At 39.0% G+C, this 288,358-nt stretch overlaps 15 protein-coding genes and 2 long non-coding RNA genes across 26 annotated transcripts in view; 7 read left to right on the top strand and 10 right to left on the bottom strand.

The window, feature by feature from the left end:
• Positions 1 to 747, bottom strand: part of LOC117994670 (peritrophin-1-like) — a 10,857-nt gene extending 10,110 nt beyond the window's left edge. Inside the window, exon 1 of the mRNA XM_034982625.2 lies at positions 688 to 747. Coding sequence (XP_034838516.1) covers positions 688 to 694 — 7 coding nt within the window. The 5' untranslated portion in view covers positions 695 to 747. The remainder of the gene's footprint in view (positions 1 to 687) is intronic.
• Positions 748 to 15,343: 14,596 nt separating this feature from the next.
• LOC117994739 (CTD small phosphatase-like protein 2-B) lies at positions 15,344 to 26,346 on the bottom strand. Its single transcript, XM_069507928.1, has 12 exons — positions 25,806 to 26,346; positions 24,647 to 25,325; positions 23,000 to 23,487; positions 22,087 to 22,272; positions 21,328 to 21,396; positions 20,405 to 20,506; positions 19,659 to 19,751; positions 18,857 to 18,955; positions 18,009 to 18,157; positions 17,507 to 17,612; positions 16,958 to 17,065; positions 15,344 to 15,673 (listed from the first exon to the last, which is right to left on the bottom strand). The coding sequence occupies exons 2-12, from the start codon at positions 25,299 to 25,301 to the stop codon at positions 15,608 to 15,610; spliced, it is 2,121 nt and encodes a 706-aa protein (XP_069364029.1). The 5' UTR covers positions 25,302 to 25,325; positions 25,806 to 26,346; the 3' UTR covers positions 15,344 to 15,607.
• An 11,720-nt stretch (positions 26,347 to 38,066) lies between these two features.
• LOC117994724 (pro-neuropeptide Y-like) lies at positions 38,067 to 58,526 on the top strand. The gene is made up of 3 exons (XM_034982680.2): positions 38,067 to 38,167; positions 56,492 to 56,660; positions 57,698 to 58,526. The coding sequence occupies exons 2-3, from the start codon at positions 56,494 to 56,496 to the stop codon at positions 57,810 to 57,812; spliced, it is 282 nt and encodes a 93-aa protein (XP_034838571.1). The 5' UTR covers positions 38,067 to 38,167; positions 56,492 to 56,493; the 3' UTR covers positions 57,813 to 58,526.
• A 944-nt stretch (positions 58,527 to 59,470) lies between these two features.
• LOC117994723 (uncharacterized) lies at positions 59,471 to 63,883 on the top strand. Of its 2 annotated transcripts, none has more exons than XM_069508079.1 (6): positions 59,471 to 59,554; positions 61,366 to 61,471; positions 61,546 to 61,661; positions 62,176 to 62,241; positions 62,369 to 62,659; positions 63,433 to 63,883. In XM_069508079.1, exons 2-6 carry the CDS (start codon positions 61,369 to 61,371, stop codon positions 63,637 to 63,639), a joined length of 783 nt encoding a protein of 260 aa, XP_069364180.1. In that variant the 5' UTR covers positions 59,471 to 59,554; positions 61,366 to 61,368; the 3' UTR covers positions 63,640 to 63,883. The 2 variants fall into 2 exon arrangements, with proteins under 2 accessions (XP_069364180.1, XP_034838568.1); XM_034982677.2 differs by lacking the exon at positions 59,471 to 59,554 and adding an exon at positions 59,617 to 59,921.
• An 11,041-nt stretch (positions 63,884 to 74,924) lies between these two features.
• Positions 74,925 to 84,628, top strand: Bap55 (Brahma associated protein 55kD). The gene is made up of 8 exons (XM_034982675.2): positions 74,925 to 75,251; positions 76,597 to 76,745; positions 77,639 to 77,865; positions 78,333 to 78,450; positions 81,420 to 81,551; positions 82,226 to 82,376; positions 83,362 to 83,562; positions 83,773 to 84,628. Exons 1-8 carry the CDS (start codon positions 75,050 to 75,052, stop codon positions 83,874 to 83,876), a joined length of 1,284 nt encoding a protein of 427 aa, XP_034838566.1. The 5' UTR covers positions 74,925 to 75,049; the 3' UTR covers positions 83,877 to 84,628.
• A 2,182-nt stretch (positions 84,629 to 86,810) lies between these two features.
• LOC117994599 (uncharacterized) lies at positions 86,811 to 97,485 on the bottom strand. 3 transcript variants are annotated; one of them, XM_034982532.2, is made up of 11 exons: positions 97,307 to 97,485; positions 96,284 to 96,354; positions 95,723 to 95,769; positions 94,634 to 94,767; positions 93,250 to 93,350; positions 92,083 to 92,195; positions 91,508 to 91,563; positions 90,686 to 90,854; positions 90,269 to 90,379; positions 89,166 to 89,223; positions 86,811 to 88,065 (listed from the first exon to the last, which is right to left on the bottom strand). In XM_034982532.2, exons 2-11 carry the CDS (start codon positions 96,345 to 96,347, stop codon positions 87,932 to 87,934), a joined length of 987 nt encoding a protein of 328 aa, XP_034838423.1. In that variant the 5' UTR covers positions 96,348 to 96,354; positions 97,307 to 97,485; the 3' UTR covers positions 86,811 to 87,931. The 3 variants fall into 3 exon arrangements, with proteins under 3 accessions (XP_034838423.1, XP_069364089.1, XP_069364090.1); XM_069507988.1 differs by lacking the exon at positions 97,307 to 97,485 and adding an exon at positions 97,005 to 97,204; XM_069507989.1 differs by lacking the exon at positions 97,307 to 97,485 and adding an exon at positions 96,954 to 96,972.
• A 16,249-nt stretch (positions 97,486 to 113,734) lies between these two features.
• On the top strand, positions 113,735 to 124,320 carry LOC117994753 (uncharacterized). 4 transcript variants are annotated; one of them, XR_011238350.1, is made up of 8 exons: positions 113,735 to 113,869; positions 114,573 to 114,636; positions 116,009 to 116,183; positions 116,882 to 116,999; positions 118,269 to 118,434; positions 122,001 to 122,126; positions 123,240 to 123,655; positions 124,095 to 124,320. XR_011238350.1 is itself a non-coding variant. In XM_069508091.1 (8 exons), exons 3-8 carry the CDS (start codon positions 114,580 to 114,582, stop codon positions 123,441 to 123,443), a joined length of 846 nt encoding a protein of 281 aa, XP_069364192.1. In that variant the 5' UTR covers positions 113,820 to 113,840; positions 113,915 to 114,036; positions 114,573 to 114,579; the 3' UTR covers positions 123,444 to 124,320. The 4 variants fall into 4 exon arrangements, 3 of the variants coding, with proteins under 3 accessions (XP_034838599.1, XP_069364193.1, XP_069364192.1); XM_069508091.1 differs by adding an exon at positions 113,915 to 114,036 and having other exon boundaries at positions 113,820 to 113,840; positions 123,240 to 124,320; XM_034982708.2 differs by having other exon boundaries at positions 123,240 to 124,320.
• Positions 118,912 to 121,485, bottom strand: LOC117994749 (differentially expressed in FDCP 8 homolog). Its single transcript, XM_069508090.1, has 2 exons — positions 119,824 to 121,485; positions 118,912 to 119,570 (listed from the first exon to the last, which is right to left on the bottom strand). The coding sequence occupies exon 1, from the start codon at positions 121,169 to 121,171 to the stop codon at positions 119,846 to 119,848; it is 1,326 nt and encodes a 441-aa protein (XP_069364191.1). The 5' UTR covers positions 121,172 to 121,485; the 3' UTR covers positions 118,912 to 119,570; positions 119,824 to 119,845.
• A 5,884-nt stretch (positions 124,321 to 130,204) lies between the features above and the next one.
• Positions 130,205 to 142,578, bottom strand: LOC117994748 (uncharacterized). 2 transcript variants are annotated; one of them, XM_069508078.1, is made up of 8 exons: positions 142,484 to 142,578; positions 140,354 to 140,476; positions 139,575 to 139,726; positions 138,738 to 138,841; positions 137,738 to 137,889; positions 136,044 to 136,118; positions 135,220 to 135,335; positions 130,205 to 134,360 (listed from the first exon to the last, which is right to left on the bottom strand). In XM_069508078.1, the coding sequence occupies exons 3-8, from the start codon at positions 139,692 to 139,694 to the stop codon at positions 133,299 to 133,301; spliced, it is 1,629 nt and encodes a 542-aa protein (XP_069364179.1). In that variant the 5' UTR covers positions 139,695 to 139,726; positions 140,354 to 140,476; positions 142,484 to 142,578; the 3' UTR covers positions 130,205 to 133,298. The 2 variants fall into 2 exon arrangements, with proteins under 2 accessions (XP_069364179.1, XP_034838593.1); XM_034982702.2 differs by having other exon boundaries at positions 140,354 to 140,495; positions 142,484 to 142,572.
• Positions 142,579 to 143,358: 780 nt separating this feature from the next.
• On the top strand, positions 143,359 to 179,486 carry AhcyL1 (Adenosylhomocysteinase like 1). Of its 3 annotated transcripts, none has more exons than XM_069507963.1 (11): positions 159,683 to 160,146; positions 168,706 to 168,905; positions 169,613 to 169,815; positions 170,184 to 170,322; positions 171,454 to 171,624; positions 172,269 to 172,401; positions 172,848 to 172,974; positions 174,469 to 174,546; positions 175,219 to 175,398; positions 176,422 to 176,589; positions 177,230 to 179,486. In XM_069507963.1, exons 2-11 carry the CDS (start codon positions 168,797 to 168,799, stop codon positions 177,386 to 177,388), a joined length of 1,467 nt encoding a protein of 488 aa, XP_069364064.1. In that variant the 5' UTR covers positions 159,683 to 160,146; positions 168,706 to 168,796; the 3' UTR covers positions 177,389 to 179,486. The 3 variants fall into 3 exon arrangements, with proteins under 3 accessions (XP_034838600.1, XP_069364064.1, XP_069364066.1); XM_069507965.1 differs by having other exon boundaries at positions 159,683 to 160,031; XM_034982709.2 differs by lacking the exons at positions 159,683 to 160,146; positions 168,706 to 168,905 and adding an exon at positions 143,359 to 144,030.
• Positions 179,487 to 188,778: 9,292 nt separating this feature from the next.
• On the top strand, positions 188,779 to 233,645 carry LOC117994602 (mucin-2-like). Its single transcript, XM_069508056.1, has 19 exons — positions 188,779 to 188,865; positions 197,685 to 197,881; positions 199,367 to 200,059; positions 203,579 to 203,848; positions 205,204 to 205,389; positions 209,864 to 210,190; positions 210,913 to 213,345; positions 214,538 to 218,836; positions 219,274 to 220,455; positions 220,972 to 222,210; positions 223,008 to 223,808; positions 224,805 to 225,087; positions 225,626 to 225,741; positions 226,246 to 226,870; positions 228,270 to 228,463; positions 229,119 to 229,302; positions 231,722 to 231,966; positions 232,373 to 232,729; positions 232,901 to 233,645. Exons 2-19 carry the CDS (start codon positions 197,687 to 197,689, stop codon positions 232,946 to 232,948), a joined length of 13,677 nt encoding a protein of 4,558 aa, XP_069364157.1. The 5' UTR covers positions 188,779 to 188,865; positions 197,685 to 197,686; the 3' UTR covers positions 232,949 to 233,645.
• A 1,018-nt stretch (positions 233,646 to 234,663) lies between these two features.
• Positions 234,664 to 242,126, bottom strand: LOC117994603 (mucin-2-like). Its single transcript, XM_069508057.1, has 5 exons — positions 242,074 to 242,126; positions 240,057 to 240,235; positions 239,108 to 239,241; positions 235,357 to 239,017; positions 234,664 to 234,806 (listed from the first exon to the last, which is right to left on the bottom strand). Exons 1-5 carry the CDS (start codon positions 242,075 to 242,077, stop codon positions 234,702 to 234,704), a joined length of 4,083 nt encoding a protein of 1,360 aa, XP_069364158.1. The 5' UTR covers positions 242,078 to 242,126; the 3' UTR covers positions 234,664 to 234,701.
• Positions 242,127 to 243,782: 1,656 nt separating this feature from the next.
• Positions 243,783 to 249,282, bottom strand: mdlc (RING finger protein mdlc). Its single transcript, XM_034982705.2, has 7 exons — positions 249,076 to 249,282; positions 247,583 to 247,728; positions 247,221 to 247,373; positions 245,937 to 246,064; positions 245,054 to 245,115; positions 244,322 to 244,502; positions 243,783 to 243,970 (listed from the first exon to the last, which is right to left on the bottom strand). The coding sequence occupies exons 1-7, from the start codon at positions 249,167 to 249,169 to the stop codon at positions 243,790 to 243,792; spliced, it is 945 nt and encodes a 314-aa protein (XP_034838596.1). The 5' UTR covers positions 249,170 to 249,282; the 3' UTR covers positions 243,783 to 243,789.
• A 5,118-nt stretch (positions 249,283 to 254,400) lies between these two features.
• On the top strand, positions 254,401 to 269,096 carry LOC117994752 (cysteine dioxygenase type 1). The gene is made up of 7 exons (XM_034982707.2): positions 254,401 to 254,600; positions 259,315 to 259,413; positions 260,860 to 261,009; positions 265,567 to 265,713; positions 266,670 to 266,959; positions 268,010 to 268,179; positions 268,566 to 269,096. Exons 2-7 carry the CDS (start codon positions 259,319 to 259,321, stop codon positions 268,599 to 268,601), a joined length of 888 nt encoding a protein of 295 aa, XP_034838598.1. The 5' UTR covers positions 254,401 to 254,600; positions 259,315 to 259,318; the 3' UTR covers positions 268,602 to 269,096.
• A 1,011-nt stretch (positions 269,097 to 270,107) lies between these two features.
• LOC117994604 (uncharacterized) overlaps positions 270,108 to 288,358 on the bottom strand; it is a 33,884-nt gene continuing 15,633 nt past the window's right edge. Inside the window, exons 7-16 of the mRNA XM_069508045.1 lie at positions 283,820 to 284,128; positions 280,488 to 280,629; positions 279,925 to 280,442; positions 279,421 to 279,508; positions 279,001 to 279,389; positions 276,937 to 277,281; positions 274,528 to 274,965; positions 274,343 to 274,477; positions 272,354 to 272,764; positions 270,108 to 271,836 (exon numbers count right to left, since the gene is read on the bottom strand). Coding sequence (XP_069364146.1) covers positions 270,928 to 271,836; positions 272,354 to 272,764; positions 274,343 to 274,477; positions 274,528 to 274,965; positions 276,937 to 277,281; positions 279,001 to 279,389; positions 279,421 to 279,508; positions 279,925 to 280,442; positions 280,488 to 280,629; positions 283,820 to 284,128 — 3,684 coding nt within the window. The 3' untranslated portion in view covers positions 270,108 to 270,927. The remainder of the gene's footprint in view (positions 271,837 to 272,353; positions 272,765 to 274,342; positions 274,478 to 274,527; positions 274,966 to 276,936; positions 277,282 to 279,000; positions 279,390 to 279,420; positions 279,509 to 279,924; positions 280,443 to 280,487; positions 280,630 to 283,819; positions 284,129 to 288,358) is intronic.
• LOC138404312 (uncharacterized) lies at positions 272,773 to 274,337 on the bottom strand. The gene is made up of 2 exons (XR_011238313.1): positions 274,176 to 274,337; positions 272,773 to 272,807 (listed from the first exon to the last, which is right to left on the bottom strand). It is a non-coding gene; the product is annotated as an uncharacterized lncRNA (long non-coding RNA).
• On the bottom strand, positions 274,974 to 276,919 carry LOC138404313 (uncharacterized). Its single transcript, XR_011238314.1, has 2 exons — positions 276,764 to 276,919; positions 274,974 to 275,008 (listed from the first exon to the last, which is right to left on the bottom strand). It is a non-coding gene; the product is annotated as an uncharacterized lncRNA (long non-coding RNA).

Here is a 288,358-nt window from a genome sequence, read left to right on the forward strand (position 1 = left end):
ATTTTAGAGACGTCAGTACTAGACTGAAGTTTCGAGCTGATGGTATATTTTTACTTAAATATACGTCAAATGATGTCATTTTGATGTAAATGAGACATGGTTCCAGCGCAATAGCAATTTGCGGGACATTATATTAATGTTTAACTGCCAGAAGGCTTCAATAGACCTAAATAAACAGACATACACATCGAATGGATCATTTTAGTAAAGTTTGCCTTGATGTTTCCATTTGTATAGTGCATTCAAAATAAACTGGCGTGTTTCCACTTGAGACCGTCATTAGCAATAACAGTAGGATTACATTCGACATGCCACGTAAACAAGAGGGGTAATAAACCAAACACTCATACAGCCGTACTCAGAGTCGCTTAATCGTTACTTAAGTTTAGTTAAAACGAGACAGCTATATTTCTCACATTTAAATCTGTCTCGTTTTAACTCAATCTTAAGTAACAATTAGCGACTCTGAGTACGGCTGATAGAGCCCATTAATTTTTGATGGAGTCAAAAATCAAAACGTTTATTCAAAGCAGCCTCATTGAATTCACCCGCCACGGCTTAATCCTGTTGTTATTGTTAATGACGGTCTCAAATGGAAACACGCCAGTTTATTTTGAATGCACTAATATCATGTCGCATTGTCGCACGTTGTTGCTTCGACGTAAAACACTACGTATATTTACGTACCGATCATTTTTTTTTTAAATTTGCGTTTTTTTAAATCACTGCACTTCCTTGAATAGCACTTTAATTAGGACTATTGGATTTTTTGTATTTCCCTAATCTTATATAGATTTTGTTTACACTAGCATTTTCACGCGAGTTTGCTTAGGAAATTAAAAAACCTGGCCAAATGCGAGTCAGGCTCGCGCAACGAAGGTTCTGTACTACAGTCCTATTTTTTCGACATTTTGCACGATAATTCAAAAACTATGATGCATAAAAATAAATAAAAATCTGTTTTAGAATGCACAGGTGAAGACCTTTCATAATATGATACCCCACTTGATATAGTTACCTTACTTCGAAAATTGCAAATACTAATTATTAGTTCATGACCACAATTTAATTTTTTTTGTGTGATGTAACCAAGAATTCACGGTTTTCAGATTTTCCCCTAATACCAGCTAAAATACCCACCTACCTGCCAAATTTCATGATTCTAGGTCAACGGGAAGTACCCTGTAGGTTTCTTGACAGACAGACAGACGCATTCGCTTTACCGAATTTTATATTAATATCTATGAAAACAAAGTTCAGGTGGACCCAAAAACAAAATGCTATCGCAAAATAGCCTTTACTGCATCGCAATAAAGTGCGACATGTTTTGAATTGCCCGCAAATACATAATTAGATAATTATAATTATTGTAAGGAACAATACTTGTAAAGATTAAGTTGTTATCTTTATTGTTGTAACTATAAGTATATTGCAAATATTTTTTATCAAAATTTACCAATACAATGTCAATGGCATTTGATCACACTTTGAAACTAGTTTCGAGACAGGAAAGGGTGGGTAATTCCGTTTATCCACCCTAAAACTCTTCCTATAGGGTGTACACTCAGAAACGTGTGTCCATCCATCCACCCCGGACTATAAAATAATATGCATATAAATTCGCCATACGAAACGAAAAAAGCTGGCTTATTACATTTATCCGAAACGAGAAAGAAAGAAAACGTTTATTTTTAGGGTTCCGTACCTCAAAAGTTAAAACGGAATCGTTATAGGATCACTTTGTTGTCTGTCTGTCTGTCTGTCTGTCCGTCTGTCTGTCAATAAACCTACAGGGTACTTCCCGTTGACCTAGAATCATAAAATTTTGGCAGGTAGGTAGATCTTATAGCTGACATTTGGGGGAAAAATCTGAACTTCGTGAATTTAGGGTTAGATCACACAAAAAAAATTAAATTGTGGTCATGAACTAATAATTAGTATTTTCAATTTTCAAAGTAAGATAACTATATCAAGTGGGGTATCATATGAATGGTCTTCACCTGTGCATTTTAAAACAGATTTTTATTTATTTTTATGCATCATAGTTTTTGAATTATCGTGCAAAATGTCGAAAAAATACGACTGTAGTACGGAACCCTCATTGCGCGAGCCTGACTCGCACTTGGCCGGTTTTTTTTTAAATCGTGCCACTCATTATCTTACACCTATAAAAAAATATTAAAAAATCAACAGTAACATTGCTTATGTACCTGCTGTATATTTACATATTGTATTATTTTGTTTTGTAAAAAAGAGGAACTGCTCAGTTTCTTGTAGGCTCTTCTCAATAGAATCTGCTTTCCGAACCGGCGCGGTGGCAGAGTCTTGACATATCATAAGTAGCATAGGCTTTTCTGCATGAAATAAAATAATTCATTACATACCTAGGTACATTATGTCTTCGCAGCGTCCCGCCCGCGCGCCCCGGACGCTTGATATATAACAGGTAGGCAGTATCTACAGGTACCTGCATCCACGTGTTTACGTCGTGTATCTAATACCTAAACACATATCTAAGTTATTTTAAAATTGAATACCTAATGACGGACTTGTAACATTAATGTTTGACATCAGAGCATTTGTAGTTTTAATTAACCTGGTGATTAGATAAATTTGCGAACTTTTGAAAACGTGCTTGGCAATTTTTTGGTATGATATTCATCATCATCATCGTCAGGAAAGGTAGCTTATTGGGGCTTATTCCGTGTATCCATCCTAGGGTGTATACTCGGCGGTGAGGGTGAAATTGTTTGCGGTGGCGTGCGATGCTTTTGTAGAAAAACCTGCCAAGTGCGTGGCGGGCCACGCGCAGTGTAGGGTTCCGTACTACAATCGTATTTTATCGACATTTTGCACGATAATACCACTTTGGAAGTGTCTCTCGCGCAAACTATTCAGTTTAGAAAAAAGTATATGTATAAGAAACCTCAATATCATTTTTGAATACCTTATAAATACCCCACACGTATGGGTTTGAAGAAAAAAAATATTTTTGCGTTTCAGATCTAAGTATGGGAAACCCCAAAATTTATTGTTTTTTTTTCTATTTTTGTGTAAAAATCTTAATACGATTCACAGAATACATCTATTTACCTAGTTTCAATAGTAGGTACTATAGCAGATAGCTCTTATAGTTTCGAAAAAAAAGTGGCTGTGACATACCTACGGACGGGCAGACAGACATGACGAATCTATAAGGGTTCCGTTTTTTGCCATTCGGCTACGGAACCCTAAAAAGGAGGGTGGAATAAGATCAAACAACTCTTCAGAGCACTCCCCGTTATAGAGGCGATAGAACATGCAAAGAGAGCTTACGTCTCTACTTGTAGGTATTAGTAGAAGTCCAGGGGTAATAGGTATAGAATCAGTAGGTACGTCATTGATAAAAACATACAACTTGAACTTTATCGTGAAATATAATCGATATTCCTTGTCGCGCATCAAAGTACGTACTTCCACAGCACCTTGGCAATGTAACAAGTGAAAAACACATGTACATGCAATTATCGTTAGAACAATCTTAGATGGTTATCAGTTCAGTGTCGTGGGTAATTTACCTACCTACTTATAATGAAAATATTTCAAAATACACTGTGAAAGAAAACATCGTGAGGAAACTTGCATAAAGTACGCGGCCCAAAGTAATGTACATCGACCTTTAGAAGGCGATAGCAGATTTGTAGAACGTTGTCTCTGTCCGACCGACAAAACGTCATATACATAGGTATGAGTGACAGTGACAACGCTCTACAAAGCCGAAATGTCATTCTAAAGGCCGATGTACATTACTTTCGGCCGTGTACTGTACCAGAGTGTTCTCTATAATGTCTTCAAAGGTGTGTGAAGTCTGCCAGTCCGCATTTGGCCAGTATGTTAGATTAATACCTACTAAACTCTTCTCATTTTGGCAGGAGATCCGTGCTCATTAGTGAGCCGGTAATGATGATGATGCCCAGATAAACCATCCATATGCGTCAATTGTCCAAAGCTGTTTATTCCGTTTATCCACCCTAGGGTGTATACTCGTACAGACACATTACACCCTAGGGTGTATACTCGTACACACACATTACACCTTAGGGTGTATACTCGTACACACACACATTACACCCTAGGGTGTATACTCGTAAACACACGTTACTTCCTAGAGTGGATAAACAGAAAAATGGAACCCGTATAGGATCACTTTGTTCTCTGTCTGTCTGTCAAGAAACCTACAGGGTACTTCCCGTTGACCTAGAATCATGAAATTTGGCAGGTAGGTAGGTCTTATAGCTGACATTTTGGGGAAAATCTGAAAACCGTGAATTTAGGGTTAGATCACACAAAAAAAAATTAATTGTGGTCATGAACTAATAATTAGTATTTTCAACTTTCGAAGTGAGTGACTATATCAAGTGGGGTATCATATGAAAGGTCTTCACCTGTACATTCTAAAACAGATTTTTATTGATTTTTATGCATCATAGTTTTTGAATTATCGTGCAAAATGTCGAAAAAATACGACTGTAGTACGGAACCCTCATTCCGCGAGCCTGACTCGCACTTGGCCGGCTTTTTCACAGGGCACTGCACATAAGTAAATAAAATCAAATCTTAGGTATTTATTACCCAGTTATCAATTTTATCATTATGGCACGCAGCCCCAATAAAATTTCGATTTCTTTATTGCTAGGTTCAATAAAATTACTAACTCAATAGATTTAGAGTGGGTATATTATTGGAAAGATAGTATATACCGTTTCACTGAGACGGCTCGTGGGGTAGGGGCGACTTGCGGGAGGGTGACAGTTGACGTCAAAATCAAGGAATTCAACGTCACCCTGCCGGAACCCGCACCCTACTTAACGAACCCACTGAATCGATTTTGATCTTGGTTGAAAAAATATCCCCAAAATGATGTTGAAAATGTCAAAAATTTCAACAGTGTCAAACAAAACTGAGTCATATCATATTACTTAGTAAGTAAAAAATATAACTTAGGTATGATTTAGGCACTAGCTTAGTATACTTGGTACTTTAAAACACCTCGATACGATAACATATGGTCGTCTTAAAGCAGCTGTTCTGTTTGGCTGTCACTTTAAATACCTAACGTTACTTTCGTCCGAAAAAAGATATTCAGGTAAGAGGTACAGCCTAAGATTTTACAGTAGGTATCTTTGCATCCAACTTTAGAAGGAGATAATCGAGTTTCGGTTCGTAGTGGCGTTTCAGTCACTTATTGTCAGTCTCAAAGACAGAGACGACGCTCTACGAAACCAAAGCAGCCTTTCTCTTCTCTTTCTAAAGCTCGATGTGTGATATTTTCTGCCAGGTAGTGATCAAAATAAGTAGTCCAATCCAATCTGAAGTTGCAACATGGCGGCTTGCGCAGGTCATGCACTGAGGATTAAATACACAAGCCCGGCTGAGATTTGTTTTTGTACGCCTCGTGTTCATATTGGACTACTTATTTTGCGACCATTAATTCAAAAAAGAAAACAACCTTTTCTTCTATTCATAATTTTAATAGGTTACACATTTGATTACGATTTACGTTCAAAGTAAACTTCCCGCACACTAGCTATCAACTACAATAAAAACATTTCAATTCACTTATCTACTTTATTACTAAAAGACAGGAAATTCAATACTATTCTATAATAGGGTATAGATATACTGCTTCACTGAGAACGCTCGTAAAGTATGTTTTGTCCCCTGATGTTGGCACCATTGCAAATCACACAATAATAAACCTTATGTACTAAGGAATAAAGCAAACAAAGCAATGGTGCCAACATGACGACAGAGGACAAGTTATAGTGAACTCGTAGGGCGCAGGTTGTAAGGGTGATATTTGACGTGAAAACGTCAACTCAACGTCACTGTCACCCTCCCGCAAGTACCCTATCCTACGAGCCGTCTCAGTTAAGCGGTACACCTACAAATAGACTATCTAAGTTTAGTTTTACTTTCTCAAACGAAAGGAATTTTATTCAAAAACTAGCTGATCCCCGCGGCTTCGCCCGCGTAGATTTAGGTTTTTAAAGATCCCGTATAGCCTATGTCACTCAGGAATAATGTAGCTTTCTACTGGTGAAAGAATTTTTAAAATCGGTTCAGTAGTTCTAAAGATTACCCCCTACAAACAAACTTAACGACATTACCTCTTTATATAATATAGCTGATCCCCGCGGCTTCGCCCGCGTAGATTTAGGTTTTTAAAGATCCCGTATAGCCTATGTCACTCAGGAATAATGTAGCTTTCTACTGGTGAAAGAATTTTTAAAATCGGTTCAGTAGTTCTAAAGATTACCCCCTACAAACAAACTTAACGACATTACCTCTTTATATAATACAACGGGCCGTGCAGCAGAAATCGTAATATTTTAATTTCGCCATAACTTCAAAACCAAACGTCCAATTTTAATCATTCAAAGACCAAATATTATCTCCATAAACTGTTCTTAGTGATGAAATCATTTATTTTGATAAGGATTAATAGCACGAGTAAAATAAATGCGTTTAAATGTAGTCCAAAAAAAATTCAAGATTTTTAAATAAAAAAATGGTTGCTGTGCCTCACTCGACATAGATGGGTATAGTGTGTCGCGGACTTTTTTGTAGATATTTATAAGATCAACAATTAATTAGAACATTTTATGGTTCTATCTTTTATAGTTTAGGCAGCGTACGCAAAATAAGTAACTTTTCTGGTTGATTTTTTACACCTTGTGTCCGAAAAACCCAAATATCTTACGGAACCCTATTTTTTTCCAAAATAAAATATAGCCTATGTTACTCGTGGATAATGTAGCTTTCGAATGGTGAAAGAATTTTTAAAATCGGTCCAGTAGTTTTTGAGCCTATTCAGTACAAACAAACAAACAAACAAACAAACAAAGTTTTCCTCTTTATAATATTAGTGTAGATATTCCGTTTATGCACCCATCCTTAGGGTGTATATTCGGAAACGTGTTTTATCCAACCGGCACTCCTGACTGCTAATTTGTATATTATTTTTTAATTCGGGGCGTATAGATGGACACACATTTCCGAACACACACCCTAGGGTGGCTGTTTTAGGGTGAGTAGACGGAATAAGCCTTAAAAATTATTATGTGATTTTTGGACGATCTTCAAAAATAAGTAACAAGTAAGAAAAATCAGACCTATAAACAAAAATATGGTACACATTCCAACTATGTAGTTTGGTCTAACAATTTAGAAATTATAAAATTCCTTTACCCTGCCGAACCCCGATCTCCTACAGGCTACACATAGGAGAAAAATGTTAAACACTGCGTCGTGGTTGGGGAGGTTTTTTTGAATGCCATGCATGTTACGTAATTATACGTTACGTAATTATCAAAATTGGGTGACTTACGTATTTCTTAATTTGCAAAAATCCTTCCGTTTGAAAATGAACAAAAACTTTTTGCAACCTTCTGATATGAAATTTGAGAGATCCTTATTTTTCAAGTTCTTGAAATACAAGCTTTTTCTCGCAACTTCGTCTGCGTGGATTAGCTTTTGCATGTTCTACAGTCTTTTTTGTTCTCTGCAGTTTACAACACAATATGATCAAATCAGAAATGAGGAGTTCCATAGAAGAAAAAGAGAAACTGGCTGAGTGAGCATATAGGTACCTGCATAGTTCGAAAAACCGAGACTTTAGGGTCCCAAGGTGCGCAAGACGACGTCAAACGAGTCTGCGGGAGCCGCTGGATGGCGGCGGCGCAAGACCGTGACGTGTGGAAGTCCTTACAAGAGACCTATGTCCGGCAGTGGACGTCTATCGATTGACAACGATTATTAAACTTACTGTTACTTACTTAAGACATATAGGCTACTTTTTCCCGCAAACACAAGGTACTTTTTAAAACCTAAACCCAAGTGAACGAAGTCGCGACCAAAAGCTAGTTTATAATATTAGTTATGAATATTACGAATTAAATCTTACACTGTGAAGAAGCCCTTAGACGGAAATGTATTAACTCTATAGTTTTTTTTAAGTCTATGAATGTATGAAACAAGGTGGCATAGAGTTTCCTTAATTTTAAAGTTATAAAATTAGGCGGTTATAAAAGTAAAACATCGAAATAATGTTGTAAAATAAAGTTTAACTGTACCTACGATTAGTATGAGATTTTAAATCTAACCAAAACGTTGATATATAATTCGAACATCGAAAAACAATATCGTCAAAGCAAATGGATCTCAAAACATTGACTTAGATGCCTTTCCACTGAAGCAGAGCGGAGCGGAGATGTGTTGAGCAAACCAATCAGATTGTCGGAAAATAACGAAAAATTTTACTCCGTCGTCTGACAAAACTGAACTCTGATTAGGCAACTATACATTGAAATTCGGATTATGTCAATGTTGTTGGTGAGATGTGAACGCGGCTTGTTCCGTTGGTTCACCCTAAAACAGCCACCCTAGGGTGTATACTCGGAATACCCTTGGGTGTATATTCGGAAACGTGTGTCTACGTAAACGGACTAAAAATAATAAACAAACTCGCCGCCCAGGGTGGATATACGGAAATACGTTTCCGAGTAGGTATACACCCTAAAGTGGCTGTTTTATGGTGGATAAATGGAAATCTGATACTAATCTTGGAACTTGGGAAAATATTTATTTCAACCAAACCAATCAAAAAATATTTATTTAATTTTCAAAGGGTTGAAAATAAATGTAACTAATTCTGTTGAGCATAATCTCTAAACTAAAATGACCGATCTAAATATATTGCTATCCCTTTCATAAGGGTATCTGCGGAAAAGGATAGCAATAGATTTAGACTTGTCAATTTAGTTTAAGTAAGAGACTGTGTACAACAGAGCCCAGCCATAATAGTACTGATTCTGATGACAACTCAATTTTAGAGCATTTGCAACTTTTTCCTTTGCTTCTTAATCTAAATATATAAAAGGAAAAGGTGACTGACTGACTGACTGATCTAACAACGCACAGCTCAAACGACTGGACGGATCGGGCTGAAATTTGGTATGCAGATAGCTATTATGACGTAGGCATCCGCTAAGAAGGGATTTTTGAAAATTCAACCCCTAAGGGGGTGAAATAGGGGTTTGAAATTTGTGTAGTCCACGCGGACGAAGTCGCGAGCATAAGCTAGTAAAGTATTGAAGTGCAGAAAGACATGTAGAAAAACGAGCAAACACCATCTAAGGAAGAATAGTTGTAATTTTTAATTTTTAATTTATAACTAGCTTATGCTCGCGACTTCGTCCGCGTGAACTACACAAATTTCAAACCCCTGTTTCACCCCCTTAGGGGTTGAATTTTCAAAAATCCTTTCTTAGCGGATGTCTACGTCATAATAGTTATCTGGATGCCGAATTTCAGCCCGATTCGTCCAGTGCAGTGGTTGGAGCTGTGCGTTGATAGATCAGTCAGTCAGTCACCTTTTCCTTTTATATATTTAGATATTATCTCGGAAACTTGACACTTGAAGATTTTGTCTTATACAATACTCGTTTGTATTGATGCCAGCTATCAATACTTATAATAAAACTGTAACAGGTCAAATTCTGTACATTGAAGATATTTTGAAAATTTTTTTTCGAGGGCACTCTATAATCGATACTGAACACAAAACTGTAATTTTTTTCATTTTTGTCTGTCTGTCTGTCTGTCTATCTGTCTGTCTGTCTGTCTGTCTGTCTGTCTGTATCACGGCCGCGCATCACGCTGAAACTACTGAATGGATTCCTATGAAACTTGGTACGATTAGAGGTCATACTATGAGGAAGAATATATGATACTTTTTATCCCGAAATTCAGCATGGTTCCCGTAGGAGAGGGGATGAAAGTTAAAATGTATACTGAGTTGTAATTCATCAACGCGTAGTCCGATTTCATTCATTCTTTTTTTGTTAGAAAGGGGATAATTTAAAAATTGTTCCGTAAATATTTCAAGGTCATCGGTTTTTAACCGACTGTCAAAAAGGAGGTGGTTCTTTTTTCTACATCGATTTTTTCGAGGTTTCTGGACCGATTTGCAATATTTTTTTTAAATCAATAAAAAAAGTTTTCGTGGTGGTCACATAAAAAATTCTGGATTCAACTCCTTAATCCTGATGCTGCAGGGTTACTGCCCGCCTGAGTTATCAAGATTCAGGAAGTGTTCATAGTGAATTCATATTGTAGGTATCAAGCAACGACAACAATCCCGAAAAATCAAAGAGTTCCCGCGGGATTTTAAAAAACGTAAATCCACGCGGACGAAGTCGCAGGAATCAGCTATTGATTAATATAGGTTTTAAGCCGCTATTTTGGGGGAAAAAAATGGCAGACTAGTAGGCAGGCCAAAACTTTTCAAAGCCCTTTATCACACATCACTTTAGACATCAGAATCGGCACCATTGTTTCATATTTTTAAGTACATACGTATTTTTTGCTGCCCTCAAATAAAGCTAATATGAGATAATTTTTCGTAAAATATTTTGGATCATAATAATTATTTTGACAGAGATCGATCGAAAATAACACAAACAAAATATGTATAAGTCCCGCAAATTGCTATTGCGCTGGAACCATGTCTCATTACATCCAAATAACGTCATTTTGACGTATATTTAAGTAAAAATATACCATCAGCTCGAAACTTCAGTCTAGTGCTGACGTCACTAATATGGCGGCCACGCGCATTAGTAATTTGCGGGACTTATACCTCCAAAAAGCCAGTTAGATATAAAAGTAAAAACAAATGCTTGAATCATTGATAATAATCGATAATAAAACTAATATTATCTAATAATAAAAATCATTATATACGTAATTACAAAAAATCGTTAATATGAAATGAATAGAAATGTTACAAAATAATCATCAACCCATCACCGGCCCACTACTGAGCACGGGTCTCCTCTCAGAGTGAGAAGGGCTTAGAACATAACTCACCACACTGACCAAGTGCGGATTGGCAGATTTCACACACATTTGAGAACATTATGGGGAACTCTCAGGCATGCAGGTTTCCTCACGATGATTTCCTTCACCGTTAAAGCAAGTGATATTTAATTACTTAAAACGCACATACCACCGAAAAATTTTATTTTATTTTATTAGATATGCCAACGATAAATTGTAACAAGATTCACAAATATTAAAAACATGTCACAAACAATTCCAGTCCTACTACAATCATCAATTATAGCCATATACAGCAAAATTAAAGGTCCTCTCGACCTCTCACTCTCACCACTTTTCCTCCCAATTTGCAATAAATTTACCTTTTGTATATTATGCTTCGACGGTGAAGGAAAACATCGTGAGGAAACCTGCACCCGAACCAGTGGTAAATTAAAACTACCCGACGATTCGAAAGCGCTTGTAAAAAGTCTACTTGAATAAAAACATATTCTATTCTATGCATGCCTGAGAGTTCTCCATAATGTTCTCTAAGGTGTGTGAAGTCTACCAATCCGCACATGGCCAGCGTGGTAGACTATGGCCAAAACCCTTCTCACTCTGAGAGGAGACCCGTGCTCTGTAGTGAGCCGGCGATGGGCTGATCATGATGATGATGATGATAATATGCTATTCATTTCATATAACATAGACGGACATACAAAAAAACTTATAATTAAATAGCACCCGCTACTTATATAGAAGTATAGTACGCGACAGGTTGAGATGGCAATCGGGGTATAAGGCGGGGGGACGTCCCGCGCTTCCCGCACCGGGTTGGCTGAGTGGGCGTTAACTATGACAACACTAATACATAATGACTGTATGATGCTATTAGATCGCTAGAAAAAACAAAGAGAGGTCATAGTACTAATATTACTGATATGATAAGATACCACAAAAAACGCGATTTTTAAAATCCTGTATTTTTTTTAAAGTTCGCAATGTATTGCAAATAAAACATCTGGCTGACGCTAGAGGTCAACAAACGTTGCGTAGATAGGTGCCGCGTCGTAAGCGGGGCATTGACCCCGGGTTTGAAAAAAATACTAGATCACTAAAACTACAATTATAAGGCAAATGGTTACTGGTATTAGATTGTGTTTAGGTAGTATAACAACAGCGCTAAGTTTTTGCTACCGTTCTAAGTACACCATGTATAGTTATTTTAGTTTCACGAGGACGAGTGGCTCATGCTTGTGTTTACAGTGCGACAAGGCTATCTTGACGCGTGGCGAAAACCGGAACTAACGTTGCCGTCAAGGGGGACACTTGTTCTTGTTTGAATATTCTAAGCATTGTTCTCCAACAGCGCCCCCTGTCAATGTCATTCAAGTGCCAAGAGAGCCTAGTAGTGCTATAAGTCGTATCGGTATAAGTAAGGTACACTAAGGTACGCTAAAATGTGTGCGTTAGCGAGCGCTTGCTCGCGACCGATTGGTCCGACATGCACGCACACTTGCACATGTGAGCACACGCACTGCCCGTGTACATACGAAATAACCGCAAATAAGGTTCACCCGTCTTCGTTAATTGCAAGAACTGTATTTTCATGCAAATAAATCATTATAATATTCTAATAAACAGGAGACGTAAGGTATCTAAACTTATTTTAATAACATTTAAAGGACATGATTGCATAAATAATATAATGATAATAATAAATTTCTTTTATAGGTATATTTAATATCCGCCGTTACACTCTCGTGTAACTCAAGAACTCAAAAATACATTATGTATTTTTGAGTTCTTGAGTTCCTTGTGGGCGGTTCTGTGGCACATAAAAGAATGACATTATTTTTGTATTTTTGCGTACAAAGCATATAAATAAAAATAGAATATGTTTTAATGAGTATTCCGTAGTTTGTCCGCAGGGATATAATGACCGGCAAAAATTAAAAAATCGGCTAAGGGCGAGTTGCACTTGTACACGAGGGGTTCCGTACCATCGTACAAGAAATAACACTTTTTAATGTTTATGGCGGCTGTTTTGAATGTGGCCGCGAGGGGCTTTCTACCGCGCGGGTGCTTGCTTCCCACTCTGCATCAATTTCCCCCCCACTTCGCCACTTTTTGCTCAAGATGTTTGCCGGTCACGGTCATCTTAAAGGCTTGGGCATATACAAAGCGCGGCGGACGTTAAATTGAATGACGGCCTTGTAGTTCGCGACAAGTCGAGATGGTATATTTTTGTATAAAGCTATACACATAAAAATTATTACGAACACAATAATTATATTATGAAAAACCATCACAGAATAATAAAAATATAAATGTTAGCGTTCATAATTCGAAATTGACTTAACTATTTTCAATGTATTGTATTATAGTTTTAATGTCTAAGGGCCGGTTGTTTCAACAAACTTTGACGGACACGTAACCTTTAAATATGGCGCTAACGAACGTAAGTAAAGAAAAAGCGTTGATTCAGCATCTATTAGCGCTAAAGTTCGTTAAAAAGTTACGTTTACGTTAACCAGTGCTGGCGCCATTGGTGATCGTCAAATCAGTTCGTAACTTCATACTTCTTACAAACGGAATATTTTATTTACAAATTATAATGGAATCAATTTAATTCAAAGCTTTTAATGATAGTTTTTTTGAAGATTTTGTAAGAAAGAAAAAGTGTTTAAAATGCGAAGTAGCAATATTAATAACTATGTATATAATTTAATATACTTAAAATGAAATAAGAAAAGGATACGGAGAAGTAAGTTAATTTTTAGGGTTAGTTTCGCAACCAAAATAACAATGACGAACAGTTAAAGTTCGTCTACGTCCGTTAAATTTTAACGAACGGATCTTACGAAGACCAATGGTTTGAAACAACCGGCCCTAAGTGATTTTTGTATAAGCCCCGCAAATTGCTATTGCGCTGGAACCATGTCTCATTAACATCGAAATGACGTCATTTTGACGTCAGCCGAAATAAAAATATATATATTCTTTTAAAAAAATCGTATTGTGCTGACGTCACTGAAATGGCGGCTACGCGCATTAGCAATTTGCGGGATTTATATATAATTTTATTAAGGTGTACGCTCACTGAATAGGATCATGTCAAAACTGATCGGCCTGTCAAATTGTTTGTTATTATCTTAAACTAGCTAATGCCAAGCAGCGTTGGCAATGTCAACTCGCCTACAGTACCCGGCAGGATACTTCTAGGACCTTTAGAAAGAAATAGCGGTTTCGTAGAGCGTTGTCTCTGTCTTTGAGACCGACAAACGTGACAGAGAAAGAGACAAAGCTCTATGAAGCCGAAATCTCTTTCTAAAGGTCGATGAATAACATTTCCTGCCGGCTTACTGTTCATTGATAGTAAGTACCTACTACGTCGAAAATATTCAAGGTTTACTACCTCATTAAAAAGACTGCTTGCTTAAGGCAATTTATTTCATACTAATATTACAAAGAGGTAAAGTTGGTTTGTAGTAGTCTCTGAAACTACTAAACCGATTATGGAAAATCTTGCACCAGAGAAGGCTACTTTTTATATTCAAAAAAATTAGAGATCCCTACGAAAATTGTAATAGGCTACCCGTGCGAAGCCGGGGTGGGTCGCTAGTTTGATATAAATACTTTGACAGTTTATTTGACAAAAACACGGTCCGACACAGTGGGCGACAACCTTTAACTGTCGATTTCCAATAAATTAATCTATAATATTATAGTAATAATAATTCTATAATTAAATTTTTTCGCCCTAAATAATAATAACCATAATTCTTCTCATTTTCAAAAATTAATACCGATCCGTAATTTATTCTTATAACATATTTATGATTATTAATAATAATGTACCTATACTTATTAAACAAAAAATAATTAAAACCACCCACATGTTTTCAAAGTTTTTAAACAAATCGCGTCTTTTAATAAGTCTAATTAATAAGTATTATAATCAAATCAATGTGAATTAATTAAATGTTTTTAATCATTTTTATTACGACGAATAAAATATTTTAGCGTTTAAAATATTATTCATTTACTCATTTTATTATTTAAGGGGGATGCAATGCTTATAATAGCGGAGGGGAAAAGTAGTATTTTAGGGTTCCGTACCTCAAAAGGAAAAACGGAACCCTTATAAGATCACTGATATCTGCCTGTCTGTCTGTCTGTAGGTTGGTCGGTATACAATCGGTGTACAAAAAGCGTATTTTCATTTCGTTTCAGTAACAAAAAGACTCATCCCACCATTTTATATTTACCGCCGCATTGAAAAGCATCCCCCTTAAGTCGACATTGGTACTGATTCTGAGTACAACTAAATTTTAGAGCATTCCCATCCTCTTCTCACTAATATAATATGAAAAGGACAAACATAGTTTAACAGTTTTAAGTCAAATTTAGAGCCGTCAAACCTAGTGACTTTAGCTGCCAGTCGCGAGCGTATCGTTTAAATTTGTAGCGTGCACTAAAATTTGGAGTCTTTAAATGTAAAAATCATGTTCCGTCCTTCTTTAGCAATATTAAAAAGAAGAGGATGCAGATACCCTAAATTTAGTTTAGCGAAAAACTCTAGAATCAGCGCCATTTTTGTCGTACTTTAAAGTACAAAACGCCAACGCTATCCTTCCTCTTAAACAGAATCTGAATAGACATTTTTTGGTGAAACTTTTGTAAACGTGTAGGTGGGTTATCTAGTACGGTTTGAATGATCATGATGATGTGTTAAGCTCGTTTAGTCGGGCGGCAGGTAGCTGAATAGTTTGTATTTGTCCCGGATGTATGGCCGGACGTCGTCCTTCTGCAAATTTAAATAATTAATCTAAATATATAAAAGGTAAAGGTGACTGACTGATCTATCAACGCACAGCTCAAACTACTGGACGGATCGGGCTGAAATTTGGCATGCAGATAGCTATTATGATGTAGGCATCCGCTAAGAAAGGATTTTTGAAAATTCCACCACCAAGAGGGTAAAATAGGGGTTTGAATTTTGTGTAGTCCACGCGAGCATAACCTAGTTGATAACTAATTAACTACTAGACTAGATGATGCCCGCGAGTCGTCCGCGAGGATTTAGGTTTTTAAAAATCCCATGGGAAGCGGTAACTCTTTAATTTTCCGGGATAAAAAGTAGCCAATGTCCTTCCCCGGGATATAAGCTAACTCTGTACCAAATTTCATCAAAATCGGTTGGACGGTTGGGCCGTGAAAAGCTAGCAGACAGACAGACAGACAGACACACTTTCGCATTTATAATATTAGTATGGATTAGTATGGAGTATGGATTAGTATTAGTATTCGTTTTTATTTTATTTAGATACAAGTTAGCCCTTGACTGCAATTTCACCTGGTGGTAAGTGATGATGCAGTCTAAGAGGCTAACCCGGAAGGGGTATGGCAGTTTTTATTAAACCCATACCCCTTTGGTTTCTACACGGCATCGTACTGGAACGCTAAATAGCTTGGCGGCACGGCTTTGCCGGTAGGGTGGTAACTAGCCACGGCCGAAGCCTACCACCAGACCAAACCAGAAATTTAGAAATTATAAAATTCCAAACCCCTGCCAGGAATCGAACCCGGGACCTCCCACTAACAAGACCACAGCGCTCACCACTGCGCCAGGGTGGTCGTCAAAATAGTAACAAGTGTAAGAATTTCTAGTACCGCGGAAGATACGGGAAGCGATCGAAATTAGTCGCCACCCGAATTTCAATCGTGACAATGGATGGATGCTACCCTCAGCGTGGAAACCGCTTTTTGACGCTAAGACAAGGGCATCAGTCGTGGGACGGGACACCATTAGCTCCGCGTGCCTGGATTTCGGTGACAGTTCCAGTGATGAAGAACAGCAGGAACTGTCGGGAGACGATCGGCAGCTGTCTCCCCCCCCCCACCCCAGCCACCCTCACAACGGGCTCTACGGGCAGCGGCACGTGCGTCCCGCAGTCAAAACCGCGGCGCGTGCGCGGACGGACTCCCTTGAAAAAGGACCCCGGATGGGTTCGAAACTAGCCGGGCTAACGTCGACTACACACGTGAGTAAGCCGGGACAGATAGTATTTATAAGTGTAAGAATACTCACAGTGGCCAAATGTTCGAGGAAAGGCAGTAGTTTGAGTAGTTCATTGTCGCTGCGGTCCACGAACCAACTGTCTATGGGGATGCCGTTCTCCAGCTGATATCCAAAGGCCTGGGGACAGCAATGTAATGTTAGCAGAATTGGGGACAACAATGTATAATTGTTTACAAAACTGGGGACGACAAATGTATTAACTGTTTACAAAACTGGGGACAGTAATGTATGTAGTATACAGAATTGGGGACAAAAATGTATATTCTGTTTACAGAATTGGGGACAAAAATGTATATTCTGTTTACAAAATTGGGGACAACAAATGTATAGCCCGTTTACAAAATTGGGGACAAAAACGTATTGTGATTTTACGGAATTGGGGACAGCAATGTATAGACTGTTTACAGAATTGGAGACTAGAATGTAGACAGTTCACAATGGGGACAAAATGTACAGACTAAAAAATTGGGGATAAATTATTGTCTACTAAAATGATGATCTGACTAAATGATAGACCTGTATATTTTTCGAGGATCCAAGAGATACGCGGGGACATACCTGCGGACTGTTATCGACGATGACAGTTTTGCGTAGATCTCTCCCTAGGATCGATAGATCTTTTACATAGTTGCCGTTCACCAGCAGACAGTGTTCACGAAATAATCTGAAACAATAACATCAATGTTGGAATTTTTAACGCGAATTATGTCACAACGTATCTTATTCATGTCTGATGTCACAATAAGACATTTATTTCACAGCATGTCATATTCATGTATGATGTCACAATGAGACATTTATTTCACAGCGTGTCATATTCATGTATGATGTCACAATGAGACATTTATTTCACAGCGTGTCATATTCATGTATGATGTCACAATGAGACATTTATTTCACAGCGTGTCATATCCATGTCTGATGTCACGAGACATTTATTTCACAGCGTGTTATATTCATGTCACAACATGTCATGAGACAATGTGTCAATTTCATGTCACAATGTGTCATTATTCGTGTCACAGCGTGTCATATTTATGTCACGGTGTCATCCCCTTACCTATATTTAATCCACCGTCGTGCAGGATCCAAAAGGTTTAGAAGTCGATCAGCATACACCCGCTTGCTCGCCGTAAATAGAATCACTTCGTAAAGACGAGAAACCCTCGATAGAAACTCGGCGAAATGCGGCCGCGTTCGTACGAAGACCTGCGAAAAAATACTTTTACAGTGAAAAACGGATTAATGGAAGGGGTCGCGACCGTCAACAATGACGATTACAACACTGTCATCATCATCAATCAATTGCTGGGTCACTATTGAGCACAAATCTCCTCTCAGAATGAGAAAGGTTTTAGGTGGATTTAGGTTTTTAAAAATCCCGTAGTAACAACTCTTTTATTTTCCGGGATAAAAAGTAGCATAATATGTCATTCTAAAAATCCCGTAGTAACAACTCTTTTATTTTCCGGGATAAAAAGTAGCATAATATGTCATTCTAAGTCTTCAACTATACCCAAGCAAAAATCACGTCGAAAGTAACGGGCAATTTTAGTCATCATGATGAATTTGTCTAATATTATTTAAAAAAAAGCGGCCAAGTGCAAGTTAGACTCGCGCACCGAGGATTCCGTACTCAGGTATTTTTTCGACATTTTGCACGATAAATCAAAAACTATTTTGCATAAAAATAAATAAAAATCTATTTTAGAATGTACAGGTAAAGCCCTTTCATATGATACCCCACTTGGTATGGTAATCTTTGAAAATTAAAATACTAATTTTTCATGCACACATTTAAATTTTTTTTTGTGAAGTAAACACAAATTCACAGTTTTCGGTTTTTTCCTTTTGAGGTACGGAACCATAAAAAATAAATATTAGTATGAATGGGTATAAGATCCTTACCGTATACCGGCAATCCTGGAAGAGAACAGGGAAATGGAAGCTCGCGTCGGGAAGCTCTTGTAGCGAACAGTGCACGAGCGTCTCGTCCAGATCCAACACCTGCAAATAATGTATAACTGTTTACAAAATTGGGGACAACAAATGTACTGACTGTTTACGAAACTAGGGATAATGTATATAATGGTACTGATTCTGAGCACAACCTAAGTTTAGAGTAGTCGCATACTCTTCTTACTAATGTAATATGAAAAGGACAGACACAGTTTGACAGTTTTAAATTTTATTTTTAGATGGTAAACCCCGTGATTTTAGCGCACAGTCGCGAGCCACTGTTTAAATTTATAGCGTGCACTAAAATTTAGAGTCTTTAAATGTAAAGTTCATGTCGCGTTCTGTCCCTTTTTAGCAAGAAAAGAAAAGAAAAGAAAAGAAGAGTATCTGCATCCTTTTCTTTGTTAAAAAGAAAAGGATGCAGATACTCTAAATTTAGTTTAGAGAAAGACAACGGAATCGGTGCCACTGTATACAGAATTGAGGACAAAAATATATACAAAATTGGGGACAAAAATGTATTGACTTTTTACAGAATTGGGGACTTGACTTTTTACAGAATTGGGGACAGCAATGTATAGACCTTCACCGTTAAAGCAAGTGATATTTAATTACCTAAACGCACATAACTCCGAAAAGTTAGAGGTGCGTGCCCGGGGACCTCGACCTCAGATTGAGAGGCGGATGTCCTAACCACTAGGCTATCACAGTTTGCACCTGCGCAGAAGTCTAATTTTGGGGATGAACTTACCAGACTGAAGTCGGGGCTGGTCCTAGTCTTGAGCGGCAAGGCGGGGTAGCGAGCCCGCAGAGCGCCCGTTGCCACCGTCTCTAATGGGGGTAGCTGTGAAATAATACGATTTTTTAACAAAACACTCTGACGGGAAGCTTCGACCGTGGCTAGATAGTAGATACCACCCTAACGGCAAAGCCAAAGGGGTATGGGATTAATAAAAACTGCCACTTCCATCTTAGACTGCATCATCACTTACCACCAGGTGAGATTGCAGTAAAAGGCTAACTTGTATCAAAATAATAATAAAAAAACAACATAACGTGATACCCGTGGGAGGCATGAGGTGGTAAAGAATCTTCTAAATATATAAAAGGAAAAGGTGACTGACTGACTGACTGATCAACGCACAACTCAAACTACTGGACAGATAGGGCTGAAATTTGGCATGCAGATAACTATTATGACGTTGGCATCCGCTAAGAAAGGATTTAAAAATTCAACCCCTAAGACAGTGTAATAGGGGTTTGAAATTTGGGTAGTCCACACTGACGAAGTCGCGAGCCTAAGCTAGTTTGTTCATGACTCCGATGTGACAGCCCTGCAAACGGCTGACAATTAGAAAATAATAGTTTAGTTTGTGATTGGTTGGTGACTCAAAATGGTTAGCACCCACTGATATTTTTGTCTCTATCGTTTGTATGGGATTACGTGACAGAGATCGCTATAGTTACTTCTTTACTGGGATAGGGTATATAGCGTACCTGTTTGATGAATAAGTAAGGATCAAACGCATCCGCCCAAGACGATATCTGTTCGCAGTCGGAGCGGACGCTGCACGAAGATATGACCGCAGCCGCTTCCTCCTGCAAACATCATCACCATCATGATCAACCCAGCACGGGTCTCCTCTCAGAGTGAGAAGGGTTTTGGCCATAGTCTACCACACTGGCCATGTGCGGATTGGTAGACTTCACACACCTTTGAGAACATTATGGAGAACTCTCAGGCATGCAGGTTTCCTCACGATGTTTTCCTTCACCGTTAAAGAAAGTGATATTTAATTAATTAAAACGCACATAATTTCGAAAAGTTAGAGGTGCGTGCCCGGGATCGAACCCCCGACCTCCGATTAGAAGGCGGACGTCCTAACCACTAGGCTATCACTGCTTCGACTGCCTGCAAACATATCAAGGTCTTACTGAATTGAAGTTAGAAGCTATGGACAAAAAAAACCGGCCAAGTGCGAGTCTGGCTCGCGCAACGAGGGTTCCGTTCTACAGTCGTATTTTTTCGACATTTTGCAGGATAACTCAAAAGCTATGATGCATAAAAATAAATAAAAATCTGTTTTAGAATGCACAGGTGAAGCCCTTTCATATGATACCCCACTTGATATAGTTATCTTAATTCGAAAATTGAAAATACTAATTATTAGTTCATGACCACAATTAATTTTTTTTGTGTGATGTAACCACAAATTCACGGTTTTTTCGATTTTTCCCCGAATGTCAGCTGTAAGACCTACCTACCTGCCAAATTTCATGATTCTAGTTCAACGGGAAGTACCCTACAAGTTTTCTTGACTGACACGACGGACAGACAGACAACAAAGTGATCCTACGAGGGTTCCTTTTCTCCTTTTGAAGTACGGAACCGTAACTGTTAAGTTGTATAGCCATTTTACCTCTAGGTCAGGTGTTGGCTCATCGTGACAATGTAGGGAGTTCTCGTCCACCACCACGTCGGATGCACTCTGAAAAAAAAAAGTGGCTGTGACATACGGACGGACAGACAGACAGACAGACATCTAAAAGGAAAATCTATAAGTCTGAATATATAAGGGTTCCATTTTTTGCCATTTGGCTACGGAACTTTAAAAAAACCGGCCAAGTGCGAGTCAGGCTCGCACACTGAGGGTTCCGTACTACAGTCGTATTTTTTCGACATTTTGCACGATAATTCAAAAACTATGATGCATAAAAATAAATAAAAATCTGTTTTAGAATGTACAGGTGAGTTTAATTTTTTTGTGTGATCTAACCCTAAATTCAGTTTTCAGATTTTTTCCCCTAAAGCCAGCTATAAGACCTACCTTCCTGCCAAATTTCATGATTCTAGGTCAACGGGAAGTACCCGGTAGGTTTCTTGAACGACTGACAGACAGACAGACAGACAGACAGACAACAAAGTGATCCTATATGGATTCCGTTTTTCCTTTTGAGGTACGCCCTAAAAACCCTAAAAATCTAGTGTAACTAGCAGACCCTCGCTCGGGTGGGACTTAGAAAATCGGGAGAGCGGGGGGGGGGGGGGGGGGGCACCACACGATTAGATATATACTCTACTTATATGTTAACACTCACAATTTGCGTACTGAACATAGTTGTCCTGCTCTAGCATATAGGCAAGTGTAGCTGTTGGAGAGAGAAAGAGAATCACTCACCCATCCAGCAGCTTCCGAAGCCAGGCTTTGGCTGATCTCTGCAAGGAAACCAGAGCTAGGGCTCCGAGCGGAGAGGGCTTCCAAACTTTCTATAGCCGTGCCCTGCGCGTCGCCACACGTAGATGATATCTCGCACTCTGCATCCCGGACGTAGCTGTCCTGCTCTAGCATTGAGACAAAATCCGGCTGTGGGAGAGAGATAGTTACAGTACGCGGCCGGAAGTACATCGCCTTTTAGAATGACATTTCAGCTTTGTAGAGCGTTGTCTTTGTCACTCATACCTATATGACGTTTTGTCGGTCTCAACGACAGGGACAACGCTATACAATTCTGCTATCTCCTTCTAAAGGTCGATGTACATTACTTTCGGCCGTGTACTGTATATTATAGAAGGGATTCTTCAGTTAACTCTGAATATCAGTAAAGTCATACAATATCATTTTCATACGTCACTTCCACCGAAAATGGTCAAACCCTTCACATACTGAGAGGAGAGAGCTATGTGCGGAGTTCCTCTACGTGATCAAATCAGAAATGAGGAGATCCGTAGGAGAACTAGAGTAACCGACATAGCTCAACGGGTTGCGAAGCTGAAGTGGCAATGAGCAGGGCATATAGTTCGTATAACCGATAGACGTTGGGGTCCCAAGGTGCTGGAATGGCGACCAACCGTAAGCAGCGTCGGAAGACCCCCCACTAGGTGGAAGGACGACATCAAACGGGTCGCAGGGAGCCGCTGGATGGCGGCAGCGCAAGACCGTGGCGTGTGGAAGTCCCTACAAGAGACCTATGTCCAGCACTGGACGTCTATTGGTTGATGATGATGATGATGATGATGACTGAGAGGAGACCCGTGCTCTGTAGTGAGCCGGCTATGGGTTGATCATGATGATGATATGAAGTATCACATACCTGCACATATTTCTCAGCTGAATTCAAAAAATCGCCGCACGAATCCAAATCATCAGTCGTAGAAGTAGGCTGATGCATTTCCAGATCATTGCTAGACTTTCTTCTCTTCTGCAACTTCTTCTCACACTTCCTCTCTTCTCTATCTCTATCTGTTGTCATGACTCTAGCTGCTCTGTCCGCTAATAAATTGATATCATCGTCTTCCGTTGCCAAGCCGTTGGTCAAATCGTTTGCCAAATTGCCAAGCCTTGCTGGTAGATCGTTGGTAAATCTATGTGGCAAATCGTTGGTGATCAACCTGGCACATTCGGCTATAGCCATCAGATCGTTGAGACAGTCGTTGGGAAGACATAGTTCGGATGACTCCACTTCGGAGTCGGATTCCGTTTTTGGTATTGGAAAGTCCACAAAGGTGGTTGTGTGTGGTTCATACATTGTGATGTCATTGTCATCTGGAAAGCTGTTGGTTTGCTCGGGAACGACTGGAGCTATCGAAATAACAATAAAAAAAATAAGTCCAGCAAATTGCTAATGAGCCGCCATTTTAGTGCCGTCAGCACTAGGCTGAAGTTTCGAGCTGATGGTCGAAAAAAGAAAAAAAAAGATGATATATTTTTATTTCGGTCGACGTCATTTCCATGTTAATGAGACATGGTTCCAGCGCAATAGCAATTTGCGGTACTTATACAGATCTAGAATCCGTTTAAACTATCGTGAGTGATATCTTATACGCGACGCGTGCGCGAACTGACCCCTTGATAAAGGACCCCGGGTGGGTTCGAAACTAGTTGGGCTAACGTCGACTGGATACGTGACTAAAGCCGTAGAAATATATCAGATCTAGTATCTGTACAAGTCCTGCAAACCTGCCTTGCTGGTAAATCGTTGGCTAGTAATCTTTGACAAATGACAGGAGTGAGTGGAAGAAGAAGACATGTTGTGCCGACCCCACGTAGCGTGAGATAAGGTAAGGAGGAAGAAGAGCTATTTGGCAAATCGTCAGCTATAGCCATCGATCGTTGAGACAGTCGTTGGGAAGACACAGTTCGGACGACTCCACTTCGGAGTCGGATTCCGTTTTTGGTATTGGAAAGTCCACAAAGGTGGTTGTGTGTGGTTCATACATTGTGATGTCATTGTCATCCGGGAAGCTGTTGGTTTGGTCGGGCACAACTGGAGCTTTAGAAATAACAATAAAAAAATATAAAACTGGCCAAGTGCGAGTCAGGCTCCCACAACGAGGGTTCCGTACTAGTCGTATATTTTCGACATTTTGCACAATAATTCTAAAACTATGATGCATAAAAATAAATGAAAATCTGTTTTAGAATGCACAGGTGAAGACCTTTCATATGATACCCCACTTGATATAGTTATCTTACTTAGAAGAAAATACTAATTATTAGTTCGTGACCACAATTTAATTTTCTGTGTGATTTTTCTCTGAATGTTTCTATGAGATCTACACCTACCTGTCAAATTTCATGATTCTAGGTCAACGGGAAGTACCCTGTAGGTTTCTTGACAGACAGACAGACCGACAGACAAACAGACAGACAGACAACAAAGTGTTCCTGCAAGGGTTCCATTTTTCCTTTTGAGGTACGGAATCCTAAAAATATATTAGAAGAAAAATAAAAACATTACTTTTGGCTTTTAATTTCTTCTTCGGGCTCTCGTTGGTAGAACTAACTGCAATCTTGCTCAATTTCAACGAAGGCACCCCCCCCATCTGCCGTATCTTACGTATCGGTGAACTGTTCAACGAAGCCGATTTATCTGGCTTGTCCATCCTCCTGGTTTTACGTGGCGAGCTCAACGCTGACGATACTGACTCTGTCTTCCTCAGCTCCCTGTTTAACGAACTCTGCCTTAATTGAACACTCTTAGTTGTCCGTACATCTTTAAGTTTGCTCTTCGATGTCGTTGAAACCTTATCGTTTTGAGTCTTCGGTGGTTTTATACACGTTATATCTTTATTAGAACTCCGTACCACCGTTTGGAATATTGGTTTCTTCGGTTCCTCTTTAGGTTTTCCCCGAGTCTTATTCTCCACTGGTTTCTCCATGCTTTTAGCGGTTTTAGTTCTTACCGGTCTGGTTTTTAAGTCCAAATTCTTTTGAGATCTAGTGATGCAATGGAGATGAGGTCGGGGGACCAGCCCATTGTCCGCTTTTAAGATCTTTTTCCAGGTTGATTTGTTATTCAGAATGGTTTTTAGTTGTTTCTGTTTGGATTTCGTCACCCGCTGTGTGTTTCTGGTTGAGAGCGGTCGCTCCCTCTTTCTACTTCTTAACCGCATCGCAAGTTTAAGAAGATGCTTAATCTGCAGAAAATTTGATACTTTAATATTTTTGTTAACAACTCATTATCACTACCTACCCATATTATAAATGCGAAAGTGTGTTTGTTTTTGGTTTATTGTTTTGTCCTTCAATCACGTCGCAACAGAGCAAGAGATCGATGTGATTTTATGCATGACCTGGGAGAGTGACATAGACTTCTTTTTATCCCACAAGATTTATAAAAACTTAAATCAACAAAGTCGCAGGCATCAGCTAGTTTTAATATTTTTTATAATAATAAACTTCTGTATATTATACAGACATTAAGACATATTTATAGAGCTTACTTTGACTTGGGCTTTTTTTTTTAATTTTACTTTTTTTTCACCGAGCAGATAAGTATTTTGTTCTACTGATACTGATCTACTCTAAGTATCTCATAATATAAGTCTTTAACATTTGATATATTACTTAATTATTAACTATCAGCTATAAATAATATATAAGCATTATATACTTACTTGAACTCTATAGCATTAGAAAGTTAAGTCTTACTCCACATATAATTTTTAAATGATGTAACAGTTTATATTTGTACATTGCTATTAGTGTTTTCCAAATGTAAGTTACGCATTGAAAGTGTATGAAATATTTCGCACTTGATCACGAAAAAAACATCGGCGCGGCAGCCTTCGCGCCTTTTTATCGGGACAAATATAAACACTTTTACGAACTATTTCTCACCGAAATATGATTCAAACACACCGAAAACCACAAAACAAACATTCATGATCGATATAATCGCTGTAATACTAAAATAATCACAGAATAACTATCCCGAAAAATAAAAAAGCGGCGGTGCTGAATTATTGATTTGTGCGCCGCTTATCATTTAACACTCTCACTCATGCGTACAGTTTTATTCATTCGACACATCGCTGGAACTACTTTTTGATGGGAAAATGGATGCGCTTCGGGATAATCACGTAATTTAGGCGATATTTTGTGCATTGATAAACACAAAGCCAAACAAATGTCAAAATGGCGGCGATTCTTTACCTTTCGTAGAAAGTGTCTTTTTTTTCTTCAGATGGCGCTGCGGAACTGCGCATGCGTTTTATTTTTGCTCTGAAAACGTCGATACTCGATAAACTCAGTGTCAGTCAGCACTGCACTCAGAGGCACTGCAGATCTTGCAGACTTGACTCTAGAAACTTGAATGTAATATTTTACATTTCTGCCCGCACCAAACGAAAAACAGCAAACAGCAAGCGTGTGGACGGATACTTGCGTGTAGATAAACCGAAAAGAGTAGACATTTATAGGCAACAAGTTTCAAAAACAAGTTTCAGTAACAAGTTTCAGCAACAAGTTTCAGCAACAAGTTTTAACAACAAGTTCCGGTAACAAATTACGGCAGCAAGTTTCAGCAACAAGTTTCAATAATAATTTTCCACAACAAGTTATGTCAAACAGTTTCCGCAATGAGTTTCTGCGACAAGTTTCATTTTATTTTATTAAAACAAAACCAACAAAATCATATGAAATAGGCTCAAAAAGACTAGAACCCAGGGCGGGAAAACCTGAATAAAGAATGCTAACTAGTGTCAATGTCAAACCGGTGATGTCAAACGGCAAAGTGCAAAAAAGAAAATACCGCCGAAAATCGAAATTGTGTCGAAAAATTAAAATTGAATTGAGTTCATTTATTGAGATTTAACGGCAAAACACTTTAGATAATTCAGATTTCACTTCATAGATTATCTACTATTTTACGTGTTTATGAGTCACTAAAATGTCCAGTGCATCTGTAACCTCGTCTAAACGTGAGGTAAAAGTTTGTTTTGTGGTCTTAAAACTTTGACTTTTTGTTTTCGTCTCAGCATTGCGAAGTTTTTGGAAATTCAAGACGACCTAAAATTTAGGTGGCCAGTTACTTTACGTTACTGAAAACCAGCGCTGTATGTTTTTGTACTAGTGCAAGACATGGCATTTAATGCTGAGTAACGTTTTTCTTTCTTTCTTCTTTCTTACTTATCACCCTACCGGCAAAGCTGCGCCGTGCCGCCAAGCGATTTAGCGTTCCGGTACGATGCCGTGTGAAACCAAAAGTGGCATGGGTATAAAACCTGCGATACTCCTTCCAGGTTAGCCCGCTTCCATCTTAGACTGCATCATCATTTACCACCAGGCGATATTGCTGAAAAGGGCTAACTTGTATCTGAATAAAACAAAAAAAAAAACTATCGCAATTGATTGTTATGCGTTGTAACAACTAGTCCACATGCTCCATGTATAATAACTACCCATATTATAAATGCGAAAGTGTGTTTGTTTGTTGGTTTGTCCTTCAATCACGTCGCAACGGAGCAACGGATTGACGTGATTTTTTGCATGGATATAGTTGAAGACATGGAGAGTGACATAGGCTACTTTTTCTATAAACTTTTTATCCCGGAAAATTCCACGAGTTCCCACGGGATTTTTAAAAACCTTACTCCACGTGAACGAAGTCGCGGGCATCAGTTAGTCTAAATATATAAAAGGAAAAGGTGACTGACTGACTGATCTATCAACGCACAGCTGAAACTACTGGACAGATTGGGCTGAAAATTGGCATGCAGATAGCTATTATGATGTAGGCATCCGCTAAGAAAGGATTTTTGGAAATTCTACCCCTAATTAGTAGTAAGTTATGTAGATACATACATCGCCAACAAACTGGCCCACCAGTTTGGCGAGTTAGAAAATATGTAAGACCTCTGTAAAATTAATAAGGTAAAAAAAAGAGGGTGAAATTGGGGTTTGAGTGAAAGTGGGGTGGGGGTTGAGATTTGTGTAGTCCACGCGGACAAAGTCGTGAGCATAAGCTAGTACCCTACTAAACGTAATCAAATTATTTTTCCATTGCAGAAGTCAATATCGGATTTGAAACAAGAAATAGAAACGATAGTTGCCCTGAATGCGAGTCTGCGAGTCAACTTGGAGAATCTACGGGCCATGAGGAGAGACTTGCATGCTGTGAATGAGAACTGTAAACGACTTGTTAAAGTCAACAGCCAGTGGGTGGATACATTAAATACCATGGAGTGACAATACTATGTTTTATTACTTACTAGCTGCCCCGCCGAACTTCGTACCGCCTAACAGTCGATTCTTTTTCAGGCAATTTTAAAAAGTTTTCTCTCTGTAAATACCATCCTCGTACTTCAAGGAATATTATAAAAAAAGAATTAGCGAAATCGGTTCAGCTGTTCTCGAGATTTGCGATGAGCAACACATTTAGTGATTCATCTACACTAATATTATAAAGAGGAAAACTTTGTTTGTTTGTTTGTTTGTTTGTTTGTTTGTTTGTACTGAATAGGCTCAAAAACTACTGGACCGATTTTAAAAATTCTTTCACCATTCGAAAGCTACATTATCCACGAGTAACATAGGCTATATTTTATTTTGGAAAAAAATAGGGTTCCGTAAGATATTTGGGTTTTTCGGACACAAGGTGTAAAAAATCAACCAGAAAAGTTACTTATTTTGCGTACGCTGCCTAAACTATAAAAGATAGAACCATAAAATGTTCTAATTAATTGTAGATCTTATAAATATCTACAAAAAAGTCCGCAACACACTATACCCATCTATGTCGAGTGAGGCACAGCAACCATTTTTTTATTTAAAAATCTTGAATTTTTTTTGGACTACATTTAAACGCGTTTATTTTACTCATGCTATTAATCCTTATCAAAATAAATGATTTCATCACTAAGAACAGTTTATGGAGATAATATTTGGTCTTTGAATGATTAAAATTGGACGTTTGGTTTTGAAGTTATGGCGAAATTAAAATATTACGATTTCTGCTGCACGGCCCGTTGTATATTATATAAAGAGGTAATGTCGTTAAGTTTGTTTGTAGGGGGTAATCTTTAGAACTACTGAACCGATTTTAAAAATTCTTTCACCAGTAGAAAGCTACATTATTCCTGAGTGACATAGGCTATACGGGATCTTTAAAAACCTAAATCTACGCGGGCGAAGCCGCGGGGATCAGCTAGTTTTTATATATAGTGAAGATATCGTTTTTGACACCGATGGGGCAGACGTGTTCAGTGTGAGACGACCTCCAACCCGCTGGACTGACAAGATAGCAAGATAGCAGGAAGTGGGTGGATGAGGAAGGCGAAGCATCGTGTGTGGTGGCGCGCTCTTGGGAAGGCCTATGTCTAGCAGTGGACACAAACATGCTGATTGATTGATATCAATTTTAGGGTTCCGTACCTCAAAAAAAAACCGGCCAAGTGCGAATCAGGCTTGCCCAATGAGGGTTCCGTACTACAGTCGTATTTTTTCGACATTTTGCACGATAATTCAAAAACTATGATGCATAAAAATAAATAAAAATCTGTTTTAGAATGCACAGGTGAAGACCTTTCACATGATACCCCACTTGATATGATTATTTTACTTTAAAAATTGAAAATACTAATTATTAATTTATGACCACAATTTAAATTTTTTGTGTGATGTATAACCACAAATTCACGGTTTTCAGATGTTTCCCCAAATATCAACTATAAGATCTACCTACCTGCCAAATTTCATGATTCTTGGTCAACGGGAAGTACCCTGTAGGTTTCTTATCAGACAGAGAGATAGACAACAAAGTGATCCTATAAGGGTACCGTTTTTCCTTTTAAGGTAGGGAACCCTAAAAAAATATATGGCCTACTAGCTGATACCCGCGACTTCGTATCAAAAAGTTCCCACGAGATTTTAAAAACCTAAATCCACGCGGACGAAGTCGCGGGCATCCTCTAAGTGCAACGGGTGGGGTTTGAACCGGTGACCTTTCGGATTTTCAGTCCGCTTCTGTAACCGTTGAACTGTTGAGGCTATTTTATTTGGTAGATAGGGGGGTAGATACTATCGATACTATTTTTAGGGTTCCGTACCTAAAAGGAAAAACGGAACCCTTATAAGATCACTTTGTTGTCTGTCAAGAAACCTACAGGGTACTTCCCGTTGACATAGAATCATGAAATTTGGCAGGTAGGTAGATCTTATAGCTGACATTTGGGGAAAAATCTGAAAACCGTGAATTTAGGGTAAGATCACACAAAAAAAAAATTGTGGTCATGAACTAATAATTAGTATTTTCAACTTTCGAAGTGAGTGACTATATCAAGTGGGGTAACATATGAAAGGTCTTCACATGTACATTCTAAAACAGATTTTTATTTATTTTTATGCATCATAGTTTTGGAATTATCGTGCAAAATGTCGAAAAAATAAGACTGTAGTACGGAACCCTCATTGCGCGAGCCTGACTCGCACTTGGCCGGGTTTTATGTAATAGTATTTATCCTATCGATACTATTGCTTCTGATCAATAGCATAAGTTAATTTGTGATATTGATACTATCGATATTGTTACTAGTTCTCAAGGTCATCTATCGATAGCGAAACTGTCGATAGTTGGGCAACTCTATTTGCAATTGTGCCATTTGTGTCGCACTGTACCAGTGCGGCAAGGTGGCGAAAATCTGAACTAACGTTGCCGTAAGTTTTTTTTTTTTTTTTTAAGAATATTAGCGATTATAAATGACTAATATTCCCATTTCCTCTCCAACTAAGCGTTAAGCTTGCGCTAGGAGTAGGTACGACAATAGTGCAACGGGCAGGGCTTGAACCGTCGACCTTTCAGTTTTCACTGTAACTACAACAACTAAATGTCATCATAAAATTCAGCACCCTCGAAAACCCTGAAAACGACCCATGTCTATTTATTTAAAAAAATCCATGTCGGCCATCTTGGATTTAAAAATAAATAACATCCCGGAAAAGTGCACAATCAGTTAATACTTGATACACGAGCAATAATATTATGTATTTATGTAGGTGTGACACAAGGTGCCAACAAGTTCAAAAAATTCCCGTTGTGTAACAGTGACTCAACGGCAATGTTTTGAAATTGTTGGCACCTTGTGTCACAGTGTTACACACGGGGGTGTGACAACGGGAATAACCCCCGACTGCTAGTGAGTTGGGGAGCTTTCTCAAAATAATTTTTTGAGAGCTGACGCCATACTTGGACGCGCTCCGCTTTTATAGCCGACTACCATAAGATGGCGTGGCGATCGTAATCCAAGAGTATTGTTTGGTTTATTAAATCTCGTCTAACCTCTGTTAACTATGAAGTATTCAGGGTTAAGAGACTTTTCAAAAATTCCTTCGGTTATGAAAGTTAAGTGAAGTGTTTTGTGGTAAAGATAATCCACCCTATTTGTTATATCATTGTTTCTAGAGGCGTAAATACGCGCGATGCAATGCCGTACAACGCCATCTGTTGCCGATTTTATGAGTAAGAGAGGACTTTTGCAGTTTTTGTCCGGTGGGAGGCTTCGGCCGTGGCTAGTTACCACTCTACCGGCAAAGCCGTGCCGCCAAGCGATTTAAGAGTTCCATAAGATGCCGTGTAGACAGAAATCAAAGGGGTATGAGTTAAATAAAAACTGCCCCCTTCCAGGTGAGCCCGCTTCCATCTTAGAGTGCATCATCAACTCATATTGTAGTCAAGGGCTAACTTGTATCTGAATAAAACAATAAGAAAACCGGTCAAGTGCGTGGCGGGCCACGCGCAGTGTAGGGTTCCGTAGAACTCCTTAACCTGTGAACTCTACTTAGCCATGATTTTCCTTTAAAATTGATTATATATACTACTGCTGTGAATTTTTTCACGTTCCTACCATTTGGCTGATAGATGGGGGGGGGGGGGGGGGGGGGGGGGGACATCATATTTTACAAACAGATCAAGAAATCGAAAAATGATGTTCCCATACCCATAGTATTTTTAAAAGACCTATTCAACGATACCCCACACTATGGGGTAGACGAGAAAAAAAATTCATACCCACTTTACATGTAGGGGAGCTACCCTAAAAAAATATTTATCACAATTTTATTTCACCACTTTGTCAGCGTAATTAATATTTATAACCATGCCAAATTACAGATTTCTAGCACTAATAGTCTCTGAGATTAACCGAGGACGGAAGGACGAAACTATAAGGGTTCCTTGTTTACTACGGAACCCTAAAAAACGCGTTTCGTAATATTATGTTAAGGTGTCCCCTAAAAAATAAAACGCTTCAAGTTTTAATTCACGATATAAGACAAAGTAAAAATCAGCTGTAGCATAGCCTAGTGGTTAGGTCGTCCGCCTCCTATTCGGGGATCGGGGGTTCGATCCCGGTCACGCACCTCCGATTTCGGCCGCGTACTGTAAGCATTATGACGTAGACATCTGCTAAGTTTTTTTTTAATAAGTTTAGTAAAATAGAGGTTTGAAATAAAATATAGTCTAGGACCAAGTCGCGGGCATAGGTAAGCTAGTTCTAAACATTGGTATCTAAATGATTCTGAGCACAACTAAATTTTAGAGTGTATGTATCCTTTTCTTACTAATGTAATATGAAAAGGACAGACACAGTTTGACAGTTTTAAATTTAATTTAGAGCTGTCAAACCTCGTGACTTTAGCTGCCAGTCGCGAGCCTATAGTTTAAATTTGTAGCGTGCACTAAAATTAAAGGGTCCTTAAATGTAAAAAAATTCATGTTCCGTCCCGTTCTAGCAATATTAAAAAGGAAAAGATGCAGATACTCTAAATTTAGTTTAGAGAAAGACAACAGAATCGGCGCCATTTGTCTTACGTAAATACTCCAATGAATTTTTAGTTAGGTAAATCGGAAGCGTCAGATATCTGATCCGTTCTTAAGCCGGAACCTTGTTATTTGCCGAGCCGCTTTGAGATATTTTTAAAGATATTTTTAAAGGTATTTTTAAAGATATTTTTAAAGGGCATTTATAAGTATACTTGCTGATAGTCCAGTAGTTAAAATTTAGGCAAATCAAATCAAATATTCTTTATTGCACATGTGGATATGTATGTATATACAGATGTTACAGTTATTAAAGTTTCACCACAAATATCATCCTATTCTATTAAATTAAATAGCATCCTATTCTTTTAAACCGACTCCAAAAAAAGGAGGAGGTTCTAAATTCGTCGGAATCTTTTTTTTTATGTATGTTACCGGATTACCCGAAGACGCCTGGACCGATTTTGAAAATTCTTTTTTTGTTTGAAAGGGTATACTTCAAAGTTGGTCCCATTTAAAATCTCATTGGCACCGACCCCAAACAATATTATTATGGAACTATATTAACTCTTGTATACATAATATATTCGTTAATAAATTAAATTATTTTTCAATTTTTAGTGTTTGTCAAAGTCAAAGTCAAATGATTTATTCAAAATAGGTAATAATTTACGCTTATTGATGGTCTGGTATGGTGTTAGATTTGTAAGATATAGTGGTGATAATTATAACGCAAACTTAAAACTAAAGCTACGAGGGTTCCAAACGCGCCCAGGTCTGAGAAGAGCCCACAACAAACTCAGCCGGGTATTCTTTTTATTATCACCACTTTACAAAATTATTGAAACTTATTAGAACTATCACAAAGTCGTTAAGCAACTCATTCCCAAGCTTGCTTATCATTTAAATAATCCTTTACATTGTAATAGGATTTTTCAATTAGTTTACGTATCGAATGTGTATCGAAGTCGGTTTTTATTTTTTTTGTAAAAAAAATTTTTAGAGTTCCGTATCTCAAAAGGAAAAACGGAACCCGGAGGCGTACCTCAAAACCGTAAAAAAATTAAAATGTGTTCATGAACAAATAATAATTTGAATTTTCAGAGTAAGGTTACTATACCAAGTGGAGCATCATATGAAAGGGCTTTACATATACATCGTAAAAGAGATTTTTAATTATTTTTATGCACACATAATTAGTACTTTTTGTAAGTAACCTGTGATAGCCTGGTGGTTCCTTCGCCTTCTAATCGGAGGTTGGGGGTTCGATCCGGGGCACACACCTCTAACTTTTCGGAGTTATTTGCGTTTAAAGGTAATAAAATATCACTTGCTTTAACAGTGAATCAAATATTGTGAAGAAACCTGCATACCTGAGACAAAGAATGTCAAAGATTGAAATGTTTTAATAGGTAGCGAAACAAATAAAAAACTTTCAACGTTAGATTATTCCGATTGGACAACGAACTGAGACTGGCCCGGAGAGTGGCCTGACGTAGGCGCCGGCCGTCCTATTGTCATCGCTCGTGCGATGATGCGTGCGTCCGACGAAAATGATCGCGCGTCCCGTGCGTTCAAACAAACTGTGTTCTAGTACTGAATCTCCTTTGAAGATCGCGCGATCATGCGATGCGTTCATATTGTATCTCATCACACGATGAAATCGCATCGCATCATCGCGCGGGCGATGACAATAGGACGGCGCCGTATTCTATACAAAAAGACCTTTCCAACGATGTATCATTCACACCGATTAGAGCCGGTACCAGATTCCATACATTTTTGCCCATCCTCCTTTATATTACAAAAAAAATAAAAACCGACTTCGATACACAAACACTAAAAATTGAAAAATAATTTAATTTATTATTACCGAATATATTATGTATTCAAGAGTTAATATAGGTAGTTCCATAATAATACTTTTTGGTGCCGGTGCCAATTAGCTTTAGCTGCGCGAATCGTCTAGACTTCATATTTTTATGAGACTCCACAATGGCACCTCATTGGCACCGACCCCAAAAAAATATTATTATGAAACTATATTAACTCTTGTATACATAATATATTCGGTAATAATAAATTAAATTATTTTTCAATTTTTAGTGTTTGTGTATCGAAGTCGGTTTTTTTTTTTTTTGTGAATTTTTTTTATTTTACAATTTTTAGTGGCCCCATGGAATTATGCTATGACTGGTTAAAAATCTACTGTTTACTAAGCTATTACACTGATCGCGAGCAATTTACTCTTATCCGTTGAGGAGTTCCAGTATCTATCTTCGAAGATGTTCATCAGATCTTCACCAAATTTAAATGGGACCAATTTTGAAGTATGCCCTTTCAAACAAAAAAAGAATTTTCAAAATCGGTCCAGGCGTCTTCGCGTAATCGGGAAACGTACATAAAAAAAAAAAAAAAAAAAGATTCCGACGAATTGAGAACCTCCTCCTTTTTTTGAAGTCGGTTAAAAAGGAAAAGGTAACTGACTGACTGACTGACTGATTTATCAACGCACACCTCAAAATACTGGACATGCAGATAACTAATATGACGTAGACACTCGCTAAGAAAGGATTTTTGAAAATTCAACTCCTACATAAGAGGGTAAAATAGGGGTTGGAAATTTGTGTAGTCCACGCGGACGAAGTCACGGGCACTATATTTAAAACCTATATTATAAACCTAACTGTTTAGTATGAAATGGGAAGTTTTGAATAGAACGTAACCGAGGTCTGATCTGCATAGATTGATTGTGCACTGTTGCTTACTGCGGCGGCTTGCCTACCTTGTATAGAACTATCCTGCAATCTTTTCTTCTGCTAAATATATAAAAGGAAAAGGTGACTGACTGTCTATCAACGCACAGCTCAAACTACTGGACGGATCGGGCTGTTTGGCATGCAGATAACTATATAATATGACGTAGACACCTGCTAAGAAAGGATTTTTGAAAATTCAACTCCTAAGAGGGTAAAATAGGGGTTGGAAATTTGTGTAGTCCACGCGGACGAAGTCACGGGCACTATATTATTTAGTTTAAGATATAAATAAAAGTTTAATCATCTCGCAAACCTAACTGTTTAGTATGAAATGGGAAGTTTTGAATAGAACGCAAGCGAGGTGTGAGTTGCATAGATTGATTTTGCAATCTTGCACACCCACTCGTAATTGCGGGGTTTGCCGCGTATTTGAACTATTTCTGCAATAAATTATAATGATGCATTAAAAACCGGCGAAGTGCGAGTCAGACTCGCGCACCGAGGGTTTCGTGCTCGAGTATTTCTTTCGACATTTTGCACGATAAATAAAGCAAATAAAAATCTGTTTTAGAATTTACAGCTAAATTTTTCATATAATAATAATAATAATAATAAAATAATATAGCCTTTATTTACTGAAAACATTAGGTACATGCAATTACATTTTATCATAATATTCAGTAATTAAATTTTTCATATAATACCCCACTTGATATAGTTATCTTGCTTTAAAAATTTAAAATACTCATTATTGGTTAATAAACACAATTTTTTTTTTAATGATGTACCTAATCATAAATTCACGGTTTCTGATTTATTCCTTTACATGTGCTATAAGACCTACCTTGCTAGCTTGATTCTAGGTCAACTGGAAGTACCCTATTGGTTTTCTTGACAGACACGACAGACGGACAAACAGACAACAAAGTGATCCTATAAGGGTTCCGTTTTTCCTTTTGAGGTACGGAACCCTAAAAACATAAACATGGCATTGTTTTGAACTTAAACTTAACTCAAAACAATGCCCTTATGCTTTTAATAGATCTCCAAAAATAGGCCCACCAGGATGGGAACCCGGGACCCCCCTTCCTCGTTAATTGGTTGTTAAACGCGTTAATTGAATTACAAGTAGAATCCGCGCACTCATTAAACTTAAATCCCGAGATACGTATGGCTTAATTACAAAAATCCACCTCTCAAAGACGCAAGATGTTAAGATGCTACTAAGATGAGAACAGGGGTGGCGCGGAGTCGCCTTAAAGATCATTTTATTTCATAAGAAACTAGCTTATGCTCGCGACTTCGTCCGCGTGGACTACACAAATTTCAAACCCCTATTTCACCCCCTTAAGAGTTGAATTTAAAAAAATCCTTTCTTAGCGGAAGCCTACGTCATATTAGCTATCTACTTGCCAAATTTCAGCCCGATCCGTCCAGTAGTTTGAGCTGGGAGTTGATAGATCAATCAGTCAGTCACCTTTTCCTTTTATATTTAGATGAAGTGGGGTTCCGTTTTTTGCCATTTGGCTACGGAACCCTAAAAAGGAGGCAAATGGTTATTGGTATTTATAGTTAACAATCATGCTAAGTTTTTGCTAGCGTTCTGGTTACATCCTGTATATAGATGTTCATCATCATCATTATGAATAGAAACTCCGTCATCCGCTTTTCAAATTTCTTTTACACAAGTCGACTCCACACTTTCCATACTTACGTCGCCAAGGCATATAATATGCTTCACAGGAGTTGTTTACTCTGACGGAAGACATCGCGACCCAGACTAATCGTAGTCAAACATGTGTGTTGCTAAGCAAACTTCACTCAGGTTAGTGCGTAGTTGATGTTAAGGAAGGCGTGCATTAGAGACGGGGACCACTTCACCTTCGCAACCCGCTGAGGTATGTTAGTTACTCTAGTTCTCCTACGGATGTTCTCGTTCCAGCCCCCCAATTGTGTAAGAAAAACGTATTCATCGTTATCGTAATCGTCAACAAATTCTGCCCTTTGATTGGCTGTGAAAAAATGTAAACAGCGAATCAACCAATCAAAGGGCAAAATTTTTCGACGATTACGATAACGATAAATACGATTTTCTTACACAACTGGTTTGCTGATTTGATCACGTAGAGAAACTCCGCACATAGCTCTCTCCATCACCCGCTAAGTGACTCTGAGATTTTCTATGAGGCTCATAGTTAGCGACCATAATCTCGGATCCAATTGTCATCACCTGCAACTCGCGCCCCACTGTCTAAGCGAAGCGAGCTAATTAAAAACAAACAAAGCCGTCTCTACGCCTCCCCTGTCCGCGCCGCCCACCTGTAACACTGGGTACAACCTCAGTGCCTCACGCAGCAAGCACCAAGATCACATAAAAGCGGCCGCGAGCCCGCGCGCGCTCCACTGTCTAAGCGCCGCTGAACCGACGCGAGCTAATTAAAGTTAACTAAACTTCGAGTCGCAGGTGAGTTTAGAACTTCTGTTTTAACTTTTTAAAATATTTGTCGACTGGATGTTAAAAGGTCTTTTGTCGTGCACAGTAAAATAAGTGAAAAATGTTATTTCATAGCCGGCCAGTTTTAAAATTGAATCACACATCGCATTATTTTATTAAATTTTGTTTATTAAAATTTATAACATTTTTATATAAGTATTTATATAATGGTTGCATGTTTTTACTGATATTTTCAAAATAGTGGTTCAGCTGCAGTATTAACTATTAATTAATAGATAATGCAAGTCAATTAAATTAAAATTCATATTACTATAAATATTAAAATTAAAAAAATATACTTATGTTTAAAAAACTAAGCTTATTTAATATTATGAAAAATAAAATATGTAGGTAGGCACTTATTTGAAAATATGTATTTTATTTGTATTTTATTTGTAAGTAATAACAAATTGAGATTTTATTATATTAAATAAAATACGAAAATTTAATTGCCCAGCACGCTGGCAGAATTGCCAAAAACTAACTTGAAAACCGGCCAAGTGCGAGTTAGACTCGCGCACTGAGGGCTCCGTATTACGGGCGTATTTTTACGACATTTTGCACGATAAAACAAAAACTATTATGCATATTACAAAAAAAATAAAAACCGACTTCGATACACAAACACTAAAAATTGAAAAATAATTTAATTTATTAGGTACCGAATATATTATGTATACAAGAGTTAATATAGTTCCATAATAATACTTTTTGGTGCCGGTGCCAATTAGCTTTAGCTGCGCGAATCGTCTAGACTTCATATTTTTATGAGACTCCACAATGGCACCTCATTGGCATTGGTTTTAATTTTTTTTGTAAATTTTTTTTATTTCACAATTTTTAGTGGTCCCATGGAATTATGCTATGACTGGTTAAAAATCTACTGTTTACTAAGCTATTACACTGATCGCGAGCAATTCACTCTTATCCGTTGAGGAGTTCCAGTATCTATCTTCGAAGATGTTCATCAGATCTTCACCAAATTTAAATGGGACCAACTTTGAAGTATACCCTTTCAAACAAAAAAAGAATTTTCAAAATCGGTCCAGGCGTCTTCGAGTAATCGGGGAACATACATAAAAAAAAAAGATTCCGACGAATTGAGAACCTCCTCCTTTTTTTGAAGTCGGTTCAAAAATAAATATAAATCCGTTTTAGAATACAGGTAAATTCCTTTCATATGATATGCCACTTGGTATAGTTGTCTTACGTTGAAAATTGAAAATACTAATTATTTGTTCATGAACACATTATAATTTTTTTGTGATGACTGATGTAACCACAAATTCACGGTTTTCAGATATTTTCATTTATTTATTTATTTTTATTATTCATGTACCAAAAATTGTAGTTACAAAGTAATAATAAATTAAGTTACATAGGAAATGCTTATCTCTAAACAGAGATTTCTTCCAGCCTTTCTTTTACACATTACACCACGAATAATAAACCTATCTTCTTCTTCTTAAAATCTTACGACGCTCCATAAAAGTGATAAGAAAAATGTCAGCACTGGCGCCGATTCTGTTGTCTTTGTCTTAACTTAATTTAGTGTACTTATCTGCATCCTTTTCTTTTTATATTGCTAAAAAAGGACAGAACATCAATTTTACATTTAAAGACTCTAAATAGACGTACACGCTATTGCAAATTATTTGCATGAAAATTGGTATTTGTATTTTAGGTCACAAATGAAGAAATAGTTACCTGTTTCAGGATTTTTGGAAATTCAACCCCCACCTCGATTTTCAAAATTCCACCCGAGCGAAGCCGGGGCGGGTCAGCTTGTACTATAAATCGTCCTACATAGTAGGTAAAGATAAATAACTTGTAAGCTCCTACATAACGTCCTAGCATCCGTGTATCATATTTTTATTACACCTACATTAACCACCTAGGCAGACTAGCTACTTAGCTACCTACTAGCTAGTTGGGGTGCGTTTCCATTGAAGCGAAGCGGTGCGGAGATCAGTTAGTCGATTTCGTAAAACCTGCATCAATCATTATTACAATCTCAATTGTTGTGATTGGCTGAATTTGTGCGATTCTTGTTTCAACAATGCATTGTAGCCAATAGTGAGCGAGCATTAACCAATCAGAGATGATTGCGATCGTGACATTGTAGCTGTCAAACAAGCGCGGTAGGGTCACTGCTGCGCGATTGCGGGAGAATGACAGCTATGTCACGATCGCAATCATCTCTGATTGGTTGACGCTCGCTCACTATTGGCTACAATGCATTGTTGCAACATGCATTGTAGCACTCAGGCATGCAGGTTTCCTCACGATGTTTTCCTTCACCGTTAAAGCAAGTGTTAGTTAATTACTTAAAACGCACATATAGCTCCGAGAAGTTAGAGGTGCGTGCCCGGGATCGAACCCCCGACCTCCGATTAGAAGGCGGACGTACTAACCACTAGGCTATCACAGCATTATTTAAATTTACTAATTAGCTACCTCAAAATATCTACTTGTGGTAGATGTCAGAAATTGTCGAGAGCTCTTAAGTATCATTTGACGAACAAAATTCAAGTGTGCCTATTATTTGAGTAAATCCAACGTTTTTTAGGGTTCCGTTAAGGAAGGAAAACACCGACCAACGAGGGTTCCGTACTGCAGTCGTATTTTTTCGACATTTTGCACGATAATTCAAAAACTATGATGTATAAAAATAAACAAAAATCTGTTTTAGAATGCACAGGTGAAGACCTTTCATAATATGATACCCCACTTGACATAGTCACTCACTTCGAAAGTTGAAAATACTAATTATTAGTTCATGACCACAATTTAATTTTTTTTGTGTGATCTAACCCTAAATTCACGGTTTTCAGATTTTTCCCCAAATGTCAGCTATAAGATCTACCTACCTGCCAAATTTCATGGTTCTAGGTCAACGGGAAGTACCCTGTAGGTTTCTTGACAGACAGACAACAAAGTGATCCTATAAGGGTTCCGTTTTTCCTTTTGAGGTACGGAACCCTAAAAAGGAGGGTGGAATGAGATCAAACAACTCTTCAGAGTGCTTCCCAATATAGAGGCGATAGAACACGCAAAGAGAGCTTATGTCTCTGCTGTGTTCCAAGCTTTCCAACGAGCTGGTTAGTTTGGGATCGTCCACAAGTCGAACAGCCCGCTTTTGGATCCGATCAATTGGAGGCAGTTGGTACGGAACCCTAAAAAGAAAGAAAAACGTGATTACGATTCTATACTTCCACTGTACACTAGCACTGTACTTTTAAGCCCTCTGATCCATTACATACGGCAGGCACCCTTTGATATCTCAGCAAAACTCATTAATATCTAGACTTCACAACTTCGTGAAAGGTAGATGACATTTTGAACAACTTATATGAGTTAAGTTTTTATAATTGTTTTGTTTTAAATTGTATGTATTTTTGTTTAATCGTCAGAGATACTTTGCGACACAAAAAATTTGGATTTCAACTCCTCAATCCTGATGCTGTACGGGACCTCAAGATGTTTTCCTTCCCCGTTAAAGCAAGTGATATTTAATTACTTAAACGCACATAGCTCCGAAAAGCGGACGTCCTAACCACTAGGCTATCACAGCTTACTTACCGAGTAATTTATCTTTATTTTAACAAGTAAAGGCACAGTACCTTTTATCCTAAAGTTAACAATAGCTTAAATATCTTACAATACAAACAACCTTTAATTTAAAACCTTTTAACTCTTTGCTTTATATTCAATGCATAAAAATAACGCATTGAAAAATGAAATCCTTAAAAATAAGATTATTTAAATTAATTTGCCTAACTGTCTACGAATTATTAGAATTCTGTAACAAAATGGTAAAAATCATCATCGATCAATATACGATCTAGTGATTCTATTATATTATTATTATCGATGGTCCATCTAGCAACTTTCTCATGTAAAAAAGTGCTTGCGCAAGACATTTATTTATGCTGAGTCGGGACCTTTTTTTCGGGTTGTGCCACACATGACATAGTTTATTCCCGCGCATCTTCTACTTGAGGTCTCTTGACTTTACTACTCAAGTATTAGAGGCGCCGGGATAACCTAACCAGTTCTAACTGGTAATGTGTGGTACAGCTTTAAAAAATAAACGTTTTTTCTTTCTTACTTTCTTTCTTTCTAACTATAGTCCAAGACAGTTTGAGATGACAATCGGGGTATGAGGCGGGGATTCCCTCCTCGATTGCCGTGTCGCGTACTATACATTTAACAAGGAAGGTAATATAAGTCCCGCAAATTGCTAATGCGCCTGTCCGCCATTTTAGTGACGTCAGCACTAGACTGAAGTTTCGAGCTGATGGTATATTTTTATTTCAGCTGACGTCAAAAAGACGTCATTTCGATGTTAATGAGACATGGTTCCAGCGCAATAGCAATTTGCGGGACTTATAATATTGAGTCAGACGTTAACATTAGTTGATTAAGTTGTAACCCACCATGCGAAGCCGAGGGAAACCGGCTAGTTAAATTACAAATCTGTAATAAATATTCCAAATACAAGACCAACAGAGAATAAAATAAAATTATAATATCACCCAATTTGAAAGCTCCAATTAACAGAAATTCAAAATGGCTACGTCATTTCTAATTCGAAATTCAAACTTTGAATTTTAAAGCCCAGTGTTGCAAGTCAAAGGGATTCAGACCGCGTCGGATATTGTTTTTACGCCTGGCAACATTCTAATAAGATACGTGAGATTCAAAATGGCGGTTGCCGCGCACAGCTGATGTCTTTTGCACGTACAAAGTTTTATAATTCCTCCCTTTTGAAACGGTTCAGTTATGTAAATTGCGAAGTCGCGGTGACATTAAACATGTATGGAAGTTTAAAAATAAATAATTAATAATTTAATATTGTTTTCTTTTTTTTTTAGATTTAAGTTTATTAATAGTTTATTTGTTTCCATCTTCAAGTAATTATTAAATAATAAAAGTTAATTTTAAAATGTCAAAAAAAAAAAAAAAAAAAAAAAAAAAAAAAAAAAAAAAAAAATTCTCCTTTGGAAAAGTTTTACTTCGTTGCATATTGCCATAATTTGGCTACATTTGCTCATTAAGTACCTATATCTTAAGAAAATTTAACGCAAACCTACCTAATAAGAAATTTTGACCTGATTTTTAAAATGGATAATAGTTGAAGATCTAGAGAGTGACATAGGCTACTTTTTAAACTGCAAAAAAAACGGCCAATTGCGAGTCAGTCTCCCGCAACGAGAGTTCCGTACTACAGTCGTATCTTTTCGACAATTTGCACGATAATTCAAAGACTATGTTGAATAAAAATAAATAAAAATCTGTTTTAGAATGCACAAGTGAAGCCCTTTCATATGATACCCCACTTGATATAGTTATCTTACTTCGAAAATTGAAAATACTAATTATTAGTTCATGACCACAATTTAATTTTTTTTGTGTGGATGTAACCACAAATACACGGTTTTCAGATTTTTCCCCGAATGTCAGCTATAAGACCTACCTGCCAAATTTCATGATTCTAGGTCAACGGGAAGTACCCTGTAGGTTTCTTGACAGACAGACGGACAGACAGACAGACAATAAAATGGTCCTATAAGGGTTCCGTTTTTCCTTTTGAGGTACGGAACCGTAAAAATCAAAGAGTTCCCACGGAAATTTCAAACCTCAATCCACGCGGACGAAGTCGCGGGTGTTATATTACGATAAAATTGGATACATAATTATTATGCTAAAATTCATCTAATCATAAACTTGGGAGTCTGAAGTAAATGTTTGTTGTGATGTTTAAAACAGAATCGTTATTCCGTTTCCGGATACAAGGTCAATGTTCCTAGTTTCTTACTGTCGTCATACAATACAATAGTGTAAAACTATTATTGTTTATTCTTGTTTAATTTGGTATCTAGGAATATGAAAATATGAAAAATAATATTATATAAATTATCAATACATGTCACTAATTATTCATTGTAAATTAAATATTGTCAATATACTAAGAGTGACATTATATTAAGCTATTGTCAACATACAGTTGGCAATAGCTATTATGTGAAATAATAATGTTGTGTAAACTGACAATTTAAGTCGCTTATTATTATTGTAAATTATTAATACGTAGACCATCAATGTCACTGATTTTATTATTGTAAATTGGGTGTGTCAACATACCTTTTGTCAACAAACCTAAAATAAATAATGATTAATATTAAGATCATGTGATAGTCGATATCCGCCTTGTTTGCGATGGCAGTGTTATAAAAGTACCCTACCTCGACAGAGAGGGGACAGTCTTGTATCGACAGCCCAGAGCAAACACAGCGGACCTTACTGAAGTTAAGTATTCTTATATTGTATTATAATGTAATGTAATCATTTGCCTTTTATAGGTTACCTGTTGTAACTGTGTACCAAATACGTACCTACTACTTTACTCAACGTTCTAATGTTTTAAAAGATGTGTGTTATGGAGTTTCTTTGCCCTTTCTTCTCCATGACTAAACACCTTAGCGAAATGGGTGGTAGTTTCATTTTAATATAAATAGATCAATGCTGAACAAATACAATTCAGTTATTATTCGACTTGGTTGGTTTTACTTCTGTATTTATCACCTACCCTCTTGGGCTATTTATTTTACACATTGAGATAAAAGTAAACACTAGGTTGTTAGCTTCTAATTATTATAGAAGCCTGTTTAGATGATTAGGATTCTTACTTTGAAATAATACAGCAGATGCTTTGCTTGATTTTTAATTACTTAGTATTTGGCCTTACCTGACAAATAATTGATAAATGATAACTTTCATTAGTAATCATTGGATTTAATTTATCATCACTATTAAAGCCCACTGTCTTAACTTCTCTCTTTATCTAAATCTCACATCAGAAGTGGGATACGATAATTCTTTTCTTGTCGCAATACTAATACTTTTCAAATGCTTTCAGTAATCGTGGATGTGGCCTCTCCTCGAAGCGACAGGCTGCCACCTGTCGTCGGCGGCACGTGGTGTTCGTGTCCGATGATCCCAAAGCACCCTGCAGCGCTTTTGTCATCGGCACTTGGTGCTCGTGTGGCACCTTTTGTTGGAACGTCGCTTCAATTTTGAAAGTTAGGTGAAGTGTATTTATGTGCTGCTTCGAAGTGAACTTGGTGCAACTTTTAAGTTTAAACCACGTGTTTGTGGTATAATTTATTTGGATAAGAATAAGTCTAGTTAGAGGTCAGATTGGCCGAACGGTTTTTGATAAAGTATATAACAATGTGAAATCATTTAGAAAGTTATGATATACCGAAACAATAATAATAATCAAATCAGTAGGTTTGCAATTTTGAGAAATTGCATCGTACTTACAACTCGAAACTTGAAGAAATTACCTTATTCTGATTTATGTAACTTAAACATAAACTATATTTATTTATTTATTTTGCTTCTTAAAATAACTCGACCATTTTTCTTCTCTTAAAACAACACAAAAGAGATGGTCCATTCAAGTAACTTTTATTATTTAACTAAATTACTTTTTTAGCAACGTAAGGCAGATTACCTGCTCAAGTTTTTTCTGTTCAGTAATGCTATCAGAACATTTTAAATACCTACGTTACGTGTTATCAATTTATTCTTGTTTTGAGTTGGTTTGCATCCACTACACTTGTTTCTAAGACATAATCAACAAAGAAAACATATTCTCTTCTACTCTAATTTCTGTCTGACGTCTATCCTAGTTTTTATGACAGTAACATTGACATTGAATCATTGAATTTTGTTTTGCGAATGGCACAATCTTATTTTTTTTTGTGTCGGTGCTTTTGTTGCCGTAGTTGATTTAATTTCACGGGCTGCAGTTTTCTATTTTCCTATGTACTTCGGGAACGAAGTACTTATCAAGATGGCCGAATTATAATAAAACATACTAATAATTTATGCTAAATGACAGAAGGAGAACGGAGAGGAAGGAAAGGGAAAAGAAAAAAAAGAAAAAAAGAAAAGAAAAAAAAAAAAATTTTAAGGATACAAAATGTTAAGACTTACTATGTGGCAAAATGTTAAGACTCCCAATGGGACAAAATGTTAAGACTCACCATGTGACAAAAAGTTCAATGGGACAAAATGTTACGACTCACTATATTGTGACAAAATGTTAAGACTCCCAATGGGACAAAATGTTAAGACTCACTATGTGACAAAATGTTAAGACTCCCAATGGGACAAAATGTTAAGACTCACTGTGACAAATGTTAAGACTCCCAATGGGACAAAATGTTAAGACTCCCAATGGGACAAAAAAAAAAAAAAACCAAACTTGAGAGATTTCCGAAAGGAACGAACTAAGAGATTTCCGAAAGGAACACATATCGAGATTCCCGAATGGGACGAGCTTGAGATTTCCGAATGGAACAAAATATCGAGATTCCCGAATGGGACGAGCTTGAGATTTCCGAATGGAACAAAATATCGAGATTCCCGAATGGGACGAGCTTGAGATTTCCGAATGGAACAAAATATCGAGATTCCCGAATGGGACGAGCTTGAGATTTCCGAATGGAACAAAATATCGAGATTCCCGAATGGGACGAGCTTGAGATTTCCGAATGGAACAAATATTGATAATAATAAAGGTAAATAAATTAAAAATAAAATAAATAAATATGGTAAATGTAATAATAAATACATACCTATTATAGTAAATTTATAATGGTAATATGAATAATAATAATAAATAATTTGAGATGTCCGAATGAGACAAACGTTGAGATTCCCAAACGGGACAAGAGTTTTTAATCCTAAAAGGGACAAATGTTATTATTGCCGAATGGTATTAAAAAAAAAAAAACAAAACATAAGGATTTTTTTTCCTTTCTCTCCGTATTTCCCTATGTACTTCGGGAGCGAAGTACTTGTCAGTATGGCCGTGTTATATTACGATAAAATTGGATACATAATTATTATGCTAAAATTCATCTAATCATAAACTTGGGAGTCTGAAGTAAATGTTTGTTGTGATGTTTAAAACAGAATCGTTATTCCGTTTCCGGATACAAGGTCAATGTTCCTAGTTTCTTACTGTCGTCATACAATACAATAGTGTAAAACTATTATTGTTTATTCTTGTTTAATTTGGTATCTAGGAATATGAAAATATGAAAAATAATATTATATAAATTATCAATACATGTCACTAATTATTCATTGTAAATTAAATATTGTCAATATACTAAGAGTGACATTATATTAAGCTATTGTCAACATACAGTTGGCAATAGCTATTATGTGAAATAATAATGTTGTGTAAACTGACAATTTAAGTCGCTTATTATTATTGTAAATTATTAATACGTAGACCATCAATGTCACTGATTTTATTATTGTAAATTGGGTGTGTCAACATACCTTTTGTCAACAAACCTAAAATAAATAATGATTAATATTAAGATCATGTGATAGTCGATATCCGCCTTGTTTGCGATGGCAGTGTTATAAAAGTACCCTACCTCGACAGAGAGGGGACAGTCTTGTATCGACAGCCCAGAGCAAACACAGCGGACCTTACTGAAGTTAAGTATTCTTATATTGTATTATAATGTAATGTAATCATTTGCCTTTTATAGGTTACCTGTTGTAACTGTGTACCAAATACGTACCTACTACTTTACTCAACGTTCTAATGTTTTAAAAGATGTGTGTTATGGAGTTTCTTTGCCCTTTCTTCTCCATGACTAAACACCTTAGCGAAATGGGTGGTAGTTTCATTTTAATATAAATAGATCAATGCTGAACAAATACAATTCAGTTATTATTCGACTTGGTTGGTTTTACTTCTGTATTTATCACCTACCCTCTTGGGCTATTTATTTTACACATTGAGATAAAAGTAAACACTAGGTTGTTAGCTTCTAATTATTATAGAAGCCTGTTTAGATGATTAGGATTCTTACTTTGAAATAATACAGCAGATGCTTTGCTTGATTTTTAATTACTTAGTATTTGGCCTTACCTGACAAATAATTGATAAATGATAACTTTCATTAGTAATCATTGGATTTAATTTATCATCACTATTAAAGCCCACTGTCTTAACTTCTCTCTTTATCTAAATCTCACACGGGCATCATCTAATTAAAAATATAATATCTAGGATCTAACACACTGCATTATTATTAAGACCAAGGCCATTATGTGTGGAAGGGCTCCCGACCCTCAGTAATGAGAGAGCTGCCACTAATTACAGATAACTGGCGATGAATGAGAGAACGTGTCGGATAGCACAAAGAATAGATCAGCAGCAATCGGCCTGTTGTTGTAAACGCGTCAAATCACCCGCCACTAGTGATGTGATCATAGTAACTATCGATAGATGTATCGAATTAATGATATAACTCGAAAGACAAAATGTACCTCAAAAGGAAAAACGGAACCCTTGTAGGATCACTTTGTTTTCTGTTTGTCTGTCAAGAAGCCTATAGGGTACTTCCCATTGACCTAAAATCATGAAATTTGATAGGTAGGTAAGTCTTATAGCACACGTAAGGGGAAAAATCCGAAAACCATGAATTTGTGGTTACGTCATACATAAAATTATGTGTTCATGAACAAATGATTAGTATTTTCAACTTTCAAAGTAAGATAATATCATATGAAAGGGCTTTACCTGTACATTCTAAAACATTTTTTTATTTGTTTCTACGCACTATAGTTTTTCATTTATCGTGCAAAATGGCGAAAAAATACGACTGTAGTACGGAACCCTCGGTACACGAGTCTGACCCCCAACTTGGCCGGTTTTTTTAAGAAAAATAAAAACATTTAAATTAAGTCACATGTATCATCTAGTTACTAGTATAACTACAAAATAAACCAAAAAATTAAAATATCTAAACCAATCATCGTTAGATCGACATTTTAAATGTTTAATGGAAGCACATCACTAAACCTGCCGTAGAAAAGGCTTGTAATTTTCTCCTCGCCGATTTATTGAAAAGAGGGAAAATTCACTCGCGATTACAGGGGAAATGTGGCGCACGTTTGCCGATGAAAAGAAAACAACTTTTTTACATTTTAAACAATAGGTAGCTTGTTTTGTTAGCACGATCCACCAAATTGGTTTAGTTTTAGTATCCTGCCTACTCTATGAATGTTTTAATTAAAATCAAATAAAAAAACCGTCCAAGTGCGAGTCAGGCTCGCGCACCGAGGGTTCCGTACTACAATTGTATTTTTTCAACATTTTGCACGATAAATCAAAAACTATGATGCATTAAAATAAATAAAAATCTGCTTTAGAACGTACAAGTAAAGACCTTTCATATTATGATACCCCAGTTGATATAGTTATCTTACTTCGAAAATTAAAAATACTAATTTTTAGTTCATGATCACAATTTAATTTTTTTTGTGCGATGTTACCACAAATTCACGGTTTTCAGATTTTTTCCGTAATGTCTGCTATAAGACCTACCTACCTGCCAAATTTCAAGATTTTAGGTCAACGGGAAGTAGGTACCCTGTAGGTTTTTTGACAGACCGACAGACAGACAGACTGACTGTTGTTGTGTTAATGAAACGCGTATCGGATGACAACTAACTTTATTGTAGAATACCCACAACATCTCCCCCATAATAAACAAATTAACATAGGATTATCTTCCCCAACAAAGAAAAAAAAATACAAATAAAACAAACAATATGCAAATAAACAAAACAATTAAAGAGAAAAAAAAATACACACAAATACATTATTTACTAAAGAATTACAGTTTTTAATCAATGTCTAATTGTAGCCTCTTAGCTCTTTTCCTTGTCATAGGAGCAGAGAGATGGGTTTCTTTTAGACTGCCAGCATCTCTCTCACCCCTGACGTCGGGACCATCTGTACTTGGACCTGGTTGAGGTGGGGGGTCAAGAGAATCAATCTGTTTTTCCTACGTTTGAGTACGGAACCCTCGGTGCGCGAGCCTGACTCGCACTTGACTGGTTTTATTCAGGTAAAAGTAGTTTTAACTGTGGATAATAGTTTTGATCGTAACACAGAATAGATACTTAGATCATTGAATAAATAGAATAAAGAAAAGTCTAATAATAGAAAAATCCTATGCGTCGTTGCTGCCAACGCGCGTATTATATGACTTCGAGCTTTACATAAAGAATTTTTATACATTTTATGTAAACTCATACATAAGTAGGTATTTCCAGAAGAAAATCGAATTTAATAGAGCTCGCTAAGAGCTAATATTTTCAAATAAAGTGCAGGTATTGCAAGCGATATTTCATAATTCCACCAATAAACGACCTGCTGATATTGTATGGGCATTATTGCGTCGTAAATCATGCTGGGTTCATGTTGGATAGTGTACACTGGCCTTTTGCTTTTTCTCAAGAAAATCATAGACAATTTATATTGTTTTTTTAATACTTTGTCCTTTAACGTGCAACGGTCAATACCTAATTAATATCATTATCAGCATACTCGTAGTTATAGGCAAATCGCAATTCACGCATTTGCGTACATCTACTCGTATGCCTATAGTCCGCGACAAGTCGAGATGGCAATCGGGTATGAGGCGGGGGGACGCCCTACACACCCCGCATAGCCCCCGCGCTAACTCAGTGCGAATAGCTATGTACTTAGGTACGCAAATGCGCGAATTGCGATTTGTAACTTTAATGTTTCATACGAATACGATTAAAGAGATTTAAGTTATCTACAAGTGGTATAAAGTTTTAAATTAAAGTTGTAAAACACTCCATAATATTGTAAAACTACAAGTGGGTAGCGTCAACGCATTATACAAATTAGTTTGCCTTTGTCGGCTCTGTGAAATTATAAATAGGTATCGTCGCAAAGCGCGGCAAAGAGCTTGACAAACATGGCGGATGCATGTGTCAAGGGCTTTAATTGGTCGACCGTAGGTTGTAAAGCTGTTACCTATTATTATAATAATGATACCTTCGATTTAAAAATAGCATACCTACATAAAAAGATTTTTACATACTTGTACCTACCTAATATTACTAAATTATTAACAAAGAAGAAACTAATTGACATTATAACTAACTTAATTAATTAGTGCGATCAATAAATATAATAATTTCGATTCAAAATGAATGCCCTATATAATTACCTGATAAAATCTATTATAAAATAATGTAACACGTAGTTTGCATGTAATTGTATAAGAATTATATATTTAGCATGTATGTACTGTTAATCTACCTAACTTTGCAATGCCCTAACGGGGCTTCATGTAACCATGAAAGCAAATGAATAAATAAATCATAAATCAGAAAAGATTTTTACCATTTATAATTTTTATGACATTAGTCCCGCAAATTGCTATTACGCTGGAACCATGTCTCATTAACATCGAAATGAAGTTATTCTGACGTCAGCCGAAATATAAATATACCATCAGCTCAAAACTTCAGTCTAGTGCTGGGCGCTGGCGTCACTAAAATAGCGGCCACGCGCATTAGCATTTAGCGGGACTTATAGTGTTTTTTGTACCTTTTATGTGTAGGTATATAAAGTATATCGGGCCGCAATAGCTCAACCGGTATAGGAGTGGACTGAAAACCGAAAGGTCGACGGTTCAAACCCCGCCCGTTGCACTATTGTCGTACCACTCCTAGCACAAGCCTGACGCTTAGTTGGAGAGGAAAGGGGAATATTTGTCATTTAACATGGCTAATATTCTTAATAAACAAAAAAAAAAGGTTTCTAAATAATTTTCAAATAATTTTCGTGGTTTAACGACAATATTTTGATGTAGATAACGGGTAGGTACCTACCACGATTAATTTGGCGTTTTTATTTGTCGATATTTCAAGTCAATTGCACGGGTCGTGGTCACGACGGGACCTAATATACCAATACCTACCTAATAACCAAAAAACCGGCCAAGTGCGAGGCAGACTCGCGCACGAAGGGTTCCATACCATTATCTATAAAAACGACCAAAAAAATATACGTTAAATCAGTACCTACCCTTGTTGGTTTGTCCTTCAATCACGTCGCAACGGTTCAACAGATTGACGTGATTTTTTGCATGGGTATAGATAATGGAGAGTGACATAGGCTACTTTTTATCCCGGAAAATCAAAGAGAGTTCCCTTTTAAAAATATTCTGAGAAAAAACCTAATTCCACGCGGATGAAGTCGCGGGCATCAGCTAGTAGAATATATTCTTCATCTCTCTCTCCGGTCGTTCCTTCATTGCTGAAGATCGTGGTCCTGGCAAACTGTCCTCGAATGGCTTATCTGTTTCCATCGGCTTCTGTCGGTGGCGATTTATACAATGTGATGAAATCCACACTTATACACACATATTCTTCATAGCTTAAATATATTGTTCACAGCCTTTTCCTCTTACACATCTTAAACTCACTTATCGTAAAATTTAACCGTAGAGATACTCGAAATAACTTTAAATGTCTGAATAAATGCGCACCTCACTGCGAAATGTTTCGTACATTCCAAGTAGGTACATACTTTTGTATTAAATATGTTGTACAGTACGGGGCAGAAAGTAACGTACATCGGCCTTTAGAATGACATTTCAGCTTTGTAGAGCGTTGTCTCTGTCACTCATACCTATATGATGTTTTATTGGTCTCAACGAAATTTAATATATAAGACAACGCTCTACAAATCCGCTACCTCCTTCTAAAGGTAAGCACTTTATGTAAGTACGTAGAATAATTTCACTCTTATCTCTCTTTCTCTCTCTCTCTCTCTCTTATTATAAGAGTTCTTTAGTTACTTAAAGCAGAAACAAGGAAGCCAATCGCTTCGTACTTGTTCGTGGAATTTTGACTACATATGGGAGCAGACCTTGACGATGCCTTACCCCCCCTCGATAGAAGACGCCCTAAGCACGTCCTTAACGATCCCGATGATCAAACCATGACTGACAGTGCTACCTATCTCGTAGGGCTATACAACTCAACCTTGTTACAGCGTCTTCGCCGGCGAAGACGAGGTCCCCGATTTCTAACGACACCCGGACGTGGACTCACGCCACGGCCTCGGGGGCGTGCGGCAGAGGCGTCTCTAGCCCTTGTGGCGCCCGTGTGCAACCAGTACCCTGGCGCCCTCTAGTCTAGTAAGAGCAGGGTCAAAATGGACCCTGGAATGGATGGAATACTAACAGTTATATTTTCAAACGGAAATTCGGATGCAAATGGTGCAATTTTAAATGATGATTTTAAGTGGGCTCAGTTCGATGCTTTCTTCATACAAACGTAGGAGGGTAATTACTCCATTATTTGATATTGTATGCTCAAAACTAAGTATTATATCGATTAATCTCGTCATTATCTAGGTTTATTGATATATGAAACACTGAAAAAAATATTGATTTTAAAGTTAATAGCCTCAAAAGATTCCTATTTTTACACTAAATTTATGACAACTTTGGATGTAAATAAATAAGATTAGGAGTATGAAAATTCTAAAGAAATTTAACATTAGACATAGTTTATTTATTCATTAGTTGAAATAACTATACTTTGCAAACATAAACTCAGTAGTTTTTTCTCAAAAATACTTTTCCTAAACCCTTGATTTCAGTGAAAATCATCGTGCCTCTCACCTTTCTCATACAATGTCAAATGAAAAGCAAACAGGTTCGGTCGAGTGTACTGCGTCACCTTAAATCATGACGGCGTCGGCCATAACACGAGCGCAGGGTCTTTGAGAGCGCCGGCATCGACGCATCTTTGGAGGTGTCGCATAGACATGGGTGTCGTTTTCAGGGTTTTCGAGGGTGCTGAATTTGATGATGACATTTATTTTGAAATCCAAGATGGCCGACATGGATTTTTTTTAAATAAATAGACATGGGTGTCGTTTTCAGGGTTTTCGAGGGCGCTGAATTTGATGATGACATTTATTTTGAAATCCAAGATGGCCGACATGGATTTTTTTTAAATAAATAGACATGGGTGTCGTTTTCAGGGTTTTCGAGGGCGCTGAATTTGATGATGACATTTATTTTGAAATCCAAGATGGCCGACATGGATTTTTTTACAAAAAATAGACATGGGTGTACGTACACACCCCACAGAAATGATCCTCCCGACAAAAGACGCCCTAAGCAAGTCCTTAACGATCCTGACGACCAGATAATGACCGACAATGCCCCCTTTCTCGCAGGGCTACACAAAGCAATGTAACAGCGGTCGTGGCCTTGTGTCACGCCCCCGGGGACTTACGGACCAAAACATCAGTTCAACAGCTCCTCCCATCCCGACGTTACCCTAAGCCGTGGTCCGAGCCTCACAGGAGGCGCCCTTAGGATGACGTTGCCCCCCGACCTCTCAAATTATTTATTCGAGTCTTGAGCTCACCCCCAGGCGGAGCTTCGCGCTGGCCATCCTCCCCGGTGACGCTGTAGCGACCAGTAGGGCTTACGCAGCGACGATGCCCTACAGTACGATAGAAGAAAGGTGAAGGAACCAGTAGGGCGATTGTCTAAAACCTGCATCAATCATTATTACAATCTCAATTGTTCTGATTGGCTGAATTTGTGTCATTCTTGTTGCAACAATGCATTGTGGCCAATAGTGAGCGAGCATTAACCAATCAGAGATGATTGCGATCGTGACATTGTAGCTGTCAAACAACCGCGGTAGGGCCACAGGTCAAAAATTTCTTGGACACACTCTTCGAAATACTTATATACGCAATAGTATATCCTGTAGTGTAGAGTAACGATACTGATTGTAACAATCGATAATGATTGAATCGATTATGTGTTTATGGAAATGATAATCGAAATCTACGAATCGGGATTTAATTATGTAATCGATATTAGAACAGCATCGGTTCTTTTGTAATTTATCAGTTATCTAAATACAGGATTTGCATATGCTTCCGCTATCTTAATTAAGATAGATTGTGGATAAATTATCTTTCTGTAATATTTTACCTTGATACATATAGATTTTTTTTTATTTTTTTTTTATTCAGATACAAGTTAGCCCTTGACTGCAATCTCACCTGGTGGTAAGTGATGATGCAGTCTAAGATGATAGCGGGCTAACCTGGAAGGGGTATGGCAGTTTTTGTTAAACCCATACCCCTTTGGTTTCTACACGGCATCGTACCGGAACGCTAAATCGCTTGGCGGCACGGCTTTGCCGGTAGGGTGGTAACTAGCCACGGCCGAAGCCTCCCACCAGACCAGACCAGAAATTTAGAAATTATAAAATTCCAAACCCCTGCCAGGAATCGAACCCGGGACCTCCCACTATTAAGACCACAGCGCTCACCACTGCGCCAGGGAGGTCGTCAAATATATAATAGATATTTTTTATAAGTATCTTTTCATAAAAATAAATATAAATCTTTTTAAGAATATACACTTACAGGTAAAGAAAGCCCTTTCATATGATATCCCACTTGGTATGGTCAGGGTATAGTAATCTTACTTTGAAAATTGACAAACAACGAAGTGATCCTATAAAGGTTCTTTTTTTCCTTTTGAGGTACGGAACTCTAAAAACTGTGGTCATAAGAAGGCTCACTCAGCAGGCGATGGAGAGAGCTATGCTTGGAGTCTCTCTACGTGATCAAATTAGATATGAGGAGATTCGTAGGAGAACTAGAGTAACCGACATAGCTCAACGGGTTGCGAAGCTGAAGTGGCAACGGGCAGGGCACATAGTTCGTACAACTGATAGACGTTGGGGTCCCAAGGTGTTAAAATGGCGATCTCGCACTGGAAAACGCAGTCCACTAGATAGATAGAAGAGGAGTCTATTCTCTAGGACGACGTCAAACGAGACTGCGGGGTCCCTACACGAGACCTATGTCCAGCAGTGGACGTTTACCAGTTATGATAATGAAATGAAATGAAAAGCTTACTGACTGACTGATATATAAACGCACAGCTCAAACTACTAGACGGATAGATATTATGACGTAGGCATCCGCTAAGAAAGGATTTTTGAAAACTCAACCCCTGAGAGGGTGAAATAGAGGTTAGAAAGTGTAGTCCACGCGGACGAAGTCGCGAGCATGAGCTAGTTTAAAAAAACTCTGTCGGTTTACAACTTTTTGTCGGGAACCTTGAAATAAGTTTAATAAACCTGTGTCTCAGGGTATAATGACATGACGGTGAGCCTCAATAGCTCAACGGGTAAAGGAGTGGACTGAAAACCGAAAAAAATCGACGGTTCAAACCCCGCCCGTTGCACTATTGTCGTACCTACTCCTAGCACAAGCTTGTTAGTTAGTCTCCAACGCTTAGTTGGATGGGGAAAGGGGAGTATTAGTCGTTTAATATGGCTAATATTCTTTAAAAAAAACATTTGTTGCAGCCATGCGCGCCCTCCTGTCGGCCATCTTGCTGCTGAGCGCCATCTTGTCGTGCGCGACGCAGGCGCAGTACCCGCGCCCGCGCCGCCCCGAACGCTTCGACACAGCTGAACAAATCTCCAACTACTTGAAGGAGCTTCAGGAGTACTACTCTGTTCATGGCAGAGGACGGTACGTAAACTTAATAACCTATCGGTACATGTATTGTTACTTTTACCGGTACAAATATCGGTACTTTTACCCCATCGAAACGTCCCGAATGCTTTGACACCGTTGAACAATAATAATCAATCTCCAACTACTTGAAGGACTACTATGATTTATCAACGCACAGCTCAAACTACTGGACGGATCGGGCTGAAATTTGGCATGCAGATAGCTATTATAACGAAGGCATCCGCTAAGAAAGGATTTTTGAAAATTCAACCCCTAAGGGGGTGAAATAGGCGTTTGAAATTTGTGTAATCCTGGATGCGCGGATGGAGTTGTGAGCATAAGCTAGTCTAAATAATATATAAAAGGAAAAGCTGACTGACTGACTGACTGATCTATCAACGTACAGCTCAAACTATTGGACAGATCGAACTGGGCATGCAGATAGCTATTATAATGTAGAAATCCGCTAGGAAGGGATTTTTGAAAATTCAACCCCTAAGGGGGTGAAATAGAGAATGGAGATTAGAAATTTGAGTAGTCTGCGTGGACAACGTCGCGTCGCGTAGTTTTCATATATTTAATTTAATCAAAATCATCCAAATCTGAAAAACAGAAAAGAGAAAGGAAATCAATTTTTTTTGTTTGGCGCCCAACGTGGGCCTTGTAGAGAATTTTATGAAAAACTTTCACATTATGAAAATTTAAATAACACATCCATTCAAAAATCAGTCTGTATTTAGTTCTTCGATATTTAAGTTATTTTTAACTATACTGGCCACCTGTTTTTTCTGTTCCGTGCTGGCCACCAATTAAAAACTTGTATTAAAGCTACTTGCCACTAGATGGCGTAACTCTCTCGCTTGCAAGCTTGCAGATATGAATTATTTTCCATCTGAGTGCTTACAACATTTTGGTTTCGTTTTGGTTTCGTGGATGGTCGTAGTTTATAACTAAATTGCTAGATGGCGTTGTTATACATTGGAAGAAAAATATTTTAAGATGAAATACAATTTTCATTTTATCAGTGTTTGAAATGTATTTTTTTATTGCAGATACGGGAAAAGGCAAATGCACATAGCCGATTCGTCGATTGTCTTCAGAGAAATGCCGTTTTTCGACGAAATGCATAACGAAGACGCTATGTTTAAAAACCTTGGATATAAGTAATAAGTAAAATGGAATCGAAATTGTAAAAAAAAACAAAAACGTCCCTTAATATTTATTTCTGATGGATATGAATTAAACAATTGTAAATATTATTGTATTAGTGAATTATGAGGTAATTTCTTATTCGATTTTTGTTTTAAATACATTAGGATTTAAGAATACGGTATTTGTCCGTAGTCAAATCAGTAACTTTTTATCAAACGTCAAAACGCGCGCTTAGTATGCGACATTCTATGAAATACCGGTGTGTGACGTCACAATCATTTGACATGCTTTTTTTAGTTTAATCAATAATTTAAAATGGTTATTACACTTAACAAAGGACGTGGATTTTACGTATTTTGGAAGACCCTCTATTTAATAATCACTGAGAAATAATTTATTTTTGATGTAGTCAAATACCCAATTAGTAATTAGTTAGCCAAATACTACGCTTAAATAATTGTTGTCAATTATTTATAGTTTTATTATGTATCATTTATTTAACTGTCAATTTGAATGCCAAATTGTACTACCCTTTTAATCTAGTCAATTAAGTATCAATTTCTAGTCAATTAACGTACTTTAAAAAAAATTTAATCCTACGAATAAATTTTCAGGCTGGGTGAAAATTATTTTTGGGATTTTCAGCCACAACTCTGTTCGATTTATGTGAAAACTTATTAAGTCAATGTTAAATTTATAGTTTTAGGTCATCTAGTTGTAGAGTTTTAATAAAAGTACCTAGGTACCTACTTATTTCTGAAATGCAATACAGAATGTGATTTGTGTGTTTTATTTGCATTCCCATAGTAAACCTTTCATTTATATGGGGATAAAATGTTTCCCATGGCTGTGTCTGTCTCCGGGATATAGGTTATCTCTGTGCGCAAATTTTATCAGAATCGGTTCAGCTATTGATTTATGCAAAGCAAATTTACAATTTTAATGGAAAAAACCCCTCTTTGAAAAAAAATCAGCGAAGGATTTTTAGGGTTTGGTACCTCAAAAGGAAAAACCGACCAAGTGCGAGTCAGGCTAATAATGAGGCCCTCGATTTATTCCTCTCTCCTACAAGGAGATATTGGCGCCCAACTGTGGGATACTAATAAAAAGTTACTTTGATCAACTAAATAATTGATTTACCTAATATCTAATACATCATATTTTGGATGCTGCAACGTGTAAGCAAGAAATTCCCAATCAAGATCGGGTTCGGAATCACTCACAAATAAAATAAGTGCTCAAATCATAGTATTTTGATCCTTAAGTCTGATAAAATAGAGTTCTTATTTTAATAGCGAGCTCATCTGTAAGTAATCGAAGTTAAGTAGATTACAAAACATGTTGCGCGCGCATCTACAAAGGCCCGTGGAAGGTTCTTTACTATGTCCGGATTGAAAATTGTACTATCTATGGTATCAAACAAAATTTCATGCAATTCTTGTAAAAATTGTGTATGTATAAGTCACGCAAATTGCTATTGCGCTGGAGCCATGTCTCATTAACATCGAAATGCCGTCATTTTGACATAATTTGACGCATATTTAAGTAAAAATATACCATCAGCTCCCAGCTCGAAACTTCAGTCTAGTGCTGACGTCACTAAAATGGTGGCCACGCGTATTAGCTATTTGCGGGTCTTACATGGAATTTTATACAAATAGAGCAAAAAACACAAAATTAGTACCTACCTAAAAGTTATGATTTATCTTATACAATGGTTAAAAAAAACCGTAGGTACAGTCTGTGGTAACAAGTAGGTAAGCAGAGATTGTAGACTTGTATCTACTATAAAAGACCTTTTTCAGTGTTTTTTGAGAAATTGGATAAGATACTGTTTTTACTTTTTGTATCTCGTGTATTTTTGCAAAACGTTCATATTTTCGGTACCTATATACGATCTATTTTTATTAATATAAAATTATATCCATTTATATTTCGGGAGCAAGCTAATATATTCTTTTACCGACTATTTTTTGAGTTCTTACCTATATACTGAAGTGTTTATATTAACTACTATAGCATCTAGAATCTGTTTTATAAGTTGTTTTCCAAATACAAGGAAATCTAAGTGTTAATGTAGGTAAATAAACTTAACTGTACGACTAAAATTAGGATTGTATTAAGGTAAGTAATTTCATTACTGTCTAAGTAGGTATATTTTTTTGCTAGCCAATCAATGAATTTAGTTTTAACAAGGTCATTTAAAACATTAAAAATTTAAGATCTTAGTCCCAAATTGGGCACCAAAATAACCAAAATACTTATTTTATTTATAGTCCCTCGCTGGGCACCACAGATTGAGCTATTAAAATTTAGTTCAAAATATTGGTTTTATTTTAGCCAATGTTGTAACAGATGTTTTAACCACTTCCATTTTAGCCATTCATTATTTAGATTAAATACTAAGTACATTATTATTATGTAGTGTTTTTAATTATTTAACGTTGAGGCGTGAAATAATTAAAAGCTGCTTAGTTAAATAATTAAACTCTGGTGCTGCAAATGTTTATAGGCAGCGGTAATCACTTAAAATCAGGTGACCCGTCTGCTCGGTTGCTCGCTATCTCTAATAAAAAAAAAAGAAAAAAAAATATAATTTTTAGCTGTAGTCCCACGTCGGGCGCCAGTATACATCTTTTTAAGGATATCAGTATGTTATTGTTGTTCTGGCTCTTTTCAGAACTGGGCGCGTTTGGAACCCTTTAGTTTATTAATTGTCAACATTACATCTTACAAATTCAACAATCTATATCTATACTAATTACTAATAAATAAAATGGTTGTGTCTGTAATTTCGAAATAACAACCACAAATTAAGCTCATATGGTTATTTAAACTGTACAAACCATAACTGACTCACGCGTGTTCAAAATTTAGCGTCAGTCAGATGCTTTATTTGGAATATAATATAGTAAAGCTTTAACAAAATATAGGAAAATATGTTTTTTTTTTAATGAAAATATTACAATAAAACTTAAAGCTAGCCTTATCTAATTACTATACAAATCATGCCCGCGTGGAATGGTGCCAAGAATACTGGCTGCATTTCCGCGCTGGACAGCCAGGCTGATCCGTTGCGCAAAAAATGAGCCAGCCCTTCTGTCACCAGATGAGGCTATTAATCGCGGTGAAATGTCTCGTAATTTTTTTTAGCACTAAGACTCCATGGCCCCAGGGTCTCCACGGCAAACGGGACAAAATTGTAACTCTCTATAAGACAGGCATACTTGCGCCGCTTGCCGTTTTCAGCTGTTTCTGCTGCGGCTCCCGGTCTTGAAAAAATATTATATTTTTTTCGCGTTCTTTTTTCCTACTAATATTATAAATGTGAAAGTGTAGATGTTTGGATATTTGGATGTTTGGATGTTTGTTACTCAATCACGCAAAAACGGCTGAACGGATTGGGATTAAATTTGTAATGGAGATAGATTATACCCTGGATACATAGGCTACTTTTTATCCCGGAAAATCGAAGAGTTCCCGCGGGATTTTGAAAAATGTAAATCCACGCGGACTAAGTCTCGGGCATCAGCTAATAATTAATCATCACAGATATTAAATATTGCAGAAAATGGCGCCGACGAAATTCGGGCTCTTCAAGTCGAGGAGCAGAGAGCAGCCCGAACAGCCTTCCACTGAGAACCTACTAGAGACCAACAATGAAGTTGAACTTTGTAAGAATTCTATTCTATCCTATCCTATCCTATATCCTAATCTAATCTAATCTAATCTAATCTACATGCTACAGATAAGCCCCCGGATTCGCCCGTGCCCTCCACAAGTAAAGGCTTCATGGGCAACGAGGATATGATTCCCGCAGCCATATTCTCCATCCTTAACATAGACGACGATGACGATGATGAGGTAAGTTACATGGAGAAAATTACATTTCCTGCATAACATAGTACATCTAAAAATAGATATGCTAGCTAATGCTAGCACTACGTCCGCAGGGATTTATGTTTTTTAAAAATCCCGTAGGAACTCTTTGATTTTCCGGGATAAAAAGTTGCCTATAGTATCCTTTCCCGGGATATAAGCTAACTCTGCACCAAATTTCATCAAAATCGGTTAAATTATTGGGCCATGAAAAGCTAGCAGATATACAGACAGACAGATAGACAGACAGATAAACACACTTTCGCATTTATAATAGATATTAGTATAGAAGTATGGATAAATGGGAAGGTGACTGACTGACTGATCTATCAACGCAAAGCAGAAAAACAATCAATCAAAGGTGATTGCGATCTTGACATTGTAGCTGTACCTCGCTATTTATTCTATATTCTATTTTATTCTATTCTATTCATTTTGCTAACTGAATTATCGAATATTTTCAATTGTGGGTAGAACTGAAAAAAATATATTGTTCCAGTTAATCTTCGACGATCACCAGAAGTCTCGACCGGAGAGCCAGTGCAGCAAATTAGAAGACCAACAGGTAAGTCATCTTGAAAAGTTGAAAATGTGTGACCTACCCTCAATTTAACAAAAAAACTTGCTTTTGTCTATTTTTAATACTCACGCAAACACGATGATGAACTAACCATAGTCTTTTTCAATCACAGATAGACTACCACCAATTCCAAAACCAATCCTCCGGTACATCGACAAGCACCCTCGAGGATCTCGACCAAATATCGCAAATCCACGACGAACCGGACACGATAGCGTTAGACGAAGACGCGTCGACGACATACGACGCGAACTCGATACAGTTCGACGAGAGCTCGATAGCGGACAGCGAGGACGTGTCCATGTATTGTGCCATGTTGAAGAAACCCAAGAAGAGCAGATCCAAGGAGCAACAGCTGACTGATTTCGACATGTGGCAAGCCAGCAACTTCGAAGTCATGCAGGTAATCATTCATTCATTCATTCACCGTTCGGTCTTACATTCATTCATGTAACGATATGGTAAATTGCCTCTGACTGGACATCCTTGGATATGTGGCAAGCGAGCTATGTGGAAATTATGTACATGTCATCATTCATTCATTCATTCACTCCTTCACTCACGTTGATTCCTTTATAAGCAGCGACTTGGCCTAAGCTGATGTCGGTCAAGCATATCGCTAACATTTTGGTCGCGTATTAATGTATTAGCGTAAAGGGGTCATTTATATCAGTCAGTCAGGCACCAACCCTCAGCTACACTTGATAGCGCCAGCTGGGCCGATGGTTGTATCGTGAAACTTCTTTATACTTATGGCAGAAAACTCCGTTAGTGCGAGTACTGTCGGCGGTACATTTGTTCGGGACTACGTCATGAAATGTTATCGATTGAATAGCGCCATCTAGTTGCATCTGTGGCAACCGCTACAGTACTATAGTGAGTTTGTGAAGCCCAAGTAAACAGAGCAACAGCTGACTTTGACCGCAGTAGCGTTAGACAAATACGCGTCGATGACGTATGACGCAAACTCGATACAGTTCGACGAGAGCTCGATAGCGGACAGCGAGGATGTGTCCATGTTGAAGAAACCCAAGAATAGCAGGCCCAAGGAGCAACAGTGGACTGATTTTGATATGTGACCTAGCATGGGAGAGAAGACCCGTGCTCTGTAGTGAGCTGACGATGGGTTGTTCATGATGAGATTACATCCACTAATTTTGTTATCTGTTGTTACAGAACCTCCTAACACGCAGCGGCACACTAGACGAACAAATCAAGTGGGAGGCGATAGCGACCTCCCGCGGACTTTGCACCCTCACCGATAGCTGCACGTGCGACGACTGCACGGGGGCCAAGTACCTCGCGGGCGTCACGGACGGCGACGGGGGGTTGGGCGCTGCGCCCTTACTCACCGCCATCAATGTTGGCTGTCAGATACAGTAACTGCTCTGCACCCTCACCGATAGCTGCACGTGCGACGACTGCACGGGGGCCAAGTACCTCGCGGGCGTCACGGACGGCGACGGGGGGTTGGGCGCTGCGCCCTTACTCACCGCCATCAACGTTGGCTGTCAGATACAGTAACTGCTCTGCACCCTCACCGATAGCTGCACGTGCGACGACTGCACGGGGGCCAAGTACCTCGCGGGCGTCACGGACGGCGACGGGGGGTTGGGCGCTGCGCCCTTACTCACCGCCATCAATGTTGGCTGTCAGATACAGTAACTGCTCTGCACCCTCACCGATAGCTGCACGTGCGACGACTGCACGGGGGCCAAGTACCTCGCGGGCGTCACGGACGGCGACGGGGGGTTGGGCGCTGCGCCCTTACTCACCGCCATCAACGTTGGCTGTCAGATACAGTAACTGCTCTGCACCCTCACCGATAGCTGCACGTGCGACGACTGCACGGGGGCCAAGTACCTCGCGGGCGTCACGGACGGCGACGGGGGGTTGGGCGCTGCGCCCTTACTCACCGCCATCAATGTTGGCTGTCAGATACAGTAACTGCTCTGCACCCTCACCGATAGCTGCACGTGCGACGACTGCACGGGGGCCAAGTACCTCGCGGGCGTCACGGACGGCGACGGGGGGTTGGGCGCTGCGCCCTTACTCACCGCCATCAATGTTGGCTGTCAGATACAGTAACTGCTCTGCACCCTCACCGATAGCTGCACGTGCGACGACTGCACGGGGGCCAAGTACCTCGCGGGCGTCACGGACGGCGACGGGGGGTTGGGCGCTGCGCCCTTACTCACCGCCATCAATGTTGGCTGTCAGATACAGTAACTGCTCTGCACCCTCACCGATAGCTGCACGTGCGACGACTGCACGGGGGCCAAGTACCTCGCGGGCGTCACGGACGGCGACGGGGGGTTGGGCGCTGCGCCCTTACTCACCGCCATCAACGTTGGCTGTCAGATACAGTAACTGCTCTGCACCCTCACCGATAGCTGCACGTGCGACGACTGCACGGGGGCCAAGTACCTCGCGGGCGTCACGGACGGCGACGGGGGGTTGGGCGCTGCGCCCTTACTCACCGCCATCAATGTTGGCTGTCAGATACAGTAACTGCTCTGCACCCTCACCGATAGCTGCACGTGCGACGACTGCACGGGGGCCAAGTACCTCGCGGGCGTCACGGACGGCGACGGGGGGTTGGGCGCTGCGCCCTTACTCACCGCCATCAACGTTGGCTGTCAGATACAGTAACTGCTCTGCACCCTCACCGATAGCTGCACGTGCGACGACTGCACGGGGGCCAAGTACCTCGCGGGCGTCACGGACGGCGACGGGGGGTTGGGCGCTGCGCCCTTACTCACCGCCATCAATGTTGGCTGTCAGATACAGTAACTGCTCTGCACCCTCACCGATAGCTGCACGTGCGACGACTGCACGGGGGCCAAGTACCTCGCGGGCGTCACGGACGGCGACGGGGGGTTGGGCGCTGCGCCCTTACTCACCGCCATCAATGTTGGCTGTCAGATACAGTAACTGCTCTGCACCCTCACCGATAGCTGCACGTGCGACGACTGCACGGGGGCCAAGTACCTCGCGGGCGTCACGGACGGCGACGGGGGGTTGGGCGCTGCGCCCTTACTCACCGCCATCAATGTTGGCTGTCAGATACAGTAACTGCTCTGCACCCTCACCGATAGCTGCACGTGCGACGACTGCACGGGGGCCAAGTACCTCGCGGGCGTCACGGACGGCGACGGGGGGTTGGGCGCTGCGCCCTTACTCACCGCCATCAATGTTGGCTGTCAGATACAGTAACTGCTCTGCACCCTCACCGATAGCTGCACGTGCGACGACTGCACGGGGGCCAAGTACCTCGCGGGCGTCACGGACGGCGACGGGGGGTTGGGCGCTGCGCCCTTACTCACCGCCATCAATGTTGGCTGTCAGATACAGTAACTGCTCTGCACCCTCACCGATAGCTGCACGTGCGACGACTGCACGGGGGCCAAGTACCTCGCGGGCGTCACGGACGGCGACGGGGGGTTGGGCGCTGCGCCCTTACTCACCGCCATCAATGTTGGCTGTCAGATACAGTAACTGCTCTGCACCCTCACCGATAGCTGCACGTGCGACGACTGCACGGGGGCCAAGTACCTCGCGGGCGTCACGGACGGCGACGGGGGGTTGGGCGCTGCGCCCTTACTCACCGCCATCAATGTTGGCTGTCAGATACAGTAACTGCTCTGCACCCTCACCGATAGCTGCACGTGCGACGACTGCACGGGGGCCAAGTACCTCGCGGGCGTCACGGACGGCGACGGGGGGTTGGGCGCTGCGCCCTTACTCACCGCCATCAATGTTGGCTGTCAGATACAGTAACTGCTCTGCACCCTCACCGATAGCTGCACGTGCGACGACTGCACGGGGGCCAAGTACCTCGCGGGCGTCACGGACGGCGACGGGGGGTTGGGCGCTGCGCCCTTACTCACCGCCATCAATGTTGGCTGTCAGATACAGTAACTGCTCTGCACCCTCACCGATAGCTGCACGTGCGACGACTGCACGGGGGCCAAGTACCTCGCGGGCGTCACGGACGGCGACGGGGGGTTGGGCGCTGCGCCCTTACTCACCGCCATCAACGTTGGCTGTCAGATACAGTAACTGCTCTGCACCCTCACCGATAGCTGCACGTGCGACGACTGCACGGGGGCCAAGTACCTCGCGGGCGTCACGGACGGCGACGGGGGGTTGGGCGCTGCGCCCTTACTCAGACTTACAAACCCTTAAATATTTATTTTATCCTGTTTTATAGTATTCGATGTTTTAGCGGAAACAGAAATACTTCATCCGTGAAAATTTTAACTGTCACGGTTCACGAGATATACAGCCTGGTGACAGACGGACGGACAGCGGGGTCTTAGTAATAGGGTCCCGTTTTACCCTTTGGGTACAGAACCCTAGAAACGTAGTTATTGGCTCTCATTTTAATACTATAACCAGTAAATCTTAATGAAATTTTGAGATATATTATAGGAGCTATTTTTGTCTTTGGTTTTCCGAATTTCCGTTAAAATGGTCAGGAGGTTGATTTCGTAAAACCTGCATCAATCATTATTACAATCTCAATTGTTCTGATTGGCTGAATTTGTGCGATTCATGTTGCAACAATGCATTGTAGCCAATAGTGAGCGAACGTCGACCAATCAGAGATGATTGCGGTAGAATGACAGCTACAATGTCACGATCGTAATCACCTCTGATTGGTTGTTGCTCGCTCATTATTGGCTACAATGTATTGTTGGAACAAGAATCGCACAAATTCAGCCAATCACAACAATTGAGATTGTAATAATGATTGATGCAGGTTTTACGAAATCGACCCGCCGAGGTGAATGCGATCGTGACATATTGTAGCTGTCATTCTACCGCAATCGAGCAGCTGACATACTAAGTATGATGACATACATAGGGTTGCCAGGTCTCTAAACCGAAAAGCCGAACTGGCTAGTCAGTTTAGCCGGACATTTGGGTAAAAAGGCCGGACAACCGAATTTTTTTGTCAAAATAGGTACTAAATTACACTTTTTGATAGTCGGTTGTTGCATTTGTAAGATGGTACGGAACCCTAAAAATGGTCAAATTTAAAAAGCCTAACAAAATCCGGACAGGCCGGACACTAAAAGCCTGGCCGTGTCCGGCTTTATCCGGACGTCTGGCAACCCTACCCTATGTCTGTATGATACAGACATAAGAGATGTAGTATATAATTATAGGTTTAAGGTAGGTACCTAAACAACTATTTTTGACACACATTTCTAAGATATTGTAGGTACTTTAAAAAAACTGATTCTAAACATTTCTAAGGCCTAAGTATGTAAGCATAACCAACAGTTAACCTACCTACAATACGCAGCCGAAAGTAATGTACATCGGCCTTTAGAATGACCTTTCGCCTTTGTAGAGCGTTGTCTCTGTCACTCATACCTATTTGACATTTTGTCGGTCTCAACGACAGAGACAGTGCTCTACAAATCTGCTATCTCCTTCTAAACGTCGATGTATACATTACTACTTAATTGTATAATAATAATAACCTAACCTATCATCAATCAATATATATATATATATATTATTACTTATAATAAAACTGTAACAGGTAAATTCTGTACATTGAAGATATTTTGAAAATTTTTTTTCGAGGGCACTCTATAATCGATACTGAACCCAAAACTGTAATTTTTTTCATTTTTGTCTGTCTGTCTGTCTGTCTGTCTGTCTGTCTGTATCACGGCCGCGCATCACGCTGAAACTACTGAATGGATTCCAATGAAACTTGGTACAATTTGAGGTCATACTGTGAGGAAGAATATAGGATACTTTTTATCCCGAAATTCAGCATGGTTCCCATAGGAGAGGGGATGAAAGTTAAAATGTATACTGAGTTGTAATTCATTAACGCGTAGTCCGATTTCATTCATTCTTTTTTTGTTAGAAAGGGAATATTTTAAAGATTGTTCCGTAAATATTTCAAGGTCATCGGTTTTTAACCGACTGTCAAAAAGGAGGTGGTTCTTTTTTCTACATCGATTTTTTCGAGGTTTCTGGACCGATTTGCAAATATTTTTTTTAAATCAACAAAAAAGCTTTCGTGGTGGTCACATAAAAAATTCTGGATTCAACTCCTTAATCCTGATGCTGCAGGGTTAATGCCCGCCTGAGTTATCAAGATTCAGGAAGTGTTCATAGTGAATTCATATTGTAGGTACCAAGCAACGACTTTATTCTCAGACTTCAAGTCCCAACTCCTCAACCCTGATGATGTACAGTACAGCACTCCTAAACTATAATGTTTCAGTAACTGCGGATGATGCAAAATTAATTTAGGTACCAAGCATAGGCTACATCATTGAACTTCGGATCCTAACTCCTCAATCCTGATGCTGAAAGTACTAAAGTCCTAAATCGTGGGTATTTTAGAATTCATAATATTCAAGGGTAGTCGTAATTTTTTTTTAAATTTTTTTTGAAAGAATATTAACCAAGTTAATTGCCGACTAATATTCCCCTTTCCCCTCCAACTAAGCGTAAAGCTTGTGCTCGGAGTAAGTACGACAATAGTGCAACGGGTGGGATCCGAACCGGCCGCCTTTCGGTTTTCAGTTCGCTCCTTTAACCGTTGAACTATCGAGGCTATGCGTTGCGTAAGTAGGCCACTCGGAGGCAATGGCGCGTCGTAGGCAGGGCATTGACCCGAGTTTTGCACGCTATACATTGCTGGTTTGAAAAGTACTAAATCACTAAAACTACAAAATGAGGTTATTGGTATTGGATTGTGCTTAGGTATTATAACGATAACACTAAGTTTCTGCTAGCGTTTTGAGTCTGACAAGCTCCGTCGTCCCTTCATTAAGCTTCACCTAATCGGCTTTCTTTTCGCGACGGAGGTCGCCAGCTCACTTCGCTCACCACCTCCCCCTTTTCTCTCATTGTTTTAATTTATTTAAAACTAGCGACCCGCCCCGGCTTCGCATGGGTGCAATGTAGATACTAATAACTAATGTGGTGTCATTGAGGTGTTATTGCCTCGGAAACTCTCAAATGAGAGGATTTTTTTTCGACCTAATTCAAATGATTAGAATTTCTCTAGGGTTCTCTAATTTTTTGAGAATCAAACTATAGCTATAAATCTTTCTCTTGAATCACTCTATCTATTGGTGAAAACCGCATTAAAATCCGTTGCGTAGTTTAAAAGATCTACGCGTTCATACATACAGACAGCGGGAAGCGACTTTATTTTATACTAATGTAGAGATTAGATAAAATATTACTCGTATGTATTTAGAACTAAGTAAGTCATGGTAGAGAAGCCTAGAAATTATATTTTAAGACTGATGGGAATGTAAAACTGAAAATTCGTGTAGATTTAAGGTTCGAAATGGAAAGATAAGTAAGATTACTTAATTAGGGTAATATTTGTCTCATTATAATATTTTCAAAACTAGTCGTTTAAATTAAGTAGGTAGGTGAACTTAATTAAGTAGTGTTCCTATAATTTATTATCATAGTCTGTAGCCATCTAAGTAACTATTTTATTGAGTTCTATATATTATACTTACCAAAAACTATCAGTACCTCAAAATAATAAAACAATTTCATTTTTTTAATTTTTTCTTCATTTTTTCACTTAGCTAATTCATATATATTGTATGTAGGCAACAGCGTGTAGGTCATAGAGGCATAAATGCACTGCTTACCCCAGTTGTAATAGCTCAATGGAAATTTTACATTATGACCTGCCAGTAAACAGTAGGGCGATTATCTAAAACCTGCATCAATCATTATTACAATCTCAATTGTTCTGATTGGCTGAATTTGTGCGATTCTTGTTGCAACAATGCATTGTGGCCAATAGTGAGCGAGCATTAACCAATGAGAGATGATTGCGATCGTGACATTGTAGCTGTCAAACAACCGCGGTAGGGCCACAGGTTCCTACCTAACTAATGCCTAACCTGGCTTCAAACCCTGTAATAATGTAACCCTTAATGTAGGTACTCCTCTTTTTATTACAACTAGCTGAGTCCTGCGACTTCGTACGCGTGAATTTAGGTTTTTAAAAATCCCGTGGGAACTCTTTGATTTTCCGGGATAAAAAGTAGCCTATGTCCTTCCCCGGGATACAAGATATATCTGTACCAAATTTCGTCAAAATCGGTTGAACGGTTGAGCCGTGAAAAGCTAGCAGACAGACAGACAGACAGACACACTTTCGCATTTATAATATTAGTATGGATAATAATATTTTAATCACTTTTTTTATTTAAATAGATGATTGCATAAATAGCGCTGTTAAATCAAATTATATTGGCGCCATAGTTGGTTGGCGCCACTTTTGAACTGAACAACTGTCATTTTGCAACTGACATAGGTGGCATAGACAAAATTTAGTTTTTTAACGTCTTGGATTCTGGCAATAGTTTAACCCGTAAAATTATATGCACGTTTTGTTGCATATTATATTAAACAATACGTTTGTTTTTTATTTATCTAGCTGTACATATATGAATAATAATTATAGTTTAGCAATTATTAACTTTTCTTACTTAGGTAAGTGTTTTATACTGTCTACGATTAATATCAAGCCAAAAAGTGCTTTTTCTAATAGTTCCTATGAGTTTCTTTCAATCGAATAATTTAAATCATATTGTAATATTTGTTATTGTAATATAAAAGTGACTCGCTATTATACAGCTAAAGATCATTTCAATATCAACTGATAAAATCATTACAATCATTCTTATTTCGCTAATACAATATCTTATGTTGTGCAAAATATTTTGTAGCAAGAAAAACCTTTTGAAAAGTAAGATTATGTTATCCAGAGAAAAATTAGTGTATAAAACAAGTAGGCACTTCCTACCTATTTAATATATTTATCTACACCCATGCTTTAAATCCTCTGTAAAAGATTCTGAAACAGTTAGCTTATTGCCAACATTAAAACACCCAATTATCTTAATAACCATTAAAGCATCCAAACGAGTGTTATAATGTTGTACTGAATTTCATTATAACACTCCTGTGAAAAAGAGACAGCGCTATACTGCTGGCATAACGAGACTGATTTATGAATCAGAATGTTTTAGAATCTTTTATAGAGGATTCATAATATTATGGGTGTAGATAAAGTCTTGTATGCAACTGTTGATAATTAGGTATTAAAACAATCAAGTCATCGTCATATTATCGTTTTTTAATGCCCCTCTTTATATAACAGTTGCATAAATAACTATAAATTTACATTGTGTTGTGTGTTTATATAATTAATTGTCTTACTACATAGGTAATTTATGTGTTGTAGTAACTCCAGGCCTCTGTTAGCCAAATACTTGATACTTTTAATTAAGGACTGATTTGGACTTAGGACGTCATTAATATTATTTTTATTACCATATAATTTTTGTCATTTTGTCCTTACAACAAAATGTCAAAAACTATACTCTATCTGAGGAAATAAGTTAGTAAAACGCACTCTCTCTGTTACGTAATCCCATACAAATGATAGAGACAAAAATCTCAGTGGGCGCTGACCATTGTGAGTCACCAACCAATCACAAATGAAACTATATTTTGTAATTGAATTTCGAATGTTTTTAAAAACATTTTTGTGATTGGTTGAGGACTCAAAATGGTTAGTCATAACTCATAAGTGTTTTAGAATCAGATATTATTTAAGCTAGGTCTTTAAGTGCGTACCTAATATATTATGCTCGACGTTTTTATGTTCACTCAAGCAAATGTAAATGCGTGAATGCAATTTGTATGTTCGATGTTATTATGGTAGTCAATGTTAGTTACTAATAATTCTTTTGTACACAAAACTTTGAACTGAATAAAACTGTAATAGTACATTATGGTACAAGAGTGTAATGTTGGTGATTATCGCTGAGGCGTAATTGAAACCCGAGCCGTTAGATGAGCGTCTTAAGATAGCCGAGGACGGTAATCATCAATATACACGTGTATCATACGAAGTTTTTCAACACACTTGTGAAGAAAATAAAACTAAAAAATAATTTTGCACTATTTAACACGATCTTTTTTGTATCGAAACTTTTTAAAGAACAAAGCATCTCAACTAATAAAATAAATAAATAAAACTCTACAACTCACTTGTGAATAATAGCAATGAAAAAGTCACAGTTTGATAATAGGTGTCATTATGTGCCTAATTGCGGTGAAATTAGAGCCACTTTATGAGCAAGTGTGTTGGAAAAGTGTTTTTTTAAACTGTCCTTTCCAGTGAAATTTTTGAAAATAATGGCACTATTTATTTATTTTATTTATTTATTTTTATTTCATTGTAAACAATATACACTTACAGCCTAAACCAAAACTATATCCTATCCGCGGAAAGAAGTTACGTACGTACGATACCGTACGATTACGTAACTTTTACGTAATCCCATACAAATGATAGAGGCAACAATCGCAGTGGGTGCTAACCATTTTGAGTTTTCAACCAATCACAAACGAAACTGTTTTATTATTGAATTTCGAAACTTAAAAAAAAATCGAAATGAATTTCGAATGGTTTTTAGGGTTCCGTACCTCAAAAGGAAAAACGGAACCCTTATAGGATCACTTTGTTGTCTGTCTGTCTGTCTGTCTGTCTGTCTGTCCGTCTGTCTGTCAAGAAACCTACAGGGTACTTCCCCTTGACCTAGAATCATGAAATTTGGCAGGTAGGTAGATCTTATAGCTGACATTTGGGGAAAAATCTGAAAACCGTGAATTTAGGGTTAGATTACACAAAAAAAAATTAAATTGTGGTCATGAACTAATAATTAAAGGGTTCCGTTTTTCCTTTTCAGGTACGGAACCCTAAAAAGGGTCGATGTACATTACTTTCTGCCACGTACTGTACCTACTTAAAATATTTTAATGTTATCCATACTATGCTTAAGTTTTGTGTAAACAAAAATTGGTGTCAATCATTAATAATCATTTGTGTTGTAATAAATATTTGTGTTGTAATAAATATTTGTGTTGTAATAAATATTTGTGTTGTAATAAATATTTGTGCGGTAATAAATATTTCTGCTGTAATAAATATTTGTGCTGTAATAAATATTTGTGTTGTAAAAACATTATGTCGTTTCGTTTATAAAATAAAACCGGCCAAGTGCGAGTCAGAGTCGCGCACTGAGGGTTCCGTACTACAATCGCATTTTATCGACATTTTGCACGATAAATCAAAAACTACTGGCTAGATCTCGTTCAAACCAATTTTCGGTGGAAGTTTGCATGGTAATGTACCTCATATATTTTTTTTAGTTTTATCATTCTCTTATTTTAGAAGTTACAGGGGGGGACACACATTTTACCACTTTGGAAGTGTCTCTCGCGTAAACTATTCAGTTTAGAAAAAAATGATATAAGAAACCTCAATATAATTTTTGAAGACCTATCCATAGATACCCCACACGTATGGGTTTGATGAAAAAAATATTTGAGTTTCAGTTCTAAGTATGGAGACCCCCAAAATTTATTGTTTTTTCTATTTTTGTGTGAAAATCTTAATGCAGTTCACAAGATACATCTACTTACCAAGTTTCAACAGTATAGTTCTTATAGTTTCGGAAAAAAGTGGCTGTGACATACGGACGGACAGACAGACAGACAGACAGACAGACATGACGAATCTATAAGGGTTCCGTTTTTTGCCATTTGGCTACGGAACCTAAGCCGATCCACACGTTGGGCGAACAGTGGGACCAACGTTGGGGCCAACGTGTGGAGCCGGGGTTACTCAATCACGCAAAAACCGCTGAACGGATTTAGATGAAATTTGGAATGGAGATTAACACATAGGCTACTTTTTATCCCGGAAAATCAAAGAGTTTCCACGGGATTTTTAAAAACCTAATTCCAGGCGGACGAAGTCGCGACATCAGCTAGTAAGGGAATATATTGGCACCGATTCCGTTGTCTTTCTCTAAACTAAATTTAGAGTATCTGCACCCTTTTCTTTTTAACAATGCTAAAAAAGGAACGGAACATGACTTTCACATTTAAAGACTCTAAATTTTAGAAATTTAAATAGTAGGTTCGCGACTGCGCGCTTAAATAACGGGTTTTAACTTTTAACAACTAAAAATTAAATTTAAAACTGTCAAACTGTGTCTGTCCTTTTCATTTACATTAGTAAGAAGAGCATGCGAATACTCTAAAATTAGATTGTGCTCAGAATCAGTACCATTGTCCGTGTTTGTGTAAATTAACTCCACATTCACCTTTCTACTACCGCACCGCACGCCACCAAAAGCAATTAGCACCATCACCAGCTGGGTGCCTGGTGAGTAGTGTGCTACTACCCACAGACCACCACCTATAGACGCCTAATGGCCGAACACCCCCGCTCGCCAAGCTTAGGCACACGTCTTATAAGACACAGTTACAGGATGACATATTTTCTATGACCACAGAATAATATACAGTGCGACAAGGCTATCGTGACGCGTGGCTAAAATCGGAACTAACGTAGTCGTCAAGTGTCCAGTGTACTAGTCACTCTACTTACTCTAGTATATAGTAGATAATCTATGGTAGTACCTATGTAAGTTCTTTGCCCCTTTGTTCTTGTTTGAATAGTCCTCAGACCAAGAATCAAGCAGTTAATCTGTGGCAGTATAGTGATCTGTGGTGAACATCATAGAGTATGTAACCACTACTTTTTATAAGACATATATGTTATTGGTCTGTGATAGAAAACAAACCAAAAAAAAAATTGTCGGCTCGCACACAAGTGCATCTTAACTTTTATTATTAAACAATTAACTGAATATAACGCAATAATCGAACAGTGTAGTACTTGTATTACAAGTGAGCAATGAGTGGTCCAAACGGCATGCTGTATGGGGGAGACGAGATTGGTGCGCTGGTCTTCGATCCGGGGCATCATTCGTTGAGGGTTGGATATGCCCAGGAGGACACCCCAAAAGCTGATATACCAGCGGTAATAGGTATGGGACCGGCTACCCATATACCTGATGCTGAGGAGAAGGTGCCAGATGGCAATGTCACTCAGACTGGTTAGTTTTTTATTTTTATTTCATTACAGTGATGATTGCAGTCTTAGATGGAAGCGGGCTATTAAAACTCCTTATTGGTTTGTACACGGCATCGTACCGGAGCACTAAATCCCTCGGTGGGACGGCATTGCCGGTAAAAGGAGGTGCTTGTCGTTTGTTATAGAGCCCAACGCTACGCGCGTCATGAAAATTGATATTTACTTATAGAAATTGGATGCTTCTTTTATACGTATACTAGCTTATACGTATATTACTAGCCCACGACTTCGTCCGCGTGGACTACGAACGCCCTTATTTCCTACTTAGGGGCAAAATTTTTCAAAAACCATGATACACGTTTTCTATGTTTATAACAATTAGTGTATATGAACAATTTCACAATTCTAACTTCAAAACTGACAAACTTTCATACAAATTTCAGACCCCTGTTTACCCCTTTAAGGGTTGAACTTTGAAAAATCCTTTCGTAGCGGATGCCTACGTCATAATAGCTATCTGCATGCCGAATTTCTGCCCGATCCGACCAGTAGTTTGAGCTGTGCGTCGATAGATCTGTCAGTCAGTCAGTCACCTTTTCCTTTTAAAGATTTACAACAAAACTATGTATATTATGCTAAAATGTCATTTCTTGTTTTCTTTTGCTACAATAGAACAAAACTAGATCCTTAACATACTTTAGGTCTATTCAATTTCAATTTATTTATTAAATCTGACAACAATTGATCCATTATGTGTTAGTAACAATAAATACTTAATAACTATGTTAATACTTAAACACTAAGGAGTTAGTAACAAAATACTTAATCACTATATGTTAGTACTTAATAACTAAAAGGGATTTAGTCCTCTGCACGAGTTTCCCCATCAGAGGACTATCCATTTTGTCCGCTATCATGCGCAGGATCCCGTTGCTGATTCCTCGGACTCTGGACAATAGTGATGCTGTTTTCTTGCGCCAGATGGCATCGAAGCCATCTGTCCGCACCTCAGTCGAATTTTTAATTTAGCATTTTTTGACATTTCCAGTGCTACCAGATTTTTATGAAAAACTAGCTGCCCTGGTGAACTTCGTACCGTCTAACAGTCAATACTTTTTCAGGATATTTTTTTATTTTTTTGTCTCTGCAAGAACCATCCGCGTACTTCAAGAAATATTATGATAAAAGAATTAGTGAAATCGGTTCAGCTGTTCTCGAGATTTGCGATCAGCAACACATTCAGCGATTCATTTTTATAAATGGAGATTTTAATACGATACATATATATATATACGATATATGTATGATCATTTACTACTCACATTTAGCAAAATTAAATGATTTCATTTCATTTCATAAATTTTCAGCCACCAAAAAAGATGAGCTCAGATACTACATAGACGTCACTGAGCTACATGTTCCCAGACCCAACATGGAGGTGCAGACCTACATGAAGGACGGACAGGTGGACAATTGGGACTTATTTGAGAAGATGTTGGATTATTGCTACTCTAAGGTTTCACACAGCACTCATAAGGATGAGATATATAGAGCGCACTCTGACTTAGCTTAGACTTAAGAAAGAGTTAAAATGAGACAGAGCTATATATCTCTCACATCAATCTGTCTCACTTTAACTTAATCTTAAGTCTGAGCAAAGTCAAAGTGCGCTCTATAGATCTCAGCCATACAGTCATGATAGCCTAGTCAAGCTTATTTCACACTACAGGATATAAATTGTACTATAGTCCAGTCCAGTTTTTAAGTAATTAAAATATCACTTGCTTTAACGGTGAAGGAAAACATCGTGAGGAAACCTGCATGCCAGAGAGTTCTCCATAATGTTCTCAAAGGTGTGTGAAGTCTGCCAATCCGCACTTGGCCAGCGTGGTAGACTATGGCCAAAACCCTTCTCACTCTGAAAGGAGACCTGTGCTCTGTAGTGAGCTGGTGAGGGGTTGATCATGATGATGATGATGATAGTCCAGTCAATATTAGTGTTCCCAACATTTATAATTACGGGACCACCACCATCCTCTGTTGATTAAAAAAAAAATTGCAAATCGGGCTAGGTCTGTCTGTCAAGAAACCTACAGGGTACGTTCCGTTGACCTAGAATCATGAAATTTGGCAGGTAGGTAGGTCTTATAGCTGGCATTAGGGGAAAAATCTGAAAACCGTGAATTTGTGACTACGTCACTCAAAAAAAGTTAAATTGTGGTCATGAACTAATCAGTACCCTTATTATAAATTCGAAAGTTTGTTTGTTGGTTTGTCCTTCAAACACGTCGCAGCGGTGCAACAGATTGACGTGATTTTTGCATGGGTATAGATAAAGATCTAGAGAGTGACATAGGCTACTTTTTATCCCGGAAAATCAAAGAGTTTTACTACTGATTTTAATTTCAGGTTATAAGATCGCCATCAGAACACCACCCAGCGTTATTCACAGAAGCTGTGTGGACGACCAGACCAGCTAGAGAGAAGCTGGCAGAACTACTCTTTGAGAAGTACCAGGCACCAGCGTTCTTCCTCGTGAAGAACGCGGTGCTGGCAGCTTTCGCCAACGGCAAGTCCACCGCGCTGGTCGTGGACGCGGGCGCCAGCCAGACCTCCGCTGTACCCGTTATAGATGGGTAAGAACTTAGAACTATTTTATATTGTACTAGACGACGCCCGCGTGGATTTAGGTTTTTAAAAATCCAGTGGGAACTCATCTTTGATTTTCCGGGATAAAAAGTAGCCTATGTCCTTCTCCGGGATGCAAGCTATCGCTGTACCAAGTTTCGTCAAAATCGGTTGAACGGATGGGCTGTGAAAGGCTAGCAGACAGACAGACACACTTTCGCATTTATAATATCTTTGATTTTCCGGGATAAAAAGTAGCCTATGTCCTTCTCCGGGATGCAAGCTATCGCTGTACCAAGTTTCGTCAAAATCAGTTGAACGGATGGGCTGTGAAAGGCTAGCAGACAGACAGACACACTTTCGCATTTATAATATTAGTATGGATATCAATCACTTTGACTTGAGAAAATCCATAATTTTAAGTTTTCATTTCTATCGGCAGTCCTCACTGACAGCCATTTTTTTAAAATTCTAGGTATGCCTTAGTGAGTGCAGCAGTGAGGTCGCCAGTTGGCGGTGACCACTTAGCGGCACAAGCGAAGAACATGCTCAACAACTTGCACATACAGATGCTGCCCATTTACAGTATAGCGGTGAGTTTATCCATCATCTTCTATATAATATACTAGCTGATATCCGCGACTTAGATTTAGTTTTTAAAAATGCCGTGGGTACTCTTTGTTTTTCCGGTATAAAAGTAGCCTATGTCACTCTCCAGGTCTTTATCTATATCCATGCAAAACGTCACGTCGATCCTTTGCGAGTCTCTACCCGCCTTCTACACTCCTGTCCCTGCCGGACTGCTGCGACCGTCGCCATTATTTTAACTTCGTCATATCTCCTAAGATATTATTCTAAATGAAATGATACAAAAAAGCAATTTTGGTCTAAATTAAACACTTGAGATGACGAACAGTTTAATTTTGATAGGGATTAATAGTTAATACTATAATAGTAAAAACACCTTCGAAAGTAAAGCTTTGTTTTAGGTTTTAGACCACATTTCAAAATCATAAAAATGGTTATTGTGAGCCTACCGTAAAAGATAAATATATGCTATCGCGGACTTTTTTTAGAGCTCTTTACGAGGAACAATTCCACAGAACATTATTTTCGTGTAACTTTAACTATTTACGCAGCGCACGCCACGGAAGCTCACACATGAGACGATTTTTTTCACATAATTACAATTTTGGTAGGGATCTCTAATAGTTTTAAAAATAAAATATAGCCTATGTCACTCGGGAATAATGTAGCTTTCTACTGGGGAAAGAATTTTCAAAATCGGTTCAGTAGTTCCAGAGATTACCCCATAAACAAACTTACAAACATTGGCACCGATTCTAAGCACAACCTAATTTTAGAGTATTCGCACCCTCTTCTTACTATTGTAATATGAAAAGGACAGAAGCAGTTTGACATTTCTAAATTGAATTTTTAGATGGTAAAACCCGTGATTTTAGCACGCACTCGCGAACCTACTGTTTAAATGTATGTAATAAAATGTAAATATTAAATGAATGTAATAAAATGTTTGAATTCAGTCACGTTAGTTGCTCTGACGTTATCAAAGCTTTTAAATTAATTAATAATAAGAAAACAAATGATCTGTGGGGCATTTCCGTTAACGTTGTGAAATCATTAATTGATATTGTTGCACCCGAGTTAGCATTAATATTCAATAATTGTGTTGACTGTGGTGAGTTTCCAGACTTAATGAAACATAGTAAAATAATTCCATTATTTAAATCAGGTAGTACTAGTGACCCCACTAACTTCAGACCGATATCTGTACTACCCACTTTTAGTAAAATCTTTGAAAAAATAATTTTAACTCAACTGCTTAATTTTTTCAACATTAATGATTTATTTCACACCAAACAGTTTGGTTTTACACGGGGTCGCTCAACAACCGATGCTGGTGTTGAGTTAATACTAAATATATTTGAAGCCTGGGAGGAATCACGTGATGCGCTTGGCGTTTTATGTGATTTATCCAAGGCTTTCGACTGCGTTGATCATGAAACATTGGTCGCGAAATTGCACCATTATGGAATTAGGGGTGCAGCATTGGAATTGATGAGTTCTTACCTAAATGATAGAATACAAAGGGTAGACGTGAATGGAAAGCGATCTCCCGGATCCGTTGTAAAAATGGGGGTGCCACAAGGTTCCATCTTAGGACCTTTTCTGTTCCTTATTTACATCAATGACCTTCCTTACCTCGCTAAGGACAATTACGGGATAGTCTTGTTTGCTGATGATACATCACTTTTATTTAAAATCAATCGATACTTAACAACTTTTGATGAAGTAAACAATTCTCTCACCAAGTTAGTACAGTGGTTCGAAGCTAATAACCTGCTTCTCAACGGGAAAAAGACAAAGTGTATTAAATTCACTTTACCAAATGTTAAGCAGGTGAAAACCACTGTGCAACTTAATAATGAGGAATTAGATTTAGTGGATACCGCTATTTTTCTTGGAATAACGTTAGATGCAAAACTTCAATGGGGCTCTCATATAAATAACTTATCGAACAGACTTAGTTCTGCCGCATATGCGGTAAAAAAGATTCGCCAGTTGACAGACATAGAAACTGCGAGACTAGTATATTTTAGTTACTTTCACAGCATTATGTCATATGGTATATTATTATGGGGTAATGCTGCTGATATTAATTCTATTTTTGTGCTGCAGAAAAGGGCTGTTCGAGCCATATACAGTATGGGGCCACGAGAGTCGCTGAGAACTAAATTTAGGGAAGTTAAAATTATGACAGTGCATAATCAATATATTTTTGAAAATTTACTGTACGTACATAAAAACATAAATAAATTTAAAAAAAAAAGTGACTGTCATAATATAAATACTAGAAATAAAAATAAACTTGTAATTCCCGCCTCTAGGCTCAGTAAAGTTAGCAATTCATTTGCTCGTAATTCCATACGTTTCTATAATAAGCTTCCAGAAGACATATTGGAGATGTCTCTCAACAAGTTCAAAGTTTTCATAAAACGTAAACTAATTGAAAAATCCTATTACAATGTAAAGGATTATTTAAATGATAAGCAAGCTTGGGAATGAGTTGCTTAACGACTTTGTGATAGTTCTAATAAGTTTCAATGAATTTGTAAAGTGGTGATAATAAAAAGAATACCCGGCTGAGTTTGTTGTGGGCTCTTCTCAGACCTGGGCGCGTTTGGAACCCTCGTAGCTTTAGTTTTAAGTTTGCGTTATAATTATCACCACTATATTATCTTACAAATCTAACACTATACCAGACAATCAATAAGAGTAATTTATTACCTATTTTGAATAAATCATTTGACTTTGACTTTGACTTTGACTAAATTTGTATTGTGCACTAAAATTTAGAGTCTTTAAATGTGAAAGTCTGTTCCGTTCCTTTTTTAGCATTAGTAAAAAGAAAAGGATGCAGATACTCTAAATTTAGTTTAGAGAGAGACTAGAGAATCGGGGCCAATTACCTCTTTATAATATTAGTATAGACTAATGTTGTATAGAGTTTACACTGTATTTCAAAACGGTATACTTTCAGAGTAAAGAGGTGATTCGTGAGCGGGAGCGAGCCAAATATACAGTGAAGACTCTACCCGCTGGACTCACGACCTCGTGGCAACAGTACATGCTGAAGCGACAGTACGAAGACTTCGTGCATTGCGTGGCGCAGGTATATATCCTCATTGACAACTGATACACGTCCACTGCTGGACAGCTGGACATAAGTCTCTTGTAGGGACTTCCACTCTTTGTTTGTTTGTCCAACTAGTTGGGGGATTTTCAACACTGCCTATTCAATGCAAATGGTTATTGGTCAATACCAATAACCATTGGTTACAACCCAATGGTTGTGTTTAGGTACCTAGTATGTAAGTCCCGCAAATTACTACTGCGCTTAGCCGCCATCTTAGTGACGTCAGCACTAGACTGAAGTCTCGAGCTGATGGTATATTTTTATTTCGGCTGACGTCAAAATGACGTCATTTCGATGTTAATGAGACATGGTTCCAGCGCAATAGCAATTTGCGGGACTTATTATAACAATAACACTAAGCTTTGCTAGCATTCTGGTTACACCCTGTATAATTTGTACGGGAGCAGTGTGTATGCTCGACCGTAGCAAAGGGAGCGGTTAGTTGTGCTCGGTAGCGCCAGCTGGGCCGACGGTTGTATCTTGAAACTTCTTAATATAGCCCAGATTGCAGAAAACTCCGTTAGTGCGAGTACTGTCGGCGGTACATATGTTCGGGACTACGTCGTGAAATGTTATCGATTGAACAGCGCCATCTAGTTTCTACTGTGGCAACCGCCACAAATTCATATTATGTTTTGTTATCACTCCAGGTATCAGAGTCGGTGTACGACGAACGCACCGCCGCCACGTTCCCCATGGTGCACCACGAGTTCCCCGGCGGCTACCACCAGGACTTCGGCCCCGAGCGCTTCAAGCTCACCGAGTGCCTGTTCGAGCAGAACCTGGGTGCGCCGCACCTAGGTAACTAGCATATACAACACTCAAAGTTATTGTCTTATATTGGAGTCGTAAACTAGATGGCGCCACTTGCATAATACGACGCGCTCTCACAAGTTAGTATAACGATTGGTTACAAAACTTTCTATCAAAAAGTGGACGACATCATCAGTAAGTACGTACTTTAAATAAGGTACTTCAGAAAAGGAGGACTATTCTCTTCCTTATTTTTGGTCCTTCAACCCGGATTTACTTTTTTACGTGTAGAATCTCAGTCACACTTAAATGAATGTAGTATATGCGATATTATGTCTGTGTCATATTATGGCACAATGTCTTATGCCATACTAGAAGATGCCCACGACTTCATCCGCGTGGATTTAGGTTTTTTCAAATCCCGTGGAAACTCTTTGATTTGCCGGGTTAAAAAGTAGCTTATGTCCTTCCCCGGGATGTAAGCTACCTCTGTACCAAATTTCATCAAAATCGGTTAAGCCGTTGGGGTGTGAAAAGCTAGCAGCCAGACAGACAGACACACTTTCGAATTTATAATATTAGTATGCATATGGATTATGGCACAGTGTCATGTAGTACAACTATATGACAATGGATTCAAGCTCACCGAATGCCTGTACGAGCAAAACCTGGACGCGCCACACTTAAGTAAGAGCTTTAGTGTTCAAGTCTCAAACTAGATGACACCACATGTATAATACCTCGCACTTGCAGGTTGCACTCGTTACGTAGGTTAGTGTAACTCTTGGAATAAAATTTTTAGAGCCTCCATAGCTCAACTGTTAAGGGAGCGCACTGAAAACCAAAAGGTCGCCGGTTTAAAACCCACCCGTTGCATTATTGTCGTACAGCTAGCACAAGCTTTACGCTTAATTGGAAGGGAAAGGGGAATATTAATCAGCAACTTGGCTAATATTCTTTATAAAAAACAAAAAAAACTTAATCAGCTTTTTGGTCCTTCGAACCGGATTTTTGATTTGTTTTTCTTTTTCAGTATGCGCAGCAGCGTCCGCCTGCGACGCAGACGCTAGAGCAGCGTTATGGGGCGCCGTGGTGGCGTGCGGGGGTGGGGCCTGCGTCACGGGGTGGATGGAGCGCCTGAGCAAAGAGCTGAGCAGTCGTGCGCCTTCCGCCCACAGGCTGAAGACTAGCGCGCCGCCCGCGCACCATGAGAGGCGGTTCGCTGCTTGGATCGGTGAGTTGTACAAATTTGACGCTAGATGGCGCTGTATGGAGTTACCTCACGTGTATGCCTAACTATCTTATGCCCGCGTGGATTTAGCTGTGCGTTGATAGATCTGTCAGTCAGTCAATCAGTCACCTTTTCCTTTTTTATATTTAGATCACTGAGAAATAATTTATTTTTAATGGAGTCAAATACCGTATTGTATAATTGTTGTTCCAGGCGGATCTATACTAGCATCGATCGGGTCCTTCCAGCAGATGTGGATCTCTTCGCAGGAGTACGACGAAGGCGGAAAGGGACAGCTGGAGAGGAAGTGCCCTTAGAACTAATATGTCTGGTGGGAGGCTTCGGCCGTGGCTAGTTACCACCCTATCGACAAAGCCGTGTCGCCAAGCGATTCAAGCCCGGTATCCACCTAAGCGGAGAGGAGATGCCTTCAATCGACCAATCAGCTGGTCGATTCTGTATAAGGCTGCCTGTCCACTGGTGCGGAGCGGAGCGGAGAAGTGTATAGTTAACCAATCAGAGTTATGTCAGACGACGAAAAAAAATTATCACGTTATTTACCGACAATCTGATTGGTTTGCTCAACACATCTCCGCTTCGCTTCGCACCAGTGGACAGGCAGCCTAAAACCTGCATCAATCATTATTACAATTTCAATCTCTTAGAATATTCAAACAAGAACAAAGGAAACACTTGACAGCAACGTTAGTTCCGATTTTCGCCACACGCCAAGGCAGCCTTGTCGCAATGTAGATGACGTGAAAAAAAAAATTACGTCATTCTTCAACAATCGGATTGGCTTACTGTACACCTCTCCTCTCCGCTCCGCTTGGGTGGATACCGGGCCTTAGCGTTACGATGCCGCGTAAAAACCGATCAGGGTATGGGTTTAATGAAACTTCCATACCCCTTCCAAGTTAGCCCGCTTCCATCTTAGACTGTATCATCACTTACCACCAGGTGAGATTGCAGTCAAGGGCTAACTTGTATCGGAAAAAAAAGAATAATTAATAGTATCTAAGATTTATTTGTAATTTAATCATTAAGAATAAAATGACTCTGACTTTTATATTGTCTTTATTTTCTTACTGAAGCTGTGATAGCCTAGTGGTTAGGACGTCCGCCTTCTAATCGGAGGTCGGGGGTTCGATCCCGGGCACGCACCTCTAACTTTTCGGAGTTATGTGCGTTTTAATTAATTAAATGTCACTTGCTTTAACGGTGAAGGAAAACATCGTGAGGAAACCTGCATGCCTGAGAGTTCTCCGTAATGTTCTCAAAGATGTGTGAAGTCTACCAATCCGCACATGGCCAGCGTGGTAGACTATGGCCAAAACCCTTCTCTCACTCTGAGAGGAGAACCGTGCTCTGTACTGAGCCGGTGATGGGATGATCATGATGATGATGATTTTCTTACTAGCTGATGCCTGCGACTTCGTGTGGATTTAGGTTATTAAAATCTCGTCGGGACTTTTTGATTTTCTAGGATAGAAAGTATCCTCTGTCCATTCCCAGGATACAAGCTATCCTGAACAAATAGTATTTTCAACTTTCAAAGTAAGATAACTATATCAAGTGGGGTATCATATGAAAGGTCTTCACCTGTACATTCTAAAACAGATTTTTATTTATTTTTATGCATCATAGTTTTTGAATAATCGTGCAAAATGTTTAACAATACGACTGTAGTACGGAACCTTAAGTGCGCGAGTTAAACAGACAGTTTTTTAGGGTTCCGTACCTCAAAAGGAAAAACGGAACCCTTATAGGATCACTTTGTTGTCTGTCTGTCTGTCTGTCTGTCAAGCAACCTACAGGGTACTTCCCGTTGACCTATAATCATGAAATTTGGTAGAAAGGTGGGTCTTAAGCAGATATTCAGGGAAAAATCTGAAAAACGTGAATTTGTGGTTATATCACACAAAAAAAAATTAAATTGTGGTCATGAACTAATAATTAGTGTTTTAAATTTTCGAAGTAAGATAACTATATCAAGTGGGGTATCATATGAAAGGGCTTCACCTGTACATTCTAAAACAGATTTTTATTTATTTTCATGCATCATAGTTTTTGCATTATCGTGTAAAATGTCGAAAAAATACGACTGCAGTACGGAACCCTCATTGCGCGAGCCTGACTCGCACTTGGCCGATTTTTGTTTGCCAAAATGTATATGTACGTGAGTATTTAGCAAACAACGTGAAGTGAGGTTATGTTGACTCAAGTATTGTAAATAAATAATTGATTCGTTTTGTTGTTTTTGAAGTTATTGTGCAATGGTGTGTTGCAGTATACGAGGCTACAATAGCCGAAGCGAACGTAAAATAGACACAATAACATTTCACAAGTAAGTACCTCTGCTTGAGCGAGAGGGACTGAGGGGGCCACGCTAGTTGCATATCTGGACTTATCTGTGGTTTGAATAATCCGTAGATAGAATAAGTTTTTTTTTTTTTTTTTTTGATATTTCAAAGCTATCTGCAATCAGTCATTTGATGGACTTTTATCAGATTTTTATGAGTGCATTCAAGGTTGAGAGAAGGTCACTCCATCAAGAAACTCTTCTCACAATGCTTTCGCTGGCTTTAATGTGTACTTGACAGTTCTTCTACTGTGACTCTTTTCAGCCTACTAACTCTGCTGCAAGTGGTAAGTGACACTGCCAGAGACTAATAGATAGATTTAAGTATTGTGTAACCGCGTATGAGACAGCGATAGCGCAACGTAACGATGAATAACACGACAATTATTACCATTGTTCAGTAGTCAATATTTGTATTAACCGATCAACAATATTTGTATTAAACGTTTTTTATGTGAAAACAAGTAAATAACTCATGAGAAATACAATTACGCCACGAATTCTCAAAGTTTGTTTTGCAACTTCTTGTATGTATTCTTGAAAAAAAACCAGTTACACGATAAGGGACAAAAAATAGGTTACCTGCGTCTCTGTTTATCACATTAGTAACTTTATCTGTGCTTTTTTAGTGCGAATGAGAAAGCAAACGTTCCTGCATCTATCTACCTTTATTACTCTATCTACGGAATAATCTAAGCCTTTGTTCTCGCAGCGCCCCCCCTGTCAATGTCATTCAAGTGCCAAGAGAGCCTTGTCGCACTGTATATGACGTTTTGTCGGTCTCAACGACAGAGACAACGCTCTACAAATCTGCTATCTCGTTCTAAAGGTCGATGTACAATACTTTCGGCCGTGTACTGTAACAGAGGTGAAATAAAACAACAGATGATTATACTTAGTCAGTTTATTAGGCCTTACACACACTATCAGAAGGTAATGTATTATGTATGCCGCGCGCACATTCAGATGGTTAAGTATTAGGGCATGGGTACACTATGAAGTGGTACTATTGTACGCGACAGGTCGAGATGGCAATCGGGGAGGCAACGCCCGGCGTTAGGGTGAGTGCACACTGTAAGATGGTACGACTAATTTTTTTTTTATTCAGACGACTGCTCACCTGGTGGTAAGTGATGATGCAGTCTAAGATGGAAGCAGGTTAATCTGGAAGGAGTATGGCAGTTTTTATTAAACTCATGCCCCCTTTGTTTTCTATATCGTCCCGGAACGCTAAATCGCTTCGCGGCACGGCTTTGGCGGTAAGGTGGTAACTAGCCACGGCCGAAGCCTCCCACCAGTTCAGACCAGATAAATTATGAAATTCCGAACCCGTGCTAGAACCCGGGACCTCCTACTAATAAGACCACAGCGCTTACCACTGCGCCAGGGAGGTCGTCAATATGACGTGTGGCGCACGCACACCAGCATGTCGTGTTAGGGTGCACACACACTGTGAGATGGTTCTATGACGTGTATTAGGGCACGCTCACACTAGCAGGCGGTATAAGGGCGCGCGCACACTAGCAGGTGGTGAAAGGGCGCGCGCACACTAGCAGGCGGTATAAAGGCACGCGCACACTAACAGGCAGTGTAAGGGCGCGCACCCACTAGCAGGGCGTATAAAGGCGCGCGTACACCAACAGCCGGTGTAAGGGCGCGCACACACTAGCAGGCGATGACGCCGTGCTCGTCCTCGATGTGCAGCTTGAACACGTCCCGTGCGGAGGACTCGAAGCCGCACGCGCCGCACACCAGCAGCCGGTGTAAGGGCGCGCACACACTAGCAGGCGATGACGCCGTGCTCGTCCTCGATGTGCAGCTTGAACACGTCCCGTGCGGAGGACTCGAAGCCGCACGCGCCGCACACCAGCAGCCGGTGTAAGGGCGCGCACACACTAGCAGGCGATGACGCCGTGCTCGTCCTCGATGTGCAGCTTGAACACGTCCCGTGCGGAGGACTCGAAGCCGCACGCGCCGCACACCAGCAGCCGGTGTAAGGGCGCGCACACACTAGCAGGCGATGACGCCGTGCTCGTCCTCGATGTGCAGCTTGAACACGTCCCGTGCGGAGGACTCGAAGCCGCACGCGCCGCACACCAGCACGTCCGCCTCGCTCACCTCCGGCGACGACAGCAGCCCCGCACCTGGGAATGTTGTATAGAAGCAGGCATTACTTAGCAGAAGTCCATGATATAATAAATAAATAAATAAAATAAAATAGCCTTTATTCTCTGATACAATAATTATACATCTTATATTACTAACTAACCGTATTACTAATTTCTTATTTCCTATTATTTAATTATCCTATCCTATATAATTTATTCTAAAAATTGGTAACACCAGCAATTTACAGATCAGGTTGTCCTCTTTGGACATAGGCCTCCTCTAGACTTCTCCATTTTTTCCTATCTAACGCCAATCTGCGCCAACCCTTTGGCAGGTCATCCTCCCATCTCCTCTGTGGCCGTCCTCTCGCTCTCTTCCCATCTCTAGGGTACCAGTAAGTGACCTCTTTGGTCCATTTATCCCTTGGAGATCTGATCACATGGCCCGCCCAACGCCATTTAAGTTTCTTGATTCTTTTTGAGACATCTGTCACACCTGTGATCTTTCTAATTTTAGTCAGTCTCCACTTGTCTTTCAGTTTGATGTGCAGCATGCTTCTCTCTATCTCTTGTTGGCATACCTTTATTTTCTGATTGTGAGCTTTTGTCAGACCCCACGTTTGACAGCCGTAAGTAAGTATTGGTAGGATGCACATGTTAAATACTTTACGTTTAGTTGGCATTGGAATATCTTTGTTTTTAAGTATTTCTTTCAGCGACCATGCATGATATACAATGAACCAAAATCTCAATTTGCTATAATCCGCTGAAACAGGTCGAATCTGTATGGTGCGACATGCAGCATGCGACATGCACCGTCCGCCCTCCCACTGCTACACATGCAGGAAGAAGCTTGATTTTGACAAAATTTGGTACAGTGATAGCTTGCATCCCGGGGAAGGACATAGGTTACTTTTTATCCCGGAAAATCAAAGAGTTCCCACGGGATTTTTAAACACCCTAAATCCACGCGGACGAAGTCGCGGGCATCATCTAGTATTGCAAATAAAACATCTGACTGACGTTAACGACGTTAACATCTGGTCAACGAACGTTGCGTAAGTAGGCCACTCGGAGTCAATGCCGCGTCGCAGGCGGGGCATTTCGCATTTATAATATGGGTAGTGATAACTCACTCGTGTGGCTCCCGACTGTCGCCATTTCTGAATGTATGTCCTTCACATGCTTCATCAACTGAAAATAATAAACTATATCATTACAAACTTAGGGTGAGATCTATAGAGCGCACTCTGACTTAGCTTACACTTAAGACTGAGTTAAAACGAGACGGAGCTATATCTTTCACATAAATTTGTCTCGTTTTAAATTAATCTTAAGTCTGAGCAAAGTCAAAGTGCGCTCTATAGATCTCAGCCTTAGGGATGATGTATGCTAGCACGTGGCGGGCACGAACCGTGCCTCGTACGTGGCACTACTACTGCGTGACGTACTAGATTACAACATAATGGGGAGTGCTCTGAAGAGCTTTTTGACCTTATTCCACCCTCATTTTTCTACAACCGCACCGCGCGCCACCGTAAGTAATTTCACCCTCACCACCTGGGTGTCTGGTGCACTTCGACCGTCCGCTGCGCCAGATCCTTCTTTCCACGCACATGCAAACTGTGGAACCAACTCCCATCGGTGGTGTTCCCACTAGATTACAACATGGGGTTATTCAAGGGGCGAACCAACAAATTCCTAAAAGGCCGGCAACGCATCGGCGGTTCCTCTGGTGCTGCAAATATTCATGGGCGGCGGTAATCACTTAACATCAGGTGACCCGCCTCGCCATTTTTATTAAAAAAAATAGTACCGTCATTTGGTGCTGAAAAAGGTGAAAATTGGTGATTTTATAGATTTCGAAGTGCTCTGTCCGAATTTTCATTTGGTCACCTTGTATCTTCACGCCGCCATTATTGGGAAATGGTGCCCGAAAAAAAATTTTTTTGACGATTAATTTTACGTAAAATATGTAATAAATTAAACAAGCTTCAAACTTCAAACCCCTATTTCACCCCCTTAGGGGTTGAATTTTCAAAAATCCTTTCTTAGCGGATGCCTACATCATAATCATCTGCATGCCAAATTTCAGCCCGATCCGTCCAGTAGTTTGAGCTGTCCGTTGATAGATCAGTCAGTCAGTCAGTCACTCACTTTTTCCTTTTATATATTTAGAAGATTAGGCACCTTGAGATTTCCAAAACTCCCGGAAAACTACCAATAAAATAAAAGTCACCTGTGAGTGTGTGTTCCCCCTAAAGGGGCACCTCGCGCACTGCAGTGTGATGGTGTTGGCGCGCCCGCCCGCGCGCCACTTGCCCGCGCCGCCGCCCACGTGCTCCGCTGCCTGCGCACAGTGAAAACTTGTGAAGAGTTGTGAACACTTGTGAAGAGTTGTGAACACTTGTGAAAGAGTTGTGAACACTTGTGAAAGAGTTGTGAACACTTGTGAGAGAGTTGTGAACACTTGTGAAAGAGTTGTGAATACTTGTCAATGAGTTGTGAACACTTGTGAAGATTTATGGACACTTGTGAAGAGTTGTGAATGCTTGTGAAGGGTCGACTGTAGTATGGAACCCTCGATGCGCCAGCCGTCTCGCACTTGGCCAGTTTTTGTTTTCTTTTGTTTGTCTTCCTATACTGACTGACTGACCTTGTGAGCCGTGAGCTCTTTAATGGCGTTGCACTTGAAGTCGCACAGTTTACACGAGTACAGGTACATCTTGAAGTGCGGCGAGGATAACAGCTCGTGCACTGGCGGTAGCTGCGACCTGCGACGTCGTCCGCACCGCGGTGTGCTCGTCTGAAGCGACATTAGCGCTCTGAAACATACAAATCATTTTTTCACTTTTCATACTCGTGTGGCGGTTGCCACAGATGTAACTAGATGGCGCTATTCAATCGATAACATTTCATGACGTAGTCCGAACAAATGTACCGCTGACAGTACTCGCACTAACGGAGTTTTCTGCAATCTGGACTAAAATTATAACTATAGCAACCCTCATTAACTATGAGTCATAACAACGTTTCCTATGACTAGACAACCCTGACTAACTATACCTAGGTCCCTACCTAGATCGGCTCCCCCATCCCCATACCGATCCCAGACCAACCAATACCTAACTATTACAACATCAACTAGTCCAATCAATAGGAACCTCATCAGGCAACAACAATAATAATAAAACCTACAATAAGACATCAATTATTAAAAGACGTCGCCGCCGAAATATATATAAAACTAGCGTATGCCCGCGACTTTGTCCGAGTGGACTACACAAATTTTAAACCCCTATTTTACCCCTTTAGGGGTTCAACTTTGAAAAATCCTTTCTTAGCGGATGCTTATGTCATGATAGCATGCCAAATTTCAGCCCGATCCGTCCAGTAGTTTGAGCTGTGCGTTGATAGATCAGTCAGTCAGTAAGTCAGTCAGTCACCTTTTCCTTTTATATAGATTTAGCTGGCTTACTTGGCTTTCTGCAGCGCTTTTGCTTTCTCCAATATTTGTACAGGTGTGAGAGCCTTCTGAAATAAAATACAGAAACCAACTTAGATATACAAAAGATCGGCCAAGTGCGAGTCAGACTCGCACACAAAGAGTTCCGTACGATCGTGTAAGAAAGATTTTTTTTATCAATTTTTACTTTACAGTTTACCTTTTTAAATAAAACCGGCCAAATGCGAGTCAGGTTCGCGCAGCGAGGGTTCCGTACTACAGTCGTATTTTTTCATCATTTTGCACGATAATTCAAAAACTATGATGCATAAAAATAAATAAAAATCTGTTTTAGAATGTACAGGTGAAGCCCTTTCATATGATACCCCACTTGATATAGTTATCTTACATCGAAAATTGAAAATACTTATTATTAGTTCATGACAATTTAATTATTTTTGTGTGATGTAACCACAATATCGCGGTTTTCAGATTTTTCCACAAATGTCAGCTATAAGATCTACCTACCTGCCGAATTTCATGATTCTAGGTCAACGGGAAGTACCCTGCAGGTTTCTTGACAGACAGACAGACAAATTAGTGTATACCTTGTTGGGTTTCTCCAGTTCCCGGGTCGGTTGCTGCTCGTCGGAGGTCTGCAGGAACACCACTTGGCCATCGCTACCCTCCATCACCATATACGAATCTGTTATATCTGGATCTGAAACATGTAATACTTACAAATACTATCTGTCCCGGCTTACTCACGTGTGTAGTCGACGTTAGCCCGACTAGTTTCGAACCCATCCGGGGTCCTTTTTCAAGGGAGTCCGTCCGCGCACGCGCCGCGGTTTTGACTCTTATGTAATACTTAGTTATGCAACTGTTGTATAATACCCAATTATCTACAGCTGCATAAAAGACTTCACTCCTCATACTCGTAAAATTCTTCTCTATGCCAAGTACTAGCAGTTGCCCGCGACTTCGTCCGCGTAAAATTTTTGGTTTTTCATGAGATCTGAAATTTTCCCGCTTCAAAAAGCCTCACTTACCTACTCAGTACTCACTCAGTCTCACCTTAAGACACGGATTTAAAGCTAATAACCTAAATGTCGATTTTCGCGTCTCTAACTCCAAAAACATAGGACTTTCATACAACCTTCAACCCCCCCTTTCACACCCTTAGAGGGGGGAATTTTTCAAAACCGTTTCTTAGCTGACACCTACGTCCAAGAAAGAACCTGCCTTCCAAATTTCAAGTTTGTAGGCTTTATAGTTTCTGAGATTTCGTGATTAGTCAGTCAGTCAGTGAGTGGTATTTCTCTTTTATATAATATTTAGATAATAAGCCGAGTAAATTTTTTATGCTCTCGTGCGTAAAAATAGGTATTGTATGAAAATTTCTAGTGCATACAAATGACAAAGACAAAATCTCAGTTGGCGTTAACCATTTTGTGCCACCAACCAATCACAAACGAAACTATGTTTTAGAGTTATCAACCAATCACAAACGAAACTATGTTTTAGAGTTATCAACCAATCACAAACGAAACTATGTTTTAGAGTTATCAACCAATCACAAACGAAACTATGTTTTAGAGTTATCAACCAATCACAACGAAACTATGTTTTCGAATGTTTTTTGAAAACACATTTTTCACTCAAAATAGTTAACGCCCACTAAGTTTTTCGTCTTTGTCATTTGTATGGGAATATGAACAAGGAGCCCTATACTAACTTCTCTCCGTGGATAGAGTATAGTAGTTAGTACTCACCATCATCATCGTTGGACAGCACGCACGTAACAGTATCTTCTCCACCACTTTCTGTTTCGTCGTTGCTTACTATACGATACGACTCCTGCCCGTTATCGCATCTGGGAACAAGTTATTAATTTTATTCCTAGGGTTCCGTATTTCCAGAGAAAACAAACGGTCTCAACGACAGACACAACGCTACACGAAACCGTTATCTCTTTCTAAAGTTCGATGTGACAAGGTATTCATTTCATTCCTAGGGTTCCGTTTTTCCGGAGAAAACAAACGGTCTCAACGACAGAGACAACGCTATACGAAACCGTTATCTCTTTCTAAAGTTCGATGTGACAAGGTATTCATTTCATTCCTAGGGTTCCGTATTTGCAGAGAAAACAAACGGTCTCAACGACAGACACAACGCTACACGAAACCGTTATCTCTTTCACAGTTTGACAGTTGAGTTGAGTTGAGTTTGAGTTCTTTGACAGTTTGTTCCGGCGCTTCTTTTGCTTGTTCTCAGGTGGAAGAAGCGTCGGAATAACCAGCTCTTAGCTTAAGTTGTGATGTGTGGCATAATTTGTATTAATAAACGTCTTTTCTTTCTTTCTTTCTAAAGTTCGATGTGACAAGGTATTCATTTCATTCCTAGGGTTCCGTATTTCCAGAGAAAACAAACGGTCTCAACGACAGAGACAACGCTATACGAAACCGTTATCTCTTTCTAAAGTTCGATATGTGCAACCTTTCCTGCCAGGCACTGGTAGGTATTTGACACAAGTAATTTCTTTGATTTAACGTCACCATAGCCATGTACGGGAGCGGTGTGCAGACTCGACTGTACCAAAGGGAGATCTCCCACCGAGCGCTTGGTTGTGCTCGGTAGCGCCAGCTGGGCCGGTGGTTTGTCTTGAAACTTCTTAATATAGTCCAGATTGCAGAAAACTCCGTTAGTGCGAGTACTGTCGGCGGTACATTTGTTCGGGACTACGTCATGAAATGTTATCGATTGAATAGCGCCATCTAGTTACAATTGTGGCAACCGGCACAGCCTAACATTTGATATATCGCCAACTCAAGATCAAACCGAGAGTTCCCTCACTTCACTCTGCTAAACTAAGTAACTTTCCATCCTTCCATCCATTTCATTCCATCCTTATGTCGTCGACATTCTATCTACACGCACGAAACGTTTTGCGTCATCATTTTGCGTGCGTTTGGAATACCCTTCCACTATATGTGTTTCCTACGAATTACAACCCGGGTATCTTTAAAACAAGAGTGAATAGACATCTTCTAGGTAAACGCGTCCCATCTTAGGCCACATCATCACTTTCCATCAGGTGTGATTGTGGTCAAGCGTATACCTATAATGAATAAAATTGAAAAATTAAAATAAACTTACTTGACTAGTGTCAAGTTGAGTAAATCCACGACAACATTCTTGTCAGAGTCCAGCACCTGCACGTATTTGTATTGCTCGTCGTTGCTGCTTTCACCACCACCACCATCCAATATGTGACCTTTCACTGTTTGGAGCTGGAAAGGAAATTATTTTTAGGGTTGATAGTTCTAATAAGTTTCAATAATTTTGTAAAGTGGTGATAATAAAAAGAATACCCGGCTGAGTTTGTTGTGGGCTCTTCTCAGACCTGGGCGCGTTTGGAACACTCGTAGCTTTAGTTTTAAGTTTGCGAAATAATTATCACCACTATATCTTAGAAATCCAACATCTGACTTTCAAAAAGAGTTATTAATTACCTATTTTGAATAAATCATTTGACTTTGACTTTGGGTTCCGTACCTCAAAAGGAAAAACGGAACCCTTATAGGATCACTTTGTTGTCTGTCTGTCAAGAAACCTACAGGGTACTTCCCGTTGACCTAGAATCATGAAATTTGGCAGGTAGGTAGATCTTATAGCTGACATTTGGGGAAAAATCTGAAAACCGTGAATTTAGGGTTAGATCACACAAAAAAAATTAAATTGTGGTCATGAACTAATAATTAGTATTTTCAACTTTCGAAGTGAGTGACTATATCAAGTGGGGTATCATATGAAAGGTCTTCACCTGTACATTCTAAAACAGATTTTTATTTATTTTTATGCATCATAGTTTTTGAATTATCGTGCAAAATGTCGAAAAATACTACTGTAGTACGGAACCCTCATTGCGCGAGCCGCGAGCGAGCGCGATATTTCATATGATACCCCACTTGATATAGTTATCTTAGTTCGAAAATTGAAAATACTAATTTTAGTTTATAACCACAATTTAATTTTTTTTGTATGATGTGACCACAAATTCAGTTTTCAGATTTTTCCCCTAAAGCCAGCTATAAGACCCACCTACCTGCCAAATTTCATGATTCTAGGTCAACGGGAAGTACCCTGTAGGTTTCTTGACAGACAGACAACAAAGTGATCCTATAAGGGTTCCTATTTTCCTTTTCAAGTACCTACGTAACCTTAAAAAAAAAATTTATTACTTACTTTTCTTTTTTTGGCAGGCGATGGATCATCCACAATTTTTAACTGACCTGAAATCGTTCAATTATTTCATTAAAAAAAATATGAGCCGATATGAGAACCACCTCCTTTTTGGAAGTCGGTTAAAATACCTTAAGACGTCTGCCTCCTACTTGGCGAGGTTGGGAGTTTGATCCCAGTCATAAACTTATTGAAAAGTCCTACTACAATGTAAAAGATTAAATAATGGGCTCTTCTTAGAACTGAGCGCGTTTCGAACCCTTATAGCTTCACTACACTATATCATCTTACAAATCCAACAACAGACAATCAAAAAGTGTGCAATAGTACCTACATCAGTACCCTTATTATAAATGCGAAAGTGTGTTGGTTTGTCCTTTAATCATGTTGCAACAGAGCAACGGATCCACGTGCTTTTTTGCATGGGTATAGTTAAAGATTTGGAGAGTGACATAGGCTACTTTTTATCCCGGGAAATCAAAGAGTTCTCACAGGATTTAAGAAAATCTAAATCCACGCGTACGAAGTTGCGGGCATCAGCTAGTAAAATAAACATTTCGATACCATGATTAAATTCAGCCGTTAGTAGAGTAGTTCCTGACTCTGATGATTGCTCCCCGTCCGACATGATTTATCTGCAAGAAATTGTACAATATTACATCAGACGTCCACTGCTGGACATAGGTCTCTTGTAGAGCCTTCCACACGCCACAGTATTCCCCCGCCGCTATCCAGCGGCTCCCTCGACTCGCCTGATGTCGTTCGTCGATCTAGTGGGGGGTCTTCGATACACTTTCCCGTGCGAGGTCACCATTCCAGCAGCTTGGGACCCCAACGTCTATCAGTTTTTTGGGTTCCATACCTCAGGAGGAAAAAAGGAACTCTTATAGGATCATTTTATTGTCTGTCTGTCTTTCTGTCTGTCGTGTTTACATGAAACCCAGAATCATGAACTTGCTTTCAGTTTCTATAAAGTTTTAATATCCCATTATAACTCTTCAATTTTTGTCTTTCTCTGGGCAGAGACAAACAGACAGACACACTTTAGCATTGTGTGGATATGCAGTGAGGAGTTACCAGGGAGGGAGTACCACAATTAGCTCCTTTAATATGTGATTGTGGAAGTGTATTGCCGCGCGTCGTCGAAAGTCGTATCCATATGCAATAACCTTCATCGATCTCTGCGTGGCAACATTCCCGAACACTAAATTATATATGGCGAGAAGATTCTGACCTTTCACATAATATTATAATTACGAATAGTTGATAGAATAAATCATAGAACCTTATTTATTGTGCCTTTTTATGTAATGTTAAACTATAACTAAATGACATAAATATATCATTGATTGTCAGAGCACTAGAAAACTTCCAACATTTTACACATTATAATCAAGTTATGTACAATAAAACTAATGTGGAACGAAGAAATAAATATTGAATTTTCATTTTCGAAAAATTTGTAAATAAACAAACGTCAAAATGCCCAGAAATAAAAATAAAAAGCATTTTATTGCAACACCACCATGATTAGTGTTTCTATATTATTGTAAAGTTTAGTTAATGAATATTGCAACAATTACTTACCTTTGATGGCAACAATGGTAAATGTATATTTTGATTTCACGTTATTTATCCAAAAGCGGATTATTTTATACACAACTGATTGAATACGACCTTAACAATAGCACTTTACAACGCCATTTTATTTTCATTTTTCACACGGGCGAGAGAACCGTCAGCCGAGATTTCATCAATTCGATAAAATGTTGTCAGCACCAAAAATAATTGTTTCTTCCTTATATTATTTTTGTTACTTTAAAAATGTACCCTATGTTTTAAACAGAAAACGAGCACTAAATTAACTTTGTGAAGTTTTCACGATTCAATTTATTTACTTGAATAAGCACAAGAAAATCTACAAGAAATAGAATGTCTTAAAATATGGCAATTTTATTCGAAACTCTTCAACTTTCAAATTAAAAAAAAAAATTGAAAATTATAATTACCTATTGTTTAACAAATGAATGATAATTTTACAGTAAATAATAATTTTAAAAAAAGTTAAGGAAGTTGTACCTAGTTATTCAGAAATTACGAAATCCAGATAGTCTATTCAACACTGACAAAATGTATTCTACCTCTTTTACTTGTATAGCCTTATCTCATTCTAAAGATCAATGATTGTGAATTTTCGTCATGTAGAGCATAGCAAGAGCAAAAATTCAAATAGAAGCTGTAGTGAATCGATATTATTGAAGCATGCAACTCGACTATCTCTTTCACTCGCACACAAACTCCTATTAAAGCATCGTCAAGTTTTAATAATGAAATTACAGTCATTACTTTCACTTAACATTGCATTTCTATTCTTCAGATTTATACTTTAGTTAGGTATCTTTTAAATACGACTGTAATTTATGTGTTTAGGGATGGTATATGGGAGAAATTTGATGCTGAATTTTGAGTTCTAACTCGCGCTATGAAAGTTTTTTCCTCCGTTGAGTATATAAAGCGGGTAACTATATTATTAGTCGGAAGGTCCGTAGCTACTAAGTAAGCCGGTACTGACACTGAGCCGGTCTAAATCTCTGTCATCTGAATAAGATGAAGCGCTGTAAAGCAATCATATATGGATAAACTTAATTGTCAAATATGTCAAGAAAATGATAAAGAGAGGCTTATGTCTCATCCACACGCTAGTAGCTGATTTGACCTTCTTTTACTGTTTTTCATAATTTTTTTTAGGGTTCCGTACCTCAAAAGGAAAAACGGAACCCTTATAGGATCACTTTGTTGTCTGTCTGTCTGTCTGTCTGTCAAGCAACCTACATGGTACCTACTTCCCGTTGACCTATAATCATGAAATTTGGCAGGTAGGTAGATCTTATAGCTGACATTTGGGGAAAAATATGAAAACCGTGAATTTAGGGTTAGATCACACAAAAAAAATTAAATTGTGGTCATGAACTAATAATTAGTATTTTCAACTTTCAAAGTGAGTGACTATATCAAGTGGGGTATCATATGAAAGGTCTTCACCTGTACATTCTAAAACAGATTTTTATTTATTTTTATGCATCATAGTTTTTGAATTATCGTGCAAAATGTCGACTGTATTTTGTTATCACGTCGCAACGGAACAACGGCTTGACGTGTTTTTTTTAGAGTGACATAGGATACTTTTATCCCGGAAAATTCCCACAGGTTTTTCTAAAACCCTAAATCCACGCGGACGAAGTCCCGGCCATCAGCTAGTCGTTTAATAAACCAATAAAACTGTAAACAACGTTCTAAGTTAACCGCACGTGCCTATTCTATTTTCGTAACACGACGTCAGTCCAGCTAAGCAATCCAACCAATCAGATCACAGCGCCTGAATCGCACTTACGAAGTTTTTTCCATTTTGTGATATAAATAGGCTATATGTTCCACTAGTAATCGGGAGTCCCTGCTACACGGTACGCCGGTAGGTGGTGACGGGCCGGTCTAAGTCGTCACCAACCCGTACTCTTGTCGCTAACGCCGATGGCGACATGGTACGGGTTTTATCCAAAAAAATACAAAATCCACAAAAACATGCACAGTTACTGATAGGTGTACTTGGAGGATTCTTGTAGCCAGTAAAACTTCAGCCTTCTATATTAAAGACACTTTAATTTCTATTTCTATTAATAATTAGGATACACGACAAAAGCATGGTTGCACTTAGTGCAGACCACAGACAACGACTGACTTAGAAATTCTGAGTTGCCATAATACAGTTCAACACTCCTCCTCAACCCTGAATTTCTTCAATCTCATACTTCTACACACTATCTTAGTTTTCTGACATTTTTACCTAACTTTACTTTTACAACTTTCATAATCTATGACTTTTTATATCCTTCTGTTATTCTATACTTTTTAATCTTTGACAAAAATATTCTTTGACAATTAAGTTTTGACAATTTAATCTAAAAAACAACCAATAATGTAAACAAATAAAACGATATTTATTCTTTAAATTGAGTAATACTAATAACTATTAATATTTACTAACACTCTTCTATTCCCATACAGGTTCTAAAATAATTAAAAAGATTTTTGTGCAGCGGTTTAGTCAACACATCTGCAACTTGTTCTGAAGTGTTAATATACACCAATACAATAACATTCTGTTCTATTAAGTTTCTAATAAAATGATGCTTTATATCAATGTGTTTTACTCTTTTGCTATTTTCTCTATTTTTAGCTATGTGGATACAAGACTGGTTATCTTCAAAAATAATTATACTTTCACATTGAATTTCAAGATTATTCAAAAGTCCTTTAAACCACACTGATTCCCGTGCTATCATACTTAGAGCCATATATTCTGATTCGGCAGTTGAAAGAGAGACCGTTTTCTGTTTTTGAGTAGACCATTGTACAATATTTCCATATAACAGTAAACAGTAACCTGACACTGATTTTCTATCAACATCAGCTGCCCAGTCAGAATCACAATATCCCTCGGCTACATTCTTACATGGTTTATTCTTATACACTAATCCATAATTTGCCGTCTGCTTTAAGTATCTCAGAACTCTTTTCAGGTAGGTAAAATGTTTATCGGATGCATTGTTCTGATACCTACTAAAATAGCTCACCGCAAAAGACAAATCAGGCCTAGTACAAATAACTAAATATATCAAACACCCAATTAACTCACGGTAAGGCTGGGTACAAGTATAACTTTCTGGTTTTTCTAGTTTCAGTCCAACTTCACAAGGAGTAGCTACACTTTTACAGTCCTTCATGTTAAACTTTGTAAGAACTTTTTCTATATAACTTTTCTGATGAATTTTAATCATACCTTTAGAAAACTCTCTTTCTATTTCTATCCCTAAAAACTTACGAACTTGACCCAAACTAACCATTTCAAATTGTTTTTCCAGTTTAAACTTAAGGTCTTTAATTTTCTCTTCACATGCACTCATAATTAAAATGTCATCCACGTACAGAAACACATACACACTTATCTCACCATTTTCGTTTTGTAATAAGTATAAACAACTATCATAATCTGAGCACTTGAAGTTGTTTGCACACATAAACTCGTGGAATACTTTATTCCAACACCTTGGGCTTTGCTTCAAGCCATAAATTGACTTGTTAAGTTTGCACACTTTTTCACTATTATGCTGACCTGGTAGACTCATGTATATCTCCTCCTTAAGTATGCCATGGAGAAAAGCAGTTTTCACATCCAACTGTTCTATCTTTAGATTGTCATGATTTGCAATTACAAGCAATGACCTTAACGTTGTGAGTCTTCCAACAGGAGCATATGTTTCTTCATATTGTGAAGTCTGGAAACCTTTTGCCACTAACCTGGCTTTGTAGTTATTATCTGATTTCTTTCGAAATACCCATCGACTTTCTATGACTTCCTTATCCTTTGGTCTTTCTACCATAGTCCATGTTTGATGTTTCTCATGTGACTGCAATTCGCTATCCATTGCTTCTTTCCATCTGTCACTTTCTACGCTTTCCACTGCTTCTTGTAATGTCCTTGGTTCATCATTTATAAATTCTTGAGAAATGTATGCAGCATGGAATGTCTCATAGTCTTCTAACCATACTGGTCTTTTTCTTTGTCTCTGTTCCCTTTCTGTATCATTTATTTCTTGATAAGGTTCGGTAGATGTCTTTCCTGTACTTTTTTCCTCAGTACTACTTATTGATTGATCTTGCTGGCTCTTTTCTCTACAAGGCAATGGCAAGTTTGATGGTAAGTCATCTTCTTCTATGTATGTAAAAGTTTCCATGTTACTTCTTGGTTTTTCATTAAATATTACATCTCTACTTCTAATAATTTTCTTCAGCTCGGAATCCCAGAGTCTATATCCATTATCACAGTAGCCAACCATGTAATACTTCTTTGATTTCACATCAAACTTTCCATTTCTGTGCTCCTTGCCAATATGTACATATGCCTCAGTACCAAAGGCTTTTATTTTAGAATAATCTGGACTTCTACCATACCAAATCTCAGCAGGTATGACACCTCTGCTGGTTGGAATTCTGTTAATTATGTAGGTAGCACTGTATACCGCTTCTCCCCATAATTGTTTTTTCCAAACTTGTGTCGGCTAATAAAGTTCTTGCCTTTTCTACAACAGTTCTGTTGAATCTTTCTGACTTCCCGTTTTGCTGGGGTGTGTAGCTTATTGTAAATTCAATTTTTATTCCCTTTTCTTCGCAATAGCTTTTAAATTCTATGTTGTCATATTCCTTCCCATTATCGCACCGAAATCTAGATATTTTCTTATCAAATTGGGTTTCTACCAAATTTACATATTTCTTGAAACACTGTAGCACCTCCGTTTTGCTTTCTAACAAATAGACTGTTGTAAAATGGCTGTAATCATCAACAAAACTTAAAATATATTTCTTGTTACCATATGTCGCTGGATTAATTGGACCGCACAAATCCGAATGAATAACTTCTAAAATTCTCTTACTTTTGTAATTATATTCTGCAAATGGCAATCTAGTCTGTCTTCCCTTTAAACAAGGTTCACATAATATTTCTTTATTTGAGTTTTCAAAAGATATTAGTTTTCTAGACTTCAATTTTTCTAACTTTCCTTTTGAAGCATGTCCAAGTTTTCTATGCCAATCATTCTGAGTTTCTGAAATGCTATAAGCTTTCTGTGCACATAATTCTTCATCTTTCAAATTTAGGGTTAATCTGTATAACTTATTTATTTTATTACCTTTTAGTATTGTTTTGTTATTCTTGTGAATAGTCAACCTATTATTTTCAAAGGTTATCCCAAAACCGGAGTTTTCAATTTTATTTACTGACAGCAGATTACACCGCAGGTCTGGCACAAACAGCACATTTTTCAATTTAACCTCCTTTGTATAAATAACACCTGACTCATATGCATTTAACACCTCACCGTCCTTGGCAATATTAATTTTAATAGGGGTCTCTAACTTCTCGATCCTACTAAAATATTCTCTTTTGTTAACCAGATGATCCGTAGCCCCAGAATCAACTATAAACTCTATTTTTCTGGAACTTTCCTGTGTTACTAATGCTTCTGAAGATGTCATAAAGGAAACCTCATCTTCTCTTTCCTTCTGAACAATATTAGCTGAGCCTTGTGCTTTTCTAAAACGGCACTGAGCCTTCCGGTGGCCCCGCTTCCCGCAATTATAACAGTTAAATGGGAAACTGCTGGTGCTGCTGCTTGGCGAATTATTAAATTTCTTATTATTCTGTTTCTTTCTTTGATTCAATATAAATGCATCACTCTCCTCTTGAGTTCCAAAACCTATTCTTTTAATTTCTTCATCTAATAATCTTTTCTTAATAAATTCTAACGTAATATCTGAACTATTTAAGGTTTCTATCGCCGTAACTACATATTGGAATGCCGGAGGCATAGCCAATAACATGTAGCAACAGACTTCACTCTCACTAGGTTGAGCGCCCGATTCTTTTAATTCTCTTACCAGTTTTTCAAAAACAATGAAATAGTTTTCAAGACCTTCCACTCCATCATATTTCTGGGTTAACAATCTTTTTCTTGTAATTATCTGTGACGCTATACCTTTCCTTGCAAAAGTATCATCAAGTTTCTTCAATAATTCTTTTGACGTTTTACACTCCTTGATTATTTCCAAATGAGTATCACTAATGCATTGGACCAGAATGTCCATGCATTTTCCTTCCTTCGTAGAATCCGGCTTTTCTTCTGATTCTGACGAAAATACGTAACTGTATAGATTTTGCGCTTGCAATACAATCTTTATTCTAAACAACCAGTTACTATAATTTGAGCCGGCAAATGGCGTGACGCCATACTTGTTCTTTTTGTCGTGTTCCTCCATTTCGCGGCGTGGCGTTCTTTTCTTTTCTTTTTTTTTAATTTCTTCTGGCGTGACCTGGGTCCATAACCATGATAGGTGTACTTGGAGGATTCTTGTAGCCAGTAAAACTTCAGCCTTCTATATTAAAGACACTTTAATTTCTATTTCTATTAATAATTAGGATACACGACAAAAGCATGGTTGCACTTAGTGCAGACCACAGACAACGACTGACTTAGAAATTCTGAGTTGCCATAATACAGTTCAACAGTTACTTGTGCCCAAACCCGAGAACCTTCTGGACTCACCCAACCGATGTAGCAGCTTCGACTCCCTTTTTAGGGTTCCGTAGTAAACAAGGAACCCTTATACTTTCGCCATGTTCGTCTGTCTGTCTGTCCGTTCGTCCGTCCGTCCTCGGTTAATCTCAGAGACTATTAGTACTAGAAATCTGTAATTTGGTATGGGTATAAACATTAATCACGCCGACAAAGTGGTGAAATAAAATTTTGATAAATATTTTTTTTTAGGGTAGGTAGCTCCCCTACATGTAAAGTGGGGATGAATTTTTTTTTTCTCGTCTATCCCATTGTGTGGGGTATCGTTGAATTGGTCTTTTAAAAATACTGTGTGTGTGGGAACATCATTTTTCGATTTCTAGATTCGTTTGTAAAATATGATGTTTTAAACTCAAGTGCAAATTTTTATTAGAGTCAAGTGCCCCCCCCCCCTCCGCCCCCCGCCCCCCTCCACGCCTCTATCAGCCAAATGGTAGTATATAGGAACGTGAAAAAATTCACAGCAGTAGTATATATAATCAATTTTAAAGGAAAACTATCATGGCTAAGTAGGGTTCACAGGTTCAGGAGTTATATCTGTTTTTCGAGGATTGTGACTACGGAACCCTACACTGCGCGTGGCCCGCCACGCACTTGGCCAACCCACCACCTCCCATGGCCCCACCAACCTCGCGGTTATATGGGCCGAAACGCGGGAGGGCGCCCGTTCGGTACTTGCTCGGTGGCTCTTTCCCGGGGCGCCTTCTTGACTCCCTACAAATTCTTTCTTTCCTGTCCTTGTCCCTAATTGGTCTTTCTCCCCTTTCTGGGGCAGACGTACACATCACGCAGATCCCCGCGTGCCCCGCGGTCTGGATCCTTCCTCAAACACCCACTGGTCCACGATCACGGTCCGAGCTGTTCCGCCTCTTGTGCCAGTGGTGCGCGAACTCCCGTAGCTTGCCGAAGTTTACCGCCGAAGCAACGAGGTCCTGGTAGTAAACCGGACCCTCTTCCTCGCGAACAATCCCGTCCAGCAGGGCGCACCGGAGGTCCTCGTACAGCGCACACTCCCACAAGACGTGGTGGAGGTCTTCCTCCGCCAGTCCGCACAAGCAACCACCACTCTCCACGAGGCACATGTCATGCAGGCGCTTGTTGAAGCATCCATGGCCTGTCAGGATCTGCGAGGTCTCATAGTCCGGTGCGACCCAGGTTGCCCTGAGCCGACCGGCCACGTCCGGGAAGAACCGACGCAGCTCACCACCTTTCGTCTCGTCCGTCCAGCGCGCTTGCCACTCCGCAACAATGGCCAACCCGATCTCGCGTTTACGCCTGCTCAACTCCGCTTTGACCACGGTCCTACGCGCCTCATCTACCCGGGCAGCACGGATCACCTCCAGGTCCGCCGGCAACACCCCCGCCAAAACAGCGAGGGCCGCGGCACTGTTCGATCGGTACGCCTTGGTCAATAGGATCAGAGCGGGCCTCTGGGACCGGACCAACGACGTCCGCACAACATAGAGCGTCGCCCTCTCGGCCCAACACGCCGCAGCATACGTGACCGATGCTACATAGGTGCCGTAATAGAGAACGCGCAACGCGGGGTATCGAATGCCCCAGGAAGAGGTCGACACACGCGACATCTTCCCGAAGCAATTAGCGGCGCGCTCCCCGATCGATCGCGCATGCTCGGCGAAAGACAGACTTGAGTCGATCGTTACGCCCAGTACGACGGCAGACCGCACCGCCCTGATCGACGCACCACCGAGTTTGATGACCGGAGCCCGCTGGAGCCTGCCCCTGAGCGTTACCGTCTGCGATTTCGCAGGGGCAAAGGAGAGGCGGTTCCTTTGGGCCCAATCCTCAAATAAGGAGATGGAGTCGGCCGCAGCAGACTCGATCTTCCGTCTCGTGGCGGCCTCAATCAGCACGGTGACGTCATCCGCGTACGCGACAATTTTGACACCCCACGGGAGCGGCAACCGAAACAAGTCATCGAGCAGGACGTTCCACAGAGTGGGCCCCAGTACAGACCCCTGCGGGCAACCCATGGTCGACACCTTCCACTGCACCCGGCCGCCGACGAACATGCCTACCCGCCGTCTGCTGAAATAGTCAGCGAGCATGCGGTAGATGTTGGGCGGGCACCCACCCCGCTTGGCCTTCAGCATGATCATGGGCCACCAGGCGTTGTCGAAGGCGCCAGAGATGTCCAAGAAGATTGCCTGCACGTAATTCGCTTCAGTAGTTTTTGCTGTACTGAGGATTTCGCTCAACGCCGTGACGGTCGATCTACCCGGAGTGAACCCATGCTGACAAGGAGAGATCCCACTTGCGATCTGGGGCGCACACAGTAATAAAACGCGCTCTAAAATCTTGCCAAAAACAGGGAGGAGCGTGATCGGACGATACGCCTTCGGGTCGCTCAGGGGCTTATCGTTCCCTTTGGGTAATACAATAAGTCTGCCGTCCTTCCAAACATCGGGAAAAACCCCCTCCACGACGCACTTACCGTACACCCAAACAAGCTCCGCAGAGGCCGCAGCCCACACGCGCTTGACCATTCTCGCAGTGATGCCGTCGATTCCCGGAGCCGTGTTAGGCAGAGACCTAACTATGACCTGCAGTCTGTCCCTAGACAGTGGAGGCGCGTCGCAGCCAGTCGGGGAAATGGAGGCCGCTATCCGGACCTCCCTGTGATACGCCGTATCCTTAGACGGATCGTCGTCCGGACAGAGGGCATGCAGCAGGTTATCCACGGCCTCGCCGACACTCTCCGAGTGGCCGTCGGCGTATTTAATGCCGTTAATGACGTTGGCGGGAGGACGGTACCTCCCGCAGGCAACTCGATACGCATGGCCGAATGGATCGACGTTCCCGGACTCAGCCTCTCGGAGGTGGTAACTGTTCTGCGTCTCCACCATAAGCTGTCGATACCTCCTGCGTTCTGCATGAAATGCGTCCCTAGCCCTCTCCTCCCTGTCGCCTCCCACTCTCCTGGCGCTCTGCCATGCGCAGCGAAGACTGCCTACTTTCCTACGCATGGCATCCAGCCTCGGGCTCCACCACTCATAGCCAGTGTCCCGACTCCGTCCACGCACACCCAGGCACTCGTGCGCGGTGCGCACCACGATATCCGTGAGATCACTGGCCAGAGCGGAAGCGCTCTTCCGCTCGTCCAGGAGCCCAACTCTTGCACTGATCGTCGCTTGGAATCGGTTCCAGTCCACTCCATTCTCCCGGAACCTCGGCGGTCCACCGTCGACAAGCTCGGCGCACTCTACAGCTCGGCGCGCGCGGTCGCAGGCAATGGTATAGGTGATGAGGCGGTGGTCACTCGATGATGCTCCATCGCGCACTCGCCAGTCCGTAACCATTACGCTGCGTCCTGTAAGCGTTAAGTCGATATTTGACTCGCCGTTTGGGCCACTGAAAGTGGCGGGTTGGCCTGTCGTGTTTTGGAGGACGAGCCCTCTTGCCGATATAAAGTCCTCCACTGAGCGACGTCTGTGATCCGCTTCCTGGCCCCGCCCGGTGTAATGGCGGGGCTCACTGTGCCACATCGGCGAGTGCGCGTTAACATCCGCTCCAATGATGATGTTCCTGTGCCCGAGGGAGTCCATTACTTTCTCCAGATGATGCAGGTGCGGGTCGATGGCCTCGGAGTATTGAAAGTACGCCGAGACGATGATGAACTCTGCCCCGCCCTTGCTGATGGACGCGACGAAGCAATGCGAGTTGGAGAGATGGGTGAGGGCCACCACCGCGACGTCCGCCGAAACGACAAGTACTCCAGCCTTGGCAGAGTTGCCGTGCTGGATGAAGCCGGGCGGGGGCTGGAAGTACTGTTCTTGAACAAGAACAATATCCAGCCCGAGGGCCCGGGCAAGCGACGGCAGCTCGTTAGTCGCCACTGCAGCGCCGCCGAGATTCAGCTGGCCGACTTGTAGAAGTTGAGGCCCTCTAGGGGCAGCCATAGTTTGTTGTAGCGACGGCTCTTTGTTCAGCGTACTGGCGGGCGGGGCATGATCGCGCGTTAGTTGTGTGGGAATCCGACTCCCTGCCAAAACGATGGCACGTGGCACACCGTGTTTTGTCCTCCTTGCACGCGTCTTTCCTGTGTCCAGTCGCGCCGCATTTCCCGCACACTACATCCTTGGCTTTACAGTACTTCTCTGGGTGACCAAAGGTTTGGCACTTGTTGCAGCACGTTACCCGGATGAAGTCGCACGCCTCTGTCGACTGCCAACCTATATAAATTTTTCCTTTTCCGAGGAGGAACTCCCTCAGGGCCGGTGTACATTCCATAATTACGGTGGTCGTGTTGTGTTGCCTCCCGTTCATTTTAAATATCTTGCACTGGGCCCTCAGGTTCTCCATCGTCCATTCAGTACCGCGGAGGTTCTGTTCTTGCAGAGCTAGGAGGATTTCTTCAGCGGGTGGATTCCCGTCTATGTCGCGCAGGCAGATCCGTGGCGACATCTTGCGGGGCTCCGATACTCGTAAAGTGGGCGGGACTGCACTTCTGAGCCGATCCGCTGCGGTTGGCGTCGTGGTTTGGACGATGACTCCTGCGTTCCCCACCTTGCGGACCTTGTCGATTTGCACGTCGATCACGCGCGGATCGACGGCACGCTTCAGCTCCGCCTTGGTGTCCTCCGCGGTCTTCAGCTTGTCCGTTTGGTCATCAGCCGGGTAGAATGCGCGCACTTGGCCAGTTTTGGTTATTCGAAAATGGGATTACCTACCTAGGTATATAGTACCTACCTACTTTACTCATAGTTTTTGTTAAAAAAAAACCGGCCAAGTGCGAGTCAGGCTCGCGCAATGAGGGTTCCGTACTACAGTCGTATTTTTTCAACATTTTGCACGATAATTCAAAAACTATGAAAAGAAATAAAAATCTGTTTTAGAATGTACAGGTGAAGACCTTTCATATGATACCCCACTTGATATAGTCACTCACTTCCAAAGTTGAAAATACTAATTATTAGTTCATGACCACAATTTAATTTTTTTTGTGTGATCCAACCCTAAATTCACGGTTTTTAGATTTTCCCCTAAATGTCAGCTATAAGATCTACCTACCTGCCAAATTTCATGATTCTAGGTCAACGGGAAGTACCCTGTAGGTTTCTTGACAGACAGACAACAAAGTGATTCTATAAGGGTTCCGTTTTTCCTTTTGAGGTACGGAACCCTAAAAAAGAACTCCCATCGGTGGTGTTCTCACTAGATTACAACATGGGGTTATTCAAGGTGCGGACCAACAGATTCCTAAAAGGCCGGCAACACATCGGCGGTTCCTCTGGTGCTGCAAATGTTCATGGGCGGCGGTAATCACTTAACATCAGGTGACCCGCCTGCTCGTTATCTCTATTAAAAAAAAAAGCAAAAAGGAGTCAAATCTACCACAACGGGACTGTAAGCAGTCATTGGAGTCCAAGCATTCGTCATTCTCGTGTGTCCGTACAGTGTACCCTCTAGCGATTACTCTAGTCGACCGAATGGCAAATCTTGAAATTGTGTCTTATGTCTACAGAGACAGAGCTGAATTTTGTGTGCCACGCAATTGTGTGGGGCGGCTGCGTTGACCGCCGTACCTTGTGGTAACGGACTCCCTGCCATTCAGTGCAGATTGGTTGCTTATATGCTGCAATTGGATAAAAACTCTGATAGCGCGAGTCAGGATTACAGAGTAGGCTGGATACAGAAGCTGGTGAAAATGAATTTACTTATTTTCATGTATGACAACTTGTTGCACTTATGATGTCAACACTTTACCTCGTAGCTTTAGTTTTAAGTTCGCGTAAAAATTATCACCACTAGGTACATGTAGGACAGACAGACAGACAGACAGACAACAAAGTGATCCTACAAGGGTTCCGTTTTTCCTTTTGAGGTACGGAACCCTAAAAATGTAATTTTTGCATAGATATTACTTAATATACCTACCTAGTACTTAGTTTTAGACGTGGAGAGTGAGCTTTCTATTTAAGATTTAATATTAGCCATTAGTCCAGTAAATAGAGCATTTAACCTCACACTAAATTTCCGATCCAATTTTTTTTTAGGTTAAGGGTCACTTACTGATCATAAAATCCATTATCATTGATCCATTTGGACGGCGTATATTTTTTGTAAAATGTTACGCCACACACTTGAGCCAACCCGAGCCAATCCGAGCCAACCTATGTGAGGCCGGCTAATCACTGCCAAGCCGGTCTATCACAGCCAATGACAGCCACTTACCGCCACTGACAGCGAATCACCGCCAACCGCAGCCAAACAGCGAATCACAGCCCACCTACCGGACGCCTTCGGTAGGGATACAGCTTTAAAAAGCCATGAGAGCTCATTTCGAGAGATATTATTGTACGTAACACGGTGTCAGCAAAAACTATGCCAGTTTGTGTTCTAAATATTAGTTAATCGGTAAATTCAGTGTATGTAGAAATTGTGACAAGTAAATCAATGCAAATTAATAGTGTTATAAATAAACAGTAATAAATACATCAGTGTAAGCAAAAACTAATGTGTTGTAAATAGCATTAAATATAAATCAGTGATTATTATTGCGATGAATGATTAATAAATAAATTGGAGCGATTATACTGCTTGCTGGTTTTTATTTAACCCACTGCTTCAAAATATAAATTTTTTAGTGATAAGTTTTCTGTATGTATATTGTATATACCATATATAGTTTTTTTTGTGCTGTGTAGATTATAATAAAAAAATCAGTAGTGTTTTCTAAATAAATAATTCATAAAATCACAAAATGCTGTCAGATCCAGATGGCAATCTTGAGGAAAAGTTTTTGGCCGATATCTCGAAAAAAAAAAAAAAAAAAAAAAAAACGGCTTTATTAACCGGACTACATTGCATCAAAAAGTACCTATTGTAACAAAACCTCAATTATTAAGAACCTTAAGTCATTTGAGCGAAGCCGCGAGTAATAGCTAGCAAAAGTGTATTTTGGTTTTGAATAGCCGTTCTAGAATCGAATATAGGACCTACAGTTGAAGCTTTAAACACAAAACTCGGGCAAAGCCGTACACAAAAGCTAGTTCTTATATGAAACACTCTGTGCATGCATTACTCTATACTTTAATCTGGAGGGGTTGAATCAGGTTTCTCTTTCAAGACTGTATTCTTACTAAGTGCCGCTTTTATGAAGAAATCTTTGTTAAGGTAACTTGAACTCTAATTTCTAGACCTTATGGTATAGTATTGAAATTGTATGTACTGTTTCTAACGCCTTCAATGTTAAGGGAATTTGAACTCTAAATCGTAGGCATTATGGTATGGAATTGAGATTGTATATTCTGTTTCTGAAGTCTTTAATGTTAAGGGAATTTGAACTTTAACTTGTAGTAATTATGGTGTAGTATTGAATGATACAAAGTTAGGTCTTAAAGGTTTAGTTTAAAAGTCTTGAATGGCTAAGTTAGTAGTTGGTTAAACGCACGAATGCACAGAGGCGATCTTTAGTCAGCGCGTGGTGGTGACTAATCTACTTATCAACTGACTGACTGACTGAACTGGACGGATCGGGATGAAACTTGGCATGCAGATAGCTATTATGATTTATGAAGTAGGCAAGAAAGGATTTTCTAAAATTCAATTCCTTAGATAGTGAAATAGGTGTAGTCCAGGCGGACGAAGTCGCGAACATAAGCTAGTATTATATAAAACGAAAAGGTGACTGACTAACTGACTGACTAATCTATCAACGCACAGCTCAAACTACTGGACGGATCGGGCCGAAATGTGCCATGCAGATAGCTATTATGACGTAGGCATCCGCTAAGAAAGGATTTTCAAAAATTCAACCCCTAAGGGGGTGAAATAACGGTCTGTAATTTGTGTAGTCCGCGAGCATAAGCTAGTCTAGACTCTAGTACATAATGTAACTCTGAAAGTTAGAGTTGAGATTGGAGACCCGGGGATCGAACCCCCGACCTCCCAAATAGGTGGATGGTAGTCGTAATAAGTAAGTTTCTAGCCAACTCAAAATCATCATCATCATCAACCGATAAACGTCCACTGCTGGACGTTGACCAGACCGGATAGATAGCTTCAGACCGGGACAAGTCCCGGTCTGAAGCTTTGTGTCCCGGTGTCCCGGTCAGTAAGTTAGTTGTCCCGGTTTGGCAGTTAGGGCGTTTGTCCATAGCACCGCTGACGTCAACACGCCGTCAACGAAAAACTAGATTATTTTGGACCCTCTGTTCTGTGTAGAATGCGCTTAGGTCATGTCTGTACGCGAGCCCATTTACACAAGATGAAAATTATTCCCGATCCTTACTGTTCCTGTGGGGAGTATGGGGACTTGAACCATGTTTTCTTTGCATGCACTTTGTATGATCGGTCTGCCTTTCTTGCTCATCTCGTATCATTGCATGTACCATTTCCTACATCTATAGTTTGTTTATTATATACTAATTCTTCAAATATTTATAAAGTTCTAGCTTTGTTCATAGAAAAAAATGATATCAAGTTATAGTATATGTGGGTATATTATTATTAGTGAAAACCTTATCCTTTTCCTTTCAAATTCCAAATCCCGAATTTTCAATTTTATCCACAGTTTCCCTAACTTTAAACTTTAATAAATAACAAACCTGACATTGGCTAATCTGTGTAAAGCCAGAAGAAGAAAAAAAAAAAAAAATATTTTGGACTGAGTTCGGAATGACGTGTCTTCACCGCGACCGAACTCAACTCACATCAAAAATTTCGCGCTCGAGCTTTTCTGTGTTAATTTATTTGATTTATTTATTTGATTTATTTATTCATTTGCTTTCATGGTTACATGAAGCCCCGTTAGGGCATTGCAAAGTTAGGTACATTAACAATACATACATGCTAAATATATAATTATTATACAATTACATGCCAACTACGTGTTACATTATTTTATAATAGATTTTATCATGTAATTATATAGGGCATTCATTTTGAATCGAAATTATTTTTATTTATTGATCGCACTAATTAATTAAGTTTGTTATAATGTCAATTAGTTTCTTCTTTGTTAATAATTTAGTAATATTAAGTAGGTACAAGTATGTTAATATAAAATAGTTTCGATTATCAGTAAGAATTGTCTGCCTGCAACTAAGTCCGCATAGATTTAGATTTTCTGAAGTCTTGTAGGAACTCTTTGATTTTCCGGGATAAAAAGCCTATGTCTGTTTCCGGGATGGAATCTATCCCTGAATAGTAGGTACCTGGTTAAAAAGAGAGGCCGTGAAAAGATAACAGATAAATAGATATATAGAGCCTCAATAGCTCAACCGGTAAAGGAGTGGACTGAAAACCAAAAGGTCGACGGTTCAAACCCTGCCCGTTGCACGTCTATTGTCGTACCCTACTCCTAGCACAAGCCTGACGCTTAGTTGGAGAGGAAAGGGGAATATTAGTCATTTAACATGGCTAATATTCTTTTATTATTAAAAAAAAAAAAAAAAAAAAGATATAGAGACACACTCGCATTTATAATATTAGTATAATATTAATACCTACAGATTTTTTCGTAAATATATCAAAAATTTTGCGCTCGCTTCGCTCGCGCTTGTGTTTTACATTGGTTTGCCTGTAACTTTATCCGCATGGATTTAGTTTTTAAAAAAACACATGGGAACTCTTTAATATTCCGGGATAAAGAGCCGTGTCCAAATGCAGACAGACAGCCTGATACTTTCGAATTTACAGTATCAGTATGCATATGGATGGATCTCCCGGTCGTCCTTTCAGCTATTATGGCAGCCCTATCCTAGTAGGGGGTCTTCCAACCCCTAAAATCTTTTATTACTTAGTAGAGGTCAAATTGCAACCTCCCGAAAGGCTACCGACTGCGCATGACTATAAAACGTCATTGTACCAATGCAAAACGTTTCATGTGATACCAATTACCTAGGAATTCAGTGTCCAACACAGTGTTTAGTCAATAATATTATAACATAACTTTAAATAAGTATTTAAGGGTTAAGTTAAAGTGCTATTAACTTGTAAGGTGAGAAATTAGAATCATTTTTGTTTAATTTGAATTTTTTTTTAGGTTATTTACATGGACCTATAAATTACTCCCGATATTTTGGTGGCTAACCTGAGTTTCTCGTAATGAAAGACAACGAAATTCTTTAATTCTTTAACAAATTCAAAGCTAAATTAGGTATCTAGGTAGGTACAACCTATAAAGTTTGAAAATCCAAAAAAAAAACTGGCCAAGTGCGAGTCAGACTCGCGCATCGAGGGTTCTGTACTCGGGTATTTTTTTCGACATTTTGCAAGATACATCGAAAACTGTTACGCAAAAAAATCTGTTTTAGAATGTAAATCCCCATATTATGATACCCCATTTGATATAGTTATCTTAGTTCGAAAATTGAAAATACTTCGTGAACACATTTTAAATTTTTTTTGTGATGTAGTAAAAACAAATTCACGGGTTTCAGATTTTTCCCTAATGTCTGCTATAAGCCCTACCTACCTGCCAAATTTCATAATTCTAGGTCAACGGGAAGTACCCTGTACTGGCTGGCTTCTTGACAGAAACGACAGACAGACAGCCATACGGACAGACAGACATACACACTTTCGTATTTATAATATTAGCATGGATTTTGGGGTTATGAAGTTACGGAACCATTCGTGTGCAGGCTTGACCGGTTTTTTCTAGCTATGACCTGTTTTTAAAAGCTTTTATTTTGTTTTAGTGGAGAAATGACTACTAGTGGCACAGGAGCCGTTTTCTTCCTAGGGTCCCGAGCTCACTATCAAGTAAGTTACAGAAAACTTTCAGCTTTTATAAAACAACAAAGGTCTGGCACGGACTGGCTCTCTCTCTCTCTCTATCATTCGTATACGGTTTGGTTCACCTTAATATATTGAGGACTAACTGACCCGCCCCGGCTTCGCTCGGGTGGAATTAAGAAAATCAAAGTGGGGGTTTAATTTCCAAAAATCCTGAAACACGTATTTCTTAATTTGTGGCCAAAAACACAAATTCTCAATTTTTGAAAATTCTATTAGGTTATAGGTAGGTAGTAGTAGGTAGGTATTCTATTACCAAAGGTAACCCCTTTGGTAATAGAATTTTCAAAAATCGTGAAATATGTATTTTTTATTATTAACGCATAACTTCAAAAATGTCGGATTTTCTTACAAACTTCCATTCTCCATTTAACCCACTTAGGGGTAGAATTTCGAAAAATCCTTTCCTAGTGGATACCTACTCTTTACAAAGAACAATACTAGAGACATGAAATTTTGAGGACATGTTCTAAGAACATAACCTACTCTCAAAATTTCATGTCTCTTTAGGATCAGCGGTATAGGCTGTGCGTTGATATAAAAGTCAGTCAGTCAGTCAGGCTCAGGACTTTGAATTAGAATTAGAATCGTACTTTTGACATGACATGACGTAATTCAATTAGAGTTGACACTTAACAGTTGACATGGCGGCGGCGCATGAGTATGAGAATTGAGAAATTACTTTACTTTTTTTTTTTTACTTAAAGAATATTAGCCATGTTAATGACTAATATTCCCCTTTCCTCTCCAACTAAGCGTCAGGCTTGTGCTAGGAGTAGGTACGACAATAGTGCAACGGGCGGGGTTTGAACCGTCGACCTTTCGGTTTCAGTCCACTCCTATACCGGTTGAGCTATTGAGGCTCTTTTTGTTCATGAATTTTCATTTTTCATTTTTCAAGCCCGCAACCACGGCGATACTGTAAAGTATCAGGATTGGTGACTTCTCAAAAATTCCGTAACGTGTGGAAGTCTATATTCATAGACGTTATCTAACGAAGGTACCTAATGCATCTTATATACTCACCAACTCAGATATAACAACGCGCTGCAATAGCCTACAGCGCCATCTGTCGACGAATTTATGAGTTATAGTTGAACCACTGTTATTACGAACTGGCTTATTCCCGCGACTATTTCAAACCCCTATGTTGCCACCTTAGGGGATGAATTTAAAAAAATCCTATCTTATCGGATGTCTACGTCATAATAGCTATAATACCCGCAAATTGCTAATGCGCGTGGACGTCAGCACTAGACTGAAGTCTCGAGCTGATGGTATATTTTTATTTCGGCTGATGTCAAAATGAGGTAACTTAGTAATAATGCAATTTTTTCAGGTTCTAGAACAACCAAACAACTGTGACATAGAAAACGGCAACACGTCAACAGAGACGATCTACAACGCGTCAGTTGAGGAGCTATGGCCAAACGAGGAGACAGACAAACACTCGGATCTGGATCCCAACTGCAACGGAAGCCTTGGGTGGAGTTTTAACGAACCGAATGATACTGGTAAAGCAAAATCTACATATATAAAATTCAATGTCCTAACTGACTCACTGACTGACTTATAATATATCAACGCTGGTCCTAGAGACATGAAATTTTGAGGGTGTGTACTTTGTAGAGAGTAGAAATTTACTAAGAAAGGATTTTTCGAAATTCTACCCCTAAGTGGGTTAAATGGGAGTTTGAAAATTATGTAGTCCACGCGCACGAAGTCGCGAGCATAAGCTAGTCTAAACATATATAAAACTGGCCAAGTGTGTGGCGGGCCACGCGCAGTGTAGGGTTCCGTAGTCACAATCCTCGAAAAACAGATATAACTCCTTAAACTGTGAACCCTACTTAGCCATGATAGTTTTCCTTTAAAATTGATTATATATACTACTGCTGTGAATTTTTTCACGTTCCTATATACTACCATTTGGCTGATAGAGGGGAGGAGGGGGGGGGGGGGGGGGACACTTGACTCTAATAAAAATTAGCACTTTAAAACATCCTACCTATTTTACAAACGGATCTAGAAATCGAAAAATGATGTTCCCACACCCACAGTATTTTTAAAAGATCTATTCAACGATAACCAGCTCAAACTACTGCTAGTGCTAGCGCGGGTGACGTGCGGGTGTGCGAGGCGTCCCACCGCCCCATACCCCGATTGCCATCTCGACCTGTCGCGTATAATTTACGTATCTGTTTGTCGGCAGTGATATACGAGCGAACGGTGCCAGTGTGCGTGAAGCGACGCGGGAAGAGGAGGTCTTCCGAAGCGCCTCTGTGCGGCGAAGCGAAGCCTGCTGCGCTGAATAAAGGGGAAGAGGAGAGGTAAGTTCTTCACCTCAGCCACCCTCACAACGAGCTGCTGCACGCGCGGCGCGCAGTCTTAAACGCGACGCGATGCGCGAACTGACCCCCTTGATAAAGGACCCCGGGTGGGTTCGAAACTAGTCGGGCTAACGTAGACTGGATACGTGAGTATAGCCGTAGAAATATACTATATACAGTATGTATATAATAATATAAAGGTAAGTTCCTACCTACAGGCATAACGCATGAGTGGGATGATTCACTAACTCAGTGTCTAACACTGAATGATAGCCACCTTAGATCATTGCGAAAATGGCGACGTGACAAGTTGACGAGTCACTGAGCTTTCGCGTCACTCCCCCCCCCCCATTGTTGATGTGGCTCATACTTCAGCTTCGCAACCCGTTGAGCTATGTCGGTTACTCTAGTTCTCCTACGGATCTCCTCATTTCTGAGGAGAAACAGTAGAGAAACGTAGAGAAACTCCAAGCATAGCTCTCTCCATCGAGTGACTGAGTTTTCTATGTCTATACAATGAACCAAAAGCTTAATTTCGGATTACAGCAAATTAAGCTTTTGGTTCATTGTATATCATGGACTTCCGCAAAGTAACGCCTGCTTCTATACAACATTCTATGTCTATGTCCTTCCTCGGGATGCAAGCTATCGCTGTACCAAATTTCGTCAAAATCGCTTAAGCGGATGGGCCGTGAAAGGCGCTAGACAGACAGACAGCCACACTTTCGCATTTATAATATTATAGTATGGATAAAAAAATTTATGGGACCACCACGGAAACATCCCCTGTCCTAATATTAGTATGGATTATGAAGTCCTACAGTATGATTCTTTTAAAGTAGGCAACTCTCCTAGAATCTGGATTAAAAAATTAATTAAGCAAATATGAAAACCTCGATGAGGGCTTCGTATTCGTGCCTTTTGGTGTGGAGACCTTGGGGCCGTGGGGCCCGGGGGCTCGAGCTCTTTTTGAAGAAATTGCGAAAAGAGTTATCGAGTCAACCGGGGACCCGAGAGCTGGCAGCTACCTTGGTCAAAGAATTAGTTTGGCCATCCAAAGGGGTAATGCTGCCAGCATCTTGGGTACAATGCCTCGCTGCGGTGGTCTCGATGAGGTTTTAGATTTAATTTAATTTATTTTAGTTTTAATTTAATGTTGTTTTTTTAGATTTAAGTTTATTAATAGTTTATTTAAATAATTTAAATACAAATAATTTATATGTCATTTTAGAATACATTATTAAAAATTAAGTTAACTTATTTCCACAGTGAACAAAAATCAAAACCGTCCCACCGTCCGTCCGTCCTATCGTTCCTGACATCTCTCGCGCGACGCAAGCGACGCCTGGAGTCCACGCAGGTGTATCTCCAACACCTGGACGCAGTACTCAACACCTGCACCTACAGGGAATCCTGCAGGTGTCTAGATTGCCAGGTATTAGCTATATCTTCCTAGCATTGAATTACGAGCGACGCCTGGAGTCCACGCAGGTGTATCTCCAACACCTGGACAAATTCCTCAACACCTGCACCTACAGGGAATCCTGCAGGTCTCTAGATTGCCAGGTCCTATATCTTTTTTGCTACTATTTACGCTTCTCGCTGAAACGCGTAAAAGACGCACTACACGCGGCACATACGACCTTGTTACCGCGAACTGATGAGGAAACCTGACTCCAAAAGGTCTAAAGCGCCGAGTAAATCGCGTCGCTTACGCGTTTCTCTGAGGTTTCTTCGATTTGCTAAGGAAAACCAAAGTATGTGTATAATGTGGTGAGTTGTTGACTCGCGAGCGAAAAGAAAAAAGCGCTCGCTTCGCTCCTGAGTGAATTTTTGGATGTGACAACTCACGAAAACTACATAAGGTAAGTTTTAGATAAGTTTGAAATAAAAATTAAATAATACCACAAAATACGGTTGTATTACTTTTATTTTCGACGCAGCTAAATAAACACAAACAATTCCTTATACTTAGATTCACAATCTAATCGTTTTTAGCTTAAAAATATTGGAGCCATTTTGAATTAAAATATGACGTATACCTACGTTATTATTTATTAAAGCTTAATTGTTATTGAAACAAGTCATAATTTCAGCACCATAGCGATATTATTTTATAATACAGAGTGTCTTTAAATAAATAACTATGTTTATTGTTCTCGAGCATAAATAATCCCTACCCATGTTATAAATTCGAAAGTGTGTTGAAAAGTTTGTTGGTTTGTCCTTTAATCACGTCGCAACGGTGCAACGGATTGACGTGATTTTTTGCATGGGTATAGTGAAAGACCTGGCATATGACATAGGCTACTTTTTCAAATAATTTAATTGTTTTTGTGAAGAGATAAAATATTTAAATTAAACCATGCATATGTACTTAAAGTATTAATATTATGTTTTTAATCTCAATATATACACTATATTACAATCTATTGTTAGAAAAGACTAACTGTTGTTAAAACTATATTTTATTTTCGTTAATAAAATTAATAAAAAGCAGTATATTAATGACACACTGTTAATAGTTCGTTAATAAAAAGTATAACATAAAATAATAACAATATTGTAAATACATGTTTTTTTTTTTTTTTTTTTAATTCAGATACAAGTTAGCCCTTGACTGCTATCTCACCTGGTGGTAAGTGATGATGCAGTCTAAGATGATAGCGGGCTAACCTGGAAGGGGTATGGCAGTTTTTATTAAACACATACCCCTTTGGTTTCTACACGGCATCGTACCGGAACGCTAAATCGCTTGGCGGCACGGCTTTGCCGGTAGGGTGGTAACTAGCCACGGCCGAAGCCTCCCACCAGACAAAACATGACATGTAATGAAACAAAGAAATCTATTCAACGAATTTGTCTATTTCGTATTCTAAATGTGAGTCAATATCATCTATAACTTGTACAGTTGTCTTTTTTCTCTCATTCAAGCGCAGGCATTTCAGACATGTCTGTCCTTTTCTTAACCAACAGCCTCTATGGTACATAGAGTTACACTTGTCACACAATATGGCACCGTTATCAAACGGATATAAAATTTCATTGTTGCTGCAAACTTCACATAAGTATCCTTTACCAGAACATAGAGCACAGTTCGTTATATGTGCTCTACACAGTTCTGTAAGTTCCGTTAACTGAGTTTCCAAAGTCCCATCGTTGATCGCCTGTAAATGTGCCATACTGTATTTCTTGTTAACGTCGCCCAGTTGAAGAAATAACGGAGATAGAAGACTGGACCCTTCGCTGCAAGCGCATAAATATCTCCGCATCCATTCCAGATCCTTTCGCATCTTATGTACCCATTCCAATTCCGCGATAAAGTTGAATAATCTCGAGTTGACACTCTCAACGTCTATGTACGGTCGTGACCACGATAAGTTCAACATTTGGTATGCCAATCGTGATATGTATTTCTTATCCCAATCCCAGTTATGTACGACTCTAGCGGGGATAACGGATAAGTCGTTCCAGTGGCAGGTCCCACAGAAGTACATGCCAGTGTAATCGCATAACCGGGGTTCGTTCCACGCGTCTTTGAACGTTAAGGCTGTAGAACACTCTGCACATTTGTAGTCCTGAGCTGCCAAACCTTTTTCTGGGCAAATACTCATTTCAAACTCACCTTTTTCAGTCATAACGACATGAGCACAGACTCTACATATATCATCGACACATTTGTAGTGACAAACATAATTGCAATCGGTACAAACGTACGAACTCTGAACAATATTCCATACAATGCCACTGCAATGATCACAGTACTGTTTCCTATTAGCTATATTGATTTGTTGTTCGAAATGATGACCTTTTATTGCAACTTTTGGTCTTAACTGTCCATCATTGTCCTTCAAATCCTCTAATCGTAACCGTAGTTCAACTAAATAACGTACCAACCATTTCCTCTCATCGGAACATTGTGGACTACTTAACACAAGCTCCTTACATTGGTTGATAGCCCGTTCTATCTCTTCACGTGTTGCTGTGCTGTGAATTTTGAGTTTTTTGTTAGATATAGATTTTGGTACATAGTTGGAGTCGATACTCTCCTCTGCAGACACACAACCTGACGTGGAAGACGACGATCTTGACACTATTTCCGCACTTCGAGGACTGCAGCATATCAAACTGTTTCTGTATTTCGGTGAATCGTTCGCAATCGCTGCAGCCATAATTTCGTTTAATTTAATCACTTATCACATTAAAAAAGTAGTATTTATGCTATTTATACACTCTTTAGTCGTTAAAGTTATCAATTCAGCCTTGGGTGTAGCACAATTCAATAAATTAAACACGGAAGCTTCGTATTTACACAATTGTACAGACACTCGACTGTGGGGTATTAATTTATCATTTATACGGTTTTTACGTTGCGATATCAGGGTGAAATTATGCATAAAGCATCACGCCGTGATCTCATGCATGATTTTTCTTTGTTTTCAATGAAATTAGTACGATGAACAATGAGAAATGAATAGGTACAAAAAAATAACAAATTGAGATTGTCAGTTTGACTTTGACATTGACAGCTAAGCAGCTGTCGCGGCGTAGATAGAGTAAAGCTAGATAAAGAAACGTTCGCTTTCTCATTCTTACTAAAAGGAGAGCACTGATAAAGTTACTAATGTGATAAACAGAGACGCAGCTAACCTATTTTTTGTCCCTTATCGTGTAACTGGTTTTTTTCAAGAATACATACAAGGAATGCAACTTTAGTTGCAAAAAAAACTTTGAGAATTCGGGGCGTCATTGTATTTCTCATTAGTTATTTATATACAACAAGAACAAAGGGGATACTTAACGCAACGTAAGTTTCGATTTTCGCCACGCGCCAAGATAGCCTTGTCGCAATGTACTTATGTGAAGTTTTGTCGGTCTCAACGACAGAGACAATATCTGTTATCTCCTTCTAAAGGTCGATTACATTACTTTCTGCCGCGTACTATGTGGATTTTTGCAGTACACTGGGCACTTGTTCAATTTAAATCATGTACATTTCAGGGCCGCTACTTCGAATGTGCCGAAGAGAGCGAGGAATACAGCTCGGATGAAGACTTCACTTCTTATACCCAAGATGTTGATAATCACGGCTTATCGCAATTAGTCGATGATGATGATGATGATGAGGTAATCTTCATAATCCCTTTTTTTATCGCTGGGAAATGCATTTTACTTTTAAGAGCCTCAATAGCTCAACCGGTAAAGGAGTGGACTGAAAACCGAAAGGTCGACGGTTCAAACCCCGCCCGTTGCACTATTGTCGTTCCTACTCCTAGCACAAGCTTGACGCTTAGTTGGAGAGGTAAAGGGAATAGGGACAACCCTCCACTTCCCATGGCCCCACCAACCTCTCGGTTATATGGGCCGAATCGCTAGGTAAAGGGAATATTGAGAAGTGATATTTAACATGGTTAATAATTCTTTTTTATAAAAATAAAAAAAAATTAAGGATTCCGTCCCCGGAAATCAGCCAGCCAGGGTATGTGGGACCCGCTGGTTGAAAGGCGACCGGAATATACCCTCTAAAACCCAGCGGCGCTCCAGCGCGTCACCTGGCGACTGGGTCACGGGAACACCGAAGCAATCAAGCGCGACCCAGCTAGCGACGTCTGCCGAGGCGGACCCTCCACCGGGGACCAACTCGCGAGGGCCAACACATCGAGGCGCACCGACAAAGTGCCTGCGCCTCCCGACCCGGGGACCCAACGGGCGACAACTGCAGACCCGCCTGGTCCACTGTGCCCTCTGCTATCTGCTAGTCATAGGGATACGCGGAGAAAGCTCTCCCCCTGCCAGGTCATGAAGGGTTTGGCCTTAGTCCACTACGCTAGGGGCCTCCATAGCCAAGGCCAGGGTTCAATGATCATCATCAGCAACCCATCACCGGCTCACTACTGAACACAGGTCTCGGATTATACGTATTTCGGAAAATCCTCTATTTATTAATCAGTCAGAAAATATTTTTGATGTAGGTAGGTAATGAGTCAAATACCCAATCAGGGGGCACGGCAGTGTCCCGCCAAGACGAGCCAAACTAAAGGACGGGGCACTACGTACCTTGTCTCAAAGCGTTTCGTCGTATTTTCGAGCAGTCATAGCTTCGGTCTGGATGACGCTAGAAAGCTGAAATTTTTAGGATAAGGTGTACTCAGCAAACTTATTAAAAATACTAAGTATCATTTATCTGGCTTTTATAGTTTCAGATTTATTGATACCTGAAATATTTTCTTTTTCACACAGGTATTTCTAGATCCAACACCGGACAACGACAATACATCGACAGACTTACTTCTAGAAGATTCTTCGCCTGAAGAAGAACGTTCGGTTTCGGAGGTATTGGACGACGTAGAGACAGACAGACAGTTACAGATGGAGGTAGCTGCCAGCACGTCTGCCATGTTCAATTTGCTATTGTACCACCCTTTCGCTTGTTCTATACAGTAAATAAAGCCGGTCAAGTGCGAGTCGGGCTTGCGCACGAAGGGTTCCGTACGTTAATGGTAAAAACGGAGCCCTATTAATGTTCTCAGACCACGTTTACACGGCATTAATCCGCACATTTTTGGGCAAAATAAATTTTACCAATTAGGTAGTAGGTAGGTACCTACAATAAGTCAATGCGGCAGGCGTTTTTTCCAGTGTTCTGATTACAGCCTGTATAAATAAATATATCCATATGAATATAAGATAATAACTAACTCAGTACCTCATTCAACAGAGAATTTATTTATTTATAGACATAAGATTACTATATTTTTATTTTTTTTAATTAGGTAGATTCATAAAAATATTATCACAATATTAATTCTATGGTTTTATTATAAAAGGCAGGTAGGTACAGTACACGGCCGAAAGTAATTATATGACGTTTTGTCGGTCTCAAAAACAGGGACAACGCTCTACAAATCTGCTATCTCCTTCTAAAGGTCGATGTACATTACTTTCGGCCGTGTACTGTGCTTACCTATTCTACATTATAACGCGTAAATTTTAACTACATTTTAATTTTTGATGTCAAATTGCATGTTAAAAGTACGATTTTAGTCCTTATTTTAAAGGTGGTTCCGTACTTTTGACATGACAGTTGACCCATAGAGTTAAAATGGCGCGTGAGGAGTCATTTCGTACGGACTATATTAATTATTTATTGATATTATAGCACTAATATAGTATTGATTATTTATTTAAATTAAGTATAATATAATTTTAATAAAGTTAGCTATATAAAATATTTAAGAATCTAAACCAAAGGAGTGTTGAAGCCTCCCCTAACTATGGCTGCCAATGAGCTTGCAATAATAATAAAATGTAAAATTATTATGACCGTATTAAATAAAATATGGGTCCAAAATATTCTCTTTTATTTATGTAGGACGCGTCAGAAAGTAATGTACACCGACCTTTAGAGATAGCTGATTGTAGAGCATTGTCTCTGTCGTCGAGACCGACAAAACGTCATATAGGTATGAGTGACAGAGACAACGCTCTATAAAGCCGAAATGTCATTCTAAAGGCTGATGTACATTACGTCTTTCTGCCGCGTACTGTGCCATCTCTACCTAATTTACTTCCGGACCCTACTCTCTTCTTAAAAAGAGAAGGCTTTAAGCAAGTCCACCACGCTAGCCAAGTGTGGATTGGCAGACTTCACACACCGCCGAGAACATTATGGAGAACTCTTGTTTGTTCGTTATCTATGCATTCGCGCATCGTCGATTGAAACCTGGTATACCCGGTAGGAAATATTTTACATCGACCTTTAGAAAGAGATAGCGGTTTCGTAGAGTTGTCTCTCTAGTTTGAGACCGACAAAACGTAACATAGGTATGAGTGACAGAGACAACGCTCTACAAAGCCGAAATCTCATTCTAAAGGTCGATATTTCTTGCTGGCTACTGTACAGTTGTTATCGACACTTGCGTGATGTGTCCGACATAGTATCGCCGGGCGCTGTGGCAGCGCATGACGGGTTTACAGTGCGACAAGGCTCTTTTGGCACTTTATTGACATTGACAGGGGGGCGCTGGCAACGTTCGTTCCGATTTTCGCCACGCGCCAAAAGAGCCTTGTCGCACTTTGAGCTAGTAAAAAGGAAAATAAAACTCTTTCAGAAATTAAATTTCATTTTATTTTAAAATTACATAATTTTCCATTAAATCATACCGTTATTAATTATAATAATAGTAAGTATAAAAGAATTAACTACTTTATTCCTATTTCTTGTTAAATATTAACAAAACCTACCGACTCACCGTCGGCGAAACCAAATCCAAAAAAATTTCTTGTCTTGAAATTTACAAAATCTACCATCTTTATTTTTATTTAATTTATTAAAAGTACTCAGTATATTATATTACATTGAATTAATTGGCGAAGGCTCCAGTCTTAGCCAACGTCTTAGGGTGAGATCTATAGAGCGCACTCTGACTTAGCTTAGACTTAAGACGAGACAGAGCTATATGTCTCACATAAATCTGTCTCGTTTTAACGCAATCCTAAGTCTGAGCAAAGTCAAAGTGCGCTCTATAGATGTCACCCTGAGACCCCGTTCACACGGCATTGACATTACGTTTTTTCCAGGATAAATCTTACCAAATACGTAGCTGCGTATACACTGAGACTGAGGCTGAGATCTATAGAGCGAACGTTGACTTTGCTGTGCCTTAAGTTTCAGTTAAAACGAGACAGATTTATGTCGGTGTCTCGTTTTAACAACGTCTTAGTTTAATAAGCACAGTCCAAGTGCGCTCTATAGATTCCAGCCTGAGATCTGTAGAGCGTGCTTTGACTTTGCTCAGACTTGAGCTTCAGTTAAAACGAGACAGATTTATGCCTGCGACATAACGCTGTCTCGTTTTAACAATGTCTTAACTCTGAGCCAAAGTGTGCTCTATAGATCTCAGGCTGAGTAAAGAATCGTTCACACGGTTACTACTGTGTATAGTCCGTAGAAAATGACATATCACGCGCCATATTAACTATATGGGTCAAAACTAAACTACCATGTCAATGTTGGTTGGTTCACATGGTTCACCTTTAAAATAAGGACTAAAATCGTACTTTTGACATGAAATTTGACACAAAGTTGAAATGTCAAATTGAGGACTCATTTTTTTACGCATTATACGTTTTTTGCACTACAAACATGTTAAATGGTTCTATACTCAAACTATAGCGCCACTATACGCAGTGGATAACATTAAATTCTGCAAAAAAAAAAAACGCGCGGTGTTAATGCCGTGTGAACGGGGTTTAACACCAAAGTCTTAAACATTCTAGACATAACCTATTATGCATTGTTACAATTTTTTGTGTACACCAAAAAACAAACTTCAATTTGTTTTTGTTTCGCTCTAATTCTAAAACAAGAGAGAGACAAAATATGTCTGAAATTTTTACAAGTTTTCTTGATAACTTGTTTGCTAGCGTAAACTTGGGCTTAGACTTTACCTCCGCCATATCGTTAAAGACTCCAGTTCACAATAGCCCAATGCATTCGGCGAATATCCGACAAGGTAGGTTGTTGATGATGTTAATGATGTTAACGAATTTCATAAAAGACAAAAGTACTTTAATGTTTGTATGAAAACCCACTTTAAAGCGAGTAAAACCATACGACAATGCATTATCAACCGACAGACGTCCACAGCTGGACATAGGTCACTTGTAGGGACTTGTACAAACCACGGTCTTGTACCGCCGCCATCCTGCGGCTCCCTGAGACTCTCACCTGGTGGTAAGTGACGATGCAGTCTAAGATGGAAGCGGGCTAACCTGGAAGGGGTATGGCAGTTTTTAATAATCCCATGCCCCTTTGGTTTCTACACGGCATCGTACCGGAACGCTAAATCGCTTGGCGGCACGGCTTTGCCGATAGGGTGGTAACTAGCCAAGAAATTTAGAAATTATAAAATTCCAAATCCCTGCCAGGAATCGAACCCGGGACTCTCACTAATAAGACCACAGCGCTTACCACTGCGCCAGGGAGGACTCTAACAAGACAAGAGTGTGGCGCGTGGATGTCCCTACAAGAGACCTATGTCCAACAGCAGACGACTATCGGTTGACCGCGACGGTACGATCGCCAAACGCATTGGCAAAATGGCCAAATGCTTTGGCCCAATGTGTACTAGGCTCTTCACGCGAACAGTATTCTAAAGGCGTCTTCATAATAATATTAACTTAATTAACCTAGAACTTAAATAAAACAGTAACTAGTATTTACATTATTAATTTATCCGAGCAATTTAAAGCCCTCTTCACACTACTTACTACTTTGAGTGTTGTATTTTAATTTAATTTCAGTGAATTGAATGTGACTGACAAAGAGTGTTAATGACAAAGAGTGCTAATGACAAAGAGTGCTAATGACAAAGAGTGTGACAGAAAATGAGTGACAGAGAAAATATTCGCAGGTATAGTACATGACATGTCGAGATTGGGGTATGAGGCAGGGGGACGCCCCGCACACCCGCACACATTCCGCACCAGGTTAGCGCAAGGATTGTGCGGATGTGCGGGGCGTCCCCACTGAGATTGCCATCTCGACCTGTCGCGTAGGTACTATAAATGCTACGGTACTTTGACAAATGAGTGTGCCAGAAAATTGAGAGACGAAAAATACGAGGAGACGCGGCAGAAAATAATGTACATCGACCTTTAGGCTGTCTATGCACTGAAGCGGAGCGGAGAAGTTTATAGTTGACCAATCAGAGTTGTCATATGACAGAATAAAATTATAACGTCATTCATCGCCAATGTGATTGGTCTGCTCAACACAGCTCCGCTCCGCTCCGCTTCAGTGGACAGGCGCCCTTAGAAAGAATAGCGAATTTGCAGAGCACTGTCTCTGTCGTTGAGACCGACAAAACGTCGCAAAGGTATGAATGACCGAGACAACGCTCTACACAGCCGAAATCTCACTCTAAAGGTCGATGTACATTATTTTCTACCGCGTAATGTACATTACAAGTTGCGTGGGCCATAAAGTGTCAGTTGCAAAGAATGAGTGTGATTAACAAAATGAGTGCCACTCATAAATTATTATGAGTGAGAAATACAAAACATGAGTGCATCTGCAAAGTGTCAAAGTTTTACGGTATGAGTGTAAAAGAGGGCTATTTTAAAATCTAATTAAGTCTAAATAATAATTTAAATCTAGGAATTTCTCTAAGCTAAGACCTTATTTCAAAATAACTAACTAACATGAAATATGAAATTGTGCATAATTTCAATACAGGTACATGATGTTTTTATTATTAAATTCTCAATCAGTCGTTATTTTATTATGTTTTAAGATCTCCTTAAGATTATAAGGACTTGTTATAAGACATGCGTGTGCCCGCGACTTCGTCTGCGTGGACTACACAAAAACACCTGTTTTACCCATTTAGGGATTGAATTTTCAAAAATATTTTCTTAACGGATGTCTACCTCATAATAGCTATCTGCATGCCTTTCAGCCTGATCCGTCCAGTACAGTAGTTGCCAGCTGTGCGTTGATAGTCAGTCAGTCAGGTAAAATAGGGGTTTGAAATTTGTGTAGTTCCACGCGGACGAAGTCTCAAGCCTAAGCTAGTCGTTTAATGTGCGTTAGCGCAAATAGATCGCGCCTACCCTCAATCTGTGTTTATCGGTCCTTATAATATAAGGGTTTCTTAAGCGTATTGCATTGAAAACGGGGTAATATGGAAAATATAAGGGTACAGGTTCCGCAAATTGCTATTGCGCTGGATCCATCTCTCAGTAACATCGAAATGACGTCATTTTGACGTCAGCCGAAATAAAAATATAGCATCAGCTCAAAACTTCAGTCTAGTGCTAACGTCACTAAAATGGCGGCCACGCGCATTTTTAGCAATGTGCGGGACTTATATGTCAGTAATTAATATGCATTGCATACCTATGTATCTTTTTCATATAAGATATATAGTCCGCGACAGGGTGAGGTGGCAATCGGGTAGCTCAACAGTTGAGGAGCGAACTGAATTCAGAAAGGTCGGCGGTTCAAACCCCACTCGTCGTACTATTGTCATTCCTAGGTCAACGGGAAGTACTCTATAGATTTCTTGACGGACAGACAGACAGACAACAAAGTGATTCGTTTTTAGGGTTCCGTACCTCAAAAGGAAAAACGGAACTCTTATAGGATCACTTAGTTGTCTGTCTGTCTGTCTGTCCGTCTGTCTGTCAAGAAACCTACAGGGTACTTCCCGTTGACCTAGAATCATGAAATTTGGCAGGTAGGTAGATCTTATAGCGGACATTTGGGGAAAAATCTGAAAACCGTGAATTTAGGGTTAGATCACACAAAAAAAATTAAATTGTGGTCATGAACTAATAATTAGTATTTTCAACTTTCGAAGTGAGTGACTATATCAAGTGGGGTATCATATGAAAGGTCTTCACCTGTACATTCTAAAACAGATTTTTATTAAAAAAATATATATATATTTTTATGCATCATAGTTTTAGAATTGTCGTGCAAAATGTCGAAAAAATACGACTGTAGTACGGAACCCTCATTGCGCGAGCCTGACTTGCACTTGGCCGGTTTTTCCTTTTGTGGTATTGAACCGTAATAAAAATAAGAAACTTCTTATATGAAAAAGATACTATTTTCCACATAGCGTTAATGTCAACTATTTCATCCTGAAATATAATTATACCTATTGATACTCTAAATGTGGCAATGACCTAATATTATGAAATCTTTAATATTATATCCATCTAAATTAAAAACTAACCATATTTAGAGCCGATTTTTCAACCACCAAAATTATCACGGCATCAATAATGTGATTGGTCTGCTCAACACATCTCCGCTCCGTCCCAGTGGACAGGCACCCTAAATGAAGAGTTTTGAATTTTCGACAGTTTATTAAATGTAAACTGTCAAAATAAATCCGTCAGTCAGTTTATTTGACGATCGAAAAATCGGCTCCTAAACTCTTAGTTTAATAATATTACATCAATATTTCTATATATACAAATTAATTTACTATGCACCGTTGTTCTAAACTAACATTTTACCGCATTTTGACAAAAGTTTTTTTTCAAAGTAAGTTTTCTTATAAGTCTCAAGATGAGATCTATAGAGCGCACTCTGACTTTGCTTAGACTTAAGACAGAGTTAAAACGAGACAGAGCTATATCTCTCACATAAATCTGTCTCGTTTTAGCTCAATCTTAAGTCTATAAGATATGCTCGACCGTAGCAGGAGCTACTCATTTGCAATATAACTTGCAAAAGCCAGCTCTGGCAAGTTAATTTCAGAGCCTCAATAGCTCAACCGGTATAGGAGTGGACTGAAAACCGAAAGGTCGACGGTTCAAACCCCGCCCGTTGCACTATTGTCGTACCTACTCCTAGCACAAGCTTGACGCTTAGTTGGAGAGGAAAGGGGAATATATCATTAGTCATTTAACATGGCTAATATTCTTTTTAAAAAGAAAAAAATAATAATTGCAGGGTAAACTCACAGCAAATCAATTTCTGCAAGTTTTTCTATTAGAATGTAGCTTCCGCAATTTCTTGTAGAATAAATTACTTTTGTCAGTTTTATATTTAACTAGCGACCCGCCCCGGCTTCGCATGGGTGCAACGTAGATAGGTACCTACTAATGTAGTGTCAGCTGCGCGATTGCGGGAGAATGACAGCTACAATGTCACGATCGCAATCATCTCAGTACCCGTAGTACAAGATTTTACGTCTCACCAAACCAAACCAAATTCGAGAGTCGAAATACTTCCGCGTTACAGTAAACTGGATCTTAAATATCTTGTTTTAAAGCTCAAGTTTGTCTACACTTCTACAGCCAGCGCTCCAAGCGGAAACATTGCGAAATTTAAATCAGTGGCATTGATACTGATTTCTACCTACTCGTGTGGTGTCAGTGAGGAAGTACTATTATATTATTCTGTAGTGAGATTATACCGAGAGGCACCGCCCGCCGCCGCCTCTGTCTCGTTTTGTTGCGCGTTAGTTTTTTTAGTCTTACAATGGCATCGATTCCAAGCACAACCTAATTTTAGAGTATTCCCACCCTCTTCTTACTATTGTAATATGAAAAGGACAGAAGCAGTTTGACATTTCTAAATTTAATTTTTAGATGGTAAAACCCGTGATTTTAGCACGCACTTGCGAACCTACTGTTTAAATTTGTATTGTGCACTAAAATTTAGAGTCTTTAAATGTGAAAGTCATGTTCCGTTCCTTTTTTAGCATTAGTGAAAAGAAAAGGATGCAGATACTCTAAATTTAGTTTAGAGAGAGACTAGAGAATCGGGGCCAATGGCACCGATTCTAAGCACAACCTAATTTTAGCGTATTCGCACCCTCTTCTTACTATTGTAATATGAAAAGGACAGAAGCAGTTTGACATTTCTAAATTTAATTTTTAGATGGTAAAACCCGTGATTTTAGAACCTACTGTTTAAATTTGTATTGTGCACTAAAATTTAGAGTCTTTAAATGTGAAAGTCATGTTCCGTTCCTTTTTTAGCATTAGTAAAAAGAAAAGGATGCAGATACCGGGAAAGGATGAAATCGGGGCCATTGTGGCTAATTCCATTGTACACAACCTCTAAACTAAACTAAAATGACACGTCTAAATCTATTGCTATCCCTTTCATAATGTTGCTTGCGGAAAAGGAAAGCACTAGATTTAGACCTTTTAATTTAATTTAGTTTAGAGATTGTGTACTAGAGAATCGGCCCCAATATTTCATATTATTTTAATTTTGTGATATCTCGTAAGATATTATTCTAAATTAAATGATGTAAAGGGCAATTTTGGTCTAAATTGAATATGACAGATGATCAACTATTTTATTTTGATAATAATTAATGGCTTGCATTAAGGAACAAATTTTAAGATATAATAAAAAAAAACTTGTGGCCGTCTAGACACTTCCTATTTTTTTTAATAAATAGGGATTCTACAAATTTAATTTTCAGTCCTTGTTTTTTTTTTCTTAATTTTAAGTAGATGTCTAAAGATGTTTTATTTACTATTTTCACTATTCTAATTTTTTACACGCTAATTTATTTATTATTATAACTTACCTATATCGTATCGTATTTATCTTTATACAATTCATTTTTATTTTCGTTTCCGTCAAAAAAATAATGTGTATCAAAAATTTTCTCAAACTACGGTGAGATCTATAGAGCGTACTCTGACTTAGCTAAGACTCAAGACAGAGTTAAAACGAGTCAGAGCTATATCTCTCACATAAATCTGTCTCGTTTGAACTCAATCTTAAGTCTGAGCAAAGTCAAAGTGCGCTCTATAAATCTCAGCCTTAATGCCGCACTCAGAGTCGCTTAATCGTTACTTAAGGCATTAATTAGTATGGATAAGGAATGCCTTAAGTAACGATTAACGATTAAGCGACTCTGAGTGCGGCTGTAAGAGTGAGATCGTTTTCTGCTAACGGATGAATACTGAAACGTCGATTTAACTTTAAGGGCATCTTAAATTTTGAGAGAATTTGTTTTGTGATGTTTTCTATTATCAAAAACATATGTATTAACAAAAAACCGGCCAAGTCAGGCTCGCGCACCGAGGGTTCCGTACTATAGTCGTATTTTTTCGACATTTTGCACGATAATTCAAAAACGTTATTTATGCGTATAAATAAATGATAATCTGTTTTAGAATGTACAAGTAAAGCCCTTTCATGTGATACCCTTCTGGTATAGTATCCTTTTTTTTGAAAATTGCAAATACTAATTACTATATTGATGTACTAAAAATTCACGGTTTTCGGATTTATTCTACTTGGACTTGTTCTATAAGACCTACCTACCAAATTTCATGATTCTAGGTCAACAGAAAGTACCCTATAGGTTTTCTTGATGGACAGACATACAACAGTGATCTTATATGGGTTCTTTCTCGGAACCCTAAAAAACCCTTGGAGATGCCGCTAATTTCTAATAGTTCAGTATTCATTAGATTTTATCTATATTTTGACTGCCAAATTCTGTAGTTTTTGACATTTACCAGCTTGCCATCCACTCTGCAAGATTTTTATCAACTATTGATATTTAATTGTCAACTACTGTTGACTATTCTGTCAAGTATTGACATCTAATTTGTCAACTATTGACACTTATTCTGTCAACTATTGACACCTAATTTGTCAACTATTGACATTTATTGTCAACTATTGACATTTATTCAGTCAACTATTGACATTTATTCTGTCAACTATTGACATCTATTCTGTCAACTGTTGACATTTATTTTGTCAACTATTGACATCTATTCGTACACACAAAGTCACTGTCACTAACTATTATAATCTTTATCACATCTGTCATCATGATCCCAATATTTGTGGTTCCGTGGGACGTCCATAACATGCCTCTTTGGAGGGGTTTTCGACCTCCCTTCCCCGCTGTTCCTCCGGTTCAACCTCCCTTGAGACGGCCTGGAGTCCCGTGAGCTTCTTGACACAGAGCGGAATTTCTCCTCTTTTTCCTCATCGTTAACATTGTCTTTAGATCGTTGTCGCGTCCAATTTTTCTTCTTATTCGAATCCTCTTTCGGAGTTAAATCGCTTTTCTCTTTCCTCCAGTTCTCTATAGGTTTCTTAATATTTGCAGTTTGTTGGATCTCGTTATTAACCCGTTCGGGTTGAGTTATATTCGGTTCCGTTGTCGCTGTGAACTGTGGAACGAACTCCGGGGCGTTATAATTCGGTTGGCTCTGGAAATTCTGTATATACGTCCCGTCGCCTTGTTGTAAGTAATTCGCGTAGTTCTCTTGGAAGTTATTGAAGTTCGGTGGAGGGTAGTCTGGAACGACATAGCTTTGTAGGTTCGGGGGTAGAACGGTTGGATTGAAAACTGGTTCGGATTCCTCTTTCTTTTCATCGGACTGTCTCCATGAATTCAAATCGTATCGCTTTGTCAAGTTACTTTTAGTCCATGTATCAAACGTTTCTTGTGTCATTTGTTCTTGTCTTAGCAACCCAGCGCCTGCGCCTAATATAGGTCTCAACTTAGGTTTTGTATCGTCATCGTTACCTAAACTTATTTGGGATAGATTTTGACTAGCTTTATCTGTATCTGAGCTATTGTCTGAGCGATAATCTGTATCTTTTTTCTTCCACGACCCATATGTTACTTCGCTGAAGCTTTCATCGATGGTTAAGTCTAGATGGGCGGCGTAGAATTGTTGTAGCGTGTTGGGTAATGGCAGGAATTTGTTGAGGCAGAGGTCAGCTGAGAGGAGGAGCCATATAATGCTCACGGGTGGGGGGGTAAGGAGTCTTAGTCGTATTGATATGGATAGCTCGTCTAGGTCTTGGGCTAGCACTGATAGTAGTTCTCTGCCGTTTTGCATTAGCTGCGGATAAAAGAAATAAAAACGTTTTATTAAAGTGGAAACGGAAGTTGCAACTGCGCAAATAAGTAGTTAAGTTACGAGAGTTGCAACTGCGTAAATAACGAGTGCTGCAACTGCGGAGGTTGTGAGAGTTGTACGTTAGAAAGTTGCAATTGTGGATGTTACGAGAATTGCAGCTGCATACGTTACTATTGCAAATGCATACGATACGAGAGTAACAAATGCGTAAGTTACGGGATTTACAACTGCACACTGTACAGGTTGAACTTTTTTGAATTTGTTGAATTATCGATCAAAATAAAAAAGTACGTCATTATGATATGACGTCACATCCCAGTATTTCCTAGAATCTCGCATACTAAACATGCGTTTTGACGTTCGATAAAAAAGTTACTCATATGACTAGATGTCAACTACCGTATTATATAAGTCCCGCAAATTGCTGATGCGCGTGGCCGCCATTTCAGTGACTGAAGTTTCGAGCTGATGGTACATTTTTAACGAAATATACGTCAAATGACGTCATTTCGATGATAATGAGACATGGTTCCAGCGCAATAGCAATTTGCGGGACTTATTTTTTATTTTTATTTATTTTTATTTATTTTATATCTAATTAGAACGGCAGTGCCACTTACACTAACTAGATGATTAATAATAAATTTAAATACAAATAAAGGTACAAGGAAAAAGACATAAAATACAAAACGATAAAAGATCAAAGAATTTTGAATATGTACGCTGAGAACATTGAATGACATATTCATGTAATGCTCTCAGCGTACTTCAGTAACTCCCGAACCAGTATTATAGAGCCATCATTAAATGGGTCCCATTGAGCATTATACGCGTTTCTCACCTGTGTAGCTAAACTCCGATGTGCTCTGAGATCGTCACTGGCCAGTAAAGCCCGCATGTACTGTAACAGCGGATTGGCGAGTATGTGCACTTTGTTGCCGTTACACAAGCGGGCCTCTGAAAGTATCAAAATCTGTTTTAGAATGTAAAGGTGAAGACCTTTCATATGATACCCCACCAGTGGCGTGCACAGACCCGGAGCCCCGGGTATGCATGGGGAATGCATCGCAAAAAAAAAAAAAAAAAGGTACAGGTGAAGACCTTTCATATTATGATACCCCACTTGATATAGTTATCTTACTTCGAGAATTGAAAATACTAATTTTTAGGATTCCGTACCTCAAACGGAAAAACGGAACCCTTATAGGATCACTTTGTTGTCTGCCTGTCTGTCTGTCTGTCTGTCTGTCTGTCAAGAAACCTACAGGGTACTTCCCGTTGACCTAGAATCATGAAATTTGGCAGGTAGGTAGATCTTTTAGTTGATATTTGGGGAAAAAATCTGAGAACCGTGAATTTAGGGTTAGATCACAAAAAAAAAAATTAAATTGTGATCATGAACTAATAATTAGTATTTTCAACTTTCGAAGTGAGAACTATATCAAGTGGGATTTTTCCCCTCATGTCAGCTATAAGACCTACCTACCTGCCAAATTTCATGATTCTAGGTCAACGGGAAGTACCCTAAATGTTACTTGATAGACACGACAGACAGACAGACAAGGAAGTGATCCTACAAGGGTTTCCATGTTCCTTTTAGAGGTACAGAACCCTAAAAACATCAAATGAATTGGAAATAAAATAAAAATATTCATTTTCATTTACCTGCAAAATAATCTCCCATAAGATTCGCAGCATTTATCAAATATATCGGATTTGATCTCTCCAAAATGTCCAATTCTGTAACGAAAATAATGATATTTTATGATTGGGAACTAGAGAGGGTGGACATTTCATGATTGGGAACTGTGTTTATTTTATAATTGGGAACTAGAGGTGTTTATTTTATAATTGGGAAATAGAGGTATTTATTTTATAATTGGGAACTACAGAGGGGGGCTACTTTGTAATCGGGAACTAGAGATTGTGGTCATTTTATGATGGGGAACTAGTGGTGTTTATTTTATGGTTGGGAACTAGAGGGGTTTATTTTACCACTAGATGATGCCCGCGACTTCGTCCACGTGGATTTAGTTTTTTTTTTAAATCCCCGGGGAACTCCGGGATAAAAAGTAGCCTATGTCCTTCCCCGGGATGTAAGCTAACTCTGTACCAATTTTCATCAAAATCGGTTAAACTGTTGGACCGTGAAAGGCTAGCAGAAAACAGAAAGACAGACACACTTTCGCATTTATAATATTAGTATGGAAGTATGGATTAAGAACTAGAGGTGTTTACTTTATAATTGGGAACTAGAGTGGGTTGGCTACTTTGTAATCGGGAACTACAGATGGTGGTCATTGTATGATTGTAAAATTTAGTGATAATTTTGTAATTAGGTAATAGGCTACTTGACTCATATCTAATTTCGTCCAATAAATGATTATTTATTATAGTATTTTGCTTAAGACAACGAAATATATCAATAACAATTATTAAAAACGCAGGATGGATATATAAATCCAATTTAAAAAAATACAGTTTTTATTTTTATTTGAAACTCAGAAAACGCTGTCAGCCATGATGTGACGTCATTAAATATGTAAACAAACAAATGTCATCCCTATTGACTAACGTAGTATCCATATATATAAAATTTCAAGTCCTGACTAACTTATATATCAACGCTCAGCCTAAACATCTAAACATGAAATTTGGTGGGTGTGTTCTTTGTAGGTAAAGAGAAGGTATCCACTAGGAAAGGATTTTTTGAAATTCCACCCCTGAGTGGGTTAAATGGGGGTTTGAAATTTATGAAGTCCACGCGGGCGAAGTCACGAGCATAAGCTAGTTTTTATATATTTCTAAAAACTCATAGTAAACGTAAAAAATTATCGTTTTCTCTTTATAAATTGAATAAGTTATTAAGTAAGACTTACAACAAAGTGATCTTTGCAAAAATAAATTTGGGTTGAAGTCGTTAGTGATATAGGATCCCTTTAAGCAAGTCTTCGCGTGTTACGTATATTTATTTCACTGGGCACTCTAATCCACAACTTTCCTGTGGTCTTTATCGATGCGTTTTTACATTCTCGGATGATACAATAACGATAATTACTATATTTTTCATGTAAACTAGTATAGAAGTCATGTTTATTAAACTTTGGGAGGTTATGCTGTTGTTTACAAATGCATGACGTCAGAGCACAGATAATCTATCGGCCAAACATGGCCGACAGTGTTTTCACCTGTCTAAGAAAAATATATTTTTAAATTAAAGTTTTACGGTTTTTAAGGCGCAAAAAAATATAGTGTTAATTTTTTTGATCTAATAGGACAAATATTAACCATTTAAGACCTACTTAAAAAAAGTGTCAACTAGCCTATTAGGGGGGTGGTTATTAAAAGGTTATACTTACTAGTGAATGTCCCTTGCATAACGACATTGAGTAGGGCTGCTCTAAGCAACTGTTGTCTCTGTTGTCTTGTGAACGAGGCCCCAACGGCCGCCAGCTTGCGTGACGTCACCGAACTCTGTAGGGCTGCCGCTCGAAACGTCGCGAACGCTTGTCTGGAAGGAAAAACATTTTTTTTAGAGTTCCGTACCTCAAAAGAAACAACCGGCCAAGTGCGAGTCAGGCTCGCACACCGAGGGTTCCGTAGTACATTCGCATTTTTTCGACATTTTGCACGACAAATCAAAAATTATGATTCATAAAAATAAATAAAAATCTGTTTCAGAATCCACAGGTGAAGCCCTTTCATATAAAACCCCACTTGATATAGTTATCTCACTTTGATAATTGAAAACTAATTATTAGTTCATGACACAATTTTTTTTTGGGTGATATAACCACAAATTCACGTTTTTCAGATTTTTCCTCTAATGTCTGCTGTAAGACCTATCTACTACTACTGGCAGGTACTAATAATTAGTATTTTCAATTATCAAAGTAAGATAACTATATCAAGTGGGGTTTCATATGAAAGGGCTTCACCTGTGGATTCTATACTACTATACTAGATATAATACTAGATTCTAGGTCAACGGGAAGTACCCTGTAGGTTTCTTGACAGACAGACAGACAACAAAGTGACCCTATAAGGGTTCCATTTTTCCTCATAAGGTACGGAACCCTAAAAATTGAGCAGATAGAAATTGATTCGATGGTGATACAAAAATTTTGAAGAAAATACATTTGTTCATACTTGAATAGGCATTGAGGCTAATTCCGTTGTACACAATCTCCAAACTAAAATGACACGTCTGAATCTATCTAGCTATCCTTGTCATAATGTTGCTTGCGGAAAAGGATAGCACTAGATTTAGATGCTAATTTAGTTTAGTTTAGAGATCGTGTACAAGAGAATTGGCCACATTTTTTATTCAAGTAAACTTTCAAAAGTTTTTTAACTTACTGCAATCGAGCTTCATCTGGACACATGGTAGTGACTGTGGTTTCGAAATGTCGCAGTTTTCTGTTGAACTGTATACCGTCTTCACCAGGGGAGAACTGCTCCAACTGAAAAAAGAAAATAACTCTCTTTAGAACATGAAGACAAACTTCTTCAAAGAATAACCTGACTTGAAGAGAAATTAAAAACAGGCCAAGTGCGAGTCAGACTCGCGGAACGAGGGTTCTGTACTACAATCGTATTTTTTCGATATTTTGCACGACAATTCAAAAACTATGATGCATAAAAATAAATAAAAATCTATTTTAGAATGTACAGGTAAAGCCCTTTCATATGGTATAGTTAAGAGTCAAACTCGAATCGAACTAAATTCGAACTCAAATTGAACTTGAGTCAACTAGAACTGAACTCGAGTCAAACTATTCTAGTTTGACTTGAGTTCAATTCTAAATCTCTATCTCTATAATCTTCTAAATCAAATCGATTCAAACAAGAGTCAAATAGGAGTTGAACAAGAGTTCAATAAGAGTCGCTCGAGTGGAGGTCGAATGGAACTTGAGTCAAACTATAGTAGAACTCGAGTCAAACTAGAATTGAACTCAAGTCGAACAAGTATCAAACTCTATTCGAACAAGAGTCGATCTCCAGTTGAAGAAAAGTACGTGCAAATTACACATACATACCGATTGCCCAATACACACATAGAGGTTGCCCAATAGAGGATGTCCACAGATTTATCTTGATAGAAATGGAAAAGAAAGGCTAAGGAGGACCAAATATGGTGGTGCTCATTAGGGAAAATCTATGCCCAGCAGTGGACGCCCACTGATGATAACTCACCAGAACCAGTAGCGGTGCGAACTGTTCATCCACATGCAGGACTTCCAGCAAAGCTTCATCATCACATCTCTTCTCCACCGTCTCTTTCACAGGTTTGTCATCATTGACAGGTTCCTCCATGTCGGGCTTGATTGGCTCCACGTTTGACAGGTCTGGAAGTGATGGTTTAGTAATTTGTTATAGAATGACGTCATTACATATAGTTATTATACAATACGGTATTTTACACCAAGCGAGAAAAAAAACTGGCCAAGTGCGAGTCAGGCTCGCGCAACGAGGGTTCCATACTACAGTCGTATTTTTTCGACATTTTGCACTGTGAACACACAAAACTACATTATGATGCATAATAAAAATAAATAAAAATCTGTTTTAGAATGCGCAGGGGACGCCCTTTCATATGATATAGTTATCTTACTTTGAAAATTTAAAATACTAATTTTTAGTTCATGACCACAATTTTTTGTGTGTGATGTAACCACAAATTCATGGTTTTCTGTTTTTTCCCCTGCCTGCTATAAGACCTACCTACCTGCCAAATTTCATGATTCTAGGTCAGCGGCAAGAACCCTGTAGGTTTCTTGACAGACCGACACACAGACAGACAACAAAGTGACCCTATAAGGGTTCCGTTCCGTAGGGCTGAGCTCGGCGACTATCCTGGCTGGGGTCTTCTCCTCTAACTCTAAGTCGCCCGGCCGTGGCGCCCTCTGCGGTAACTGATGGCGCCCCGTGTACCACATATGTTCTATAGCTGAATAGATTGCATCAATATCTACCTGTAACTCTAGGGCTGTGCTCAGCGACTATCCGGGCTGGGGTCTTCTCGTCTAGCTCTAAGTCGCCCGGCCGTGGCGCCCTCTGCGGTAACTGATGGCGCCCTGTGTACCCGCGACCGCGTCCTGTGGACGACATATTTTCCTAGAATAGAAGTAGAGTATGTATCATGATAAAGCAAGTAAGTTTCTCTCTCTTTTCCCCCTCTGAGTCATTTTCGTCACTGTCACACCTTAACATCACTATAAATAATTTTAAATACATATCAAAAATTGTGGACCAGCAGGAATCGAACCGGCGTCTCCTGTGCCCAATGCTCTTACCACTGTAGGTGTCAAGATATGTGGTAGCGCTGACGATAGCATTTTGATATATTGGCTTGTCATAAGACTTAGAGCGAGCCACAGTTGCTTCCCTACCGCCGCATATACTGTACCTATCTAGCTTATGTATCTGCCATCTTATATTTGTGTTCGTAACCCTTTGTAAAGAATTTATTAAAACAGTAACTTATTGGTGAACTTTTGTGTCATTTTACCTGATAGACTGACAGGAACACGGCGCTATGAATTGATAAGAGAACATCATATAAATCACCCATAAACAGGTGACGAAATATGATAAAACCACTAAGCTATGGCTCGCCTGCTGCCAGTGCCAAAATTTGTGATATGTATGTTCACTCAGTACTGAAGCGACTGTTTATGCCATCTATCAGGAAATTAGAAATCGCAATAGGGTCAGACTCCTCAGAAAAGACAGAAAGTCATTTGGGGGAATAAATGTAATATTTTATAATAAAATTCCATGAGCATTCTGAACCAGTGGTAGATTCGTCTGACAATTCTAAAGCACCTCTATTTCTGTTGAAGATTAATTATTAATCTAAATATATAAAAGGAAAAGGTGACTGACTGACTGACTGATGTACCAACGCACAGCGCAAACTACTGGACAGATCGGGCTGAAATTTGGCATGCAGGTAGCTATTATGATGTTAGGCATCCGCTAAGAAAGGATTTTAGAAATTTCAACCCCTAACGGGGTAAAACAGGGTTTCAAATTGGCATAGTCCACGTGGACGAAGTCGCGAGCATAAGCTAGCTAGCACTTGGCTGCAGTCAGACCTGCTGGCAAATGATGATGCAGCCTAAGTTGGAGTGTGCTTGCCTAGAAGATGCTATCGCGAGCATAGGCTAGTCTAAATATAAAAAAAGGAAAAGGTGACTGACTGACTGAATGATCTATCAACGCATAGCTCAACTACTGGACAGATCGTGCTGAAATTTGGCATGTATATAGCTATTATGACGTAGACGTCCGCTAAGAAAGGATTTTAGAAATTTCGACCCCTAACGGGGTAAAACAGCGGTTTCAAATTTGCGTAGTCCACGCGGATGAAGTCGCGAGCATAAGCTAGCTAGCACTTGGCTGCAATCAGACCTGCTGGCAAATGATGATGCAGCCCAAGTTGGAGTGTGCTTGCCTAGAAGATGCTTTTGCCAATTCACCTGTTTAATTCTTCTGGGACAAAGGTACACTATGTAAGAGGTTATAGAAATAAAGTTTTAGAGGTATTAAATAGGCAGAGACGCGGCATGTGCTAATAAGTTAAATTAAATAAGGAAATTATTGAATTAACACATCTTCGCCGTAAAACTAAAATATCGCATGAAACAATGTTTACCCAATTTACCAAGATAAGTCCTGTTTACAGAGAAACCTTACAGTAACCTTTAGTATATTTACACAACGTGATGAGTAAATAACGGTATTATTCACTTACAACACAGGTTTCATTACTTACACCAAGATATGGAATAAAACTGACATACTATTGTCACTATCTTTCTTTATTACAATTTCGAGACTAAATTCAAACCATTGACGTAAAGATATAAATAAAAATGTACATTTTAAACCACTTCATGTTTAATTTATAGAGCCCTCAATATATCTCAGAGATTTCTAGCACTTTTTAAGATTCATCTCTGACCGGTGTACCTTTGATGACGATTTGACTGGAGGTTTTTGAATTTTCTTTATCGATTAACCAACGCCATGGTGTTTGGTTATCGACGCAAACTGTATACAATCACTTAACTAGATTACATTTGAAAGTTTTTACTTACCAAATGGTAAAATTTATTAGCAGTTTTTGTTACTTATTTATTTTATCTACTTTTGTTTCACGTAGCGGTTGTCATGCATTTCATTTCCATAATGGCGACGCTAGTGATTTGATTTGACATTTCCATCACAGATAAGATTTTCAAATTTGAACCGATTTGAATACCGATTATTTTTGTATAATTAACGGTAAAAAGTATAATGTTACATTAAACATGTTAGAGCCAATAAGAATCCTCAAAGTTAATAATTTAATTTATTACTGAATCTATTATTTATACAAGGTTAATAATATTTTTTGGGGCCAGTGCCAATTAGTTACACGAGCCGTCTACCTACTTACTCCTCATATTATTTTGTGACTGCACATTAGCACGTCATTGGCACTGACTCCAAAAAATCCATACTAATAATATTATAAATGCGAAAGTGTGTCTGTCTGTCTAGGCTGTTTCACGGCCAAACAGTTCCATCGATTTTGATGAAATTTTGGTACAGAGTTAGCTTACATCCCGGGGAAGGACATAGGCTACTTTTTATCCCGGAAAATTAAAGAGTTCCCACGAGATTTTTTAAAAACCTAAATCCACGCGGTCGAAGTTGCAGGCATCATCTAGTATTATTATTAAACTACAACTTTTGTATTTGTATGTACATGATAATTATATTCGGCAATAAATTAATAGTGGTTATGGTATATTCAAGTCGGTTTTCTTTAATTTTTAATTTCAAAGTTGCTTTTAATGTATTTTACTGTATAACTAACACAAACACCGGTTTTTGTGGCGATCATGGAAATAGTACCGGTTTTTTATCGACCGGACATGTTTGACGTTTCTTCTTCAGAATTTTTCACATTTTTCAGGACACTGGGCAAGCGGGGTGCGGGGCGAGTGATTCGTTTGTGCGGTTGAAGTACGGTGGCAATGGAAAATTATTAAATTTTCAATTTATAATGTAAATTGTTACTCGAAAAGCTACTTTATCCTGTTCCCCATGTACATATCTTCGCCACCGTTTCCCTAGTTTCTCTAATAAACAATCAGTTACCGATAAATTCGTTAATAAAAACGCTAGTCGAACGTTGCGTTACATGAATTGTTTATATTATTGATATTTTTTATTTCCGATTATAGATACGCATATTGATTTCTGATTACTATCGTGTTTTATTCAAACGCCGTTTTGTTTGACTGTGTATTCGATTCAGTGATATTCTGTTGTTAAAATTGTAAAAATATAGTGTTTTGTAACCATTGCCGCGATTGTTTTGCGTGAGTGAATATATTGAAAATATCGAGTTTCAAGATGTCTGAAGGCCATGGGGAACCTAACCAACATCGGAAGGAGAGTGTATCAGCAGCCAATGTGCCCAGTGATAGTCCAGTGACGGATCCCGGCCAGGTCCGAGGCGGCGCGCCTGATGGTGCAGCGGGGAAGTTCGAGGGTACGAGAGGAAAGTCAGGGGCTCTGAAGAAGTCCGCGCGGTACAGAAGCAGGTCTCTATCAGCGTCATCGGCTGACTCCTATAGCTCAACATCTTATACGGGTGAGTATTCAACTGATTTGATACTTTGAGAGGTTTGTTTAGGATTGCAGGTGTTTCAGGCTGCCTACAGCATCCGGGACACTCACTTGGTTTCCTGGTTCACTGCGCTCCAGCGTTAGGATTTTCCAGGATTATTTAAAAGCGCAGCAGCTTTAAAACACGTCCATTAAGGTTCAGTTGCAGTGAAGAGAGAGCGAGAGGGGATCTTTACAGATCAAATTGCAGTTAAGACACATATTACATACAAAGTGGCGCAGTGTTAAGCGCTGTGGTCTTATTAGTGGGAGGTCCCAGGATCGATTCCTGGCAGGGATTAGGAATTTTATAATTTCTATATTTCTGGTCTGGTGGCCAAGCGATTTAGCGTTCCGGTATGATGCCGTGTAGAAACCAAAGGGGCATGGATTTATTAAAAACTGCCATACCCCTTCCAGGTTAGCCCGCTTCCATCTTAGAGTGCATCGTCACTTACCACCAGGTGAGATTGCATTCAAGGGCTAACTTATATCTGAATAAAAAAAAAGAAAAAATAGTTTAGTTATGAGAAATACTAAACAAGGTTTTCTTTTATTGGTACCAGCAACTTCTATAGAATGGCAATTAGGTCACCATGTTTTGAAGCATGCTTGTAGGATGCTCACATGGATTTAGGTTTTCAAAAATCCTGTGGGAACTCTTTGATTTCCCGGGATAAATAGTAGCTTATGGTCTTCCCTGGGATGTAAGCTAGCTCTGTACCGAATTTCATCAAAATCGATTAAATTGTTGCGCTGTGAAAAACTAGCAGAAGACAGACACACTTTTACATTTATAGTATAAGTATTGATGGCTTAAAACGCACAAACTTTCAAGAGATAGAGGTGCATGTCTGGAATCGAACCTGGACCCCAAATAAGAGGCAGATGTATAACCACTAGGCTATCACATTCTCTCTTTAGTGTAGCCATATCTTTATAGTACACTGTACCCATTACCCCTCTGACCTTATTTAATTACTAGCAAAAGGCCCCAGCTTTGCAAGGGTAGCTTATAACAATTTTTGTAGGAATCTCTATTTTTTTTTAAATAAAATTTAGCCTATGTCACTCAAAAATAATGTATCTTTCTACTTCTGAAAGAGTTTTCAAAATCGGTTCAGTAGTTCCAGAGATTACTTGCTAGAAACAAACTTACAAGCTTTACCTCTTTATAATCAAAGGAACTTTACTATATCAAAGGAAAAGGTGACTGCTTGACTGATCTATCAACGCACAGCTCAAACTACTGGACGGATCGGGCTGAAATTTGGCATGCAGATAGCTATTATGACGGAGCTGAGGCATCCGCTAAGAAAGGATTTTTCATAATTCAACCCCTATAGGTGTAAAATAGGGGGTTGAAATTTGTATGAAAGTCTGTCAGTTTTGAAGTTACAATCGTGAAATTGTGTTATAAACTACTAATTATTGTTATAAACTTAGAAAACGTGTATCATGGTTTTTGAAAAATTTAATTGCTAAGTAATAAAATAAGGGGTTTGAAATTTGTATGAAAGTAAGTCAGTTTAAAAAAAAAACCGGCTAAGTGCGAGTCAGGCTCGCGCAATGAGGGTTCCGTACTACAGTCGTATTTTTTCGACATTTTGCACGATAATTCAGAAACTATGATGCATAAAAATAAATAAAAATCTGTTTTAGAATGTACAGGTGAAGACCTTTCATATGATACCCCACTTGATATAGTCGCTCACTTCGAAAGTTGAAAATACTAATTATTAGTTCATGACCACAATTTAATTTTTTTTGTGTGATCTAACCCTAAATTCACGGTTTTCAGATTTTTCCCCAAATGTCAGCTATAAGATCTACCTACGTGCCAAATTTCATGATTCTAGGTCAACGGGAAGTACCCTGTAGGTTTCTTGACAGACAGACGGACAGACAGACAGACAACAAAGTGTTCCTATAAGGGTTCCGTTTTTTCTTTTGAGGTACGGAACCCTAAAAAAAGGGTTAAAATAGGGATTCAAAATTTGTGTAGTACACGCGGACGAAATCGCGGGCATAAGCTAGTTATAGTATAGAAGTACAGATATGCGGTTGTCATGTAGTGTTTCTATTCTCTTTAGATAGCTACTTGATTGCTGCAAAAAGATAATAATGCCAAGGCAGTTCACTTTAATAAAGGCACCAGTACACATTGACCATTGCTTTTTGGGCAAAGTATCATTGCGTCGCAAAGTTGGCTAGTTTGGCGGTAGCTATACCATTTAGGATGTCTTATTTAGGAAGGTGGAATAAACCCTTTAGAAGAGCTACCCTCTTCTAAAGATGAGGTCGCTTGCCTCTACAAGACGTGCTGTTTCAACGCAAACAATAACACGTCATAAGTATTCTACGAGCGAGACCGACATACATAATGCGGTCCTAGTCGGCGCTCGCCGAGTGCGTTAAGGTGCGTACAGATTGGGGCAAGGTAACATGCAATGTTTCATTCTGCCTTTCATTGCATGTTCGCTGCAAGCGTGGACGCGTGGCGCGCTCTTACAGCGCATTCACTACGAGCCTCTCGCGTGCGTCTGTTTCCGCCATTCTACACCGTCGACACATTTCTTAAACAGATCTTAGACCAGTATATTTGTGCCGAGTTTCAGCTTTTAGTGTTAATAGTCTACGAGTAAAATGGCTGTGACAGACAGACAGGCGGTTATGACGAAACTATAAGGGTAAACTTTAAAGGTAAACTATAAGGGTTTATAAATTATACGTGTATTACAAGCCGCGCGCGGACCGACCCGCGATTTGTCGGTTTTTCGATGAACACAAAGGTTTCGCAGTGTTCGCGTGTAATGCGCAGTTCGCGAGCGCAAGACGTCCAAACTATGAGAATTTGTTACCTTGCATCTTACCTTGCATGATACATTGCATGTTGCCTTGCACCAATCTGTACCACGCACCTATAGCCGAGAGTGTTAGGCCAATGGGTACAGGTACTTTACAGAAAGTCGGTCGCGACTCGAGATTTATAACACTAACTAATACTAACTAAGGAGATTTATTAAGACCTAGAACTAGGTAATTAAGTAAGGGCCTGAGTCCGGTGGCCCTACCGCGGTTGTTTGACAGCTACAATGTCACGATCGCAATCATCTCTGATTGGTTAATGCTCGTTCACTATTGGCCACAATGCATTGTTGCAACAAGAATCGCACAAATTCAGCCAATCAGAACAATTGAGATTGTAATAATGATTGATGTAGCTTTTACACAATCGCCCTACGGATCAATATCAATGACAATTTATATGTTAGGTACCTACTTGCTAGATTAGGTAATACCGAGCGTGCGTTGGGTTCCGTCGTATTTTTACGAATAAGATAAAATTACGAAGTTTCGTTCCTGGTTACAGCGATCACGCACTTATCCGATCCGAATCCGTGAAAATACGGATATAAAAAATATCTACGACGTGTCATAAGCTCCCATACAAAACAAAAAGGATCATATTTTCACGGACTCGAATCGGATGAGTGCGTAACCGCCGTTAGGTCTAATCACTACCCCTATTATAAATGCGAAGTTTGTTTGTTGGTTTGTCCTTCAATCACGTCACAACGGAGCAACGGATCGACGTGATTTTTTTGCATGGGTATATTATAGTCAACGACCTGGAAAGTGACATAGGCTACTTTTTATCCCGGAAAACTAAAAAGTTCCCACGGGATTTTCAAAAATCTAAATCCACGCGGACGAAATCGCGGACATCAGCTAGTCAAGAATATTTAATCCAGGTTCGTAACGGAATATAGGTAAGATTAATGTTTTTTAGGGTTCCGTACCTCAAAAGGAAAAACGGAACCCTTATAGGATCACTTTGTTGTCTGTCTGTCTGTTAAGAAACCTACAGGGTACTTCCCGTTGACCTAGAATCGTGAAATTTGGCAGGTAGGTAGATCTTATAGCTGACATTTGGGGAAAAATCTGAAAAGCGTGAATTTCGGGTTAGATCACAAAAAAAAAATGTGGTCATGAACTAATAATTTGTATTTTCAACTTTCGAAGTGTGATAATTATATCAAGTGGGGTATCATTTATGAAAGGCCTTCACCTGTACATTCTAAAACATATTTTTATTTATTTTTATGCATCATAGTTTTTGAATTATCGTGCAAAATGTCGAAAAAATACGACTGTAGTACGGAACCCTCATTGCGCGAGCCTGACTCGCACTTGGCCGGTTTTTTGTACCTAACTGGTTACTACGACGTAATTTTATCTTATTCTGTTACGAACCCGGATAAAATATTATTGACTAGATGATGTATGTGACTTCGCCTGCGTGAAATTAGGTTTTAAGGGAAGTATTTTATTTTTCTTGGATAAAAGTAGCCTATGTCCTTCCCCGGGACGTTGAACTGTTGACTATGTTTTCCGGGATGTTAGCTAACTTTGTACCAAATTTCATCAAAATCGGTTAAACGGCTGGGCCGTGACAAGCTAGCAGACAGACAGACACACTTTCACATTTATTCCTGTGGGAACGCTTTAATTTTCCGGGATAAAAGGTAGCCTATGACCTTCCCCGGGATGTAAGCTAGCTCCGTATTAAATTTCATCAAAATCGGTTAAACAGTTAGGCCATGAAAAGCTAGCAGACAGACAGACAGACAGACACACTTTCTCATTTATAATATTAGTATGGATGACCACATTTAATTTTTTTTTGTAGTGTGACCACAAATTCACGGTTTTCGGATTTTCCCCCTTACGTCTGCTATAAGACCCACCTTTTCTTCTAATATCATTGCACCTACCTGCCAAACATGATTCTAGTACTAGTATAACTACTACGGTAGAAGAATAAGCGCATATTTAGTTCCTAAAATATTTAATGCAATCGGTTGGGCTGGGGAGGATATCGATAGGCTCAGTGAGGGAGTCCTTAAGAAGAGGTTAAAGAAACACTTACTTAGGGACTCTCTAACTGACTATCATGCTACTTAATTATTTATTTGTGTTTTTGTGTTTTCTTTGGTTATTTATTAGTAAGTTGTTAGTATACTCAATTGTGTTAGTTTATCTTTTAGTGAAGTAGGTAGGTTTAAATTAGTATGTAGTACAGTTTTTATTATAAGAATAGATATAGGTGTATGAATAGCGTTAAGGAAATATAGTAGTAAGTTATGTACTTAGTATTAAGAGCGCCACCTCGCCAACAAACTGGCCCACCAGTTTGGCGAGATAGATATGTAGGAAACTTTGTACAATTATTATGAATAAATAAATTAAAAAAAAAAAAAAAGTTCAACGGGAAGTACGCTGTAGGTTTCTTGACAGACAGACAGTCAGGCAGACAGACAAAAAAGTGATCCTATAAGGGTTCCGTTTTTCCTTTTGAGGTACGGAACCCTAAAAGTGTTTCGACTCACAACCCTCAGAAATGAGCAATGCGACGAGAATAGAGATGATCGTGCGTTTTTTCATCTACGTCACCGCTTACGTCATTGTGCTGCCGAAGGCTCCTGAAGGCATAAAGGGTTCCTGGCAAAATCTATTCATGAAATACCTTCGCCCACGCGAAATGTGTCTGCAAAGTGTCCTTGAAAGTTGAGTGATTAATATCCAATTAGATGACATTTCATAATACTCTACCAGTCCCGCAAATTGCGGCAAAATAACCTCATTTCGATGTTAATGAGACATGGATCCAGCGCAATAGCAATTTGCGGGATTAGAAGGCGGACGTCCTTACCACTAGGCAGTGGCGTGCACAGGGTTTGAACCTAGGGTAAGCATTAGGTAGCTAACTACCTATTTAATGACAGGTCATCATGAAAAATGAGCACTAAGCCATTTCAACTAGGGTAGGCAGTGCTTTTATGCCTCTATGATCTGCACGCCACTGCCACTAGGCTATCACAGCTAGTTTACAGTACTAGTATGCAAATATAGATATCATGCTCAACCCATCGCCGGCTCACTACAGAGCACGGGTCTCCTCACAGAGTGAGAAGGGTTTTGGCATAGTCTACCACGCTGGCCATGTGCGGATTGGTAGACTTCACATACCTTTGAGAACATTATGAAGAACTCTCAGGCATGCAGGTTTCCTCACGATGTTTTCCTTCACCGTTAAAGCAAGTGATATTTAATTAATTAATTAACGCACATAACTCCGAAAAGTTAGAGGTGCGAGCCCGGGATCGAACCCCCGACCTCTGTTTAGAAGGCGGACGTCCTAACCACTAGGCTATCACACCTAGTTTACAGTACGTAAATATTGATTGATTGATTGATTGATTGATTGATTGATTGATTGATTGATTGATTGATTGATTGATTGATTGATTGATTGATTGATTGATTGATTGATTGATGATTGATTGATTGATTGATTGATTGATTGATTGATTGATTGATTGATTGATTGATTGATTGATTGATTGATTGATTGATTGATTGATTGATTGATTGATTGATTGATTGATTGATTGATTGATTGATTGATTGATTGATTGATTGATTGATTGATTGATTGATTGATTGATTGATTGATTGATTGATTGATTGATTGATTGATTGATTGATTGATTGATTGATTGATTGATTGATTGATTGATTGATTGATTGATTGATTGATTGATTGATTGATTGATTGATTGATTGATTGATTGATTGATTGATTGATTGATTGATTGATTGATTGATTGATTGATTGATTGATTGATTGATTGATTGATTGATTGATTGATTGATTGATTGATTGATTGATTGATTGATTGATTGATTGATTGATTGATTGATTGATTGATTGATTGATTGATTGATTGATTGATTGATTGATTGATTGATTGATTGATTGATTGATTGATTGATTGATTGATTGATTGATTGATTGATTGATTGATTGATTGATTGATTGATTGATTGATTGATTGATTGATTGATTGATTGATTGATTGATTGATTGATTGATTGATTGATTGATTGATTGATTGATTGATTGATTGATTGATTGATTGATTGATTGATTGATTGATTGATTGATTGATTGATTGATTGATTGATTGATTGATTGATTGATTGATTGATTGATTGATTGATTGATTGATTGATTGATTGATTGATTGATTGATTGATTGATTGATTGATTGATTGATTGATTGATTGATTGATTGATTGATTGATTGATTGATTGATTGATTGATTGATTGATTGATTGATTGATTGATTGATTGATTGATTGATTGATTGATTGATTGATTGATTGATTGATTGATTGATTGATTGATTGATTGATTGATTGATTGATTGATTGATTGATTGATTGATTGATTGATTGATTGATTGATTGATTGATTGATTGATTGATTGATTGATTGATTGATTGATTGATTGATTGATTGATTGATTGATTGATTGATTGATTGATTGATTGATTGATTGATTGATTGATTGATTGATTGATTGATTGATTGATTGATTGATTGATTGATTGATTGATTGATTGATTGATTGATTGATTGATTGATTGATTGATTGATTGATTGATTGATTGATTGATTGATTGATTGATTGATTGATTGATTGATTGATTGATTGATTGATTGATTGATTGATTGATTGATTGATTGATTGATTGATTGATTGATTGATTGATTGATTGATTGATTGATTGATTGATTGATTGATTGATTGATTGATTGATTGATTGATTGATTGATTGATTGATTGATTGATTGATTGATTGATTGATTGATTGATTGATTGATTGATTGATTGATTGATTGATTGATTGATTGATTGATTGATTGATTGATTGATTGATTGATTGATTGATTGATTGATTGATTGATTGATTGATTGATTGATTGATTGATTGATTGATTGATTGATTGATTGATTGATTGATTGATTGATTGATTGATTGATTGATTGATTGATTGATTGATTGATTGATTGATTGATTGATTGATTGATTGATTGATTGATTGATTGATTGATTGATTGATTGATTGATTGATTGATTGATTGATTGATTGATTGATTGATTGATTGATTGATTGATTGATTGATTGATTGATTGATTGATTGATTGATTGATTGATTGATTGATTGATTGATTGATTGATTGATTGATTGATTGATTGATTGATTGATTGATTGATTGATTGATTGATTGATTGATTGATTGATTGATTGATTGATTGATTGATTGATTGATTGATTGATTGATTGATTGATTGATTGATTGATTGATTGATTGATTGATTGATTGATTGATTGATTGATTGATTGATTGATTGATTGATTGATTGATTGATTGATGATTGATTGATTGATTGATTGATTGATTGATTGATTGATTGATTGATTGATTGATTGATTGATTGATTGATTGATTGATTGATTGATTGATTGATTGATTGATTGATTGATTGATTGATTGATTGATTGCGATTCACAAGATACAGCCCGCTGATAGACGGACGAACGGCGGAGGCTTAAGTTATATGGTCCCATTGGCACCCTTCGCTACGGAACCCTAAAAATATACCTTCGTTTTCACTTCCTTTTATGGTCGTTCAATTACCTACATTTTAATGGAAATAACGAACAGACTGCAGCGACGGCCGAATGACCTAGGTTTCATAATTTATACGTACCTATATGTAACAGGGTGAGTTTTGCGCAGGTGTCAGTGTGGCGAAAAGTGAAACTTTTATAGATATGCACAAATTTCAAACCCCTTTTTGACCCCCTTAGGGGGTGAATTTCCAAAAATCCTTTCCTAGTGGATGTCTACGCCATAATAGCTATCTGCATGCCAAATTTCAGCCCGATCCGTCCAGTAGCTGTGCGTTGACAGATCAGTCAGTCAGCTTTTCCTTTTATATGTGGAGGAAGTCAGAACTCTGAGAAGAGTTGTTTGTTGCTTGCAATACGTGAGATACTGATTAATGGAAAATAACCTTGTTTAATTTTTATTAATTTTAATTTGATTTATCTAATTTTTTTATATGTGTAAAATTTCAATTTCATTACATAATTAGATTAAAAGTCACTAAAGTCGAGGTTGGATCTGGGCAGAGGGCAGCCTTGAGTGGGGTTGCGACGCCATATTGAAAATAAGAAATGGAAGTTTGACAGGCAAACAGGAGATGTTTGGCTAATTTATTATTTCTTTGAAGTGAAAAAGTGAGATGTGTCGAAACGATTATATGAGAGTGTTTATTCCCAAAATTCAGAACAAATAGGTGTCGCAAACCCACGGCTCGGATTCTTATAATACCTGATTATATTTTGTGAAGTGTCAACTGTCAAGACGTCCGCGTCATTTGTTTATAAATTAAATTGTACAAACTATAAAAGACTTTTTGGTGCTTGCTTTCACCCTAATGACGCCCACGAGACCCCAGGCCGACGATGATAACGTCGATGAAAGCGGCCATTCTCCGACATCAGATGCGGGATCGGTGCAGGCACCAAACGAGGAGTGCTCAATCAAGGGGAATGATGGTTGGCACGTTTTATTCGAGGCTCAACAAAAGAGCATGCGACTACTGGTGGAGGCGCTTCGCAATCCGCCAGCTGCGGAAGACAATAATAATATTACGTTGCCCAAATTCCAACCGGATGATGCAGACACTGACGCCCGAGCCTGGCTAGCAACTGCAGATATCTGTTTATCGGATCATGATATACAGGGAAGTAAACTTATTCTTATTCTTAGTAGAGCTATGAAAGGTTCAGCCGCAACATGGTTTTCACAAATAGCTTTCCCTAATATGAAGTGGGCAGAATTTAAAGAAATTTTCCTCTCTCGTTTCGATACGTTAGAGACGTGTGTAGCAACAATTTCAAAAATGTTCATTGGTAAACCGCGAGATGGGGAATGTCTCTCTGCATATGCAAGCCGTCTGTATACTTCACTCATGGCACGATGGGGTAATTTAGACAAAGAGCAAATGGTGGTATCTATCATACTTGCTCACATGGGGCAAATCGAACCACGGTTGCAACGCAATATTTTTTCCGAAGAGATAACTACTCGCAGTAAAATGCAACGTGAACTTATGGCATTTTCGTATCGCAAACGGAGTTATCATGATAATAATATGAGGAGTGCTAATATGATGCAAGATAGCAAGCGTCCTAGGTTAAATCCTGCATCTACAAAATGCTACACTTGTGGAAAATTTGGTCACAAATCATTTGAATGTTTCAGAGGTTCACAAGACAAGCAGCAGACAACTCTGACTTCAGACCGCCCCAACACGGCCGTGGCTTCGTCGAAGCCTTGGATGACATGCTACAAATGTGGAGTTGAGGGTCATGTGGCATCGCGGTGCTCAAAAACGTGGCCAGGTGCAAGCAGCAGCGCGCAACCTGCCACCACATCTAACATAGTGAAACGAGTGGACGTTTGCGATGTCAAACCTGTCACCGGGGTGATCACTCAATTTGGTGAGCAGTTTTCATTTTGCTTTGATTCTGGCGCTGATTGTTCCTTAGTTAAAGAGAGTATCTCACGTAAACTTTTTGGTGAATTCCAACATGCAATCGTTACATTGATAGGGGTAGGAAGATCAAGCGTATTGTGTAGCTCACAAATTTTATCTCAGGTTACTCTGTGTGACTATGACGTACAAATTTTGTTTCACGTTATACCTGACGAATTTCTGAGTAATGATATTCTAATAGGACGTGATTTATTGGCTTTAGGGTTTTCTGTTAACATATCGACTGACAAACTTACTATAGTTAAGAATTCTCCTCTTGTTAATATTTGTGAAGTAGGTAAGGCTGCAACTGACTTCAATGATATAGACACTGACATTCCAGACAATTGTAAACCACAGTTAGTGAAACTTCTCAGCTGCTTTAGGGACTCCTTTGTCGAAGGTACGCCCACTAGTAGAGTGACAACGGGTGAATTAGAAATTAAACTAGTAGACCCTTGCAAAATGGTACAACGACGTCCTTACCATTTGAGCGCTGAAGAACGAGTAATAGTACGCAATAAATGTAGTGAACTATTATCTGCCGGAGTTATTAGACCTAGTAAGTCCCCCTTTTCCAGTCCGATTCTGTTAGTCAAGAAACGCGATGGCACAGATCGAATGTGCATAGATTACAGGGAGTTGAATTCCAATACTGTTCCTGATCGCTACCCCTTACCTTTGATATGTGACCAAGTTCAAAGGTTATCAGGCGCACGTCTTTACTCTTGTCTAGATATGGCTAGCGGTTTCTATCAAATCCCTATAAATGAAGAGTCAATAGAGAAAACCGCTTTTATCACCCCAGATGCTCATTACGAATTTACCACTATGCCGTTTGGCCTACGCAACGCTCCTGCTGTTTATCAGAGAGCAATTAATACAGCCCTAGGAGACCTGGTACATTCTTATGCAATAGTCTACATGGATGACCTAATTATACCTGCAATTAATGTGGAACAAGGCTTGGAAAGATTACGTACGGTGTTAGAAACCCTCAGCAATGCAGGTTTTTCGTTTAATCTGAAAAAATGCGTGTTTCTTAAGAAACAAGTCCAGTTTTTAGGTTACGAAATATCGGAGGGTGAAATTAGACCCAATCCTCGTAAAATAATTGCATTATGTAATTCCTTACCACCACAGACCATTACTCAGTTGAGGCAGTTTTTGGGCTTAGCATCTTATTTCAGACAGTTCGTCAATAACTTCTCAGTTAAAATGGCTCCACTCTATCGTTTGTTATCTAACAATAATAATAATTCTAAAATTAAGTGGACTGCCGAACACGAAAAAATTAGGCAAGATATAATCTCTATATTAACTTCATCCCCAGTGTTAATGCTTTTTGACCCAGATCTACCTATAGAACTGCACACCGACGCTAGTAGTGCGGGGTATGGCGCGATTCTCTTCCAGAGGGCTGAAGGGAAACTACATCCGGTAGAATATTACAGTAAACGAACTACTGATGCAGAGTCTCGATATCACTCCTACGAGTTAGAGACATTAGCAGTTGTTAATTCAGTTAAGCATTTTCGACACTACCTATATGGTAGGGCCTTTACAGTTGTCACTGACTGCAATTCTCTTAAGGCATCCAGAGCTAAAGTAGATTTAACACCCAGAGTACACCGGTGGTGGGCTTTCCTCCAAGCCTTTGATTTCGATATACAGTATAGGGAAGGAAAAAAAATGACTCATGTCGATTTTTTTTCGAGGAATCACCAACCTGAAGCGAACAGTACTATTAGTGATACTCAGAGTTTCAATAAGGTAAATTGCGTAGTACAGAAACGCGTTAATATAGCTGAGTTATCTTCAAACTGGTTACAAGCTGAACAACGACAAGATCCCGAGTGCAATCAAATTATTCATAAACTTGAAAACGATGATCTTGATTTGGAGAGTTGTAGAATTTATGAGCTGCGATCCAATGTTCTCTATAGAAAAATTCAAAGGAATAACCGTAATCTGTGGCTACCAATAGTACCAAGGGCTTTTCGCTGGTCAGTTATAAATCATATTCATGAGTCGCTTGTCCACTTGGGGTGGGATAAAACTTTAGAAAAGGCATACCAACACTATTGGTTCCCTAATATGCCAAAATATGTTAGGAAATTCGTTGAAAATTGTATAACGTGTAAAGTGGCTAAATCAAATAGTGGTAAACAACAAATAGAATTGCATCCCATCCCAAAAGTTAGCATTCCATGGAATACAATCCATATAGATGCCACAGGAAAGCTTAGTGGCAAAAGTGATCTAAAGGAGTACGTTTTTGTGCTTGTAGATGCTTTCACTAAATACGTGTTACTTAGGCATTCACTGAGAATTAACACGGAAAGTGCAATTAACGCTCTTAAGACTACTATATCACTTTTCGGGACACCAGCGCGTATAATAGTGGATCAGGGGCGATGCTTCGCAAATAAGGAGTTCAAAGAGTTTTGTACTAGTCACAATATCCAGCTTCATTTTATAGCAACCGGTTCTTGTCGCGCTAATGGTCAAGTAGAGCGGATAATGAGTACTCTCAAAAACATGTTGACTATTGTAGAGGTTAGTCCAAATAGGTCGTGGCAAGATGCATTGGACGATATTCAGCTGTCTATAAATAGCACGATTCATAGAGTGACGAAAGCGAGTCCACTAGAGTTGTTGATAGGTAGAGTAGGTAGACCTTTAAATTTATTAACTGTAGATGATCATGAAATTGAGGTAAATTTAGAAGAAGTCAGGACGCGAGCTGATAGATTAATAAAAAATAATGCTCGTCTCGATAAGGCGAGATTTGACGAAAACAAGGCTAGAGTAACTTCATTTTCTGTAGGAGATTATGTTTTAATTCAAAATCATGAACGGAATCAAACCAAATTGGAACCTAAATACAAAGGGCCTTATAAAGTCGTAGAAATACTAGACGGTGACAGGTATCACCTTAAGAGTTTGAACTGTAATCGCACTTATAAGTACTCGAGAGATCGTTTACGTCCACTTCCCCAATCCTATGTCCCTACTGAGCTAGACCCCTATTCTTCGAGTGAAAATGATGATGGTAAGATCTTTGTGCTAGTTTATTAATGTCTTGAATGTAAAAAAAAATAAAAAGAAAAAAAAAAATGTAAGAACAGTTGTGTGTACCCATAGCCGTGGTTATTTAGATGTTTGGACGTTAAGGTTATTTAGAAAAAAAAAAAAAAAAAGGATTGTTTAAACGGCGAGGTGGCTGTTCGATTATAAACGGCGAGGTGGCTGTTTCGACTATAAACGGCGAGGTGGCTGTTTTGATTATAAACGGCGAGGTGGCTGTTTCGACTATAAACGGCGAGGTGGCTGTTTCGACTATAAACGGCGAGGTGGCTATTTTGATTATAAACGGCGAGGTGGCTGTTTTGACCATAAACGGCGAGGTGGCCGTTTACATGATAAAAGGCGAGGTAGCTTAGGCAATTTTGTTGATGATTAGCGAGATGACTGTTTCAATAACAAAGGAGTTAGTATGAAGCGTGATGGTTGTTTATATCAAGTAATTAAAAAAAAAAAAAAAAAACGTAGAGGCTGTTAGAATTCAGGTTTCATGGGACATTTGAGTTGTCAGCCTATTGGTACAAGTAGTGCTGCAGAATGTATTCTAGGTAAAATTACTATGCAAAAAAAAAAAAAAAAAAAATTGAACTTACACGTTTTTACTTTGTCAGGAGTAGCCGAACTGGGTTACCTAAAATTTTGTTTTGTCTTTACAGATAATGATGATCCTCGTCCCTCAACATCACACGAGGACGCGTGAAGCGCCAGGAAGGCCGTGTGGAGGAAGTCAGAACTCTGAGAAGAGTTGTTTGTTGCTTGCAATACGTGAGATACTGATTAATGGAAAATAACCTTGTTTAATTTTTATTAATTTTAATTTGATTTATCTAATTTTTTTATATGTGTAAAATTTCAATTTCATTACATAATTAGATTAAAAGTCACTAAAGTCGAGGTTGGATCTGGGCAGAGGGCAGCCTTGAGTGGGGTTGCGACGCCATATTGAAAATAAGAAATGGAAGTTTGACAGGCAAACAGGAGATGTTTGGCTAATTTATTATTTCTTTGAAGTGAAAAAGTGAGATGTGTCGAAACGATTATATGAGAGTGTTTATTCCCAAAATTCAGAACAAATAGGTGTCGCAAACCCACGGCTCGGATTCTTATAATACCTGATTATATTTTGTGAAGTGTCAACTGTCAAGACGTCCGCGTCATTTGTTTATAAATTAAATTGTACAAACTATAAAAGACTTTTTGGTGCTTGCTTTCACCCTAATGACGCCCACGAGACCCCAGGCCGACGATGATAACGTCGATGAAAGCGGCCATTCTCCGACATATATATTTAGATAATCCTTGACATTGTAATAGGATCTTTCTACCTAAGTTTTATGATTTCGAAATCGCTTGCTTTTCTTGCTTCAATAGTAGCGGGAAGGTGGGCGGTGCACATCGCATCTTGCAAGTTGTACAGTGCGGCAAGGCTCTCTTGGCACTTGAATGACATTGATGGGGGGGCGCTGTTGGAAAATAAAGGCTTAGAATATACAAACAAAAACAAAGGGGACACTTGACGGCAACGTTAGTTCCGATTTTCGCCACGTGCCAAGATAGCTTTGTGGCACTGTACCATACATATTTCATCATACCATACATTTTCATATTTCATATTTCGGCCACATCATACGGCGGGGGGATGACAGCTTAGAAAAGCTCATAGTGACGGGCAACACTGAGGGCAAAAGAGCGAGAGGCCGCTCACCAACTAGGTGGTCTGACCAGCTAAAGGAGTCCAGCAGGTGTGGATTTTATCACATTGCGAAAATGGCCACCGACAGAAGCCGATGGAAACAGATAATCCATTCGAGGGCAGGTTGCCAGGACCACGATCTTCAGCAATGAAGGAACGACCGGAGAGAGAGAGAGAGAGAGAGACCATACATATTTACCTACCTCTTTTGGTACATTATTGCAAATTAAGCTTGTAGCTCCATGTACTTAAGTATATTAATCGTGGAATTTAAAAAAAGTACCTACCCAATATTTAAATTGTAATAGGTCAGGTTTTCATTCGACTGACCTTTGCCAAAAAGTCACCCTTTAAAATACGTCGTATGCTGACAGATGCATGCAGCCTAGTCTGGCCCGCGTCTCTGAGCAATGCAGTATTCTGCTTTGCTCTAGCTTAAAACCGATAAAAATACATAAATTATACAAATTATAAAAAAATAAAAACCGGTAATCAATCGAAATAAATTATTGCGGGCATAAATTAAAATTATACAAATAAAAAAAAATAGTTTGAATAATCGATCGTAAATTATTGTGAGTGCGAAAATTTAAATTAAATAAATATAATTGCGAAAATTTAAATTACTTGTACAAATATAAAAAGAAAAATCGTTAATCAATAATTAATTGTGTGTGCATTAAAAAGTGCCTTTCAATATTTCAATGTCGACCTTGGATTAATTAATGTCGACTTTATAAAGTAGGTATCTCGTTGATCTTGATTCTTTTTTTTTTAAACGTTCCAGTTTTAAAAGTGTCGCGTGTGGATTATAAAGAATCTTTATTTTGTGTTTTTAAAAAGTGTGCACTAAAAAGTACCCCAATGAAATTACTTTCTTCTAACTCTTCTAATTCTTTATACTTAAATCTTTAATATTTTCGCGATTTTGTTATAATTACGTAGTATAGTTATAGTATATTATAATTACGTAGTATTATCTCTACATAGTACAAAATAAGGTTGCTTCCCGCGTCTGTATGTATGTATGAACGCCTAGATCTTTTAAACTACGCAACGGATTTTAATGTGGTTTTCACCAATAGATAGAGTAATTCAAGAGGAAGGTTTATAGGTATAGTTTAATTCTTAAAAAAATTAGAGATCCCTAGGGAAATTGAAATAATGTGAATTAGGTCGGAAAACTACGTCATCCATACTAATATTATAATTGCGAAAGTGTGTCGTGACTGTCTGTCAGAAAATTAAAGAGTTCCCACGGGTTTCTGAAAAAACCTAAATCCACACGGACAAAGTCGCGGGCATCATCTAGTTTAATACCTATAGAATAACATCTTAGGAGATACCACAAAATTAAAATAATATGAAATATCGTAAAATTAAAATTAACGCGCAATGGGCCGTGAAAAGCTTGCAGACAGACAGACACACTGTCGCATTTATAATATTAGTATGGAAGTATCACTGACACCACATTAGTATCTACATTGCACCCATGCGAAGCCGGGGCGGGTCGCTAGTAATATCTATGATGGTATACCCTTTATGTGCGAGCCCGACTCGCACTTTTCCGGTTTATTAGAGATCCCGTTGTTTTCCTCAAAATCTTTCCTCATTGCACTACTAGAGCACCTACCTATTCTATAAATAGGTATCATCATCATTATTAACCCACGACCGGCTCACTACAGAGCACGGGGTCTCTTCCCAGAATAAGAAAGGTTTGGGACCAGGGGTGTTACGGATATTCGCATCCGCAAATGCGGAACATTCGCATTAGTTCAGACATCCGCATCCGCACCAATTAATGCGGAGCTTTTACGGATGCGGGTTCATATTCGCAACAAGTAGCGACCTGCAAAGAAAGTGGGCGGGGCCAGAGTGGCGCGTGCCTCGCGCGTTTGCTAGTTGATATCTTCGTTCGCTAACTGACCAATCAAGAAGTGTGCAATGGGTACCCCACAGGGTGTTATGGATATTCGAATCCATATCCACAAATGCGGAACATTCGCATTAGTTCAGACATCCGCATCCGCCTCCGCGGATGTGAACTTTTAATAATCCGCATTCGCAACCGCGGATGTCAAAATTAGATAAATTAGATTTTGTCTAAATGCTTTGTTTTTTGTTGTGTTTTTTGTTTTGTTTTGTTTATGTACGTTTGTCTGGTGTTGTTGTGTTTTGTACTGTGCGCTATGGTCCCAAATAAAAGGTTATTTATTTATTTAAAATAGTGGCAACATCCCTTTTTTGGACATAACCATGCTAAATTAAATTGGTAAATTAAAACTACCTGACTATTCATAAGTAAGAACTTGTAAAAAGTTTATATGAATAAAAAAAACCGGCCAAGTGCGAGTCAGGCTCGCGCAATGAGGGTTCCGTACTACAGTCGTATTTTTTCGACATTTTGCACGATAATTGAAAAACAATGATGCATAAAAATAAATAAAAATCTGTTTTAGAATGCACAGGTGAAGACCTTTCATATGATACCCCACTTGATATAGTTATCTCACTTCGAAAGTTGAAATTACTAATTATTAGTTCATGACAACAATTTAATTTTTTTTGTGTGATCTAACCCTAAATTCACGGTTTTCAGATTTTTCCCCAAATGTCAGCTATAAGATCTACCTACCTGCCAAATTTCATGATTTTAGGTTAACGGGAAGTACCCTGTAGGTTTCTTGACAGACAGACAGACAGACAACAAAGTCATCCTATAATGGTTCCGTTTTTCCTTTTGAGGTACGGAACCCTAAAAAGTAGCCTATGTCACTCTCCAGTTCTTTAATTACGCGCATGCAAAAATCACGCTAATCCGTTGTTTCGTTGCGGCGTGATTGAAGAACAAATAAACACACTTTTGTATTTACAATTTGTTTTTTACCGCAGTCCAGTCTGTCCTGTACACTAGTGACGTAGTAGCGATGTGGTATTGATTTATCGCCGGCACTTCAGCTGTTGGCGTGAGGTGCTTACTGCCTGGATTACACGATTAAGACTAATCCATGCTAAACAATATTGTAAATGTGAATATGAGTCGGATAGGCTAGTTTTTAGCCCGAAAAAAAGGATACCCACGAGATTATCAAAAACTTTTAAAATCCCGTGGGAACTCTTTAATTTTCGGGGATAAAAAGTAGCCTATGCCCTTCCTCGGGATGCAAGCTACCTCTGTACCAAATTTCGTCAAAATCGGTTGAACGGTTGAGCCGCGAAAAGCTAGCAGACAGACAGACAGACACACTTTCGCATTTTTTTTTTAAAATTCAGATACAAGTTAGCCCTTGACTGCAATCTCACCTGATGGTAAGTGATGATGCAGTCTAAGATGATAGCGGGCTAACCTGGAAGGGGTATGGCAGTTTTTATTAAACCCGTACCCCTTTGGTTTCTACACGGCATCGTACCGGAACGCTAAATCGCTTGGCGGCACGGCTTTGCCGGTAGGGTGGTAACTAGCCACGGCCGAAGCCCACCAGACCAGACCAGAAATTTAGAAATTATAAAATTCGAAACCCCTGCCAGGAATCGAACCCGGGACCTCCCCAATTTGGCACGCAGATTAGATTTGGTATGACAGTTTTTATTAAACCCGTACCCCTTTGGTTTCTACACGGCATCGTACCGGAACGCTCAATCGCTTGGCGGCACGGCTTTGCCGGTAGGGTGGTAACTAGCCACGGCCGAAGCCTCCCACCAGACCAGACCAGAAATTTAGAAATTATAAAATTCCAAACCCGTGCCAGGAATCGAACCCGGGACCTCCCCAATTTGGCACGCAGATTAGATTTGGTATGACGTAGACATCCGCTAAGAAAGGATTTTTGAAAATTCAGTAGGAACTTAAGGAGTTAAAATAGGGGTTTGAAATTTGTGTAGTATATGGGTACGAAGTCGGGAGCATCACCTAGTTTTACATAAATAAGAGAGTTTAAAAAAAAAACAAAATTCCATACACTAACCGAATTAGTTTCGGATATAACTGCGAATCGAAAGACAATTAGACACACTTCACCTTTGTTAGAGTCGTGATTTGATTCGCATTAGTTAACCTACCTATTTCTTGATTTATTTAGTATTAGCTTATGCTCGCGACTTCGTCCGCGTGGACTACACAAATTTCAAACCAATATTTCACCCCCTTAGGGGTTGAATTTTCAAAAATCCTTTCTTAGCGGATGCCTACGTCATAATAGCTATCTGCATGCCAAATTTCAGTCCCGTAGATCAGTAGTTTGAGCTGTGCGTTGATAGATCGGTCAGTCACCTTTTAAAAAAAATAAAATAAAATTTCTTTTATATATTTAGATTTACTAAAAATCTATACCTATAATATTTCCATTATTAAATACATAGGCATATTTAGTATATCTACTCAAAATAAATATGAAAACAAAAAACTTTAAAGCCACCTTTGCATTGTTGCCTTTCTAATGAAACCGGTTGGATGGTTTCATATTCTATAAGGGACACAAGGTAGGAAGATTATGTAATATTAGTATGGATTAGTATGGCTAACCGCTAAAATAAGTATTATAAAATCACTAGCTTATGCTTGCGACTTCGTTCGCGTTGACTACACAAATTTCAAACCTCTATTTCAACCCTTAGGGGTGGAATTTTCAAAAATCCTTTCTTAGTGGATGTCTACGTCATAATAGCTATCTGCATGCCAAATTTCAGCCCGATCCGTCCAGTAGTTTGAGTTGTGCGCTGATAGATCAGTCAGTCAGTCAGTCAGTCAGTCAGTCAGTCACCTTTCCTTATATATATATATATATATAGATTAGGTGAATTAGAAAGCTAGCACTAGAATTCAATTTGTTTAGCCTGAATAAGTGCATATATCGCTGAACAGAGCTATGTGCAGTGTCTACGGGTGCAGTCAACTGTGTTTGTCTGTTGACGGACGGACGGACGGTGTTATGCTATAGCTTTTAACCGTTTTTCAATACTAGCTGAAGTTTTTACTAATAAGTGGTGGTAGCCAACTGGTTAATACATCAGCCTCCGTTCAGGGGATTGGAGATTCGATACCGGGCACGCACCTCTAACTATTCAAATCAAATCAAATCAAATCAAATGGTTTATTCAAAATAGGTAATAATTACACTTTTTGAAAGTCGGTTGTTGCATTTGTAAGATGATATAATCATGATAATTTTTACGCGAACTTAAAAACTAAAGCTACGAGGGTTCCTAACGCGCCCAGTGGCCCTACCGCGGTTGTTTGACAGCTACAATGTCACGATCGCAATCATCTCTGATTGGTTAACGCTCGCTCACTATTGGCTACAATGCATTGTTGCAACAAGAATCGCACAAATTCAGCCAATCAGAATAATTGAGATTGTAATAATGATTGATGCAGGTTTTAGACAATCGCCCTACTGGTCTAGGCCAATGTGCGATTTAGCGCATAGTCTGAATATAGTCCGAACGATTAAATCTTTATCTTTTTATACCTATATAAAATTTATAGTCCTGACTGACTGACTGACTTATATATTATCAACGCACAGTCTAAACCGCTGGTCCTAGAAATTTTGAGAGTGTATTCTTTGTAAAGAGTAGGGGTATCCACTAAGAAAGTATTTTCGGAATTTCACCCCTAAGTGGGTTAAATAGGGGATGAAAGTTTGTATGAAAGTCTGTCATTTTTTCAAGTTATTTGCATGAAAATTGGTATTTGGGTTGTCGGTCACAAATGAAGAAATACGTGTTCCAGGATTTTTGGAAATTCAACCCCCACCTCGATTTTCTAAATTCCACCCGAGCGAAGCCGGGGCGGATCAGCTAGTATCGTATATATTGCTTTAACGGTGAAAGGAAACCTGCATAATATTATATTTACTATCTGATGTCTGCGACTTTTACACTTTTGAAATCCTCTGGAGTCTTTCTTATTTTCCGGGATAAAAAGTAGCCTGAGTCACTCTCCAGGTTCTTAACTATATCCATGCCCAAAAGATATGCCGATCCATTGCTCTGACAAACAAACACACTTTCGTACGCGTTCTTTCGTTTTCTTTCGTACGCATGGATTTAGGTTTGTGGGAACTCTTTGATTTTCCGGGATAAAAAGTAGCCTATGTCACTCTCTGAAGTATGGATAAGTATTAAGTATGAAGAATGATTAGTGTTGCATAACACTTTTCCAACGTTCAAGTGTATGACATTTCTAGGCCATGTTATTTGATAAAGGTATCACCAGTTAAATATAAATGCGGTATTGTACAAAGTTTATAAAGGAGATACACCCAATGGCTGCGTCTTTAGAACCTGTGGATTTGTACCAAATAGCGGTGATAGTCTGGTGGTTAAGACGTTGAGCTCCTACTCGTGAGGTTTGGGGTTCGCTCCCAGGCGTCTCTAACTTCACTGCTCGTCCCTTTTGGATGCGTCCGAGGGGAAGAACAGTATTCGGGCCGGTGCACCCCGGTAACATGACTAATAATCTCTCTTCGGGGATATTGTTGGCTCTGGCTAATGACCTGGCAGGGCGGAGGTTTCTCCGCGTGTCCCTCTGACTAGCAGAGGGCACAGTGGACGAGGCGAAGGATGGGACGCGGGCGAAGTGCGCGGGATCGCGTGGGACGTGCGGTGGGGAACCCCGTGAGTGCGTCCCTGGTAGAGGACGTCGTTGGCTGGGTCGCGGTTGATTGCTTCGGTGTTCCCGTGACCCAGTCGCCAGGCGACTTGCAGGAGCGCCGCTGGGTTTTAGTGGGTACTCCGGTCGCCTCTCGGCCGGCGAGTCCCACATACCTTCCCTGGCTGGCCGGCTGCCTGGCTGGCTTCCGGGGGATGTTACAACGCATTTTCCAGCGTTAAAAAAAGTCATCTGTAACTTCGGCGCTATGTGAGTTTTAAACAATTAAATTTCACTTGTTTAACGGTGAAGGAAATCGTGAGAAAAACTAACATGCCTGAGAGTTCTCCATAATAATATTTTCAAAGATGTGTGAAGTCTGCCAATCCCAATTGGCCAGCGTGGTAGACCAAACCCTTCATTCTGAGAGGAGACTTGTCAGTGTAATCAGTCAGTCAGTCAGCTTTTCCTTTTATTATATCCTAATATGGGCGTTTGTGCTCTCATCTGTAATTTTACGGATCCGTGAAAAAAAATAGGAATCGAATGTACGTTGTATGCCGGGCACTTCGAGGAATCACGGATACGAACCGAATACGGATGAGTGCACAAACGCCCTATGTGTGTAAACCCACATTTGTGTTTTAGTACCCCTTTTATTATACAACAGTTGCATAAATAACTAATTTTGTGTAGTTAGGAATCGAACCTGTGTATTTCCTCGCTTGTTAGGTATAGTAAATTTAACGCACAGTTGAACTTAAAGATCATGGAATGTGTGCCAAAATAACTGAGCCAGGAAATGCATCTGTTACGTTGAATATTTACTGGATAATTTACTTGACGTGTATTAATATTAATTTGTTTGTAAAATGCTGCCCTGTTACGTCCCAATGTTTATTTATACTGACTGACTGACTCACGGCCTCGGTGGCCTTAAGGAACTGTTTTTTCAAAATTCATAAGTTAGCGCTTAGCTGCAATCAGACCTGTTGACAAGTGACGATGGAGCCTAAGATGGAGCGTGCTTGTCTAGGATCAGTTTGTTAGGTTGTGCGTTGATATACAAGTCAGTCAGTCAGTCAGGACTTTGAATTTTATATATGTACTAGCTGATCCCCGCGGCTTGGCCCGCGTTGATTTAGGTTTTTAAAGATCCCGTATAGCCTATGTCACTCAGGAGTAATGTAGCTTTCTACTGGTGAAAGAATTTTTAAAATCGGTTCAGTAGTTCCAAAGATTACCCCCTACAAACAAACTTAACGACATTACCTCTTTATGTAATCTACACTAATATTATAAAGAGGAAAACTTTGTTTGTTTGTTTGTTTGTTTGTTTGTTTGTTTGTTTGTTTGTTTGTTTGGTTGTACTGAATAGGCTCAAAAACTACTGGACCGATTTTAAAAATTCTTTCACCATTCGAAAGCTACATTATCCACGAGTAACATAGGCTATATTTTATTTTGGAAAAAAATAGGGTTCCGTAAGATATTTGGGTTTTTCGGACACAAGGTGTAAAAAATCAACCAGAAAAGTTACTTATTTTGCGTACGCTGCCTAAACTATAAAAGATAGAACCATAAAATGTTCTAATTAATTGTAGATCTTATAAATATCTTCAAAAAAGTCCGCGACACACTATACCCATCTATGTCGAGTGAGGCACAGCAACCATTTTTTTATTTAAAAATCTTGAATTTTTTTTTGGACTACATTTAAACGCGTTTATTTTACTCATGCTATTAATCCTTATCAAAATAAATGATTTCATCACTAAGAACAGTTTATGGAGATAATATTTGGTCTTTGAATGATTAAAATTGGACGTTTGGTTTTGAAGTTATGGCGAAATTAAAATATTACGATTTCTGCTGCACGGCCCGTTGCGAAGTGGGCGTCACCAAGGCGGGGGTGCGCGTGCGGGAGGGGAGTTTAGATCTATGAGTAAGGTACCCGCGCGGCTCCCGTAAATGACGCGGTTCGAAAATTCCACCCGAGCGAAGCCGGGGCGGGTCATCTACACTAATCTACACTAATATTATAAAGAGGAAAACTTTGTTTGTTTGTTTGTTTGTTTGTTTGTTTGTTTGTTTGTTTGTTTGTTTGTTTGTTTGTTTGTACTGAATAGGCTCAAAAACTACTGGACCGATTTTAAAAATTCTTTCACCATTCGAAAGCTACATTATCCACGAGTAACATAGGCTATATTTTATTTTGGAAAAAAATAGGGTTCCGTAAGATATTTGGGTTTTTCGGACACAAGGTGTAAAAAATCAACCAGAAAAGTTACTTATTTTGCGTACGCTGCCTAAACTATAAAAGATAGAACCATAAAATGTTCTAATTAATTGTAGATCTTATAAATATCTACAAAAAAGTCCGCGACACACTATACCCATCTATGTCGAGTGAGGCACAGCAACCATTTTTTTATTTAAAAATCTTGAATTTTTTTTGGACTACATTTAAACGCGTTTATTTTACTCATGCTATTAATCCTTATCAAAATAAATGATTTCATCACTAAGAACAGTTTATGGAGATAATATTTGGTCTTTGAATGATTAAAATTGGACGTTTGGTTTTGAAGTTATGGCGAAATTAAAATATTACGATTTCTGCTGCACGGCCCGTTGTATTATATAAAGAGGTAATGTCGTTAAGTTTGTTTGTAGGGGGTAATCTTTAGAACTACTGAACCGATTTTAAAAATTCTTTCACCAGTAGAAAGCTACATTATCCTGAGTGACATAGGCTATACGGGATCTTTAAAAACCTAAATCTACGCGGGCGAAGCCGCGGGGATCAGCTAGTAGTATAGATATAGATAAAGATAATATTAATCAAAAACTAAAAACAAATAACTAAGTACGCAATATACTTATATCCAAAAAACAAAAAGTCTAAATGCCGTCTACTGGTATACTGAAAATGCCAATGGAAGAGACGATCATAGAAGAAACTGCCGCGGCATTGAAGAAGCGGCACTCCGTTGTGTCTGGCAGGAGCGATTTCTGTAAGTACGCCGATAACAGACGACCAACCGATATACTGTTACGTGCTAACTGCTAACACTTCTCCACAAACACTAACACTTGCACTAATTAACACTTGCCCTTGCGGTTGGGCAGCGTTCAGGAAGCTTCGAGATGTCTTCTTGTCCAAAATTCCTCAGTGCTTGAAGACCAAAGTCTTCGAACAGTGCGTGTTGCCAGTGATGACATATGGTTTCGAGACATGGTCGCTAACTATGGGCCTCATAAGAAAGCTCAGAGTCACTCAGCGGGCGATGGAGAGAGCTATGTGCGGAGTTTCTCTACGTGACCAAATCAGAAATGAGGAGATCCGTAGGAAAAGTAGAGTAACCAACATAGCTCAATGCGTTGCGAAGCTGAAGTGGCAATAATGGGCAAGGCACATAGTTCGTAAAACCGATAAGCGTTGGGGTCCCAAGGTGCTGGAATGGTGACCTCGCACTGGAAGACGCTGTGTTGGAAGACCCCCCACTAGGTGGACGGACGTCATAAGACAAGTCGCAGGGAGCCGTAGCCTCCCACCAGACCAGAAATTTAGAAAGTATAAAATTCCAAACCCTTGCCGGGAATCGAATTCGGGACCTCCAACTAATACAACAACAGCGCTTAACAGCGCGTGCCAGGGAGGTCGTCATTAGGGCCAATGATGCTGAAAATCCACTTAAATGTGAAATCTGTATCATTCCAGGGTCTTCATCAGACGAGGATGAAGGTGTACAGCCTCACGAGAAGGCCATAGCAGCTGGACAGCCCAACCCACCATACTGTGTTCGCAACGTGGAGCAGCATGCGTTCGGCAGGCGGGAGATCAACATAGCGGAGCAGGAGATGCCCGGCATCATGGCGCTGAGGGCCAGGGCTAAGGATGATAAGCCGCTGAAGGATGCCAAGGTAATTATGGTCAACTCAAGTCAAGATTAAAGCTGCAGCTTCTAGGACAAGCGCGCTCCATCTTAGGCTGCATCATCACTTGCAAGCAGGTCTGATTGCAGCCAAGCGCTAGTCTTTAAATTCATTTCACATCCTTGCAGTGCCCCTTAAACTTGGTTGTTGATGTAGTCTGTCCACATAGTAGCGGGTTCAACACTGCGCTTTCCGGTGCTTGACTGCTAATCACACCAAACAGTAGGCAGAGCCTGCCTGCCTAGAAGGTGCCTATTCACTCTTCTCCCAGTTTCTCCTCCAGATCAGTTCCTCCCATCCAGAAATCTAACCCAGAATGTACCAAAATTAAATCAGAACATTTCTCCTGTTTCCAGATCGTAGGTTGCACACACATCAACGCACAAACTGCGGTGCTAATCGAAACCCTCGCGGCACTGGGCGCCACGGTGCGCTGGGCCGCGTGCAACATTTACAGCACGCAGAACGAAGTGGCGGCCGCTTTGGCACATGCAGGTAACCCCTCATCATCAACCGATACACGTCCACTGCCTGACATAGGTCGCTTGTAGGGACTTCCCCACACCACGGTCTTGCGCTGCCATCATCCAGCGGCTCCTGCAGACTCGTTTGATGTCGTCTGTCCATCTTGGAAGCTCCTGTAAGAGACCTGTGTCCAGCGGTGAAAAAGAGGTGGTTCTCAATTCAATCCGTATTTTGTTTTAAATTTATATACACCGATAACTCCTCAACCCTGATGATGTAGGGGTACAGCACTCCTAAACTATAGTGATTCAGGAACTGCGGATGATGCAATATTATTTTAGGTACCAAGCATGGACTACATTATTGAACTTCGGGGTCTAACTCCTCGATCCTGATGCTGCAAGGTACTGAACTCCTAAGCCGTGAGGGTTCGGGAATTTCTGCTAGTGAATTAATATTTTAGGTATCAAGCAACGGCTTCATGCCGTTCACTCCAACTCCAATCTCCTCTAACCTGATGATGCAGGGTACAGCACTCCTAAACCATAGAGATTCAGGAACTGTTTCTGGTGAAATAATATTGTAATACCTAGCATAGACTTTGATATTGAATTCCAAGTCCATCTCTCTTACTCTCCAGGTTTTGCTATATTCGCGTGGGGAGGAGAGAGCGAGGAGGCATTCTGGTGGTGCATAGACCAGTGCTGCACGCGTTGACCAAATTTTTTTAAGGTCCAATCAAAACACATTCCATCTCTCTTACTCCCCAGGTTTTGCTATATTCGCGTGGCGAGGAGAGAGCGAGGAGGCATTCTGGTGGTGCATAGACCAGTGCTGCACGCGTTGACCAATTTTTTTTAAGGTCCAATCAAAAATCATTCCATCTCTCTCACTCCCCAGGTTTTGCTATATTCGCGTGGCGAGGAGAGAGCGAGGAGGCATTCTGGTGGTGCATAGACCAGTGCTGCACGCGTTGACCAATTTTTTTTAAGGTCCAATCAAAAATCATTCCATCTCTCTCACTCCCCAGGTTTTGCTATATTCGCGTGGCGAGGACAGAGCGAGGAGACATTCTGGTGGTGCGTAGACCAGTGCTGCACGCGTTGACCAATTTTTTTTTAAGGTCCAATCAAAAATCATTCCATATCTCTCACTCCCCAGGTTTTGCTATATTCGCGTGGCGAGGAGAGAGCGAGGAGGCATTCTGGTGGTGCATAGACCAGTGCTGCACCGCGGCGGGCGCCTGGCAACCCAACATGATCCTGGACGACGGTGGTGACGCCACGCATCTGATGCTGAAGAAGCACTCCGCAGCTTTCAAGCTCATCAAAGGTTTGTTTTGCTGACGGAAATTGTTTTGCTGATAATTTAGTTACAGGATGCGGCAGAATGGACACTGACAGTTGGCCTTGTCCACAAATTCAAAGTCGCTCAGCGTGCTATGTTGGGTGTCTCTCTGAGGGACAAAATCCGCAACGAGGAAATCCGTCGGAGAACCAAAGTGACTGACATAGCTCAACGAATTAGCCAGCTGAAGTGGCAGTGGGCAGGCCACGTCTGCCGCAGAACCGATGGCCGCTGGGGCAGACGTGTTCTGGAGTGGAGACCGCGTATCGGCAAGCGCAGTGTGGGACGACCTCCAACCCGCTGGACTGAGGACCTTAAGAAGGTAGCGGGAAGTGGGTGGATGAGGAAGGCAGAGGATCGTGTGTGGTGGCGCGCTCTAGGGAAGGCCTATGTCATATGTGGTAGAATTTTCAAAAATCCTTTCTTATCGGATGTCTACGTCATAATAGCTATCTGCATGCCAAATTTCAGCTCGATCCGTCCAGTAGTTTGAGCTGTGCGTTGATAGATCAGTCAGTTAGTCAGTCACCTTTTCCTTTTATATATTTAGAATACCCGGATTGTAATTGGTACCTACCACCACTTTGCACCTCGAGCTTTATAGAGGCTAACATTTGTCTTCTGCGCAGGTATAGTGGAGGAGAGTGTGACGGGTGTCCACAGGCTGTACCAGCTCAGCAAAGCGGGCAAGCTCTGCGTTCCCGCCATGAACGTCAACGATTCCGTCACCAAGACCAAGTTTGACAACCTTTACTCTTGTAGGTGAGTGTCTTCTGCGCAGGTATAGTGTAGAACTGATGTCCACAGGCTGTACCAGCCAAGCAAAGCGGACAAGCTCTGCGTTCTTACAGCTCTGGTATTTTAATCAGCGGTGATAGAGGCAGTGGGTAAAATGTCGGCCTCTAATTTGGGGGGTCGGGAGTTCGATTCCGGTCAGGCACCTTTAACTTTTCGGCATTATGTGCGTTTTAAGTATTTAAGTATCACTTGCCTTAACGGTGAAGGAAAACATGGTGAGGAAACCTGTATGCCTGAGAGTTCTCCATAATATTCTCAAAGGTGTGTGAAGTCTGCCAAATTGCAATAAGCCAGCGGACTATGGCCTAAACCTTTTTCATTCCCATGCTCAGTAGTGTACCGGCGATGGGTTGAGCATTATTATGATTTATCAAACACGCTGTATAAAGCCCGTTTTTCTTTTATTCCAGGGAAAGTATAATAGATGCCTTAAAGCGTAGCACAGACATAATGTTCGGGGGCAAGCAGTCGGTAGTCTGCGGCTACGGGGAGGTGGGGAAGGGGTGTTGTCAAGCGCTCAAAGCACTTGGGTGTGTTGTAAGTACCACTTCACTTTCACTCCACTTCAATTTCACTTAACTTTCACTTCTCTATCACTCTACTTTCACTGTATTTTCACCTCATTTTCACTTGGCTTTCATTTAATTTCACTTGATTTGGAAAACGTAGCACAGACATAATGTTCAGGGGGAAGCAGTCTGTAGTCTGCGATTATGGGAGAGTGGGGAAGGGGTGTTGTCAAGCGCTCAAAGCACTTGGGTGTTGCCAAGCGCTCAAAGCACTTGGGTGTTGTAAGTATCACTGCACTTTCACTCCACTTTCATTTGAATTTCACTTAACTTTCACTTCTCTTTCTCTCTACTTTCACTGTATTTTCACTTCACTTTCATTTCATTTCATTTAAATTTCACTCTATTTTCACCTCTCTTTCACTTCTTTTCACTCTATTTTCACTTGCATTCCATTTAATTTTCACTTGATTTGACACACACACACAATGTTCGGGGGAAGCAATCTGTTGTCTGCGGTTATGGGGAGGTGGGGAAGGGATGTTGTCAAGCGCTCAAAGCACTTGGTTGTGTTGCAAGTATCACTTCACTTTCTTTTTTTTTTTTTTTTTTTAATTTATTTATCACCGACAACTTCCATACATAAAAGACCGCACATTTTAATACATACAATAAACAGTATGGTCGTCAATTACAGGTGAAACTTTGCTTATAAACTAACATGCACTAACTTACAGACTAACAGATTAAAGTATAGATTAACTTAATAACAGACAGACTTAATAACGTACAGAGTAACTTGACAGATTAACAGTAGGTAAAAATAAAATAGTTAAATATGTAAAGGAATTTAAATTTAAAGAAAAATATAGATATACCTACTTAACAAAATATAACTAACAAAATATCCACGATTAATGGTCTCCAATTTGATCACAAATAATTTTTTTTTTAAATTTGGTTAGTTTGTCATGGAAAATATCTACATCACTAGCGCCTGACACACAAATGTCATTATAGCATTTAAGCATGCGAGGAACGGGTGAATAGCTACATGATAAGGTACGCGTATACGGAACGTGAAAGAGACGTTTTTCACGTAATCTTGCAGCAAGGCGAGGGATCCTGATTTTTATTAATTGTTCCAAAATGTCCGAGCACCAAAGCTGTCCATTTAGGATTTTGTGCAGCACACATAAGTCAAGTTTGTACCTACGATCAGCCAAACTGTCCATTCTAAAAATTTTTAACCTCTCGCCATATGAGCTGCGTTTAGGAACACGGACGTTTTTGTATGACAACTTTTCTCCACTTTCACTTTAATTTCATTTTGCTTTCATTTTTTTCACTCTACTTTCACTTCTCTTTCACTTCTATGTAGGGCAAGTGCTCAAAGCACCTCGGTGTGTTGTATCTATACATTTGTTTTCTCTTCACACATACTTTAACTTTATTTTCACTTAAATTTCACTTTAATTTCACTTAATTTGGTACGTTTTAAGCATTTTTATTCTCCTTACAGGTATATATAACAGAAATCGATCCAATATGTGCGTTACAAGCTGCCATGGACGGCTTTAGAGTGGTCAAATTAACTGAGGTGGGTTGGATACAGTTTTTTATAAATTCTGTGGGAACTCGTTCATTTTTAGGGTTCCGTACCTCAAAAGGAAAAACGGAACCCTTATAGGATCACTTTGTTGTCTGTCTGTCGGTCTGTCAAGAAACCTACAGGGTACTTCCCGTTGACCTAGAATCATGAAATTTGGCAGGTAGGTAGATCTTATAGCAGACATTCGGGGAAAAATCTGAAAACCGTGAATTTAGGGTTAGATCACACAAAAAAATTAAATTGTGGTCATGAACTAATAATTAGTATTTTCATTTTCGAAGTAAGATTACTATATCAAGTGGGGTATCATATGAAAGGGCTTCACCTGCGCATTCTAAAACAGATTTTTATTTATTTTTATGCATCATAGTTTTTGAATTATCGTGCAAAATGTCGAAAAAATACGACTGTAATACGGAACCCTCAGTGCGCGAGCCGGACTCGCAGTTGGCTGATTTTCCGGGATAAAAAGTAGCTTATGTCACTGTCCAGGTCTTTGATTATACCCATGCAAAAAAACACGTCAATTATTTGGTTCGTTGCGACGTGATTGAAGGACAAACCAACAAACCAATAAACTAACAAACAACACACACTTTCGCATTTATAATATGGGTAGTGATTAGTATGGATATAGATTCTGTGACTATATTATTGCAGGTGATAAGACAAGTGGACATAGTGATAACAGCGACGGGGAATAAGGGTGTGGTCACACGGGACCACATGGAGCGGATGAAGAACGGCTGCGTGGTGTGTAACATGGGCCACAGCAACACAGAAATAGATGTCCACTCTCTGAGGACGCCGGACCTTATGTGGGAGAGAGTCAGGAGTCAGGTGAGAAAGAGAAGAATACGCAGTAGTAGGAGCTAAAAAATAGATTCAAATAGCCCCAATTTAAAAATAAGTTTCATATGTCCCCAATATTGTAACGTCAGTTTTCTGTATAAAAATATTACTTCAAATCAAATCAAATCAAATCAAATTATTTATTGCTTATTTGGGTTTACAATGGTTCTTAGTCATACATTGTGGTAAGTACAGCCAAATACCTTATATACTAAGGCATGCAATATTATGTTAGAATTATTTTACGTATTTTTTAATTATTCTTTTAAATTTGCTTATTTATAAAATTTTGTAACAATAATAAATTAAATAATACATAAATCAATCAGAACACTTATAACCTCCTCAGAACAATGTCAATATGGGCTAGCTACCAAATAATCAATTATATTGTTAAGTATATACATTCATTTTCATTAGAGCTTAGTGACCTAAAAATTGGAATTAAATAGCCCCATTTTGCTGATAAATATCATTGTCCCCGACATTATAATTGGGGTCAAATAAATTATCTTTATAAAAAAACTTTTTGCTGCATTATTCACTTTGAGATGGGGTTCTGGGGTATGTATGGGTTTAATAAAAACTGCCATACCTCTTCCAGGTTAACCCGATTCCATCTTAGACTGCATCATACTTACCACCAGGTGAGATTGCTGTCAAGGGTTAACTGGTACCTGAATAAAAAACTTTATGGCCAAATGACCCTAAATTCTATGTTTGAAATCAAATCAAATGGTTTATTCAAAATAGGTAATAAATTAGACTTTTTGAAAGTCGGTTGTTGCATTTGGAAGATGATAATTGTGAAAACCTATCATTAGCTTGTAGTTACAAAACTTTAAGATTATAATAGATAAATTTAAGCTGTTGGTTTTCCAATGGATTTGGATAATTTTTACGCGAACTTAAAAACTAAAGCTACGAGGGTTCCAAACGCGTCCAGGTCTGAGAAGAGCCCACAACAAACGTAACTTTAAATAAATAACTTTGTATTTTTGCTATTTCAAGGTGGATCACATAATCTGGGGTAACGGCAAACGCATAGTCCTCTTGGCGGAAGGCCGTCTCGCCAACCTCTGCTGCTCTTCCTTGCCATCCTTCGTTGTGTCCGTCACGGCTGCCACTCAAGCGCTCGCGCTCATAGAATTGTATAATGCACCACAACATCGTTATAAGGTATGTAGGTTTTCAAAGTCAAGTATAGTACGTACAAAATGAGAACCCACGCGCCATTTTAGCTCTATGTCATGTCAAAAGTTCACCTTTATAATAAGGACTAATTGCCCAAAATCAGTACCCTTATTATAAATGAGAAAGTGTGTTTGTTTGTTGGTTTATTGGTTTGTTGGTTTGTCCTTCAATCATGCTGCAGCGGAGCCACGGATTGACGTGGTCTTTTGCATAGATATAGTTAAAGACCTGGAGAGTGATATAGGCTACTTTGTATCCCGGAAAATCAAAGAGTTCCCACGGGATTTTTAAAAACCTAAATCCACGCGGGTGAAGTCGCGGGCATCAGTTAGAAGACTTATAAAGACAAGCTGGTGAACCTCCTTTGTGTTTTCTGCAAACAACGCGTCTTTGGCGAAGTAAATTGTGCTGTTGTGGCACATCAAAAAGCAACAAAAATAAACAATAACAACAAAATCGTACTTTTGACATGACAGTTGACACAAAAGGTTAAAATGGCGCGTGAGAACTTAAAATGTATGCATTATGTTCAAATGGGTACTATTGTACACTTTCTGATGGTCAATTGCTGAATTTGCAATACAAAGCATTCAGAGGAGTCCGACAGAGATGTTTTTTTTTTCAGGCTGACGTGTATTTATTACCCAAGAAAATGGACGAATATGTAGCGAGCCTCCACCTGCCGACGTTCGACGCGCACCTAACCGAGCTGACAGACGAGCAGGCCAAGTACCTCGGCCTCAACAAAGTGGGTCCGTTCAAACCAAACTACTACAGATACTAGCGGGCGGGCCGAGCGCCCTGAGTGGCGTGCTCGTAGATGCGGAGAAAACGTCGGATTATATGAATTTTAATTGTGTGAACGAAAGAAAATTTTCTTAATAATAATACGCGGTAAAAGTAGCCCAAGTGTATAATTTAGTTCAAATGACATCAATAATTTTAATTCGGGTCAAATGATCTCAGTATTCCTAATTAGGATCAAATGTCCCCTGCTGTCTTCAAGTACCTCAATTAATTAATTTGGAGCCAAAATCTCAAATTTTATGTCGCTAAAATCTTATAATATCGGAATGCTTTATTAATTTACCCCTAAAATCTGTATAAATAACTCCACCAAGCGTATAAGTTACTCAATTTAATTTATTTGGGTTCCTCAAAAACACGACTTTTTTCTATATTTTGAAGCAGTGGGTTAAATAAAAACCAGCAAGCAGTATAATCGCTCCAATTTATTTATTAATCATTCATCGCAATAATAATCACTGATTTATATTTAATGCTATTTACAACACATTAGTTTTTGCTTACACTGATGTATTTATTACTGTTTATTTATATCACTATTAATTTGCATTGATTTACTTGTCACAATTTCTACTTACACTGAATTTACCGATTAACTAATATTTAGAACACAAACTGGCATAGTTTTTGCTGACACCGTGTTACGTACAATAATATCTCTCGAAATGAGCTCTCATGGCTTTTTAAAGCTGTATCCCTACCGAAGGCGTCCGGTAGGTGGGCTGTGATTCGCTGTTTGGCTGCGGTTGGCGGTGATTCGCTGTCAGTGGCGGTAAGTGGCTGTCATTGGCTGTGATAGACCGGCTTGGCAGTGATTAGCCGGCCTCACATAGGTTGGCTCGGGTTGGCTCGGATTGGCTCGGGTTGGCTCAAGTGTGTGGCGTAACATTTTAGTAGCAGAATAACACTTGGTGTAGTTAGTGATACCAGAGATTAGTAATTAAAAGTATAGACACGATGGATTGTATGAATTATTATTGTGTGACCGAAAATTTTGTTAATGAAATAACGGGGTTTAATAACAAGTATATTTTATTAGTTTCGAATGTCCCCAACCATCTTAATTTGGGGCAAATTACTTAATTTTAGGTGAAATGATGCCTTGAGTGACATTACATGCAGTTGACTCTATAATATTTATTTATTGTTGTATGACTTTTTTTAACAATCATGTTAAATGTGTTAACGGGCGCATGCAATGACCCTTCTTGGATTATTTCTGGCCGTGTGAGACTAAATATTATTTATGTATTAGGGTCGTATGGGCCCCAAGTATCTATTTACCTCAAATCAAATAAGCCTTTTCTTTATTTTCATAGACTTTAAATGTCGAAATCGAAAAGTCAGTCAAAGAGACCCGAACCCCGTTTTTTTATCGATTATTGTTACTTAATTTCTGCGTTTTTGTAATTCGGGTCTAATGAGCTCATAAATGAATATTATGTACTTATCACTTAAATTTTAGGCTACATTCAGCCCAGATGTTTCCGAGTTTACTCGTGACGTATAAGCATACAATACAATTCACACTTTTATAATAATATTAGTCGATTATTTTTATTAATATTTATATACTGGATTGGTGTAGATTAATAAATAATGCTTACAATCAGATGCTAAGCGAAACTAGTAACTGACTGCGTAGATGCATAGAATATAGTACAAATTAAAGTTTGATTTTTGGTGACTTTATTCATATTTTATTTTGTAATTTTTATTAATTTACTTACTTAATTAAATTAATAATTATGTGTTTGTTATACTTATAACTTGTAAGATTTAAGAAACTATAATCTGGTATGTGACAAATTTTTTTTTTTTCATAATGAAACAGTGTCAATTGTTTAATATGCCTAGGCATTTTTTAAATAATAAATATTTACACGTCGTCTTTTAAGCTGTCTTATAAAAGCGAACCGGTTTATATACCCGTTGTTCACTATCCATTACTAAGTAATAAAGTTATTAAAAAAAATCGAATGAATTTATTCTAGTATCACTAGAGTGAATGACCGGGATCATGAAAACCACGCGCGTAAGAGCGGGGGCACACGATGCGTTGCGGCGACGGTGCGGCGCCGGAGCGGTGTTGTTGCGTCGTCTTACATAGAAATATCTGTGGCATGTCACACGATGCGCTCCGACGCCGCATCGCCGCCGCAACCACTGAGACGAGGCGGGGAGGGGTGAATGCGTTGCGACGCCGGAGCGGCACCGCTCAGTTGTTTTCGTTAACAGACTGTCCAACGCTGCTACGGCGGCACTGCGACATAACAACGTTGCGGCACCGCACCGCTCGTCTGCCCGCTGATGCGGTGAAATCTTTGCGGTGCGGCGCCGCAACGCATCGTGTGCCCTCAGTCTTAGCTGATGTGCCGTGACCGCTTTTGCTTGCGCCATAGGATGTTTTTAATGAACCAGATTAATATTTTATTGAAATTTTCTTAATATTAATTTTTTAATGAATAATCTGGTTAGTAGACTGGTTCTTCCGCTTTTGTAAGATATAAAAATTCAAATGTATACAATGACTTATACGCGTCAAATGTATGACAGGAACGTGTGTACGCAGCGTGTATATTCTAATTTATTAGTCAAGCCATTAGAATAATACATCTTCCTCGAATAAATTGAAATAGAATGTCACTTGCCAGACAATGAAAAGTTACCAATACTTGTACCTTAATTAATTTTATTTTATTGTTATTATTATTTTTATGTAATTTAATATTTTAGAGGTCAATACAAATTATACAGTATTAAAAAAATCTTAACCATTCCTGATTTATGTTTTATTTTTTGGCAAAATATTTTACTACGGCATTTTATTGAACCTAATATTATTATTGGATTTGTTCTGTGACTGGTAATTTAGAAATTTTCAATATTTTATCCGGTTCCGCTGGGGTGGTCTTAAGTAGATACTCGTACTGCTAACATCCGCCTCACAAATAAAATCTATTCAGATGTTTTTGAATGCGAGTAATAATAAGAATATTAAATTAATTTTGTTTTTAAGGAAACAGCTCATAAAGAATTATTCATATCAATAATAATAAAATCGAGCTGTTACCATTTCTTGATCCCATGCGGTTAAGCAGTGCATGCGCAGAGTTAGCTTGCAACATGAGACGGACACAGGTTACTTTTTGTTCCGGAAAATCAAAATGGATGCGTGGATAAAGCATCACGAAGTTTTCAAAATTTTTCTAATCATTCCTTTTATAAATCACACCTATCATAAATTAGGATTTATTATATTATTTCCATTTAAATCGGTTTCATTTATCCTCAAATTTCAAATTTGGGGACAAATGAAACCGGTTCTTTTGAATATAATATAATTATTTGAAAATTTCTAAGAACTAAAAAACCTAAATCCACACGGATGAAGCGTCACGAAGTTTTCAATATTTTTTGTAATCATTCCTCTTATAAATCACCCTATTATAAATTAGGATTTACTATAATATTATTTCCATTGACAGGTTTCATTTGTCCCCAAATTTCAAAGTTGGGGACAAATGAAACCGGTTCTTATGAACATGATATAGTTATTTGAAAATTTCCAAGTTACCAGAGTTGTATTTGAATTTGTACTTATTAGATGTAAATTATATTTAGCATGCACATGTTTTTAACGCAATTACTTACAGTACACGACCGAAAGTAATGTACATCGGCCTTTAGAATAATAATAATAATAATAAAAAATATATTTATTTAAGAAAAAATATTTACAGGTTACACAAATTCAGGTATAATCCTAGCTTATACTCGCGACTTCGTCCGCGTGGACTACACAAACTTCAAACACCTATTTCACCCCGTCAGGGGCTGAATTTTCAAAAATCCTTTCTTAGCGGATGCCTACGTCATAATAGCTGTCTGCATGCCAAATTTCAGCCCGATCCGTCCAGTAGTTTGAGCTGTGCGTTGATAGATCAGTCAGTCAGTCACCTTTTCCTTTTATATAATATATAGATTTCGGCTATGTAGAGCGTTGTGTCTGTCACTCATACCTATGTGACGTTTTGTCGGTCTCAATGACAGGGACAACGCTCTACAAATCTGCTATCTCTTTCTAAATGTCGATGTACATTACTTTCGCCTTGTAGTACTGTACTTTATTTAAATGACTATGTTTGTTTAGATTTGTAAAATCAGGAATTGCTTGTATAAAATAATGAGATGAAAATGCAAATTGTAACGTGACTTAGAATAAGAGGAGTGTGTCGGGAGCGAGCTTCATACAAACGTAGTTTGATTCTAAAACGACGACCACTTACCACGGGTAATCACTATAGGGTGTAAGCGGACCGGCAGGAATCGAACCCGCGTCTCCTGGGATCGCGCCCGAAATAGCAAATGGCATTAACATGACATTACATGACATTAATGGGGTTATTCAAGGGGCGGACCAACAAATTCCTGAAAGGCCGGCAACGCATCGGCGGTTCCTCTGGTGCTGCAAAGGTTCATGGGCGGCGGTAATCACTTAACATCAGGTGACCCGCCTGCTCGTTTGCTCGCTATCTCTATAAAAAATAAATAAAACCGGCCAAGTGCGAGTCAGGCTCGCGCAACGACGGTTCCGTACTACAGTAGTTTTTTTCGACATTTTGCACGATAATTCAAAAACTATGATACATAAAAATAAATAAAAATCTGTTTAAGAATGCACAGGTGAAGCCCTTTCATATGATACCCCACTTGATATAGTTATCTTACTTAGAAAATTGAAAATACTAATTATTAGTTCATGACCACAATTTTTTTTTGTGTGATCTAACCCCAAATTCACGGTTTTCAGATTTTTCCCCAAATGTCAGCTATAAGATCTAGCTACCTGCCAAATTTCATGATTCTAGGTCAACGGGAAGTACCCTGTAGGTTTCTTGACAGATAGACAACAAAGTGATCCTATAAGGGTTCCGTTTTTCCTATTGAGGTACGGAACCCTAAAAAAACAGTCGCTTCAGTACTGAGTGAACATACATATCACCGTCAGTGGCATCAAGCGTGCCGTAGCTTAGTTGTTAGAGCGTCGGGCTCGATCCCACGAGACGCGGGTTCGATTCCTGCCGGTCCGCAATTTTTGATATTTTTAATTTTTGATATATGAACTAGCTGATGCCCGGACCTCGTTCGCGTGGAATTAGGTTTCTAAAAATCCTGTGGGAACTCTTAAATTTTCCGGGATAAAAAGTAGCCAAGTCCTTTCCCGGGATGCAAGCTACCTCTATACCACATTTGTCCGCGACTGCGTCCGCGTGGATTTTGGTTTTGAAAAATCCCGTGGGAACTCTTTGATTTTCCGGAATAAAAATTAGCCTATGTCACTCTCCAGGTCTTTATCTACACATGCAAAAAATCACGTCAATCCGTTGCACCGTTGCGACGTGATTGAAGGACAAACCAACAAAAAAAAAAAATTTTCGCATTTATAATAAGGGTACTGATTAGGAGTGACGTCAGAATTTGCAACAAAAAAAAATCGCCTAAACCGAATGTAATTTTTTAGTAGATATCGGAAATAAGAAAATTGTTGCCATGTTTTTTTTAGTAAATAAAATTTGTGAAAAATATAATGCCTACCTCTTTTATTTTATTTTATCCTGGTGATATACTGAAACATGGCGAGACATGGTCACTAATTATGGGCCTCATAAGAAAGCTCAGAGTCACCCAGCGGGCGATGGAGAGAGCTATGGGCGGAGTTTCTCTACGTGATCAATGAGGAAATGAGGAGATCCGTAGGAGAACTAGAGTAACCGACATAGCTCAACGGGTTGCGAAGCTGAAGTGGCAATGGGCAGGGCACGTAGTTCGTACAACCGATAGACGTTGGGGTCCCAAGGTGCTGGAATGGCGACCTCGCACCGGAAGACGCAGCGTTGGAAGACCCCCCACTAGGTGGACGGACGACATCAGACGAGTCGCAGGGAGCCGCTGGATGGCGGCGGCGCAAGACCGTGGCGTGTGGAAGTCCCTACAAGAGACCTATGTCCAGCTGTGGACGTCTATCGGTTGATGATGGTGATAATACTGAAATGGACATGTACAAGTATAGTACGCGACAGGTCGAGATGACAATCGGGGAGGGAACACCCCGCACACCCGCACATCCCCCGCGCTAACCTGGTGCGGGTAACGTGCGGGTGTGTGATGCGTCCCCCCACCTCATACCCCAATTGCCATCTCAACCTGTCACGGACTATAGGTACGCTGGAAAAGACGGAACCCTAGTGCTCGAAATAGATGTTCAGATTGATACACAATAAAATTAAAAACACGAAAAAGATTTTTAAAAAAAATACCGGCCAAGTAAGAGTCAGGCTCGCGCAATGGGAGTTCCGTAATACAGTCGTATTTTTTCGACATTTTGCACGATAATTCAAAAACTGATACATAAAAATAAATAAAAATCTGTTTTAGAATGCACAGGTGAAGACCTTTCATAATATGATACCCCACTTGATATAGTTATCTTACTTCGATAATTGAAATTATACTAATTATTAGTTCATGACAACAATTTAATTTTTTTTGTGTGACGTACCTAACTACAAATTCACAGTTTTCAGATTTTTCCCCGAATGTCTGCTATAAGATCTACCTACCTGCCAAATTTCATGATTCTAGGTCAACGGGAAGTACCCTGTAGGTTTCTTGACAGACAGACAACAAAGTGATCCTATAAGGGTTCTGTTTTTCCTTTTGAGGTACGGAACCCTAAAAACAAATATAATTACTCTGATTTTAATCTAGTAGGTAGGTAGTATGATACAGTTTAGTATCATCAAGATCTGTAGTAATTTTTCTTGTAATTAGTTGGTAAGTACTAAGATAGGCAGAAAGATTTCGATTTCTGATAGCAAGTTGCAAGAAACTCGTAAGAAACTAATAAATTACGTGGCCCAAAAACTTACTATTTTTAGGGTTCTGCAAAAAGCTGTGATAGCTATAGATAGATGACGTCATCATCATGATCAACCCATCGCCGCCGGCTCACTACAGATCACGGGTCTCCTCTCAGAGTGAGAAGAATTTTTGGTATATTCTATCACGCTGGCCAAGTGCGGGTTGGTAGACTTCACACACCTTTGAGAACATTATGGAGAACTCTTAGGGATGCAGGTTTCCTCATGATGGTTTCCTTCACCGTTAAAGCAAAGTAAGTGATATTTAATTACTTTAAACGCACATAACTCCGAAAAGTTAGAGGTCCCGGGATCGAACCCCCGACCTCTGATTACTAGGCTATCACAGCTTTTTTTTTAAATTAAATCCAAACCCATATTTCTGCCTATATTTTTTCTTGACTTAAATTCCTGAGTGCTTGAAGACCAAAGTGTTGAAACAGTGCGTGTTGCCAGTGATGACACATGGATCCGAGACATGGTCGCTAACTATGGGCCTCATAAGAAAGCTCAGAGTCACTCAGCGGGCGATGGAGAGAGCTATGTGTGGAGTTTCTCTACGTGATCAATGAGGAAATGAGGAGATCCGTAGGAGAACTAGAGTAACCGACATAGCTCAACGGGTTGCGAAGCTGAAGTGGCAATACCGAATTCCCCCCGCCCCGCCGCCCGCCGAGGGAACGCCCCGCCTCATACCCCGATTGCCAGCTTAACCTGTTACGTACCATAGGGACTTACCTATTTACCTAGATTTGATTTCCACGATCTTGGTACCAATATTAAGTAATACTAGCAGTTGCCCGCGACTTCGTCCGCGTAAAATTTCTGGTTTCTCATGAGATCTGAAATTTTCCCGCTGCAAAAGGCCTCACTTACCTACTCACTTAGTCTCACCTTAAGGCACGGGACCCAGAATACCTAAATGCCAATTTTCATATCTCTAACTTCAAAAACATAGGATTTCATATAACTTTTCAACCCCCATTTCACCCCATTAGGGGGAGAATTTAGTTAGATCCTTTCTTATCTGATACCTACCCCTAGAAAGAACCTACGTTTCAAATTTCAAGTAAAAATAACAATAGTTAAAACTTTTCTTTAAATACTTTTCCCCCTATTTTACTACCCTTAAGGGGGGAAATTCCCAAATTGAACTAAACAGATTTTTATTATTTAAAGCTAATAACCTAAACGTCGATTTTCACGTCTCTAACTTCAAAAACATAGGACTTTCATACAACCTTTCACACCTTTAGGGGGGGAATTTTTCCGTTTCTTAGCTGGCATCTACGTTCTAGAAGAAACCTAAATTCTAAATTTCAAGTTTGTAGGTTTTATAATTTCTGAGATTTCGTGATTAATCAGTCAGTCAGTCAGTGAGTGAGTGGTATTTCGCTTTGTATATTTAGATTTACTGAAATAACCTTAAAAATCCCGTGGGAACTCCTTGATTTTCGGTAACAAAAATTAGCCTTTGTCAGGTCTTTAACTGAGTATAACCATGCAAAAAAAAAATGACGTCGATTGGTTGCTCCACAGATTAGAGAAGTGGCTTGCTCCGTTGCAACGTGATTGAAGGACAAATCAACAAAACCAATAAAGTAGCCTATATATCCATCTCCGGGATTCAAACTTCTGTACCGAATATATTATTATGTTGCCCGCGACAACAATTTCGGATTTTGAATTTAGGTTTTTAAAGAATCCCTCGGGATTATTAAAAACCTGAATCCACCTGTCTAATAAGTTGTGAAGTGGTTATACCTGGACGAGTTTTTTGTGGGCTCTTCTTAGACCTGGGCGCGTTTGGAACCCTGGTGGCTCTAGTTATAACTTACGAAATTCATTATTCATCACCAATAAGTAAGTACATATATCATTATCTTACAAATCCAACAATAATTGACTATCTCTATTTAAAAAAAAAAGTGTCTAATTCATTAGATTTTCCGCCGCAAAATCATGAAAGCTACTTCAGTGGCGTCACGTTAGATACCTACATTACGTCAATTAAAACTAAAACTATAATGTACACTTGGCCACGAATGAACTATGAAAACTATTCTTGAGTGAAATTAGACCAAAGTGGCTCCTATGAGGGTTCCTTTTTCTCCTTTTTAGGGTTCCGTACCTCAATAGGAAAAACGGAACCCTTATAGGATCACTTTGTTGTCTGTCTGTCTGTCTGTCTGTCTGTCAAGAAACCTAAACCACGAAAAAAATTAAATTGTGGTCATGAACTAATAATTAGTATTTTCAAATTATCGAAGTAAGATGACTATACCAAGTGGGGTGTCATATGAAAGGTCTTCACCTGTACATTCTAAAACAGATTTTTATTTATTTTTATACATCATAGTTTTTGAATTATCGTGCAAAATGTCGAAAAAGTACGACTGTAGTACGGAACGGTTTTTGTTAAGAGAATAGGCTGTGATAGGGTAATAGAAAGACAGAAAGAAAGACATTTAGCATTTATAATATCAAGTACGAATATGGTTTTCATCTAAGTATAAGTAAGCACTTTTCTCAATATCTACAATCTACTTAGGAAGTTGTACGTAAAGTACTATTTATAATTACATAAAATACTAATTAAACCTAAAATTCAGCTGTACACACAGCCTAAATAAATAAGAAATAGGTACTAATAAGTAAGAAATACAAGCAGGGCCGGCTTAAGCATATTCGGCGCCGGGCGCGAGGCTCATGGTACAACCCACCACCTCCCATGGCCCCACCAACCTTGCGGTTATATGGGCCGAAACGCGGGAGGGCGCCCGTTCGGTACTTGCTCGGTGGCTCTTTCGCGGGGCGCCTTCTTGACTCCCTACAAATTCTTTCTTTCCTGTCCTTGTCCCTAATTGGTCTTTCTCCCCTTTTTGGGGCAGACGTACACAACACGCAGATCCCCGCGTGCCCCGCGGTCCGGATCCTTCCTCAAACACCCACTGGTCCACGATCACGGTCCGAGCTGTTCCGCCTCTTATGCCAGTGATGCGCGAACTCCCGTAGCTTGCCGAAGTTTTCCGCCGAAGCAACGAGGTCCTGGTAATAAGCCGGACCCTCTTCCTCGCGAACAATCCCGTCCAGCAGGGCGCACCGGAGATCCTCGTACAGCGAACACTCACACAAGACGTGGTGGAGGTCCTCCTCCGCCAGTCCGCACAAGCATGCACCACTCTCCACGAGACACATGTCATGCAGGCGCTTGTTGAAAAATCCATGGCCTGTCAGGATCTGCGAGGTCTCATAGTCCGGTGCGACCCAGGTTGCCCTGGAGGCTCATGGTACAGTTCCTAGGGTCAACTGTAATATCAGAGCTATAGTCCGCTCGCATGGCCTCAGTGTTACTACACTGAGGCCATGCGAGCGGACTAGCTCTACCCATCGAAGTTTATGGCGGTCGCCTTGCGCCCCCTAGGACTCTGAGCCTGAGTGCACCGCACCCCTTGAACCCCCGGGTAAAGACGGCCCTGAATACAAGTATAGATAGAGCGCGACTAAACTAAAGTAATAAGTTTAATGTATCACTTTAAGTCTATTTAAATATGAAAAGGATTTAATGTTTATTTTAACAGATGCAGAATTTTATTTCAGTTCAGTTTTTGTTTTCTTTTCGCGACTACAGTACCCACTTGTTACTTGTATTTACGATTTCCAAAACTAAAGTTTAAATAATTAAAACTTTCTTATTTAATCAGACTTCATCCGCGTGGATTGAAGTGTTTAATAATCCCGTGGGAACTCTTTGGTTTTTGAGGCGATAACAGCACAGAAAATATTTTTTGTAGTTAACGGCTTTTTAGTTATAGGATGGTCGAGTAGTGAAATCAATGATTTTTCGTAGCCGATTGTACATCTCACAATGTTATCAAAAAAACCGGCCAAGTGCGAGTCAGGCTCGCGCACCCAGCGTTCCGTACTAAAGTCGTATTTTTTCGACATTTTGCACGATAATTCAAAAACTATGATGCATAAAAATAAATAAAAATCTGTTTTAGAATGCACAGATAAAGAAAGCCCTTTCATATGACTTGATAATTTGTTATGTTACTTCGAAAATTGAAAATACTAATTATTAGTTCATGACCACAATTTAATTTTTTTGTGTGATGTAACCACAAATTCACGGTTTTCAGATTTTTCCCCGAATGTCTGCTATAAGACCTACCTACCTGCCAAATTTCATGACTCTAAGTCAACGGGAAGTACCCTGTAGGTTTCTTGACAGACCGACAACAAAGTGATCCTATAAGGGTTCTGTTTTTCCTTTTGAGGTATGGAACCCTAAAAATAAATAAATTCCTATGTAATGAAACAACGCAAAATAACAATAATTCGTAATTAACAAAACGTTACATGTGTACGCTATTATCATTTTATCAATAAAAGGAATCGATCAATCTGTAATCAATTATATTAACCATGATCGCGATGACTATTTAATTCAGTATTGCATATCGTGTGAAAGGTGTATTAACTCTTATGTGCTGTGAGAAAAAATAATATTGCGACCTGGATGTAATTGGTGAGTTTTTTCTTCTCTACATAGTATAAAATAAAGTCGCTTCCCGCGTCTGTATGTATGTATGAACGCGTAGATCTTTTAAACTACGCAACGGATTTTAATGCGGTTTTCACCAATAGATAGAGTGATTCAAGAGGAAGGTTTATAGCTATAGTTTAATTCTCAAAAATTAGAGATCCCTAGAGAAATTGAAATAATGTGAATTAGGTCGGAAAAAAATCCTCTCATTTGAGAGTTTCCGAGGCAATGACACCTCAATGGCACTACATTAGTATCTACGTTGCACCCATGCGAAGCCGGGGCGGGTCGCTAGTTATATAACTAGCTTATGCTCGCGACTTCGTCCGCGTGGACTAAACAAATTTCAAACCCCTATTTCATCCCCTTAGGGTTGAGTTTTCTAAAATCCTTTCTTAGCGGATGCCTACGCCATAATAGCTATCTGAATGCCAAATTTTAGCCCGATCCGTCCAGTAGTTTGAGCTGTGCGTTGATAGATCAGTCAGTCAGCTAGTATTTTGTTGTTCAAGTACAGGATAACTATAACTGAAATTATACACAAGTTTCAGTTTCCAATATGTAGCCGTTTTTGACGAATTGAAATTGTAGCGTCGAATTCAATCTCCACATGAAAGCTCCCCATTTTGTATGGGAGCCCCCCTGAAAAAAAACTTTTATATTTTTTTTATCGAAGGCCACCATCAGTTGAATTTGAAGTGGGGGGCATCCATAATTTACGTGAGGTGTTTTTTTGAATTTTCTGTCCCTCCCTCCCCCCTGGTGAGATGTCGTGAGATTTTATTCAACCCCCTCCCCCATCCCCCAATCTCACGTGAGATTTTTCAAAATGTGGGTTTCTTGCGTAAACGCGTTGGATTTTTATTGTAAAAAGAAAAAAAAAATTGCTTCGTGCTTTTATTTACGACTAGTTAAGACTAGTAATCAATATTGTTGAGAGTTATATTAAGTGTAACAAAAATTTAACAATAGAATATCTTAAGTTTATTCAATTTTATATTCAAATTAAAAGTTAATTAATTAATAATTTAAACTAAAACTAAAACCTTAAAAAATATAATATTATAACTAAAATATATTATTAAAAGGAGTCCCTTTAGGCAAGGTTCCGAAGATACTGGCAGCGTTCCCCCTTTGGATAGCTAGGCTAATTCTTTGTCCGAGGTAGCTGCCAGCTCTTCGGTCTCCTGTGATGTCGACTAACCTTTTTTATTTTTCCTTAAAAAGCGCTAGGACCCCACCGACCAAGGGTCTCGACACCAAGTAGTATATATACTAATACATATCTTAAGTAATGTACAATCTGGATTAAATGGACCAAAAAAGTATAATTTTTTTTTGTTTCAATCAGAAAAAATTTGCGTGATATTTGCCGAGACCCCCCCTCTCTCCAAGGTAAGATTAGATGAGATTTGACTCGACCCCCTCCCCCCCTTAAACATCTCACGTAATTTGTGGACGCCCCCCCTAGGTAATTAACTAATTTCAGTACGTGGCAGAAAATAATGTACCTACATCGGCCTTTATTAGCATGCTGAAATGAAAATGTTGAGATGGGCGGGTGGAGTTACCTTACTTGATAAGGTACAAAATTGGCATATTCTGGGCACCTTTAAAGTAGCGGCAATTGAAGATAAACTCTTGGAGAAACGCCTGCGAGTGCGGTGGTACGGTCATGTTATGAGAAGACCCGAGATTCACATGACCAGAAGTGTAATCAATGTTAGCGCTGGACCCAGACGACGGGGAAGACCTCGACAAAGCTGGATGTCAGTCATATTGAACGATCTTAAAACAGCCCAAATTGACCCCATTACGACCCAAAATAGAACAACTTGGAGAAATATGGTTAGGAGAGCCGACCCCAACTAACATGGGAAAAGGCTAGGCATATATATATATCGGCCTTTATTAGAATAGGCCTGCCATCCCCGTACACTGGGACAAGTCCCGGTCTGAAGCCTTGTGACCTGGTGTCCCGGCCAGTGAGTTAGTTTTCTTAGTTTAGCAGTTAGGGCGTTTGTCCACCACCGCCGTCAACGCAATGTCAACGAAAAACGAGATTATTTTGGACAGAGTTTGGGTTGACGTGTGTTCACCGCGACCGAAATCAGCGGTTTAGTTTGATCGTTTTGTTGTTCGTGGTAGGCGGTTTTTGTAGGGATGGACAGACTGACAATTTCGAATTAACAGTATCAGCATGCATATTAATGGATGTCCTAGTCGTTCTTTCAGCATATTTTATGGCAGTTCTACTTTAGAGTGACATTTTGGCTTTGTAGAGAGTTGTCTCTGTCACTCATACCTATGTGAAGTTTTGTCGCTCTCAACGACGGAGACAATATGCTCTACAGATCCGCTATCTCCTTCTTAAGGTCGATGCACATTATTTTCTGCCGCGTACTGTAAGTTTAGTAACTCAGAAGTTGGCTGTGAGACAGACGGACAGACGGACAACTGCATTTACTCAAGTAGACTCAGAGACCTCGCTTCGCTTGGTCAGTAACTAAAAGTTAGTCAATCTCGTTGGTAATTGAATGCACGAATGGACTGATTTAATTGCATATTTAAAAAAAAAAGAATGTTAGCCATGTTAAACGACTAATATTCCCCTTTCCTCTCCAACTAAGCGTCAAGCTTGTGCTAGGAGTAGGTACGACAATAGTGCAACGGGCGGGGTTTGAACCGTCGACCTTTCGGTTTTCAGTCCACTCCTTTACACCGGTAAAGCTATTGAGGCTCTAGCAAATCTAAATGTATAAAAGAGAAATACCACTCACTCACTGACTGACTGACTAATCCCGAAATCTCAGAAACTATAAAGCCTACAAACTTGAAATTTGGAAGGTAGGTTCTTTCTAGGACGTAGGTGTCAGCCAAGAAACGGTTTTGAAAAATTCCCCCCCTAAGGGTGCGAAAGGGGGGGGTCGAAGGTTGTATGAAAGTCCTATGTTTTTGGAGTTAGAGACGTGAAAAATCGACATTTAGGTTATTAGTTTTAAATAATAAAAATCGGTATAGTTCAATTTGGGAAATTCCCCCCTTAAGTGTGGTAAAATAGGGGGGCAATGTTTTTGTAGATTTTTTTTAACAATTATTATTTTTACTTGAAATTTGAAATGTAGGCTATTTCTAGGGGGTAAGTATCAGATACGAAAGGATAACTAAATTCCCCCCCTAAGGGAGTAAAATGGGGGTGGAAGGGTTATATAAAAATCCTATGTTTTTGAAGTTAGAGATATGAAAATTGGCATTTAGGTATTCTGGGTTCCGTGTCTTAAGGTGAGACTGAGTGAGTAGGTAAGTGAGGCCTTTTGCAGCGGGAAAATTTCAGATCTCATGAGAAACCAGTACGCGGACGAAGTCGCGGGCATCTGCTAGTAAATAAATATTACTAAAATCTAAATACATTCATAATATATTATGGATTTCAATGATATACCTACCTATACTGAAGTGATATCAAATCGATTAAATACGAATAGGTACTGAAAAAATATTGATGTAAATTCGAAATCTGTAAAGCGTGATGCGCGAAATTATTTTAACCATTTTATAGAAAAACCAGCTGAGTGCGAGTCAGACTCGCGCAACGAAGGTTCCGTACTAGTCGTCTTTTTTCGACATTTTGCACGATAATTCAAAAACTATGATGCATAAAAATAAATAAAAATCTGTTTTAGAATGCACAGATGAAGACCTTTCATATTATTATGATACCCCACTTGATATAGTTATCTTACTTAGAAAATTTAAAATACTAATTATTAGTTCATGACCACAATTTAATTTTTTTTGTGTGATGTAACCACAAATTCACGGTTTTTAGATTTTTCCCCGAATGTCAGCTATAAGATTTACCTACCTGCCAAATTTCATGATTCTAGGTCAACAGGAAGTACCCTGTAGGTTTCTTGACAAACCGACAGAGAGACAGACAACAAAGTGATCCTACAAGGGTTCCGTTTTTCCTTTTGAGGTACGGAACCCTAAAAACATCATAAGCTGCGATGTAATCGCGCTGCATGCACGGACTGCCGTTGCCATTATTTTAATTTCGTGATATCTCCCAAGATATTATTCTAAATGAAATGATACAAAGAGCAATTTTGGTCTAAATTAAATACCTCTTTATAATATTAGTATAGAAGTATAGATACGTAAACTCTTACGTCCAGTTACCTTAGTTATCTATTGTTGGATTAATTATTGAAAGGGCTTAAATTATTATAAAAATTATCATTGTTTTTTAATTTTCCGTCACGTTTTAGCATCGCCTGTTTGATGTTATCGTACTAGACGTTATATTTTTAAGCTTTTAAATTATATTGCTCACTCTTTAGTAACAAGTATACAATACTTAAAACTTACTACTTATTTGCTTAGGAACTAGGACCTAGGTACTAATCTATATATATAAAAGGAAAAGGTGACTGACTGACTGACTGACTGACTGACTGACTGACTGACTGACTGACTGATCTATCAACGCACAGCTTAAACTACTGGACGGATCGGGCTGAAATTTGGCATGCAGATAGCTATTATGACGTAGGCATCCGCTAAGAAAGGATTTTTGAAAATTCAACTCCTAAGGGGGTTAAATAGGGGTTTGAAATTTTGTAGTCCACGCGGACGAAGTCGCGAGCATAAGCTAGTAATATTATAAAACCGGCCAAGTGCGAGTCAGGCTCGCGCAAAGAGGGTTCCGTACTACAGTCCTATTTTTTCGACATTTTGCACGATAAATCAATAATTATAATGCAATAAAAAAATCTGTTTTAGAATGTACAGGTAAAGCCCTTTCATATGATACTACACTTGGTATAGTAATCTTACTTTGAAATTTGAAAATACTAATGATTTTTTTGTGATGTAACCACAAATTCACGGTTTTCGGATTTATTCCTGAACTTGTGCTTTAAGATTTACCTACGTATAAGTCCCGCAAATTGCTAATTTGGCGTTAGCGTGTGCCATTTTAGTGACGTCAGCACTAGACTGAAGTTTCGAGCTGATGGTATATTTTATTTTCGACTGACGTCAAAATGACGTCATTTCGACGTTAATGAGACATGGTTCCAGCGTAATAGCAATTTGTGGGACTTAAATACCATATTTCATGATTACAGCAAGTACTAGCTTATGCTCGCGACATCGTCCGCATGGACTAGGTACACTCAAACACCTTATTTCACCCCCTTAGGGGTTAAATTTTCAAAAATCCTTTCTTAGCGGATGCCTACGCCATAATAGCTATCTGCATGCCAAATTTCAGCCCGATCCGTCCAGTAGTTTGAGCTGTGCGTTGATAGATCAGTCAGTTAGTCATTCAGTCAGTCACCTTTTCCTTTTATATACATATTTAGATTAGAATACGGACCTCGCCATTGAATAAAGCCAGGGAAAGTCTTATCTATCTGTCATTGTAATTTTAGGGAGTTTACTGAGTTATCATTCATTGATTTTATCACATGATATTCACAGTTCACAGATTATTATACTTAGTACCTACGTTATTATATTTTTAGGGTTCCGTACCTCAAAAGGAAAAACGGAGCCCTTATAGGATTACTTCGTTGTCTGGATGACGTAGTAATTATAATAATAATAATTTATAGCCACCATAAAGATACGAAGTCTTAATTTTTTGATAACCGACATTTTTTATATCTGACTCACCGAATTAAGTTTTCGAAACCAAAAAACCGGCCAAGTGCGAGTCAGACTCGCGCACCGAGGGTTCCGTAATACAGTCGGGGTTTTTTTTGACATTTTGCAGGATAATTCAAAAACTATGATGCATAAAATAAATAAAAATCTGTTATAGAATGCACAGATAAAGCCCTTTCATATGATACGGTCCCACTTCATATAAGTATCTTACTTCGAAAATTAAAAATACTAATAATTTTTTTTAATAATTACTTGAAGATGGAAACAAATAAACTATTAATAAACTTAAATCTAAAAAAAAAGAAAACAATATTAAATTAAAACTAAAATAAATTAAAATAAATCTAAAACCTCATCGAGACCACCGCAGCGAGGCATTGTACCCAGGATGCTGGCAGCATTACCCCTTTGGATGGCCAAACTAATTCTTTGGCCAAGGTAGCTGCCAGCTCTCGGGTCCCCGGTTGACTCGATAACTCTTTTCGCAATTTCTTCAAAAAGAGCTCGAGCCCCCGGGCCCCACGGCCCCAAGGTCTCCACACCAAAAGGCACGAATACGAAGCTCCCATCGAGGTTTTCATATTTGCGCCTTTTGGCCTGTTCGGCGCTGATGGCCGCTGCACCCGCCATAGAGGAGGTCGCCTGAATGTGGGATGCAGCTAAAGTGTCTACACAAGTTGCATCCCAAACAAGCGACGAAGAAATACTAATTATTAGTTATTTAATTTTTTTGTGTGATGTCACCACAAATTCACGGTTTTCGGATTTAGGTATTTCTTTACTTGTGCTATAAGACCTACCTATCTCCAAAATTTCATGATTCTAGGTCAACGGGAAGTACCTACCAAGTAAGTTTCTTGATAGACACGACGTACAGATGGACAGATAGACAGACCGACAACAAAACAAAGCAATCCTATAAGGGTTCCTTTTTTCCTTTTGAGGTACGGAACCCTACAACTTCAATCCCATTTCGCCTTAAGTAACTACCTGTCATCATCATCTCAACCGATAGACGTCCACAGCTGGACATAGGTCTCTTGTAGGGACTTCCACACGCCACGGTCTTGCGCCGCGCCGCCATCCAGCGGCTCCCTGCGACTCGTCTGATGTCGTCCGTCCTTCTAGTGGGGGGTCTTCCAACGCTGCGTCTTCCGGCGCGAGGTCGCCATTCCGGCACCTCGGGACCCCAACTTCTTTTAAGTTTTACGAACTATATGCCCTGCCCATTGCCACTTCAGCTTCGCATCCCGTTGAGCTATGTCGGTTACTCTAGTTCTCCTACGGATCTCCTCATTTCCTCATTGATCACGTAGAGAAACTCCGCACATAGCTCTCTCCATCGCCCGCTGAGTGACTCTGAGCTTTCTTATGAGGCCCATAGTTAGCGACCATGTCTCGGATCCATATGTCACCAAGTCAACACTGGCAACACGCCAGATCCTAAGTACCTATAGATCTAGGTATTAACAAAAAGTTTATTGTAACAAATCATTTGGTGCGTCAAAGATTTTCTGACAATTTGCCAATCTAACAGTTTATCATCTAATCCCGGCTAGTTAAGCCTCCGTTATTTTATCACGTCTTATCAAAAGATGTCCTAAAATTAGCTTAACAATAGTTCTAGCCGTGTCTATTTGCGTCATAGTCTTTATTGTTGACTAGCTGATGCCTGCGACTTCGTCCGCGTGGAATTAGGTTTTTTAAAAATCCCGTGGGAACTCTTTGATTTTCCGGGACAAAAAAGTAGCCTATGTCACTTTCCAGGTCTTTATCTATACCCATTACCCATGCCTAAAAATGACGGCAATCTGTTGCACCGTTGCGACGTGATTGAAGGACAAACCAACAATCCAGCAAACCAATAAACCAACAAACAAACACACTTTCGCATTTATAATAAAGGTACTGACTAAGCTCAGGTATGCTCGCGACTTCGTCCGCGTGGACTTCACTTTCGAACCACTCTTTAACCCTCTTAGAGCGGTTACGCACTCATCCGATACGAGTCCGTGAAAATACGGATAGAAAAACTCGTCTCGAACTCGGATATTGCAGTCACTAATCCGATTTTTGATTGAAATCCTATCATGTCATTTTGTCCGATTTAAATCCGAGGCACATCCGAGATATTTTCACGGATGTCGGAGAGAACTCGGACGACGGAAGTCGGAGCTAGTGCTTAAGCCACAATACAAATAGTTCTATGACATGCATCGATATAAATGACAAGATATTATGCCCAAGCAAACAAAATTTTTCATGGTTTTAGAACCAAATAAATCAGCGCCACCTCTTGGATACTAATGAACGACCCGTTTGAAATCCAGACATCACTGAGGTTGCATTGGTGCTAAATAAACATTTTAGGACCAATGAATCGGTGCCATTTTGTTAGTTCAATGGCCCTGTCCTTACGAAGTAATATATAAGTCAATGATGACATGAAGTCACAGAACTATTTAATTTGCAATTTGCAAAATTAAGTAAGAAAAATTATTATCTAGATCCTGTAAGATAACTCGATATCTGCTGTATTACAGAGTAAATTAATGTACGTTTCTTTATCACGATCAAACGTCATTTTCGGCGAAAATCTATTTTCGGTATGATAATTTTCGCTTTACAGGTACACCTACCTAATTAAGTTGTACCTACCTACTTATCAAATAACAGCCAAGTGCTAGTCAGACTTGCGCACTGAAGGTTCCGTACTACAATCGTATTTTATCGACATTTTCTACGATAAATCAAAAACTATTATGCATAAAAATAAATAAAAATCTGTTTTAGAATGTACAGGTAAAGCCCTTTCATATGATACCCCACTTGATATAGTTATCTAACTTCGAAAATTGAAAACACTAATTATTAGTGCATGACCACAATTTAATTTTTTTTGTGTGATGTAACCACAAATTCGCGGTTTTCAGATTTTCCCCCGAATGTCAGCTATAAGACCTACCTTTCTGCCCATGATTCTAGGTCAACGGGAAGTACCCTGTAGGTTTCTTGACAGACAGACAGAAAACAAAGTGATCCCAAAGTGAAGCCTAGAAAAGAGAGACTCCAAGCATAGATGATTCTTTTGAAACCGCAATATTAACTGACTAACTCCCTTCCAGATATGCCAATATTAGTATTCCTCCTACTGTTCGGCTACGGCTGGGCTAGTCTGCTCCCCAACGGTTGTCCTGCAGACTTCAGCATCAATCGCTTGCTGCCACATGAGACGGAATGCGGCAAGTTCTACGCGTGCAGCAATGGACGGCGAGTACTTATGCAGTGCCCCAGGGGCCTTTCTTTCGATGAAGATCTACAGGTATAGGAGTTTTTGTTATTAAAATAAAACTTCTTCAAGACTTCAAAGAGTACAGTACTATAGTACTTTTATAAGTTACGAGGATGTATTTGCGATTTTAGCCTCATAAGAAAGCTCAGAGTCACTCAGCGGGCGATGGAGAGAGCTATGTGCGGAGTTTCTCTACGTCATCAATGAGGAAATGAGGAGATCCGTAGGAGAACTAGAGTAACCGACATAGCTCAACGGGTTGCGACGCTGAAGTGGCAATGGGCAGAGCACATAGTTCGTACCACCGATAGACGTTGGGGTCCCAAGGTGCTGGAATGGCGACCTCACACCGGAAGACGCAGCGTTGGAAGACCCCCCACTAGGTGGACGGACGACATCAGACGAGTCGCAGGTAGCCGCTGGATGGCGGCGGCCGCGGCGCAAGACCGTGGCGTGTGGAAGTCCCTACAAGAGACCTATGTCCAGCCGTGGACGTCTATTGGTTGATGATGATGATGATGATGACTTGCGATTTTTAAACGACTTCAAAAAAGGAGGAGGTTCTAAATTCGTCGGAATCTTTTTTTTAAATGTATATTCCCCGATTACTCGAAGATGCCTGGACCGATTTTGAAAATTATTTTTTATTTGAAAGGGTATACTTCCAAGGTGATCCCATATAAATTTGGTGAAGATCTGCTGAACATCTTCGAAGATAGATAATGGAACTCCTCAACGGATAACAGTAAATTGCTCGCGCGTGTCAGTGTAACAGCTTAGTAAACAGTAGATTTTTAACCAGGCGTAGCATATTTTAATACATGGGGGACACTAAATATTGTGAAATATTTTTTTTATAAAAAATATTAAAAACCGACTTCAATACCTAACCCCGTTTGTTCTACACTAAAAATTAAAAAAATAATTTAATTTACTACCGATTATAAATTATTATGTACACAAGAGTTAATATAGTTCTCTACATTATAATATTTTCTATAGATGAGCATTAAATATTAATTGTGTGAAATTTTTGTGTTTAAGGTCCAAGACACGGGTCTGCCGCGAAATTCAAATTTGGTTTTTTACAATTATTTGTAAACTAATGCGACAAAGTAGACTTAAGTTATGGCATTCAAATTTCACCATGAGGAATATTATCTTCACAGGTTTATTTAAAAAAAAATTACTTGAAAGTGACCTGTTTAAGAAATTAGTCAAAATAATAGCTAATTTGTGAGTAGCTCATGTCAAACTCATTATTTTGACTAATTTCTTAAACTGAACACTTTCAAGTAAAGATTTTCATACAAACCTGTGAAGACGATACTGCTAGGGGCTCAATTTGAATGCCATAAGCCTACTTTGTCTTATTAGTTTACAAATTGCGAAAAACCAAATTAAATTTGAATTTCGCGGGCAGACCGTGTCTTCTATACTTATTAAGATTCTATGTGTTATTTAAGTCCCTGCATGTACCTACATGTTTCTTTTACAATAATAACCTATATTTAGATATGCGACTGGCCTCCAGACATCGACTCAACTACGCCGAGAACAACACCATTGGAAACTACAAGAACAAGACTTACTACGTCCATAACAAACGCTACAACACCGATAAATACAACAACACCGATATGGACAGCTAATACAAGTATAGCGTCTTCTACGACAAATTATACGACAACAGTAACAGCACCCATAAACACAACAACACCTATAATCACCACTACAACACCCATAAACACAACAACGCCTATAATCACCACTACAACACCCATAAACACAACAACGCCTATAATCACCACTACAACACCCATAAACACAACAACGCCTATAATCACCACTACAACACCCATAAACACAACAACGCCTATAATCACCACTACAACACCCATAAACACAACAACGCCTATAATCACCACTACAACACCCATAAACACAACAACGCCTATAATCACCACTACAACACCCATAAACACAACAACGCCTATAATCACCACTACAACACCCATAAACACAACAACGCCTATAATCACCACTACAACACCCATAAATACAACAACACCTATAATAACCACTACAACAAACTTATCCACTACGACAAGAGGAAATTATACAACAAGCACATCCGTGATGACCACTTTGCCTACAACAACAACAGTCAGACCAATACCACCACACGATTGTCCAAGCGAATGGCAAGTCATGTTAAAACTACCGGAAAATTCGGATTGCGATAAATACTTTCATTGCACCGAAGATATTAAACTGTTGCTCAAATGCCCTCAGAAAAAGATGAAAAGCTTCGATATGGTGTTCTCGGCTAATTTTACCAAAAAGTTTAGAAAAGGAGATTTTTGATTGTTTTTATACTAGATGATTAAAAAAACAACCGGCCAAGTGCGAGTCAGGCTCGCGCAATGACGGTTCCGTACTACAGTCGTATTCTTTCGACATTTTGCACGATAATTCAAAAACTATGAAGCATAAAAATAAATAAAAATCTGTTTTAGAATGTACAGGTGAAGACCTTTCATAATATGATACCCCACTTGATATAGTTATCTCACTTCGAAAGTTGAAAATACTAATTATTAGTTCATGGCCACAATTTTTTTTGTGTGATCTAACCCTAAATTCACGGTTTTGAGATTTTCCCCCAAATGTCAGCTATAAGATCTGTGGGAAGTGCCCTGTAGGTTTCTTGACAGACAGACAGACAACAAAGTGATCCTATAAGGGTTCCGTTTTTCCATTTGAGGTACGGAACCCTAAAAATATGGTTATTGTGGTGACGTAGACTTTCGATTAGTCTGATTACAGTACGCGGCGGAAAGTAATATACATCGACCTTTAGAATGACTTTTCGGCTATGTACAGCGTTGAATCTGTCACTCATACCTGTAGGACGTTTTGTCGGTCTCAACGACAGAGACAATGCTCTACAAGTCCGCTATCTCCCTCTAAAGGTCGATGTACAATACGCGGCCGAAATTAATGTACATCGGCGTTTAGAATGACTTTCGGCTTTATAGAGCGTTGTCTCTGTCACTCATACCTATAATGACGTTTTGCCGATCTCAACGACAGAGACAGTGCTGTACAAATCTTCTATCTCCTCCTAAAGGTCGATGTACCTACATTATTTTCTGCCGTATTACTGTACTTTTAACGTCCCTCTTATACATTCGCCCATTGCACTCGGCAAACATCTATACCACTAGTGTTGGCTAATTTACCGAATCGTGTATGATTTTGATACACACATGAAAGCATTTTGGCATAGCCGAAGGCGCTTGCCGGATGTATTGGGCCAAAGTAAACTGGAGGCTTCACACAAACTTGTTATTGGAAATTTTTACAAGTGCATTATGAACTTATCAGTGAAAGACAAGAATCAATCTGATACACTTGCGAGATATTGTAAAGTAAACGTATCATAAAACCATCTAAATTATACACTATTTACTAATTATGTTAAAAACATAGTGATCACATAGAAAAAACACTTAAATACTCAGTAAAAAATTGCCGCTTTTTGTATTTTTATCAACTGATACGCATCTACGTGTCTAGATCTATATCTTATTAAAAACCTATCAATTATTTATTAATTTTTTATAAATATTATTATGCTTTTTAGGGTTCCGTAACTCCAGATAAAAACCGGCCAAGTGCGAGTCAGGCTCGTGCAATGAGGGTTCCGTACTACAGTCGTATTTTTTCGACATTTTGGACGATAATTCAAAAACTATGATGCATAAAAATAAATAAAAATCTGTTTTAGAATGTACAGGTGAAGACCTTTCATATGATACCCCACTATTTTTTTTTGTGTGATAGCTATAAGATCTACCTCTGCCAAATTTCATGATTCTAGGTCAACGGGAAGTACCCTGTAGGTTTCTTGACAGACAGACGGACAGACAGACAGACAGACAGACAGACAGACAGACTGATCCTATAAGGGTTCCGTTTTTCCTTTTGAGGTACGGAACCCTAAAAAGGAACCCTTATAGAATCAATTCGTTGTCTGTCTGTCTGTCAAGACCTGTCAAGGGAATCGAAACCTGTAGGGTAGTTCCCATTGACCTTGAATCATGAAAGGCAGGTAGTAGTAGCTTATAGCACAAGTGAAGAGAACTAAAACTAAAGTCTTAGCGAAAGTAGTTATTTCTTGTACGATGGTACGGAACTCTACTTGTGCGAGTCCGATCCGCACTTGACCGGTTTTTTTATATTGATAATAATTTTGTGACACGCAGTCGTTAATTAAATTTATAACTATTTTAATTTATCGAAACTAAAATTTGGCGAAAACTACCTAATTTTATTCCAGATTTAAAGTCGCACATTAGTAAAAAATATATTTATTTTTGTTTTTTTTACAATATAGCTTAGTAATCCGGAATTTAGTTTAGATAAATTAATACATAGATACATCGTCATCTGAAATAGTCAAAACATATTTGTAGTTTAATTTTAGTTTTTTTTGTATTAATAAATTGTTTTTGCATTTGTGATTGTTATTATTTAAGCTGATCTCAATGATGGGTTTGAAACAACATTTTGTATAAATTTTTGGACAAGTTATTAATTAATTTCGTCAAGAAAAAAAATATGTTCCAAACTCAAATATGAGTTCAGCTCTAAAACCCCTATCTATACCTATTAATTAATAAATGACACAAAAATATATCACGCTAACCAACAAAATTATAAATATTTTTAACATTTGACAGGTTTGCGCTTGACTGCAGTCTCATTATTATAACGAAAGTTAGTCTAAAGATTGATCCACAGTTCTTTTGTTAGCTATACAGCGTTGTATAACCTAGTAATAATATAATGATATACTTTGAAGTCCACTAAAAGAATATTATAATTTGTTTGAGCCAATATTAGAAAAAAATATTTTTTTAAAAATTCCTAAATTTAGTCAATTTTAGTTAAAATAGCAGCAGAGTGGATGGTCACCCAACGATACAACTAACTGTAAGGGTAAGTGTCACTACTGGTGTGTTTTACTTAGTTTTGGGTTTTTTTTGGGTTGTCTTTTTACTTGGTAATTTTTAAATGTGGATGTTGTGTATTATATGATTTTGATGGGTTGGCGTGATTTTTTTTTGTTTATATTGGATTTGTTGGTATAGATTGGAGTGGTCGTGTTTTTTACAGGCTAGGTTAAGTATATATACTAAGTAGTTTTATTTTTTTTACTTTTAACACTTACCTACAGATTGTAAACGTTAAAAACAACTATAAAAAGTATATTTTAGTACTACAAAAAACTAAAATATTTTAGTTTTAAAATTAGTTTTTAAGTAGTTTAAAATTTTAGTTCTTTTTAGTATTAAAATTCATAGATCTATGAAAAATCTCGGAAAATAATTTGTAAAAAATATCTGAAAACTGCCATATTTATTTGAGCAGCTGTATTTATTAAGTTTTACTTAAAATTATTGTACAAGTTACTTACTTCCTAAACAAAGTTGTATATATTTTGTTAAGCAACTATTGTGCCTACATAAGTAAATATTTAACTTTTATAAGTTTTATATAATGTAATGTGTAACTGTATTATTCTGTTATGTAATTTATAGTATTTTTAAGAACATTCCTTGTAAAATATAGCAATTTATATTTTTTCAGATTAAAGACAAAAAATATTATAAAAAAATTTGTCGCTACCTAACTATTAATTTTTTATGAATATTTTAGGAATGCAAAACATCGGAGAAAGTGAAATGTAAAAAAGACGAATTAAGCACAAATGTAGGAGAATTAAACACAAATGTAGAAGACAAAGAAGAAGAAAGAAGAATTAGAAATAAGAGATCTGATACGTATCTACCGAATGGATGCCCCATGCAATTCAGTGTTAATAAATTGTTACCACACCACGATTGTAAGAAATTCTATAAATGCTCGTTTGGTATTAAAGTAGAGATGGATTGTCCACCTGGATTGCATTTTGATGCTGGATCAGAGGTATTTATACTTATAAATTCCCTACGAGAGATATTTAAGGAAATATGTATTCTTACAGTAGGTTTCCAATATATTTACAATAATATAATTTTTGTACGACAAAACATTCACAGTTCAGTTACAAAAAAAAACGGTGATTTTAACGATAGGCAAACTAGAAGCCGAAATAAGCTTGCTACTCCTGCGCTTCGCCTCTGGAAGGTGGGAAAGTCATTTGTGGGAATGAGTGTAATGTTTTATAATAAAATTCCACAAACAATTTTAGACTTGCTTTTACACAAGTTTAAAAAATGTGTTTAATGTATGCTCCTAAAAAAAGCATATTACCTATACAATCGCAGACTATGTAAATGATAAAAAAGCTTGGATTTGACTCGCTCCAGCAATGCATGGGGCTGCAATGGCTTGTATAGTACGGTAAACATTGTATATTGAAAAATTAAAAAGAGCAACCGCCGAGTTTCTTCCTGGTTCTTCTTGGTAGGAACGGCATTCCGAACCATAGTAAATTAAATCTACCTGACTATTCATAAGCACTTGTAAAAAGTTTATTTGAATAAAAAACATATTGAAAATGAAAATGAAAATGAAAATCTTTTTTATTCGTATAAACTTTTACAAGTGCTTACGAATAGTCGGATGCATCTACCACTGGTTCGGAATGCCTTTCCTGCCGAGAAGAACCAGCAAGAAACTCGGCGGTTGCTCTTTTCAAATATTTGATATAGGTACAAAATTATGCCATGTATAAAATAGTATTTGCAGTCTTGTGCGTTGCTGGAATTTTCCTATTAAAAAAAAAAATCTATTCTATTCTATTCTATAAGTCACATAAGTTCCGCAAATTGCTACTGCGCTGGAACCCTGTCTCATTAATATCTAAATGACGTCATTTTGACGTCAGCTGACATAAAAATATCAGCTCGAAACTGCAGTCTAGTGCTGACGTCACTAAAATGGCGGCCACGCGCATTAGCAATTTGCGGTACTTACAACGTATACCTAACTGAGTAGGTTCCTGCGGTAGTGACGCGGTGCGGGAGGGGTGTGATGGAAGGTTCATAAAAATATTGATATATAGATATATATCCATATTATATAGAATAACCAGCAAGAAACTCGGCGGTTGCTCTTTTAAAGATTTGATATACAATTGCATGCCACATTATGCCATGCCAATGACCTTCCGGCTTTCTTTATTCCCGCCAATTACAATATTTGGACTTCATAAAAAGGAGTGAACAGGCATCTTCTAGGCAAGCGTGCTCCAACTTAGGCTGCATCATCACTTGCCACCAGGTCTGATTGCAGCCAAGCGCTACTCTATAAAATTAAATAAAAACAACTAATTTCAGAAATGTGACAGGCCAGAAATTGCTGGTTGCGAAACAAAATGGCTACCAAACGGATGCCCCAAGGACTTTGAGGTCCACCACCTCTTGGCCCACGAGTGGGACTGCTCGAGGTTTTATTATTGTGTGTTTGGCGAGAAGGTCGAGAGAAATTGTCCTGCTGGATTATATTTTGACCCGAAGATACAGGTAAGAAAAAAGTCGTTCTAAGAATGTTCCGGCAAAGCTGTACCAAGTGTTTTAGCGTTCCGGTACGATGCCGTGTAGAAACCAAAGGGGTGTGGGTTTAATAAAAAACTGCCATACCCCTTCCAGGTTAGCCCGCTTCCATCTTAGACTGCATCATCACTTACCATCAGGTGAGATTGCAATCAAGGGCTAACTTGTATCTGAATAAATCCTAATCCTAATTCCTAATAATTATTATAATTAATGTGAAAGTGTGGATGTTTGGATGTTTGTTACTCAATCACGCAAAAACGGCTGAACTCTTTGATTTTCCGGGATAAAAAGTAAGCCTATGACACTCTCCAAGGTCTTTAATTACTCCGTTGCAACGTGATTGAAGGACAAACCAACAAATCATTAAACCAACAAACCAATACCCAAACACACTTTCGCATTTATAATATATGGGTAGGTATTGATGTTTTCTATGTATGGAAGGAAAGTTTGTTTGGATCATGGTGGCTTTGGGAGCTAACAGGTAATAAAGATGTAAAAATCAAGGTGTTTCAAGAGGATACGGATACGACCCAATACTGAGGATTATGATGTGATAAATTCTGAACTACATAACCGATTACCTTGAAATATTTACAGGACAATCTTTAAAGTTTGTCTAATTTAACAAAAAAAGAATGAAAGAAATCGGACTACACGTTAATGAATTACGACTCAGTAGACATTTTAACTTTCATCCCCTCTCCTAAGGGAACCATACTCAATTTCGGGATAAAAATTGTCGTAAGTCCTTCCTCATAGTATAAAGTCAAGTCATACTACGTTTCATTGAAATTCATTCAGTAGTTTTGGCGTGATGCGCGGCCATGATACAGACAGACAAAAATAAAAAAAATTACGGTTTTGGGTTCAGTACCGATCATGGAGTGCCCTCGAAAAAAATTCAAAATATTTTATCTTATTATTTTATCTTCAATGTACAGGATTGGGCCTATTACAGTTTTATTATAAGTTTAGATTATAGATTATTACAATAGTAAAAGGTAATATAATAATTTTTTTTTTTATTTTTATTTTTTTTTTTTTATTTTTTATTGAATGGTTTACTAGCGATTTTAACATAAAACTTACTAACTATAATAAATACATAGGTTTTTCTATCATGCACAACTATGTTAAATCATTTAAAAGTAAACACTGCATGCAAATTCCGTACAGATATCAGAGTTACAAAGGGGATAAAAATTTAAGTAGGTAAAGATTCCATTCAGTATGTCTGTAGGTATGGTTAAAAAGTAAACAGTAGGTAAACGTTCTACTGTAAAATTAATAAATATGTTAAAAAAACTAAATTAACTACTAGGTATAATATAATGTTACAATTTTTTTTTACGTTTATACTTAATTACTATTTTCTTATATTCTACACATTCTAAGTTCTAACACACTCTTATTTCTAAAATTAATTTCTATTTCATTATACGTACTTTCACTTTATAAAGGTAGTTTAGATACAAAAAATATATTTTGAAATGAGACTAAAAAAATAATAAGTAGATAACTAGGTAGGTATGTAAAAGTAAAAATATAGATTCATTAATTTTAAAATTACAAAAATAATTTAATAGTAATATTAAATTCCAGGTTCAGGGTAGGTACTGCTATTGGCTAGCTTTTGACTAGGTCGCTTATCACTAACTTACGAAACATAGCAATCGAATTTGTATTTATATCTATCAATTGACTGCGCTCATTGTATAGTTTACACAACCGGGGCAGAGTAGCGTTGGCCCCGAAGACTGTTCTGCTGAGTGGTGGCACTAAAGGAGTTATGGCAGTGCGTGGATATCTACGCGGCACTCTAAAATTGATTTTGCTAAGTAAACTTGGACAGTCTACTTTATTTCTTAGCAATTTATATAGGAACATAAGATCTAGCAAGTCACCTCTATTTTTAAGGGTCATCATTTTAAAATATTTTACTCTATCCTTATAAGAAATAACTGTTTTGTGTATCCTTGCTGAAAATGACAGATGCCACATGAATCTTTTTTGGACACGCTCTAATCTTAAATAGTGTGTAGCATAATGCGGCCGCCACACTACACTGCAGTACTCCAGGTTACTGCGAACAAGACTGTTATAAAGAGCTATTTTAGTTTTGGTTTCTTTAAAGGTTCTACCTTGCCTCATAATAAAACCTAACAGTTTTGTTGATTTGCCAATAACCTTGTCTATGTGATCAAGATATGTCAACTTGCTATCTAACATAACCCCCAAATCTTTTATGAGATCGACTTCTTTTAAATTTATGCCATTTAGACTGTATTGCGTTGGTATAACGTTAAGCTTGCGGGTAAATTTGATGTGGAGACATTTATTGCAATTAAGTTGCATGCCATTAGATGTGCACCAGTCTGTTAGCCTGTTAAAATCATCTTGGAGTAAAAGTGAATCCCTTGGGGAACAGATAATTTTGGTGAATTTTAAATCATCAGCATACAGGTATGGTGTGGAGTGTTTAAAGCAGAAGACAATGTCGTTCACAAAAATATTAAACAAAATTGGACCTAGGTGTGATCCTTGAGGGATTCCTGATGTTATTGAATGCACTGATGAGCTGAAACCATTAACAACAACATAAAAAGAACGATCATTCAAGTATGATGCAAACCATTGCAGTAGTGGATCAGAAAACCCGTAATACGAAAGTTTCTCAATTAAGTTTCGGTGTGGTACTTTGTCAAAAGCCTTTTTAAAATCTGTATATATCGTGTCCACCTGCTTTTTCGCGTCTATAGCTACTGATAACGAGGTTGTGAAACTTACTAGGTTTGAGGACGTGGATCTACCAGGCAAGAATCCGTGCTGATGTTCAGATACAAAACGTTGAAAATGCATTTGAACTATAGGACACACTAAGGATTCAAAGACCTTGGCAAAAACTGAAAGAATAGATATGGGTCTATAGTTGCGAACATCTTCTTTTTCTTCACTTTTGAATATTGGCACAACTTTTGCTCGTTTCCATGCCGACGGAAAGATTCCAGAGCGTAAAGAAGCTTTAAATATAAGATATAGGGGTAAAGTTAAACTGGTTGCACATCGTTTTATGAATATTGGTGGTATGTTATCTGATCCAGCACCTTTTGCTATATCCAAGCTTCTAAGTTTTTTTAAAATATCGTCTTCACTAAATTCAATAAATGCCAGTTTGTCGCTATAACCTAAGTAGAGAATTTTTTTCAGATTAGAAGAAGAGCAGTTATTATTGCAGGCATTGTTAGGGTCTTCATAGACAGAGGCAAAAAAATTTGAAAACATGTTGCAGATTCCAACACCACTAGAAGATGTATTGACTCCATCATTCATAGAAGCAGGATACGAGTTCGAGTTTTTACGCTTACTTTTTAAGAATGTCCAGAATGCTTTTGGGTTTATTTGAATTTGCTTTTCAAGTTTCTTATTATAATTATTGTAAGCATCGCGCGTAAGTCTGTCACATCGGTCACTAAGTATTCTTAACTCGAGTTCATCCCTAGGATTTTTATACTTTTTATATCGTTTTAGTATTTTATGTTTTTCTTGGATTCTCTTTGCAATGTTGTTATTTATCCACGCAGGATACTTATTACTCCTCACTTTTCGCCGAGGAACATATTTAGATATAGCAGTATGCAATTTGTCATAAAACACACCAACCAATTCGTTTACATCATTTAAATCCATTAGATTCTGCCAATCAATGCCTTTTAAGTATTCGATAATTGTATCGTAATCTGCCTTATAATAGTCAAACCGCTCGATGGTAGTATTAACCGTCAGTCTGTCCGATCTTACGTCAGGTACTATAATAATAACATAATATTATGAAGTCGGTATAAAATACAATAAAATAAATCGGATATACAGCAATATTATCGGATAATTATCAATAAATCAGTTCGATTTCAATGCCTAATCTCAGATTATTCACAGATTATAAAAAATATCAAAGTGCAATGCCAATGCCATGCGCCTGTTTATAGTATAATATGTCCCGCAAATTGCTAATGCGCGTGGCTGCCATTTTAGTGACGTCAGCACTAGACTGAAGTTTCGAGCTGATGGTTTATTTTTACTGAAGTATACGTCAAATGAGGTCATTTAGATGTTAATGAGACATGGTTCCAGCGCAATAGCAATTTGCGGGAGTTATACAACTAAGTATATTCATATTAAATGCGTTAAATAAGTAATATTCACTACCCATATTATTAATACGAAAGTGTGTTTGTTTGTTTGTACTTTAATCACGCGCATCGGACCAACAGATCGACGTGTTTTTTTTTCTTGGATGTAGTTAAAGACCTGGAGAGTAACACAGACTACCTACATAATATTATTATCTACTTGCTTTTTATCCCGGAAAATCAAAATTTTTAAAATTAAATCCACGCGAGTAAAACCTAAGCTAACAAAACGCGTTTTTTTATAAAAGGTTTGCAACTGGCCGAGCGCGGTTGACTGCAAATCGTCAACAACTGAAGGAGCCCCAACAACAACGACAACAACATCGCGTGCTCCAACAACAACAACATCCGAGGTTCAAACAACAACTACAACGAGTGATCCAACAACAACAACAACAATGCGTGCACCAACAACAACCGAAGGAGAATGGTTGCCTAACGGTTGTCCAGCGAGTTTCAACACACATCATTTGATACCACATGAGTCTGATTGTAACAAGTTCTACATTTGTAGTTTCGGACAGAAAGTTGAAAGAAGTTGTGGGCCTGGGACTTATTTCGATCCACATTTACAGGTATTATAATAACTTAATTTAAAAATAGAAATAGACCGGAGGGCTGGCAGTTACCTCGGTCAGCATATTAGTCTGGCCATTCAACGAGGTAACGCTGCCAGCGTTCCCAGCACCCTGCGTCGTTGCGGTGGTTTAGATTTTCGATCTGTAATTTTTATGTTCTAGAATAAGTTTGGTATTTTGTTTCTTGTATTTTCAAAATAGAATGACAAGAAAGATAAATAAATAATAATAGCTTATGCTCGCGACTTCGTCCGCGTGGACTATACAAATTTCAAACACCTATTTCACCCCCTTAGGGGTTGAATTTACAAAAATCCTTTCTTAGCGGATGCCTACGCGGTCATAATAGCTATCGGCATCAGTCAGTCAGTCAACCAGTCACCTTTTCCTTTTAGATTTAATTAGATGTCAAAAAAAGAATAAAGCCTATATATACGCTTTTTTCTTTTAATAAATGCTTTTATTATCTTTTTAATAAACAGAGTAAAAGAAGCATACAGTGCCCAGCAAGAAACATTGTACATCGACCTTTTAGAAAGAGAGCGGTTTCGTAGAGCGTTGTCTCTGTCGTTGAGACCGACAAATCGTCACATAGGTATGAGTGACAGTAAAGGTCGATGTACAATATTTCCTGCCGGCTATTGTAATTGCTTAATAAGTATGTTTTCAAAATAAAAATAAACCGTCGATCTTTAATTTATTAATTGTTTTATTTTAAGGTTTGTAATTGGCCTCATGCCGTGAATTGCACTACATCTAGCACGCAAAGTACAACAACAACGAGCACTACAACAACAACATTACCTGCTCCGACCGTACCTCCAACAATAACAACCACGACAGAGGTGCCTACAACAGAAAAGGAAACAACAACGACTAGTACTACAACGACAACATTACCTCCTCCAACTATACCTCCCACAACAACAATCACAACAGAGGTGCCAACAACAGAAGAGGAAACAACAAGTACTACTACAACGACAACATTTTCACCTCCGACCATACCTCCTACAACAACAATTACGACAGAGTTGCCAACAACAGAAAAGGAAACAACAACAACTAGTACTACTACGACAACATTACCTCCTCCGACCATACCTCCTACAACAACAATTACGACAGAGGTGCCAACAACAGAAAAGGAAACAACAACAACTAGTACTACTACAACAACATTACCTCCTCCGACCATACCTCCTACAACAACAATTACGACAGAGGTGCCAACAACAGAGGAGGAAACAACAACAACTAGTACTACTACGACAACATTACCTCCTCCGACCGTACCTCCCACAACAACAACCACGACAGAGGAACCAACAACAACAGAAGAGGACACAACGACAACTAGTACTACAACGACAACATTACCTCCTCCGACTATACCTCCCACAACAACAATCACAACAGAGGTGCCAACAACAGAAGAGGAAACAACAAGTACTACTACAACGACAACATTTTCGCCTCCGACCATACCTCCTACAACAACAATTACGACAGAGTTGCCAACAACAGAGGAGGAAACAACAACAACTAGTACTACTACGACAACATTACCTCCTCCGACCATACCTCCTACAACAACAATTACGACAGAGGTGCCAACAACAGAGGAGGAAACAACAACAACTAGTACTACTACGACAACATTACCGCCTCCGACCATACCTCCTACAACAACAATTACGACAGAGTTGCCAACAACAGAGGAGGAAACAACAACAACTAGTACTACTACGACAACATTACCTCCTCCGACCGTACCTCCCACAACAACAATCACGACAGAGGAACCAATAACAACAGAAGAGGACACAACGACAACTAGTACTACAACGACAACATTACCTCCTCCGACCATACCTCCCACAACAACAACCACGACGGAGGTGCCAACAACACAAGAGGAAACAACAACTACTACAACATCAACATTACCACCTCCTACTATACCTCCCACAACAACAATCACAACAGAGGTGCCAACAACAGAAGAGGAAACAACAAGTACTACTACAACGACAACATTTTCGCCTCCGACCATACCTCCTACAACAACAATTACGACAGAGGTGCCAACAACAGAGGAGGAAACAACAACAACTAGTACTACTTCGACAACATTACCTCCTCCAACCATACCTCCTACAACAACAATTACGACAGAGGTGCCAACAACAGAGGAGGAAACAACAACAACTAGTACTACTACGACAACATTACCTCCTCCGACCGTACCTCCCACAATAACAACCACGACAGAGGAACCAACAACAACAGAAGAGGACACAACGACAACATTACCTCCTCCGACCATACCTCCCACAACAACAACCACAACGGAGGTGCCAACAACACAAGAGGAAACAACAACTACTACAACGACAACATTACCACCTCCAACTATACCTCCCACAACAACAATCACAACAGAGGTGCCAACAACAGAAGAGGAAACAACAAGTACTACTACAACGACAACATTTTCGCCTCCGACCATACCTCCTACAACAACAATTACGACAGAGGTGCCAACAACAGAGGAGGAAACAACAACAACTAGTACTACTACGACAACATTACCTCCTCCGACCATACCTCCCACAACAACAATTACGACAGAGGTGCCAACAACAGAGGAGGAAACAACAACAACTAGTACTACTACGACAACATTACCTCCTCCGACCGTGCCTCCCACAACAACAACCACGACAGAGGAACCAACAACAACAGAAGAGGACACAACAACAACTAGTACTTCAACGACAACATTACCTCCTCCGACCGTACCTCCTACAACAACAATTATGACAGAGGTGCCAACAACAGAAGAGGAAACAACAACTACTACTACTACTACAACGACAACATTACCTCCTCCGACCATACCTCCCACAACAACAACCACGACAGAGGTGCCAACAACACAGGAGGAAACAACAACAATAACAACGACAACGGAAGAGGTTCTAACGACAACCACATCAACTATAACAACGCCATCTAGTATTTGCCCTCCGGGATTTTTCGGGAACACGGCGCATCCGTACGAATGTGACAAGTATTACTTATGCTTGGGAGGACATGCCACGTTGCTACAGTGTGCCAGCGGTTTCGAATTCGATCCTGTTGTTTCGGTGAGTTTAAATCATCTTCTCTATATATAAAAATGAATCGCTGAATGTGTTGCTGATCGCAAATCTCGAGAACAGCTGAACCGATTTTGCTAATTCTTTTTTTATAATGTTCCTTGAAGTACGAGGATAGTACGAGGTAGTAGTAGGAGAGGATAAGTACGAGGATTCTTACGTAGAGAAAAATTTAAAGTATTAAAAAAAATAAAGAATCGACTGTTAGGCGGTACGAAGTTCGCCGGGTCAGCTAGTTTATAATACTAATTAATTGTTGTTTCCTTTTTAGAATTTTGTTGTAAAATACCAAACTCTTATACTTAGTTTCAACCAGTTCATCTGTCTGTCAATTTATGTGTTATATCCAACTAAAATTTGGACTGCGTTATGGAATATTAGATTAAGCGCCATTTTGGTGAACTGAGATAATGAGCTTCAAAGATTGCAAACTTAAAATTGTCGCTGTGGGTACATTTTTTATGTTAAGAGTGAAATTTTTAACCTGAACGTATAGATGTGTAGTAGAACGTATAGTTTGGACTCTCAGAAATGAGGAGATCCGTAGGAGAACTAGAGTAACCCACATAGCTCAACGAGTTGCGAAGCTGAAGTGGCAATGGGCAGGGCACATAGTTTGTAAAACCGATAGACGTTGGGATCTCAAGGTGCTAGAATGGCGACCTCGCACCAGACCCCCCACTAGGTGGACGGACGACATCAGACAAGTCGCAGGGAGCCGCTGGATTCAAGCGGCGCAAGACCGTAGCAAGTCCTTACAAGAGACCTATGTCCAGCTGTGGACGTCTGTCGGTTGATGATGATGATAGTTTGGACTAGTAAGAAAATATGACGGTGTATGATAAACTTCACAAATTATAGGCTTTTTTCCAATTAATTCGAAGTTATTCAAACAATTTCATTTATAATGTTGAATACTGTAGGTACGTTGTAAAGAAAATATCTATTTTTTTGCGATGGGAGCACACATGCGCTGTTTTTTCCCTTTACTTGTGCTACAAGACTTACCTACCTACTTCTACCTATGTCTAGCCGTGGACAAATATCGTTTGATAATGATATTGTAACTAAATATAACTAACACACAAATCGAACGAGAATGACAAAGATACCTCTGTTTACCTTTGTTCTATTGTATGTTTGAGTATGTAAACAGTTTTATTTATTTTTCTATTTATAGCATTGCGTCCCTATTTCCGAGAACGGCTGTTTCGCTGGCCAGGGCAAATGGACTCCAACGCTACCGCCGACAACAACAGAAACCTCACTCCCAACAACAGTAACAGATACTGATGCAGTACCAACAACAACAGAGGAGGTTCAAACTACTACCACAACGTCGACATTACCGCCTCCGACCGTACCTCCCACAACAACAACCACGACAGAGGAACCAAAAACAACAGAAGAGGACACAACGACAACTAGTACCACAACAACAACAACATTACCTCCTCCGACCGTACCTCCTACAACAACAATTACGACAGAGGTGCCAACAACAGAGAAGGAAACAACAACAACTAGTACTACAACGTTACCACCTCCGACCGTACCTCCTGCAACAACAATAATTACGACAGAGGAGGAAACAACGACAACTAGTACTACAACGACAACATTACCTCCTCCGACCGTACCTCCTACAACAACAATTACGACAGATGTGCCAACTACAGAGGAGGAAACAACAACAACAACAACTAGTACTACAACGACAACATTACCTCCTCCGACCGTACCTCCTACAACAACAATTACGACAGAGGTGCCAACAACAGAGGAGGAAACAACAATAACTAGTACTACTACGACAACATTACCTCCTCCGACCGTACCTCCTACAACAACAATTACGACAGAGGTGCCAACAACAGAGGATGAAACAACAACAACTAGTACTACTACGACAACATTACTCCCTCCGACCGTACCTCCAACAACAACAACCACGACAGAGGAACCAACAACAACAGAAGAGGACACAACGACAACTAGTACTACAACGACAACATTACCTCCTCCAACCATACCTCCTACAACAACAATTACGACAGAGGTGCCAACAACAGAGGAGGAAACAACAACAACAACAACAACAACTAGTACTACAACGACAACATTACCTCCTCCGACCGTACCTCCTACAACAACAATTACGACAGAGGTGCCAACTACAGAGGAGGAAACAACAACAACAACAACTAGTACTACAACGACAATACTACCTCCTCCGACTGTACCTCCTACAACAACAATTACGACAGAGGTGCCAACAACAGAGGATGAAACAACAACAACTAGTACTACTACGACAACATTACTCCCTCCGACCGTACCTCCAACAACAACAACCACGACAGAGGAACCAACAACAACAGAAGAGGACACAACGACAACTAGTACTACAACGACAACATTACCTCCTCCAACCATACCTCCTACAACAACAATTACGACAGAGGTGCCAACAACAGAGGAGGAAACAACAACAACAACAACAACAACTAGTACTACAACGACAACATTACCTCCTCCGACCGTACCTCCTACAACAACAATTACGACAGAGGTGCCAACTACAGAGGAGGAAACAACAACAACAACAACTAGTACTACAACGACAATACTACCTCCTCCGACTGTACCTCCCACACCAACAACCACGACAGAGGTGCCAACAACAGAGGAGGAAACAACAATAACTAGTACTACTACGACAACATTACCTCCTCCGACCGTACCTCCTACAACAACAATTACGACAGAGGTGCCAACAACAGAGGAGGAAACAACAACAACAACAACAACAACTAGTACTACAACGACAACATTACCTCCTCCGACCGTACCTCCTACAACAACAATTACGACAGAGGTGCCAACTACAGAGGAGGAAACAACAACAACAACAACTAGTACTACAACGACAATACTACCTCCTCCGACTGTACCTCCCACACCAACAACCACGACAGAGGTGCCAACAACAGAGGAGGAAACAACAATAACTAGTACTACTACGACAACATTACCTCCTCCGACCGTACCTCCTACAACAACAATTACGACAGAGGTGCCAACAACAGAGGATGAAACAACAACAACTAGTACTACTACGACAACATTACTCCCTCCGACCGTACCTCCAACAACAACAACCACGACAGAGGAACCAACAACAACAGAAGAGGACACAACGACAACTAGTACTACAACGACAACATTACCTCCTCCGACCGTACCTCCTACAACAACAATTACGACAGAGGTGCCCACAACAGAGGAGGAAACAACAACAACTAGTACTACGACAACAACATTACCTCCCACAACAACAACCACGACAGAGGTGCCAACTACACAGGAGGAAACATCAACAACTAGTACTACAACAACAACATTACCTCCTCCGACCGTACCTCCTACAACAACAACCACGACAGAGGTTCCAACAACAACAGAGGATGAAACAACAACAACTAGTACTACTACGACAACATTACTCCCTCCGACCGTACCTCCTACAACAACAATTACGACAGAGGTGCCAACAACAGAGGATGAAACAACAACAACTAGCACTACTACGACAACATTACTCCCTCCGACTGTACCTCCAACAACAACAACCACGACAGAGGAACCAACAACAACAGAAGAGGACACAACGACAACTAGTACTACAACGACAACATTACCTGCTCCGACCATTCCTCCTACAACAACAATTACGACAGAGGTGCCAACAACAGAGAAGGAAACAACAACAACTAGTACTACTACGACAACATTACTCCCTCCGACCGTACCTCCAACAACAACAACCACGACAGCGGAACCAACAACAACAGAAGAGGACACAACGACAACTAGTACTACAACGACAACATTACCTCCTCCGACCGTTCCTTCTACAACAACGATTACGACAGAAGTTCCGACAACAGAGGAGGAAACAACAACAACTAGTACTACAACGACAACATTACCTCCTCCGACCGTACCTCCTACAACAACAATTACAACAGAGGTGCCAACAACAGAGAAGGAAACAACAACAACTAGTACTACAACGTTACCACCTCCGACCGTACCTCCTACAACAACAATAATTACGACAGAGGTGCCAACAACAGAGGAGGAAACAACGACAACTAGTACTACAACGACAACATTACCTCCTCCGACCGTACCTCCTACAACAACAATTACGTCAGAGGTGCCAACAACAGAGGATGAAACAACAACAACTAGTACTACTACGACAACATTACTCCCTCCGACCGTACCTCCTACAACAACAATTACGACAGAGGTGCCAACAACAGAGGATGAAACAACAACAACTAGTACTACTACGACAACATTACTCCCTCCGACCGTACCTCCAACAACAACAACCACGACAGAGGAACCAACAACAACAGAAGAGGACACAACGACAACTAGTACTACAACGACAACATTACCTCCTCCGACCGTACCTCCTACAACAACAATTACGACAGAAGTTCCGACAACAGAGGAGGAAACAACAACAACTAGTACTACAACGACAACATTACCTCCTCCGACCGTACCTCCTACAACAACAATTACGTCAGAGGTGCCAACAACAGAGGATGAAACAACAACAACTAGTACTACTACGACAACATTACTCCCTCCGACCGTACCTCCTACAACAACAATTACGACAGAGGTGCCAACAACAGAGGATGAAACAACAACAACTAGTACTACTACGACAACATTACTCCCTCCGACCGTACCTCCAACAACAACAACCACGACAGAGGAACCAACAACAACAGAAGAGGACACAACGACAACTAGTACTACAACGACAACATTACCTCCTCCGACCGTACCTCCTACAACAACAATTACGACAGAAGTTCCGACGACAGAGGAGGAAACAACAACAACTAGTACTACAACGACAACATTACCTCCTCCGACCGTACCTCCTACAACAACAACCATGACGGAGGTGCCAACAACGGAGGAAGAAACAACAACAACTAGTACTACAACGACAACATTACCTCCTCCAACCGTACCTCCCACAACAACAACCACTACGGAGGTGCCAACAACAGAAACCGAAACAACAAAAGAAGAGGAAACAACGACATCGAGTACTACTACAACAACACTATCTCCTCCAACCGTACCTCCCACAACAACAACCACGACAGCGGAACCAACAACAACAGAGGAGGAAACTACAACAATAACAACACAAAATGTTCCAACGACAACAACAACAACAGATGTAGTACCTACAGCAACAGAGGAGGTTCAAACTACTACAACGCTACTTCCTCCAACAACAACACCCAGTATCTGCCCTCCAGGATTTTTCGGGAACGTTGCTCATCCATATGAATGTGACAAGTACTTCTTATGTTTGGGAGGCGTTGCCACGTTGCTGACTTGCGCTGCCGGTTTCGAATTCGATCCAGTTACTGCGGTAAGTTTGATATTTATAAAAGTATCTCAATTTCTAGCTAGTATTACTCATTTAGCTGTGATATAGCTGTGATAGCTTAGTGGTTAGGACGTCCGCCTTCCAATCGGAGGTCGGGGGTTCGATCCCGGGCACGCACCTCTAACTTTTCGGAGTTATATGTGCGTTTTAAGTAATTAAATATCACTTGCTTTAACGGTAAAGGAAAACATCGTGAGGAAACCTGCATGCCTGAGAGTTCTCCATAATGTTCTCAAAGGTGTGTGAAGTCTACCAATCCGCACTTGGCCAGCGTGGTAGACTATGCTCTGTAGTGAGCAGGCGATGGGTTGACCCGTTTTCATTAATAACAATGGTGTTCTTGGGATAATATTATGGGGTTAGCATTTGGCTTTCCTTACCCAAACGACTTAATTTACGAGAACTTATCTCTTTTTCAGGGATGTGCTCCGATTTCCGAAAACGGCTGTTTCGCTGGCCAAGGCAAATGGACACCAACCTTACCGCCGACAACAACGGAAACCTCAGTTCCAACAACAGTAACAGTTACTGATGGAGTTGAAACTACAACAACGACAGAAGAGCTAACAACAAGAACAGAGGATGTTTCAACGACAACGACTGCATTACCTCCTTCAACCGTACCTCCCACAACAATAACCACGACAGAGGTGCCAACAACAACAACAGAGGAGGAAGCAACTTCAACAACAAGTAGTACTACAACGACAGAAATACCTCCTTCGACCGTACCTCCCACAACAATAACCACGACAGAGGTGCCAACAACAACAGAGGAAGCAACGACAACAACAAGTAGTACTACTACGACAACACTACGTCCTTCAACCGTACCTGCCACAACAACGACAGAGGACGTTACCACAACAATAACAACGACGACAACAGAAGAGATACCAACAACAGAAGAGGTTTCAACGACAACTAGTACTACCACTACAACACTACCTCCTCCAACTATACCTCCTACGACAACGACAGAGGACGTTCCCACAACAATAACAACGACGACAACAGAAGAGATACCAACAACAGAAGAGGTTTCAACGACAACTAGTACTACCACTACAACACTACCTCCTCCAACTATACCTCCTACGACAACGACAGAGGACGTTACCACAACAATAACAACAACGACAACAGAAGAGATACCAACAACAGAAGAGGTTTCAACGACAACTAGTACTACCACTACAACACTACCTCCTCCAACTATACCTCCTACGACAACGACAGAGGACGTTCCCACAACAATAACAACAACGACAACAGAAGAGATACCAACAACAGAAGAGGTTTCAACGACAACTAGTACTACCACTACAACACTACCTCCTCCAACTATACCTCCTACGACAACGACAGAGGACGTTCCCACAACAATAACAACAACGACAACAGAAGAGATACCAACAACAGAAGAGGTTTCAACGACAATTAGTACTACCACTACAACAACAACACCGAGTATCTGCCCTCCAGGATTTTTCGGGAACGTTGCTCATCCATATGAATGTGACAAGTACTTCTTATGTTTGGGAGGCGTTGCCACGTTGCTGACTTGCGCTGCCGGTTTCGAATTCGACCCACTTACTGCGGTAAGTTTAATCTTTACATTGAACTAGCTGATGCCCGCGAAACTTTCGCATTTTTATTAAGGGTATGCCCTTGCCCACATGCATATATACATGCCCTTAATTTTTAGATTTGCTCCCATTTAGCGACCTCCTTAACGCAGTGGTGAGCGCTGTGGTATTATTAGTGGGAGGTCCCGGGTTCAATTCCCGGCAGGGGGAATTTTGTAATGTCTAACACTTCTCTAGTCCGGTGGGAGGCTTCGACTGTGGCTACCACCCTACAAGCAAAGCCGTGCCGCCAAGCGATTTAGCGTTCCGGTACGATGCCGTGTAGAAATTAAAGGGGCATCGGTTTATTAAAAACTGCCATACCCCTTCCAGGTTAGCCCGTTTCCAACTTAACTGCATCATCACTTACCACCAGGTGATAGTTAAGAGTAAAAAAAATCTTACCATCAGCTTTTATGAAAGACTCTATCTCCTTCCATGGGAAAGTATGAATTGTATGGACGACTCAACAGTCTTCTTTTTTTTCAGGCATGCGCTCCGATTTCTGAAAATGGTTGTTTCGCTGGCCAAGGCAAATGGACGCCGACGTTACCGCCGACAACAACGGAAACCTCAGTCCCAACAACAGTAACAGTTACTGATGGAGTTGAAACAACAATAATAAGTGACACTACAACAACTGTGCTTCAGACGACAGAATCCCCTGTTGAAACAACAACATCACAACAAATAACAAATTCTACTGATAATACAACATTAGAACTAGTTACAACAACAGCGTCCTATACAACAGTTCTCAGTAATCTAACAACAACTGAATCTGGAACAACAATTAATACGACGACGGATCTTGAAACAACAGCGACAACAGAGCCTGGAACAACACTTCCTAGTAATGGAACAACAACTGAGTATAATTCAACAGCTACTACAGATTCTGGCATAACAATTCCTGATAGTGAAACTACAGTTTCAAGTAACGCAACCACAACTGACTATGATTCAACAGCTACTACAGATTCTGGCACAACAGTTCCTGATAGTGAAACTACAGTTTCAAGTAACGCAACCACAACTGACTATGATTCAACAGCCACTACAGATTCTGGCATAACAGTTCCTGATAGTGAAACTACAGTTTCAAGTAACGCAACCACAAGTGACTATGATTCAACAGCCACTACAGATTCTGGCATAACAGTTCCTGATAGTGAAACTACAGTTTCAAGTAACGCAACCACAACTGACTATGATTCAACAGCTACTACAGATTCTGGCATAACAGTTCCTGATAGTGAAACTACAGTTCCAAGTAACGCAACCACAACTGACTATGATTCAACAGCCACTACAGATTCTGGCATAACAGTTCCTGATAATGAAACAACAGTACCAAGTAATGCAACCACAACTGACTATGATTCAACAGCTACTACGGAGTCTGGAATTAACGGAACAACAATAGAGTATGAAACAACAATAACAACAGGGTCTCAAACAACAACGGAGTCTGTAACATCAGTTCCTAGCACGACAACAGACATGGCTACAAAAACTACTACGGGTGAAATAGACACAACAACAGAATATGTTTCTACAACAACAGAGAATGTTTCTACAACAACAGTGACTCCCAATATATGTCCACCAGGGCTCTTCGGGAATATACCGCATCCGTATAGATGTGACTTGTATTACTTATGTTTGGGAGGAACAGCTGTTCCTTTAGAATGCCCAGCTGGTGCTGAATTTGATCCTGTAGCTAAGGTAATTTCTTTTTTTAATCTTATAGCTTCAACGATCTAAAAGCAGAATAAAAATCATTTTTTTTAATACTAGCTTATTCCCGCAACATTATGCCCTTGAACTGCAAAAAATTGAAATTTAAACCCCCTATTTGTACCTCCTTAGAGGTTGAATTTACAAAATTATATTCTTAGCAGATGCCTACGCCATAATAGCTATCAGATACCAAATTTCAGCTCAATCTATCCAGTAGTTTGATCTGTGCGTTGATAGATCAGTCAGTCAAGGGGTTGGATTTTCATAAATCCTTTTTTCTTAGTCGATAAATAGCGAAGCAACGGAGTAGACGGGTCATCTAATATTTAATTTCTAGCACTAGAGGAACTAAGAATACGTTTTTAGTAATTTGTTGATCCGCCCTTGAATAACGCTTTGTTGAAATTTTTATTTTTGGTACACTGGACTCTTTTTGAATGTCAATTAAAGTCAAAGTCAAACTCAAAACGTTTATTTAAAGTAGGTGAAACGAAAAAATTACGCTTTTTGATAGTCAGTTTGCATTTGTAATGCAATTATCAACAGTAAATTAATGGAAGTGTGATACCGATACTCCTATTTACTCTACTGTCTATTCTCACACTTTCATAATGTAATGGGACGGCACTACTAGAGACAGCTTTACGTGCTTTTGAGACACGGGCACTGAGACATCGGCAATTTCCTAACTCAGGGCTGCTACTGAATTTTTTTTGACAGAAAAAACCCAATTGCAATATTGTTGTTTCAACCCAAACATAAATTTTTGAGTTTTTTTTCAGGAATGCGCTACGATATCAGAAAATGGCTGTTTCGCTGGCCAAGGTAAATGGACACCCACCTTACCGCCAACAACAACGGAGATCTTACTTACAACAACAGTTATTACTGATGAAGTTTCTACATCAACTAAAGATAATACAACATTAGAACTAACAACCACTACGGCGTCCTACACAACAGTTCTTAGTAATGTAACGACAACAGAATTTGTAACAGCAACCGAATCCGAAACGACAGTAACTAGTAATGAGACAACAATAGAATATAATACAACAGTAACAACAATACCCAGTAATGAAACAACTACTGAGTATGAAGTTACACAAACAACAGAGTCTGGTGTGACAGTGCCTTATAATTTGACCACAACGGATGATTCAACAAGAACAACAGATTCTGGTATAACAGTTCCTAGTAACGAAACAACAGACCCTAGTAATTCAACAACAATTGAGTATGATTCAACAGTAACTACAGAGTCTGGAATTAACGGAACAACAGCCGAGTATGAAACGACAATAACATCCGAGTCTCAAACAACACTTCCTGGTAATGAAACAACAACCGAGTCTGTAACAACAGAACCAATCACGACAGAGATAGGAATAGAAACTAGCACGGGTAAAACAGAAATAACAACAGAAAACGTGCCTACAACGGCCACGCCCGCCATATGCCCTCCACAGTTCTTCGGCAATAAACCACATCCATACAGATGTGACTTATATTTCTTATGTTTGGGAGGAACAGCTGTCCCACTGGAATGCGCAGCCAATACTGAATTTGATCCGGTTGTTGGGGTAATTTTTTTTTAATTTATAGTCCCACAATTTGGTGACAAACTGATCTAATCATCGGGTGTGCTTTCACTGATATTTTTTAGGCAACCCATCAATACTTATAATAAAACTGTAACAGGTCAAATTCTGTACATTGAAGATATTTTGAAAATTTTTTTTCGAGGGCACTCTATAATCGATACTGAACACAAAACTGTAAATTTTTTCATTTTTGTCTGTCTGTCTGTCTATCTGTCTGTCTGTCTGTCTGTCTGTCTGTCTGTTCCTGATGCTGCAAAGTACTGAAGTCCTAAATCGTGGGGATTTTAGAATTTCTGATAGTGAATTGATATTTAAAAAAAAATTAAAAAATTTGAATCGACTGTTAGGCGGAACGAAGTTCGCAGGGTCAGCTAGTATGCAATATATTTATTAACATATTTAATCTATATAATTATATAAAAGGAAAAGGTGACTGACTGACTGACTGATCTATCAACGTACAGCTCAAACTATTGGACGGATCGGGCTGAAATTTGGCAGGCAGATAGTTATTATGACGTAGGCATCCGCTAAGAAATTATTTTTGAAAATTCAACCCTTAAGGGGGTGAAATAGGGGTTTGAAATTTGTGTAGTCTACGCAGACGAAGTCGCGAGCATAAGGTAGTCTAAATATATAAAAAGAAAAGGTGATTGACTGACTGAATGACTGCCTGACTGATTGACTGATCTATCAACGTACAGCTCAAACTACTGGACGGGTTGGGCTGAAATTTGCCATGCAGATAGCTATTATGACGTAGGCACCCGCTAAAAAGGATTTTTGAAAATTCATCCCCTATGGCGGTTTAAAAATAGGGATTTGAAATTTGTGTAATCCATACGGATGAAGTCACGAGCATAAACTAGTTAATTTCACTCCTTGCGACTATTTTGATGTCGTTTGTCCATCTAAGTGGGAGTCTGCGTACGCTACACAATTAATATGTTAATTTACATTTAACTTTTTTTTTAGGATTGCGTCCTTATATCTGAAAACGGCTGTTTTGCCAATCAAGGTAAATGGACACCGACGGAACACCAAACCACTGAGTCGTATACAACTATTCAACACACAGACACAACTACAAAAGATAATGAAAACAGTGAAGTCGATCCGACTACAGAAAGGAAAAGTACGATCAGCAATACAACGGCGGAAGACTACGAGACTACATCGGTTCTAGTACAGACCACAGTAGATATATCTGCTACTACAGCATCTATAGAGACTACAACTAGCAATATATGTCCACCAGGTTAGTTCACCGTTCCGTACCTCAAAAGGGAAAACGGAACCCTTATGGGATCACTTTGTTGTCTGTCTGTCTGTGTGTCGGTCTGTCAATAAACCTATAGGGTACTTCCCGTTGAAATTTGGCATGTAGATAGGTCTTATAGCAGACATTCGGAGAAAAACCTGAAAACGTGAATTTGTGGTTAGTTAACATCACTAAAAAATTAAATTGTGGTCATACTAATTAGTATTTTCAATTTTTGAAGTAAGATAACTAACTATATCAAGTGGGGTATCATATGAAAGGTCTTCACCTGTGCATTCTAAAACAGATTTTTATTTATTTTTATGCATCATAGTTTTTGAATTATCGTGTAAAATGTCGAAAAAATACGACTGTAGTACGGAACCCTCGTTGCGCGAGCTAGATTCGCACTTGGGCGGTTTTTCTGTATGGGGAATGTATGGGGAAGAGGCCCACCAAAAGTTGTGCCGTATGTTAATGAAATGCATGTTGATTTGTTCCTTATGAAATGACAAGTTTTCATATTATTTTTCAGGATACTCAGGTTACATAGCGGATCCTGTGCAATGCGACAGATTCTTCCATTGTGTGGCTGGTAGTGCTATTCTACTTTACTGTCCAGATGGTTTGGAATACGACCCTGCGTCCAGAGTAAGTTATATTTTTCACTAGCTAGTGTAAGTTTTAATTTTTAAAACATTGGTGTGACATTGTTTGATAAAGTAGAAACTGATGCAGCCTAAGAGCGTGCCTGCCAATAAGGTTATTCACTCTTGTTTGAAGGTACCAATATTATAAGCTAGCGGTAAAAACGGACACACAAATAACCACAAATAATTACCTACTAAACTTATTTACTCTTCATCTAAAGATAATATTTATTTCTCGTATACTATTCTCTTATACATACAATCGGGTAACGAAATTTTCATATTTAGGTACACAGAAGCACTAACTTGCTTCTGTGTACCTAAATATGAAAATTTAGTGCTACGCTATAATGATAAATTCACGCTTTGCCGTTTTTCCAAAATCTTAGTACAACGCAGTATTATTATATCACTAACTCCCTCCTTTTTCTTTATGTCTTCTAATTCAATAAAACTCTCTTAGGGATGTGTGCGGATTTCGGAAAATGGTTGTTTCGCGTCTCAGGGAAAATGGACGCCCACTGAACAACAAAACACAGAATCTGGTGCTTCAGAAGTTACGACTCTAAACAACAATGACAACACCGATGCAACAACAGTAGCCAGTGATGCAACAACAAAAGAAGAAACAACAATAGGTGATGAATATAAAACTACAACTGAAGTAGAGATTGATGAAGTTGTAACAGCGACAACTATAAGCTCAGAAGATTCTGATATCACCACAGATAATCCTACATTTACAACACAGATAAATGATGAATCAACCACAGAAGTAAATTGGCCAAAAACAACACAGCAAAATGGTGATCAATCAACTGTAGAAGATTCACAAAAAACTACAGTATCAGTAACTGACAGTACAAATTTCGTGACAACTGAACAAAATGATAACCAAGACTCTACAAGTAGACCAACAACTGAAGCGGATTCAACTACAAAACAAAACGACAAAGTTTCTACAAGCGATCAACCAAAAACGACCACTAAAGTAGATACAACTACAAAAGATAACAACGAGGAAACTACAACAAGTAAAGTAGATTTTAGTACAGTACAAAATGACAATGGTAACGAAGAAGGATCTACAAAGGATCAACCTACTACAGTAAAGATAGATACTACTACAGGTATGTCAACTAACCTACTATCAGGTGGAAATGCAATAAATTATTTGATTGAAGCTGTGATAGCCTAGTGGTTAGGACGTCCGCCTTCTAATCGGGGGTTCGATCCCGGGCACGCACCTCTAACTTTTCGGAGTTATAGGCGTTTTAATTAATTAAATATCATTTTTGCTTTAACGGTGAAGGAAAACATCGTGAGGAAACCTGCATGTCTGAGAGTTCTCCATAATGTTTTCAAAGGTGTGTGAAGTCTACCAATCCGCACATGGCCAGCGTAATAGACTATGGCCAAAAACCCTTCTCACTCTGAGAGGAGACCCGCGCTCTGTAGTGAGCCGGTGATGTGTTGATCATGATGATGATGAAGCTTTTAAAATAAAATTTCACAATCATTTTAGATTCGTCAATAACATAAAAGTTTGCTCATATTTAAAAAAGCAAATTATAGAACCTTAGATTATAAATGACTAGCTTATGCTCGCGACTTCGTCCGCGTGGATTTAGGTTATCAAAAATCCCGTGGGAACTCTTTGATTTTCCGGGATAAAAAGTAGCCTATGTCCTTCCCCGGGATGCAAGCTATCGCTGTACCGCTGTAAGTTTCGTCAAAATCGGTTGAACGGATGGGCTGTGAAAGGCGAGCAGACAGACAGACAGACAAACACACTTTCGCATTTATAATATTAGTATGGATTAGCTTATGCTCGCGACTTCGTTCGCGTGGACTACACAAATTTCAAACCCCTATTTCACCCCCTTACGGGTAGAATTTTCAAAAATCCTTTCTTAGTGGGTGCTTACGTTATAATAGCTATCTGCATGCCAAATTTCAAATACAAATTTCTTTATTGCGAATCTGTGTAAACAGTGGAGATGTTACAAAATGTATTGGATGTTCAGCCCGATCCATCCATTACTTTGAGCTGTGCGTTGATAGATCAGTCAGTCAGTCAGTCAGTCACTTTCTCGTGGTATATAATATTTAGATAAAGGTGTTTTTCCAATTTTTTTTTCTGTAACAAGACTGTGCCCTTCAATACAAAATCTCGGTCTCCGGCGATCTCCTTTCAATACAAAAATTTTCATTTTCTAAATAAATAAATAAAAATATTTTTGTTTAGGTAATTAAACTTTTACAAGTATTTTTGAATCGTCACAGGCATCTACCACTGGTTCGGAATGCCTTTCGTACCGAGAAGAACCAGCAAGAAACACGGCGGTTGCTTTTTTCAAAGATTTGATATTTATGTCATGTAAAAGAAAAGTATTTGGAGTCCTGCGCGTTTCTGGAATGAGCTGCAGGTCAAATCCACGCTCTTTTATCATTTAGATAATCTTCAATTGTGTAACATGCTTTTTTCAGGAGCATACTTTTAATAGATTTTTTAAACTTCTATTTCAGAAAAAGTGACGTCTGATGCAGTATCGGTAACCACTCCTGGATTAGGCAATGATCCTTCAGCCAACATATGCCGACCTGGCTTCTCCGGTTTCATACCAGACCCTGCAGCATGTGACAGTTTCTACCAGTGTATAGTTGGGCATCCGATCAGGTTGTTCTGTGGTTCTGGAAGTGAATTCGATCCGGTTTCCTTGGTAAGTGTGTTGGCATTCTTATAAGCTACCTGAACGCGTTAGGAACCCTCGTAGCTTTAGTTTTAAGTACGTCAAAGATGACGTACTTAAAACTTTTATTTTTATTTGTAAGAACAAATAAAAATTTATGACAATCAGGAAGCGTAAAATTTTACCAATTCCGAATAAATAATTTGAGTTTGAGTTTGAGTTTGCTACAAAGATATTTTGATCACGCAGAAAAATTTCATCGCCCACTGAATGACTCTGAGCTTTCTTATGAGGCGTTAGTAATAATAAAAAACATTTTCAAGACACTTGCTCATAAAGTGGCTTTAATTTCATCGCAACTATGCACATAATGACACATATAATCAAACTGTGACTTTTTCATTGCTTTTATTCACAAGTGAGTTATAGAGTTTTTTATTTATTTTATTGGTTGAGTTGCTTTGTTCTTCAAAAAGTTTCGATACAAAAGGATCGTGTACAAATAAATTTTTTGTTTTATTTTCTTCACAAGTGTGTTGAAAAACGTCGTATGATACACGTGTGTATTGATGATTACCGTCCTCGGCTATCTTAAGACCCTCACCTAACGGCTCGGGTCTCAATGACTTCTCAGCGGTAATCACAAACATTACACACTTGTACCATAATGTACTATTAATTACAGCAATGCGTACCAATTTCGCCGCACGGCTGTTACGCATCTAAGGGGATGTTCACACCAACCGAGGAGGCACCGAAAACAACAGATGCGTACACAGCGTCACCAGACGACAAACCAACAACTGTTGTTGGTGAAGACGATGGAAAAGCAACAACGCAATATCTGACAACTACGACAAAAACTAAAGGTACCTATTTCTAGTGTAAATTATCAAAAAGTAATTAACAGTTTTAGATCATCATTATTATCAACCGATAGACGTCCACTGCTGGTCTACATACTGCTGCACTACACTAACTTGTCATCAAATAAAATAAAAAACCGGCCAAGTGCGTGGCGGGCCACGCGCAGTGTAGGGTTCCGTAGTCACAATTAACCTCGAAAAACAGATACAACTCCTTATCCTGTGATCATTTTTCACGTTCCTATATACTACCATTTGGCTGATAAAGGGGGGGGGGGACACACACACTCGACTCTAATAAAAATTAGCACTTTAAAACATCATATTTTACAAACGGATCTAGAAATTGAAAAATTATGTTCCCAATACCCACAGTATTTTTAAAAGACCCAACGATACTCCAAACTATAGGGTAGATGAGAAAAAAAAAATCATCCCCACTTTACATGACCTAGATGAAAAGGTCACTAAGTCAAAAAACCAAAATGTTCAGAAACGACGAAAAACTGATTTTTGGATATCTATGAAAGATACGGAAAATCTAAAAATACATTCGTAAAAGCAATATTTCCTAAAACTTGTTCAACTAACTTATTTGTATGTTATCTGTTAAAAACCCGAAATAATTAAGATTTTTTAGTTACTCTAGTTTTGCAGCGGTAGTGAACAAGTTTTTTGTGCAGTAAGTAGAATTAGCTTACTTTATCTGAAATGAAAATGAGTTACATTACTTTTCACCTTAAAATTGAGATAACTTTTTATTGGATAGTTTTGAGTTATGGCATGAACGGGTAATAAATTTTTAATTTTTATGTACCTAGGTGCACTAGAATTAAAATGGTTGAAATAAAACAATAACAAATGTAAAGACAAACAAAACTGTTATTTATTTACTGAATGAGTAATCTCTATATTTATAAAGGAAAAGCTGACCGACTGACTGACTGATTGACTGATCTAGCAACGCACAGCTTAAACTACTGGATGAATCGGACTGAAATTTGGCATGCAGATAGCTATTATGACGTAGACATCTGTTAAGTAAGGATTTTTGAAAATTCAACCCATGAAGGGGTGAAATAGGTGTTTGAAAGTGAAGCAGGAATAAGCTAGTTAAAAATAAAATTAAACTGAATCACTAATTATTTGTATTAGGATGGTTTTCCGTAACATAAAACTGGTGTTTGCTTAGTTTTATAAAAAAAAAATTGACGGGACTTGGTACTACATTTAAAACGACATTAATTCTTTTTTTAGGTGATCCCACAACTTGTAAGTTTTACAGGTTTCCAATCCATCCACAGTGCTACTAGCAACTCAGGTGCATTACTCTATTTAGCATTTCCATACTAGGGGACGGAAGCGTTCTTAGAACATCCAATGGAACTGACAACTCAGTCTCCTTTACCCTATTCAGCACTTTTATACCATGGGATGGAAGGGTTCTTCTATCATCTAATGCTGCTAGCTGGTCAAGATCTTGTTTTTTGTGTTTATAATTTCTAACATGAGTTTTCCTGCACTTTTTTGTCTTAAAAATAAACAATCATGTAAAGTCAACCAACTCAAAAAATCCAAAAATATCACGTCTTGCTTTTCAAATCTTTATAGCGATTAAAAAATCTAATTCTAAATGTCATAATAATAACCTTTTATCTATGAAAAGTACGTTTTTGACTAAACAGGCCAAGATAAAGGAAGCTAAACTTTCCTTCAACAAAACTACTGTAAGTCGGAATTTGATTTTACTGTCATGTAAATCTCAGTAACTTGAAATATCAAAAAAAATATCGCGATAAAACATCATCAAAACAACGTAACACAAAATGAACAGTAATTATTATAATTAAAATTTCAGTAAAACACAATTAACTCTAAATAAAAACGAATTTAATGATGACTAACATAAGTAAATTTCACGTTAACTTCTGCAACTCAAAATGACCCACTATTCAAACGTCATCCACCTTCGTCGACCGGAAGACTACTCAAAATGACGGAGTATGTTCGCGCCGTTGAGGGGAGGGTCATTCAAGTAAACCTACGTTTTGGACCATTATTCGATGACGGTTGAAGGTATAGTTACGTGAGTTATATCGCCGTGTAGGTATTCGAGTCAGGAGTTTGAAAATGCCACTTACTCAAAACACGCACTTTTTGACTTAGTGACCTTTTCATCTAGGGGTGCGAATGTGCTAGCATTTTGCTACCCTTAAAAAAATATTTATCACAATTTTATTTCACCACTTTGTCGGCGTAATTAATATATTTTATACCCATGCCAAATTACAGATTTGTAGCACTAATAGTCTCTGAGATTAACCGAGGACGGACGGACGGACGTACAGACGGACGGACATGGCGAAACCATAAGGGTTCCTTGTTTACTACGGAACCCTAAAAAAATCTTTATTTATTGTAGACTTGGGTGCAGAAGGCGACGATGATGACGCTGGGAATACAGAAACAACAGTATCTGTAGAAACAACAACAAGGAATACACAGACAACAGAATCAATTGCAACAACAACCAGAAGTCTATGTCCTCCGAATGTCTTCGGAAATATAGCTGACCCGGAGCGATGTGACAGGTTCATCATGTGTGCTGGCGGTATGGCCATACCGCTTTACTGCAGTGCTGGGTTCGAATACGACGAGACTAATCAAGTGAGTGGTGTACTCGTATATAACCCAACTGTTAGGGTACTTTTACAATTAACTGATAAACTTACTGACTGATAAGTATGTCAAAGTACAGCTCAAACCACTGAGTCTAAAAACTTAAAAGAGGAACTGACTGATTGTACACCTCAAACCGCTGAATCTAGAAACTTTAAAAATAAAAAAGTAGACTAAGGAAAGATTTGAGAAATTCCAACGGGAGCTTTAAAAATCTTTAATTATTCATGCGAATCAAGTCGTGGAAATAAACTAATTTTCCAGAATGTCATAGGTAGTGTACTTAGATAAATATATTTAAATTAAAAAATATAGGTTTCTTAGAATTAATTTCTTACCAAGCAGAGTTTAATAGATAAGCAATTTTGACCAAATAATCGTTTTTATTTTTCAGCAATGCGCGAAAATTTCCGAAAACGGATGTTTCGCAAGACAACAACACACTGCTAAACCTGAAGCAGAATTAGACACAACATCAAAACCAACTACAGTGGAAGTTCCAACAACAATCGGTGATGAAACAACAAAGAATGTGGAAACAACAATGAATGTTGGAACAACAATGAATATTGAAAATACAGAGAGAGTTGAAACAACAGAGAACATAGAAGCGACGCCAGTGATTTGTCCACCAGGTGTCTTCGGAAATGTGGCACATCCTGAAAGATGTGATAAATTTTACATGTGTGCTGGAGGAACTGCCATTCCCTTGTTCTGTGGTGCTGGATTCGAATATGATCCTGTTGAAAGGGTAAGTAAATTTTTAATTAATGACTAATGATTTTAGGCTTATTTCGTGGTTTAACGGCATATTTAAAAGATTCAGTCAGAAAAGCAGGTGAATTATTGGGTATTTTCTTTTGTATATTTTTGGAAATAACATTTAAATCACATCTCATAATACCATTGTTTTTTCTTTCAGCAATGTGTGGCGATTTCCGAAAATGGATGTACGGCATCGAAAAGTTAAGGATACCAACGTACGCTTGCTTGCATGGACTCATGATAATATGTGGCCTTTACAAAGGGAAAGAAAATGTTTACTTAGGAAATGATTAACGTCTTGAAAATCGATAATAGACAATATTACAGTTTTGTTTTAAGTATCATTATATTTTGTATGCTGACAAGCAGATGACGTAGTTCAGAGCAGTGTAGGAGTGCAGGGCATAATCTGCGCAGCAACGTGCGATGCAGACATCATAGAGTAGGATCTATTGGCAGACATGTCTGTCCTGCTCTGCGCCACGTTGTAGTACTGGCACAGATTTATTAATTATTCGTGACGCGTGCACTTTGACACATGATTTTACTAATTCTGGAAGTCGCAGCAAACGCTCCTGCCTGTCTGCCTTAACTCTCCTGCCCTGCAAAATCTGTACTGTGCTGCGTCACCTGCGTCTCAGCATACGCTTAGACTCAGCGTTTGACATAGGCATTCGTTAGTGCAAATAAAGGTTTAAAAACTTTTTCAAAGTCAATATTAAAATCTTGTTCACATATTATAAACTTTTAGAAGTTCTTTTGAATCTTCAATGGTTTGACATATTTTGTAAAATATACCTATTACTTGAGATATTTCTGTTATCATTTCGTACATTCTTAACTTTTTCTATAAAACAAAACTCAGTTGTTATTATTTTTCATAATAATTTATTAACTAAATTACGTTGATTATTATTTATTGTTTAAGATTTTCATTAAAATTTTTAAGACAGAAATTTAATACCGCTAGATGTCGCTAGGGTACTTTAGTCAACATAACAACTTTTCAAAATTTATTTACCTATATTCTTATGAATATAAATAAATTTTGAAAAGTTGTTCAAAAAATTGTGAGGTACTAAAAACATTTTGAATGTAACTAAATGGTTAATTTATATATTATTTATTTACTTTTAAAGCTTGATGCTAATTAAATTCTGTATTTTCAATTTTGTTTTTTAATTATGACTCAGTATCTCCGCAAATTATATAAATTGAAAATAGAACAAGGATTTTTATGATGTCTTGACGTTTTTCATTTAAAAATGAATATAATATTAATAAATACATATTAAAAGAGTATTATTTACAACAACAAGTATTAATTGAAAAGGCTGTGTTACTTAATTTATTTTTTATTTATATAATTAATTAATATTATGTGTTTGTGAAGTTATTTTATGGTTCACTTAATAAATTTTAATATATTTTGAACTGTTTATTTTTTCAATCCAGACAAGCAACTACAATGGTGATGATAAGATTTGCGGATGACTATTAAATTATAATATGTACTTCAATTTAAAGATAAAATAAAAGAAAAATAAAAAACTAGGATCCAGGAAATTAGGCAAAAGGACAGACAGCTATTTATTATAATATACATCAACATTTTTCTTTTTGATCGACAAAGTACCTACGATTTTTCAATCGCCGAAGAATATAAGTCCCGCAAATTGCTATTGCGCTGGAACCATGTCTCATTATCATCGAAATGACGTCATTTTGACTATATTTAAGTAAAAATATACCATCAGTTCGAAATTTCAGTGCTGACGTCACTAAACACCACGCGCATTAGCAATTTGCGGGACGTAGACCTAAGTATAGTATTTGCTTCAAGGTTTTGTCTATCTTCTTTATGTTTAGACTCTCATGGATTTATTCCTGATATCGCAGTTTCTGTTTGTGAAGCTTTGGTATCCTTTTTTCTATTATGGATATAATTGGGACATCAATTATTGTTTTGTATAATACAAATTCAGAAATTCTTCATAAAAAGCGGTTTGCATCGCCGTTGAAGATATCACTCGACAGTTCGCTTCTATTCTTGGCATACATTTCTGGAAATTAAGAAAATAATATTAGAATTCCATAATACTTTCGATAATTCATACTGCTTAATATAATCCTACTAATATTTTTGTAAAATCACATAGTGTCTTTGTCTATTTGTCACAGCTCATCTATTTAACCAATTTTGATGAAATTTGTTACACAGATATCTTCTATCCCTGTGATGGACATAGGGTACTTTTAATCCCTGAACATCAAAGAGTTTCCGCGGGGTTATAAAAGGGCCTAAATACACGAATTTTTCGGATAATTGCTGAAAAATTTCAAAAACTCATTCAGTGGCTTTCTCCCGCAAATTCGTCTGATTTGATTTAGTTTCCCAGATTTTCAGGAACAGCGATGGAATTTCGCAAATGGAGGTCTTTGTTATATAGAGAACTTCAAGTTTGTAGACCCAGTGATTTGAGCTATCATTGATCATCTCTCAGTCAGTTTCTCCTATTATACGTCTATCTGTCAGTTTCTCCTATTATACGTCTATCTATCTGTCAGTTTCTCCTATTATACGTACAGTAGATTTTGAGTCACAAATCTTACCAAGGCTCGTGGATTGAACTGGTAGCCATATTTACACTTCATTTTTCGAACACTATTATAAAAACATTCGTAGTAGAAACTACAATTATTGAGATCAGGGTAAAGGAACGTATCACCAGGTCTACACGTAGGAATAGTTAGAGGTATTTCAGGAGTTGATGGGGAGGGTTTTGGAGTTGTGAAGCAAGGGGGTATGCTGATTGTTGTAGGTGCTGGGGGTAAGGTGGGTTTGGTAGATGTCAATTTTGAGGATTGCTGTGTTATAGTTGTTGGAAGTGTGGACATTACAGAAGGTAATGTTGGATGTGTTGATGAAAGTTGTGTTGGTGTGGTTGATGAAGATTGTGTTGATGGGATTGGTGTGTCTGAAGGTTTTGCAGATATTGGTGAGGAAGGAACGTGGGTTGTAATTGTTGTCACTTCAGGATTTGCGTCAGTTGATAGAGTTGTAACAATAGGAATCAGTGTTGTTCCTTGTGATGACTGAGTAGATAATGTTGGAATGGATGATGTTGGATTTGTTGAAATTGGTATTTTTTCAGTATTTGTATTAGGGGATAGAGTGGTGGGAATACTGATAGGTTTCAATGTTGTTATTTCTGTTGGTACTCTAATTGATGAAGATGATAATGTTGAAATTGGTCCTTCTGATGAAATTTCATTAGTAGTTATTATTGTAGGAATAGTTACATGTGATGGGCTTTCAGTAGTAGTATATGATGGCGTTATTGTTTTAGATGCCATGTCAATTGCAGGTTCTATAGTAGATGCCATCTCAGGTTTATTTGAAGAACTAATGTCTATTGTTGATTCCACAATCATTGTCATAGGTATTTCAGTAGTTGGAATTTTTGTTGATATTGAATCTAAAGTCGTAGTTATTGATTGAGTAGTAGGATTAGTAGTTTTAGTGGAAGTAACTGGTCTTATAGTTGCTTTATCATCTACAGTTGACTGTAATGTAGTTGGAGAGACAGTAGTTGAAATTTCAGTAATTATTGGTTCTGGAGTTGTAGTTATTGTGACCGGGGTAGATGACTTATACAGAGAATTAACTAAAGAAGTTGGTGAATTCGTTTGTTGAGTTGATATTGGAGTTGATACAGTTTGATCCTGCTGTGTAGTTACTGTAGTAGTTGTTATTGAATTTGGTAAAGTGATATCCCGGTCTGTAGTTAGTGCAATAGGTTCAAATATTGTTGTGGTTGAATCAGTTGATGAGGAACTAAGGGTTGAATGTTGACTTGGAGATTCAGTGTAAAGTGTCGTTGATTTCACAGTTGTATCAGGTACAGTTTTAGAAGTGACTATTCTTGAAGAAGTTGTAGTTGATTGTTGAACAAAGTCTGTAGTTGGTGTAGATGATCCTGTAGATATATCAGGTAAAGTTTGAGAATCAATTGAAGTTACTGTTGGTATATTCACAGGTACGGTTGATTTATGAACCGATAGTTTAATGGTCGTAGGACTTAACGTACTATCAGGTATATTTAAATTAGTTGCAGGTACTGTTTGAGTAGTTATTACTTCAGGAGGTTTTTGATATGTTACAGTATTAGTTACAGTTTCTGGTGTAGTTGTAACCGTTGGATTTTTGGTTTCTTTATCAGTAACTGTAGAGAACACAGTTGAAGTGAATAATTCAGGAGTTGTAGTTTTATCAGTTTTAGGACTTTTAGATGTTGAAGTTGGTTCCCATGTATCTTCTGTTATTGTAATAGGCTCAAAAGTTGTTGATATTTGTTTCAGAGTTGTAGAAATTGCTGGGAGAGAAGGTTTCGTGGTAATTTGTGTTATTGTAGAATATTCAGATGTCGATGTTGAAGTAAGTTCAGTTATAGATACTGATTCAGATGTTTTTGAAGTAGGTTCCATAGTTGTCGTTATAGGTGGTAGACGAGGAATAGTTGAACTATGTAGTTCAGTAGAAGCAGATTCTAATGTTGTTAAAATTGGTTTCGCTGTTATTATAATAGGTAGTGAGGCAGGATTTGTTACAACATGTGATATTCTAGTTGGTTTAACTGATGTTTTATGAATTCCTGTTGATGTAATGGGTTCAAATGCTGTTGACATAGTTTCTGTAGTTGTGGGAAAAGGTTCCGATGTCAATGAGATATGAGATATTATTGAAGTAGGTATGGAAGTTGAAACAGTAATGGATGGCAGAGGAGGTCTGGTGGTGAAAGAGTGTATTGGTGGTATTGTATGTTCTGTTGTTGTAACTTCAGGTATTATTGAAGTAGAATTCGAGGTTGTTGAAGTAATGGATGGATGGGGTGGTTTTGTTGTTAAGAAAGATACAGTTGATTCTTCAGTTGTTATAATATCAGTCAATGGTACTTTTGTGCTGATATGTGGTGTCGTAGAAATTTCAGAGTTTTTTTCTGTATCTGTTGATGAAATTGGTTCGAATGTTGTTGAGTTGGGTTCCATATTCGATGTTGTATGTTCCATTATTGTCACTTTAGATATTGTTGAAGTAGGTTTCATTGTTGTTAAAGTTATAGGTGGTAAGGGAGGTCTTGTTGTAAAACTTGGTGCTGTGTTTTCTGTGAAAGGTATAACTGTTGTTGAGATTGGTTGCATAATTTTTGTTGTACTAGGTTCCTGGGATGTTGTTGTTGTAACCTCGGACATTGTTTTGGTAGATATCGAAGTTGTAGTTAATTCTAGTGTAGATGACACATTTTTAGTTGTAAACGGTTCGTTTGTAGTTGATAGAGGTGAATCGGTCACTGAAACTGATATTTCAGTGGCAGGTATCGTTACAGTTGACGATTCAGTTACTTTATTTTCAGTAATACTTGCAGTTACAGGCGGTAAGGATGGTATTTTTGACGTAAAAGTTGGTTTTACTGTAATAAGCGAAGGTGTAGTTGTAGACAATTCTGATGTTTGAGTTGTAGAGTTAGTTAAAGTTGAAAAAGTAGTTGCAACAGGTGTAGTTAAATTTGATGGAGTTTCACTAGTACTTGTATTTACTGGTGTCAGAGTTTCAGTTGTAGTTTCAATAGTTGGTGAGTAAGTTGAGTTTAATGGATTTGCAGTAGTAAATATTTTTGTAGAAGTTTGTTGATTGTTTGTTGATTCAGATGTCACAGTTATTTTATCTCTCATAGTTCGAACTGTAATAGTTGATCCGGTTGATGGTTTAGCTGTGATAGCTGATGTGATTGGTTTGTCATTTGTCACTATAGTCTCTTGTGTTGCTTGTGAAGGTGTTACAGTAGTTATAGGTGGTAGAGTAGGATTTAATGTGGTTGGTAATTTTGTATTTAATGACTCTGTCACTGTGGCAGTGAATAATTTAGATGTAAAAGATTTTTTTTCTGTACTAGGTTTAGTTGTTACAACGGAAGTTACTGTAGACGGTTCGGCAGTTGTTACTGCCTCTGTTACTGTACTATGTTTAATAGGAGTTACTGTGGTAGTTGATACTGTTGTTACTGTTTCTACTTCTGTACTAGTTTTAACAGGAGTTACTTTAGTAGCTAATTCGGTTGTTACTGTCTCTATTATTGTACTAGGTGTAATAGAAATTACTGTAGAAGGTGATTCTGTTATTACTGTTTCCATTTCTGTATTAGTTTTAACAGGAGTAACTGTAGTAGGTAATTCTTCTGATTTCGTTACTGTAACAGATGTGGTAGGAGTTACTGTACTTGGGTTTGTAGGGGAAACTGTATTGATATTACTTGAAGTCGTGATACGTGGTAATGGTGATCTAGTAGTAGCGGAAGGAGGCAAGATACCCCTAGTTGTCGAAATAGGAGTACTAATGGAAATATTAGGGGAAACAGAAGTAATAGGGGACAAGGAAGGTCTGGTCGTAGTTGGCAATGTAATGTTGCAGCATATCGATAGATGTGTCGGTTGGCAACTCTGAAAAAAAGTATTTTTACATTAGTTGAATTCATTATGCATGAATTTATTAGCATTGGTAATTGTATAATTTTGTAATTAAATAAAAGGATTGACTGACTGACTGATCTATCAACGCACAGCTCAAACTACTGGACGGATCGGGCTGAAATTTGGCATGCAGATAACTATAATTATGACGTAGACATCCGGTAAGAAGGGATTTTTGAAAAACGCCGTCCCTAACGGGGAAAAACAGGGGTTTGAAATTTGTGTAGTTCACGCGGACGAAGTCGCGGGAATAAGCTAGTCTTTAATATATTCATGTGGAATGGTGTCAGAAATATTGGCTGAGTATCTATTATTCACGCTGAACAGCTATGCCGATTCTTTGCGTAAAAATTTCTTCAAGCCTTCATGTACAACTTGGTTACAAGGTGGTTTGATACACCCAGCCGCGAAAATTCAAATTTTAGTTAGTTTTTTGAAAATAGTAGACTAATCATACGTCGAAAGCTTATGGTAATGAGTTTTGGGGGCATAACATTTATGCATCTACATGATTTTCCATAAAAACTTTGGTCAAAAATACTCATTTACTTCATATTTGTTCCTGAAAGATAATTTTCAGAATTTCCCCAGATTTGCACAAATATGAAGTAAATGAGTATTTTTGACCAAAATTTTTATGGAAAATCATGTAGATGCATAAAATTGTTATGCCCCCAAAACTCATTACCATAAGCCGAGATGTATGATTAGTCTACTATTTTCGAAAAACTAACTAAAATTTGAATTTTCGCGGCTGGATGTATCAAACCACCTTAAATACTCACATTGGTCTGCACATCGTACAGCTGATCGTTGGGGCAGGTGTTGAAATAAGGTATGGACATCCAGCACACGACGTACGCTCGACAGTCGGGCGGGTAAGGCTGCGAGCCTAGCGTGCGGTTGGTGCAAAGGTCGCCTGCTGCCGTGGCCAAATAGAGCACGAGCAAATACAATCTGTGCTCTGGAAACAAACATTCATGATCATCATGATCAATCCATCGCCGGCGCACTACAGAGCACGGGTCTCCTCTCAGAGTGAAAAGGATTTTAGCCATAGTCTACCACGCCGATGTGCGGATTGGTAGACTTCACACACCTTTAAGAACATTATGGAGAACTCTCAGTCATGCAGGTTTCCTCACAATGTTTTCCTTCACCGTTAAAGCGAGTGATATTTAATTACTTAAAACGCTCCGTGCTCTGTAGTGAGCCGGCGATGGGTTGGTCATGATGATGATACATACATACAACAAGAGTGAATAGGCATCTTCTAGATAAATGCGTCCCATCCTAGGCCACATCATCACTTTCCATCAGGTGTGATTGTGGTCAAGCGTTAGGTACCTATACCTAATGAATAAAAAAAAATACGAAGTTATCTCAAAGTTTGTCCAAAAGCATTGTCTCCATAACTATTATAAATGTGAAAGTGTTTGTTTGTTGGTTTGTCCTTCGATCACGTCGCAACGGAGCAACGGATCAACGTGATTTTTTGCATGGGTAGGTATAGTTTAAGATCTGGAAAGGGACATAGACTACTTTTTATCCCGGAAAATTAAAGAGTTCCCACGGGATTTTTAAGAAACCTAAATGCACGCGTACGAAGTCGCCAGCATCTAGTATTGTATAAAACTAGGTAAATACCAACCTATCCACTTATTAATATTTTTACTCACTTATTTTTCTCCTGGCAAACATTTTCTTGTTTAAAATTATAGGAAAATTCAGCAAAAAAAAAATCACCTATACCTAACCTTCACTAGTTCGTTTTTCAGTGTAAAATACTAACTATATTTTCTCGTTGTAAAATCTTATAAATGAAATTAAAATATTAAATAGATCACGTCATTTCATTGTTCTAAGAATGATGTCATTATATTATTTTATCATCCATACTAATATTATAAATTCGAAAGTGTGTCTGTCTGTCTGTCTGCTAGCCTTTCACGGCCCATCCGTTCAACGGGTTTTGACGAAATTTGGTACAGAGATAGCTTGCATCCCGGGGAAGGATAAAGGCTACTTTTTAGACCGGAAAATCAAATAATTCCCAGAGGATTTTTAAAAACCAAAATCCACGCGCACGGAGTCGCGGGCATAATCTAGTTATTTATATAATAACTAGGTAGATGATGTCTGCGACTTCGTCCGCGTGAATTAACGATTTAAAAATTCTGGTCTGGGAGGCTTCGGCCGTGGCTAGTTACCACCCTACCGACAAAGCCGTGCAGCCAAGCGATTTAGCGTTTCGGTACGATGCCGTGTAGAAACCAAAGGGGTATGGGCTTAATAAAAACTGCCATACCCCTTCCAGGTTAGCCCGCTCCCATCTTAGATTGCATCATCACTTACCAACAGGTGAGATTGCAGTCAAGGGCTAACTTGTACCTGAATTTAAAAAAACTGGTCAAGTGCGAGTAGGGCTTGCGCACCGAGGGTTCCGTACTACAGTACTACAAATAATAAAATTGTGGTCATGAACAAATAATTAGTATTTTCAGTTTTCGAAGTAAGATAACTATATCATGTGGGATATCATATAAAAGGGCTTCACCTGTGCATTCTAAAACAGATTTTTATTAATTATTATGCATCATAGTTTTTGAATTATCATGCAAAGTGTCGAAAAAATACGACTGTAGTACGGAACCCTCGTTGCGCGAGCCTGACTCGCACTTGGCCGGTTTTTGAGGACTGGATCCGCGCCTGACTCCTGCCATTATGTGATTAATATATTATAGGAGTCACGACCCTAAGCAATGAGGAATACGACTATAAAGAAGGTAGGTACCTACATACCCATAACAGTCACCGACAGTCACTCCTTGCCAATAACATAATACAAAAGAAAAAATATCGCTTTGAAATAAATAATAACCGAAAAATCGATTTTAATCACTATTACTTTATTATACTTAGCTAGATAGGCACACTAATCCATACTAATAATTAAGTATTCTTCTTGTAAATCATGAAATTGTATGTTATTTCTTGATTCACAAGAATAGTAATTTAACTACCGATTAATTTCATGGAAATACTAGTCATTTCTTACCTAGGTACAGTTCTTGCAATTCACGAAGGCGAGTGAACTTTACTTGTGGTTACGTCGTATACACGGACGTTGCGTTAGTGTGCGTGCACGTCGGACCAATCAGTTGCGAGCAAGCGTCCTACCTGCCGCAGGTAGGACGCTTGCTCGCGACTGATTGGTTGTATCAAATGTTCCTGCATCAAAGTACTAACATTTGACACCTGCCAGTGACGTCGAGTCTTCGACACTGTCGTGAATTGATAGATATGTCTTATCACTTACATTTAGTTTCGAGTACGCTCACAAGCCATCAGCGCCAAAATTAAGTTGCTTCAGGAACAGGTCGGCAATCGCAGGTCCAGTGTACTTGTATTTAGTAGGTCAGTGGTCATCGCTAACATTAAAGTCGAGTATACACTCGTGACTAATAAACAATAGACTTTCGCGAATGACGTCACTGTATTTCGATCCGCCATTTGCATTGTGATGAAATCTACACGTGGTGCTAGCCTTTACAGAATTGGGTATTTTCCTACTTTTGAATTTGACAAATATTATTACTTTATTATAAACTAGCTGATGCCCGCGACTTCGTCTGCGTGGAATTAGGTTTTTTAAAAATCCCGTGGGAACTCTTTTATTTTCCGGGATTTAGGGTTCCGTACCTCATAAGGAAAAACGGAACCCTTATAGGATCACTTTGTTGTCTGTCTGTCAAGAAACCTACAGGGTACTTCCCGTTGACCTAGAATCATGAAATTTGGCAGCTAGGAAGATCTTATAGCTGACATTTGGGGAAAAATCTGAAAACCGTGAATTTAGGGTTAGATCACACAAAAAAAATTAAATTGTGGTCATGAACTAATAATTAGTATTTTCAACTTTCGAAGTGAGTGACTATATCAAGTGGGGTATCATATGAAAGGTCTTCACCTGCACATTCTAAAACAGATTTTACTTTATTTTTATGCATCATATTTTTTGAATTATCGTGCAAAATGTCGAAAAAATACGACTGTAGTACGGAACCCTCATTGCGTGAGCCTGACTCGCACTTGGCCGGTTTTTTTAGGGTTTCGTACCCGAAGGGTGCCAACAACGGTATTACTGAGCCTCCGCTGTCCGGCCGTCTGTCTGTCTGTTAGCAGGATGTATCTCATGAACCGTAATAAGTACAACGGGCAGGGCACTGGAGTCTGCAAAATCCACAATATGAAACCGCGAGCGAAGCGAGCGCTAATTTTATAGATGTACTAAATTAGAAATTATAATACATTACAAAAATAATGAGAATATGGATTTAACAGTAATTAAAAATATTTGAAAATTGGCCAAAAAATATAACGCGAGCGCAGCGAGCGATTTTTTTTCTCTCATGACACAATAGGTACTAAAATATGATTATGAAAGCGTGCGTAGCGAACGCTTCTATGAGGCAGTAAGTGTGAGAAGAAAACACAAAAAATATTTTTAAAACATTTTTAATCATCATCATCAGCGTCGTCGTCGTCGTCATCATCATCACCCTCCCTCGCCTTCAGCTTGGCCTGCAGCTCGACGGCCGGGTTGAACACGCCGCTGGTCTGCGCGTTGCAGATGAAGCATCGCGTCGACTTCTTGTAGTTAGCCAGCGCGCACTTCTCGCAGAAGTAGTGCTTACACCTGCAACAATGAAACAATATATAGATTATAACTTTTTTTTATTGCTGGGAAATGTGTGTGTGACGGGAGGGCTGAGATCTGAGCTAATTGAGCGGGACAAGGACAATGCTATAGTATAGTATAGTAGTAGTAATATTAGTATGAGTGGGTAGGGCTGGCGAAGCCAATCAAATGGGACAAGGACAACGCTATAGTAAGCAACATTAATGTATATTGGTAATGGTACGACTGCGTTCTGAACGAAATCAACCGAGCGGGACAAGGACAACGCTCACGTAAGCAACATTAGTGTGTGTGGTTAATGGTAGGGCTGAGTTCTGAACTAAGCAAAACTATAAATTAGTTTCTTACCTAGTAACCACGGGGTCTGTGAAACTGTTTCTACATATGAAGCACTTGAATGGCAGCTCTTCATCACTGTGTATTTCATAGTCAGAGTCCCCCCCTCCCCCCTCCTTGGGCTGTATTTCCTCCCTCTCTAACTGCCAGCCGTGTTTATAGTCCGATCTGTCGTGGAGAAATTTGCAGGAATCTAGAATCAAATGAAAATAATGAGATGAATTCGTAGTTCATCCCAAAAAAATCCGCAAACCGTGGATTTGTGGTTGCATCACAAAATAAATCCGCAAACCGTGAACTTGTGGTTGCATCACAAAATAAATCCGCAAACCGTGAACTTGTGGTTGCATCACAAAATAAATCCGCAAACCGTGAACTTGTGGTTGCATCACAAAAAAATTAAACTGTTATTTCTTGTATGATGGTACAGAATCCTTTCCAGAGTTTGACATACACTTGAGTGGGTTAATTTAATAATAAATTCTAGTCAACATTCTCATAATATAATAATATATAAGCATGCAAATGAATAATATTTAATATCTAGTAATGATAATTTTAATAATTTTAATCCTATTCTTATTGTATCTTTAATATTTACAATTTTATTGTACCTAAAATTGTATTTGCAATACCCTGACAGGGTCTCATGTACTTGTATTTAGCTTTAAGCACCCACCATCAATTAATGTAAATGTACATGAAAGCAAATAAATAAATCTGAATCTGAATTTATCAGCTTACCTCCAAAACCACAGAAACCAGTCTCTTTATAATCTTTGCAAATGTCCGGTTGGTAGTCCCATCTGAAAAAAAATACAGTGTGGTACATTACTGTTGTCTTGTCTTGTCGAGACCAGAAACAAAGTAATAGGGTCTCTGACTGTAGTAATAAAATGAAGTGATTTTTGTATAGCAATGGTTTATGGGGCATTTATTCGGTAATAAATGTAAATATTTTTTAATTTTTAGTGTACACACACGGTTAGGTATTATTAAAGTCGGTTTTTATTTATTTTTGTAAAAAAAATATATTTCATAATTTTTAGTGGCCCTATGTATTAAAATATGCTATGCCTGGTCAAAAGTCTGCTGTTTACTGAGCTATTAGGTACACTGATCGTGAGCAATTTACTTTTATCCGTTGAGGAGTTCTTATCTATCTTCTAAGATGTTCATGAGATCTTCACCAAATTTATATGGGACTACCTTGAAAGTGTACCCTTTCAAATAAAAAATAATGTTCAAAATCGGTCGAGGTGTCTTCGAGTAATCAGAGAACATACATAAAAAATCCATACTAATATTATAAATGCGAAAGTGTGTCTGTCTGTCTGTCTGCTAGCCTTTCAAGGCCCAACCGTTCAACCGATTTTCACTAAATTTGGTACAGAGATAGCTTGCATCCCGGGGAAGGACATAGGCTACTTTTTATCCCGGAAAATCAAAGAGTTCCCATGGGATTTTTAAAAACCTAAATCCACGCAGACGAAGTCTAGTATCATCTAGTAAAAAATAAAATAAAAAAAAGATTCTCAATTGAGAACCTCCTGCTTTTTTGAAGTTGGTTAATAAAAAAAAAGTAAAAAGAAAATCTTAAGTGGATACACTTGGTTTATGACCTTACCTAACAGTAGCTCTTAGGTTAGCTGGCGCTCTGATAGGCCCTTTCCTCACGAGCCCTGAACTAGCGTTTCCCGCGGCTGTGTCCTTCTTCTTGTAATACTGCGCATAGTTGTTTATACCTCTGTATACCTGCAATAAATACATTTATTGTATAGGATAACATAAAAAATAGTTTATGTTAAAAAAAAACATTACGTTTACGGATTGTGACGTCATTAATCGCTTTCCGTACTGCTTGACGTAAGTACTTAATTATTTTAAAAATTAATAAAAATCATGATTTTTTAAAATTATTCTCTTTAATAGTCCCATAAACTACCGCTATACAAAAAATCACTTCATTTTATTACTACAGTTCAAGACCCTATTACTTTATTTCTAGTCAAGACAAGACAACAGTAGTTTTTTTTCAGATGGGACTACCAACCGGACATTTGCAAAGATTATAAAGAGACTGGTTTCTGTGGTTTTGGAGGTAAGCTGATAAAAACTTGGTCCCGTACAAGAAATAACACTTTAATTTTTATGTGATGCAACCACAAATTCACAGTTTGCGGATTTTTTTTGTGATGCAACCACAAATTCACGGTTTGCGGATTTTTTTTGTGATGCAACCACAATTTCAGTTTGCGGATTTTTTTTTGTGATGCAACCACAAATTCACGGTTTGCAGATGTTTTTGTGATGCAACCACAATTTCACGGTTTGCAGATTTTTTTTGTGATGCAACCACAAATTCAGTTTGCAGATTTTTTTTGTGATGCAACCACAAATTCGCAGTTTACAGATTTTTTAGGGTTCCGTACCTCAAAAGGAAAAACGGAACCCTTATAGGATCACTTTGTTGTCTGTCTGTCTGTCTGTCAAGAAATCTACAGGGTACTTGCCATTGACCTAGAATCATGAAATTTGGCAGGTAGGTAGATCTTATAGCTGACATTTGGGGAAAAATCTGAAAACCGTGAATTTAGGGTTAGATCACACAAAAAAAAATTAAATTGTGGTCATGAACTAATAATTAGTATTTTCAACTTTCAAAGTGAGTGACTATATCAAGTGGAGTATCATATGAAAGGTCTTCACCTGTACATTCTAAAACAGATTTATATCTATTTTTATGCATCATAGTTTTTGAATTATCGTGCAAAACGTCGAAAAAATACGACTGTAGTACAGAACCCTAATTGCGCGAGCCTGACTCGCACTTGGCCGGTTTTTTTGTGATGCAACCACAATTTCACGGTCTGCGGATTCAGCATAATAGTAAAAGTATGAGGGTCCTTACCTTGTCGTCAGCCTGTCCCAATAATTCTTCATTGATCTTCTGTGCCTTCTCAAATATAGCTTGAGCATCTCTGTCTACTTCTGTATCGAGGTCGTAGGTAGCTGTTGCGTTCTCTCTCTGTTGCTGGACGGACAGTGTTGTGTTTGGCTTTTTCTGGAATACAAGAAATACATACATAAACAACCGGTTTACAAATATGAGTAGGTATAACTTAGTTGTACCCACGTTTTCGGAATGGATCGGGCTGAAATTTGGCATGCAAATAGCTATTATGACGTAGGCATCCGCTAAGGAAGGATTTTTGAAATTTCAGTCCCTAAAGGGGTAAAACAGGAATAATATTTACAGTTTCTATTCCTTACCTTCTCATCACTGCTACTATCACCACTGTCAATGATTTCAACTTTTTTTTTCTTCCGTCCCGTTGACTGTATGTTAGGATTGGATTTCTGCAGTCTTTTTGTTGGCAGCACCACTGTTGGTTCATCTGAGTCGGAGCTGTTCTTCTCTAAAAGAAACAAAGTATGTTTTAATAAATCAAAGTTAAAGTTTTTTTTTAAATTCAGATACAAGCGAGCCCTTGACTGAAATCTCAACTGGTGGTAAGTTAAAAGGATTTTACTTAGCTTCCATCTTAGATTGCATCATCCTCAATTGCATTGTCGTCAATGTCAAATTTTGTATGAAAGTTGGACTGTTCTTGCATCTAACTGATCAGTGGTAAAACATTGAAAAATGTACTTTGGATTATTTTATTCCAAAACATTGTGGCTAATTCTGTTGTACACAACCTCAAAGCTAAACTATAATGACACGTCTAAATCTATTGCTATCCCTTTCTTGTTGCTTGCGGAAAAGGATAGCACTGGATTTAGACCTGTTAATTAAGTTTTGTTTAGAGATTGTGTACAAAAGAATCGGCCCCATTGCTTAGCTTGTTTCAAAACATTGTACAGTAGTTTTTTTAAATAAATCATTACAATTGTTGACTCCAGCTTAAACCATGTGGGTTTATATATTATGCTGGAGTCCTATCCTGAACCATGCATAATTATTCGAAACTAGCCGATGCCCATAACTTCATACTGCGTGGATTTAGGTTTTAAAAATCCTGTGGGATCTCTTTGATTTCCCAGTATAGTCAAAGTCAAAGTCAAATGATTTATTCAAAATAACTCACAAATTAATAACTCTTAAATTAATAACTCTTTTTGATGGTCAGATGTTGGATTTCTAAGATATAGTGGTGATAATTATTACGCAAACTTAAAAACTAAAGCTACGAGCTAAAAAGTAGCATGTCACTTTCCAGGTCTTTAACTATAACCATTGAAAAAATCACGTCGATCCGTTTCTCCGTTGCGACGTGATTGAAGGACAAACCAACAAACACACTCTCGCATTTATAATATGGATACTGATTTGGTCCATCACAGTCAATGGGAACTCATTAAAAAAAGAAAGGATCTAGAAATAAAACTAGATGATGCCCGCGACTTCGTCCGCGAGGATTTGTTAGTAAATGTAAACCTATTTCAACTAGGACAAGATCGATAGGATAGGATAGGACAAGATCGATTTGCAAGTGAATCATACAACAGTGATTCAAGTAATGACAGTCGATTCTGTCGGCAATTGCCTTCAGTTCAGGACGCCATTGGAGCTAGATCGGACTACGCAACAAGGATGGACACCTCTTTCACATTGGGTAAGTACTTAGTAAATAAGCAGTCTACATGCCTCAGCGAGCATCCCTGATGCGTTGCAGAATCTGGGCAGTCCCATGAGAATCCATTGCTGTTGTTGGAATAAGCAAAACCTAATAAAAACCGGAAACTTTCTAAAAAACCTTTACCTTCCGAGCTAGACTTTCTTCTTTGCCTGCCACCTCTGTTCTTGAGATTTCGTCTTTTGAACGTGGAAGGCACTTCTACTTCTCCATCAGACATTATTACTGACTTATAATCACTTGCTCGACGTAATTTAATAACTTAAAACTATCACAAAAACATTTATTTATACTATTACTTTTGTTTACAAGTTTTTACTTTTCAGGTTATGTTCGGATACTCGTAACGTAATAAATTCGACTTTGAACTGTCAAGTGTCATGTTATGTCAAAACCTTTGTTAGGAAATCTAGTATTATTTAGGTACTACCTATTTAGTTGTTGTTAAAAAAATAAAATCAAGCAATTAATTATATTTCATATTTTGTATTTAACATAGAATGTAAAAAGTCAGTGATTTATTAAAATTACAAAATTTTCATTTTATGTCGATACAAGTATCCGATCTGGTTACAAAATTGTAAAGCTTGACGTCCACTGAAAGATTCACAAGTCGGAACAGTCTGTAAGTTCTGCGACCTACGGTCTGTTAAAAAAAGTATTGCGTCCTATTTTATTTTTATAATGTTTTTTGTAAAATTGCATTTCAAGGACGCTAGGAGGAGCAATCAGATTTATTGACTTTGCAGTACATTACCTACGGTCCAGTGGACGTAAAGCTTAAAGTGTACAATTTTAAATTATTCAACGTACAGACAAGCTCACCTATTTTCGAGCATCAAATGCTGAGGACGTGATGTTTTTACAAAAAAAAAAAACGCCCTAAATACTTACAATGTACCTATTCATATAAAAACACCCATAATGTTGTAAGTCTGTTTGTTTAATTAACACTTGTTTAGTAAGTCATCATCATCATCTACAGAGCACGGGTCTCCTCTCAGAGTGAGAAGGGTTTTAGCCATAGTCTACCACGCTGGCCATGTGCGAATTGGTAGAATTCACACACCTTTGAGAACATTATGGAGGACTCTCAGGCATGCAGGTTTCCTCACGATGTTTTTCTTCACCGTTAACGCAAGTGACATTTAATTACTTAAAACGCACATAACTCCGAAAAGTTAGAGGTGCGTGCCCGGGATCGATCCCCCGACCTCCGATTAGAAGGCGGACGTCCTAACCACTAGGCTATCATAGCTATCTAGTAGGTACTTAATTATAATTAAGTAAGTGTAGATGGGTATTTATTAAAAAAACCGGCCAATTGCGAGTCAGACTCGCGCACCGAAGGTTCCACAAGTTTAGTAGTGGAAGGGCGGGCAGTGCATATCGCTGCACCATACAGATTTGTCTGTTCTCAAAACAGTTTTGTTTGGATTATAGCAAAATAAGTAGGTATAATATATTGCTCTTTGTCTCTATCATCATCATCATCAACCTGTTGCCGGTCCACTACTGAGCACGGGTCTCCTCTCAGAATGAGAAGGGTTTAGACCATTGTCTGCCACGCTGGCCCAGTGCGGATTGGCAGACTTCACACACCTTTGAGAACATTATGGAGAACTCTCAGGCATGCAGGCTTCCTCACTGTTAATAGAGGTGCGTGCGTTGTCTCTATAAATTAAAAAAAAAAATAAAGTCGCGTGCCTGACTATGTTTGTCAAACCTAAGCACTTAGGACGTTTTGCAAATCACAAACGAAAATAGTATACTACTTTTACGGAAACACTCGCACACTTCCAAAGTGTCGTATCTTCCATACGATTTGACATAAGGATACGCCATTTTGGTTTCGCAACCATTTTGTTCCGGTTTAAAAATGGTATACCACTTATTTTAGCTTAGAAGAAGAAGGGCTCATGTGTTTTACTAAAGTATAGTGACTTTGACGTTTTGCAATTTTGTAAGTTTCATCGAAAGTTTTGGGAAATTTGACTTTCTTTGAACGAGTGTATTTTTTTAATCGATTTGTTTTTCAATTGTTTTTTTTAGGTTTCCAGAAGAACCCGTAAGGATTAGGTAGGTACAACAATATTATTTGTTGAATTTTCTAAGGCACGGTATCCACCAAAGTGGACAAGGGCGGAGATTCGTGTTTAGTAGGTTGGTACGTATGATACAAACTTATTTTAACTTAGCAAAACGTTCTTACTTATGTGTTTCGCTCACTCCTCTGTGCCGCGAAATTACTAGCTTTTTCCTGTGACTTTGTCCGTGTTATATTATTTAGGTACTTAAGTACCTAATAATAGCCTATAGGTACCACTTGGAGCTAATTTGTAGCTACCAGTTAGTGAAAGAATTTTCAGAGTTACCTACCTCCTACTATAATATTAGTCATAAGCTGTGATAGCCTAGTGGTTAGGAGTTTAGGACGCCGCCTTCTAATCGGAGGCCGGGGGTGCGATCCCGGGCACCTCTAACTTTTCGTAGTTATGTGCGTTTTAAATGATTAAATATCACTTGCTTTAACGGTGAAGGAAAACATCGCGAGGAAACCTGCATGCCTGAGAGTTCTCCATAATGTTCTCAAAGGTGTGTGAAGTCTACCAATCCGCACATGACCAGCGTGGTATTACAATCGCCGCCCGGTCCGTTCGGCTCTCAATCATTAAGGGTCGATACCAGCTGCTCGATTATTACGGGTAATCCAATTGTTCTGATTGGCTGAATTTGTGCGATTCTTATTGCAACAATGCATTTTAGCCAATAGTGAGCGAGCGTCAACCAATCAGAGGTGATTGCGATCGTGACATTGTAGCTGTCATTCTCCCGCAATCGCGCAGCTGTGGCCCTACCGCGGTTGTTTGACAGCTACAATGTCACGATCGCAATCATCTCTGATTGGTTAATGCTCGCTCACTATTGGCTACAATGTATTGTTGCAACAAGAATGGCACAAATTCAGCCAATCAGAACAATTGAGATTGTAATAATGATTGATGCAGGTTTTAGACAATCGCCCTACAGGTTAGTACCGGCCATACCCATTTTTGAGTAGGTAAGTAGTATTTGTTCGTAGATTTTTTAAACTTGTCAATAATTAATGTGGTTAATTTTATTATTGCAAAAAAGAAGGGTCAAGTAGGTAATTATGATGAAATTTTTTAGGCAATTTTTTATTAAATTCTAATAAAGTTCTTTGTTCTAAGTTTCGCATATTACTTAGTTATACTTAGTTGGATTTACCCTTGGATGAATGGAAGAACCGACGTATTTTGTTTTGTTTACAGTTTTATCAAAAGTTGATTAGAGTTTCTTAAAACAATACTGTGACGATGTTTCAAGATAAATGTTTGATTATGATTACTGTGACGTCATAGAAAACTTACGGTACTGCAATTTAAAAAACCGGCCAAGTGCGAGTCGCGCAACGAGGGTTCCGTACTACAGTCGTATTTTTTCGACATTTTGCACGATAATTCAAAAACTATGATGCATAAAAATAAATAAAAATCTGTTTTAGAATGTACAGGTGAAGACCTTTCATATGATACTCCACTTGATATAGTTATCTCACTTCGAAAGTTGAAAATACTAATTATTAGTTCATGACCACAATTTAATTTTTTTCGTGTGATGTAACCACAAATTCACGGTTTTCAGATTTTTCCCCAAATATCAGCTATAAGACCCACCTTCTTGCCAAATTTTATGATTCTAGGTCAACGGGAAGTACCCTGTCGGTTTCTTGACAAACAGACGGACAGACAGACAACAAAGTGATCATATAAGGGTTCCGTTTGTCCTTTTGAGATACGGACCCCTAAAAAAACGTGTTCAAAAACAAATAATTATCTAGTTTTTCAATTTTCAAAGTAAGATAACTATACCAAGTGGGGTATCCTATGAAAGGGCTTCACCTGTGCATTCTAAAACAGATTTTTATTTATTTTTATGCTTCATTGTTTTTGTATTATCGTGCAAAATGTCGAAAAAATACGACTGTAGTACGGAACCGTGGTTGCGCGAGCCGGACTCGCACTTGGCCGGTTTTCTTGATTTTACGTCACCATAGCCTAATATTTTGACATATCGTCGATTCTAGGGCGATTGTCTAAAACCTGCATCAATCATTATTACAATCTCAATGGTTCTGATTGGCTGAATTTGTGCGATTCTTGTTGCAACAATGCATTGTGGCCAATAGTGAGCGAACATTAACCAATCAGAGATGATTGCGATCGTGACATTGTAGCTGTCAAACAACCGCGGTAGGGCCACGGATTAAACCGAGAGTTCTCTCACTCTAGTTCACTCTGCCTCTGGCACTGGGACTTATATATCTCTATTTTCTCTGAATCTATACGGGCCTGCAAAGTTCCCAGGCCTTGTCAATATGTAAACAAATAACAATACATAATATAGATACATAGAGATACTAAGAACACATACAATAATAAGTAAATATGGAGATGTTACGTTTAATAGCGTTCAGAGATGGCGGTAAATTCATAGGAGCTGCTTGAAAACTCTTTTGTATGAACTGAAAGAAAGAAGAAAGAAAACTTTTTTATTTTATCACGTCACTATGAACACTACAATAAACCTTAAAACTAATTTAATTAACTACATAAACTTAAAGGTAAAAATATTCTAAATAAAGTGTCATGTGTGGCCACATGTAGGTCTCCCACTCAGCATCATGCTGCAGCAAGTCAAGTCTTAAAAAAGTCAACTTAAAAAAGTCAAGTCACGGACAAAGAGGTAGGTATACTGCAACGCATGCCGTTCATTAAATATTTGGTTATAAATTATTGTAAACCCATCATGGACCATTCGGTCTAGTCCAGTATGCCTTATTCAGGCAACCTAATAGTAGCTTTAATTTTAAGTTAGCATTATAAATTACCATGAAAAAATCTCACTTAGGTATATTTAATTCACCTTTTTTACCATATCTACCATATCTGAGCAAAATAAATAAATGATTATGATTATGATTATTATGATTACTTGCTAGTTTACATTTTACTAGGAAATAATTCATTTCATCTAAATCACTACTTTGATCACTACCTACTTTGATGAAAGAGTGATTGTTTGTTGGTTTGTCTTGAACAAATATTGCTATTTTCAACTTTCAAAATAAGATTACTATACCAAGTGGGTATCATATTATGAAAGGGCTTTACCAATACATTTTAAAACAGATTTTTATTTATTTTTAGGCATAATAGTTATTGATTTATCGTGCAAAACGTAGAAAAAATACGACTGCAGTACAGAACCCTCGGTGCGCGAGTCTGACTCGCACTTGGCTGGTTTTATGTATAAAAACTGCTGACCTGGCTCTGTTTATTCATCAAGCACCTCCTAAAAATTTCCCACAGTCTCTCGGTGTATAGAACTTGCAGATAAAACTTTCGAGAAGATGTCAAATAAATGTAAAGACGCGCGAAATCTTAACGCATTTAACATTAAACGGCGCGCGAACGCAGACCTTTCACTTGTGCTTTTTTAATTAAAAAAAAAATAAGTTTACGTCGACTTGTTTTAGTGCGTCTGTGAAAAGAGTTTTTATATTGTTCAATACTATTGTTAGTGCGAGTGTTTATTTTGTTCGAGATATCCAGAAGTTACTTTTTAATGTAAGTTTTACTTTTTAGGGTGCCGTACCTCAAAAGGAAAAACGGAACACTTATACGATCACTTTGTTGTCTGTCTGTCAAGAAACCTACAGGGTACTTCCCGTTGACCTAGAATCATGAAATTTGGCAGGTAGGTAGATCTTCTTCTTCTTCTCTTAATATATGGCTTTTTCCAGTGCCATGTCAGCACAATAGGTAGATCTTATAGCTGACATAAGGGGAAAAATCTGAAAACCACGAATTTGTGGTTACATCACACAAAAAAAATTAAATTGTGGTCATGAACTAATAATTAGGATTTTCAATTTTCGAAGTAAGATAACTATATCAAGTGGGGTATCATATGAAAAGGCTTCACCTGTGGACTCTAAAACAGATTTTTATTTATTTTTATGCATCATAGTTTTTGAATTATCGTGCAAAATGTCGAAAAAATACGAATGTAGTACGGAACCCTCATTGCGCGAGCCTGACTCGCACTTGACCGGTTTTTTTTCCTTTATTTTTACATTCCTGTCTGTGATTGTAAGAAGTCCAGACAGCTCGTTAAGTAATGGTTTTATAAGAAAGCAATGGAACAGGTTTTTATAAGGACTGCATTCAAGATCACATGAAGAAACTGACGTTTTGCGTTTTACAACAAAGGGCAAGGTAACATACCTTGTTAATTATACGACAGTACTATAGTTCCAAAGCTGTGATAGCCTAGTGGTTAGGACGTCCGCCTTCTAATCGGAGGTCGGGGGTTCGATCCCGGGCGCGCATCTCTAACTTTTCGGAGTTATGGTAGGTAATTAAATATCACTTGCTTAAATTGCTTTAACGGTAAAGGAAAACATCGTGACGAAACCTGCATACCTGAGAGTTTTCCATAATGTTCTTAAAGGTGTGTGAAGTCTACCAATCCGCACATGGCCAGCGTGGTAGACTATGGCCAAAATCCTTCTCACTCTGAGAGGAGACCCGTGCTCTGTAGTGAGCCGATGATGGGTTGATCATGGTGATGATGATGACTCGTCTACAATTTCGAGAAAGAGGTCAGCCGCCGAAGCCAACTCGGTTGGGCAGCGTTCAGGAATCTCCGAGATGTCTTCTTGTCCAAAATTCCTCAGTGCTTGTAGACTTGTGTGCGTGTTGCCAGTGATGACATATGGATCCGAGACATGGTCGCTAACTATGGGCCTCATAAGAAAGCTCAGAGTCACTCAGCGGGCGATGGAGAGAGCTATGTGCGGAGTTTCTCTACGTGATCAAATCAGGAATGAGGAGATCCGTAAGAGAACTAGAGTAACCAACATAGCTCAACGGGTTGCGAAGCTGAACAGAAAATGGGCAGGGCACATAGTTCGTAAAACCGATAGACATTGGGGTCCCAAGGTGCTGGAATGGCGACCTCGCATCGGAAGACGCAGTGTTGGAAGACACTATAGATAGACGGACGATATCAGACAAGTCGCAGGGAGCCGCTGCTGATTCAGGCGGCGCAAGACATTGGCGTGTGGAAGTCCCTACAAGAGGCCTATGTCCAGCAGTGGACGTCTATCGGTTGATGATGATGATGAAATAAGTATATAGAGACCCACCCTAAAGAGATCGGTGATCAAGTAATATATTGGACGGTTAATGCTTAGAATATCGTAAGGGTTAAAATCTTAACTCCGTAAATGCAAAATATATATATATATATATATATTTTTAAATATTAGCCATGTTAAATGACTAATATTCCCCTTTCGTCTCCAACTAAGCGTCAGGCTTGTGCTAGGAGTAGGTACGACAATAGTGCAACGGGCGGGTTTTGAACCGTCGACCTTTAAGTTTTCAGTCCACTCCTTTACCGGTTGAGCTATTGGCGCTCTATTACATTAAAGGAAGTAACTGCATTTTAACACCATACTGAGAACTAGAAGTCCGTTCTAATATCATCGACTCAAGTACTAGGTACCATTTATAAAATAAATAGTTACTTCAGGTCTGATATCTTAGAAATTATTAATTTTAACGGTTCCGTCTCTCAAAAGGAAAATGGAACCCTTATAGGATCAATTTGTTGTCTGTCTGTCTGTCGGTCTGTCAATAAACCTACAGGGTACATCCCGTTATAGCAGACATAAGGGAGAAAATCTGAAAATCGTGAATTTAGGGTTACATCACACACAAAAAATTAAATTGTGGTCATGAACTAATAATTAGTATTTTCAATTTTCGAAGTAAGATAACTATATCAAGTTGGGTATCATATGAAAGGTCTTCACCTGAGCATTATAAAGGAGATTTTTATTTATTTTTAGGCATCCTAGTTTTTGAATTATCGTGCAAAATGTCGAAAAAATACGACTGTAGTACGGAATCCTCGGTGCGCGATCCTGACACGCACTTGGCCGGTTTTTATGATCAAAATCTCTACATAGTATAAAATAAAGTCGCTTCCCGCTGTCTGTATGTATGTATGTATGTATAAACGTATAGTTATCTTACTTAAAAAAATTGAAAATACTAATTATTAGTTCATGACCCTAATTTAATTTTTTTTGTGTGGTGTAATCCTAAATTCACGGTTTTCAGATTTTTCTCCAAATGTCAGCTATAAGATCTACCTACCTGCCAAATTTCATGATTCTAGGTCAACAGGAAGTACCCTGTAGGTTTCTTGACAGACAGACTACAAAGTGATTCTATAAGGGCTCCGTTTTTCCTTTTGAGGTACGGAACCCTAAAAAACACTTCTCGGGGCATCTCGGCTAGTTAATTTATGAATAACAATATATGGATAACTATTTGCATATAGCACAATAACATTTCCGTCTGATAACAGTAATCATTATTATGATTTTCGACCCCTAACCCCACTTGCATGATGAAAGTAAACGCCCTGTTTAATGTTTACTTAATAGATAATTAGATGTACTTAATGCGCTTATAATAAACATTTCCATTGAGAGAAAATTGTTTTTCACATGCAGGAGATAAGAATTTATTACATGTAATATTATCACGTTAATATTGTGTGTTTGTGAAGACCAAAGTCTTCGAACAGTGCGTGTTGCCAGTGATGACATGGATCCGAGACATGGTCGCTAACTATGGGCCTCATAAGAAAGCTCAGAGTCACTCAGCGGGCGATGGAGAGAGCTATGTGCGGAGTTTCTCTACGTGATCAATGAGGAAATGAGGAGATCCGTAGGAGAACTAGAGTAACCGACATAGCTCAACGGGTTGCGAAGCTGAAGTGGCAATGGGCAGGGCACATAGTTCGTAAAACCGATAGACGTTGGGGTCCCAAGGTGCTGGAATGGCGACCTCGCACCGGAAGACGCAGCGTTGGAAGACCCCCCACTTGGTGGACGGACGACATCAGACGAGTCGCAGGGAGCCGCTAGATCCAGGCGGCGCAAGACCGTGGCGTGTGGAAGTCCCTACAAGAGACCTATGTCCAGCAGTGGACGTCTATCGGTTGATGATAATGATGATGATACATGTTATGTATAACGCATTCTCGTTCGAAGTCAAGATGAATCAGTTAGTGTGCAATCATCCACTTAATAAAACTCTAATACTGCCTGATTGGCAGACAACGGTAACCTAGCCAAGTGGTTTTACATTCTAGATTCTAGAAGCATGAAATTGATATTTGGGGATTTTTATTGCGTCGTGCGCTTGACGACAATCATGCTTTAACAATCGGTTAAGGGCGAATTAGACTCGAGTAACGAGGGTTCCGTACAGCATGGGTGCCAGCCAGGTAACCTCCCAGTGTGCCTGGGTCCTGCTGGTCCCTTTTGGATGCATCGGGCATCCGAGGGGAGAGTAGTATTCGGGCCGGTGCACCCTGGTAACATGGCTAATAATCTCTCTTTGGGGATATTGTTGGCTATGGCTAATGACCTGGCTGGGAGGAGGTTTCTCTGCGTGTCTCTCTGACAGCAGAGGACACTGTGGACGAGGCGAAGGATGAGACGCGGGCGACGTGCGCGGGATCGCAAAGTCGCCCATTGGGTTTCCCGGGGGAGGGGAGGTGCACATAGTTAGTGCACCTCGGACGTGCGGCGTGGCACCTCGGGAGGGTCCCCGGTGGAGGGCCCGCCTCGGCGGACGTCGCTGGCTGGGTCGCGGTGGTTTGCTTCGGCGTTCCCGTGACCCAGTCGCCAGGCGACGCGCAGGAGCGCCGCTGGGTTTTAGTGGGTATTTCGGTCGCCTCTCGGCCGGCGAGTCCCACATACCTTCCCTCCAGTTGGTTGGCTGGCTGGTTAGCCGGCTGGCTTCCAGGAGGGGGGGATACGTAAACGCATTTCCCAGTGTTAAAAAAAAAAGGTTCGGTATAGCAGTCGTATTTTTCGACATTTAGCACGATACTTAAATCAAAACGCCGCTGCCAGCCGGCTCACTACAGAGCGCGGGTCTCCTCTCAGAGTGAGAAGGGTTTTGGCCATAGTCTACCACGCTGGCCATGTGCAGATTGGTAGACTTCAGACATCTTTGAGAACATTATGGAGAACTCTCAGGCATGCAGGTTTCCTCACGATGTTTTCCTTCACCGTTAAAGCAAATGATATTTAATTAATTAAATCGCACATAACTCCGAAAAGTTAGAGGTGCGTGCCCGGGATCGAACCCCCGACCTCCGATTAGAAGGCGGACGTCCTAATCACTAGGCTATCACTGTTTTTTGCAGTAATATGGAACCCTGAAAATGAGAATTTTTGTTTTCTTTCAGATAAATGATGGAGATGGAGAGTGCGAACTGCAAGTATCGTGTATCCGAGTGTCAAGACATCCAGCAGCTATCTGTCGACTATCCCGTAAAGTGTGAACAGTAAGTGACTTAATTGGCAATCGTGTCACACTGTGACTCGGTGGGCAGTGGGAACTCATCGATTTTTTTCCCATCAAGTCACAGCTACCAGTTGCAACTTTGTAGGGTTCCGTACTTCAAAAAGAAAAACGGAACCCTTATAGGATCACTTTGTTGTCTGTCTGTATGTCTGTCTGTCAAGAAACCTGCAGGGTACTTCCCGTTGACCTAGAATCATGAAATTTGGCAGGTAGGTAGGTCTTATAGCTGACATTTGGGGAAAAATCTGAAAACCGTGAATTTAGGGTTAGATCATACAAAAAAATTAAATTGTGGTCATGAACTAATAATTAGTATTTTCAACTTTCGAAGTGAGTGACTATATCAAGTGGGGTATCATATGAAAAGTCTTTATCTGTACATTCTAAAACAGATTTTTATTTATTTTTATGCATCATAGTTTTTGAATTATCGTGCAAAATGTCGAAAAAATACGACTGTAGTACGGAACCCTCATTGCGCGAGCCTGACTCGCACTTGGCCGGTTTTTATCAATTAGAATTCCCAACAAAAGTCAGACTATACTTGAATGAGTCTACGAATAAGCTGTGATAGGTTAGGGCGTACGCCTTCTAATCGGAGGTCGGGGGTTCGATCCCGGGCACGCATCTCTAACTTTTCGGAGTCATGTACAACAGATATGACATGTGATTGTGAAGGATAACATCGTGAGGAAACCTGCATGCCTGCGAGTTCTCCGTAATGTTCTCAAAGGTGTGTGAAGTCTACCAATCCGCACATGGCCAGCGTGGTAGACTATGGCCAAAATTCTTCTCACTCTGAGAGGAGACCCGTGCTCTGTAGTGAGCAGGCTATGCGTTGATCATGATGATGATGATGATGAAGTCTACGAATAATAATAAATATCTACTTTTCGTAGGCCTAAGTAGATTATTTATAAGTGCATTATTTAAAAACAATTTTTGAATACTTAGGTAAAATGCGTTGAATCGAAATCTTGAATCTTGAATCTAAATATATAAAAAGAAAAGCTGACTGACTGACTGACTGACTGATCTATCAACGCACAGCTCAAACTACTGGAGGGATTGTGCTGAAATTTTGCATGCAGATAGCTATTATGACGTAGACATCCGCTAAGAATGGATATTTGAACATTCAAGCCCTAAGGGGGTTAACTGGGGGTTTAAAATTTGTGTAGTCCACGCGGACAAAGTCGCGAGCATAAGCTAGTTCAAGATAAATATTATATCTGATGATATAAGTCCCGCAAATTGCTATTGCGCTGGAACCATGTCTCATTAACATTTTGACGTCATTTGACTATATTTAAGTAAAAATATACCATCAGCTCGAAACTTGAGTCTTGTGCTGACGTCACTAAAATGGCGGCCACGCGCATTAGCAATTTGCGGGACTAATACCTACCTATTTCTTTGTTTCTAGACAAATCGATTGTTTGGAGACGCTCGTCCAAGAGCTGCACAGGGTGTTCTCGAAAAGTCACGTCAATATACAGGAGGTCCAGAGTTTGATGTCCGCCTACAAATCCGATCCAAAGCAGTGGAGGAAGTTCGCAAAGTTCGATCGTTTTCGGTACGTATTTTTAGGGTTCCGTACCTCAAAAGAAAAAACCGGCCAAGTGCGAGTCAGGCTCGCGCAATGAGGGTTCCGTACTACAGTCGTATTTTTTCGACGTTTTGCAGGATAATTCAAAAACAATGATACATAAAAATAAATAAAAATCTGTTTTAGAATGCACAGGTGAAGACCTTTCATATGATACCCCACTTGATACAGTTATCTTACTTAGAAAATTGAAAATACTAATTATTAGTTCATGACCACAATTTAGTTTTTTTTGTGTGGTGTAACGACAAATTCATTGTTTTCAGATTTTTCCCCAAATGTCAGCTACAAGATCTACCTACCTGCCAAATTTCATGATTCTAGGTCAACGGGAAGTACCCTGTAGGTTTCTTGACAGACAGACAGACAGACAGACATACAGACAGACAACAAAGTGATCCTATTCCGTTCCGTTTTTCCTTTTGAGGTACGGAACCCTTAAAACGGAACCCGTATAGGATCACTTTGTTGCCTGTCAGTCTGTCTGTCAACAAACCTACAGGGTAGGTACTTCCCGTTGACCTAGAATCATGAAATTTGGTAGGTAGGTAGGTCTTAAAGCAGACATAAGGTGAAAAATCTAATAACCGTGAAATTGTGGTCATGAACTAATAATTAGTGTTTTCAATTTTCAAAGGGCTTCAATTGTGCATTCTAAAACAGATTTTTATTTATTTTTATGTATCATAGTTTTTGATTTAACTTGACTCTAATAAAAATTAGCACTTTAAAACATCATATTTTACAAACGGATCTAGAAATCGAAAAATGATGTTTCCACACCCACAGTATTTTTAAAAGACCTATTCAACGATACCCCACACTATGGGGTAGACGAGGAAAAAAAAATTCATCCCCACTTGTATATAGGGGAGTAGATATATGTATGTAGGGGAGCTACCCTAAAAAAATATTTATCAAAATTTTATTTCACCACTTTGTCGGCGTGATTAATATTTATAACCATGTCAAATTACAGATTTCTAGCACTAATAGTCTCTGAGATTAACCGAGGACGGACGGACGGACGGACAGGCGGACGGACATGGCGAAACTATAAGGTTTCCTTGTTTACTACGGAACCCTTAAAACTACTGCAGGGGTTTTATTCAAGTTTTCGTAACAATGTTTATCGTTATCAATCGCGCACTCGAGATAGATAAGTGAAGATGTTTTGTAGTGCTATTTTGCTAAGTAGGCTTTAAATATCTCAAATACAAATAACATTGACTGATAACGTCTCATTGGCACATGACTGGCACAGATTTTGCACATCTTCTATTCATCATCATCATCATCATCAACCAATAGACTTCCACTGCTGGACATAGGTCTCTTGTAGGGACTTCCACACGCCACGGTCTTGCGCCGCCGCCATCCAGCGGCTCCCTGCGACTCGTCTGATGTCGTCCGTCCACCTAGTGGGGGGTCTTCCAACGCTGCGTCTTCCGGTGCGAGGTCGCCATTCCAGCACCTTGGGACCCCAACGTCTATCGGTTGTACGAACTATGTGCCCTGCCCCTTGCCACGTCAGCTTCGCAACCCGTTGAGCTATGTCGGTTACTCTAGTTCTCCTATGGATCTCCTCATTTCTGATTTGATCACGTAGAGAAACTCCAAGCATAGCTGTACCACTTGTGTTATCAGCTAATACCACGGCAATGGCCCCATGTCTTATAAACAAAACCTTTAATCTTCTAAAGTAGGTATTTTTTTATAATAATTATGCTGTTATCTTATTTTCTTATAGTAACTAGAAAACTTTTTGCCGGTTACCAAGTAAACAATATTATTCATGGAATTTTTTTTCTTACCCCACTTGAGATAAAGGTCATATTTGTTTACATTTAATCTGTGTCAACTCATACGATTTTTCGGTATATAAAATAGCAAAAGATAAGATGGTTGCTATGGTTTTATCTTCTGTTTTTAGGGTTCCGTACCGCCGGAGAAAAAGGAACCCTTAATATAGAATCACTTCGTTGTCTGTCTGTCAAGAGCTGTCAAGGGAATCAAAACCTTATAGGGTACTTTACGTCGACCTAGAATTTTGAAAATTGTCAGATCAGCAATGTTTTGTAGCACAAGTAACGGAAAAAATCTGAAAACCATGAAAGGTTATTTTAGCGTTTAAACTATCGTGAGTGATTTACTACTCTATTGTTAGTCGGGCTAACGTCGACTAAACACATGAGTACAGCCGGGTGTAAGAATTATGTATAATTTGAGGTTATCTCTACATAGTAAAAATATAGTCGCTTCCCGCTGTCTGTATGAACGCGTAGATCTTTTAAACTACGCAACAGATTTTAATGCGGGTTTTACCAACAGATAGAGTGATTCAAGAGAAAGGTTTATAGGTATAGTTTATTTCTCAAAAAATTAGAGATCCCTAGAGAAATTGAAATAATGTGAATTAGGTCGGAAAAAAATCCTCTCATTTGAGAGTTTCCGAGGCAATGACACCTCAATGACACCACATTAGTATCTACATTGCACCCATGCAAAGCCGGGGCAGGTCACTAGTATCACAAAAAGTATTACTTCTTCCACGATGGTACAGAACTACAGAACCTTTCGTGTGCGAGTCCGACTCGCACTTGGCCGGTTTTTTTTGTTATTATTAAAAACATCAATTAATTTCATGTAAACGTATAGTCGATCAGCTGGTGGTAAATTTGGTGGAGGTGATTGATAATTAACCGACTTCAAAAAAAGGAGGAGGTTCTCAATTCGTCGGAATCTTTTTTACTATGATACACTTGATTGAAAAAACTAATTAAATCAACCAAATAACAAAAAAGTTATAAGCATTTAAATATTTCTGATTGGACAGAGATAGCGATAAAGCATTTTGACGTCACACCTTACTAATGCCCTATTAGCTTCGTGCGGTTTCATACAAATTTTCGTTTTGCGAGAAAGGGATAGAAGACCTTCCCACTCCAAAATTAAAATGCCTGTAACTTTGTAAATCTTTGTTGGATTTTAATATTTTTTTCAGCGTACGTCATTATTTTATCCTAGTTTATAATAAAGTGATAATATTAATTATCAAATTCAAAAGTAGGAAAATACCCAATTGTCCACAATCTCTTGGAGTTAACTTTAGGCCAAAAAGTTAAACGTCTTTCCAGAACGTCAGTAAAGCAACACCCACAATCTGTTATCAGAACTATAAATAACAAGTTATCTGAATAATAAATTTTGTTATTGAGAATAATACGAGAATTATGACGTATGTTATCGTTATTATTAGAGCGCATGTCAAGTTATGCGCTTCTCAATAATATTGTACTTCCTAATCATGATAAGATAAAAGGGGAAAAAAATAGGACTAATAAAAAAACCAGGTCAAGGGTGTGTCGGAAGCACACATGTAGAGTTCCGTACAAGACATGAGTGTCGTAGTTTTGAGTCTTCACTTTAGATACGTAGGTTGCGTATCTACAATCTACATAGGTACTTACTTATTTCTTTTTAGGGTTTCGTACCTCAAAAGGAAAAACAGAACCCTTATAGGATCACTTTGTTGTCTGTCTGTCAAGAAACCTACAGGATATTTCCCATTGACTTAGAATCATGAAATTTGGCAGGTAGGTAGGTCTTATAGCAGACACAAGGGGAAATATCTGAAAACCATGAATTTGTGGTTACACCACACAAAAAAAATTAAATTATGGTAATGAACAATTAATTAGTATTTTCAATTTTCGAAATAAGATAACTATATCAAGTAGGGTATCATATGAAAAGGCTTCACCTGTACAATCTAAAATAGTTTTTTTTTTATCGTGCAAAATGTCGAAAAAATTTTTACAAAAAAAATAAAAACCGACTTCGATACACAAACACTAAAAATTGAAAAATAATTTAATTTATTACCGAATATATTATGTATACAAGAGTTAATATAGTTCCATAATAATATTTTTAGTGCCGGTGCCAATTAGCTTTAGCTGCGCGAATCGTCTAGACTTCATATTTTTATGAGACTCCACAATGGCACCTCATTGGCACCGACCCCAAAAAATATTATTATGGAACTATATTAACTCTTGTATACATAATATATTCGGTAATAAATTAAATTATTTTTCAATTTTTAGTGTTTGTGTATCGAAGTCGGTTTTTATTTTTTTTGTAAAAATTTTTTATTTCAAAATTTTTAGTGGCCCTATGGAATTATGCTATGACTGGTTAAAAATCTACTGTTTACTAAGCTATTACACTGATCGCGAGCAATTTACTCTTATCCGTTGAGGAGTTCCAGTATCTATCTTCGAAGATGTTCATCAGATCTTCACCAAATTGAAATGGGACCAACTTTGAAGTATACCCTTTCAAACAAAAAAAGAATTTTCAAAATCGGTCTAGGCGTTTTCGAGTAATCGGGGAACATACATAAAAAAAAGAAAAAAAAAAAAAAAAGATTCCGACGAATTGAGAACCTCCTCCTTTTTTTGAAGTCGGTTAAAAAATTAAAATACTATATGCAATTTTAACTTGTCTCTTTGTTCCCAGGTACACCCGTAACTTGGTAGATGCTGGTAACGGCCTGTTCAACATAATGATACTTTGCTGGGGCCCCGGGCACGCTTCCGCAATACACGACCACGCGGACTCCCATTGCTTTATGAAACTCCTTAGCGGCAGCCTGGATGAAGTCAGGTTAGTTTTATAAAACACTAGCAACCCGCCTCGGCTTCGCACGGGTAGTTTATTACAATTTTCGTAGGGATCTCTGATTTTTAGGGTTCCGTACCTCAAAAAGAAAAACGAAACCCTTATAGGATCACTTTGTTGTCTGTCTGTCTGTCTGTCCGTCTGTCTGTCAAGAAACCTACAGGGTACTTCCCGTTGACCTAGAATCATGAAATTTGGCAGGAAGATGGGTCTTATAGCTGACATTTGGGGAAAAATCTGAAAACCGTGAATTTAGGGTTTGATCACACAAAAAAAATTAAATTGTGGTCATGAACTAATAATTAGTATTTTCAACTTTCGAAGTGGATAACTATATCAAGTGGGGTATCATATGAAAGGTCTTCATCTGTAAATTCTAAAACCGATTTTTATTTATTTTTATGCATCATAGTTTTTGAATTATCGTGCAAAATGTCGAAAAAATACGACTGTAGTACGGAACCCTCATTGCGCGAGCCTGACTCGCACTTGGCCGGTTTTTTTGAAAACAAAGTAGCCTAATGTCACTCTCCAGGTGTCATCTAAGTATATCCGTGCAAAAAATTACGTCAATCCGTTGCACCGTTGCAACGTGATTGATGGACAAACCAACAAACCAACAAACAAAGATACTTTCACATTTTATAATAGGAGTAGCGACCGGCCGAGCTTCACACGGCTTCTAGCTTATTACAATTTACGTACGGATCTCTAAATTTTTTGACAACAAAACTTTTTTTTTTTAAACAGAGCTTATGTCACTCAGGAATAATGTGGCTTTCTACTGGTGAAAACATTTTCAAAATCGGTTCAGTAGTTCCAGAGATTCCTTCCTACGAGCAAACTTACAAACTTTTTTTTCTTTCTTATAATATGTAAGTACATCGATTTTTTCGAGGTTTCTGGAGCGATTTGTAATTTTTTTAAATTTATTTTTTCAGATACGAATGGCCAAACAACGTCGAGCCAGAAATCGCAAAGAAGCTGAAAACAAAATCAAACAGACGTACAACATCAGAAAATGAAGAAATCACCGAAAACGACAGTAGTTTAGACGTTAACGAAAATGACAGGTGTCAGAAGAGCTATCAAAATGGCCGCGATGACTGTCAAAATGGCCGCGATGACTTTCAAAATAGACATAATGATAAGGAATGTGGTTATGATGCACAGAGCATGAAAGAAATTGGCAGAACGAGATTAGAAGTTAATGACGTTTGTTATATCAATGGTTAGTACAACGATTCAGATAATCCTTTTTTTTGTTATTTTACATTTGAAATTAACACATTTTTAATTATTTTTAGGGTTCCGTACCTCAAAAGGAAAAACGGAACCCTTATAGGATCAATTTGTTGTCTGTCTGTCTGTCAAGAAACCTACAGGGTACTTCCCGTTGACCTAGAATCATGAAATTTGGCAGGTAGGTGGGTCTTATAGCTGGCTTTAGGGGGAAAATCTGAAAACCGTGAATTTAGGGTCAGATCACACAAAAAAAATTAAATTGTGGTCATGAACTAATAATTAGTATTTTCGATTTTCGAAGTAAGATAACTATATCAAGTGGGGTATCACATGAAAGGTCTTCACCTGTGCATTCTAAAAGAGATTTTTATTTATTTTTATGCATCATAGTTTTTGAATTATCGTGCAAAATGTCGCAAAATACGACTGTAGGCTACGGAACCCTCAGTGAGCTAGTCTGACTCGCACTTGGCCGATTTTTTTCTGTGATGTAACCACAAATTCACGGTTTTCGGATTTATTCCTTTACTTGTGCTGTAAGACCTGTTGTGCTGCCAGATCCTGACCCACCAATTTACACACAATATAAATTAATGATAATAATCCTAGTAGGTATTAATTAATATCCACTTAAAAATTAAAAATTGTGATTTTAAACTTGCGGATGTTTTTATTAGTTTTACAAATTATAGGTAAATTGCATATAAGCTAGAATTATTACATTAAAAGAAAACCCGCAAGTTCTAGAGGGGTTAAATCCTATGTTTAGTTATCACTTATCAGTGATGAAACAGCAACAAAATGCTGCATAAAGCATACGTGAAAACGACTTTTATATTATAATAAAATGGGTTACGGTTCTATAGAAATTCTGGCATTGTCCTTTCATGATTTCGGGCCAACGGGAAGTAGGTACCCTATAGGTTTTCTTAGCAGACACGACGGACAGACGGACAGAAGACATACAGCCACCAAAGTGATCCTATAAGTGTTCCTTTTTTCCTTTTAAACCCTAAAACATTATCTATGTTTTCAGATGCTCAAGGTCTTCACAGGATGGAGAACCCGTCTTACGTGGACGGAGCGGTCTCCCTCCACCTCTACTGCCCCCCCTTCGACAGTTGCAGGGTGTTCGATTCCCGGACGGGCAAATCCAGCGAAGTCAAAGTCACCTTCTGGTCCATGTATGGAAAGAAGAATAAAAGGGTAAGCTTAAGCAGTATTTTATTGAATTTTCTAACCCCTTGAGTTTTGAAGTATTGAGTTTTCAAAATCCTTTCTTGAGCTGTGCGTTGATAGATCAGTCACCTTTTCCTTTTAAAAAAAAAATAGAGATAGCGAGCAAACGAGCAGGCGGGTCACCTGATATTAAGTGATTACCGCCGCCCATGAATACAGAGGAACCGCCGATGCGTTGCCGGCCTTTTAGGAATTTGTTAGTCCGCCCCTTGAATAACCCCATGTTGTAATTTAGTGGGAACACCGCCGATGGGAGTTGGTTCCACAGTTTGCATGTGCGTGGAAAGAAGGATATGGCGCAGCGGACGGTCGAAAAATATTTAGATAATATATTTTTTGTTTTATCATTACAGGTTATAGAACCAAATCCTTGTGACGATCAAGATTAAATTAAAATGGCGGACAAGACACGAAAGGGTGCTACAATTATTCAAATTTAAGTTTAACATTCCGTAAAAAAATAAGACTGTAATGAAGTAATAAATAAATATTGTTTATTATTGATACAAGCTATACTGACTCTTTTACGTATCTGTTAGGTATATATAAATATCTAGTTAAACGTAAAATAGGTACATCGCAGTCAGAATTGACCTAAGCATTATTTTGTAGCTATAGTATAGGGTCTTCTGCGCTCTGGGATGGTTTCCGCACTTAAACGTTTCCGTCTGTTGTGCGTCAGCAATAGTGTCTTTTACTGTAGTAATAAATGTGATTTGTTTTGTATAGCGGTAGTTTATGGGGCTAGAATTCATTATCAATAATTTACAAAATATTATGATTTTTTTATTTTTAACATGATTATTTTTAACATGAACGTCACGCTGTATGGAAGGTGATTAAAGACGTCACAATTCATAAACGACAAAAAAAAATCCAATTTTTAACATAAAATGATAGTAGGTAATTTATAATAAAAAAATAAAAATAAAAAATATTTGTCGTTTACGCCTTGTGACGTCATAAATTGCCTCTAGTACAGCGTGACGTTAATAATAAATAATTAATTGTGTTAGAAGTAACGAAAAATCTAAATTCTTTTTTAAGTGTCCTCTTTCAAAAGTTTATTATAACACATGACCAAAAATACATTTATTGTCAATATAATATGTAATTTTGGTATTAGTGATTAAGAATGATATTTTTTTAATAAGTAGCTGAATTCATGAGTATTATTGGATATAAATGACTGATCTTTATTTGTGACATGAAGATTTTTCTCAAGGCATCAAAATATGTTAAAAATTAATGACCAATGTCTTCCAGTTTTTAGATTAAGGTAAATAATCTATGTTATTACTTATTTTATTTCTACTACTTTTTATTTTTATTTTTTATTTTTCATGTTAATTGATTTTATGTTTAGTTTTTTTCTTAATTTCTTTTTAATAATAATTGATTATTTTATGTACATATTCATAGTTTCTTTAATAAAAATATTTTAATACGTACCTACTGTAATACCAAATGTTTCAAAATAAAATATTTATATATTTTTTTAATAACAGCTTGTTTTTTTAATCTTACTACTGACCCAATACACAATTATGGCTTGGATTCTGATGTATGATAAACTCAATTTGAATATCTGCATCTTTTTCTTCTTAATATTGCTAAAAAGAATAAGAAATCAGAAAAAAAGAAGAAGAATCAGTAATTCTTACTTTTAACATGACAGTTGACACATAGAGTTAAAATGGCGAATGAGTTCTCATTTTGTACGGACTATACCGAAGGTAATTATAAATCTAAGGGGAAAATAACAACAATTCACAGAGATTACTGCAAAAAATACTTTAATAAAAATAGACAACTATTTACAAATAAATATAAGTACCTAGGTACATAAATAACACAGTTATTCAAAATTTAGAAATGCTTTAAATACTAGGACCCAAATTTTAACAACTTCATTGGTTTTAAAGAAATTAGCCAAGAAATTGGTTGAGCACCTTAATTAGGCAACTAGGTACTAAGGAAAATAAAATACCTAGTATTTTAAACTAAAAAAATCCTAAATTCTATTATCAGAACTGTTAACTAAGTTTCCAATGAGGAAATTTCAGGGCAACGTTCGATTAAATTTTCATAGATGGCGCTTAAATACTAACACCACTAAAAACGAAAAATAATACCTATATATGTATATTATGATCTATGCTTTAGGTCAAGTAAATCCTTCTAAAGTAAATTCTCCTAAAGTAAACGATTCTTCCCCGATGCAAAATTAATTAATTACTTCTATTATAGTTCACAGATTTTGTGGCGAAGAAACAAAGGAAAAGTGCAGTGCACGCTAGCTGTTACTCTTCATCTATGTCATCGATTGACACAACCTAAACATTAAAGCATAGATCATAATTATTAAAGATGGTATTGTAAGTAGGTATTGTTTTTCGTTTTTAGTGGTGTTAGTATTTAAGCGCCATCTATGAATATTTTATCGAGCATTGGCTAGAAACTTCCTAATTATGACTTGATTTATTATTAATTTGTAACTACAATTTTTGTACATGAAAATAAATATAAAAACAAATAAATAAACACCATTGAACTTCGAAATGCAGTTTTTTCATAATCCGAATCAGAAATTTATTGCATTTTTCTTAGTGTTATCAATAAAATTAAGCACAATTTTATTTAGTTTTATTAAAAAGTGCTGAATTAATTTCTTAGCATCTCTACTGTATAATAATTATATTGGTCCTATATAATTTATTCCCTATATGATTCAAAAAGCTCCTTCAACGCGCTGACTTTTCCCCAAGGAAGGAACACTTTAACACCATCAGATACGACTGACGATTGTACGTTCAGCCTATGACATTCTACGTTGCAGGCGAAATCGCACGTCTGGGCCTTCGGGTTGAAGTAGAGACCTTCCGAGCAAACGCTAAGAACACTCCTGTTGTTCTCACAGCGCCAGAATTTATCGCAATCTGTTTCGTGTCTCCAGTGAGAGACGTGGCAGTCTGTTGCACATCTGTCAATTATGATTTCACCGCCTCCACCTCCACCTCCACCGCCACCACCATTGCCTCCATCTCCGCCACCACCACCATTGCCTCCATCACCGCCGCCGCCGCCATTGCCTCCATCGCCACCGCCACCACCACTGCCTCCGTCTCCGCCTACACCACCTCCACCACCTCCACCACCTCCACCACCTCCACCACCTCCACCACCATTGCCTCCATCTCCACCGCCACCACCATTACCGCCATCTCCGCCGCCACCTCCATTGCCTCCGTCTCCACCTCCACCACCGTTGCCTCCATCTCCACCGCCACCACCATTGCCTCCATCTCCACCACCACCTCCATTGCCTCCATCTCCACCGCCACCACCATTGCCTCCATCTCCACCGCCGCCATCATTGCCTCCATCTCCACCGCCGCCATCATTGCCTCCATCTCCGCCGCCACCTCCATTGCCTCCATCTCCACCGCCACCACCATTGCCACCATCTCCACCGACACCTCCACCTCCGCCTCCACCACCACCTCCGCCTCCACCACCACCGCCTCCATCTCCACCGCCACCTCCATCACCGCCAACACCGCCATCGCCACCACCGCCTCCTCCTCCACCTACACAACCAGCACTCCAGGGCCAGTCACATACCTGTAAAAATAATTTAGAAATAAGCAACTTCAGTCAATAATTATCAGTTAAAAATCAAAATCATTATTATCAAAGTCATTGGTAAAATTAATTTTAAAACTAGTACATTAAACAGAAAGAAAGAAAGAAAGCAAGGAAGAAAGAAAGAAAGAAAGAAAGCTTTTTTTAGTAGAATGTATTTATATAGTAGCACGTAGATGTAGAACGTATTTTACAACTTTATAAAAGGGTCACTACATACCACAACTCATTTTTTACTTAGTTATCTTTACTAAATAACGCAGATGTGAAAGAAGCCTTAACTGGTTCAAACTGGTTCATTAATCTTACAAAAAGAGTAGATAGAAGTAGAATAATAATAATTATTATTATAGCATTAGTATAATTACCTGAAGGACGGGGTTGAAGTGCAAGCCGGGTTGGCATTCTTGTTCACGTTTCTGGTCGTTTACGCAGTAGTAGAATCGGGAGCAGTTAGCGTGCGGCAGCAGCCAGTGTATGGTGAAGTCAGCTGGACATCCATTGGGTAGCCATCCTCCTCCACCGCCACCTCCACCGCCACCTCCACCACCTCCTCCTCCACCGCCACCTCCACCACCACCACCACCTCCTCCGCCACCGCCTCCACCTCCACCATCACCTCCACCACCTCCTTCGCCACCACCGCCGCCTCCATCACCACCTCCACCTCCAGCTCCACCACCGCCTCCATCTCCTCCTCCACCTCCGTCACCACCCCCGCCTCCATCTCCACCACCGCCGCCATCTCCACCACCACCTCCATCTCCTCCTCCACCTCCGTCCCCACCATCGCCTCCTCCTCCACCACCACCTCCTCCTCCACCACCTCCTCCTCCACCTCCTCCTCCTCCACCACCTCCTCCTCCACCACCTCCTCCTCCACCACCTCCTCCTCCACCACCTCCTCCTCCACCACCTTCACAACCAGCACTCCAGGGCCAGTCACATACCTATAAAAATAATTTAGAAATTAGCAATTTTAGCCAGTAAGCTAAGCTAGTATATTATATCCAACACAAAATCGATATATTTTTAACCGACTTCCAAAAAGGAAAAAAACCATAAAAAACCCATTGGTACATAAAAAAACGGCCGTTTTTTTTAATGTATGTACATCGATTTTTCCCAGGTTTCCGGACCGATTTGAACTTCTCAATCCTGATGCTGCAGGGTTACTGCCCGCCTATGTTATCATGATTGAGGAAGTGTTAATAGTGAATTAATGTTGTAGGTACCAAGCAACGACTTTATGAGCAAAATGAGTAGAGAGGTAGTAGTAGTAAGAGAGAAGTAGAATAATCAATACTTATAATAAAACTGTAACAGGTCAAATTCTGTACATTAAAGATATTTTGAAAATTTTTTTTCGAGGGCACTCTATAATCGATACTGAACCCAAAACTGTAATTTTTTTTTCATTTTTGTCTGTCTGTCTGTCTGTCTATCTGTCTGTCTGTCTGTCTGTCTGTCCGTCTGTCTGTCTGTATCACGGCCGCGCATCACGCTGAAACTACTGAATGGATTCCAATGAAACTTGGTACGATTTGAGGTCATACTATGAGGAAGAATATAGGATACTTTTTATCCCGAAATTCAGCATGGTTCCCGTAGGAGAGGGGATGAAAGTTAAAATGTATACCGAGTTGTAATTCATTAACGCGTAATCCGATTTCATTCATTCTTTTTTTGTTAGAAAGGGGATATTTTAAAAATTGTTCCGTAAATATTTCAAGGTCATTGGTTTTTAACCGACTGTCAAAAAGGAGGTGGTTCTTTTTTCTACATCGATTTTTTCGAGGTTTCTGGACCGATTTGCAATTTATTTTTTTAAATCAACAAAAAAGTTTTCGTGGTGGTCACATAAAAAATTCTGGATTCAACTCCTTAATCCTGATGCTGCAGGGTTACTGCCCGCCTGAGTTATCAAGATTCAGGAAGTGTTCATAGTGAATTCATATTGTAGGTACCAAGCAACGACTTTATTCTCAGACTTCAAGTCTCAACTCCTCAACCCTGATGATGTAGGGTACAGCACTCCTAAACTATAATGTTTCAGGAACTGCGGATGATGCAAAATTATTTTAGGTACCAAGCATCATCACCATCATCAGTAGGCTACATCATTGAACTTCGGATCCTAACTCCTCAATCCTGATGCTGCAAAGTACTGAAGTCCTAAATCGTGGGGATTTTAGAATTTCTGATAGTGAATTGATAATATTTAAAATAAAAAAAATTTGAATCGACTGTTAGGCGGAACGAAGTTCGCCGGGTCAGCTAGTAAAATAATATAATTATTATAGCATTAGTATAATTACCTGAAGGACGGGGTTGAAGTGCAAGCCGGGTTGGCATTCTTGTTCACGTTTCTGGTCGTTTACGCAGTAGTAGAATCGGGAGCAGTTAGCGTGCGGCAGCAGCCAGTGTATGGTGAAGTCAGCTGGACATCCATTGGGTAGCCATCCTCCTCCACCGCCACCTCCACCGCCACCTCCACCACCTCCTCCTTCACCGCCACCTCCACCACCTCCACCGCCTCCACCTCCATCTCCACCACCACCTCCATCTCCACCGCCACCGCCATCTCCACCACCACCTCCGTCTCCTCCTCCCCCACCGCCTCCTCCACCACCCCATCACCGCCTCCACCTCCATCTCCTCCGCCATCACCATTGCCTCCATCTTCTCCATCACCACCATCTTCACCACCACCTCCACCTCCACCACCGCCTCCATCTCCACCACCGCCTCCATCTCCTCCTCCGCCTCCTCCTCCACCGCCCCCTCCATCACCACCGCCGCCTCCATCGCCTCCTCCACCACCTCCTCCACCACCTCCTCCACCACCTCCTCCACCACCTCCTCCACCACCTCCTCCGTCTCCACCACCACCTCCGTCTCCTCCTCCCCCACCGCCTCCTCCTCCCCCACCGCCTCCTCCACCACCCCCATCACCGCCTCCACCTCCATCTCCTCCACCATCACCATTGCCTCCATCTTCACCATCACCACCTCCATCACCACCGCCGCCTCCATCGCCTCCTCCACCACCTCCTCCACCTCCTCCACCACCACCTCCTCCTCCTCCACCTCCTCCGCCACCTCCTCCTCCACCACCTTCACAACCAGCACTCCAGGGCCAGTCACATACCTATAAAAATAATTTTAAAATTAGCAATTGTAGCCAGTAATTGATTCTAAAGCTAGTATATTATATTCAACACAAAATCGATATATTTTTAACCAACTTCCAAAAAGGCGGTGGTGAGAACCACCACCATAAAAACGGTATAAAAAAACCATAAAAAACCCATTGGTACATAAAAAAACGGCCGTTTTTTTAAATGTATGTACATCGATTTTTCCCAGGTTTCTGGACCGATTTGCAAAATTTTTTTTTAATCAACAGTGGATGTTAAGGTGGTGGTCCCATTTTAATTTCTGGATCCAAATTCTCAATCCTGATGCTGCAGGGTTACTGCCCGCCTATGTTATCAAGATTCAGGAAGTGTTCATAGTGAATTAATGTTGTAGGTACCAAGCAACGACTTTATGTTTGAACTCCAAGTCCCAACTCCTCAACCGTGATGATGTAGGGTACAGCACTCCTAAACTATAGTTCTACGGATGACGCAATATTATTTTTGGTGCCAAGCATATATTACACCATTGAAATTCGGATCTCAAATCCTCAATGCTGATGCTGCAAGATACTGAACTCCTAAGCCGTGGGGATTCGGGAATTTCTGATGGTGAATTGATATTTTAGGTATCAAGCAATGACTAATTACACTAAAAAGCCTAAAATAAAAAATAATTAAAAAAACCGGCTTCCTAAACCACTACAAAGTAAAAAATAACTTTTGTTACTAGTTTCTACACGTGTAGGTATGTACTCGTATGTTTGAAGTCGGGTGAGCATAAAAAAAACTAATCAAAGCGTCTAGCTCGCCCGACTTCAACATACCTATACGTGTGGAAACAAGTAGGTAACAAAAGTTATTTTTAACCGACTTCAAAAAAAGGAGGAGGTTCTCAATTCGTCGGAATCTTTATTTTTTTTTTTTTTTTTTTTTTTTTTTTATGTATGTTCCCCGATTACTCGAAGACGCCTGGACCGATTTTGAAAATTCTTTTTTTGTTTGAAAGGGTATACTTCAAAGTTGGTCCCATTTAAATTTGGTGAAGATCTGATGAACATCTTCGAAGATAGATACTGGAACTCCTCAACGGATAAGAGTAAATTGCTCGCGATCAGTGTAATAGCTTAGTAAACAGTAGATTTTTAACCAGTTATAGCATAATTCCATGGGACCACTAAAAATTGTGAAATAAAATTTTTTTACAAAAAAAATAAAAACCGACTTCGATACACAAACACTAAAAATTGAAAAATAATTTAATTTATTACCGAATATATTATGTATACAAGAGTTAATACAGTTCCATAATAATATTTTTTGGGGTCGGTGCCAATGAGGTGCCATTGTGGAGTCTCATAAAAATATGAATTCTAGACGATTCGCGCAGCTAAAGCTAATTGGCACCGGCACCAAAAAGTATTATTATGGAACTATATTAACTCTTGTATACATAATATATTCGGTAATAAATTAAATTATTTTTCAATTTTTAGTGTTTGTGTATCGAAGTCGGTTTTTTTTTTTTTTTTGTAATTTTTTTTTTACTTTGTAGTGATTTTGGAAGTCGGTTTTTTTGTGTACTTAATAAACTTTATAAGAGTGTTACCCCTCACCGTATGTACTTAATTATCTTCACAAAATAATGCAAATGTCAAAGAAACCTAAACTGGCTCCTACATGAACCCTACAAAATGAGTAGAGAGGTAGTAAGAGAGAAGTAGAATAATAAAATAATATAATTATTATAGTACAAGTATAATTACCTGAAGGACGGGGTTGAAGTGCAAGCCGGGTTGGCATTCTTGTTCACGTTTCTGGTCGTTTACGCAGTAGTAGAATCGGGAGCAGTTAGCGTGCGGCAGCAGCCAGTGTATGGTGAAGTCAGCTGGACATCCATTGGGTAGCCATCCTCCTCCACCGCCTCCTCCACCACCACCTCCACCTCCTCCTCCTCCACCACCACCTCCACCGCCTCCTCCTCCACCGCCTCCATCTCCACCGCCGCCTCCATCTCCACCGCCACCTCCATCTCCACCGCCACCTCCATCTCCACCGCCACCACCATCTCCACCACCACCTCCGTCTCCACCGCCACCTCCGTCTCCTCCTCCCCCACCGCCTCCTCCACCACCCCCATCACCGCCTCCACCTCCGCCTCCACCACCACCACCTCCATCTCCACCACCGCCTCCATCGCCTCCTCCACCTCCTCCTCCTCCACCACCTCCTCCTCCACCACCTCCTCCTCCACCACCTCCTCCGCCACCACCTCCTCCGCCACCTCCTCCTCCACCACCGTCACAACCAGCAGTCCAGGGCCAGTCGCATACCTATAAAAATAATTTAGTAATGAGCAATTTTAGTCAGTAATCTAAATATATAAAGAAAAAGCTGACTGAATGACTGACTAACTGACTGACTGTGTAATCTATCAACGCACAGCTCCAACTACTGGACGGATCAGGCGACATATTTAGCGTGCAGATAGTTATTATGACGTAGACTCACGACTTCGTCCGCGTGGACTACACAAATTTTAAACCCCTATTTCCCCCCTTTAGGGGTTGAATTTTCACAAATCTTTTCTTAGCGGATACCTACGTCATCTATCTACATGCCAAATTTCAGCCCGATCCATTCAGTAGTTTGAGCTGTGCGTTGATAGATCAGTCAGTAAGTCAGTCAGTCACCTTTTCCTTTTATAATATTTAGATTATCGTCACAAATAATTCATGTGCCAAAGAAGCTTAAACTGGCTCTCACATTAATCCTACAAAAAGAGTAGAAAAGTAGAAAGAGAGATGTAGAACGGCTGAAAAACAGCGCTGTATGCTTTTGTGTATGTGCGGCATACAGCATTATGTATTGAGTTGGGACCTTTTTTTAGGGTTCCGTAGTAAACAAGGAACCCTTATAGTTTCGCCATGTCCGTCCGTCTGTCCGTCCGTCCGTCCTCAGTTAATCTCAGAGACTATTAGTGCCAGAAATCTGTAATTTGGCATGGGTATAAATATTAATCACGCCGACAAAGTGGTGAAATAAAATTGTGATAAATATTTTGTTTGGTAGCTCCCCTACATGTAAAGTGGGGATGATTTTTTTTTCTCGTCTGCCCCATAGGGTGGGGTATCGTTGAATAGGTCTTTTAAAAATATTTTGGGTGTGGCAACATCATTTTTTCGATTTCTAGATCCGTTTGTAAAATAGGTATGATATTTTAAAGTGCAAATTTTTATTAGAGTCAAGTTTCCTCCCGCCTCTATAAGCCAAGTGGTAGTTTATAGGAACGTGACAAAATTCACAGCAGTAGTATATATAATTAATTTTAAAGGAAAACTATCATGGCTAAGTAGGGTTCACAGGTTAAGGAGTTATATCTTTGAGGATTGTTACTATGGAACCCTACACTGCGCGTGGCCCGCCACGCACTTGGCCGGTTTTTTCGTGTTGTGCCACACATGACTTAGTTTATTCCGGCACTTCTTTTGCTTGAGGTCCTTGGGCCTTATGTTCAAGTGTTACATGCGCCAGGATAACCAAATACTTAGGTAGGTTCAACTGGTGATGTGAGGGTACAACTTTTCAAAGAATACACGTTTTTGTTTCTTTCCTTTCTTTCTTTCTAGAACCGTACTTACTTATATTATAAATGTGAAAGTTTGGATGTTTGGATGTTTGTTACTCAAGCACACAAAAACGGCTGAACTGATTTGGATGAAATTTGGAATGGAGATAGATTATATATACCCTGGATCAACACATAGGCGAGGATGAAGTCGCGGGCATCAGCTAGTAATGAATAATTGTTATAGTACAAGTATAATTACCTGAAGGACGGGGTTGAAGTGCAAGCCGGGTTGGCATTCTTGTTCACGTTTCTGGTCGTTTACGCAGTAGTAGAATCGGGAGCAGTTAGCGTGCGGCAGCAGCCAGTGTATGGTGAAGTCAGCTGGACATCCATTGGGTAGCCATCCTCCTCCACCGCCACCTCCACCACCACCTCCACCACCTCCACCTCCACCGCCACCTCCACCACCACCACCTCCTCCTCCACCTCCTCCTCCGCCTCCATCTCCACCGCCGCCTCCATCACCACCGCCTTCGCCATCACCACCGCCTCCTCCATCACCACCGCCTCCTCCATCACCACCGCCTCCTCCATCACCTCCTCCTCCACCTCCGCCGCCACCACCACCACCGCCTCCGTCACCACCGCCGCCTCCATCACCTCCACCGCCTCCATCTCCACCACCGCCTCCATCTCCACCACCGCCTCCATCACCACCGCCTCCTCCATCACCACCGCCTCCGCCATCACCACCTCCACCTCCTCCTCCTCCGTCACCACCACCGCCTCCATCACCACCGCCGCCACCTCCTCCGCCTCCACCGCCTCCTCCGCCACCACCTCCTCCTCCGCCTCCTCCTCCTCCCCCTCCACCTCCTCCACCACCACCACCTCCACCATTTCCATCTTCACAACCAGCATTCCAGGACCAGTCGCATACCTAAAAAATAATTTACAAATATGAAAATATTCTTGTCTGTAATAAAGAATAATAAAGTCATTCGTAGTTCGCCAGTTGATTGTAAAGCTAATATAAATTCAACACTATCCAAATAAATCTCTATTATATATTTTGCAAATTAATAAAAGTTAGTCAGATACATTAATTTAGACGACTAGAAAATCACAATACACAGTTTATACCTCATTATAATAAGAATACAAAGCAGATAGTGACAATGAAGCTAAAACTGGATCTTGCATGAAGCAAGATGAAGAAGGAGAAGCAGAAGCTACAAAATACAAAGTCATACAAAAATAGTAGAAAGACAGGAGTGGAATAATAATTGTTATATTATTAAAATAAAAAGAATCGACTATTAGGCGGTACGAAGTTCGAGTTACTAATATAATTACCTGAAGGACGGGGTTAAAGTGTAAGCCGGGTTGGCATTCTTGTTCACTTTTTTGGCCATTTATACAGTAGTAGAATCGGGAGCAGTTGGCGTGCGGCAGCAGCCAGTGTATGGTGAAGTCGGCAGGGCAGCCATTGGGTAGCCATCCACCTTCACCGCCACCTCCACCGCCTCCTCCACCACCTCCACCACCACCTCCACCACCTCCTCCGCCACCGCCTCCACCTCCATCACCACCTCCACCTCCGTCTCCTCCGCCATCACCATTGCCTCCATCTTCTCCATCACCACCATCTTCACCACCACCACCAGCACCTCCCCCACCACCACCTCCACCTCCACCTCCGCCACCTCCATCACCACCGCCACCTCCGTCGCCACCGCCACCACCATTGCCTCCATCTCCACCGCCACCACCATTGCCTCCATCTTCACCATCATTGCCGTCTTCTCCTTCACCTCCGCCACCACCTCCACCACCTCCACCTCCTCCACCTCCTCCTCCACCACCTCCTCCACCTCCATCACCTCCACCGCCTCAATCTCCACCACCGCCTCCATCACCTCCGCCTCCTCCATCGCCACCGCCTCCTCCATCGCCACCGCCTCCTCCACCACCACCACCTCCACCACCACCACCACCTCCTCCTCCTCCACCTCCACCGTTTCCGCCTTCACAGCCAGCATTCCAAGGCCAATCGCAAATCTGTAACCAAATAATGTAATTTTACTTACACTTCAAGGACACCTGCCGGTTTGGCAGTTTTTATTGTGTATTTAAAAATTATTTGTACACTAGCTGATTTAGGTTTTTAATAGTCCCGTGGGAACTCTTAGATTTTCCTGGATAAAAAGTAGCCTATGTCCTTGCCCGGGATGCAAGCTATCGCTGTACCAAATTTCGTCAAAATCGGTTGAACGGATGGGCCGTGAAAGGCTAGCAGACAGACAGACAGACAGACAGACTTTCGCATTTATAATATTAGTAAGGAAGTATGGATTATTGTTCAGTCGATATAACGCTAGTCACATGGTTTCATGGCTCACTGCCACTCGGAGTTCTGTCTGTGCTAGTACCTACCTCACTGCCACTCGGAGTTCTGTCTGTGCTAGTACCTACCTCACTGCCACTCGGAGTTCTGTCTGTGCTAGTACCTACCTCACTGCCACTCGGAGTTCTGTCTGTGCTAGTACCTACCTCACTGCCACTCGGAGTTCTGTCTGTGCTAGTACCTACCTCACTGCCACTCGGAGTTCTGTCTGTGCTAGTACCTACCTCCTGCCACTCGGAGTTCTGTCTGTGCTAGTACCTACCTCACTGCCAGCTCGAGTTCTGTCTGTGCTAGTACCTACCTCACTGCACTCGGAGTTCTGTCTGCTGTGCTAGTACCATACCTCACTGCCACTCGGAGTTCTGTCTGTGATAGTACCTACCTCACTGCCACTACGGAGTTCTGTCTGTGCTAGTACCTAACCTCACTGCCACTCGGAGTTCTGTCTGTGCTAGTACCTACCTCACTGCCACTCGGAGTTCTGTCTGTGCTAGTACCTACCTCACTGCCACTCGGAGTTCTGTCTGTGCTAGTACCTACCTCACTGCCACTCGGAGTTCTGTCTGTGCTAGTACCTACCTCACTGCCACTCGGAGTTCTGTCTGTGCTAGTACCTACCTCACTGCCACTCGGAGTTCTGTCTGTGCTAGTACCTACCTCACTGCCACTCGGAGTTCTGTCTGTGCTAGTACCTACCTCACTGCCACTCGGAGTTCTGTCTGTGCTAGTACCTACCTCACTGCCACTCGGAGTTCTGTCTGTGCTAGTACCTACCTCACTGCCACTCGGAGTTCTGTCTGTGCTAGTACCTACCTCACTGCCACTCGGAGTTCTGTCTGTGCTAGTACCTACCTCACTGCCACTCGGAGTTCTGTCTGTGCTAGTACCTACCTCACTGCCACTCGGAGTTCTGTCTGTGCTAGTACCTACCTCACTGCCACTCGGAGTTCTGTCTGTGCTAGTACCTACCTCACTGCCACTCGGAGTTCTGTCTGTGCTAGTACCTACCTCACTGCCACTCGGAGTTCTGTCTGTGCTAGTACCTACCTCACTGCCACTCGGAGTTCTGTCTGTGCTAGTACCTACCTCACTGCCACTCGGAGTTCTGTCTGTGCTAGTACCTACCTCACTGCCACTCCGGAGTTCTGTCTGTGCTAGTACCTACCTCACTGCCACTCGGAGTTCTGTCTGTGCTAGTACCTACCTCACTGCCACTCGGAGTTCTGTCTGTGCTAGTACCTACCTCACTGCCACTCGGAGTTCTGTCTGTGCTAGTACCTACCTCACTGCCACTCGGAGTTCTGTCTGTGCTAGTACCTACCTCACTGCCACTCGGAGTTCTGTCTGTGCTAGTACCTACCTCACTGCCACTCGGAGTTCTGTCTGTGCTAGTACCTACCTCACTGCCACTCGGAGTTCTGTCTGTGCTAGTACCTACCTCACTGCCACTCGGAGTTCTGTCTGTGCTAGGACCTACCTATCACTTTGACGTTTGGATTATGTTCCTTAATTAGTTAGGGGGCGTCCATAAATTACGTGAGGTGTTTTTTTGAATTTTCTGTCCCTCCCTCCCCCCCTGGTGAGATGTCGTGAGATTTTATTCAACCCCCTCCCCCATCCCCCAATCTCACGTGAGATTTTTCAAAATGTGGGTCTCTTACGTAAACGCGTTGGATACTTGAATGAAATTATTTTATTCAAACTCAAACTCAAACTCAAATGATTTATTCAAAATAGGTAATAAATTACTCTTATTGATGGTCTGGTATGGTGTTAGATTTGTAAGATATAGTGGTGATAATTATTACGCAAACTTAAAACTAAAGCTACGAGGGTTCCAAACGCGCCCAGGTCTGAGAAGAGAGTATTTCACGAATTAGTGAATAATCTTAATCGTATTACGATTACGCTTAAGATTAAATCTTAAGCGTGTACAATCTGGATTAAATGAACCAAAATAGTATTTTTTTTTGTCTCAATCAGAAAAAAAATTGCGTGATATTTGCCGAGGCCCCCCTCTCTCCAACGTAAGATTAGATGAGATTTGACTCGACCCCCTCCCCCCCTTAAACATCTCACGTAATTTATGGACGCCCCCTTATTTAACATAACACCTTTGACCTTTTACGACCTCCCTGGCGCAGTGGTGAGCGCTGTGGTCTTATTAGTGGGAGGTCCCAGGTTCGATTCCTGGCAGGGGTTTGGAATTTTATAATTTCTAAATTTCTGGTCTGGTCTGGTGGGAGGCTTCGGCCGTGGCTAGTTACTACCCTACCGGCAAAGCCGTGCCGCCAAGGGATTTAGCGTTCCGGTACGATGCCGTGTAGAAACCAAAGGGGTATGGGTTTAATAAAAACCGCCATACCCCTTCCAGGTTAGCCCGCTATCATCTTAGACTGCATCATCACTTACCATCAGGTGAGATTGCAGTCAAGGGCTAACTTGTATCTGAATTAAAAAAAAACAATATCCAATGATATTATGTTATACAGAATGTTCAGTTAAAACGTCAAGATCCCATTGAAAAGTTGTAGGAGAGATCAAATAAATTGCCAAAACGTATGGGCGAAAATCACCTATTTTTGAGCTAAGTACCTACCTACTGATCATTTTACTTTACTAAGTCCGTCATTAACATCGAAATGACGTTATTTTAACGTCAGCCGAAATGAAGCTATACCATCAGCTCGAAACTTCAGTCTACTGATGACGTCACTAAAATGGCGGCCACACGCATAAGCAATTAGCGGGACTTATACTAGTTAACATTCCCTTTTTGTCTGCGTTGTTTATTTTTTCATTCGAAAATTTAAAAAAAATAAATATTTGAATGCGTTTCTTTACCTGAAGTACGGGGTTAAAGTGTAGGCCAGGATTGCACATCTGTTCATGCTTTGTGCCGAGTATGCAATAGAAGAATCTGGAGCAGTTCGTTGGATCAGGAAGCAGCCAATGCTCGTACAAATCAGCTGGACAGCCATTCGGTAGCCATTCTGCGCCACCACCTCCACCTCCACCTCCACCTCCACCTCCACCTCCACCTCCACCTCCACCGCCACCATCACCACCGCCGCCACCATCTCCTCCATCGCCTCCTCCTATACCTCCACCAGTTCCATCTTCACAAAGAGCAAACCATGGCCAGTCGCATACCTATAAAAACAATTTTTAAATGTGAAATTTCAGTCAGTAATAATCCATACTATCCATATCCATACTAATATTATAAATGCGAAAGTGTGTCTGTCTGTTTGTCTGTCTGCTAGTTTTTTACTGCCCAACAGTTCAACCGGTTTTGATGAAATTTGGTACAGACTTAGCTTACGTCTCGGGGAAGGACATAGACTATTTTTTATCGCGGGAAATTATAGAGTTCCCACGGGCTTTTTAAAAAACTTAATTCTACGCGGACGAAGTCGCGGGCATCAGCTAGTCTAAATATAATTCTCGACTCTAGTATCATAAGGTCGGATGTGTACTTCCGACCAAACTCACTTTTTTACATAAAGGTAATGAGCATTTCGGGCTCTTTCTGCCAAGCTGACACCAGTATTTCTATCTCTTTTCGTTGCAAAGATAAATACATGCATAATGTCGTATCTGAACACATTCTAAAAATTTGGAGAACCATAATTATATTTTTTGACTTGCGTATGTATGCACCAAAGCAATGGAGAAAAATGATAGATGTATTTTGAGTTCGACCATTATGCTACGAAATAAGTTTATTTGTAATACTAGCTGGTACTGCAGTTACGCACTTCTGCTTCTAAAATATGTAATAATTTTGTTAGGTAAAATCACAACAGATGTTATGCTTCGAATTTTTTGTATTAATATTTGGACTGTGAATCATTTAAGACTTTTTGCCTTGTAATATAAATAATTTTGCAATAAAATTCATGGAAGTAAGTTGAAATAAAGCTTTTTGTTTGTGACTACATTAAAGTTGATGTGATTAATAGGTAAGAGATCCATCCTATTTCACCAAAATTTTGGACTAAACTGCGGGAAAAAAGTAAAGAGCCAGAATAAAGCTGAAGACATTTTGAAAATGTAGACTAGAAAATCTTTTAGGACCACGAAAATCACACCATGGAAATCTAAACATATAATATAATAATACCCCACTAAGCAAAAAACCGTGCATTTATGGTGTTTTTTATGAATCATAGTTCAAATCATCAGTTCAAAAATGTATTGCCCTAGTTTTTAAGGTAGCCTTAAAAAATTAGAGTACGTAATCAATTTTTTTCTTCTTTACCCGTCTTATAATCGACCGAATTTGATATTAATCGAGAGCAGAAATTATAAGGCACCTACAATATGTGATGATAGTGATTCTAACGAAACATACCTTATTATAGGAAGCTTTAGATTATGTTAATTTAAATATAAATGTAGTATAAATTAATTTATTAATTAAACAACTAATAAAAGTGAAAGTAAAAAAATAAAAAACTTAATTAAAACACGAAAGAAACAGTTTAAAAAAGTATCTGTTAAAAAGAACAGTCGAAACAGAAGCAATGGAATTTTCAAGAAAGCAGAAAGTATTTTTTTTATTACAAAAGTGGCAATGCCAGATTTGACTAACAGTAAATCCTTATACCTGCGTAGTTTCTGCACCTTAAAAACGATTCATGATGCTACCAGCAGTGTTGCTACTTTAATGTGGTCTGAAAACATCAGCTGCAGCGGAAGGAATAAAACAGTATCTTGTCTTCATTAATCTACTAGAGAAGAAACAAAGTATTCTCGAAATTGTTGAAGAATTGACTTTGTGGTCTGATAATTGTGTCGGTCATAATCGGAGCATGATAATCGTTATGGCTTACTTATGATTATTATAAGGATTACCACACTAAAAGGTGATAAATCACAAGCTTTATGCTAAAATGCAACATGTACCTACGTGGAGTAAGATGTAATCCATGCACAAATAGAAAAAAAGGGAACAGCTGAAAACAATGCAGATTATAATAAACTAAGAGATTGGTCACAGTTTACAAGAACATGCGAAGGAAACAAAACTTTTTGATAAGTTTGATTTGGCACTACAACATATTTTTAAAGACCACATCCCTTTACAAAGGTGATACATCAGGACCGTTTGTTATATCAGTAATTTATGTACCGGACCTGTACGGCAGTGTTACACACAAGGATAGGTTTTATGACTCAATACGGGTACTGATTCTTCTTAAATATTTCATATCTCTTATATATTATATTATTATACAATATTCATATTCATTTTTTACTTCTAAATACTTCATTTATCTATTGAATGGCTCGTTGTACGATAATTACACTATTTTATTATATTATTTAAATTTAAATCACGTAATATAAGATTTGGTTTCCTTAATGCAGGCTCGCTAGGAACTAGGCATGATGAGTTTCTGTACGCCATGGACCGCCATAACGTTGATATACTTGCACTTAACGAGACTTGGCTACGGGATGGGGAGGAAGGGCGCGCGCCGGTTGTGCCGGGCTACCTCCTGAGACATATACCGCGTTCCGCTGAGATACGCTCTCGTGGAGGAGGTGTAGGATTTTATATAAGACGCGGTCTGTGTGCGAGGACTATAACTCACCCAAATACTACAAATGTAGAGCAAATGTGGCTCAGCATCAACATAAACGGTAAGACTATCATTGTTGGAACTGCTTATAGACCTCCCTGGTTAAGTGTAGGTATATTTATAGACGCTCTGACTGACACATTTGGATCCCTCCCATACTATGATCATATTCTGTTATTAGGTGATTTTAACATAAATTACTTGGATACAAATAATATAAGTACAATAATGTTTAAAGACTTTTTGACTTTTACAAATATGGCGCAACATGTAATAAACCCCACGCACTTCACTAGTCACAGTGAGACTTTGCTTGACCTAATATGCTCAGATGTAAACGTGGAAGGCATATGGGTTGACTATGTATGCACGCTCAGTGACCATGCTTTTATCTCGTGCGAACTGAATATTCCCAAGGCGAAGTCTTTAACGCGACGAGCTTACATTCGATATATAAAGGATATTGATACAGACGAACTAAAAAAGTATGTACTATTAATTGATTGGGACGAGGTAAATTCTATTCTAAATATAAATGATATGGTTGATACCTTTAATAGTTGTGTCTTATGGGTATTTGACGTCTTAGCTCCTCTTAAACCTTGTCTTATCAAAGATTCACATTACCCATGGGTGACCTATAATATTAAGCTGATGATGAGACGAAGAGATGAAGCACATGCCAAATCACGTAAAACTAAGAAAGATTATCATATTGAATTCTACAAAGATTTAAAGTACTCAGTGGAAAAGGCCATATATATGGAAAAATCAGTATACTTCACAATGTTATTAATAATAATGTTAAAATTCTCTTTATTTATGGAAACACGTGAAACGTCACGTTAACATAAAAAATAAAAACGATCAAGCCTTACCAGTCGCACTCAGTTTTCCTGAAACAATAAACAGTCACTTCCTTAACATTCCAGGTAGAGATCAAGCTTCATCTTCCGACATAGAATATTACGTTTCAACTCGTTTTGGGACACAAACTTTCTCCTTCAAAACCGTTGATCACACAATAGTCTCAAAAATATTACGTTCCCTTAAATCCAATGCTACTGGTGCAGATGGCATTTCGCTTGATATGCTACTCACCATACTTCCTTATACTTTTGAAATTATAACAAATATAATTAACAAGTCAATTACAACTAGTGTATTCCCTGCTTCATGGCAGAAAGCTATAGTTCGCCCTATTCCTAAAAAGGTCAACCCTCTTGAATTTAAGGATCTTCGTCCTATAAGTATCCTACCCTGTTTGTCCAAAATACTTGAAAAGGTAATATGTAAGCAACTCACAGATTTTCTTGAATCTAACAACATATTGCCTATCAAGCAATCTGGCTTTAGAAAAAATCGCAGTACGTCTACCGCCCTAATCGATGTAGTGGACGACATTTTAAGTGCACAAGACGCAGGACAGGGCACGATACTTGTATTGCTGGACTACTCACGTGCATTTGATACAATTAATGTGCCACTCCTTTTAGCCAAATTGCAATATTATGGTCTTAGCCCTGAAGCTGTAAATTGGATTGCTAGTTATTTGAGTAACAGAATTCAAACAGTAGAGTTAAAACATGATGACGGTTCTACCTCTAATTCACAATACAAACCAGTAGTTAGAGGTGTGCCCCAAGGTTCCATATTAGGTCCCCTATTATTTATATTATACTGCGCAGACGTCATAATCGATCCGTCATTGTCATTATCATATGTATGCGGATGATATACAAATTTATATATCGTTTGCACCAAATGAGACCTATGAAGCTATGGATAAGCT

Source organism: Maniola hyperantus, chromosome 27, assembly GCF_902806685.2.
Source record: "Maniola hyperantus chromosome 27, iAphHyp1.2, whole genome shotgun sequence".
Taxonomy (NCBI): Eukaryota; Metazoa; Arthropoda; class Insecta; order Lepidoptera; family Nymphalidae; genus Maniola; species Maniola hyperantus.

Excerpts from the sequence above, each read along its gene's own strand:
- LOC117994599 (XM_034982532.2), bottom strand. The coding sequence starts at position 96,347 with ATGTCGGACGGGGAGCAATCATCAGAGTCAGGAACTACTCTACTAACG. Across the intron at positions 90,855-91,507 it reads AAAGCGCTGCAGAAAGCCAA|AGCGCTAATGTCGCTTCAGA; the intron begins GTAAGCCAGCTA and ends TGTATGTTTCAG. Across the intron at positions 88,066-89,165 it reads GACAGTCGGGAGCCACACGA|GTGCGGGGCTGCTGTCGTCG; the intron begins GTGAGTTATCAC and ends CAACATTCCCAG.
- Bap55 (XM_034982675.2), top strand. The coding sequence starts at position 75,050 with ATGAGTGGTCCAAACGGCATGCTGTATGGGGGAGACGAGATTGGTGCG. Across the intron at positions 81,552-82,225 it reads TCGTGCATTGCGTGGCGCAG|GTATCAGAGTCGGTGTACGA; the intron begins GTATATATCCTC and ends TTATCACTCCAG. Across the intron at positions 82,377-83,361 it reads CCTGGGTGCGCCGCACCTAG|TATGCGCAGCAGCGTCCGCC; the intron begins GTAACTAGCATA and ends TTTCTTTTTCAG.
- LOC117994602 (XM_069508056.1), top strand. The coding sequence starts at position 197,687 with ATGCCAATATTAGTATTCCTCCTACTGTTCGGCTACGGCTGGGCTAGT. Across the intron at positions 203,849-205,203 it reads ATTTTGATGCTGGATCAGAG|AAATGTGACAGGCCAGAAAT; the intron begins GTATTTATACTT and ends AACTAATTTCAG. Across the intron at positions 229,303-231,721 it reads AACTACGACAAAAACTAAAG|ACTTGGGTGCAGAAGGCGAC; the intron begins GTACCTATTTCT and ends TATTTATTGTAG.
- LOC117994603 (XM_069508057.1), bottom strand. Across the intron at positions 239,242-240,056 it reads TGTACGATGTGCAGACCAAT|AGTTGCCAACCGACACATCT; the intron begins GTGAGTATTTAA and ends ACTTTTTTTCAG. Across the intron at positions 239,018-239,107 it reads ATTTCGACAACTAGGGGTAT|AGTAACTCCTACCACATCTG; the intron begins CTTGCCTCCTTC and ends AAACCCAAGTAC.
- LOC117994724 (XM_034982680.2), top strand. The coding sequence starts at position 56,494 with ATGCGCGCCCTCCTGTCGGCCATCTTGCTGCTGAGCGCCATCTTGTCG. Across the intron at positions 56,661-57,697 it reads TCTGTTCATGGCAGAGGACG|ATACGGGAAAAGGCAAATGC; the intron begins GTACGTAAACTT and ends TTTTTATTGCAG.
- LOC117994749 (XM_069508090.1), bottom strand. The coding sequence starts at position 121,171 with ATGGCTGCAGCGATTGCGAACGATTCACCGAAATACAGAAACAGTTTG.
- mdlc (XM_034982705.2), bottom strand. The coding sequence starts at position 249,169 with ATGTCTGATGGAGAAGTAGAAGTGCCTTCCACGTTCAAAAGACGAAAT. Across the intron at positions 247,374-247,582 it reads ATAGTAGCAGTGATGAGAAG|AAAAAGCCAAACACAACACT; the intron begins GTAAGGAATAGA and ends CTTGTATTCCAG. Across the intron at positions 245,116-245,936 it reads AACCTAAGAGCTACTGTTAG|ATGGGACTACCAACCGGACA; the intron begins GTAAGGTCATAA and ends ATTTTTTTTCAG.
- LOC117994739 (XM_069507928.1), bottom strand. The coding sequence starts at position 25,301 with ATGCGGTTAAGAAGTAGAAAGAGGGAGCGACCGCTCTCAACCAGAAAC. Across the intron at positions 21,397-22,086 it reads CTTCGGAAGCTGCTGGATGG|AGTGCATCCGACGTGGTGGT; the intron begins GTGAGTGATTCT and ends TTTTTTTTTCAG. Across the intron at positions 15,674-16,957 it reads TCCTCGAACATTTGGCCACT|AAGGACGACGTCCGGCCATA; the intron begins GTGAGTATTCTT and ends TTAAATTTGCAG.
- AhcyL1 (XM_034982709.2), top strand. The coding sequence starts at position 143,790 with ATGTCTGAAGGCCATGGGGAACCTAACCAACATCGGAAGGAGAGTGTA. Across the intron at positions 172,975-174,468 it reads TCAAAGCACTTGGGTGTGTT|GTATATATAACAGAAATCGA; the intron begins GTAAGTACCACT and ends TTCTCCTTACAG. Across the intron at positions 175,399-176,421 it reads GGGAGAGAGTCAGGAGTCAG|GTGGATCACATAATCTGGGG; the intron begins GTGAGAAAGAGA and ends TGCTATTTCAAG.
- LOC117994748 (XM_034982702.2), bottom strand. The coding sequence starts at position 140,489 with ATGTCGTCCACAGGACGCGGTCGCGGGTACACAGGGCGCCATCAGTTA. Across the intron at positions 139,727-140,353 it reads GCACAGCCCTAGAGTTACAG|ACCTGTCAAACGTGGAGCCA; the intron begins GTAGATATTGAT and ends CATCACTTCCAG. Across the intron at positions 138,842-139,574 it reads TCGCACCGCTACTGGTTCTG|TTGGAGCAGTTCTCCCCTGG; the intron begins GTGAGTTATCAT and ends TTCTTTTTTCAG.
- LOC117994723 (XM_069508079.1), top strand. The coding sequence starts at position 61,369 with ATGGCGCCGACGAAATTCGGGCTCTTCAAGTCGAGGAGCAGAGAGCAG. Across the intron at positions 61,472-61,545 it reads CAACAATGAAGTTGAACTTT|ATAAGCCCCCGGATTCGCCC; the intron begins GTAAGAATTCTA and ends TACATGCTACAG. Across the intron at positions 61,662-62,175 it reads ACGACGATGACGATGATGAG|TTAATCTTCGACGATCACCA; the intron begins GTAAGTTACATG and ends ATATTGTTCCAG.
- LOC117994753 (XM_034982708.2), top strand. The coding sequence starts at position 114,580 with ATGACTACTAGTGGCACAGGAGCCGTTTTCTTCCTAGGGTCCCGAGCT. Across the intron at positions 114,637-116,008 it reads GGTCCCGAGCTCACTATCAA|GTTCTAGAACAACCAAACAA; the intron begins GTAAGTTACAGA and ends CAATTTTTTCAG. Across the intron at positions 116,184-116,881 it reads TAACGAACCGAATGATACTG|TGATATACGAGCGAACGGTG; the intron begins GTAAAGCAAAAT and ends GTTTGTCGGCAG.
- LOC117994752 (XM_034982707.2), top strand. The coding sequence starts at position 259,319 with ATGATGGAGATGGAGAGTGCGAACTGCAAGTATCGTGTATCCGAGTGT. Across the intron at positions 261,010-265,566 it reads GCAAAGTTCGATCGTTTTCG|GTACACCCGTAACTTGGTAG; the intron begins GTACGTATTTTT and ends CTTTGTTCCCAG. Across the intron at positions 266,960-268,009 it reads TGACGTTTGTTATATCAATG|ATGCTCAAGGTCTTCACAGG; the intron begins GTTAGTACAACG and ends CTATGTTTTCAG.